Source organism: Leuresthes tenuis, unplaced genomic scaffold, assembly GCF_036924035.1.
Source record: "Leuresthes tenuis unplaced genomic scaffold, fLeuTen1.0.hap1 SCAF_17, whole genome shotgun sequence".
NCBI lineage: Eukaryota > Metazoa > Chordata > Actinopteri > Atheriniformes > Atherinopsidae > Leuresthes > Leuresthes tenuis.
Genome location: NW_027325371.1, coordinates 33,660,847 through 33,910,275, shown reverse-complemented (window position 1 = coordinate 33,910,275; position 249,429 = coordinate 33,660,847). Strand labels below are relative to the sequence as shown.

The 249,429-nt window shown below is 41.2% G+C and overlaps 5 protein-coding genes, 2 long non-coding RNA genes and 2 pseudogenes across 12 annotated transcripts in view; 4 read left to right on the top strand and 5 right to left on the bottom strand.

The window, feature by feature from the left end:
• Nucleotides 1–16,720: 16,720 nt before the first annotated feature.
• LOC140273950 (uncharacterized) lies at nt 16,721–20,553 on the bottom strand (annotated as a pseudogene).
• Nucleotides 20,554–24,258: 3,705 nt separating this feature from the next.
• LOC140273949 (uncharacterized) lies at nt 24,259–28,403 on the bottom strand. Its single transcript, XM_072369606.1, is given in 3 exon segments — nt 24,259–25,476; nt 25,479–26,964; nt 27,031–28,403. Coding segments are annotated over 3 exon segments (4,077 nt in total).
• A 27,597-nt stretch (nt 28,404–56,000) lies between these two features.
• LOC140274047 (uncharacterized) lies at nt 56,001–87,766 on the top strand. The gene is made up of 3 exons (XR_011908075.1): nt 56,001–56,289; nt 87,072–87,179; nt 87,352–87,766. It is a non-coding gene; the product is annotated as an uncharacterized lncRNA (long non-coding RNA).
• A 1,115-nt stretch (nt 87,767–88,881) lies between these two features.
• LOC140274048 (uncharacterized) lies at nt 88,882–96,934 on the bottom strand. The gene is made up of 3 exons (XR_011908076.1): nt 96,450–96,934; nt 90,342–90,405; nt 88,882–88,956 (listed from the first exon to the last, which is right to left on the bottom strand). It is a non-coding gene; the product is annotated as an uncharacterized lncRNA (long non-coding RNA).
• Nucleotides 96,935–96,969: 35 nt separating this feature from the next.
• On the top strand, nt 96,970–148,031 carry tanc2a (tetratricopeptide repeat, ankyrin repeat and coiled-coil containing 2a). Of its 2 annotated transcripts, XM_072369732.1 has the most exons (28): nt 96,970–97,706; nt 106,645–106,784; nt 107,368–107,536; nt 107,846–108,160; nt 121,248–121,373; nt 121,458–121,724; nt 123,246–123,376; nt 124,399–124,630; nt 124,724–124,896; nt 129,074–129,154; nt 129,246–129,446; nt 130,433–130,567; nt 130,832–131,028; nt 131,114–131,222; nt 134,575–134,697; nt 134,770–134,907; nt 135,021–135,119; nt 135,775–135,966; nt 136,094–136,187; nt 137,773–137,906; nt 137,984–138,107; nt 139,675–139,710; nt 140,039–140,214; nt 141,151–141,283; nt 142,476–142,567; nt 142,645–142,779; nt 142,908–143,008; nt 143,844–148,031. In XM_072369732.1, exons 1-28 carry the CDS (start codon nt 97,427–97,429, stop codon nt 145,732–145,734), a joined length of 6,024 nt encoding a protein of 2,007 aa, XP_072225833.1. In that variant the 5' UTR covers nt 96,970–97,426; the 3' UTR covers nt 145,735–148,031. The 2 variants fall into 2 exon arrangements, with proteins under 2 accessions (XP_072225833.1, XP_072225834.1); XM_072369733.1 differs by lacking the exon at nt 139,675–139,710.
• Nucleotides 112,457–114,263, top strand: LOC140273119 (general transcription factor II-I repeat domain-containing protein 2A-like; annotated as a pseudogene).
• A 2,781-nt stretch (nt 148,032–150,812) lies between the features above and the next one.
• cyb561 (cytochrome b561) lies at nt 150,813–158,915 on the bottom strand. The gene is made up of 6 exons (XM_072369407.1): nt 158,669–158,915; nt 156,204–156,411; nt 152,481–152,579; nt 152,268–152,371; nt 152,025–152,182; nt 150,813–151,295 (listed from the first exon to the last, which is right to left on the bottom strand). The coding sequence occupies exons 2-6, from the start codon at nt 156,406–156,408 to the stop codon at nt 151,103–151,105; spliced, it is 759 nt and encodes a 252-aa protein (XP_072225508.1). The 5' UTR covers nt 156,409–156,411; nt 158,669–158,915; the 3' UTR covers nt 150,813–151,102.
• Nucleotides 158,916–168,107: 9,192 nt separating this feature from the next.
• On the top strand, nt 168,108–247,696 carry hdac5 (histone deacetylase 5). 4 transcript variants are annotated; one of them, XM_072368038.1, is made up of 29 exons: nt 168,108–168,242; nt 194,887–195,032; nt 208,302–208,388; nt 209,610–209,857; nt 209,983–210,127; nt 210,226–210,331; nt 211,878–212,011; nt 213,145–213,276; nt 213,438–213,547; nt 215,267–215,383; nt 215,696–215,807; nt 215,885–215,995; nt 216,102–216,295; nt 216,382–216,500; nt 216,612–216,801; nt 227,295–227,409; nt 228,740–228,873; nt 229,018–229,138; nt 229,546–229,595; nt 229,675–229,782; nt 229,873–229,928; nt 230,038–230,125; nt 233,626–233,745; nt 234,566–234,663; nt 235,809–235,927; nt 236,012–236,145; nt 236,326–236,407; nt 238,278–238,458; nt 241,605–247,696. In XM_072368038.1, the coding sequence occupies exons 2-29, from the start codon at nt 195,011–195,013 to the stop codon at nt 241,642–241,644; spliced, it is 3,273 nt and encodes a 1,090-aa protein (XP_072224139.1). In that variant the 5' UTR covers nt 168,108–168,242; nt 194,887–195,010; the 3' UTR covers nt 241,645–247,696. The 4 variants fall into 4 exon arrangements, with proteins under 4 accessions (XP_072224139.1, XP_072224138.1, XP_072224137.1 ...); XM_072368037.1 differs by having other exon boundaries at nt 168,108–168,377; XM_072368036.1 differs by lacking the exon at nt 194,887–195,032.
• Nucleotides 247,697–249,362: 1,666 nt separating this feature from the next.
• The window catches only part of pex12 (peroxisomal biogenesis factor 12), a 3,295-nt gene continuing 3,228 nt past the window's right edge, over nt 249,363–249,429 (bottom strand). For both annotated transcript variants that reach the window (XM_072369326.1, XM_072369325.1), the window contains exon 4: nt 249,363–249,429. This exon is cut by the window's right edge and continues 607 nt beyond it. The gene's annotated coding sequence lies outside the window, so the exon portion shown is untranslated.

Genomic DNA, 249,429 nt, shown 5'->3' with positions numbered 1-249,429 from the left:
AGCCTTTTGGCAAACTCAAAACGTGTGTTCTTATTTTTAACACTAAGTAATGGCTTTTTTTTTTTGGCCACTCTTCCATAAAGCCCAGCTCAGCTCTATGGAGCATATGGCTTATTGTGGTCCTATGGACAGATGTCTGCTGTGGAACTCTGCAACTCCTTCAGGGTTACCTTTGGTGCTGCCTCTCTGATTAATGCCCTCCTTGCCCGGTCTGTGACTTTTAGTGGGTGGCCCTCTCTTGGCAGGTTTGTTGTGGTACCGTGTTCTATCCATTTGAAGATGATGGATTTGATGGTGCTCTGAGGGATCATCAAAGATTTGGACATTTTTCTATAACCTGACTTGTTTGAAGAGCTTCTTGGTCTTCATGGGGTGATACCTCTTTCTTAGTGGTGTTGCAGCCTCTGGGGCCTTTCAGATAAGGTGTGTTTATACAGACACTTAGATTCCACACAGCTGGACTTGATTTCACTAATTACGGGACTTTTGAAGGTTGGTTGCGCCAGAACTTTTTAGGGGCTTCATATAGCAAAGGGAGTGGATACATATGCGCATCAATTTTCAGTTTTTAAATTTTTTTTTAATTATATATATCTTTCTCATTCATTTTACCAACTTAGACTATTTTGTGCAGATACATCACATAACATAAGATTTTTTAAAAACATTTAAATAAATGTTTGGAATGTAACAAAATTGTCATGTTTTGCATTTTTTTGTAATGTTCTGTGTTTTTTGTCCAGTCTTTTGTTTTGCCATTTCCCCACTTTTGTCTTTTGTCTGTTTTTTGTCTTTCTTCTGCCCTGCCATCAGCTTCACTCCCTTCACCTGTTTTCATTCTCATCAGCTGCACTCACTCACCAATCACCCTCCACTGTATTTAGTCTCCCAGTTTGTTCATGCCAGTTGTCAGATACTCACTGTCATCTATGCTGTTAAATCAGGGTTCTCATTGTCACTGTTCATGTCATGTTTTGTCATCATTCAAGTCAAGTTGTTTTTCATGGTCATAGTCAGGTTCTTAGGATTTTTGTTTTGTCAGTTTAGCTTTTTAATTCGGGTTTTGCCGCACCTTTTGTTTAAATTATTAGAATAATTTTTTTTTTTTACTATGAAACTGCATTCAGGTCCCCATCGCCATGTTTACACCATATAACCTGACAAAAATGGGTAAAAAGCCAAGGGGTGTGAATATTTTCATCATCAAGATCGGCAATGTTTTTGTGCACAGCCTATGTTGCACTTTCAGCTTCATTAGCCATATTGAGGAAGGATCACACCGTCTTTATCTGCAACGTAGCATTTATTGCTTTCTCATGACACTGGACCACCAAAGAACCACCTTTTGAAGTTGATAAGCCTTATCTTTGAAACCGGTTTTGTCAATATGTCAGCAACCATATCTTCTGATGGACAGAAGATAATGTCTATTTTTCCCCTCACTTAGTGCTTCACAGATAAAGTGATATTTCACATCAATGTGTTTGGACCTCTGTCTGTTCACCGGATTTTTATTCAGTGCTATTGCCCCTTGATTGTCCTCATGGATTTTTGTACAGCTGTAGTCTTTGTTATCCATGCCATTTAAGAGTTGAGTTAGATACATATTTTCCTGAGGAGTTGCTGCTCGAGCAATATATTCAGCCTCACAAGTTAACAGAGCCACTGTCATCTGTTTCTTTGACTTCCAGGAAAGGACTTCCAGTGATGATGTGACTATCCTCGACAGAAGATGCCCAGTCAGAGTCACAGAATGCCATCATATTCAAATCCTCTTCGCTTTTCTTAAAACTCAGTTCGTAATCACTCGTGTCTTTTAAGTATCTTAGCACATATTTAGCAGCCACTAGGTTCACTGCTTTTGGTTTTGACTATGTCTCTGACAACTTACTAACAACCCAACTAATATCAGGTCTGGTACAAGTCACAGCATAAATCAGACTGCCCACAATCTCACGATATTCTTTTGAGTTAAGAACCTCATTTTCTTTACCCTCTTCATTTTCAATACACTCCACTTTTTTGCTCATATGGAGTATGTCTCAGTTTGCACTCTAACATTCCAAACCTTTCTAGCATTTTCAGGATGTACCTTTTGATTCATTGTGATTTCCTTTTTGTTTTGTTCAAACTGTATGCCCAGGAAATATGAGATTTTCACCAAATCTTTCATGTTGAATTTTGATCTCATGCTGTCTTTAAAAATGTTGAGAGAATTTTCATTACCTGCTGCAATGATTAGGTCATCCACCCAGATAATTACAAGTATGGTGTCACCTTCTACCTGTTTCCTGTACACACAGTGGTCAGATAAGTTTCTCATGAAACTTTTTTGTTGTAGATGATCGTTGAGAAGTTTGTACCAGTGTCTCCCTGATTGTTTGAGGCCATAAGGGGATTTCTGTAACTTGTACACTTGTTTCTTCTTCTTAAACCCCAGCTGGTCGAGGCGGACGGCCACCCTTCCTGAGTCTGGTTCTGCCAGAGGTTTCTTCCTGGTTCTGGTTCTGCCAGAGGTTTCCTCCTGGTTCTGGTTCTGCCAGAGGTTTCTTCCTGTTAAAGGGAGTCGTTCCTTTCCACAGTCCCTCAGGCTCAGGACGGGAGATTGGACTGAAGACAAGTTTCGGTGCAATCTGTTGGTTTCCTTAGCTAGGATATTAATTTTTGAATTGGCTCTATATGAATTAATTGGATTATGATTACAATGAATTGAATTCCAATTGGCTTGAATTGGACTATATTATTTAAGTGCCTTGAGATGACAATTGTTGTAATCTGGCGCTATATAAATAAAATTGAATTGAATTGAATTTCTCTCCTGCTTCTGATTTTTCTTCAAAGCCCTCCATTTGTTCTAAGAAAATTTCCTCATCTATTGGAGCATGTAAATATCCCATCTTAACATCCATCTGATGAACAATAAGATCATTTTGATGAGATGTTTGCTGTTTGAGCAAATGTCTCTTTGCAGTCTATGCCTTCTGTTTGACTATAACCTTTAGCTACATATCTGGCTTTAAATATTTGTCTTTGTTCATCATTTTCTTTAAGGGCATAAACCCATTTTACCCCCACTGCACTTCTATCTTCAGTTCAAATGTGTCAATTTCTTTAAGGGATTCGATCTCTTCCCTCATTGCTTGTTTCCATTCACAAGCTTCTGGTGACATCCGGGCTTCATGATAGGTTTGGGGGACTCCACACACCACTCTGTAACAAAAGTCAACATCTGTGTGGATTACAGCTTTATTTGGCCGCTGTTTCCACATCCATAGCAGATCACTGATTATATGTCTGCTTTCATCACATTGTCCATCTTTGGTTTAGTGTCAAACCTTCAGTCTCTTCATAGCTATGTAAATTGCTTTTGAACTTTGTAAATGTTAGTTCTTTAGAACTTGTATTTTAGACCCAATCCCAACCAGACTGTTCAAGGAGGTTTTCCCTTTAACTGACACTTCCATATTGGATTTGATCAATCGGTCTTTGTTGACAGGATATGTACCTCAGATATTTAAGGTTGCTGTAATTAAACCTTTACTTAAAAAACCTACTCTTGATTCAGAAGTGTTGGCTAATTATCAACCTATATCCAATCTCCCTTTTTTGTCTAAAGTTGTTGAAAAAATAGTTGCAGCTCAACTTTGTGATAATTTACATAGAAATAATCTGTTTGAAGAGTTTCAGTCAGGATTCAGAGTGCATCATAGCACAGAAACAGCACTGGTGAAAGTTACCAATGATCTTCTCTTAGCCTCTGATAGCGGACTTGTTTCTGTGCTTGTCCTGTTGGATCTCAGTGCGGCATTTGATACGATCGATCACAGGTAACATTATCAGACAGCATGGCATAAATTTCCATTGTTATGCTGATCATACTCAGCTGTACTTATCTATGAAACCAATAGGTTGGTCAGACTACAAGCCTGTCTTAAAGACATAAAGACCTGGGTGACTCAGAACTGTCTGCTTTTAAATTCAGACAAAACTGAAGTTTTGACCAGCTGGGGTTTGAGAAGACAGAAAAGAGGGAAAAGAGGGGGGAAAAACACCATAACGCCATTCAAAGGATATCTGTTGGAACAGGGAAACATACGTTAATAACCACAATAATGTCACATGTACATAAAATCAATTGTGAAATTAAACAGGGGGAAAAAGAGAGCAAAGTGAGGAAAGGTGTGACAGATGAGGTCCCCCAGCAGTCTAAGCCTATAGCAGCTTAACTATGGGATGTTTCAGGATTACCTGAGTCATCCCTAACTATAAGCTTTATCAAAAAGGAAAGTTTTAAGCCTAATCTTAAAAGTGGAAAGGGTGTCTGCTTCCCGGACATTTACTGGCAGCTTATTCCACAAGAGAGGGGCCTGATAACTGAAGGCTCTGCCTCCCATTCTACTTTTAGAAACTCTGGGAACAACAAGTAAACCTGCAGTTTGGGAGCGAAGAAAATATCTTACAATGAGATCTTTAAGATATGATGGAGCTCGGTCATTAAGAGCTTTATATGTGAGGAGAAGAATCTTAAATTCTATTCTGAATTTAACAGGGAGCCAATGAAGAGAAGCTAAAACTGGAGAAACATGATCTCTGCTGTTAGTTCTCATCAGAACTCTGGCTGCAGCATTTTGGATCAGCTGGAGGCTTTTCAGAGAATATGTGGGACAGCCAAATAATAAGGAATTAGAGTAGTCCAGTCTTGAAGTAACAAATGCATGAACTAGTTTCTCTGCATCACCCTGAGACAGGATGTTCCTGATTTTAGCAATATTACGAAGGTGAAAGAAGGCAGTCCTAGAAACCAGTTTTATATGTGCGTCAAATGATAAATTCTGGTCAAAAATAACTCCAAGGTTCCTCACTGTAGAACTAGAAGCCAAGGAAATACCATCTAGAGTAACTATATAACTAGACAATTTCTCCCTGAAGCGCTCAGGTCCAAAGAGAACAACTTCAGTTTTGTCTGAATTTAAAAGCAGACAGTTCTGAGTCATCCAGGTCTTTAGGTCTTTAAGACAGGCTTGTAGTCTGACCAACCTATTGGTTTCATCTGGTTTCGTAGATAAGTACAGCTGAGTATCATCAGCATAACAATGGAAATTTATGCCATGCTGTCTGATAATGTTACCTAATGGAAGCATGTATAAAGTAAAAAGAATCGGTCCAAGCACAGAACCCTGAGGAACTCCATGACTTACTTCAACGTGTGAGGAAGATTCTTCATTTACAAGAACAAACTGGAATCTATCAGATAAATATGACTTAAACCAGCCTAATGCAGTTCCTTTAATCCCAATAACATGTTCAAGTCTCTGTAACAGAATGCTGTGATCGATCGTATCAAATGCAGCACTGAGACAAGCACAGAAACAAGTCCGCTATCAGAAGCTAACAGGAGATCATTGGTAACTTTCACCAGTGCTGTTTCTGTGCTATGATGCACTCTGAATCCTGACTGAAACTCTTCAAACAGATTATTTCTATGTAAATGATCACAAAGTTGAACTGCAACTATTTTTTCAACAACTTTAGACAAAAAAGGGAGATTGGATATAGGTCGATAATTAGCCAACACTTCTGAATCAAGAGTAGGTTTTTTAAGTAAAGGTTTAATTACAGCAACCTTAAAAGTCTGAGGTACATATCCTATCAACAAAGACCGATTGATCAAATCCAATATGAAAGTGTCAATTAAGGGGAAAACCTCTTTGAACAGTCTGGTTGGGATTGGGTCTAACATACAAGTTGATGGTTTAGAAGAGACTATTGCTGTTGTTAGCTCAGAGAGATCAACTGGGCAGAAGCTGTCTAAATACAATTCAGGTTCGAAAGATACTTCTAAAGCTGCTCTACTTGATGATACATCAGTGATAATAATGGGAAGGATTCCATTAATCTTCTCTCTGATAGAAACAATTTTATTGATGAAGAATCTCATGAAATCATCACTGCTGAGATTACTCTGCAGAGCTGAGCCGCCGGGACAGGAAGGTGCAGGGGTTTTGCCGTCCTCCGATCGTTGAGACAGCATTGCAACAACGCTGTTGTTAGATGCGTCCACCTCCACCACGAACTGTTGCTGGGGATCTGGAAGAGTCAAGATTGGTGCAGTTGTGAATCGGCGCTTGAGCTCATTGAAGGAAATCGCTGCCCCCGGAGACCAGACAAACCAAACCCGAGGAGAGGTAAGGGCATGCAGAGGTGCCGCAATGGAGCTGAAACCCCTGATGAAGCGCCGGTAGAAGTTAGCGAATCACAGGAACTGTTGTACCTTTTTATGATGAGGTATTTATCTGGGGTCGGCCACGTGGCCACGGCGCTGACCTTAGCCGGGTCCATCTCTACCTTCCCGGGAGCTACAATGAAACCTAGAAATGACACAGTCTGTACATGAAATTCACTCTTTTCTGCTATAACATAAAGGTGATTGTCCAGAAGGCGTTGCAAAACTTGGGATACATGCAGCCTGTGAGAAACAAGGTCAGGTGAGTAAATCAAAATATCATCCAGATACACATAAACAAACTTGTCAAGAAATTCTCGTAAAACGTCATTAATCATGGCCTGAAAGACTGCAGGTGCATTGGTGAGTCCAAAAGGCATGACACAGTATTCATAATGTCCACTGGGTGTATTGAAACTGGTCTTCCACTCGTCCCCCTCCCGGATGCGAACAAGGTGATACGCATTGCGTAGGTTGAGTTTGGTGAAAATTCTGGCTTGTTGGAGCTGGTCAAAGACCGAAGACATGAGGGGGAGTGGATACCAGTTCTTAACTGTGATGTCGTTGAGTGGACTGATTTACTCAACGCCCCATTAACGCTATGGTAAAAAGTTGTGAAATTTGACCCATATTTTTAGGACAATCCCATTAGCAAATTCAACAAATTTGGTGCCCAAAATCCAAACTCTCTAGTGCCACCAACATGTCAAAATTTGAAGCCCATTCAGCTATATAACGTTTGATTCGTTGGTCCAAATTTAAAAAACAAGGTATCGCTGGAATCCTTGGATCATGACGAGTCCAACGCACCCTATGACGTCATTTTCCGTCTAACTAGATTTTCCGCCATCTTGGCTTTTGTTTAAAACCTTAAAAATTTTTCACAGGTCACAAATTTAAACCAATTCTCTTGAAAATTGGAACACAATATCTTTGGTCCAATCCGCACAAAGGATATGAAGCAGATTTTTCAATTTCGACTTTGTTCACCCAATACAACCAATCAAAGTTAACGGCGACAACGCCAAAAAAGGACGTGAGGCCATATCACAACAACCAGTTGGTCTTTTGACATCAAACTTCTACCAGAGACTCAAGCCTTGTTCTTTAAGAGGCCCAAGAATTTTGGTGATCTTTAACCTATAGGTGGCGCTATATGTAGCAAAAATGCATTTTTGCTCATATCTTTGGACCCGTTTGTCCAAATTTCACAAATGAGGGACCGTTGGAATCCCTGGATATAGCCAAAGTCAACACACCCTATGACGTCATTCGCGCCATCTTGGATTTTCCGCCATTTTGAATTATACAAAAAACCTTCAAAACGCATTACAGGTCACCCAGATTGTCTGATTTCCACGGGACTTGACACATAAAATCTTCAGACCAAGCCTCATAAATGCTATCAAGTGCTATTTTTTAATTCGCTTTCTTTGTCTCGTAGCACCCAATTAAACTTGGCACTAACACGCCAAACAGGATATGTGGCCATATCTCTGCAATGGTTTTACATGTTGAGAGAAAACTTGGTGGTACGAGTCCACACTCCGTCCCAAGTGGACATGATGATTTTGGTGTTATTTGGGCATTAGGGGGCGCTGAAGTTAGCAAAACTCGTTTCCTCACTTCACTCTATATGTTTTACATTTACATTTCACTATTTCCATTGAAATGTCATGATTTACATTTACATTTAATGGTAATTTATTCGGGGATATACAGGAAGATCTAATCTGTAACAGATCCTAGTATAGGATAGTTAAAAAAAAAAACATGTCAACAATCCATAAGTTTGTCAACTCACCTTATAACTTCTGTTGTTGGGAGACAGCAATGTTTTATTATTTTTGTTGGTAGTGTCTGCAGATTCTCTTTGGACAGAATCCTGAACCATTGCGATTGCTCCTTAGAGCACGCACTGGTGTGGCTGCATATAACATTGGTGTTGCAACTATTATCCACTGGTGCAAATGTTAAACTGCCTTATCAACCTCTTTGTGATGAGAAGTTCAATAGTTTAAGGATGAAAAACTTGCACATTTTGATCATTGATGAAGTGTCCATGGTTGACCACCGTATTTTGGCCTACGTTCATGGCAGATTACGTCAAATCAAGCAGATTGGTGATTATTCCTTGTTTTCAAACTTCTTTTGGAAAATGTGTTACTTCATTTCATTCTTGAATTTGTTTTCTTAAGTGATTACAAGTGAGCAGGCATGGCAATGTTGTAATTACTGTCTTTGTCTGTTATTCAACTTTCTAATCAGCACTATGTTCACCTTCCTCTTAAAAAAACTCAACTGTGCTACACTTTCTATGCAGCATCCTTTTGTGGTTGTCTTTGTAAGAACAAAGATAAAGACATTTTAAACATGAAGTTGTTTAAGAGCCAGATCGGCTCGATCATGCATGATACAGGAAGTTTCTGCAATGTATAGACTCGGTAGCCGTGTATAGGCAAAACAGACGATTTTGTCTTTTGCATGTACAGATACTGGTACCACCGGCAGAAAAGCAGGAATAAGACAACTAAGTCAAAAACATAATTATGCTACCTTGAATTGTAACCAATATCAGACTGTTGCTCATGTGTTAGACTATATGAGTAGTGACATACTAACTGAAGAGAATTTATATGGATATTCTATTGTGATCTTACATTGGTTCTTTGTTCATTTTCAGGGATGCAGTAGGGCATACTTACAATACAGGACATATTGTCAAATGTATCCCCTATTATTTATACCTCCTGAACTCCTGCTCACTTGTGATCCAGTTTTGTAAAAATGTTCTTATAACACTGTGTACTATTTTCTAATGTTTCTAAAGTATTTTATAATGTTATGACTGACTGGGTGATTTAGTGTCTAAATTCTGTTTTGACAGTTATGGGACCATTCACTACATTGTTTGTGTGCGTAACACAAGGCTATTACATTTGCCTTCATTTTCAGGACCTGTGTTGTGTGTCCCATTCAAGATGAATTGTTGTTAGGCTTTTTTGGTTTACTTGCTTTTTTCATTTCATGAAAATGCATTTGTAATAGAGTTAAGTATTACTTAAGGATTACTTATAAATGGACAGTTGTTTTGCAAATGCCAAATAACAGGAAATGAGTCCACTTTAAGATGCACAACAAAAGTATGTTTGTAAGCTTCTTGATTTCAAAGGACTGTACAAACCATGTTTTCACAAAGCTTAAAAAGCTGTATGGACACACAGCTTGCTTATCTACCCGGTCCAATTCCCATGGCATACACTGATGATGAAACCTGCAAAGACTTTTGGACATCAGCAATACAACCTGCAAAAGCAGCTGTCACTCATCTTCCTTTTGCATACTTGGTGCTTAACAAAGCTGAAGTGTGTCCATCTGTTCCCTGGAAAAAAACTACACCTCTATAAAATAGGATTGTTGGAAATAGTCACGAGAAATTATGAGAGATTTTGTTGAGTATATCTACCTTCGCAATTTGAAATTCATGTGTCTTTCACAGGATTTATTGAACAGACAATAAATTGTTCTGTGTTTGTTTCTCACAGTAGGGTTCTACCTGTGGTCCTTGCCTGATTTGTGTATTTCCAACTGTGCCCTGGCTGTCCAAGACCCATTTGAAGAAAAAAAATGACAGAAGTCCAATAGTCCTTCTTTTAATTTCATTATGTATGTATCAATTTTATGCTTTTGCTTTAAATAAATGTATAACCTATGTATTCTGCCCATGCTGTAACATGTTTATGCTGTAAATTGCTTTGTTTTATTCATTACTAGATGTATGTCCTACATCTGCAGCCCTTTACTATCCATGGTCCTTCCTAAAGACTACTGTGTTTTACTATACCCCTTCTGAACTACAAAAGTCTGATTCCCAGAAATGTTCCTCAGTGACATAACATGTAAGTATACACACTGTTCCAAGATACATTTTAATTGTTATTGTACTATGTTGTACAGTGCTAGGAATTAAATGCTTTGTTCTGTTTAAATAGCCTGCTGAGGAACATGTACCAACCTATCTAGTATGCATTTTTATGTATTGTATGTGCACTGGGTCATGTTGCTCAACATTCATCAAACAACAGGACAACAGTATGCTATCATCACTAGCATGGAATATCGTCTCAACTCAACTTGACTGGCCAGAGCCGATTGATGTGACAACGCATTCCAACACCGTTGTCCAACAACTACAATTTAAGTGGGACTTTCATGCCATGGCTGGACTGCCAAACAAAATCTGACCAATGGACGACACACATATACGCATCAAAGCACCCGTGCCGTTGTGGAGCGCATTGAGTGAAGGCCAGGCGGGTGTGTCTCGATATAGCGGGGAGGTGAGGGGAGCAGCTGAAATTGTCTAGAATTGTCACAATCACCGATAGTCAGAGACCTATGGATGTCATCTTCATCAAAAGTAACATCTAACAAATGTTTTCTGTTTCAGCTTTTAAGTTTGCGGCGATCTGTTGCTCGCTCCGTTTTTACTGATGAGGGGTCCAGATACTTTGAAGGGATGCCTGCATGCCTGATGAGCGCCGAGGAGACATACTGAACACGAGGAAACATGGAGAGTGTATTCACCTGAATGGAGGGCAACAAAACTCACAAACATTTTAGATGGGTGCCAGTGCAAACTTTCCCAGCATCGAAGAAAGTCCTGCAGGATGGAACACCGCAGAGTGCCCAGTGGTGTCTGCAGCATGAGGCAGCGTCCAAGAGGCATCAACAACATTTATGTGAAATGAAACCGTATATTTCTTTGTGTCAATAAAACTTTTCTTTACAAATTATTGGTCTGTTTTTTATGTCTGATATATTTTCATTCATATGTGCAGTTATTAGGTGCGAACCACCTAATTAGACTACTTTATAAACGTTCCATATGGTAATACTGATATTTCATAAATGCTTATTGCAATGGTAATGTGTTTATTGGTCCAGGTAGTGATTTGTACAACATGAAGATGGTACAGAAACCAACATTAAAGACAATTTGATTATGATTGTGATGCCGAAAACTGACTGAGTGATCTTAAAATGTCTGATAAAGAAAGATCTTAGAAGAGAAAATGATCTGAGATGGTTAATACCTCTACATCAAGGCCTACATGCCATATTTTATAATTAATTAAGAGAACTAACACATCAACCATCTTGTTCCCACATTTGCATAAATAAAAAATCCGTAAATATCAGGCGGGCATCTGTCACTTATGGTCGTGAATCTGTGAACATGATGCGTCAAAGATGCGGTGAGAATGCAAAGAGATCTAAAGTAGGAAAGTAGGAACATTTCAATAGTTGACAGGTGGCACCAATGCGCAATCAAGCACCGGTGATCGTGATTGAGTGGCGGTGGAGCATCGCTCAACCTGCCGAGTTCTGTGTTCAGCCGCACAGTATTTAAACGCTGTCAATTCGCTTGCACAGTTCTTTTGGAGGAGTTGGACATTGCGGCAGGTACGGTACACCTGTATGTGTAATTTAATCCTCACATAAATTTACAGTTTTGTCTGGTTTGCAGGATGGCTAATAGAAAGACCTAAATACAAGTGTGTCATTACTCAGTCCTCTGTTTAAATTCTTGCTTCATTCGCAGGGTGGACAAATCAGAAATATGGCAAGTCCCGTGAAGAAGGCCAGAACTGAGGCGGAGGAGTCCGTGGTTGGCTTCATCCACGGTTTGTCACCAGTGAAAATTTCTAAGAAAAACAGTCGTTGCTTTGATGGCACGTTGCAGACAGGGCGTGAGGAGTACCACCGGGTGGTCGTGTTTGGTGCGGAGAAACACACCGTATTTGAGCAAGCTGCCATGGCCAAGACGCCGGTGACGCTTTCGAAGGTCAAAAGCATCAGTAAGTAGAATAATTAAAATGTTGTGCTGCGTTTTCTTCCTGTATAGGTTACAATGACCCAAGCGGCTTCGACGTGCTGTGTTCGGGAGACAGCGAATTGCAGGTGGTGGACAACCCGCAGTTCTTTTTCCGAGACCCCCGACTGCCGGCACCATCACACTTAAAAGCGTTTTAGCGCTGGGCCCCAAGTTTCATGTAAGTGGAGCTGACATGGCTGTATTTAGTCGCCAGATCTAGGCGTTTGTTTGGAGAGGTTTGCCTTCTAATAATTTTGTCTTGTGTTTTGTAACAGGTCCATGCAGTGCGGGTGAAAATCTTGCCTGGCGGCATCCAGAGCAGTGTTGTACCGGTGGATGGAGTTCCGAGGGAGCTAAAGCAATTTCCAGTGTGTGATCCCACTGGGGTCACAAAATTGACCATGTGGGAGGACGAAATCCTCTTGGTCCAACTGTCCCACTCCTAGGAGATCCGCGATCTCGCAACACGACGTTATGGGGAGCAGACTTTCCTGACAAGTATGCCATCGACCACGGTGCTGGAAATCAAGGATATCGGCGAACCAGACGAGCTAGAGCCAGATGATGATGATGATGGTGGTGGTGATCTGGTCAAGGTTTCTGGGTGCGTCAGCGGTGTTCAGATTGGTGCCAGACGTCACTGTGGGAGATGTCGAGCCAGTCAAGCGGACTTAAAAACTGCATGTACTTCTCACCGCTGTGACAGATGCCGCATGTTGCAGAAAGCAGACTCGTATCCTGTTGTGTTTGGTGGCACAGTAGTTGTTGACCGTGATGGGCAGGAACCGACTTTAACCCTAACCAATTTAGCAATTTCAGGGTTTGTGGCCACTGACAGCGACGCTATTGAAGAAAAGCTGATCGGTCTTGATGTTGAGTTGCAGGTGACCTCCAGCCAACTGGTGACTTCCTTAAGTTTGCGTAACGGTGCTGTGTAGGACTTGCAAGTTTGTTATTAGCATGTGTTCTTATTGTGGTGTTTAGGGATTTTTGCTTAAATATGTCCAACTGTTGAAATATTATTTCTTGAGGTTCACACTTGTAGGTAATTGTTTGTTCACTAATTACCGATGTAAAATAAAAGCTTTGTTTGAACTTGAACCATGTCAGTATTTCTTTAAATAACTGTTTAAAGTAGTCAAATATTGCTTATGAAAAGGCAAAGCCTCAGAAAAATCTGTCACACTTGTGCCAAATGCCTGCATGGAAAATGGTTCTGACCAAAACGCCTAAAGAAAATGTCACACTGAACTTCCTCAAAACTTACCACACAAAGCTGCCTCTGGGGGGGATTTCAGACAAGGGCATCAAAACTTTTCATGGGGGGGGGGGGGGCATTGTCATGAGTGCAGGTTTAAGGCAAAGATGGTCTTTGTAGGTTTGACCCATGGATCTACTATAATACATGGTTTGAAGCATGAACTGATGTGAAGCAAAGGGAACCCATTCAGTATGACAACTTTTCCCAATGTTTAGTGAAATAGTTTCTGATGCCATTTAAGTTTATCAATGCTGCCTGTAAGTGGATTTATTTTTTCTTCTGAGGCAGTTCAGTGAAATTTTCTTTCTTAGGCCTTTTGATCCAATTACTATTTTTCATATGGCTGCCTGGTGCGAGTGTGACTGAGGTTTTCCTCAGACCTTCACTTTTCATCTGAGGTCTGGCGCTGAAGCCTCATCCTGAGGATGTCCTCGAATGTACAGCTGACTTGACTCATTTAATGAACTGAACTTTCTTCACACAGTCCAGTTCAATTGAATTAATGAGCCAAGTCAGGTGTGCTGGTTGAAAATCTGCGGCTACATGGCCTCTCTGTGGATTAGTTTGACACCCCTGACACTTCACAGGTGTCAGACTAATCCATAATGGAAGAAAAAAACAAATAGTCAAGAGTATTTTAAACCATTTATTTTTAAATGTCTGTTCAATTGTGAAAGACACATGAATTTCAAATTGCGAAGGTAGATATACTCACAAAATCATTCATTTGTTGTGACTTTTTCCAACAATCCTATTTTATAGAGGTGTAGTTTTTTTCCAGGGAACAGATGGACACACTTCAGCTTTGTTAAGCACCAAGAATGCAAAAGGAAGATGAGTGACAGCTGCTTTTGCAGGTTGTATTGCTGATGTCCAAAAGTCTTTGCAGGTTTCATCATCAGTGTATGCCATGGGAATTGGACCGGGTAGATAAGCAAGCTGTGTGTCCATACAGCTTTTTAAGCTTTGTGAAAACATGGTTTGTAAAGTCCTTTGAAATCAAGAAGCTTACAAACATACTTTTGTTGTGCATCTTAAAGTGGACTCATTTCTTGTTATTTGGCATTTGCAAAACAACTGTCCATTTATAAGTAATCCTTAAGTAATACTTAACTCTATTACAAATGCACAGTCATGAAATGAAAAAAGCAAGTAAACCAAAAAAGCCTAACAACAATTCATCTTGAATGGGACACACAACACAGGTCCTGAAAGTGAAGGCAAATGTAATAGCCTTGTGTTACGCACACAAACAATGTAGTGAATGGTCCCATAACTGTCAAAACAGAATTTAGACACTAAATCACCCAGTCAGTCATAACATTATAAAATACTTTAGAAACATTAGAAAATAGTACACAGTGTTATAAGAACATTTTTACAAAACTGGATCACAAGTGAGCAGGAGTTCAGGAGGTATAAATAATAGGGGATACATTTGACAATATGTCCTGTATTGTAAGTATGCCCTACTGCATCCCTGAAAATGAACAAAGAACCAATGTAAGATCACAATAGAATATCCATATAAATTCTCTTCAGTTAGTATGTCACTACTCATATAGTCTAACACATGAGCAACAGTCTGATATTGGTTACAATTCAAGGTAGCATAATTATGTTTTTGACTTAGTTGTCTTATTCCTGCTTTTCTGCCGGTGGTACCAGTATCTGTACATGCAAAAGACAAAATCGTCTGTTTTGCCTATACACGGCTACCGAGTCTATACATCGCAGAAACTTCCTGTATCATGCATGATCGAGCTGATCTGGCTCTTAAACAACTTCATGTTTAAAATGTCTTTATCTTTGTTATTACAAAGACAACCACAAAAGGATGCTGCATAGAAAGTGTAGCACAGTTGAGTTTTTTTAAGAGGAAGGTGAACATAGTGCTGATTAGAAAGTTGAATAACAGACAAAGACAGAAATTACAACATTGCCATGCCTGCTCACTTGTAATCACTTGAGAAAACAAATTCAAGAATGAAATGAAGTAACACATTCCAAAAGAAGTTTGGTTTAAGTTTGTGTCTCAAACTTTCAATATGTATGGCTTTTTACCTTTAAAAAGTAACTTGTATTTTTAAAAAGAGCATTAAGTATATTGATTTAAATCTTAAATAAGCCAAGAGCTGTTATGGATAAAACACATTTTTAAAACTCCTTACATTCACGTCATGTTTAGATAGGCCTAATGATTTAATGGCTTCAAATGAGCTGACTGAGCACATAATTCATTTATCGAGACAATAAATTACATTTTTACCTAGCTTATGTTTACATATTATTCAATGTGCTTTTATTTGGAGACCAGGGCTAGTTGATGCAAGGGTAGTCAGTACAAGTGATAAAGAGCAAGAGCAGAGACTAAAAATAAACTAAGACTAAAATAACTGTAGTCTTGAATGGACCCACTTGTTAAGATCTGTTAACTAAAAGGCAGTAACCCACTCCAAAAGCATGAACATAATTGTGTGCTAACTATTCTGTCAATGATGAACTGAAAGAGAGAGAGAAAGTTTCTAAGTATCTGTGATAGCTTAGGTTGCACTTGCAGCGATCACAAAATATCAGACAGACACTCACATTATTTTTTTTCTTTTGTTTAGAAGCATGCTAACCAGCCCTGGTCTCCAAAACACAAAACTTCTTTTGGAAAATAGATTACATACCCTCCCACTCCCTGCAAGGAGCCGTCCTGTATATCGCTCCCTCCTTGCGACCCCCCCAAACCCCAAATAGCGGACGGAACATCTACAGAACATCTAATGGTGAATAATTCACATTGCAAACACAAATATTACAACAGTGAGATAAGAATTGCTTCATGGAAACTGTAGTATGTCTGTACAACATCGACAACAACATCTCCTACATCTTTACAGTACACATGATCTATTAACGTACCTCTTTCTGTTGTAGCTGGTTGGACATGTTGAGTGTATCCATGTTGTTCCAGGAATTTTGCCACAGTAGACGAAACGAAGACATCCTCATTGAAGTCTCCCATGATCACCTTCCTCCCTGCTTGCTTCTCGAGTTCAAAGACAACCTGTGATAACTGCTGTCGAAACATGTCAATCTTATAGGAACTTGGCCTGTACAAAACAACAGCAGTCAAATTTACATGAGATATATGGAAATACAAACATTCCAAGTTGCATCTCGTTGGAATTGACACCTGCACATCAATGTTGTCTGAATAATACAAACCAACTCCTCCTCTTTGCTGATGTTTCAATGCTGTAAAAACTGTGTCAGAGTCATCGTAACAGTTCTGTCTTGGATTGTGATTAAAGACATATCCCGGTAGTTGTGGTTGGTCTTTACTGTCTGCATTGAGCCATGTTTCTGTTCAGCAAATACAGTCAGCTTTCATGAGGGTTTTGTGGGATCGCATGTCGTCAAAGTGAGCATTCAAACTCTGTACATTGTGGAGTGCAATCGTGCAGACCGGATCAATGTCAGCTGAACCAATACTTTTAAAGTTGAACTTTGGCAAGCTTTTCATGGCCTTGTCTACTTTGTCATCAAAAAATATAGCTGCTTCTTTAAAGTCCTCAATAATCAGCCCATCAAGAGTTCTCACCCGACTCAATGCAACATATGCTTGCCCTGCAGCAAAGATTTTGTTGAGTGATACAACAGCTCTGTCTACAGTAAGGCCTTGGCACTTGTGTACTGTCATTGCCCAAGCCAGGGTGAGAGGGAATTGCCTTCGTATTCCACCAGCATTTGATACTCGATCCTCTTGTACCTCCACAATTGTAGAGCGTTCAGAACTTCTTTTGGATTTCGACCTCTGCATCTTTCCAACATTAGGATCTTCAAACTCAACATGGATAGCAATAGGAATGTCATCCTCATCTTCACCATTAATAATTTCCACAACCGTACCACACACACCATTGACAAGGCCGTCAGACACGTCTATATTTTTCTTCAACAAATACCTTTGCTCCAATGCCCAATGACACACACCTTGGCAAGCATGAATTGAAAACCTTTGTATGGAAGCCTAATTTTGGTTCCATTCTTCCAGTTTTGAGACTCCGTGTAAAATCTTGGGCTTCTATGCTGATTGCATCTGGGCAATGTTCTTGCAATCTGGTAATATTGTATTTATCAACCTCTGCATTTGTAGCATATATGTGAATGTCTGTAGAGTCTTCACCAGTTTCACGTTGCTTTAATGCAAGGACATCACGGGCACTGAGACACTCATTCTTTTTACGAACTCTGAGGCGATTCAGCATCTCCGCAAAATCTGCATTTTCTTGCCTCAAAACTTCAGTAAGCTCCGCAACTTCAAAGTTGTTGTCCCACATGTTGACTTCTGTGTTGTCAGAAAAAAGAGGTGTGCCTTTGACAGGTCTCAACTGAAAGAAGTCACCCACACAAATCAGGGAAACATTTCCAAAAAAAGAATAATCACCAGTCTGTTTGATTTGACGTAATCTGCCATGAACGTAGGCCAAAAGACGGTGGTCAACCATGGACACTTCATCAATGATCAAAATGTGCAAGTTTCGCATTTTCATCCTTAAAGTATTGACCTTCTCATCACCAAGAGGTTGATAAGGCAGTTTAACATTTGCACCAATGGAGAATGTATTGTGAATAGTTGCAGCACTAATGTTATATGCAGCCACACCAGTGGGTGCTGTGAGAAGCACAGTCAGATCCTCTGGATTGTCAGCAATTTGTGACAGCAGTCGTGTAGATTCGTAGTGGATGGCTTTGATCAAATGGGATTTACCTGTTCCTGCTCCACCAGTAATGAACAATCGCAATGGTTCAGGATTCTATCCAAAGAGTATCAGCAGACACCACTGACGAACAGCATAAAATATTGCTGCCTGTTCTTCATTCAATGTTCGCAATAAACCTAGTGCAGCTTCTCGGGGCATTGTCATGTGATTAGTTTCCAAAGTGCATGTAGTCTTTGGGTTTGCTGTCAGGTAAGGAATAAGATCACCAACATCATCACTGCCTTCCTCATCATCTACAGCTTTGTGTTTCATGATATCCAAACAACTGAGACGTTCCCTTTCTGTTTCCGGACATATCTGAGCCCAAGCGTCTTTTAAATCAATGTCATTATCCAGCAATTCTTTGGCTTTGTCAATCTCAACGCTTTCTTTTTCAAATAAAGCTTTGTTGGAGTCCACAATTGATTGCACTTTTTCAATGTCAGTGCCACATTTCACCGCGCCACTTGTGTAAAACTGTTTGTATGTATCAAACTGAGGTGGTCTGAGGTCCAAGTCTTCATAAAAGGGCAAAAACAGCTGCAGCAATGAATGAAAGTACTTTTCCGGATTTTTTGTTGGTGAAAACCTGGGATACCTCACGACAGCAGGCTGTGTTCTGGTCCTTTTTCTGATGAAGCCACGGTTGTTGTTGAGTTGTATTACGTCATGTGATTCTCTTTGTTGTGAACCCTCAGACTTTGAAATAACTCTGTATTGAGAGCAAAAGCTGGCAAGGCATAACTCCTCCATTTCTGCTGATCGAGGTCTGCTCTTGTACCATTCCACCACATTAGTCATCCAAATGCTACTCTCATCATCAGACTGTTGGTGCTGAGCTTTAGCTTGGAGCATATGCAAAGGCAAACTCATCCTAACAGGATTTTCACCGACAGGAATAAACTGTACTTCACGAGAACATTCCTTTAAATGCATACGTGTCAATCTATACACTGCCTCTTGAGCTGAAACTTCTCTGTTGTGCAGGTAGACACTGCCGAGCTGTTTGAAAGCAGCTTTTGCATCAAGATTGCCATTCCTCGCCTCATTCTGTGCACGCTGTAACAGCAAACCCATTTCCTGCTCTGCTTTTGTGATGTATGACAGGATGTAGACCACAACAGAAAAGGCATCGATGACAAACTGAATGTCCATGTTTCCTTGCCAAGCACGCAGTAAGTCTTTATTGTACTGGTTCACCCAAATTTCAGAAGGATTTCGCTTAAGTACAATGCTTTTCTTTTTGGATCATATGTTGTATGCTCTCTCAAACAGGCCTTGATGTATCCCAAGAGACTCAAAAAAACCATCAGCTGTATCATAATTCAGGTCAGGATTGTCCAGCGCTGTTTTCATTTTCTTTATGATTGCACTGGCATTGGTATTGTCATCTTTTCCACTCAAGTCCTCTGAGTTCCCACTTCTTGTGAAGAAAATGCGGCTTGATGGAGGTCGTGGGAAATTGAATCGGCACACTGTATTTTTCTTACGGCATGTTTTGTTTGGTGCTATGTTTTTGAACACTGTTCACAACCTCATGAAGCTCTGCACCAGACTCTGGTGGAATCTCACATGAAATGTATCTGTCTATGAAAGTTACCACATCGGCATCACTGTCTTTATCAATCTTTGGTGCATTTTCCACCCAAAACAAACAGTGAACATGAGGTGAACCACGCTGTTGGAATTCAACTCGATAGAAGTAGTCCTTTATTTTCCCTATGGGTTCAGCTGGTGACATGATTACGTCACGAAGAAAACAATGCCATCGATGATCAAACATTCTTGCTGCAGTAACTGGATTTCTTCCAATCAGTGCACATTTGTCAGACCAGTCAAGATCCTCCACAGGTGTTTCTTTTCCTTCCAAACCTCAAAAGAGAACCAAGCATTTCGGGCCATCTCAGATCGGCACTTGACATGCTTATGAAAAACGTTGGAATTGACAGTTGTCGAATCATACTGAACAAATCTTTCTGTACTGACATCCAGTAAGGTGGGGTTCCACGAATTCCTCGCAAGAACTTGTACCCTTCATCATTTCGTAATATTTTACTTAGTGAATCTGAGTTCAACAACAGGTCTGATGCTTCTTTCAGAGATGACTTGCCACCACCTTTGCGCATTGCCACTGATACACCAGATATGACTTGATGCACTTCTGACATGTATTGTGCATAAAAAATGTAGTCTGTGTGGGACCAAAACGTCCATCAGCGTTGAGAATGCAACAGTTCAGGTAACGTGTCAGAGTTATTTTTGATTCCCTTTCATCATGGAATGTAGGTCCACCCAATGGAAACAGAACAGGAAAGCATTTGGCCTCGTTGGTTTTATCAGATAGCAACCGAACTGGACTGTTGCCTTCAGCTGGTGCCACACTCAGTATATCCTGGAAATTCTGATCAATGATCTGTGAACCCAGATTGACAGGTTGCAATCAGTTCCTCCTCTGCTTGCTCTTCAAGGTTATTTTCATCATCACTGTCAGCTGGCAGCTCTTCTGTGTCCTCATTTGCTTCACATTGATCACTTCCATTCAGAGTGTTTACCCATTCATCATTAAAAATCACATCATCATACCACTTATTGTTTGTATTCATAATGACCTTTGTACGTCAACTTCCGTTTGAGTTTGACTCTTATCATTTTGTCATCACACTCGTTCCTTGGTAGAATATTTGTCACACTACTGTTATCAACAGGTACAGAGACACATGGACCATGGCAAGCTCTTTGACGGCCTCGGGGCAAACACAGCAGCTTCATAAAGGGAATGTGATGAGCAATGAGATGTTCCTCCAAAGAGTTCAGACATTTCAGCTCAGGTGGAATTTCATCCAAATCCATGTTGTTGGTGACACTCTCTTCTGGTAGTATTCCTCTAAGCATTTTTTAGGGCAGCAATGGCAAACCCATAATTTGCTAAAAGGACTATCAGACTAATGACATTCCTGCCCACATTCAGTATCACAAACATGTAAATATTTCAATGTTATACACCTCTTAGCCAGTGCAGCAACCTCTAGTCTTTTGCTTTCATGATGACATCTTTTACACTCAATCACTTGTTTCCTGAAAAGTAAGCGATGACAAACAGAGCGTACGTATTCAGGACCACGGCTCACGTCTTGACGAAATTGACCAATGACAAAGTCTTGTTGCTTCTTTCTCATATTTGTATACGTGTCACAGCTACTCTTAATTTTATTTTCACGAATTTCATCATATTCATGATATTTTGTCTTGCTATTGTTGTTGACCTTCTTTTGAAACTCGATGTCCCTCTTGTACTTCCTATGACTATAATCACTGACTTTATTTTGAAACACGATGTTCGTTTTGTACTTCGTAGAACTATAATCACAAACTTTATTTTGAAATATTATGTTTGTCCATAAGTGTTTTTTGAGGAATCACACATTAATTTTTTTAAATTTGGAACAGTATCATATTTATTTTTACGCTGTGCAAGTTTATGTGCCTTGAACTGCACATTGCTTTCATAGTTTTTGTTGAAATAATCACATTTCTTTTTCCGAAACGCAGAGTTTTTGTCGTTCTTATGGAAATGTTCAAGAGAAGTCTTACGTTTGACACTCTTAATGCACTCATATTCATGATATTTCGTCTTTTCAGTCTCAATTTTTCGTTTCTTCACATTAATGTCACTGCATCGTAGACGTTCTTTTTCTGCTTTTTTGTCTGACTCAGTGAACTTTCTCTTCCGCTGGGGTCTTAAATGTTCATCACCGATAGACTGGCATGTTCCGGCACAAGGACTCTGTGTATTCCTGTTTTTGACACATGTTACAACCTCATAATGATTGGCAGTGTGATTTAAATATATACAGTTCTGAATGTGTGGTTGTACAGTAGGTCTGTGCATGTTCCATCTCCCATCATTTAATGTGAAGATAGAAGTTTGGAATAAATCGGCGGCAGCAAATATGTCGATCTCTTTTGCCCAGGTCCCACAGTAGTATATCCTTGATTTTGTTACATAGTCCTGCACAGATGTATATTCATTTCTTAAATACTGCGCAAATTTACCACTGTTGTTCTGAAGGTGTCTTACAACAGCCCGTCTTATTTTCAAATGTTTCTCCTCATCGTGACAGACACTGAATGCAAGACAACGATAAAAACAGTTTCCATCTGGTTTTATGCTTTTAATGTTGCAAGGACACCCCATATCATCTACGTCAGCTATCATTTGGTCTTCCTCAGCATTTTCATTCGACAGTCCTAATTTTTTGCACAAGTCATCGCGGTCCTGCCGGGTCAGTGGTTTGAAAGGCTGCTTGACAATTGTCACATTGCTCACGATGACATCATCAGTAGCGTCCAAACATCTGTTCTCATCAGGGTCGGCATTCACGTTAACGGAAGTTACTGTTTTATTATTAACGTTCATATTCTGAGCAACCTTAGTCGGCCCACCAACAGAGGACTGCTGTTTGCAGACTTTGTGTTTACCTGTTAGCACTTTGCTGTACAGCGGGCGGCTGTGTGAAGCATGTGTTGTGTTTACGTCACCAGGAGCGGACTCATTTACGTGTGATTGCGTCTCTGTTGAACATACTGTTCTGTTACAACCATTACCAACATTTGAAGCGACCTTAGTCGGCTTACCAACAGAGGACTCCTGCTTGCAGACTTTGTGCTCACCTGTTACCACTTTGCTGTACAGCGGGCGGTTGTGTGTATAAATTGTCACGTGACTGGACGATGGCTCGGTCATCTGTGCTCGTGTGTCAGTATGGATGTTGCTTACCACTTTCACTCCCGTCACTTCAAAGCTCGGTGTCCTTACGTTAAACGATCGTGCATAATCATACACAAAGCTAACCAGAGACTGTACAGAGCTGATGTATACAACACAACTGGCATTCTCACCTTGCTGGTTAATCCTTGCACTTGCATGTGAATCCACAAAGGCAAATCTTCCACCTTCATTAACTATGGCACATGTACTAGTACAAACTGTCAACAAACATGCATCATTACCCAACAGTGCTCGCTGAAGTGCTTCATCAAAAGGCATGGCCACATCCTGCAAAGCATGGTCATAATCATCAACATTGACAAATCCAGTGTAAGATTCAGCAAAGTTTATTGCAAAATTACAATTCCACATTCTCTGTTGTGTAGGAAGTTCAGACACAGAAATGTAACCACGGCGTGCCACACTATCATTTATTCTTCCCTGTGCACTTATCGACCTTTAAATAACAGTTCCTTTAATCAACACATCATCCAGATCTCTGGTGTTCCAGGTCCACACGCTCTTGGTCTTGCTCTTCAGAACTGCTGTCAGACTGATGGCACCACACTGCTTGTTGCGAACGTTTCCAAACCGGGAATGACCTTGATGAAACGACCCCATCAGCACAGATCTTTCTGGAAAATCAACTGCACAGTCAGTAGATACAGTTTGAGAATTTGGCTTTTGGTTTTTCAAGGGTTCATTGCCCAGGTTTTTTGACAGCTCATTGCACAAGTTTGCCTCTGATGCCTTGTTTGGGGATTTTGACATTTGGGGAAGGGGGAAGGTTTTGGCTTTTTTTATACGCTTTTATATGCTGTTCTTTGGGACAGGGAATCTGCAACACACAGAACAAACAATAAATTGTAATGTAACACATTTCCTTTATCATCTGATACAGCACCATAGCAATCATTTTATCACTTGTAACATCCACACGTTTTTTGATATAGGAATATACATATTTGATAACGTTGGGTTACTTAACGTAATCCCTGGTTCTTTGATAACAGAGTGAGGTGTTTCACTATGGGAATCGCTTCTGGCGAGACCATTACGGAAGCTCCAATGACACAACGTCTGTCTCTGACAGACAGGTCGACGTGTGGGGAAGGACCCCCCCCCCCCCCCTATATATACCACGGTCGACTGCCCGGCCCGGGCCATTCTTATCGGTTTCTTCCCTCATCCATGCAAGGAGGGAATTGTTGGTGAAACATCTCACTCTGTTATCAAAGAACCAGGGATTACGTTAAGTAACCCAACGTTTCTTTTTCTAACTTCGTTCGGTGTTTCACTATGGGAGATATAGACCACTCCCGAAATGCATAATCTCCCGAAGTGACCTGGCTCCTGACCCAGACTGGGATGGCATCAACCAGTTTCTGAAGCACCAGACTCCAGCACTGCGTGAGCCAGAGATGGACCTGAGACATCCAACCTATAGAATCTCACGAAAGTGTGCGGTGAAGCCCAACTCGCCGCCGCACAAATGTCCTCCACCCTAATTCCTTTAAATAGAGCCCATGACGTAGCCATGCTCCTGGTGGAGTGTGCTTTCAAATCTGCAGGCGGCTGCAGCCCCCTGCACCTGTAAGCTAGCACTATAGCCTCCACAATCCAACGAGACAGCCTCTGTCGGGACAGAGGCTTCCCTTTGTGGGGCGTGGCCCAAGACACAAACAGCTGATCAGTTCCCCGGAAGCTGGCTGTCCTGTCAACATAGACGCGTAACGCACGCACAGGGCACAGAGCGTTCAATCTGCTCTCCTCCGCTGACCCAAACGGCGGAGGGTGAAAAGCCTTCAACTCCACCGTGGGGTATCTGTAAGCAGATTCTACCACTTTAGGTATGAACACTGGATTATGCCGTAAACACACCTTAGACAAGCCTGGCGAAAACTGCAAGCAAGGCGACCGGGTTGACAGCGCCTGTAAATCACTCACTCGCTTCGCAGTAGACAAAGCGAGGAGGAGAGCGGTCTTGAGTGACAAAAACTTCAGAACCACCCCCTCCAAAGGTTCAAATGGGTGTTGTGAGAGAGCGTCTAACACAACTGCCAAGTCCCATAATGGCACCATAGGCCTGGAAACTGGAAGTTTCCGGCGCACTCCTTTCATAAAACAGCACACTAATGGATGCTGGCCCGCCGGCTTATCCCCCAAGCCCATGTGGCATGCTGAAATGGCGGCCAGATACACCTTGATTGTGGAAAAGGCTTTACCCTTTTCCAGCAAGTCTTGGAGAAAACATAGAATGTCTCTCACTGAGCACTGAAATGAGACAATACGTCTGGCCTCACACCACTCCTCAAACACTCGCCACTTACAACTGTACAATGAGCGAGTGGATGAAGCCCTCGCACACTGAATAGTGTCGATCACGTTCTGAGGCAGTCCCACAGAGCCCAAATTCAACCTCTCACGGGCCAGGCCCAGAGAGCCACCTGCTCCGGATGGGGGTGGTAAATCTCCCCCCTGGCCTGAGACAAGAGGTCCCTGCGCAGCGGCAGGGGCCAAGGTTGGCCCGATAGTAATTGAACTATCTCTGCTATCCAGTGTTTGGACGGCCACCGTGGGGCTATAAAAAAGAAAACAGCGACAAGCCCTGATCCCTCACTCTGGTCAGTGTGAGGGAGATAAGGCTGAGAGGAGGAAATGCGTACAGTAGGACGTTTGGCCATGGGTGCGACAGCGCGTCCACACCTAAAGGCGCATCCTCTTCTGTTAGTGAGAAATACAGCTGACAATGCGCGTTTTCTCGCGAGGCAAACAGATCTACGACAGCCTGGCCGTATTTCTGCCACAACTGGCCCACCACCTGGGGATGTAGTTTCCATTCCCCGAAAAGAGGGTTTCCTCTTGACATAAGATCTGCGCTCCTGTTCAGCACTCCTGCTACGTGCGTCGCTCTCAGCGACCCGAGCCGAGCGACGCTCCACAGAATTATTTTCCTTGCCAGTTTGTGAAGCCGTGGAGAGCGGGTGCTTCCCTGACGGTTCACATATGCCACTACCGTGGAGTTGTCGGATTTCACCAGCACATGCTGCTCCCTCAGATGAGGGAGAAAGTGTCTTAAGGCCAGAAACACTGCCATCAACTCGAGATAGTTTATATGCGCCTGAGCCAGCTCCGCTGACCAGACGCCATTCACTGCTCTGCCCTTGAATGTCGCTCCTCAACCTGACATGGACGCGTCCGTTGTTATGACAACCCTTGATGCCACCGTCCCCAGGCTGACACCCTGTGAGAAAACCGCCGGATTTCTCCACTGGTGTAGAGCTGCAGAAACTTTCACCGAGCGAGAGAGGTGACGACGGGGACACAGTCTTAACGATACAATCCACGTCTGCACATCCCTCATCAGCAGGAGGCCCAGCCTCACTACTGAAATGACCAACGCCATCAGACCCAGCAGCCGTAGACAAAGTCTGAACTGCACCGCTGTTCCCGGTTGAAACCGGGCCAGACACTGATTGAACGACTGTTGCCTCTCCTCCAATTGCGTGGCACGATATCTGAGGGAGTCTATTTAGACCCAGATAAGAGATGCATTGTGCGGGCAGCACTCGGCTTTTGGTCCAGTTTATACTGACACCCAGACCACTGATGTGAGACGTCACTGTCTCCACATCCCTGAGTGCCTGCTCCCGTGAATGAGAGCATATCAGATAATCGTCTATGTACGAAAATATTCTTATACCTCTGCTCCTTAACGGAGACAATGCTGCTTTCACACATTTGCTGAAAACCCGTGGAGCCAGCGAGAGACCAAATGGGAGCACTCGGTATTCGTATGCCGTGCCCTGGTGAGCAAACCTGAGAAATTTCCTGTGTGCCGGGAAAATCCCGATGTGAAAATATGCATCTGCTAGGTCAATTGTAACAAACCAGTCGCCAGGGCGGATAGATTGGCACAACACTTTTACTGTTAACATTCTGAACGTGTATTTCCTCAGATGACTGTTCAACACACGCAGATCCAGAATGGGTCGCAGTGATCCCCCTTTCTTTGGAATGAGGAAGTAACGGGAGTAAAACCCCTGTTGACTCTCCTCGATCGGGACCACTGTGATCGCTCTTTTGTGTAAAAGAGAATCGATTTCGTTCTGTAACACCTGTGCAGCTTCCCCCTCTGCTACTTACATCAAAACACTGTTGAATTTCGGTGGTTTTGTAGCAAACTGAGGCCTGTATCCCCGGGAGACAGACAGCATGACCCATGCATTCACTGCGCATGCGCGCCATTTCTCCACCTGAACAGCCAGGGGCCCTCTCTCCAGACGGGCGATGTCCTCCGGAGTACGGGAGGAGGCATGAGCCTCCCTCCCTGGGCTTCCTGATGCCAGATCTTTTTGTGTGTGACAGCCCGCCCTCGGCTCTTGGCCTGGCTGCGGGGTTGCCAGCTTTATTTCTAGAAACATGGGAACCCGAAAATGAGTGTTTGGTGACACCCGGGGGGACAGCTCTTGGCTGTAGTGAATAACAGGTGCTTGATGACACTTGTTGAACTGCACACCGCGGTGCGAACATGACAGTCCCTCTCCCCCGTCTCTCTGAACTAGCGGGGGGGTGGCTCCTGAAACTTGAATCGGAGCCGCTGCTCTGAACTCCTCTGTCCTCCTCTTTGCCGGAGGAGGGAGAGGTGATGAGGGGTATGGCGTGTCAGGTAGACCGCTTCTTCCCACCCCTCGGGGGTTGGGAAGAGCGGCGTTTTGCCGCCGCCTTGGCGATAGAGTTCTTGTCCCATGGCTTGTTACTCCCCGCTCTTGGCTGCTGTTCGCCGCGACCGGTACCCGATCTGGAAGCCGGTCTCGCATAACCTGTCTGCCTCTCGCTGCTGCGGCCGCGGCAGCGAAGCCGGTGCGAGGTGGGGGGCGTGGGGTCTGCTTCCGAGGCAAACACAGCTCGAATGCCTCACCCTCTTGCTTCCTCTGTGTGCTGGTTTCCCGCATTTTCTCCAGAGCTGGGCCGAAGAGACCCTTGGTGGGGTCGTAGGCGGCGTCCATGACCTCCGCCTTTTGAGTGTCACCCAGTCCAGACAGGGAAAGCCACAGAGCCCTTTCTCCTGCGACTGCCAGGCCCATGACGCGCCCACAGCCCTGCACAGCTCCGCGGGAAGAGCGCAGGAGGAGATCGTTCACCACACAGATTTCGTCCCACAGCGCCGGGTTCGGGACCCCCGAATCCAACTGTCGGCCCATCTCCTCCAAAATCTCCCCTTGATAAGCCGACAACAGCATGACGGCGTTCAACGAGCAGACAGATTGCGCAGCATATTTGTACATACACTGATACACACCTGCCGTTGTACGCTCCGTTTTACCGGGCAGGGAGATGTAAGACAACGCTGAGATGGATCGGCGGCTCGGGTGGAGGTGGTAGGCCAGTGAAGGCTCCACAGCCGGGGGTTCGGCCAGTCCCAGCTCCGCCATGCCATGCACCTCTAGCTTGGAGTAGCCCTGTGTGGTTGCCTTGCATTTGAACGGGCTTGACCAGAACCGACTCATCTCGGCCATGCAGGCCGGGACCGCCGGGAGCAGCTGCTTGGCCGGAGGGAGTCATTTCCCATCGTACAGGTCCCTTGCCGCCCCCTCCGTGTCCTGGGCCGCTGGCCAGGGGATATTAAGCTTAGCCGCTGCTCGTTTGCAAACCAATCTGGAGTGCGTGGGGAAGGTAGAGTCCTCCTCTCCGTCCTCCATGTCACCCAATTCGAGGATGTCAGAACTGATCTCATCGTCTGCATCGTCGTTTTCCTCCCGCCCGAAGACACCTTCGAACAGCGGGGGTATGGGCTCAACCTCCTCCATCATGTCCACCCAGGCCCTCGGGGCTTGCGGCTGATGGGTAGCGTGGCTCTTCTGAGCGGTATCTGACGCGGTGAGGGAAGGGTCCCTGCCGTCAGTACCTGTCACAGCCATTCTTAATCTCCTCTCCAGGATTTTCACCGGCATGGTGGAGCAATGTGCACAAACCTGCGGGTCCGCTAGCGCCGCCTGAGCGTGCTTAGCTCCCATGCACACGATACACATAGGGTGGGGGTCTCTGCCCGAAATCGTTGCACCACATGATGTGGGGCAACAGCGGGAAGAGCCCTTCCCTTCATTCTGCCCAGCTCCTGTGACGAGGGCTGCGGGGACAGACATGCCGACTGGGGGAGAAATGTGTTACTAGGGGTGAGCCTAGTTTAAAATATATAAAAATATATATTTTAATGTGGTATTTAGTCGGTGTGAGCCTATAACCTGTAGTGAGGAGAATAGTTCGCCGCTACGCGTTAACTATGCTCCTGTGGCTAACAAGCTAATGTTAGCACCTGACCGAGCTCGAGTGAACGAAGCTCGGAGCTAGCACAGGACACCCGGTAGGTGAGCACCTGGTGACCTGTGGGGAAGCTCGCCACAACGCGGTTGTAATCCCACTGTAAGTAACTGTCAGCACAATCCAGAGTCTGTCGGTGCCGCGCTAGGCAACGTTTCCCTTAACGGGACGTCTGATAGCAGTTAAGCTAGCAACCAACCTGAAGACCGGATGCACTGAGGGAGCTCTCGTAACTTCTCTGAGGAAGAAAGCGAGAATGGCCCGGGCCGGGCGGTCGACCGTGGTATATAGGGGGGGCGGTCCTTCCCCACACGTCGACCTGTCTGTCAGAGACAGACGTTGTGTCATCAAAATGCAGATGTTGGCAGGCATGAGATTTAGATCATTAGCATTCTACAGGATAACATATTTCCCAAACACACACAATCATAATACTTGTGAACCAAAATAGTGAAGTTTCTAACCCCCTCAGAGGACTCCTTGGCTGCAGCAGCACCCAGACTCTTCTTATAGGCCAAAGACCGTTTGCTGGGACGTGGCATCTGGAACACAAAGTTAAAACATATCAGTAATGGAAACTGTTGGTTGAGACATGTGCGCCTCATTTCTTTCTGTCTCTATATTAATAAACATTAAACAAATGTGAAAATGTCATAATAAAGTTAGAATTGACTACTCTTTGAGCCTCCATCTTGAAATGCCTGATTTTATTTTTTATAGTTTGAAGATCATATTGCCAAAATAAATGCAAAACGAAAAAAAAAAGGATGTAACTCATGTAAGCCTCAGTAATACATTGGTATAATCTTAAACAAGTATTATCTCATACAAAATAAGACACACACAGCAGTTCTGTAAATTTCCATTTATTCATGTCTGACAATTTTGATGCAGAAGATCATGTACCAGGATGTAATGTCAAAGACCCCAACTGCTATAAGTCAATAAGTTTCTATAAAATTCACCCACATTATCAGTCATGTGCTTACCTTTCCAACAATTGCTTACGATTTCAAATCTGGAAAACAAAGAAATATCATTATACAAGTGAAAGCAAAACAACACATAATCTAGAACCCACACATTCAAATCAGTTAGGTTTTATTTATATAGCACCAAATTACAGCAAATGTCATCTTGAGGCACTTAAACAATATGCTTCAATTCAAGCCAATTGAAGTTCAATTCATTGTAATCATAAACCAATTAAATCCATTCATTTAAAAATAATCCAATTTATTCATATAGAGCCAATTCAAAAACAACATCCTAGCTAAGGAAACCAACAGATTGCACTGAAACTGGTCTTCAGTCCAATCTCCCGTCCTGAGCGTGCCTGTGGCGACGGTGGAAAGGAATGACTCCTTTTTAACAGAAAGAACCAGACTCAGGAAGGGTGGCCATCCGCCTCGACCAGCTGGGGTTTGAGAAGACAGAAAAGAGGGAAAAAGGGGGGGTCACCATAACAACATTCAAAGGATATCTGAAACAAGTTAATAACCATAATAATGTCACATGTACATAAAATCATTTGAGAAATCAAACGGGGGGTGGGGGGCCAGCAAAGTGAGGAAAGGTGTGACAGGTCTAAGTCAAAGCGAACTTCATCGTCAATCAAGCTTTTCAACAGTACATTGCAAGCAGACTGAAATTTCGTTTAATCTAACTCCAAAGGTGCACGAGTTAAAATTTGACATACAACTAAGACATAACTGTATTGAGACTTACAGCACACTAGAACATAAAGTGCAATTGATATCAGATATCGCTAACAGTAAACGGTAACATATAACAAGCAGCAGAAGGCACTGTGGGCATACATTCTAGACGGTCTGTGTATCAAGAGTCTTTAAGGTATGTATGTTGCTGAAGTGCAATAGTATTGAGTTACAAAAAGGTGCAATGAGGCAGAGTGCATGGTGCAAGCAGCATCATGGAGATGAAAGTTGTAAACTTGATGCAGGGCAGTGCGTAGAGTGGTGGATAGGGTCTTTGATGATGTTGATGGCTCTTCTTTGACAACGATGGCTCTTCTTTGATGAGCTCCCCCAGCAGTCTAAGCCTATAGCAGCAGAACTATGGGATGTTCAAGGGTCACCTGAGCCATCCCTAACTATAAGCTTTATCAGAAAGGAAAGTTTCAGCCTGATCTTAAAGGTAGAGAGGGTGTCTGCTTCCTGAAGCCAAACTGGCAGCTGGTTCCACAGAGAGGGGCCTGATAACTGAAGGCTCTGCCTCCCATTCTGCTTTTAGAAACTCTGTACAACATTATCACATTTATTACACATCTGCATGCACTATCAAAAGTCAGATATACTATTAATATAAATATGGTCGAAAGTGTTCCTCCAGATGTATTAATGCAAGTAAGAAAATACTACTTCTACCATTAAAAATATTTCAGAAATACAATTTTCTATAACAATTTTCAACATACATTTAAAATAATAAACATTCATTACCAATTATTTAGTATAATTGATTATCAATTAGCATTTATTATAAAATGGCTCACAACAGTACATTTCTGCTACACATTACTTTTTATGATTTCTAAGTGTTTTGTATAATATAATTTTTCATAATAAATTTCACTTTCACTTCTTTTGTAATTGTTTTATAATATTACTACATTAGAAGCCAAATCCTTATCAACATGAAAGCAATTAGTTTCTTAGTACACCCACAATACACTCAAATCAGCTGCCACTGACTTGACATGCCAACCACTGCTACTTTTATTATCTGTTTTCATTTATACTTTAAAAAACAGTCATCACTATTCATTGTATTAAACTCATTGTAAGTCACATTTGCATCACATGATTTTTCCATAAATTGACATGTATTTAATGAAACTCTCAAACGCTGACAATGTGGAGCAGAACCCACTAACATGGCAATATACATGTACATGTGTGTGGGTCAAACAAGTGACCAACACATTGTTCATTTAAATACAAAATATTTGCATAGTTGTCTGTTTTCTGTTTTTCTGTACATTTTAGAAATGAAAGAATTCTCCATCTCCAATCATCAGACACAAATCACATTGAATTATCCGTGTCTGATTTTACATGAATTACAGTGAGTATATTCAGCAGTATAAACACGCCCACAACAACACACCTTAAAAAGAGAGATAGAGGGATAATGGTTTCATTAAGTCAGTAGGTAATAATTAACCACCACCGCCTACGTTTCAATTAATCTGAAAAATAAACCGTTATTCCCCGATTCTTTCACAACAGTTGTCTTAAATTAGTTCTAATAATAAGTTCAATTCAATAAGTTCTTCAAACAAAACAAATCGACTGGTCTGCTTAAAACATCTCAAATGCATGCACCACAGCTGTACATCACTTAATTTCATTTGACCTCACCACCTCCCTCCCCGCCGGATCAAACAAATTACTTAAATTAATAAATGCTTCGACTGTCAGACAACATATCAGACGAGCTTTTTACCATTTAATTATGAACGCACTACCTGCCAACAGATCCTCTTGACGAACGCTGTGAAAAAAAATGCAAACACCATTTGCCAACATAATTGCAAGTCCACCATTTTACTTTTCACGAACCAACATAGGCCACGTTTCACAGATTAGCTAAGAAGCTCTTAGCGCTGAAAGCTTCTTTAAAGCACATTCCCAAGCATTTGTTGCAAAATTGACTACAAAAGAAACGGACAAACTCTGCCTCGTTTTATATCAGTTTTTTTTCTTTTCTTTTTCATCCTTGTCCTGTTCAGCATTATGGCAGCAGAATTGTAGTCTGAATACCTTTGATGCCAAACAGATTTTCTTTGCCAAGGGAAGTTTTATAAATGTAAAGCTCCCCTTGATGCCCATTTATTTATTTCTGTTAACAATATATAACATGTAATAGAACTGAACCGGACTGGGGGACAAGGAAAGAAGAAGAGGAAAGAAGAGGAAACAGAACAAAAATAGAAACAAAAACCAGACAACCAGCTGCTACACCTGTAAAAAACAAAACAGACAACAATCCATGGCCTCTGAGGGGAATCCAGCCTTAGCGCCACCAGGAGCACCTGAAAGCAGACAAGCAGAGAAAAAACAAACACACAAACAAACAAAAACAAGCACAAGAAGCAGCAATCGCATACAACACAGCTGTGGATATAGATGACCTGAGACGACATGATAATACATCAACTGCTTAGCGAGCATGCTACTGGGCTAATAAATGTGTGTGTGTGTGTGTGAGAACATGCAACACCCATGGCACAGGATCTACATGGTAACCGTGGTTAGTTATGAGTGTATAAGTGTACAGGGCCACAATCCACAGCCCCCCCCCCCCCAGCAATCAGAAGCAGGCAGAGAGGGCCACAAGACCCAGGCCACCAGCAGCCCCCACGGAGCACAGAACCCAGGAAGCCCACCGCAGGGACAACCACGCATCCACCCAGAAGACTGCAGAGGAAGCCCCCGGACAGAGCCCCCATAGGGCAGAGGCCCCCCGGGAGCCAGGGGCAACAGCCCACCGACCCCGCCAGGCCCCAGCCGCCCAGACATGGGCCGTGCACTGGACCCGGGCCCCGGGAGCCCGAGCGCCCCCAAACCCCCCGGCAGAGGCCCCACCCAATACCCAGGAGGGCCAAGTGCCCCAGACAGCCACGCAGTGGGTCAGCGCCTGCCCCAGCGCCCCTGGCCAAGTGCCCTGGGAGCCAAGACGTGCCCACAGGTGGGTGAAGTCGCGAGCAGCGGGGAGAGGCAACGCTGCCCCCCCCATCGGGAGAAGCACAGACAGGCCAGGCGATAGCAAGTCCCAGATCCAGGCCCAGTCATTACCACACACACTTTCACGTCCCATACATCCATACATCCTCCCTCCCTCGACTCCGCTGGGGTGTAGTGCAGCGGGCACACCAGGGGGCCAGCAGCCCCCCAGCCACCACAGACCCCGAACCAGCAGAACAATTAATTAATCCTCTTGGCCCCTCCCGCCCCGAGCAGCAACCAGGAAGCAGGGGTGTGGGAAGAAGACCCCTCCCCTCCCCCTTCTGGCTCTTCAATATTTTCTAATAGTGAGCAATTAAAATTGAGGGGCAGCCAAACTTGTAGGACTGGGAGCGCGGCCCTCTGGGCAGCCTACATACCCAAAGAGCCCCGCCCACCAGATGCCACTCAGTGTAACCACCCCCCAAGACCTAATGTGTGTGTGTGAGTGTGTGTTTGATAAGTAGTAATGTCTAAGGTGTAATTAAAACAGGGGCGGGGAACTGCAGAGTGCAACCAAAGGGGACCACCTACGTGGCCCCATCCACTACACCCCACCGAACACACACGCCCCCAAAACCCTTCATGTGTGAGTGTGTGCTGTGTACAGGAGCCAGAAGGGAGAGGGGTATGGGGATATACACCGGGGGGAGCTACTCTCCCCCGGAGAAGGCAGCCAGGGACTGGCTGCAATAGGCATCCCCGCTACCTGGGAGCCAACACAGGGCAGGAGGGGCTGATGTCCACCAGGCTCGGGGCCTGCAGCGACCATATTGCGGGAGCTACTGTACCCCCAGAAGGTACCCACCCCGGAGGACCTCTACAAACAACAAACAACAACAAAAAACAAACAAACAAACCACCCGGTCACACCAGTCGCAGCAGCCCGGGCCTGAGACCCACCATCACCCAGACCATCACCCAGGCCCCCCCACCCACCCCCCCAACAGGGGAAAAGCACCGCCCCCCCCCCCACCGCACGCCCCAACACCCTGAAAAAAAAACAACCATCTGCGGACACCTTGGAGGTCCCAGAGCAACAAGCCCGGCACCAGGACCTGCACCAACCCACCCATACTGTGGCGCGTCCAGGACAACCCAGCCCCCCCAGGCACAGGCAGGGCCCCCCCCCCGGGCGCAAGGCAGCGCCCAGCCACCAGGGCCCAGGCCCAGCACCACCACCCACGCCAGAGCGGGCCGGCCACCCGGCATAGAGCCAGCAGCCACCACCCCAAGGCCCCTAAGGGACCCCGCCCCACACCGCAAGACAGCCCCACCCGCAAGCCCCCAAAACTGCCCTCCAAGCCCGACACACAGTCCCCCCCAGCAATGACCAACCCGGTCCCCACGACCCGAGAGACCACCAGACGCCCGAAGCCACACAGCCCCCCCCAGCACACACCCAACCGCCCAGAGCGACGGGACAGCAACCCACCACCACCACTAAGTGATAAAGCTAATCAGCGGGAACCAGAGAGAATTAAATTCAGCCAATTGATGTTTTGAGGAGGCAGACATTGTTTCCATGCTAATATAATCTAAAAGAAAATTTCTAAACTGCTTAATACACAGATTGTTCTTCGCTTTCCAGTTCATGAGAATAGTTTTCTTTGCGATATATAACACTGTGAGAACCATGTGTGCTGAGTTAATTTCCATGTTGATATTGTCTAAGTTACCCAGTATGCACAGTGTGGGGCATGCAGGGATGCTACACTTTAGCCATGTTGATAGGTCCTCACAGACTTCAAGCCAGAACTTCTGGACAGGCGCACAGAACCACAAAGCGTGTGCATAATCATCAGGTGTGTTATCTGTGCAATGTGAGCAGATGTTTGAGTGTGTTAGACCCATCCTGAACATCCTTTGTCCTGTATAGTGTGTTCTATGAAGGATTTTGTATTGTATGAGCTGTAAATTAGAATTCTGAGTCATTCTGAAGGTGTTCAAACATATTTGTGGCCAGAAGCTATGACTAGAACTGATGGATAAATCTGCCTTCCATTTTGAGGATGGAAGAGACATTGTGTCATCTATTTTAGACAATAATTTATATATTTTTGATAGTAGTTTTGGGGTGCAGATGCTTAGAAATTCTGCTACCCTAATCGGGAGTTGTAAGTCTGGTTGGTGGGGGATATATTTCTTTGTTATTATAGACTTAAGTTGTTGATATTCTAGGAATTTATTGCTGCCTATCTCATGTTGTGATATGAGCTCATCAAATGAAATAAAATTTCCATTTTGGATTATATGTTCCAGATGTTTGATTCCTTTGATCTTCCACAGAGTAAAGTTTAGCATTTTTTTGTTTTGCAGTATGTCAGGATTGTTCCAGATGGGTGTAAGCTTACATGGGACAATTGAAGACTTTGTTATTTTAAGAAATTCCCACCAGGCTGTCAGAGAGGTGCTGATGTTAATGCTTTTGAAACATTTGTGATTTTTTACGTTTTGACTAATAAGTGGCAGGTCAGAGATTTCCAGATTATCACACAATGCTTGTTCTATATTTATCCATGGTTCATCTATTGAGCTAGGTTTAAACCATTTTGATATATACTGTAACCTATTGGCTAAGGAATAGTGCTGAAAATGAGCTAAATCTAATCCACCACTTTCCTTGGTTTTCCGTAGCGTTTTTAAACTAATACGTGGTGGTTTGTTTTTCCACAGAAATTTGGAGATGCATGAATCTAGTGACTTAAACCAAGTAGCAGATGGTTTTATGGGGATCATTGAGAACAAATAGTTAACTTTTGGTAGTATCATCATTTTAATGGTTGTAACTCTCCCCATAAGTGATATAGGTAAGGACTTCCAACGAGAGAGATTGTCCTCTACTGTCTTTAATAGTTGCACATAATTTAGCTTTGTTAGCTCTGAGAGCCTGGAGGAAATGTTTAAGCCTAAATATCTAATGTTTCCTGACTGTAAAGTGATCACAGGTATATTCTGGACCCTACAGTTAATGGGCAGAACTGTGGTCTTAGAACAGTTGATAGAGTAGTCAGAAAGTGCTGAGAATTTATTTATGAGTGTGATCGTGTGAGTGAGAGACGTCTGTGAGTTCTGAAGGAAAAGTAAAACATCATCAGCATAAAGACTTATTTTATGCTCAATATTTTGGGCTTAGATGCCTTGAATATTTCTATCTTGTCTGATAGCAGCTGCTAAAGGTTCGATGAAAATAGCAAAAAGTGAGGGAGAAAGTGGGCAACCCTGTCTTGTACCTCTCTGCAGACTGAAGCTTGGAGAAGTTTGATCATTTGTCCTGACACTTGCATTTGGGGAGCTATATAATATCCTTATCCAGTTGATGAAGTGTGACCCAAACCCGAATTTGTTTAATGCTGCGAATAAAAATTTCCAGTTCACTCCATCAAATGCTTTTTCTGCATCTAGAGAGACTATTGCTGTTTCCAGGTTGTTGATGGTAGAATAGTCTATGAGATTAATTAGCCTGCGAGTGTTAGTGGATGAGTGTCTACCCTTTATAAAACCTGTCTGGTCAGGATGTATTATAAGTGGAGTTATTTTTTCTATTCTTTTGGCGAGGGCTTTACAAATTATTTTGAGGTCTGCATTTATTAGAGATATTGGGCGGTAGCTGGATGGAAGTATGGGGTCTTTTCCTGGTTTCTGTAGCTGGATAATGTTAGCAGAGTTCATGTGTGGGGATAATCTGCCATTCTGCTTAACTTGTAATACCATTTTGTGAAATGCAGGTGCCAAAACAGTCCAAAATTCTTTGTAGAACTCTGCTGGAAAACCATCTGGTCCCGGGGCTTTGTTACTAGGCATATGTTGAAGGGCTTCATGGAGTTCTCCTATTGAAAGAGGTGAATCCAGAGCCATTGCCTGTTTGGTTTGTAATTTTGGAAGGTTGATATTACTAAGAAACTGATCTATGTTACTGTCTGATGGATCATTTTGTGATGAATATAAGGTTTTATAGAAGTCCCTAAAAGCATTGTTGATTTCATGGGTGACATTTCCTTTTGAGTCTTTAACAGAAGTGATTGTTGTTTTCTCTTTGTTTCTCTTTAGTTGGTTAGCTAGGAACCTTCCAGATTATTACCTTATTACCTTCCAATCATTACCACACACACTTTCACGTCCCATACATCCACACGTCCTCCCTCCCTCGACTCCGCTGGGGTGTAGCGCAGCGGGCACACCAGGGGGCCAGCAGCCCCCCAGCCACCACAGACCCTGAACCAGCAGAATAATTAATTCTACTTGAAACCAGCGTAGACATGGATACATAAGAAGGACAAAGCAGTTTTAACTTGGTTTAAGTGAAGGAATTCATTTTACAGCAAAATCCTAAATCGTGCATAACTCCTCATAAGGAGTGTATTGCTCAAACATAAGTGTTGTTCTTTCTCATACAAGGTTATAAAAAGAAGTTTATGTTTGAAACCAGCTTAAACATGGACAAATATGAAGGACAAAGCAGTTTTAACTTGGTTTAAGTGAAGGAATTCATAGTTAGCAGTTCCTTGATGAGGGATATTTCAGACACCAAAATCCATCCCATCACTATCAGTGATCACGCTCCAGTTTCTATCACACTGAAGAATAACAGAGTTATACCACCAGGAATTGCAGATTTAATACATCATTACTAAAAGACCCTGATTTTATTAATTATTTCAAAATGGAATGGTCTGTATATTTAGAAAATAATGACCTGCCAGGAATGTCAGCTTGTACTCTCTGGGAAGCCGGAAAAGCAGTTATGAGAGGCAAAATAATCTCTTTTTCATCAAATAAGAAAAAGAGGGAAAGTTCAAGGATATCAGATTTAGAACTCAGGATCAAATCATTAGAAGTTTTCTACAGTACCTCCAAAGAGGAACACACACTGAATGAACTAAGAAAAGCTAAACTTGAATTAAACAAAATTATTGATAAACAAACACAGTTTCTGATACAAAGACTTCGCTTGGAGAACTTTGAGCACGGCAATAAATCTGGAAGGTTCCTAGCTAACCAACTAAAGAGAAACAAAGAGAAAACAACAATCACTTCTGTTGAAGACTCAAAAGGAAATGTCACCCATAACCCCGATGTAATCAACAATGCTTTTAGGGACTTCTATAAAACCTTATATTCATCACAAAATGATCCATCAGACAGTAACATAGATCAGTTTCTTAGTAATATCAACCTTCCAAAATTACAAACCGAACAGGCAATGTCTCTGGATTCACCTTTTTCAATAGGAGAACTCCATGAAGCCCTTCAACATATGCCTAGTAACAAAGCCCCGGGTGGCCACCAGATGATTTTCCAGCAGAGTTCTACAAAGAATTTTGGACTGTTTTGGCACCTGCATTTCACAAAATGGTATTACAAGTTAAGCAGAATGGCAGATTATCCCCACACATGAACTCTGCTAACATTATCCAGCTACAGAAACCAGGAAAAGACCCCATACTTCCATCCAGCTACCACCCAATATCTCTAATAAATGCAGACCTCAAAATAATTTGTAAAGCCCTCGCCAAAAGAATAGAAAAAATAACTCTACTTATAATACATCCTGACCAGACAGGTTTTATAAAGGGTAGACACTCATCCACTAACACTCGCAGGCTAATTAATCTCATAGACTATTCTACCATCAACAACCTGGAAACAGCAATAGTCTCTCTAGATGCAGAAAAAGCATTTGATGGAGTGAACTGGAAATTTTTATTCGCAGCATTAAACAAATTCGGGTTTGGGTCACACTTAATCAACTGGATAAGGATATTATATAGCTCCCCAAATGCAAGTGTCAGGACAAATGATCAAACTTCTCCAAGCTTCAGTCTGCAGAGAGGTACAAGACAGGGTTGCCCACTTTCTCCCTCACTTTTTGCTATTTTCATCGAACCTTTAGCAGCTGCTATCAGACAAGATAGAAATATTCAAGGCATCCAACCCCAAAATATTGAGCATAAAATAAGTCTTTATGCTGATGATGTATTACTTTTCCTCCAGAACTCACAGACGTCTCTCACTCACACGATCACACTCATAAATAAATTCTCAGCACTTTCTGACTACTCTATCAATTGGTCTAAGACCACAGTTCTGCCCATTAACTGTAGGGTCCAGAATATACCTGCGATCACTTTACAGTCAGGAAATATTAGATATTTAGGCATAAACATTTCCTCCAGGCTCTCAGAGCTAACAAAGCTAAATTATGTGCAATTATTAAAGAGAGTAGAGGACGATCTCTCTCATTGGAAGTCCTTACCTATGTCACTTATGGGGAGAGTTACAACCATTAAAATGATGATACTACCAAAAGTTAACTATTTGTTCTCAATGATCCCCATAAAACCATCTGCTACTTGGTTTAAGTCACTAGATTCATGCATCTCCAAATTTCTGTGGAAAAACAAATCATCACGTATTAGTTTAAAAACGCTACAGAAAACCAAGGAAAGTGGTGGATTAGATTTACCTAATTTTCAGCACTATTCCTTAGCCAATAGGTTAAAATATATATCAAAATGGTTTAAACCTAGCCCAATAGATGAACCATGGATAAATGTAGAACAAGCATTGTGTGATAATCTGGAAATCTCTGACCTGCCACTTATTAGTCAAAACGTAAAAAATCCAAATGTTTTAAAAGCATTAACATCAGCACCTCTCTGACAGCCTGGTGGGAATTTCTTAAAATAACAAAGTCTTCACTTGTCCCATGTAAGCTTACACCCATCTGGAACAATCCTGACATACTGCAAAACAAAAAAATGCTAAACTTTACTCTGTGGAAGATCAAAGGAATCAAACATCTGGAACATATAATCCAAAATGGAAATTTTATTTCATTTGATGAGCTCATAACACAACATGGGATAGGCAGCAATAAATTCCTAGAATATCAACAACTTAAGTCTATAATAACCAAGAAATATATCCTCCACCAACCAGACTTACAACTCCCGACTAGGGTAGCAGAATTTCTAAGCATCTGCACCCCAAAACTACTATCAAAAATATATAAATTATTGTCTAAGATAGATGATGCAATGTCTCTACCATCCTCAAAATGGGAGGCAGATTTATCCATCAGTTCTAGTCATGGTGCAGGTCCTGGTGCCGGGCTTGTTGCTCTGGGACCTCAAGGGTGTCCGCAGGTTGTTGTTTTTTTTAGGGTGTTTGGGCGTGCGGTGGGGGGGCTGGGTGATGGTGGGTCTCAGGCCCGGGCTGCTGCGTCTGGTGTGACCGGGTGGTTTGTTTGTTGTTGTTTGTTTGTCTTTTTGTAGAGGTCCTCCGGGGTGGGGTGGGGTTGGGTTGAGGGAGATCTAATATTCAGCAAACCACATTTAATAGTTTGATGTTTTTGTTCAGTTAAAGTTTTTGTTTTAAATTTTGTTTGCACAAGAGGATTTGCTCCATTTGTGTTTTTTGATTGGAGATGTAGCATCAGGTGGGAAGCCGCAGAGAAGTGTGTAAGACTACAACTCTGCATCCTGGTCTCAACCCTGGGTTGTCATGTTTTTGGATGACTAATAAATTCGTCCATATTTCTAGAAATGAGAGCCACTCTTTCCAAAGTGGGATGGATGCCATCTCTCCTCATCAGACCAGGTTTTCTCCAGAAAGGAGGGCAACGGATAATTGGTTGTAAAAATGTAAGTTTAACAGTATTTTAAATTGATCTTAATAAAGTTTAAACTGTACAGTCAGAAGGAATAGATTTGCATATGTTTATAAGCCGTGTCACGTTACACAGGCTAGGTTTTTGGATATCCCTGGATTCTGGATCTTGGACTGGACTTGATTTTCTCCCCGACGAGGGGGATGGCGAGCCACCCGTGTTGAATACCTGGATTTGAGGAACCTAGGAGTTATACATCTGCCCTGCTATCAGTGTGGTAGGACTGTAGAAAGGATTTCAGGAGAAGATTGAACTGAATAAACTCTTTTATTTTTTGGGGAAAAGAATTTATTTTATTTTTGGTGCACCAGGTTCAAAACAGTAAAAGACCGGCCAGTTGTTGTGAAATATTGTAACCCTATGTTAATACAATAATTTTGCTATAACCTAACTGTGTATCCTGGTTTCTCGTGGTGGTGTCCAATTCAATCATTACCCCTCTCTGCGAATCTAGACTAAACTGGTCCACTGCATACTTCTAGGTGTGAGACATTACACTTTATAAGGGAAATTTGGTGACAGACTGATCATCTGAAGCAAAACATCGGCTAATATAGTATTTTTGTTCTTCTGCTTGTAAGTAAAAAACCACACAACAGTTTGGATTTCTTATTCGGTTTTACGTTTTTCACATAGTTTGTATTTTACTCAATTTTCCAACAAGTGTTTGTTTAATAACTGAAAGTTCTGTTTAGGAAGGAAAGACCCTGAGGAATGGTCTAGCTTTGCTTTTGAGAGAAGTATCTTTTGAATTTCTATATGCTCATTTGGTCCGTGGTATTGTAACGTTGCTCTATAATTACTCTTTTTAACTATTTAGTTTGATTTGACGGAATTATTAGAAATAGAAAATTGTTTTACTTTATAACAAATTTAGATTCAGTGATTAATCGTAGAAGATCTTTACATAATGCCAAAAAAGATTTCAAACGTTCCACAGGGGATTGCCCCAGTCGAAATAGTACGGAGGAGTAATCCTCTTGTTAAAGATATTGAGAAAGTGTCGAAAAAATGGAACAAGTGTTGGCCAGATATAGATCATCCCTGGCCAGAGGAAGGGACCCTTAACCCAGGAGTGATTGGAACAATGCAGGTGTTGGTGTCCTCATATAAGGATGAACAGAAGAAAGGCAAGAAGGGAAATAAATGTAGGGAGAAACGGTGTATTGAGCTTGGCATTCTGCAGCTGTTTGAGAAAAAAGGACAGAAACGTCTAAAAGCAGATGCTGATAAGCAGGGGAACCTCAAGGAGAGTATTGAGAAAAATTCAGAAACAACAAATAAACTAATGACGGAGATTAATAAATCTTTTTCACACACATTACCAGTACAGTGTCCCCCACCCTATGAAATGACACTAAGTGCATGGACATTTATCCTCAAATCCCAGTGATTAACCAAGAGGGCAAGTATCATATTGAGGATGATGAAGAACGTGTAATAGAAACAGGAAAGGCAAAATCAACCATCACAATACCCTCTTCCAGAAGCAAGACGGGAAAAACACAGAGAGCAAAGGATAAAAGAAGCAAGGATCAGAGTGATATAGATGAGGCTATTGGAGGATATGACCCAAAAATTAAAAGAATATTGGAAAGGGTGTTGACAAAAGGCAAAGGACGTTCAAGAAGAAACTCTTGGTGGATACGGACGCCGACGCCAGCGAAACTGAGTCTGAAAGTAGACATGGAAGCTCAGACAAACAGGGTCCTTTACTATACGAACGATATGTCCTTTGGTCACCTGAAGCTCGGGCGTTCCGATGAGATTTTATAGAAAAATGCCGTATAGATTTACATCGGGCTACCGGCCTAGAAAATCAGCAGTATCTGGAAGAAAAACAGCAATCATTGAAGTTAACAGAAAAAGAATTGCAAAAGCACAAGGTTCCACTTAGCAACCCTAAAAATTACAAGCTCCGCTCAAGGGGGGGGTGAAGAAAATAACCCCAGTGTTGGTCCGGGGACAGAATCTGGAGTATAAACCTTGGCAGAATACAGACATGACAAACATAATCGAGAAATTGCCCACCCTTCAAGATGGGGCACATCCGTGGATTTCAAAGCTGGAAGAAGCTTTGGTGGGGACACAAGCAGCCATGGGAGATATAAAGAGGCTTCTAGCTAATCTCCTCGGGGTCCAAGCCATGGAAGAAATTTTGGAAAAAGCAGAATTACGTAGATATGCCATCACTACAGTACATGACGCTGATTTGTTTGCAGCAAGCCGAGGACAAATGTGGAGAGCTCTGAGAGAAATATTCCCTACCAATGTACATCCGGACAATATTCTCATCGAGCTATTGGGAGACCAGGAAAATCCCAGGGCCTATGTAGCGAAAGCCCACCAAACATGGAGAAATGTCACAGGAAATGATCCGGATCTGAACCAAATGGAACAAATAAATCCTTCGAGCCAAGATATAAGAGGGATTGCCCACATCAAACAAAACAAACTCTCTGAGGTGTTTGGACTCAGGATCATGACATAGAGCATCTACATCGATCATGTAGCACAGCTGGTCGAACTACACTGGAAAAGGAGCAGGCTCAGAGACAGCAAGATACAATTGACTGATAACAAGAAGAAGGAAAAGACACAAGCTATGATCATACAGAGCCAGACTACACCGGAACAATGGGATAAACCACAACCGCAATTACAAGAAAATGCAATGATTTCTTTGACACCACCAGTCTTTGATCAGTCACGGACCTTGAAAGGAAGGGGTCAAGGAAACTGGGGAAGAGTAGAAAGAGGAAATTTCAATCCAGGTTTCAATAGATTCCGGGACCCTTCCATAATTGTGGACAGTTTGGACACCTAATTCGTGACTGTAACAGAGCCTGTGGAGGATTCCATGGTCGAGGGTACAGAGAAGGCTTTAGCGGACAACCACAGCCACCAAGGGGACCGGTAAACCCTAACCTATAACCTGGGTTATAGGGGAGCCCGGAGAAAGGGGGTTGTCAGCTGGTAGTGTCAGGACCAGAACAAGATCCAACGGTAATAGTTGAAGTAAATAGCCAACCATTGACAAAGATGGTTGATAGTGGAGCCACTTTTACATGTATTCAGTCTAAAGATGCTATACATCTCCCCGTGTCTGGCAAATTTGTGAGGACAATCGGGTTTGAGGGTGTGAAACAGCTGATTCCTTTCAGAAAACCCATAGATATTGGCGATGGAACTCGAAAGACAACAATACCTATACTAGGGTCAGAACATACTCCAATTAGTTTCTTGGGAAGAGATTCACAGAAGGTCTTCTGTGTTTCGGATAGGAGATCTGAGCCAAGACTTAATGGAGCCAGCCAGAGTGTGGGAAAAGTTTATCACTGCAAACATCCCTGAGTCAAGAGTCCCAGAGTATCCACCTCATTGTACACTCAAATATTTCAAAAGTGCGGTCACACCAAACCCGGACGACTGGCTAAGCCATGAAGATCAAAATAATTATCTCAACAAAGAACATGAAATTGAACACAGCATTCCAGATGTGACTCTAATGATAGCAGATGGTTATGAACAGAAACATGTAGGGGACATGTAGCAGTTTGCAGAATTGCATCACAAATTGAAGGACTACTACGAGTAAAGGTTGTGGCAATAACCCAAAATCCACAAAGCAACACGCCTTTGCTACCTATAATGAAACCAGATAGTACCTACCGCATGATACATGATCTGAGAGCAGTAAATGATGTGGTGACCGATTTCCCAGCAAGAGTACCGGATCCTCATACTTCGTTGGCACAAATCCCTCCAGAAGCAACGTATTTCACAGCATTGGACCTGTGTGGAGCGTTCTTTAGTGTTCCTCTTGGCATCGAATCACAGGGTTTGTTTGGGTTCACATATCAGGGACAGTTTTATCAATATTTGAGACTCCCTATGGGATTTAAACACAGCCCCCACATTTTTAACAAAGTTCTGAAAGATGACCTAGAGGGCATAGGTCAAATACTGAAGAGCATGGTCATCCAGTACGTGGACGACATTATAATCTGTTCTCCAGATAGCAAAACTAGTCATGAAGATTTCGTCAAGTTACTGCAGGTTTTGGCACAAAAATGTCACAAAGTTTCTCAAAAGAAGCTACAATATGTTCAAGAGCAAGTAATTTACTTGGGACAATCTATAACTAAGGGACATCGGAGCACTTCAGATAGTTACTTGGAAGCTATTCGAGAGGCGCCAAAGCCTAGGACAGTCAGAGAAATTATGACGTTTTTGGGAATTGCTGGCTATTCCTCTGCATGGGTAGAAGATTATGCCAAATTTACAGGGCCATTGAGAGCTATGATTAAGGAAACAGGGAATAGTTACCTTAATTCTCAATTAACTAGGACTCCAGACGGCTTTCTGGCTTTTGAGACACTGAAGCAAAAGTTGCAGGAGGCACCAGCATTGGCATTGCCAGATTACTCGAAAAACTTTGTGTTATATGTATCAACTTCAACTGGGGGCAGATTTACATGTGCTGTTCTCTATCAGCTGACAGAGACAGGAACTAGTCCACAGCCTATTGCTTACTGTTCCACTGCTTTTTCAGAAGTGGAGATGGGATTACCACTGTGCTACAGAGCCATGGTTGGTGTGTATTTTATGTATGAGAAAGCAGCATCAGTTACCATGGGTTATCCAATAACTATTCTTACCCATCACAGTTTGAGAAATCTTTTGAATCACAGAAAGTACACTTTGACTATGTCCAGACTTAGAGATTATTACAGACTCCCGGAGCAGGAGGATGTTAGTCTGGCAAGGTGCACTACAGTGAACCCAGCTGAAAGTCTCCCAACCTTGGAGGATGGGGAGCCACATGATTGTGTGAAAGAAGCAGAAAGATATTCGAAGCTGAGATCTGACCTGTAAGCCCTCCCATTACGGGAGTCAGACCTGGAGCTTTGGACTGATGGATCCTGCTATCTGATAGGTAGTGAGTTGGTAGCCAGTTATGCGATAGTAAAAGCCCATGGAGTGGACTTTGTTGTTGAGAAAGCTGAAATAATATCACAACCTGCGTCAGCACAGTTGGCTGAGCTTCCTGGCTTGACTAAAGCAAGTCTAATGGCAGAAAACAAAGGAGTTACAATCTATAAAGACTCAGCAAATGCTCATAATGTATGTCACTGGTTTGGGGCTGTGTGGATTTAAGAAAACGTACAGTTCTCCTATACATCAAAAAGTCAAAAGTCTGTCAAAGTGTTCACAGACCTACTCACTGCCTTAATCATACCCTTGACCTTGTGCTGACTTATGGCATTGAGAGTGAACAGTTAACAGTGTTCCCTCATAACCCTGTCTTGGCTGACCCTTTTTTGATAACTTTTGAATTTACATTACTTGACTATACGGCTTCTGAGAAGAATTCTACATATAGAAGGTGTCTGTCAGAGAATGCTGTAACCAGATTTAAAGAGTTGATTTCATCATCCTTTTCTTTACTGCCATGTGCAGATATAACAGAGGATGGCTACTTAAATTTTACTCCAGTAGAACTTGACTCACTTGTTGACAGCACTATAGCTTCAATGCGTACAACACTGGACAATGTTGCCCCTCTGAAAAGGAAGGTAATCAGTCAGAAGAGGTTTGCTCCTTGGTATAATTCACAGCTGCGTGCGTTAAAGCAGACTGCAAGAAAGCTGAAGAGACAGTGGTGTTCCTCTAATTTAGAAGAGTCTCAATTAGTCTGGAAAGATTAATTTTAGTTTAATAACGTATAAGAAAGCACTTCGTAAAGCTAGAACTGCTTATTATTCATCATTGATAGAAGAGAATAAGAATAATCCCAGGTTTTTTTTCAGCACTGTTGCCAGGCTGACAAAGAGTCCAAACTCTGTTGAGCCATGTATTCCTTTAACTCTCAGCAGTGATGAATTCATGAGATTCTTCATCAATAAAATTGTTTCTATCAGAGAGAAGATTAATGGAATCCTTCCCACTATTATCACTGATGTATCATCAAGTAGAGCAGCTTTAGAAGTATCTTTCGAACCTGAATTGTATTTAGACAGCTTCTGCCCAGTTGATCTTTCTGAGCTAACAACAGCAAAAGTCTCTTCTAAACCATTAACTTGTATGTTAGACCTAATCCCAACCAGACTGTTCAAGGAGGTTTTCCCCTTAATTGACACTTCCATATTGGATTTGATCAATCGGTCTTTGTTGACAGGATATGTACCTCAGACTTTTAAAGTTGCTTTTTAGTTTTAAGGACTTTTAAGAGTTTCAGTCAGGATTCAGAGTGCATCATAGCACAGAAACAGCACTGGTGAAAGTTACCAATGATCTCCTCTTAGCCTCTGATAGCGGACTTGTTTCTGTGCTTGTCCTGTTGGATCTCAGTGCTGCATTTGATACGATCGATCACAGCATTCTGTTACAGAGACTTGAACATGTTATTGGGATTAAAGGAACTGCATTAGGCTGGTTTAAGTCATATTTATCTGATAGATTCCAGTTTGTTCTTGTAAATGAAGAATCTTCCTCACACATTGGAGTAAGTCATGGAGTTCCTCAGGGTTCTGTGCTTGGACCAATTCTTTTTACTTCGTACATGCTTCCATTAGGTAACATTATTAGACAGCATGGCATAAATTTCCATTGTTATGCTGATGATACTCAGCTGTACTTATCTATGAAACCAGATGAAACCAATAGGTTGGTCAGACTACAAGCCTGTCTTAAAGACATAAAGACCTGGAGGACTCAGAACTGTCTGCTTTTAAATTCAAACAAAACTGAAGTTGTTCTCTTTGGACCTGAGCACTTCAGGGAGAAATTGTCTAGTTATATAGTTACTCTAGATGGTATTTCCTTGGCTTCTAGTTCTACAGTGAGGAACCTTGGAGTTATTTTTGACCAGAATTTATCATTTGACGCACATATAAAACTGGTTTCTAGGACTGCCTTCTTTCACCTTCGTAATATTGCTAAAATCAGGAACATCCTGTCTCAGGGTGATGCAGAGAAACTAGTTCATGCATTTGTTACTTCAAGATTGGACTACTGTAATTCCTTATTATTGGGCTGTCCCACATATTCTCTGAAAAGCCTCCAGCTGATCCAAAATGCTGCAGCCAGAGTTCTGATGAGAACTAACAGGAGAGATCATGTTTCTCCAGTTTTAGCTTCGCTTCATTGGCTCCCTGTTAAATTCAGAATAAAATTTAAGATTCTTCTCCTCATATATAAAGCTCTTAATGACCGAGCTCCATCATATCTTAAAGATCTCATTGTAAGATATTTTCCTAACAGAGCACTTCGCTCCCAAACTGCAGGTTTATTTGTTGTTCCCAGAGTCTCTAAAAGTAGAATGGGAGGCAGAGCCTTCAGTTATCAGGCCCCTCTCTTGTGGAATAAGCTGCCAGTAAATGTCCAGGAAGCAGACACCCTTTCCACTTTTAAGATTAGGCTTAAAACTTTCCTTTTTGATAAAGCTTATAGTTAGGGATGGCTCAGGTAATCCTGAAACATCCCATAGTTAAGCTGCTATAGGCTTAGACTGCTGGGGGACCTCATCTGTCACACCTTTCCTCACTTTGCTCTCTTTTTCCCCCTGTTTAATTTCAAAATTGATTTTATGTACATGTGACATTATTGTGGTTATTAACGTATGTTTCCCTGTTCCAACAGATATCCTTTGAATGGTATTATGGTGTTTTTCCCCCCTCTTTTCCCTCTTTTCTGTCTTCTCAAACCCCAGCTGGTCGAGGCGGATGGCCACCCTTCCTGAGTCTGGTTCTGCCAGAGGTTTCTTCCTGGTTCTGGTTCTGCCAGAGGTTTCTTTCTGGTTCTGGTTCTGCCAGAGGTTTCTTCCTGAGTCTGGTTCTGCCAGAGGTATCTTCCTGGTTCTGGTTCTGCCAGAGATTTCTTCCTGTTAAAGGGAGTCGTTCCTTTCCACAGTTGCCACATGCACGCTCAGGACGGGAGATTGGACTGAAGACAAGTTTCGGTGCAATCTGTTGGTTTCCTTAGCTAGGATATTATTTTTTTAAATTGGCTCTTTATGAATTAATTGGATTATGATTACAATGAATTGAATTCCAATTGGCTTGAATTGGACTATATTACTTAAGTGCCTTGAGATGACAATTGTTGTAATCTGGCGCTATATAAATAAAATTTAATTGAATTGAATTGAAGTACCCCCAGTGAGGGAGTGATGACACAGACGTTTTGGCTTCAAGGATCTCTCCAGATTTGATGCATCTATCTGTAATTCTGATACGGACCTGGTGACCAATAAACTACCTCGGTGTTCGACCAAGTATGTGTCAGCAGAGTTCTTCCTGTACCATCTACACATCGGCTGTTTGAAGGCGACCATCCCTTATACACCACAGTAGCCCACGTTGTTTGCTGGACACCATCTAGACAACCAGCAATTGTAGGAGGACATGCGACTAAACATGTCATCACTGGTCAGATTTGGCAGGGGTCCAGAGAAAATTAATGCATCCACCTAAGTTTATGGCACAAGTGGAAAGAGGGGCTGAGAAACTCCCTCAAAATGCTTTCATGGGCAAAGATTGTTGTAAATCTGTGGATCTCTGGTCCTTACACATGAACATCTCCACACCGCAATGTGGAAGTCTTAAGTTTGAATTAAATTCCACACTTGAGTTCACTACAAAGGTATCATAGCAGTTATTTTGTGTTAAAAAGTAATTAAGGTGTTGAAAAACTGCTTTTACAACGATCTTACTTAAAAATGGGAGATTTGAGATGGGCCTGTAGTTGTTCATTTGTGTCTTGTCAAGATTGTCCTTTTTCAGCAGAGGTTTAATTACAGCTGTTTTTAGTGGCTCTGGAAACACACCTGACATTAAGGACAAGTTCACAATCAGTAACAGGTCTGACTCCAAAGTCTTTGAGACCCCTTTGAAAAAACCTGTTGGCAGGATGTCTAAACAGCAAGAGGAGGAGTTCAGCTGATGTAAGATGTCCTCCAGGTCTTTACTGTTAATGGGTTGAAACACAGTCATGGTGTTTAAAACGGTTTTCAGTGGACACTGTACATATGCTGAACCTGCTGCTGATGTACCAACTGTTTATCAAATATTTTGGACTTTGTCTATGAAGAATTTGGCAAAGTCATTGCAGGCCATGGTGGAATGGAGTTCAGTTGCCACTGACACAGGAGGGTTTGTAGCCAGTCAACTGTAGCAAATAAGGCCTGAGCATTATGACTGTTTTTGGTGCTGATGTCAGAGAAGTAGGATTTCTTTGCATTCCTCAGTTGTAAATTATAAGAGTGAAGTTTCTCTTTATAGATGTCATAATGAACCTGGAGATTTGTTTTTCTCCATCTGTGCTCAGCTTTCCGACACTCTTTTCCCATTTTTCACCACTGTGGAATTTCGCCATGGAGACTTCTTCCTTCCAAAGATAACCTTCACCTTAATGGGAGCAATAGTGTCAATAACATTTAACATTTTAGCATTGAAGCTACCGACAAGCTCACTGACTGAACCCCCGGACAGGGCAGGTGTTAAAGAGAAGACCTGGTTAAAGATCTCAATGCTGTTTTCAGTTATACACCGTTTTGGGATCACTGCTGTTGAGACATTTGTGTGCACTGAGATCGTACTCTCAAAGAAAACACAGGAACGCTTTTTGCTATGGGCGAAGTGGGTAATCGCCCAGGGCACAATCTGTGAAAGGGTGCGTCGTGCAGGAGAGGAAGAAAAAAAAAGTATTTAGTTATTTTTATAGCTGAATATACAAATTCGACTGTTTGGGTTTTTCTAGTTCCAACAATATGTAGCTAGCTAAAACTGTACAGCGCATCATGCAGAAGCTGATAACAGACGCGGATTACTTCAGAGGCTTTTCCGCCACAGAGTTGATTCTCAAGTCAAATTTGTGCTCATTGAAGGTCAAAAAAGCTGTGAGGTGCCCAGTTCAGACAAATAAGGAAATAAGAAGAGAAAAGGACAAAAGATAAAGGTATGCACTATGCCGTCATGTCAGTGTCTCTGAGTATTATGCATGCAATGAAACATAACAATAGCATTAATTAGTGTGTTTATTAGCCTCTTGCTAATAATAGCGTATATACTTATATACATTAATTTCATTGTTAAACCCTGATAAAAGCAGTGTGTGCCCAAAAACTATTGGCTTTATTTCATTAGTTCCACTATGAGTTAAATGTTCACATTAAAATTTTTGATTATAAATTATATATTTTGTAAGCTGTACTTTTTTAATCATTTGGAGTATGTTATGCTAGGTAATTGGGTGTCAACTATTGTGTTGTACATTCTGAAAGTTTAATAAATTGTGTATAATGGCATATTTATTTCAATTGGGTAACTGATGCATGGTCAGTGTATTAGACTTATATATTGTATTTTAATGTAAATTCAAGGGCAAATATTTTGGAGCACCCTCTGCCACTAGTCAGAATGGGGAACCGTGTACCTCCACAACCAATGGTCCCGGAGTCTCAGGAAGAAAAGCCATCTGCCTTCTCAGCCAAAGGCGTCTCCACTGTTGTCTGTTGATTGTTTGGATGAAGACTTAGTTGGTTCTTCAGGTGTGCCTATACACATTCACTTGTGTGTGTTTGTGCTATTTATGTTATTATTTATTACTATTATGATTATTATATTATTTATCACTTTTAATTATTTGAATAAAGAGGTAGTTTGTTCAGAATAATGTGTCTTGTCCGCTGTGTGCATGGTGGTGGGGTTGGCAGGAACAATGAGGAATGGGTGCGTTTGCCGGGGGGGCGGGGGCGCAGAGGGGGGTGTTCGCCCAGGGCGCACAACAACAAGCCACTGCACGGGAATGATCAGACGGGCCCTCATCAGACACAGTAATCTTTTAAATGCGCAGAACCTTAGAGATCAGTAAGTTTAGAGTGTGCCCCCTATTGTTCGTGGCCTCTGTTACATGCTGAGTCAGCCCAAAGTTGTCCAGCGTGTTACTCAGGTCTTTAGACCCTTTGTCCTGAGGGTTGTCCATATAGATGTTAAATTCACCAACAATGAGTACACAGTCAAAATCAACACAGATCATAGACAGCAGTTCATTGAAGTCATCAAAAAAGTCTGCACAGTATTTGGGGGCCTGTAAACATTCAGAAACAGGACTCTGGATGAGGCTTTCAGCTGTATAGCCATATATTCAGTTTCACCCCTGACTTGTTAAAATTAAATCCACTGGCCTTAAAAAGATGCCTGCGTTCCCAAAAAAAACTTTAAAGTTTTTAATAAAATGCAATGAGTGGTCAGCACATGCCAATAAAAGCCATTTATTCAGTGCCAACAACCTTCTGAATCTTTTCTCTCCACCTCTGACGGGTGGTACAGGTCCACTAATGAATACAGCTGCATTCAGCGAGCTCACTGTGTTTAATAATCCAATAAAGTCCCGTTTCAGAACCTCAGATTGTTGCTTGGACACATCGTTTGACCCTGTATGTGGAGCGATTTTTGTCACAGTTGGATATTCATATGCATTTTCAAGAATTCTCTCCTTCAGATCGTTAACCATATCCCGAGGAAAGCAGAGGACGCTGCTGCTAGAGTTCTTTACACTGGATTCCAGTCAGTCACAGAGTAAATTTTAAAAGCCTATTGATGGTTTACAAATCCCAGAACGGTTCATGCCCAAAATACATCTGTGATATGTTCAGAGAATATAAACCCAGCAGAGCTCTTAGATCCAAGGACTCAGGACAACTAGTTCAGTCCAGAGTCCAGACTAAACCTGGAGAAGCAGCATTTAGCTGTTATGCTGCAAACAAGTGGAACAAATTCCAGTGGAGATTAAACTCACCAAATGTAGACATCTTTAAATCCAGGTTAAAAACATTTATTTTCTCATTTATTTTCTGCATGAAATCTGCACGGTATAATTTGACTTATCTAGACTGTTTCTTGTTTTTATTACTTTCTCTTTATATTATTTTACATACTTTTAATGCTTCTTCCACTCCCCGCTGCAACGCTGAAATGCACTTTGAATTGATTTGTACATGAAATGTGCTATACAAATAAACTTGACTTTTGACTTTAGTGTTCTTACCGCACATCCTTTGTACATCATTTACGGCAGAGTCACCCACAATCAGAGTTTCAGGTCCAGACTTTAGCTTTCCCTGTGGCCTTTTACTTTTTAACTGGTTTTCAGTCCTTGCAATGCTGCTTTGGGATGGATGGTAAATGGTAAATGGACTTGTACTTGTATAGCGCTTTTCTAGTCTAGCTGACCACTCAAAGCGCTTCACTGCATGCCGCATTCACCCCACTCACACACATTCATACAGCACGTCTTAGGATATAACTACGTGCTTTCTAAGCATTCACACACATTCATACCCCCAATGATACACTGGGGGAGCAACGTGGGGTTCAGTGTCTTGCCCAAGGACGCTTCGACATGTATCCTGGGGAAGCCAGAGTCGAACCACCGACCTTCCGATTGGTGGGCGACTGCTCTTCCTCCTGAGCTACAGCCGATCCAATAGAGAGAGTCCTTCGATAGTGGAGCAAATCTGTTCTGCAGTTTCACACTTTGTTGTTTTGGAGGTTTGTTGTTAACCTTCCCTTTTACTGATGTCCAGTCGTGTTTCCTCCCATGTACAGGGGTAGAAGAGCTCCTCTGTCTTGTAGGAAGTGAAAGCCAGTCGGTTTCATGTCCTCCCACTTCCAGGAGACATGATTTACTTTTTGGTTTTGCACCGAGACCAAGATCAGTTCCAGGGAGGATTATTATTCGATGATTTATTATAATCCCTGTCTGCTTTCTTGGTCGTGTTATCTGTGCTCCTTAGCTGGATGTTAGCTTGCTCATCTCCACTCTTTTGAATCAATGGCAAGGTTGTTTAATTTCCGCACAGTCCATTTACCTCCAGATTTACTTTGAAGCGATGAATTTTGAAGTATAACTCTGAACTCATACAGACCCAGCAAACATTGTTGACAAGTTTACAAGATGGTGCTGTACGTGTAGATATCAAGCCTTACCTGCAGGACACATCGGTACAGGATGAGGTGTTACTCGAGAAAAGGAGTGCCGCCAATAGTATGGAAATGGAGAGGAGAAGTAAGCTTTCATCTATAGCCAAGCAAAGAGGGGTAAAAGTGGCCATGATACAAGAAGGAGTTGAGCAGGTTAGTGGTCAAAGTAAAAATAAAAGCCACATAGCTAAGCCAAGCCCAACCCTATACTTGATGCTGGTAATAAAGTAATCTGTGAAGCCCTTCAGAACCTCACCACACATGTTGCTCGCCTAATCCAGTCTGAAAAATCAAACCCAGAGGGAAAATGTACGCACTGTTACAAATGTGGAAGCAGTGAACACTGGGCTACTGGCTGTCGCTAAAGAAAAGATACCATTGAAATCTCCAATGATAAGTTAAATGATGCTGCTATGTTATTAAGTCAGACCCCATTGTCACGAAAACAAGAAAACACAGCAAAGCTAGTGGGATGCAAAAGTCTTGTCCAGTGTAACCTTGGAGGATTTCCAACTACAGTGCTATGGGATACAGGATCTCAAATTTCTATTGTTGATATGGACTGGAAAAAAAAAAAAACACACTTACCAGATGCACAGGTGTGTGTGTGTGTGTGTGTGTGTGTGTGTGTGTTTGGCTGGAACACCCCTCTGTGCTCCCGTCCCCCCAGCAAAGGATTTGATTGGTCTTTTTCCACACTCACATCACATCAGATGCTTCTTCCTCCATCCCATCCACTGCTTTAGCCTGGAGCCTGGAGAAGGTGCTCTTTTGCTCCTCCTCAGGCAGAAATGGCAAGGCTCTGAAGCATGGGTCGACAGCTGAAGCAACATACAGCATGTTCTTCTGGTCCACATACCTGGAATTTAGTTGTCACACATTTAAATAAATGTATCTCAGGAGGATAATACATGTTTTGTTTCCTTTAATTATGTTTAATTTAATATACAGTACTGACAGTTAACCATAACTCTCTCTCTCTCTCTCTCTCTCTCACACACACACGCGCGCGCGCGCGCACGCACGCACACATAGTGACATTCCCATCGGGGATTCTGTGAGCGATCGTGAGCTCTATTTAAGTGTACTGTGAACACGCACTTATTCCAACTATCTTCACCTGGTTTAACGCCTTTTCATCCTGGCTCGGACAACGTGCAACCAATTAAGCGGGGATGCGGTCAAGTCGGTCTTGCTAAATGATCCTGGTTTTCTTTAGTCTAGTTTTGTGCAATACCCCGCAGATGTCCTCCTGCAATTCACGCGCTCGTTAAGTTCATCTGTTGTTGTTTGTAGCGCGCAAACACGCTCTCAGAAGCTCAATCGGCGTGTTGGCCACGCCCCTCTCATGAATACTGCAACTCCTCCCGTCTTCAGAAGGAAATTCGTGCCACAGGAGCTCCTTAGACCCCAGTTTATACTCACCGGCGGAGGGAGATTAATGGTTATAATATCACCATCCGTTTATTGAAAAGCAGACTTCAATATTCTGTAATGAATGTGGAGTTGGAGCGCGTGGGAATCCGCCTTACGCACAACGGTTCCTCTGGTTTCTACCGGGAATTTACGGATGAAGACACACCGAGGGCTGGATACTAACCCGACTGTGACTGACCGATTATCTACCGGTCAGACATTATTCTTATCGCCAGTGAACTGAGGGAATGGAACATTTGAGGTGGGTTCTCTGTATTTTCAGTACGTTTATGTGAATGTGTGTTTTGTATCTAACCCCTGTCTGACCGAGGGAAGGGGAGCGTTGTGCGTGTATTTGATCATCTGTGTGTGTTTTTGTGGAGGCTTGCTTTCTCCTACCAACACATCAAAGCCATCCATCACATACAGTAGCCGGGGCTGTAAAATCATTGTCATTTTGATCCTAATCGTACGCGCATACTGTTTATTGCTGTTTATGTTTTCCAAACGTTATATTTTTGGTCCCCGGGAATTAATGTGATCCCAGTACTTAAAATATGCTGAACTCCGCACAGCAGCTTGGAATCTCTGCAAATAGACTGTTCAGAAGGGATCATTTAAGAATCTGCCTTGAGTGCAATAGAGGCAAATCTCCATATGAACTCAAAAGTGTTCCAGTCTCGGCTCTGTAACACAACGCGTAGACACCATTTCACCTGTGGTTGTGTTGGGAAAACTAGGAATAATCTCGGTCTGTTTGAGCCAGCTGGTGAATTACAGTCATTTTTGACAGGAAATAGAAAGACTTTGTTTGGAATTGACTGGATTATCTGTCACCCTCTGTACATAGTGATCTATGTATATAACTCTGCTAACAGTACATCTGTATCTATATGGAAACTTACACTCACCAACTGTAGAATTCCACGTCCAGGAGATCCTAAAGCCAACTATGATCACAGCTGAAGGGTTTCTTTCATTTCAAAAGTGGCATGTTGCAATGACAAACACATTCCCTCCAACCAAAATGTTTTTTTGTTCTGCCAGCCTCTTTCTGGCTTCTTTTCCTAGACAGTGGCGGTGCAGATGGGTGTAATCCCATATTAATCTGCTTTACCCCGTACTTCATAGTCAGGGTTTAACCTTACTCTGATTAAATTCCCCCATGAACATATCATTCATTAGTTTAATTAGATGACTCGCACAGCATCAACCGTGGAAATGAAAGGAAATCCAAAAGATACCGTTGATGCTTGGTCTTTTGCCAATTCGCTGAAATTTAATGTTTTTCATTTGTTTTTGTTTTTTTCACTTTAGAACACTCCACTATTCCAGTATATCTGTAAGAAGTCACTCTTCTTATTAACCATAATCTTTAGTGTTTTATGTTTTTCCTACTCAGTCTGACTGATTCATTATTTTCTTGAGCCCAGGAGCTGAGAAATATGTGATATTCATCACAATATAGCGTGATGACGAATGAAAAAATCATGTTGGCTGGTGTGCAGCGCCCAAGAATGAGCACAGTTCATCACTCTGACTTCCTGTGGGAAGAAGCTGTTTCTGAAATAGGCTGTGTATGATTTAATGGCCCGGTATCATTTTCCACAGGGCGAGAGTTAGAGTGTGGACTACCTGCCTGATGTCCTTGATGATGCACATATCACAAGGCTGCATGTGCCAATATTTATTGTTAATTTTTCTTCCAGCAGCCTGCCGTCCTAAGCAGTTCACTTTCCATAAAGTAGAGTGATGCACCCTGTCAGGATACCTCCAGTGATGCAGTGTCAGAATGGTGTTAACACCTTGCTGTGACCATGAACAGTGAACGTAATAGTTGATAAGTTCTGCCAATTCCGCTTTACAGTGTTATGATTGTTTGGTTACACCCAATAAAATCAAATTCTCTGGTAATGTGACTGCCGAACAGAGTAAAGATCTGAGGCAGTGAACATGTGAAAAGCACTTTTTTCGCATTATGTAGTTCATTACATAACAACCAAAACAAGGTCACCAGCGTACATTAACTGAGGCATCACACAAACATCTAAAGCAGTAAGATAATGAGCTGAACATTGATATTTAAGTTAACAGTGCCGTCCTGTATATCTGACTTATATCTGTTTTTTTCAGTGTTCCAGCCTATGTAAGAAAAGAACTTCGATATAATAGAAAACAAGTGGTTTCTGTAATGTGTTGTCCAGCTGCCACAAGACTTAAACATGTGTTAGATGTTATTTTGTTCACTGATTAGTCCTTTTTAGGCTAAAAGTACTGTTCTGAAGAAAAAGCACTCTGCACGCTGACCTTTATTATGCACAGTGCCGGCCTGAGACCGTCCTGGAGCCCCTGAGACTGAAGTATCGCAGTTTATGACTTTGACTTCTAGTCCTACATCACAGCCTTTTCCCTCACAGTGTTTTTGATGGCGTCTTTGTGACCTCTTTAGCATGACAACAAGTTCATATGCATGGCTGTGCATGTGCAGGGCTCACACGGAGATTTGTTTCTGTTACAGTGGTGTTAAATCCCACAACTGTAGGGGGTGCAAAAGAGCAGAAAACAATACTACAGTTGTGCAGATATTGTGTTTCTTAGTAGGGCTGTCAACCATTTACATTTTCTCATTGCATTTAATCATTGTTAATTACAATTTTTTAGAATTTTGTAATCTGTTGGAATTTGACCTTAATTAAAATAATTTTTTGTCGCAATTTTCCTCATGGAAATGTAGTATTACGAGTTAAACCTTCTCCTTTATGAAGGCTGTATTGCTGACTGTGTCCAATAAATAAATGGTTAAAAGGGTTAAAACAAATATGTGAGTTGATTAGATTCCTCATCATCAGCCATTATTTGTCTTGATGGACTTAGATTCCAGAAGAACTGTTATCTAACTGTTGCTCACTAAGTTCAGTGTCTCAGAAGAGGAAATAAAGACCTTGCTGATGCAAAGTTATGAAATTTGACTCCGTCCATTGCTACAGTTGTTCCAAACAATAAAAACAAGTTAGCTGCCAAGTTACATTGGAGTTAAGTCTTACTCTGTGGTTGAATTTCCAGTTTCAGCTGACATGGAACATAGATTATTAATTCATAATTGTAATGGCAAGTTTTTTTCTTTTGTGTGGCTCAGTGCATTAAAAGCACCCTAGAAATGTTGGGAATGTTCTGTGATGACTCACACAGGCTTCAGCGCACACAAATATTTGTGAAAAATGTTACTTACTTACTTTTTTCATTAATTGTTATCATTTGTGGCTTTTTCATCAGAGCAAAGTTGGTTTCAGTTGGCAACTTTGCCACTAGATGTCACTTAGTCCTACAGATTGCTTCTTTAAAAGGTCAATGAGCATATTTACATGGAAGTAGGAAAAAAAGTGACTATTCGGTTAGTGTGACCAAAACTGGAATTTTGAAATGCATGTTGACATGTTAGTCGAAGTGAAACTGTACAAAACTTAACACACCCATAATAATATTCACCCAGATAATATTCAACACTCAAATATGCTTTGGTGCTCCATACGTCACAAAACATTTATTTTTGTACCAGTAAAGTATTAATGTATATTTATATATCTGGATTCCCAATAGAGCTTTTCTCTTTCACATATATATATTTTAGACGTCTAAACGGGTCATAAACTGACTACACGTTAATTCACGGTTGCTTACAGCAGTTCCAGACTGCCACTCTGACAGAATGCTGCTTTTTATAACCAGTGTCATCTGACTAAATCACCTTTCAAGTAATCTAAAGGTAAAATGCAGTGAATTCAGCTGCGCTTACATGTATGATGATCTCCCACAGAGAAAGTTAGAAGTGGCAGAGCGTCTTTTTCTCACACAGGCCACAGTGTTGCAGCATCAGACGTTTTTCAGTCAATAACTCGATTCTGCTCACATGTATATGAACAGATACAAGAACAGTGTTCCAGTTAAATGGGCCAGACAAGCTGTAACTTTCACTGAAGTCAGTGTGCATGTAACTGTTGGATGAAACAAGCCCAACAAGTGGCATACTTGTATAAGGCTTGTTTAGTAGTTTATTGTGCTTCTCTTGTGAGAACGCTGACAGTTTTTTAAATGGAAAGTAATGTGCTGGCTTGTTGCCCTTTTCACACTTTTACAATACACTATTGTGGAGTACCGTTCTTCTGAAATCTCATGATTTCAACCGTCCAATTTATGCTTTTTTGAAACACTCATTTATCAATAGTCCCTGTTGTGTAATTAACAGTTATTTGAGCTATTTGTGGTCATGTATGCATCATCACCATAAACTGGTCGAACTGATAAAAATGCCATCATCCCAGATTGTTTTCCACCGTTTCATTGACTAATAGTTGAAGTTGGCATTCTTTTGATTACATCATCTCATATGCTTGTTATCTGCTTTGGATGTAGCATATCTGCCTTCTGCAATTTTTGTTGAAAGGCTAAAAAAGCAAATAGATATGTACTGTTTTATCTTAGTCATGGCCCTGTATTAGTTTCACTTAGATGGCTGGTATCTTTGTCATGGCGAGTTGAATTAGTAGATTTTTAGTAGGCTGATGACATAATATGAACTTTAAGACAATTAAATCATTAATCACAGTTATTTGTACTATCATTTCATAAGCCTATTTGTTAAATCTACAATTCAACCTTTGGTACAGTTTCTCAGTATTTTACTTATTGTTTTAAATCATTTTAAAGCAATTGAAAATGTATTGTTTTTTTTTTTTTGTTGGTTTTTTTGTACTTTTGGAGCTCCTCTTGAACATACCAGTATCACCTTAGAAATACCTTTTTAGAAGTAGAGTGATCTAAATTCTGCTATGTTTGCTTTATCTCTTATCTCTTTTGCAGTTATCTCTTGCTTTACTTGGGCTCTCACACAGGAGGTGTTTTTGGGTGTTGAGGACCTCTTATTCTGAACAGTTTCCAGCTGCCGCCACTGACGGCATCAGTAGGGCATATATTTCCATGTGCAGATCTGAGTTACTTAAAAGAAAGTGGGGAAGGTTGATAGCATGAAAAAGTATTGAAGGTGAGCCTTTCAGTCAAGCCTTTGTTTGTTTTGAGGCCACATACACTCACATACACTCCCTTCCTGTTTGTGGCCCAGAGTCTTAAGCGATATCAGGAAATGGTGATTGGCTTCTCTGAGGAAGAAAGATAAAACTCTTGTACAGTGTGTTTGTATGTGTGTCTTAGATAGTATGAGTTCAGCTGGATAATTATGAACACACAACCAATGGTGGTTGTGTGTTCATAAGCATCTGTGTTAAAAAAAACCAACAACTCTCTGTTTAGTTTGGGTTTTGTGTGTTTGAAGGTGTTCTTCAGACTCAGTTCTGTGACTATATGGCTGCTGGTTTACTTTGTTTCTACCAAGTTGCAATTCATTCTTTGTGAGGTTGGTAAATTGGAAGTAAGGATAGTGTTTTAGGTAGGAGGACCACCAGTGCTGTAAATTCAGTCAGACCTAAAAGGCCTGGGGTGGGGCGGCGTGGCCAAACATTTCTTTTTCTATAACATACATCTCTTTGTTTACTTTAATTATATTCAGTAGGGGACCTTTTTTGGTACTTTACTGTCTGTTAAAAGAAAATAATTTTGGGTTTGGCTGCACTGTGAGTAAGCAAAGCCACACGCATTGACCTGGTTTTACAACAATGTATCAGCTTCGGACTTCTTAGACATAAATGGTATTTTCTTATATTATGTATCTTTATTTTATATCTTATTCCATATTAAGAATGTACCACTAGGTATATTATCCCAAGAACGACATTGTTTCCCGTGAATCATTCTGAATCCCCGTGAGGAACTAATAGACCTTAACAGAAGATTGTTTGTTTATGGTTCAGAGGGAGCAGGTAGTTATTTGAATTGAATTTGCATGTAGTCTGAGCCCTTCCTTACAACTACTGTAACTCTATTGTTTTGTACTTTTGATTAACTTTGCTACAGGGCATGGGCATTGCCTTCCTGACTGTTTACTGGGGTTTATGGAACAGAATATCATTTATGCATGTGTGTGTTTTCTTAAAGGTGCCTTTTTTTGTTGTGTTGCTGTTGTATTGCTTGACTACCTTGATTAGTTTTACAATAAAACATGGTTTATGACATGATAGTTTGTGGGTCTATCATAGTAGTTTAGATAGTTTCTTTGAATGAATGAATTCTTGCTACATGTGGTGCTATATCTTAACTCCTGTGCGCTAAACCATATTTACACACAACATTTTCATCAAAACAAAACATAGAATTGCTTTTCAGGTACAAACCTTGCTAACTTATCAATAGTCTTCTTGTTTTTAGCTCCAGTGAATCCATCTCTCTTTTTCTCTGGTAATGGCTGTCATTGTAATCCTCCTTCATCTTAGCTTTTGCCTTACAGTTTCTCTTGTCACATGGCTAAATGAGTCAGAAATTGTGATTGAAAATGAAAGTGAAACCGCACAGGAAACAAGCTGTTAGCCCAGTGTTTCTCAGTTCCTGTCCTCATGACCCACTGCCCTGCATGTTTTCGATGTTTCCCTCCTCCACCACTCCTGATTCAAATGATCAGCTCGAGCCATTCATTTGAATCGGGTGTGGTGGGGGAGGGAAACATCAAACATGCAGGGCAGTGGGTCCTGAGGACCGGAAATTGAGAAACACTGTAGTTTGCCGAAGCTACAAATTAAGAGTAAAAGACCAGAACACACCAGCGCCGAACAACACAGGTCACAACAGAATCTTCTATTTTTTTTCTATTCTAACATCAGCCCATTAAGACTGTGTGTCCACTCACAGTCGCTCTAATGAAATCCTGGTTTTTATATAGTCATTTTATAGCATCATCTGTCGAAATCACCTTTCAAGTAACTTAAAGAGAAAGCCTTTTCAGTGAATTCAGCTAAACTTACATGTACGATGATCCCCCATTGAGAAAGTTAGAATAGTCAGAATTTCCTGAATGTTTTCTCACACAGACAAAAGACAGTAGCTCAGTTTTACTCCTATGCATATATACAGGGATAAGGACAGTGGATCGATTGAATGGCAGAGCTGTAACTGTTGCTTGACTCAACTGTGCTATAATCAAATGTTATCTCAGCACATCTGCCTGTTCCTGCAGTAAAGATTTCAATACTCTCCACTACAGTGCCATCTGTCAATATGGGGCAAATAAAAAGCACACTTTTTCTCTCAATTAAAATTTTAGTGGAATTGTCGGTGTGGACAAAAGTGACGATGCATTTTCTCTCAGTATGAGCTCCGCATGTTGGCTGGTCGACTTACCTCAGTGTGGGCACAGATGTCTCTGGTCTTCAGGAAGACTGATCAGAAACTCAGTGTATCGTGCAATTTAACATAGTGATCCAGTGTAGCCTAATTATGTAGACGTAAATAGATATTTCATGGTAACTGAACATTGCATACCTAAAGGTTTGGGATAAATACAAGTCCATCTGAATTATTTTATTTTATTTCTTAAGTATGCCTGTAGACAACAGTTGTAAGCTGTTACCTGTAAAACAGAATCGGACAACAGAATCATTGCTGACTCTCTTGACTACTTCAGCTAATGGACATCTTTCAAATAAAAAAAAAAAAAACTCCTGCAGTCTCAACTAAGTTGTTAATCAAAAGCTAAAAAAGCTGGCTATATTCAGTATCAAAATGAGTATATCTTTATAAAATGTTTGCATGTAACCAGGACTTAGAAGAACAAATACATTAAGGATGTGGCACAGCTGCCAGCCCATTTGAAAAGGTGCAACAGCTTCAGTGGGAATCTGCTGAAGAAACCGTTTTTAGGGCTTAAAGTTATACTGAACTGTACTGTTGAGACAATTTTCAATGGAAAAACAAAAGATGGCTTTATCTGTCACAATGTTGTAATTTTCAGTTTTGATTGTGGTCACTGTATTGTAAAATACTTTTCCTCAATCAAATAACAAGAAGCTCTTCTTTCCAGTGGAATGCTGCAGGTGCAACCACTTTTACATGGCAAAGTAATATAGGAAACAGCTGACAGCCTGCCAGTGGACCTTTCAGTGTTTCAGTGGTCTGTAAAGGGGTAGAATTAGAAGTAAGTTACATAATTTATGTATGTGACATAACTGAATAAAGACTTTTAGGTTAGGCAGGTATAGCTTATTTAATTCAGGGATAACTGGTCATGTTAACAGTTGTAGATGTTTCTGCTTTGGCAGAATTGGGTCAACCATCTGTGCTGTTTGAAGTGTGCGCTTTTGCATGAATAAAACCGTCACTTTGTGTCCCAAAGTGAGCTAGCATGATGGTTGCTAATTTGAAGATGGCAAAATATTGTTAGCTATTCTATCAAACAGCCTGTACAGTGCTTGCTTTTAGAAGATGTCACAGTATGGAAGGAAGAGTGTGTTACTTGAAAATGTTCTAGTTTAGTTTTTGGCATCGGCAGTGGTGTCTCTGTGTGTGACTGACCCAAACTTATTGTTTTGCTGTGATTATATTTGAGAGAAACAAAAAACAGAAAACTGTGGTGTATGTGATTAGGACAGGAAAAAGTTAAAGGAGGTCACATGGAGCAGTAACTGACAACAGATGGTGTGTATGTGTGTGTGTGGAAAGAGAGAGAGAGAGATGGAAACACTGCACTTACTCTCTCACTCACATGAATGAGCTTCTCAGCACGCCGGAGCTGAGTCACATTTACTGGCTGCAGACTGATGTGAGTGACTCCACATTTCCCACATATCTCCTCAGTTTTGTGTGTTTCATGGTTTGCTTGTGGTCATGTACAGTGCAGACTGAAAAGATGTGGAAAACAGTAACTTGTCTTTTCAACTTTTTTTTTTTAATGGTCTCTAGCATATGTTCCACGTAAGGGCCATGACTCAGCTTTAACTGAAGTAGACTTGCATCAGTATTTAAAGATCTGGGACATAAAGCTCTTTTAATACATAATCCTCGAAATGCAATAGCTCAAAATGAAGCGGAAACTGTGAAAAAGTTTCTTGGGCAGCTCTGTCTCGCTTCAACATGAATTTTCTGTTGTTTTCAACATAAAACTGTCTGAAAAATAAAACTGTTATGATAAAGCTATTGTCAGTTCTGTGCATCTGTAGTGTCCAATTCCACTGTTTCTGATACTGATTTTGTACATTCATACCAACAAATTTAGGAGGAAATGAACTCTGCTCTAGACCTGTCTGTGTTGTAGCAGCACACTCAATTAGTTAGATATGACCCAAATATATCAAAGTGGATAATGTCTTCCTCTATACATGAAGGGAACAGTCAGGACTTTTTCAGATGTCATTAGACTTATGTGTTGTGAGCATGTATGTTTTCATATGTACATCCATAAAATCACTCACCATAACAGTATTTTTCAGAATGTGTATCAAAATACAATTGACAAAACTATTTCCTAGAAACGGTGAGCAAAAACACTTAAAATGTTTGTCAGTGTAGGTGGATAATTCAGGAAGTCGTTTTTCTGCAGGGTTGAGGACTGGGTTTGTTTCTTGGTTGTACTTGAATTCTTATTGATTCTATTCTCGAATTTCTAAAGAGTTCTATTGGCTAAAAAAGCACCTTTTAACATTCTGAGTTTGAATGTCCTGCAAGTAACATCTTTGTATCGACAAGGAAACACGGGGCAAAGATATGTAGCGGACGTCCTCAGGACCTCTTTTGTCTACGTCTACGGTCGACATACAGTTGTCTTACGGTTTGTTGGGACAGTCTTGTATGTTGTGTTACACAGAAATCACATCTTCACTGTCCTTATTCTTTTTTCCTTCGTCCTACTCAGTCTTCCTCCTCTTCCCTCCTTTTGACTCAATTTGACTTGAAAAGACGTTTTCTGATGATATTAGAAATTCAGGTGAATCCACGTAGATTTACTTGGTCCACAATGTGTATTCACTAATAGGGATGTCCTGATCCAGATTTTTTTTTTTTGCCTCCCAATACAATCCGATTGTTTTTAATGATTAGTCTTGCCGATACCAAAACAAAAAAACAGCGTGGAATTATGGTAACAAACGGTAAGTTTTATTGTGTGGACAACACTGGGATCATTCTTTTGTGCAAGGCAACATCAGACTTGACTTAAACATTTTTTTTCCTATTTTTGTTTTTAAAACAAATAAACAGATATAAATATACTGAATTACTTATTTATTTAATAATTGTCCAAACAATCTTAACTATAAAAATATAACAAGTGTAACTGGTTCAGTCAGTGTAATTAGGGATTCAAAATCCAATGTAAAACAAAATATTAAATAACAAAGGAGCTGAAATTGAGGAAAAAAACAATAGCTTCACTAGCTTGGTTGGTAGACTTTCAAAATAAATAGCAATCAGCTCTTTATATAGTTTAGTGCAAATGGGAATTAAACATCCATTACAAAAGCATCTGAACAAAACAATAACTTCTCTAGCTTGGTAAAAACTAAAAAAAAAAAAAAAATCAGAGGTAGTCCCAACTTAATTTCTTTCACCACTAGAGGGGGTAGAATGCCCTTGAATGAATGCCAATGCCGGACAGGACAAGGAAAAAAATAAATTATTGGCGATATGGATCGGCCCATTGTAACCCATATCCGATCTCGAATTTTCTTCAATATCGGTACCGATATCTGATCCAAATATCGGTTCGGTGCATCCCTATTCACTAGATACCTGTTAGCGTCTCTTTGGATTTTCATCAGTTTTCTATTGAATTAGCATGAAACCATATAGGAGACAACCTGTTGGTCAAAGGTATGGATTAAGACAAGGCCAAAACACACGCTCTTGTTATTATCTATTTTAAACACCAGATACTAGCAATGGCTGGCCGCGCGACAGAACTCTATGATGCACCACCTAGCATTACTTCTCAATACTGTCGTATTTTCAAGTGTTGCAGTTCCTGACACATTCTTTTAAATGATACCTGCTCTATGCAACAAGTACATCTTGGCTTTCGTCTCATAGCAGCTCTTCTTCTATGGTGCTTTTTTTTTTAAACTTGTTTTTTTATTGGGTTTTCAGCAACAACATTCAGTATATTGTGGGAAATTGAAAAGACCAAGACTGTGCGATTTTCCACAGAACGCACACGCTTGACAGTGCTGTTTATTCAAAGCTCCAGAACTGGTCAAAACACCATTCCAAAAAGGGTTGAAGAAATCAAACACCAAAAAACATCATCAGACATCGCCGCCACTTAAATGGGGCAAAACAGTTATACTTCACTAAGAATGTGAAATGTTCTGGTTCTGAAGATGTGGTGAATTATGTACATTGCAGTCACTACAATATACACTTTTCTTCACCCGCAACAACGGCAGCATCCCTCAGATACACCCAGACCACGCTGGATGTTAAGCCTCCTCTGTCATCCAAACGTAATGCAGTAATGCACAGCTTTATTACGTTTGCCCGTGTCTTGATCAGGGATGTTTAATAAAGATAATTTTCCCTGAATTGCCTTTTTGTGTTTAACTGCCTTCTTGTGGTGATATCAGTGTATTTTCTACAATCATGGGCTATTATATTGCGCAGATCCATGTGATGCAAAATGCTGTCTGAGTTGTCAGACTCGAGTTTGCCCTCTGCCTCCCAATTAGTCGATTTTTAGTCGAAATTTGTTGTATGAAGGGGGGGGGGGGGTTTCAACCATCTAATAGTTATACACTTCAGTGCTGCTGTAAGTAATATATTTAAAAGATATTTCTCTGACCTCCCATTCAATCCTTTAGGCATCACTCCTAATAGAGCCACAGTAGGATCCCGAGGTATATCCTGTTGGAAAACCTCTTTAAGAACATCAAATACCTCTCCACAGAATGTCTTTAGTTTAGGACATAACTAGAATATATGGGTATGATTGGCAGTATGTGCTCCACAATTCTTCCAGCATAAACTGGAATGTGATTCTAGATACTATTTCTGGAGTCCTGAAAAATCTAACAATTATTTTTTCTACTTTTCCACTCCCTTCATGTATTTGAACTTGTGACCAGGTGTGCCTCACTACACACCTCCTCCCAGGCCTCCTGCGATATAACCAAATTAATTTCTGCCTCCTATCTCTGCTTTATTTGTAAGGAGTTTTGTGTATTCATGGATAAAAATACATTTTAGAATCTACCAATAGAATCATAAATCAATTTTCCATCTCTATTTCCTGTTTTTCTAAGTTTTCCCCATTCCTTCTGCCCTGTCAGCAATGTTCTAAGTTGCAGATATTGGCAAAAATCCGTTTTAGGAAGACCATAACCATTTCTCAACTGCTCAAATGTTCTTAGATTACCAAAACTGAATAAATGGTGCAGATAAACCAGGCCATACCCTGACCACCATCTGAAGCCGATGTCCAAATTATTAGGTGTAAAGCTCTTCATAGATACAATGCTGATTAATGATGATATTTGTGTCGGTAATCCAAACATTGACTGTACTTTAATCCAAATTTTAAGAGTGTCCTTAGTCCAAGTTGTCATTTCCTTTATGGGAACATCTAGGAAGGGTAGGTCTTGCAGAGATTTTTGTGAGCATAGACTTTTTTTCTGTGTTAAGCGTTTTCTGTGTATTGTTCTGAAGCCATGCTATTATAGGCTTAATTTGTGCAGTCCAGAAATAATATTTTAGATTTGGGAGTTTAAGACCGCCCTATGATTTTGACAACTGTAGGATTTTAAATCTAATTCTAGGGTGCTTTTTAAAAAAAAAATTCTATTTTATTTTTTGCCATAGAAATTTTGCCATAATTTTCTCCAAATTATCGAATGTAGATTTTGGAATTTTTATAGGTAACATTTGAAACAAGCAAAAGTAATCTGGGTAGAATGTTCATATGTTTACTTTCAACGCAACCCAGTAGAGACAGGGTTCTAGATCATTCTAGATTATTATTAATGCTCCAAATTATTTTACTATAATTAGCATCAAACAAATTCTGCAGAGATGGGGGAATGTATATACCTAGGTATTTAACACCTTCCACAGGCCATTTAAATCCACTCTGAAGCTTTACACTTCATACATTTCATGCCATTTATATCCATAGCCATAGTTTTCTCCACATTTACTTTGTATCCTGAATAAAACCCAAGCTTGGAAATGTATCTTTTTAAATATGGTATCGTTAATGCAGGTTTTTTTCAGATATAGAATTACATTATCAACATAAAGCGATAATTTGTGTTCCTCTTCATTAAGTACAATTCCTTTCATATCAGTATCATCTCTGATGAGTTGGGCCAGCACTTATACTTATATAGCACTTATACTTATAGCAAATAGTAGGAATTTTTTTTTTAATACATCTTTTCCCATCCATCCATCATCTGCCGCTTATCCGGGGGTCGGGTCGCGGGGACAGCAGCTTGAGTAGAGAAACCCAGACGTCTCTGTCCCCGGCCACTTCCTCCAGCTCTTCCGGGGGGACCCCGAGGCGTTCCCAGGCCAGCCGAGAGACATAGTCTCTCCAGCGTGTCCTGGGTCTTCCCCGGGGTCTCCTCCCAGTGGGACGTGCCCGGAACACCTCCCCAGGGAGGCGCCCAGGGGGCATCCTAACCAGATGCCCGAGCCACCTGATCTGACTCCTCTCAATGCGGAGGAGCAGCAGTTCTACTCCGAGCCCCTCCCGGATGACTGAGCTTCTCACCCTATCTCTAAGGGAGAGCCTGACACCCTGAGGAGGAAACCCATTTCGGCCGCTTGTATTCGCGATCTTGTTCTTTCGGTCACTACCCACAACTCGTGACCATAGGTGAGGATGGGAACGTAGATTGACCAGTAAATAGAGAGCTTCACCTTCTGGCTCAGCTCCTTCTTCACAACGACGGGTCGGTGCAGAGCAACACTGCAGACGCTGCACTGATCCGCCCGTCAATCTCCCGCTCCATTTGTCCCTCACTGTGAACAAGACCCCGAGATACTTGAACTCCTCCACTTGGGGAAGGATCTCATTCCCGACCCGGAGAGAGCATTCCACCCTTTTCCGGCTGAGAACCATAGTCTCGGATTTGGAGGTGCTGATTCTCATCCCAGCCGCTTCACACTCGGCTGCGAATCGCTCCAGTGGGAGCTGAAGGTCACGGCCTGACGACGCTAACACAACCACATCATCTGCAAAAAGCAGAGACCCGATTCTGAGGTCGCCAAATTGGACACCCTCAACGCCCTGGCTGCGCCTAGAAATTCTGTCCATAAAAGTTAGGAACAGAATCGGTGACAAAGGGCAGCCCTGACGGAGTCCAACTCTCACCGGAAACGTATCCGACTTACTGCCGGCAATGCGGACCAAACTCTGGCACCGGTCATACAGAGACCGAACGGCCCCTATCAAGGGGTCCGGCACTCCATATTCCCGGAGCACCCCCCACAGGACTCCACGAGGGACACGGTCGAACGCTTTCTCCAAATCCACAAAACACATGTAGACTGGTTGGGCGAACTCCCATGCACCCTCCAGGATCTTGCCGAGGGTATAGAGCTGGTCCACTGTTCCACGGCCAGGACGAAAGCCACACACACTGCCACATCTTTTTCCCCTTTTTTTTAAAGCAGCACTGTTACATATCAAATGTATTTGTAAAATTGACGAGGAGATTCATTTTTAAGGCTGAGAAATAAACAGTTATACAGTCCACAGTCCTGTAATTGAATCCTGTCAGAAAAAAATGTTCATCTGGTAAGTCATCAAATTTAAGTAGTGTATATCCATACAGAAGTTTAAACTAATGTCTCTGTGTGCCTGAAAACCCTTTCAGGTTACCTGTAAAAAGCAGGACTGATATACCTTTTTGCACCTTTCCTTTGTTAGTAAGATATGGTATCTAAATGGGGAGTTTTCTTTGCAATACTGCTGTGGCAAAATGGCTTGGGCCTGTAGTCTGGTAGAGTGACGGTTGAGCCAGGTTTTTTTTAGCAGCAAATGAGGGGCAGCTGCTGGCCAGACCTGCTGCACACCTGTCTCCTCAAACACACAGAAAGAAGAGCGGCCACTAACAAGGATGTGGCAGAAGTGGAGGGCATGACACATAAGAACAGGGACATTTCAAGATGGAGACAGTTGAGACAAACAGGGACTTTAGTCACTCTTTGTCAGTGATATGATACAGATTGACTGTGATAACATGCAGTTTACTGTTTTAAGTAAGTATGCCACTGTTACCATCTCCATTTGTGTTTGTTGTTTTAAAAAAAAAAAAAAACTCCAAAGAATATGTTATACGCAAGCCTATTGTAACATGCTTTTGTGAGGATGATCAGTGTGGAAATACCAGATTGGGGATTTCTCAGGGAAGAGAAATTTACATCAACCTTCGGCCCATGAAAGCATTTCCATGTTTAAGATAACATTGTGTAGTTCGTTATTCAAACGTCATAACTTTACGTATATCCATCTGAATTTTGAGACTCATAATCATCATGTCACATTGTTTTTGATGTCCTTATATTCTAAGTTTATGCTATATCTTTAACCTTTAGATCCAAGATTGCAGCGGATCGAGGCTCCCCACTCTCAAATTTCGTTGTACCACCCCGTACAATGACAATAAAGACTATTCTATCCTATCCATCTTTGCAAGTTATGGTATTTTCAGAATCCTCTGAACGAATGTTTATGAAACAAAGGAATGAAGAAACCAGGTTCCTTTGTTTATTCCACAATCTTACGGCCAGACAAAACAGGCCCAGGCAGACATCACAACAGTTTCAGGCATACCATTGGCTGAAAGTGTAGCATAAGCCTAATGCATAAGCATAATGCCCCGCCTCCGCGAATCAAACTCCGGAAAACGCGACGCACAGTCAGAGTAGAACGGAAGAACAGAAGAAGATGACAAATCAGTAGAGAGATTGAATCATGAAGAACAGACTTTTAAAATTGATGGAATGAGAGTCTTGCGGGGAGTCTTTGAAAATGGCAGGAGAGGAAGAAAGAGAAGAATGTAGTAGGAAGATATGTTTTGCGTTTTTTTGTTCGTCCATCATCCTGTCTCCTTTTTATAGCACATATTTAAATTCTGCTGCTGCTGTATCACCAAGTTGGCTCACCAAGAGAGTCAGCGTTAAGCTTGTCAACCTTTTTGTCAATCTTTTGTGAATTTAAATTCACCTCATTAGAGTTGGTCAGCAACCAAAAACCAACTCGACCCTTGGACAATTTTGTCATTATCTGCGGTGAATTCCAACACACCACCCCGTTCATCTTCTGAACCACCAGAAGCGCCCTCCGGCAAAGGAGAGCGACCGGTCCAGGTCATTTTAATTAAAGTCCCCGAAGGTCACCCACAATGGGGAAAGACCCGTGGATCACAGGAGCTGACTTAACAGTAAGATCTGCCCTGTTCTTACATTCCAGAAAGTATGCGGTGGGTGTCGAGAGAATTCACTGTTAAAATGATAAATTAATCCAAGCTGCCAACCTTCCACTTCAAATAGTAACAAACCTAGACTATTTGAATAATTCCAGTATCCATCCATCCCTTCCCCTTAGTTCTTTTCAATTCACTAAGTGTTTCTTATATAATCATCCATATTCAAAGCATTTCTATTGTTGTCTTAAGGTTCATGTCTTTGGTCATGTCATTTTAATAAATGGTTCATATTGTAGAGGCCGTTCACGTAAGGCCCAAGTGCCTTGTCCAGTTAGTCAACTGAGTTATTTCTTAGTTTTGACGCGTCCATATAACACAAGTTCAATCCTCTTGCAAAACCCACTGAAATAAAGAGAGATGGTGGACTTGAACCTAGATTTATTTCGGAAGTTAACAACAACTAAAAACAAAGAACTTTGACGTTGAAAAATTTATATCGAACCAAACTCAGAAGCCCTCCAGTCCTACTTTAACAACCAATTAACATACCTTATTGTTTTACACACATGCGCACTGACTGCTTCCTGATGGCATTAACAAAATAAAACTATACGGCATAAACTGGCTCTCACATTTCCGGCCCCTAATTACAAGGTAGGAGAACTTATAATTACCAAACACATAATATGTACAAAAGAGCCAATAATATTAACAAAACAAATGACCAAATGAGAGTGTATACACGTGTTTATACTCTTTCCTGTGCACTATTATATTTGCATATAGAATAGCAAAATTTACACAATTTAACAAAGATTACAAAGCTTAATAGTGTGGAGTTTGAAGAGAAAGAGACGACGGTTCGGTAAGTCTCTATTATTGATTAATCTCCTTGCTCCACTTAAAAGGAAACTATAAAACTGACATCAACTGACAGAACATACATTTCGTTTTCATGACAACAACCGTTGCCATGGAGACCATAAATAGAACGTTATTTGTGTGTGCGTTCTAATTCATCAGTGTCGCCACAATAGTCCTTTTTGATGCATCTTTTTGGTCAACAAATCACATACACCTATAAGGTGTGTCTTAGCATAATACTCAAGTGTCCATGTCACATATGAGGCAAAGCTTATCAACAGGCCTCTCCAAAGTATTGGATTTGGTTTTAACCAGTACTCGATGAACCAGTCCCTTAAAGTCTGGTATAGTCTTTACAACTCTTCCTTGGGGCCAAGAGCTCCAGGGGGCATTGTCATCTAAAATCAACACTATCTGTCCTGGCCATAGATTTTGCTTAACTTTGCTCCATTTTTGGCATTCTTGCAGGCTGGGTAGACACTCGTGCACCCACCTCTTCCAAAACAGATTTGCATAGTACTGAGTCTGCCTCCATCTTTCCCATACTCCTCCAAAATGAGCTCCAGCAGGTAGACTGAAAAATCCACTGGATTCCCTTTTGTGCAAGAGCATCATGTATCTTGGCTTGATTCCAATACTGCATTGCTACTCGCAGTTCTTTGTCTGCACTAACCAAGTTGGTGCTGTTGTCAGACCTGAAAATAGACACTTGACTTCCTCTACAAATTAAATGTTGCAGCGCGTTTAGGCACGAGTCTGTGGCAAGCGTATGAGAGACTTCTAAGTGCACAGCACGAGTTGTCAAACAGGTAAATATTACACCGTATCTTTTGACGGTGCTACGACCTCTCTACCTCCATGGGCCCAAAATAATCCACACCTACATTCGTAAAAGGTGGCTTGTCGGGTAGCAGCCAATCTGATGGGAAATCTGCCATTTTTTGTCCCTGAGCCTTTGATTGGCTTTTTCTACAGGCAACACACCGAAAGAGGAGTGTCCTCACCGCTGAATTAGCTGCCGGGACCCAAAACCTTTGGTGCAGGCGTGAAAGCATGTAGTTTCTGTCCAACTCTTTCATGTATGTCCCTCAGGAGCAGAGTGGTGGGATGCAAATCTTTAGGCACGATTATAGGATGCTTTGAATCCTGAAGCATTGCAGATTATCTGAGCCGACCCCCGACTCTTAAAAAGCCATTCTGCAACACTGGATCCAACTTGTGAAGAGGACCTTTTCCTATCTGGTTGCCATTTTCCAGTGCATAGATCTCAGCTTGGTATCTGCACCGTTGACAATAGCCAACAATCTCCATCTCTGCTTTATTTAGGTCCTCCACTGTAAAAGGACCCTTGTTAAAAGTTGCTTTATACCACTTCATCCGTCTCAGTTGTTTGCTTGAAACTGCATCATGGTGGTCGGCTGCAGCTTCCAATTCTTGACACCTCTTGCTTAAAAGCCTTAGACTTTGTCTGAGCCTGAGCATCCAAGTGACAGCTCTTTAGTAGTAATAGCTCTAGTAGTAGCTTTAGTAGTAGCTCATTAATTTGTCCATTGGGTCATTGTGTTCTGTAACAGCAGTACGATACACAGTGGCAGCCTTCCTAACCTCCTCATCATCGTCAGATAGTCTGCCGCTTTCCTGGCCAAAGACTTTCTGGCTGTTTCAATAGTGGAGGTCCTTCAATCCAGTTCAGATTGGCCATAAACTGCTTTGCAGTGAGCTTGCGAGATGCACAGTCAGCTGGGTTTTCCTTTGTGCTGACATAACACCACTGTTCTACCTCCGGGTTATTCTACCTGTTTCACTAGCATCTCTGTGATATCAGTCTGCTGCTTTATGACTTTGTAAATATCTTTTGCAGTGTCACTTTGTTGCTGAGCAATCACACTGGTTGCAGCACCAGACTCTTCTGCCTTTAACGTTTTAGGCCAGCTCCAAATGGTTGATATGAGAAGTTTTCATACCTGAGTGGGTTCAATGGCTGATTCTCTCTTGCTTCTTCGTGGCTGTCCTCCTTCTTTTTAGAATCATGTGACACGTCTGCGGCAAGATAATCATTCATTGCATCGTAAACTATGATTTTAGCATTGGTCACTGCTAAAGCTGTTTTAATTTCCAATTCTTCTTTTCTGCTTCCAGCTGTGCCTTCTTTAGCACTAAGGCTTGCTTTTGCCCAAGTGCAGCTGCCTTGGATTCCAGAGCTGCCCACGTCGCTTCCTGCTTTAAGCGTACAGATGATGCACTGCTGCGACCACTGCTAGCCTTTGATTCACTAGATCTTTTTACCATAGATATGCTGTCCATATGAGTTACCTCATCATTTAAAGCAGGAGTATTTTCCTTCCAAAGTTCAGCATCCTTAATCCACATGTCAGCTCTTTGTATGAAGTCTTGAAAGGAGTCAAACTTGGGCTTAAACCATTTTTTTTATCTTCAACTTTTTCATCTTCACTGAGATACTTCAACACAGAACTATTGCATCCTTGGAACTCCTCAAAAGTTGTTTTGAAAACTTCAACCTTTAACTTAACTTCCTCTTCCTATTTCTATTAACTGCCCCAAGTCGTTTTCCTTTGCAGTTAATTGCCTTAATTTACCTACAAATACACTGTACAAGTTCTTTATTCATGTTTTTCATGAACTTTTTTGTGTGTGTTCAACCCTCTTGCAAAACCTACTGAAATGAAGAACTTTGGTGGTCAAAAACTTATATCGAACCAAACTCAGAAGCCCTCCAATCCTACTTTAACAAACAATTAACACACATGCTTCCTGACTGCTTCCTGACGGCATTGACAAAATAAAACTATACGGCATAAACTGGCTCTCACACATTTATAAAATCAACCGGTTTTTGTGTATGTGTTATTTACGTATTTGTCCAACAAAATGAGAAGTCAGCGAATAATATGAGACTGGAACTTATTAATTATTAATTAATAATTGATTATTAATTTAACATACCAGAATTGTAAGATTCTGTCTTTTTCCTTCGATTGAAGGTGGTGCCCTAAACGTGGTTAAATAAGGCTTATTCAGATAGTGAGAACTTTCGGGTAAATCCTTATATCTTATCACATCGCGCTACGTGGGACACTACACTACACAGGCTTGTATTGTATCCTAGTTTTATTTGTGTTCTCACATTGCCATATGTATAGGTTGATGTACACATAATATCTTTCTCTGCAAGACACAAAGGAGTCTTGCTCTATTTTTCTCGACATTGTCTAATTTGTCTTGAGTGCATTTACATAAAAATCCAACATCTTTCTTTTCCCAGAAACATGCACTGTCACATTAGTATACTTGCGGCAGTTCAGTCATGCATGAGGGTGGGTGTGGGGGTACAGCTCTGGCTTTTTAGACTCAATCCCATCATTCCTGCTCGCTTGTCGTCAAGGATTAGCACACTGACACACATTACACACGCATGTAAGGCTGAGCCAGACTCTGCTTTGAGTACATCAAGTGCAAGGAACCAGAAGTCATCTGGCTGCTGTGACCAGAGGCTTTAAGGGCCTGTTTCTCAGATGAGGATTAAGCTTATTCCTGGACCAGTCGTGCATATAGTTGTGGTTCTGCTACTGAGATTGGCTGCACAAGACAAGAGTATTTGCTGTGTTAAATATGATTGTGTATTTTGTGGAAAATTATTATAAACACAGATTGTTTATACATCACCGAGCACTAAAGCATGGTACTTTGTCTTTGTGGAGACACAGCTCTCATACCACACCTGGCGGCAGTGTTTTCAATGCACCTGATCCACTCTTCTATTGATACACACACCCACAGACACATGGAGAGGGAAGTGTTTTCCCCAGGAGGAAATGTTGTGAACAATAGTTGAGAAAAGAGATGGAGGGTTGAAGAACATGCAGTACATCTCTGTGCCACAATCTATTCAATGTAATGAAGGACTACCCCATCAATCTTACACCTGAATATTTTCTCTGTGTGTGTGTGTGTGTGTGTATATTGGGTTTGAGTGTGTATAATCATCCCTTTCTTTTCAGGGACCGCTACAGTATAAAGCAGCAAAAAGCCAAGATAATACCAACGGAGCATGAGCCTAAAAGTACAAAAACATACCAGTGTATTGTGTCACCTTTTTTTCCTCTAATCTGTAATGTGGTCAGAGCACAACAGTGTTTGTTGAAACAAACAGTACTTTCGACAGACAGTCTCTCAGAAGCGAAGATGTGCAGAGATTCAGCAGTCTGCAAAAAAACTTTGCCTACAATCCAAAATATCAGAAGATTCAGAGATTCTTAAGAGATCTCTGCGCAAAGGCCATGGCCAAAAATGAATATTGGAAGCCCGCAATCTTCTGCAGTCAAATGGCACTGCATTTAAAACAAGCATGTCATGGAAATTATTGCATGGGCTCAGGAACACTTCAGAAATCATTAGTTGTAGGTTGCTGGGTAGCTCAGCTGCTTGAGCAGGCCTCCTATGTACAGAGGCTAAAGCCATGCAGCCGACCCAGGTTCCAGTCCTGACTCACGTTCTTTGCTGCTTGTCATTCCCTCTCTCTGTACCTATTTCCCAGTAACTTTAATAAAGGCCACTACAGACCCTAACCCAAAAAAAATAGGTAAGAAGTTACTGTCTGTTAACACTGTTCATTGTGCCAAAAATCCACAAATGCAGGTTTAAGCTCTTTCATGCAGAGAAGAAGCCATATGTGAACATGATCCAGAAACACTCAGTGGGTTTACATGATGAGAATAACTCAATTATAGCTATAGTTGTATTATGCTCCTTATCTGAGGAAGGGTAATTATCCTTGGATATATGGCGGTGAATGAATCAAATCACTGGCACAAAGCATGCAATACTGCAGTACGATAGGTTGCGCTGTACCCATTTCAACTATCGCTAATAGAGCCACTTCCGGTTGACGTCTTCAGAACGCTTGATCCAATCCACTGTCGTCTACATGCACGTTCAGTGGGCATTTGGATTGAGTCTTAATTCGATCGCAAGTAACCCGATCTGATTCGATTTCCTGTCAGATTAAGGTGTCTACATGAACTGAATAACTCAATCTTATTGTAATTTAGCCATTAATCTGATCCGATGACTCGCATGTAACTGCACTGAGTGCTGGCCAAAGTGGAAAACTGTTCTGTATGTCAGAAGAATCTAAATTTTAAATTTGTTTTTAAAATCATGGTTCCTTTTAACCTAAGTATGTCTGACGCTGCAAAACTTTGGATTGTGTTAGAAAAAGTTGAAGACATTCAGCTGCTTCTGACTTCTCTTTTGGTTATCATTATTTAGTTGATATAGCTGAATTCACTGCACAAGCGTTTATAAGTCACTGGAGTGGTGATTTTGTCAGATGACACTGCGGTTATAAAATCTGGGTTTTATTAGAGCAGAGCGGCAGTCTGGTAATACTTCAAGTGAGTGTGAGTTGACACGTAGTCTTAATGTGCTGATTTTACACATTTACAAATGAAACTAACTAAAAAATGTCAATTTGAGCAGCTTAATTGGAAATTCAGTTGTATAAATATACAGCTAAGCTTTACTGTTTTTAGAAAAAGATGCGAAAAGATGGAACTTTGGAAGTGAGCGTCTACATGAAGTTGAACCACTTTATCTAGGTATTTGAGTCTGTCTTTGAAAGTCTAAATTTTTTAAAATATATTTAATTAGGCTAATAGGTTTACATGCATTTTAAAAATCCGGTTTTGGTCACACTTACACACTATTCTTTACAATTGTTTTTTTATTTTTTTTATTATTGTTGTTGCTTTTTTCTCATGTAAATGTTGATAAATTAAATCCTGAATAACCTTTTGGGTTACACCTATTTACATCAACCAGTCATAACATTAAAACCACCTTCTTAATAGTTTGAAGGTCCCTCTTTTTTTTTTTCAGACTATGTAAATATCCACAGAATTTCGAGCATAAATCCTCACAGTAACAACAAAATTTACAACTTGAAATCTGATTTTTGCAATTTGTCAGTAAAACACTGGACACGAGATGTGACTGTGATTTCCTGTATAATATGTTTCATTCATACACCTAGGCTTTCATACACAGCATGTTTTTTGTCTATTAGCAGAATAGTGATTTTATCTAGTTGTAGAAAGAGCAGCTGATGCTAACAGAATGATGATTTTACTGCTAATTAGTACAGTTAAATGAAATTAAGATTAAGTTTTTGGCTTAATCCTACATGAAAAGCCTTCTGTGCCGTTCCTGACTGTCAGTTGAAATAGGTGTGTGGGGATGTACATGCCCGAGGAGGCTCTTTGTGTCTCTAATAGAATCACTTTGCACTGTTATTGGCATCCACATATAGTATTCCAATAGATTTCCCTTAGCACATCCACCACAGCTTTCACTTGCATGGGGTTATATCTGATATGGTACACATTTTCATTAAAAGATTGCTTAGCAACGGCAGATGGTTGCCTGGCAACAATCTTACCAGACAGCAATTTGGGTGTGTGCAAAAGTCACACTGTAGTAAAATAAGAGAGGGGGAGGAAGTGAAACTATGTATGTGTGCTTGTGTTTGTGAGAGTAATGATTATACAACAAGTCTGACAAATTAGATATTCTGCAGAGTCAGCGGTTTAACGGAAAAATGCCCACAAAGCATGTGTTTGAAATGGATGGACAGCATAGATTCTGTGTTTTCGAGCGCCTTGTGGAATAACAGTTGATCCAAAACTAAAATAATCAGAAACTGTACAAACCAAAAAGTTGCACAGCAAGATCATTTTAAGCAGTGTAGATAGTGATGTGGTGAGCACCTACAGCATAAGCTGGTAAACTACTTTTGCTGAATGTTTTTGGTATTGTGTTGACTTTACAATTTGCTTTCGCAGTGACCAGTGAAGCAAGCATAATCACAGCTTTATGTTGTCAGTATGCCACGCCCTTCCTGCACAGCAGCGCACTCCACTTCTTAAGCTCAGTAAACTGGGGTCAACTGCCTGTCTTGAAAGGAAGTTAAGAACAAAATTCACTTAAAGTTAAACACTCCTGGACTCCTGCCACAGTAGCACACTTATCTGTGAAGGATGCACTCAGTCATGCGACAGGCTGTCCAACAAGCTCCCAGAGACATAAGGAAATCCCCTCTGTTCCTGCCCCTGTTTAAAGACAAAAGTCATTATGTGTACGTGACATTAGAAAAAAATTAATTATTTTGTGAGTTGAACTAAAACTGTACTTTTAAAATGCATGCAAACATGTAAGTCTGACCAAAATCCCACAAAATAAATCTACTTCTAACTTGGCTAACATGCCCCGATAATGCAGGTGGAACTCTGTACATGCTTCAAAGTTTCAGCTTATTGCATCTTTTTGTAAGAACAGGAAACTTCAATTCAATTAAATTTTATTTATATAGCGCCAAATTACAACAATTGTCATCTCAAGGCACTAATATAATATAGTCCAATTCAAGCCAATTGGAATTCAATTCATTGTAATTATAATCCAATTAATTCATATCGAGCTAATTCAAAAAATAATATCCTAGCTAAGGAAACCAACAGATTGCACCGAAACTTGTCTTCAGTCCAATCTCCCGTCCTGAGCCTGAGGGACTGTGGAAAGGAACGACTCCCTTTAACAGGAAGAAACCTCTGGCAGAACCAGAACCAGGAAGGGTGGCCATCCGCCTCGACCAGCTGGGGTTTGAGAAGACAGAAAAGAGGGAAAAGAGGGGGGGGAAACACCATAACACCATTCAAAGGATACCTGTTGGAACAGGGAAACATAGGTTAATAACCACAATAATGTCACATGTACATAAAATCAATTTTGAAATTAAACAGGGGGAAAAAGAGAGCAAAGTGAGGAAAGGTGTGACAGATGAGGCCCCCCAGCAGTCTAAGCCTATAGCAGCTTAACTATGGGATGTTTCAGGATTACCTGAGCCATCCCTAACTATAAGCTTTATCAAAAAGGAAAGTTTTAAGCCTAATCTTAAAAGTGGAAAGGGTGTCTGCTTCCTGGACATTTACTGGCAGCTTATTCCACAAGAGAGGGGCCTGATAATTGAAGGCTCTGCCTCCCATTCTACTTTTAGAAACTCTGGGAACAACAAGTAAACCTGCAGTTTGGGAGCGAAGTGCTCTGTTAGGAAAATATCTTACAATGAGATCTTTAAGATATGATGGAGCTCGGTCATATAATAAGGAATTACAGAAATCTTGAAGTAACAAATGCATGAACTAGTTTCTCTGCATCACCCTGAGACAGGATGTTCCTGATTTTAGCAATATTACGAAGGTGAAAGAAGGCAGTCCTAGAAACCAGTTTTATATGTGCGTCAAATGATAAATTCTGGTCAAAAATAACTCCAAGGTTCCTCACTGTAGAACTAGAAGCCAAGGAAATACCATCTAGAGTAACTATATAACTAGACAATTTCTCCCTGAAGCGCTCAGGTCCAAAGAGAACAACTTCAGTTTTGTCTGAATTTAAAAGCAGACAGTTCTGAGTCATCCAGGTCTTTATGTCTTTAAGACAGGCTTGTAGTCTGACCAACCTATTGGTTTCATCTGGTTTCATAGATAAGTACAGCTGAGTATCATCAGCATAGCAATGGAAATGTAAGCCATGCTGTCTGATAATGTTACCTAATGGAAGCATGTATAAAGTAAAAAGAATCGGTCCAAGCACAGAGCCCTGAGGAACTCCATGACTTACTCCAACGTGTGAGGAAGATTCTTCATTTACAAGAACAAACTGGAATCTATCAGATAAATATGACTTAAACCAGCCTAATGCAGTTCCTTTAATCCCAATAACATGTTCAAGTCTCTGTAACAGAATGCTGTGATCGATCGTATCAAATGCAGCACTGAGATCCAACAGGACAAGCACAGAAACAAGTCCGCTATCAGAAGCTAACAGGAGATCATTGGTAACTTTCACCAGTGCTGTTTCTGTGCTATGATGCACTCTGAATCCTGACTGAAACTCTTAAAAGTCCTTAAAACTAAAAAGCAACCTTAAAAGTCTGAGATACATATCCTGTCAACAAAGACCGATTGATCAAATCCAATATGGAAGTGTCAGTTAAAGGGAAAACCTCCTTGACCAGTCTGGTTGGGATTGGGTCTAACATACAAGTTGATGGTTTAGAAGAGACTATTGCTGTTGTTAGCTCAGAGAGATCAACTGGGCAGAAGCTGTCTAAATACAAATCAGGTTCTAAAGATACTTCTAAAGCTGCTCGCCTTGATGATACATCAGTGATAATAATGGGAAGGATTCCATTAATCTTCTCTCTGATAGAAACAATTTTATTGATGAAGAATCTCATGAAATCATCACTGCTGAGAGTTAAAGGAATACATGGCTCAACAGAGCTCGGACTCTTTGTCAGCCTGGCAACAGTGCTGAAAAGAAACCTGGGATTATTCTTATTCTCTTCTATCAATGATGAATAATAAGCAGTTCTAGCTTTACGAAGTGCTTTCTTATACGTTATTAAACTATCTTTCCAGACTAATTGAGACTCTTCTAAATTAGAGGAACGCCACTGTCTCTCCAGCTTTCTTGCAGTCTGCTTTAACGCACACAGCTGTGAATTATACCAAGGAGCCAACCTCTTCTGACTGATTACCTTCCTTTTCAGAGGGGCAACATTGTCCAGTGTTGGACGCATTGAAGCTGTAGTGCTGTCAACAAGAGAGTCAAGTTCTACTGGAGTAAAATGTAGGCAGCCGCCCTCTGTCATATCAGCACATGGCAGTGAAGAAAAGGATGATGAAATCAACTCTTTAAATCTGGTTACAGCATTCTCTGACAGACACCTTCTATATGTAGAATTCTTCTCAGAAACCGTGTAGTCAAGTAATGTAAATTCAAAAGTTATCAAAAAATGGTCAGACAAGACAGGGTTATGAGGGAACACTGTTAACTCTTCACTCTCAATGCCATAAGTCAGCACAAGGTCAAGGGTATGATTAAGGCAGTGAGTAGGTCTGTGAACACTTTGAGAAAATCCAATAGAGTCTAATATAGAATTAAAGTTAATATTTAGGCTGTCATTTTCAACATCTACATGAATATTAAAGTCACCCACTACAATGACTTTATCTGTACTCAGCACTAACTGGGATAAAAACTCTGAGAATTCAGACAGAAACTCAGAATAAGGGCCAGGTGGACGATACACAACAACAAACACAAGAGGTTTTTGTGATTTCCACTTTGGGTGGGAAAAACTGAGAATCAGAGATTCAAAAGAGCTAAAACTAATCTTGGGTCTAGGACTGATTAGTAACCCTGATCTGAAGATAGCTGCCACTCCTCCTCCTCTGCCTGTGGTTGGAGGAACATGAACATTTAAATAGTCAGAGGGAGTTGATTCATTAATGCTAACATGATCCTCCTGCTGCAGCCAGGTTTCTGTAAGACAAAATATATCAATATGATGATCACAGATCAAATCATTCACTAACAGAGACTTCCAAAGGAGAGATCTAATATTCAGCAAACCACATTTAATAGTTTGATGCTTTTGTTCAGTTTAAGTTTTTGTTTTAAATTTTTTTTGCACAAGAGGATTTGCTCCTTTTGTGTTTTTTGACTGAGGGGGGGGGGGGGGGGGGCAGCATCAGGTGGGAAGCCGCAGAGAAGTGTGTAAGACTACAACTCTGCATCCTGGTCTCAACCCTGGGATGTCATGTTTTTGGATGACTAATAAATTCGTCCATATTTCTAGAAATGAGAGCCGCTCCTTCCAAAGTGGGATGGATGCCGTCTCTCCTCATCAGACCAGGTTTTCTCCAGAAAGATTGCCAATTATCTATGTAGCCCACGTTGTTTGCTGGACACCATCTAGACAACCAGCGATTGAATGAGGACATGCGGCTAAACATGTCATCACTGGTCAGATTTGGCAGGGGTCCAGAGAAAACTACGGAGTCCGACATTGTTTTGGCAAAATTACACACCGATGCAACATTCATTTTAGTGACCTCCGATTGGCGTAATTACCGCCGACATGAATAACTATTTTACCGTATTTACACTTATTCTTAGCCAGCAGTTTTAAATAGGATTCTATGTCGCCCGCTCTGGCCGAATGCATTTGACTACGGTCGCTGGTGTCGCTAATGCCACGTTTCTGACTATAGAGCTGCCAATTACCAGGGTTTTGTCCTCAGCGGGTGTGTCGCTGAGTGGGGAAAATCTATTAGAAACGTGGACAGGTTGATGGTGAACCACGGGCTTGACTTTAGGACTATGACTCCTCTTCCTGACAGTCACCCAGCCACTCTTAAGTCCCGGCTGCTCGGGATCTGCTCGGGGACGACTAACAGAGTTAGCTACGCTAGGTGGCTCCACACTGACTAAAGGGGCCTGGCTCGCTATCGGGTGGTTTTCAACAGTGCAGAGCCGAGCTTCCAATTCAGATAACCTTGGCTCCAAAACTACAAAAAGACTACATTTGTTACATGAACCATTATCACTAAAGGAGGCAGAGGAGTAACTAAACATCTGACACACGGAGCAGGTGAAAGCAGGAGATAGAGGAAGAGAACTGGTAGCCATGCTAAGCTAGAGAACCAGACACACCGCTAAAAAGTGAAAAATAAAAACTAAAGATCTGTAAGAGTGAGCGTTAGAATATAACAAGTATGAGATAGAGTTAACTATGCAAGATGTGTAAATTATAGGGAGAAATAAGGTGATTTTTAGTAGTAGAGGAGCGAGAACTGTCACAGTGCACACACACAAAGCAACAGGAAGTGATCTAATACGTTTTACCGCAAAGCAAAGCCTTAAACCTTAGGTGAATATAAATACAGTCAAATTGTGCAATAAAGCTGCTCTCATTCATATATTTTTTTGTCTTTCATTTGTCAGACGACTGCGCGCATCAGAAATTTCAAGACTGCGTGTTAACCCGCTGCCGTTTCAGGAATTTCCAGACTGTCGCTCTGCTCCAATAAAAAATCCTGGTCTTATAACTGCAGCTTCATCTGACAAAATCATCATTCAAGTCATTTAAAGGTAGCATCAGTGCAGGGAGTTCAAGTCTATTCACATGTGCAGTGATTTTCCACAGTCGAAGTTCGAAGCAGCAGGATGCCTATTCTCCAATACTGTTGCGACATACGACAGACTACATTCATTAACTCTATTCCACTCTCGTGGAATAAGTGTAATAATTGTAATATTTGAATAATAGTGTTTGATAATCACTATTCCAATATAAATTAAAAGAATTGTGATTGGGATGTTTGCCATTATCGTGAAGCTCTCCTGACCACTATCACACCTGACTGGAGACATTCTTGTGTTAGTCAGTCAGTCGCTATCACAGCTGCTTGAACAGATATTGCCCTGATACGCCTTAGCAATGTCTAAAATGAATATGAATGCCACATTTACTCCAGTAATAATTAATTAATTACATTTGAACTAAGATTTTAATTAATCTATCTTTTAAGTTGGCTTCTTTTTTTATTTCAGCTAAAGGTTTGTAGCTCTCCTGTATGACTGGATTCGTATGCCCGTGCATGAGGTATGGTCCAATTCAGGGATGATTAATTTTTAAACAGAGCAATTCAGTCCAGACTGATACAGTTTTAAACATTTCTATGAAACAGAGGTAATTATTTTTCTTGTAAAAGAGAACAAGAAATTAAACTTGGCATTGCTTAGCTACCTTCAAATAGGTATATTCAATAAAAGTCCTGGGAATCACAAGTATCATTGTTACTTCAATGAAGTAAAGTACAGTTGGTATGTTTTACCACAGTTCAGCTGTACATATGTACATTCTGACCAAACTGGCAACTATAAACTATATCCATTCATCCATCCATCATCTACCGCTTATCCGGGGGTCTGGTCGCGGGGGCAGCAGCTTTAACAGAGAAACCCAGACGTCTCTGTCCCCGGCCACTTCCTCCAGCTCTTCCGGGGGGACCCCGAGGTGTTCCCAGGCCAGCCGAGAGACATAGTCTCTCCAACGTGTCCTGGGTCTCCCCCGGGGTCTCCTCCCAGTGGGACGTGCCCGGAACACCTCACCAGGGAGGCGTCCAGGGGGCATCCTAACCAGATGCCACCTCATCTGGCTCCTCTCAATGCGGAGGAGCAGCGGTTCTACTCCGAGCCCCTCCCGGATGACTGAGCTTCTCACCCTATCTCTAAGGGAGAGCCCAGACACCCTGCAGAGGAAACCCATTTCGGCCGCTTGTATTCGCGATCTCGTTCTTTCGGTCTCTACCCACAGCTCGTGACCATCGGTGAGGATGGGAACGTAGACTGACCAGTAAGTAGAGAGCTTGGCCTTCTGGCTCAGCTCCCTCTTCACAACGACGGGTCGGTGCAGAGCAGAACACTGCAGACGCCGCACCGATCCGCCCGTCAATCTCCCGCTCCATTCGTCCCTCACTGTGAACAAGACCCCGAGATACTTGAACTCCTCCACTTGGGGAAGGATCTCATTCTATTAACTATTTGACAGACATTTTAAAACGAGTGTGGGATTATCTCACAAAATCATTGGTTTAATTTATTCAAATTGTCATCAGAGAATACTGATTAAATAGTCATCAAAAAAAAATCTGCCCAATCGAGTATATTTGCAAATGTAACTTATTCTAATTGCTGACAACACGCAAGTTAAAGCCATTGTCATTATCTGTAATACACTCTGAGCTCAGTCAAAGGTATTTACATAAATGACATGATATTTATTGCAAATGATTACACTGTCAGAAAAGGCTCAGCTCTGTGAGGCAGCAAAACGACAGAGAACTAATCATCTTTTAAGAACCACAAATTGCATGCGGCAGAAGGTTCACAATGTGACTTGACATAAGCATTCAGCTGGAAACAGAAATGATGAGCTCTCCTTTCCTCTCACTAGGGGTTGCAGACAGGAAGTGTGTATGTGACTTGTCGCCGTGAGCAAGCATGTTCCGAAACAGCCTGAAGATGCTGCTGGGAGGCAAGAGTCGCAAGATAAACAACAATGGTGAGAACACACTATCATCTTTTGCTTTGTTCATATAGAGTATATGCAGTCAGATGGCTTAAGATCAAAACATGTTAGTTTTAGCCCTTAAATATGTTATGAATTGTTATGAGTTTATACGGCTGTCTCTTTCTCTAAATTTCTCCCTGCCTCTTTTTCTCTTTTCCAACAGGTGGCAGCAGCATCGACTCAGAGGGGTCAGACGTCAGGATGATGGAGGGGTTCACGCGTTCACTCCCCTCCTCCCCCCTCCTCAACCTTCGCTTGGCCAAGAAAACTGGTAGGACTCTGTAATATTTTTTGCTCATTAGCAGATGAATAACTACAACATGGGCCAACTAAACCTGCTTGAGACAGAGGGTTTGCTTCCACCTTTAAGTGGACTCTGATGTCATCAGTTGGCAGAAGTTCAGCAATTTTTATCATTATTACTTCCATAACTAATATCTGCTGGCCGCGAACCCATCATTGGGAATTTTTGAGCTATTTGCATAGGACAAGAATATGCAGTTTATACATTTAAGCAAATCATTTGGTAACCTTGTTCCACTGTACGTATCCTTCCCTGTGTTCCGTTTTTAAACCACTCTCACACACACAGAGACACACATGCAGCTGTGTCCTGTTAAACTGTGTCTGGCAGCAAAATGGGGGGTTGACCTTCGACCCTACGTCTGATTGCCCTTATGCGCATTAGTGAGAGAGAAAGCACAGAATGGAACGCCCCAAACAGCCCCACCAGCCTGCCAGTCTCTCCTCCCCACGCTGCTCCTCCTCTTCCTCCTCCTCAGGGCTGATTTGAGACACGTTTCCTAAACATTACCATGTGGCACGTCTCCCTCTTCCTCTCCTGTTCTGTGCCTCTCCACTGCTTGTTCTCTGTCAGAGCAGAGTCTCTTACCGTGAGGAGGCACCTTCTCCAAATCACTGCACCATGTTCACTACATACACAAACACATGCAAGCTCTGGTTTCAGTTTACTTGACCAGTCACTCTTCCCTTTCTCTTTGTTGTTTACTTATCCACCCAACAGGTCTTCTTTGTCCTTCTTCTCATGCTCCTCCCTCTGGCTGTCATGTCCTCACAACTTTGGAAACTGACACTTTATTTAACTGCATTGAAAAATTATTCTGTACCTGGAATCTGCTGAAGCTGCTCTTCTAGGTTAGATCCCCAAATGCTCCTTCTTCTGTGCTGCTAAATCATATGCTCATTCTTGCTGGTATTATTGTCACCTGGGTTTTCAGTTAAATTCAGTTAAATTCTATCAAATTCAATAATACTTTATTATTCTCCAAAAGGAAATTATATTGCTGCAGTATTCGTTATTATTAAAGGTATGCTATTGTTATAGATATATAATGAAATTAAACATAAATCAGCTGACACATGGGCGGCTGCAGCTCAGGAGGAAGAGCAGTCACCCACCAATCGGAACTCTGGCTTCCCCAGAATACATGTCGAAGCGTCCTTGGGCAAGACACTGAACCCCACGTTGCCCCCCAGTGTATCATTGGGGGTATGAATGTGTGTGAATGCTTAGAAAGCACGTAGTTATATCCTAAGACGTGCTGTATGAATGTGTGTGAGTGGGGTGAATGCGGCATGTAGTGAAGCGCTTTGAGTGGTCAGTTAGACTAGAAAAGCGCTATACAAGTACAAGTCCATTTACCATTTACATATTCGTAGTGTTGCAGAGAGGAAGATGTGGCAGAAATCTTCAGTGCTCAGCATCAATAGGTTGGAGGTTTTTGTAGCTTGGATGGATTGAATCCTTCTGTTGACAATATGGAAAGGAACTCATAGCCAACAGTTCAACATCTCTCTGTCTCTAGTCTCTAACCACCCACACAGTCCCAAAGCCGATATAGAGAGGTGCCAGAGCTGTTCCTGCTGCCATGTCATGATGACAAAATATAACATCGCCTTTCTGATAATCCTGCTATGTCCTGATCAGGAGTCCAAGCTTGTCCATTTACTCTGCCAGTGATCTCCATCTCTCATGTCAATTGAGGGGAAAAATGGTTTAACCCTCTTTATCCTTTCTCTCCACTCCGTTCCCACTCTGTATCCTAGATGTCTCCTCTTCAACTCATCTTGATTTAGGGATCTTATTCCAGACGTTGCTTGGGCTTTGGAAAGCTCAGTCAACTGCTCCAACAGGTTAACAACTTTCCTGTTGCCATGGTTATGCATCATAACAGAGTCCCTCTAGAAGCTCAGCGTCCAAACCAGTACAGAAAAATTCTCCACACTTCCTCAGAGGTACCTCGAGGGCAGTGCCATTGTAAAATGTTGGCGTTTGCTATATCTATCACAAGTGCCATCTTTTGCTCATTTGTCTACCAGACCTATGTTTGGTTGTTTGGCCAGCAGCAGAAACTGAAGTCTCACAGAATCTTAAGCTGCATTCGAACCAAACAGTTCAAAGAGCTTTCTGAGATTTATGAAGACTTGGAAGCTCCTCAAAGTACAACATGTCTTCATGATCTTTTTCTGTTTGAATACACACCACAGATACATTCGTAACAGGGAGCTGGCAAGTAGCAGATCTTTGAAAGTCACATTAAAATCTATCTGTTGCATATAGGCTGGAAAAAACCTTCACTACCTTCCATCCATTCCTCTGTGTTTTTTTTCTTTTCTTTTGGGGTTTTGGAGGTTAACATCGAGAACTTTGGCTAGTTTTTAACTGATGTTTACAAAAAAAACACAATGCTGGTCCCGATGTGCTCATATGTTATCTTAGCTATGCACTTACAGCATCTGAACCAGTCACCCTACACTTTATTCAACTGTAGGGTTAGGAAAGCTCGTATTCTGAAGTAGGAGCTGAAAAAGTAGTTATATGAGCTACGATTGGTAGCAGTTCCTGCAAATTTGGACACAGCGCAGAGAGGGAACTTCCTCAAATAGACAGAACTATGAAAAGATTCCTGTGGTTCAAAAGTGCATTTAGTTTGGATGTTCTCAACCACTTTCAGAGATGATTCCCAGCAAAATTCAAGGACTTAACCCACGCTAAAAGTGTTCCTGTACACTGGTTATGTCTGTCAGAAATCTAATTTGCATATGATTTAAAATGGGACAATGGTAGCTGGCAGAGGGTAAAATATAGAACAGGTTTGAGGTGTTGAATCTGAATAGAAGGTTTGTTCTCACCTGTGATTTTTGTCTGCAGCTCACTGAAGTCCTTTTACTGTCCTGTTTGGTGGCCAGTCCGAACCTGTAATTAGGAACAGACTAGATTACTGCATTGTAGAAGTGGATCAATAGCTCCTGAGGCAGGTTGAACTTCCTGAGCTCACACAGAAAGTACATGTATAATATACGGTTGCTATGCGCCGGCCTTATCGGCAGCAAGTCTGTGTAGCTCTCAATTTTGTTCGTCGTTTATATAATTATGTAATTTTGAGTGATCTGCTTTTTATTTACATTTCATTTTATTTTATTCATTTTTTTTTTGACAATGAGCACTGCTACCAGTACTAGAGCAGTGTACACAAGAGAAGAACTGTTGGCTCTGTCAAGGATTAGACGCGGAATTAAACATCCAATTCCGACCGAGTTAAAAAAGCTGTACCGTGGATGCAGAGCTGGAGCAAAACGAAAGGCAAAGAGGCACAACAGGAGGTCGAGGTACAAGCCTTTTCTGCCCTCGGAATTATGGGAACTCGCCACCAAACAAGTGTGATGAGCGAGAGACGCTTGTGCGGAACCAATGGCTGTGTAAGGCAGTTTGATCTGTCTGTCTGAGTCCTGGCTGAACGACAACACACCAGACTCATGTCAAAGTCAAATTTATTTGTAGCACATTTCATGTACAAAACAATTCAAAGTGCTTTACATAAAATAAAAGCACTGCAGCAGGGAGCAGAAAAAGCATTAAAAATATGTAAAAGATTATAAATAGAAAGAAAGAAAATAATTAAAATGAATAAAAACAAGCAACAGTCTTCTTAAGTTGAAAGATACCTTCCAGATTTCATGCATAGACACATGAGAAAAGAAATGTTTTTAACCTGGATTTAAAAATGTTTAAATCTCCTCTGGCAGTTTGTTCCACTTGTTTGCAGCATAGCAGCTAAATGCTGCTTCTCCAGGTTTAGTCTGGACTCTGGACTGGACCAGCTGACCTGAGTCCTTGGATCTAAGAGCTCTGCTGGGTTTATATTCTCTGAACATACCACAGATGTATTTTGGGCCTTAACTGTTCTGGGATTTGTAAACCATCAGTGGGCTTTTAAAATCTATTCTGTGACTGACTGGAAGCCAGAGTAAAGACTTTAAAACTGGTGTGATGTGTTCAGATCTCTTAGTCCTGGTTAAAACTCTAGCAGCAGCGTTCTGGATGAGCTGCAGATGTTTAATGCTCTTTTTGGGAAGTCCAGTTAAAAGACCATTACAGTAATCGAGTATACTGGAGATGAATGCATGGATGAGTTTCTCCTGGTCTTTTTGGGAGATAAAACCTTTAATTCTGTTGTTTCTGAGTTGGTAAAAAGCTGCCTTGGTGACAGCTTTGATGTGGCTGCTGAAAGTCAGATCTGAGTCTATCAACACTCCAAGGTTATGAACTTGGTCAGTGATTGTAAGGGCCCGAGTCTCAAGATATTTACCAATGCTGACCCTCTTTTCTTTTCTACCAAACAGAATGATCACAGTTTTGTCTTTATTTAATTGCAGAAAATTCTCTCTCATCCAGGTGTTTATTTCCTCCAGACACTGACACAGTACATCTGCTGGGCTGCAGTCGTCTGGTGACAGAGACACATAAAGTTGCATATCGTCATAACTGTGATAATTGATGTTAAAGTTCTTTAATATCTGACCCAAAGGGAGCATATACAAGTTAAACAGAAGAGGTCCAAGAGTTGACCCCTGGGGGATTCCACAAGTCATGGCCACTCACTCAGATTCATGGCTGCCAATTGTAACAAAATAACTCCGGCCTTCTAAATAGGACCTGAACCAGTTACGAGCCGCTCCAGAAAGTCCAACCCAGTTTTCCAGCTTGTGCAACAGGATTCTGTGATCTACAGTATCAAACGCAGTGCTAAGATCCAATAGAAGCAGGACTGAAACATAACCAGAATCAGCATTCAACCTAATGTCGTTTAACACTTTGACCAGAGCTGTTTCAGTGCTGTGATGATGTCAGTTATCAAGACTTCAACTTTCATTCAGAAAGTCATTGAGTTGGTTAAATACAACTTTCTCGGTTATCTTGGATAAAAAAGAGAGATTAGAGACAGGTCTGTAGTTGTTCATCACAGAGGCGTCTAGAGTTCTCTTCTTTAGGAGTGGCTTAATGGCAGCTGTCTTTAGTGACTTGGGAAAAATGCCTGATGCCAGTGTTAGCTATTTGTAGGAGATCACTTTCTACTGAGGTAATAACAGTTTTTAAAAAGTAAGATGGCATTAAGTCCAGAGTGCAAGTTGTTGATTTCAGATGCCAAACTGTTTTCTCTAGGATTTTAAATCAATAATATTAAATTGTGACATAACGCCAGAGTTAGTTCTAGGTTTTAGACACAAATTACTTTTCGTGTTGGTCTGTGTGGTGTGAATGTTTTGTCTAATTATGTTTTATTTTTTTGGCGAAAAAAAGTTTGGACATACCTGGCTTCACAGCCATACGAGCGGATCGTGACCGGAGTACGAGCTGTAAGCGGAAAGGCGGGGGTATTATCCTGTTTTTTAATCAGAGGGGTTAACCCCCACAATGTGACAGTTAAGAAGAGGATATGTTGTCCAGACATTGAACTGCTGTCAGATGGTTTCCGTGCGTTCTATGCGCCCAGAGTTCCTATATACAGTCGTCATCGTTGTATACATTTCACCGAGGGCAGCACCTCAACGGTGCGTGACGTCATCCATGACGCTGTTGCTAGGATACAGACCCAGCATCCTGAGGGATTCATTTCAATCACAGGGGATTTCAACCATCTCTCTCTACCCTCTTGCCTGATTGGCTTTGTACAGTATGTGCACTGTCCAACACGAGGAGAAAGGACATTAGATCTGTTAGATCTGAAGGAGACTTACAGGGCAGCGTCTCTTCCACCACTGGGTAGATCTGATCACAGCATGGTCTATCTACAACCCACATACAGACCTTGTATACAAAGACTTCCTGTTACTACCAGAATTTTCAGGAAGTGATCACCAGAGGCAAGTGATGCATTGAGAGACTGCTTTGATGTCACAGACTGGGCTGTACTGGTGGAGGAAGAAGAAATACACTTTGACATGTACAGGAGGGTCAGCACCATCACAGACAACATTAACTTCTGGTGGGACACTGTGATTTCAGTGAGGACTGTAAGGTGCTATCCAAATAATAAACCATGGACCACCAGTGACATCAAAGACCTCCTGAACCAGAAAAAGAGGGCGTTCCAGACTGGGGATGGAGAAAGGTGGAGGAATGTGCAACAGGAGCTTAAAAGACATTACGTCGAGCTAAGGTGGAGTACAAGAAAAAGGTAGAGAGACAGCTGGAGAACAATAACACCAAGGAGGTGTGGATGGGGCATGAGGTCACTGGATACAGACTGAAGAACTCTCAGTCTGTGGAAGTTGATGTGGACAGAGCCAATACTTTTAACCAATATTTAACAGGTTTGATAGTGTGGCTTTTCCACCTCTGCTGCTGCTCTCTCCACCACCACAGCTGCTTTGTCTATACTGCTTCCACTGCCCAGCTGTACTTCCACCTCAATGGCAACTCGCATTGCCAAGCCTCCTTGTCGGGGACCGAGCTGGTCAAGCACGAGGACGCAGATAGGTTCAAAAAAGGAACGGGTTTTATTTAAGAGGTCAAATGAACAAAACAAAACAAAAACAAAAACAAAAAGTCATAATAACTTCAAACTAACAAGTAACTTAACACAGAAAACAAACTAACTTAACCAAACTGACCTAACAAAGAGAAAACAAAGGAGAACTTAAATATTGGCTGATCAGACCAATCTTCAACACAAGAGGGGTAACACATACTAACAAATAAACTAAGAAACAGAACCTAACAGTTAGTTAGGTTAATTAATCACTCCAAGAAGAATTAACAAACTAAACAAACTACTCATAAATGTAAAGGAATACATCTTAACATCTAAAGAACTTAAACTACATTGTGTCCCCCCTGAAGGAGCTGCCTTGGTAAAGGGTCATTGCACTTCCTGTGCATGTGGCTTTGCCTTCAGCTTGTGCTCATGCCGTCTGCGTTCTTAGAACTCTCTGTCTGAATGCGCCTATGGCTCCCCCAGCACTGATAGAAGAAAAGAAAACTGGTTTAACAGATAAGACAAATTTAACAAAGTTGAAAATACAATTAGATCTAAATGTGCGCACTTACAAACAGAAATTATGCATTTCAACTTAGTTTAAACAAATATGTAAACAAGATTATGTCAAGAAACAAACATAACATAACTGAAAGTGTTGGTGCATGGGGTTACCGACATTTACCGACAAGGTTCAGCCGTCACACTCCTCCTCCTCCTGACTACATCTCCACCTCTGCAGCAACTCTCACCAACAGGCTTCTTCTGTCCAGCTGTACCTCCACCTCTTCGGCAGCTTCCACCACCAGATCTCCTGAGCCCAGCTACACCTCCACCTTTGCGGCAACTTCCAATACCAGGCATCCTGAGCCCAGCCACACATCCACCTCTTTGGCAGCTCCCACCGCCTGGCCTCCTCAGTTCAGCTGTAACTCCACCTCTGCAGCAACTCCCACCACCAGCCCTCCTCTGCCCATCTCCACCCCTACCCCCATCTCTATAATTGATAGCAACATCCCTCCGATACAACCTCTGTGTCTAACTATAGTGGAGGTTGGAGCTGAGCTCAGGAGACTTCAGTCAGGGAGGGCTGCAGGCCAAGATGGAGTCTATCCAAGGCTTCTGAGGGACTGTGCTGGTCAACTAGCAGTCCCTCTTCAGAGGCTCTTCAATGTGAGCCTTCAGATGGAAAAAGTCCCGGTGCTGTGGAAAACTTCTTGTCTCATACTGGTGCCGAAATTAGGGCAACCTGTGGAGCTGAATGACTACAGACCGGTGGCTTTGACATCTCATATCATGAAGACCTTGGAGAGACTCCTTGTTCGTTGCATGAGATTGCAGGTTGCTGAGGATCTTGACCTGAGAATGTGAGAATCATGTTCTTTGACATGATTCTCACATCATGTGCCTCCCATACTGAAATATGAGCATTATGGATTATAGACTATCTGACTGCCAGACCACAGTATGTCAGGGGAGGTGTGGGAAAAGTGTTTTTGGAACACTGGAATGCATTACTGGGGCTCCACAGGGTACCGTTTTGGCTCCTTTTCTTTTCACCCTGTACACATCGGACTTCAGGTAAGACTCGGAGTCCTGCCACATACAGAAGTATTCTGATGATACGTCCGTTGTGGCATGTGTGCGCGGTGGACATGAGAAGGAGTACAGGGACCTTGTGGAGTCCTTCTATGGCTGGACCAAAAAGAACCGTTTGCTACTGAACATCACCAAGAACAAAGAGCTAGTGGTGGACTTCAGGAGATCTAAAACTCCATGCCAGTCACTCTGCATTGATGGAGGGGAGATGGAGACTGTTCAGACCTGAAAATACCTGAGGGTGGTGCTGGATGATAAACTGGAGTGGTCTGCCAACATAGAAGCAGTCTACAGGGAGGGGCCAGAGCTGTCTCTTCTTCCTGAGACTGCTCAGGTCCGTCATCATCTGCAGTGACATGATGTGCATGTTTTTATCAAACTATCATTGAACAGAACAACAGTTCTGTTGTAGGCAGAAGGCTGGACCCTCTCAGTGCTGTGGTGGAGCAACGGATGAGGAGATTCAGGAGGTTCTTTGTCCCCACAGCCATCAGGCTTTTTAACAGTGACTGCTGACATGTTCTTCTCAAATGTATTTATTTAGTCATTGATTATTCTTATTGTTAGTAGTAGTAGTTGTAGTATTGTTGTTGTCGTCTAATATACAATCATTGTAAATATTTATATATTTTTTTAAATAATTTTGTTGAGCTACTTGATAAATTTGAATATCCCCCACTGGGGGGTGAATAAAATATTTTTCTATTTCTACGCTATTCTTTTCAATTATATCATGCGTTTCTTCAAATAAATGTCTTTTTCATATGCTATTCTGTTATAGAATAGAAACAAAACTCAAAAATAGAAACATCTTAACTTAGTTATCACTCTTAATTACTTGTACTCTCTACATTTTTCACATTTTCTGGATTATATGGATAACATTCTTCCATGGCCACAGTGATCTGTGGGCAGACGCTCCTCTGTTCCTGGAAAAGGAGTTCCACTTTAATTGCAGCGTTTCTTTGCTCATTCATTCTCTCTCGGCTTCTGATTTTTTTCTTTTCAAAGACACAAAACTGCATCGTCTTTTTGAACTTTTCTTCTCATTTCTCTGTCTGAGACGGATGCCTCTCGAGTTCAGCTCCTCCTGTCTGTGTGTGGGCATTTTTTTTTTTCGTTTTGGTTGGAGGAGGGGAGGTTTTGATTTGCAGTGCACTCAGACGAAGGAGGTCGTCTCACAGACCAGATATGGAGGCTCCACTGTTAAAAGAAAGACTCCTTCAACAATGGGAGGTTTTTGCTTGTGTTTTTGTCCAAAGAGGCCATCATCTGGGAGAGGAGTGATTTTCACTAGTCTGAGCTTTAATTGTTTTCTCCTTTTGAAGCTTTGGCTTCACCTGTGAGTAAAAAAGGCTGCCTTTTTTTTTTTTTTTTTTTTCTGCGATTCAAAAAGGACAATGACTAACAGAATGCGTCTTCCAGATCTGCTGTGAATTGGCTCAAGTTCAAAACTTCTGCTCGTATCTTTTTGGATCCTTTCTTCTCTAAATTTAACAAAGAACCTTTGCGGAATGCAAAAAGTTCACCTATTGCCAGTGTCTATGCATGTTTTGCTGTCCCCCAGTTATTCTGCTTCAAAGTTGAAGCACTTCTTGTTTTTTTTTTCTTTTCCCTGGAGTGTCTCTACCTTCTTTTATCTCTCCGTTCTTGCCTCTTTCATCTTTCAGTCCTGCTGTCCTTTGTGTACTCTGGCGAAGGAGGAGTTCAGGACCAAACAGAGGAAGAAAGTGATGTCAGCAAATTTTTTGCAAAAAACTTCAATGGAGCACACAAAGAGCACGACTGGAGCCGACTTTGTTTGCTCTGTCCTTTTCATGGAAATGCTCTGAACCAATCAGAACTTCCTGCCTGCCAGCCATGGACTGCACAGCGGCTGTTTTGAAAGCATGTGCCCGCTCCAGAACCAAATGGTGTGGGCACCGGCGGTCCTCTGTCCGTCACTCATGGATGCTGGCAAGCAGTTGCAGCGAAGGCATTGTGGTGGCGGGGGTCTTCACCGGTGCCTCGTCTGTCTTGCGACGTGTGCTGTTTCACTTGTGCTGTTGCCGGTCCCATGAGGACAGCTCCGAGTTGTGTCGGGAATGGGTTGATCATCCAGTGGAAGGAGTGGAGAGAGGAGGAAGAGGAGAGGATGAAGGTGAGAGTGAAGGACTCAGCAGGCAGACAAATTCCTGGTCTTAGTATCAGTTTTAAAAATTTGAAGAGTTATTATCAGTTTGTCTTTCTGTAAAATATGAAGGCTTAAGTCCTCATCTAGCTTCGGCCTTATTAGTTTCTATAAGCTTTCTTTCCATTTGTAAGCACTGGACAGAACTAGTACTTTAGGAAAATGAAAAAAGAAAGCTCAAAATGGGAGTATCCGAGGTCACTTTGGTCCTTTTTTATCTCTGTTTCGAAGTTTCTTTCCAGGAAAATAAATGACTCTTTTTCAGATTCAGATTTTTCAGCATGACTACATGATTAAACAGTGAGCTGTGTGTCTCTAGCCTTCAATAAACCTTGTTCAGTCACAGTATTGCCAGCCTTTCGCTCATGGTGTGACTTTAAAAAGCAACACACGGACAGGTTAATAAGTTTTAAAAACTTAATATTTCTTGGAGGATTCTCCTTTTGAGAATATTTGACCATTCCAGGAACATGAGATGATTAATTCAACTTATAAGTTTTATTGACCATGAAGTGCTGGACAATAAAGAATTGGTTTAATTCACGTAAAAGTGCAAAACTAACACTGGTTAGTCAGCTGTATGAAGAAGTTAGGCTTGTCGTGTATTCACATCTTCATCTAAACAGAAGCAGATGAACTGGCAAATGGACACTGAAGTCCTTTTTACACACAAAAGAAATCTGTCTTTTGAGTGCAATGTGAAAATGTTGAATCAGCATTCAGACTCACATCGAATGACTCTACAGTAGACGTGAGTTTTTGATCACCTCCAGTCAGCTCTGCATCAGTGAGAACTCAACAGCCGCATAACGTTCATTCTTCTCAGTGAAGATGCTGTGGTCAAGGCAGAGATGGGGACTCGAGTCATGTGACTCAACTCGAGTTGCACTTAAGTCACACAAACTAAGACTCGCGACTTGACTTCAGACTTGCCCTCAAAAGACTTGAGACTTGACTTGGACTTGAGGTTTGAGACTCGTAAACAATCTGAAATTATTGTTTCTGATCTTTGTTTCATTAATTCTGATGTATGACAAGGCTGATAGCAGGCTGAGCGCAACATAGCCTCACGCATGCGTACAGTCACTGATATCAAAATAATAAGAGTCCAACACAAGAGTAATATGTGTGCCTTAATGCCTTTGGCATTGGCCCCCATAACTAGAAAATTTCTGAAGTTCATAACTCAGTCATACGGTATCACAGAGACATCATTCAAAGTTTATGTGACAGGAAAGACTCAACTTTAACTGAACTAAAGGGCTTGTTGATAGATTATAACAGCGATTCGAACAGCGACCGTTTGTTCCAAAAATGTGTTTCATTATTAAACCCCAGTATTTTAAGGGGACAAAGTGATGGCAATTTTGTCAGTTGGCTCCTGTGTTACACGCGCAGCCGTTGCCCATAGCAACTAATTATAAGGTCAGAGCCAACATGGCTGCCCTGTTCTAATACTGCTTATAAGGTCAGAGCCAACATGGCTGGCCTATTGTAACAGCTGTATGCCAGCCTGTGTTATGTGAGTTCCTAATACAAAATAACATGACTGCCTCCGTCTCTTACACATCACATCACACACTTCCATTATGAAGAAGCTGTGCTTCTTTTCATTAAAACTGACACTGAGGCCTTTGTTCAAACTGCCATAACAATTGTATTCTCCACAGGACCTTAATAGAAACTATAACTCTCTTCAGCAGACCTTTCTGCTATTAACAGGTTAAAAAAATAATGATAATGATTAAAAATCCATTGAAACAGCTGTCTGTTCTCAGGGGGCACAGCCTGTTCTCTGTGTCTCTCTGGCTTAGGCCATCCATCTGTGTGGTTAACCTCACTTATGCTGTCTAAAGCAGGCAGGTTTCACCATAACACGCCAGTATCTCATATTTCAGACTGGATTTGTAATATCTTATGTTTGACTAGCAACTAGCAGGTCTCTCAGCACAGCCCAGCCTCTGTCGTAGGTTGGTACCCATCAAAATTTCTTCAGAAATGTTCTAGTTATTATTATTCCGCCGTTTTTCGGCGCTTAACTACTTCTGCAATCTTTCACAGATTTCTACAAATTTGGTATCGTCTCTTATGACTTTTATTGTTTGTAACTTTTACACTTTTTAAACTATTCAACATTTCCCATCATTCAAATGAATGGAAAGTGCTTTCAACTCTTCAAAAACTTCCTCCTCTTTCCAACCTAACCACTTCTGCATACTTTCATCGAGAGACACCATTCAAACTTTAAACGGGTCACAGGACATTCAGCTATTACCAAATGGGTCAGCTTTTTCAAATATTGACCCAATTTTGAAATATAACGGTTTCAAAAATTTGAACAAATTTCAACTTTTTCTCCTCTTTTCAACCTAACTACTTCTGCATGCTTACACTGATTTCAACTATTTTGGTCTCAAAACGTTCAGCTCTTTCAGGAGATTATGGTTTTCACTTTTGGCGTTTCTAACCTTTGTGCTTTTTTAAGTATTTTACATTTTATTCAAATTTTTATGTAAATTTCACATTTCAAATGTTTCTACTCTTTTCAACCTAACCACTTCTGCATACTTTCAGCTAGAGACACCATTCAAACTTTAAACGGGTCACAAGACATTCGGCTATTAGCAAATCGGTCAGCTTTTTCATATATTAAGCCAATTTTGAAATATGACTGTTTCAAAAACATGAAAAAAAACTCCCTTTCATCAAATCTTCTGTTTTTCCAATAAGTTTAAATCATTCCACTATTGTTATTTCAACTTCAAATTCCTTCAACCAAGACTTCAGCAACTGGTCTTTCAGCAATTGAAGGATTTTCCACTTTTTTACCATTGTCAGCTATCCCTATTCAACTTCATCAGCATTCTCACTGCAGTGGTTTTTGGATCTAGAAACATAAACAACTCACAATAAAATTACTTATTGTATCCTCATGAAGTAAAATTACATTCTGAAAGCTTATACCTCATACCAGAGTCACCATCGTGAGAAGTACAAGTCTGCTGGGGAAAGTAACCAGAGACTGATGTCTCACATAAGCCAAAGGCAATACACTGAAAATGAACATGTATAGTTTTATATTCAAGAAGCGCTATATTTTGCCCATCATCCTCACCCATCTCACAATAAAACAGCAGTCACTCTGCATTATTGATTTAAATGTTATGTATGTGTAATAGTTAATGAATGAAGCAGCTGCTGTCTTAAGATGCCTGAAGATACAAAAAGGTAGAGGCTTGAAATGTTGGAATCTTCCATATTATTACTTTCCTTCTGAAACTAAACTGTTGTCATACCTTTGATGGCTAGCCAAAAATGCTTGCTGTCTTTTAGCAGTTGAGTCAAGCTAATCACAAAAGAAAAACAAAAGGCAGAAACTTATCTGGCTTCAGCAAGCCATTGCAGCTTGAGTCAGGCCACCTTTGGTCTCTCTGAGCTCTGCATTTCAGCTCCACACAAAGGCTTTGCAAACCAGTTGATGTTGGGACACTTGTCCCTGCCAGAGTTCAGTCTCACATTTCCACATTTTTATTCTGTTACTTTACAGGGCTAATCTTCACTAAACCATCTCCGGGATTTCTTCATCATCTCCAGAGATTAAGAAAAAGATATGTAGTTGAAACAATCAGTCCAAACATTTCTTAAAACCAGAGTTCAGAATGACAAATACAAAAGATAGAGTTGTTTTCCCTTTAAGGTTTACAGTGTTGCGTTCAGTGACACAGAACTAATTGCAAAGAATGAATAATAAGCTTAAAAGAGAGTTTCATAAGTTTGAGAAAGCTGAATCAAGTCCAGCCGCTTCCAAAACTGTGATTGTGACTGTGATACTGTTTAAATATTATTCATTCACAGTTAAGACTGAGAAATCATCAACTCACAATTACTCCAGATCTATGATGTTTCTGTAGAGAGCCGAGGAAAGGAAGAAAAATTAAACAATGAGGAAGAAAGAAAAGAAAAGAAATTACAGAGGAGGAAAGGATGTAAGAAAAGAAAAGAGGGATGTTGAAAAAGTCCTTAAGATGAAAAAGAAAAGCGAAAGAAAGGCAAACAAATCAAGAGAGGAAGAAAGGAACACATTAACAAGCGAGAAGGAAATTAAGAGAGAAAGATAGAAATGATGGAATGTTGGTACAAATATAGATCGAGGAAATTAGGACATATTGGAAGAGAGAGCAAGAAGGGCAGATGGGAAGGTGGAGTAAGAAAAGGAGGTTATAATGGAGTCAGCAGAAGGAAGATAGAAATGAAGAAAATAATGTCCAAAGACTAAAGAGAGAATGGAACAAAGGAAAGACAAAATGCAGAAAGGATGAACGATGGAAGGATGAGAGCAAGTGGAAACAGATGATGAAAGAAATGGAGGACAGGGAGGACAGAAAGAACGAAAAGTAAAAGAGCATAATGACAAATGAAGAAAGAAGGGGCAGAAGGAAGGACAAGGAAATCAGCAGCTAGGATACTTAACAGGAAAGAAATGGAAAAGTTGCTGCGATCTGCTTCTGATCTTTCCATTTTAGTTTTCTTCTAAAAACGACTCACCCGCCCTGTTATTGACTGACCACACACATGCACGTGTGTGCGCACATACACGAATGTGCTTCTTTGGTTTTTATTTTCTGTGTGTGTGTGTCGCTGGTACTTTGTCCAACAGTCAGCAGTTTGTAGCTGTAATTACAGACTGTCTTTCCTGCTGAATGTGTGGAGATATATATAAACAGCTAAATATAAAAAGAATATATTAATGTTGACATCAATCACTTCTTTTCACGTGTGGGCTCAGTGTGTTTGGAGGGAGTTGGTGATTTAATGTGTTAGTGGCATTTTGAATTCTCTCAGGATTTGTTTTTATTTCATAATCCTTTATGATTGGACAGATCTGTAGCAGTTTTTCATGATGGTTGGAGTGACTAGGACCTACTTCAGGTCACCAGGGCAGTCACCTTTGATTTTGAGCTGAGTGAGACAGGGACCAGCCTCAATTAGCTGGTCAGTCCCTAAAAATATTAGTCAATATTTTGGAGCTAAACCAATAAATTCTGTTTTTTACCAAGAATGGATGCAAGTGAGCTATGATGGGCTTGCACTGGTGAATGCTTAAATTGGAAGGAATGTCTCAATTTACAACCGTTGTAAATTGCGATGTAAATTGTTAATAAAAAATTAAATGCAATGATTTGACAAAAATCTCATAAATCAATTCACAATAGAACGTGGAAAAAATATATCAAATTTTAAAATATTTCATGAAAAAATTATTTTTATCTTGAATTTGATGGCAGCAAAACTTCTCAAAAATTGGGATGGAGACAACAGAAGGCTGGATAAGTAAGTAAATCAGCTGGAGAAGCAGTTGCAACTAATTAGGTTAATTGGCAACAGGTCAGTAACCTAATTGGGTATAAAAAGAGCACCCAAGAGAGGCATGAAATGAAAAGAGGTTCAATTCAATTCAATTCAATTCAATTTTATTTATATAGCGCCAGATTACAACAATTGTCATCTCAAGGCACTTAAGTAATATAGTCCAATTCAAGCCAATTGGAATTCAATTCATTGTAATCATAATCCAATTAATTCATATAGAGCTAATTCAAAAAATTAATATCCTAGCTAAGGAAACCAACAGATTGCACCGAAATGTGTCTTCAGTCCAATCTCCCGTCCTGAGCGTGCCTGTGGCAACTGTGGAAAGGAACGACTCCCTTTTAACAGGAAGAAACCTCTGGCAGAACCAGACTCAGGAAGGGTGGCCATCCGCCTCGACCAGCTGGGGTTTGAGAAGACAGAAAAGAGGGAAAAGAGGGGGGAAAAACACCATAACGCCATTCAAAGGATATCTGTTGGAACAGGGAAACATAGGTTAATAACCACAATAATGTCACATGTACATAAAATCAATTTTGAAATTAAACAGGGGGAAAAAGAGAGCAAAGTGAGGAAAGGTGTGACAGATGAGGTCCCCCAGCAGTCTAAGCCTATAGCAGCTTAACTATGGGATGTTTCAGGATTACCTGAGCCATCCCTAACTGTAAGCTTTATCGAAAAGAAAAGTTTTAAGCCTAATCTTAAAAGTGGAAAGGGTGTCTGCTTCCCGGACATTTACTGGTAGCTTATTCCACAAGAGAGGGGCCTGATAACTGAAGGCTCTACCTCCCAGTCTACTTTTAGAAACTCTGGGAACAACAAGTAAACCTGCAGTTTGGGAGCGAAGTGCTCTGTTAGGAAAATATCTTACAATTAAATCTTTAAGATATGATGGAGCTCGGTCATTAAGAACTTTATATGTCAGAAGAAGAATCTTAAATTCTATTCTGAATTTAACAGGGAGCCAATGAAGAGAAGCTAAAACTGGAGAAACATGATCTCTCCTGTTAGTTCTCATCAGAACTCTGGCTGCAGCATTTTGGATCAGCTGGAGGCTTTTCAGAGAATATGTGGGACAGCCCAATAATAAGGAATTACAGTAGTCCAATCTTGAAGTAACAAATGCATGAACTAGTTTCTCTGCATCACCCTGAGACAGGATGCTCCTGATTTTAGTAATATTACGAAGGTGAAAGAAGGCAGTCCTAGAAACCAGTTTTATATGTGCGTCAAATGATAAATTCTGGTCAAAAATAACTCCAAGGTTCCTCACTGTAGAACTAGAAGCCAAGGAAATACCATCTAGAGTAACTATATAACTAGACAATTTCTCCCTGAAGCGCTCAGGTCCAAAGAGAACAACTTCAGTTTTGTCTGAATTTAAAAGCAGACAGTTCTGAGTCATCCAGGTCTTTATGTCTTTAAGACAGGCTTGTAGTCTGACCAACCTGTAGGTTTCATCTGGTTTCATAGATAAGTACAGCTGAGTATCATCAGCATAACAATGGAAATTTATGCCATGCTGTCTGATAATGTTACCTAATGGAAGCATGTATAAAGTAAAAAGAATCGGTCCAAGCACAGAACCCTGAGGAACTCCATGACTTACTCCAACGTGTGAGGAAGATTCTTCATTTACAAGAACAAACTGGAATCTATCAGATAAATATGACTTAAACCAGCCTAATGCAGTTCCTTTAATCCCAATAACATGTTCAAGTCTCTGTAACAGAATGCTGTGATCGATCGTATCAAATGCAGCACTGAGATCCAACAGGACAAGCACAGAAACAAGTCCGCTATCAGAGGCTAACAGGAGATCATTGGTAACTTTCACCAGTGCTGTTTCTGTGCTATGATGCACTCTGAATCCTGACTGAAACTCTTCAAACAGATTATTTCTATGTAAATGATCACAAAGTTGAACTGCAACTATTTTTTCAAGAACTTTGGACAAAAAAGGGAGATTGGATATAGGTCGATAATTAGCCAACACTTCTGAATCAAGAGTAGGTTTTTTAAGTAAAGGTTTAATTACAGCAACCTTAAAAGTCTGAGGTACATATCCTGTCAACAAAGACCGATTGATCAAATCCAATATGGAAGTGTCAATTAAGGGGAAAACCTCCTTGAACAGTCTGGTTGGGATTGGGTCTAACATACAAGTTGATGGTTTAGAAGAGACTATTGCTGTTGTTAGCTCAGAAAGATCAACTGGACAGAAGCTGTCTAAATACAATTCAGGTTCGAAAGATACTTCTAAAGCTGCTCTACTTGATGATACATCAGTGATAATAATGGGAAGGATTCCATTAATCTTCTCTCTGATAGAAACAATTTTATTGATGAAGAATCTCATGAAATCATCACTGCTGAGAGTTAAAGGAATACATGGCTCAGCAGAGCTCGGACTCTTTGTCAGCCTGGCAACAGTGCTGAAAAGAAACCTGGGATTATTCTTATTCTCTTCTATCAATAATGAATAATACGCAGTTCTAGCTTTACGAAGTGCTTTCTTATACGTTATTAAACTATCTTTCCAGACTAATTGAGACTCTTCTAAATTAGAGGAACGCCACTGTCTCTCCAGCTTTCTTGCAGTCTGCTTTAACGCACGCAGCTGTGAATTATACCAAGGAGCCAACCTCTTCAGCAATCTGCAAAAAAAAACCTGCGCCATCAGGTTTGGAGCAAATTTATAATAATATTCCTCAATGTAAAATTGTTAAGACCATGAATATTCCATCATCTACAGTACATAATATCAAAAGATTCAGATCATCTGTAGATCTCTGTGTGTGCATGGGGCACAGGTGAAAATCATTTTCCAATGCCCTTCATCTTTGGGTCTCCTGGCTGCACTGCATTAAAAACAGACATGAAAATACCTACATGGGCTCAGAAATCATTGTCTGAGACCACAGTCCACCGTGTCATCAACAAATGCGGGTTAAAGTTTTATTATGCGAAGAAGTCATATGTGAACATGATCCAGGAACTCCACCATCTTCTCTGAGCCTCATTTAAAATGAACTGAGGTAAAGTAGAAATACGTTCAGTGGTCAGACAAATCAAAATTTGTACATTTTTTGGGGGAAATCATAGATGCGTCCATGAAACACAAAGCCTATCCCAGCCATCATTGGGCAAGAGTCAGGGTACACTATGGATAGGTCGCTAGTCCATCACAGGGCCACACAGAGACAAACGACCACACAATTTAGAGACACCAATTAACCTAATGTGCATGCTTTTGGACGGTGGGAGGAAGCCGGAGTACCTGGAGAGAACCCACGCATACACGGGGAGAACATGCAGACTCCACACAGGAAGGCCCCAGCCGGGAATTAAACCTGTAACCCTCTTGTTGTGAGGCGATGGTGCTAATCACCACACCACCGTGCAGCCCACACAGAGAAACCAGATGATGATGATACAAGATGAGATCTTTACCAGTTTTTATAACCGTCATTTATATTTTACTGTTTAAAGATGATGAAATATTTTACTTAATTTTCTTCACTCACTAATTTTTCAGATGAGGGCGAGGAGTTAGGACCGCCCCCTTCTGTTGACGAAGCAGCTGATGCACTGATGACCAGGCTGGGCTTCCTTCTGGGGGAGAAGGTAATCACTGGAGAGCAGGTTCCCCCTTACCACGCCCAGGATGAACGACAGGTATCCATCTAACACTCTCACTCACCTTTACATATGTCCAAGTGGTGTTGGTGGGCTGTAAATCAGATCAGATCTCAGATCTGAATGTATGTTTTGTAGTTTTTCAGTGGGTAGCGGTTGGGTGCAATGAGATACTCTGTGGGGTAACATGGATTGTGATCATATCACAAACAGACAAACATAATGATCTTAAGCTAATTATAAACAACCAGTTTTAGTCTTCCGTTAACTGTAGAACTATTGGATTTTATATTTGGTGTATTGTGAAAATTATATATAGACATAGACATGTGTTATTGTCATTCAGAATGTATACAGAATGAAATTTCAATGCATGGCTCCCATAGTATAAAAAATAATAAAATAAAGATAAGAGAATTTAAAATGTAAACATTTTTAGAACAGTCTATTTGCATTGCGTCTCTTTCCAAGCACTTAAACATGCCTCTTCTTTTAAAATGTGTAAATGCCATTGTTGTTGCATGACACATGATGGATATCCAAACAGAAGATTTAACACAAATTCCTAAATGCACATTTACACGGTAAATCTAAGGAAATTTCTCCCTGCCTCATCTTCCAGAGGATCTCTCCTTCCTCCAGTCTGGCCAGCAGCAACACCTCCCCCTGCTCCACACTGCAGCCTCCTGCTGGGGGGGAGGGCAACAATAACAGCAAGCATGTCTCCTCCAACCACGCCTCTGTCGCCTCCCCAACCTCAACACTGGAGAGCAGAGACAGTGGAATCATAGGTGAGATGAAAAGATGACTTTTATACAGCTTGGTCTGACTGGGATAAGCTGCTCATTTTCTCCCTTTTCTAATATTTGCATGTTATAGTTTACAGAAAAAGAAAAACAGCTGCGATTTTTTTTTTTTTTTACAAAGAATGTTTGTAAAGATATACAAAGATTATGTTTACAACACATCCCTGAACGGTAAGATGGTGTGGCCAGATCTTTCTCCATCACCGGCACAGAGCAGTGCAGATAAATCTGTCTATACAAGCTTATATACCCCGAAACTATTCATATATTCCTTCCTCTCCTCACTCCTTTCAGCCACATTGACCAGCTATTCTGCTGACTCGGCTGCAGAGCGAGACAACGGCGCCAAGTACCCCAGTTACCATGGCAGCAGCCTCAACCTCTGGCAGCAGGGAGGCCGGCCGGTAGTGGCTTCCACATCGTCTTCAAGTGTGTTAGCGGGAGGTGGTGCAAACAACAGCCTGCTGTACAGAGTAGACGACAACATGTCTGCCTCCACTTACAGCCTAAACAAACTCCACCCAGACCGAGGCCCTGGCTCCGCCCGCTCATCGAGCTCCACCCACTCTGTCACACTCAACCTCATTCCCCGCCCAAATTCAGTCGCTGGTAAGTTGTCAAATGAATGTTGGCATGTGTGTGAATGTGTATGAGTCCTGATGGTTCCAGTGGCATAAATTCCTGTGTCCCGCACACATTTTCCTGTTGGGAAGGAAATGCGTCACTCTTTCTCAACAATTGTGAGCTCACCAGCGATAGTCAGCAAACCACGATGATGATGTGTGTGTGGTCTGGGTTTAAAACAGGCCTTATGTTAAACAGAGACGAACACAGTCACAACATCAGGAATCATGATCATTGAGCAGTTTCATAAACTATGGTCATTTTTAACTTTATTTTTCCCCAAAAGATTCCCAACTGCTTCAATGTTGTAGTAGAAATGTGTTGTCTATTCTGTTTATACAGGTAATATTCCATCATTTCATTTGGGTTCTACCTGTCTGTCTTTTTAATAGTAAATGTTGTCAGGGCTGTTTGTGGCTGAAAGAAATATCTGTACATATTTATTTGGAGTACAAACTAAGTGCATGACTTTATGATTTGTATAATACAGTAATTAATTTGTGCCCAGTTAACACATTTTATTAACATGAAAGCCTGTCAGTCATTAACTTGCGGTTTAAAAATGTACTAAATGTGCATTATTCCCATCTTTTAGTCTTGGGATATATTTTTCTATTTTTTTCTTGTGCTGTATGGGTCACCCTGGAATTAAATAAAAGGTTCAGTATTTCAGACATACTCCTGTATGTAAGGCTAGTGTTAGCCTGATTCTTTCATTGGAAGCCCAAGAACAAGCTGGAGAAATCGTTTATTAAAAAAGTATTTATTAGTGGTCACAAGTAAAGTATATTGCAGCGCTGGACTCGGAGTGCCAGAGCTCCCGCAGGAAATCCGTCAGGCCGAGCCCCGATATCCGGAAGCATTTCATATTTATATTCAGCTTTATCTCACAGAAGTTGTATTCACACTTGTCAGAGTATAATTGGCCAGTTTTGAGTGGCATGATCAGGCCAGCTGCTGTCCTTGCTGTGTTCTTTGGATGTGATAAACAATGTGTGTGTATGTGTGAGTGCTGTTTTAGGCGTGGATCTAATGTACCAGACCTATCTGCCCTAATAGAGATGTTTTGTCTGACCCAGTTGTTTATGTCCTTCTAAGGTCTTGGACCTTTTAAGGTCATCTGTTGTGCAGTATGAGCAGAGTGGAAAAGTACCAGCTAGGAACATAGGTTATTTAGGAAAATACAGAATATGAATACATAATGTCTAAGAACAAAGACAATTATAACACTAGGCAGAAAAAATGTATCCCACCAAAACCTGTAAAGCTGATTTAACTTTGTGTTAAATGTAAATCACCAGTACAGTAAAAACACGGTGATAATGAGATGCATGTCTGTAGTTTATAAAGTGCAAAACCACCAGGCTGAGAAACAGAGAGATAATCATCTTCCGTTTCCTCTTTTTTTCCTCGGTGTATCATAAAACCAAAAAAAAAAAAGGAAAAACACAAACACTTTGGGAAAGGAAGGAAGTGACATGTATGTGATTTCTGATACACATACGCACAGGACACAAGGCACAGCCAGTGCTCATGCTCTCTAGAATATTAGAGGACTATAACTACACTGATTGGATCAAAGTTATGGTAGGTTTTCTGTCTTTTTTATGCCTTAAACCCAAGTAACTTATTTACAGTGTTAAGCTGTTAGATTTCAAATCAATTTAACAGCAAATGTCGGACAATATCCTGCTAATCCTGCCTGCAATTTACTTACATTATGAACAAAGAAGAAAATTAAAGATGTTCCTGCTTTTAACCTCAATGTGATGTGAATGCTGGGGTTGTTCGCACAAGCTGGAACAGATAGGTCAGTGTTGTCTTTGACCAGACTGATAGGTGTCAGGGTACGGTGGTGAAGGTAGGACCCAGATGCAGTACTTCTCAAATCCAAAAAAAGGTTTATTCGAAATACAACAACAGAAAGTGCGGCTGAGCCTGATAACCAAAAATACTTATTGACAGTTGAAAATAAAACCAGACTTAACTTTCGTGGCGTGAGTGGGAAAGAGAGGATTCTGCCATGAGTGAGGAAAACCAGGAAACTATATACTGTGGGGAGGTGATTCGTGATGAGGTGCAGCTCTGGAACAGAAAACAGGTGACTTGAGTGAAACTAAGTGGCAGGGGAAAAACATGACAAGAACCTGAAACTAAGAACCTGAAAACAAGAATATTAAAACCTAAACCGTGACAATAGGTCTTGGTTTTTGGTGGTTATGAGACGATTTTGGATTGTCTTTTTTTTTGTTCAAACATTAGTTCATGCATGTGTTGTGGATTAATTTGTATATGTGCTGCTACCATGATGTGAACGATGTGACAGTGATCCAGCAGCACGGTTCTTCTGACCTGGAATCTTTCATCATAAACTGTAAGCCTTTTTATTCACCCCGTGAGTTTGCTTCATTCATTCTGGTCGGTGGTTGCATCCCGCCACATGCCAGCATGCAGGACACCACAGCACATGCTCGCCGACCAGCCCGGACTCTTTAGTTACTGTCCTTGGTGACTTTAACAAAGGAAACCTCACGAACGAACGTCCGAAATATAGACAGCTTATTAAATGCCCGACCAGACAGGAGAATATTCTGGATCACCGTTACGCCACAGTCAGGGATGCTTATCACGCCGTCCCCCGTGCTGCACTGAGCCACTCCGACCAGGTCATGGTTCACCTGATTCCTGCTTACAGGCGGAAACTAAAGCTCTGCAAACCTGTAGTGAGGACATCAAGGAAGTGGGGCTGAGGCTGTGGAGGATCTCCAGGCGTGACTCTATTGACTGGGATGTGTTCAGGGATGCTACCAACCGTCTCAATGAGTACACAAAGGCTGTGACATCATACATCAGCTTCTGTGAGGACTGCTGTGATCCACCACGCACCAGGGGGAGTTACAACAGAGACAAACCCTGGTTCACAGCCAAACTCAGAAGGTTAAGGTTGGATAAGGAAGAGGCCTTAAGGAGTGGGGATAAATACAGATTCAAAGAGGCAAAGTACAGGTTTAGCAAGGCGGTGAAAGAGGCTAAACAACTGTACTTTTAGAAGCTCCAACACCAGTTCTCAGCTAACGACTCTGCGTCTGTCTGGAAAAGGCTCAGGCAGATCACCAACTCCAAGCCCATGAACGACCAACGCTTAGCCAACGACCTGAACGACTTCTACTGTCGCTTCGACAGACAAAAGGGACAGTCCTGTAACCATCCCCCACCTCAGCAGGGGCCTGGGCATCTCTACCAATACCCACTTTAAAGGCCCACCCCTCCTCCCCTCCACCCACCTCAGTGACGACTCTTTCCATACATGAGAGAGACGTCAAACTCTAAAAGGAGACAGAACCCCCCCGGAAAGCTGCTGGACCAGATTCTGTCTCTCCATCCACCTTGAAGCACTGCACTGATCAGCTGTCTCCAGTGTTCACAGACATTTTTAACACCTCGCTGGAGACCTGTCACGTGCCAACCTGCATCAAGACCTCCACTATCATTCCTGTTCCCAAGAAGCCAAGGTCCACAGGACTTAATGACTTCAGACCCCTCGCCCTGACCTCTGTGGTTATGAAGTCCTTTGAGCGCCTTGTGCTTTCACACCTGAAAGAGATCACTGACCCCCCGCCTGGACCCCTTACAGCAGACCTGGGCAAATTACGGCACGCGGGCCACATCCGGCCCTTTGTGCGTCCCTGTTCGGCCCGCCTGCCAACCATAAATTACAACATAAATTAAACAAATATCTATGCTGTGCGTGCAATACAACTGTCCTGCTTTTATTTTGAAAGCGCTACGTTTGTGTTACTTCCATGTGGACTTATGTGCGCGCGTGCGTGCGCATGCGTGAGCTGTGAGAGAAGGTGAACAGCCAAGTGATGCTAGCCAGATTAGCCCAAGATGTCAGCTCACGCTAAGAAAAGAAAAGTTGATAACGAATGGCGTGTTTTCAACAAGACATGGACTGCCAAGTATTTCTTTACAGAAATTAAAGGTAACGCTGTGTGCTTAATTTGTGGAACACAGGTCGCTGTGTTTAAAGATTAGAATCTACACCACCAAGCATGAGGATAAATACAGAAATCTGACTGACAAAGAGCGCGAAAGGGAGTCTGATGCGTTGCTAGCAAAACTGCAAACGCAGCAAGGGCTTTTTACCAAACTTCACACCCCCAGAGATGCAGCCGTCAGGACAAGCTGTGTAATTTCTCACAAAATCGGCAGAAAAAGTAAGGCGCTTTGTGACGGAGAGTTCATTGAGGAGTGTTTATTGGACTCTGTTGCACTGACATGCCGGAGAAAAAGGCTGCGTTTGAGAACGTGTCACTGTCCCGACGCACGGTAACGAGGCGGGCTGAGGACATCGCTGGGAACTTGGAGCTTCAGATGAAGAACAGAGCGGCCGACTTTGACTATTTTTCTCTGGCTTTGGATGAGAGCTGCGATGTACGCGACAGCCCAGCTCCTCATCTTCTTACGTGGGATAACTTTCAAGTCACGGAGGAGCTGGCAGCCATGCAGTCAATGAAAGGGACAACCACTGGTAATGACTTATTCACAGAGGTAAATGCATGTTTGGACATGTTAGGACTGAAATGGGACAAGCTGGCAAGTGTGACAACAGACGGTTGTCCAGATCTGACAGGGAAAAATGTTGGACTTTTAAAGAGAATGCAGGATAACACGACAGAAATGAACCCTGTGCAGAAATTGACATTTTTGCATTGTATTATACATCAGGAAGTGTTGTGCAAGACAGTGTTAAAAATGAAACATGTTGTTGATGCTGTAACTAAAACAGTTAACTTCATCAGAGCCAGAGCATTAAATCACAGGCACTTTTGGAGGAAAATGAGATTGGACGTGGTGACATAAGCTATCACTGCGCTGTCAGGTGGCTCAGCCTGGGAAAAGTGCTGAAAAGTGTGTGGGACCTGAGAGACCAGATTCAGGAGTTCTGTGTGAAGAAAGGACACGACATCCCAGAGCTTTCAGATGAAGACTGGGTGGCAGACCTTGGCTTCACTGTGGATGTGACTGCACTCATGAATGAACTCAACGTCAAACTGCAGTGCAAAGGCCTTTTTGTACATGAGATGTACAGTGCAGTGAAGGCTTTCATGAGAAAGTTGCAGCTTCTCTCAAGCCAAGTGAAGGACAACATTCTGACCCACCTGCCAACACTAAAGGAAGCCACAAGATCAGCCGATCACCTCCACAAGTACTCATCCATGTTAGAAGCACTGCATGGAGAGTTTGAGGCGATTTCAAAACTCTTGAAAGTGAAATGCACATGGTTTCTTCTCCCTTCAACTGCAGTGTGGATAATGCACCAAGTGATGTTCAGATGGAACTCACTGACCTGCAGGCTGACATGCTTCTGGCAGAGCACTTCAGGTCAGTCTCACTGCTGGACTTCTACTCCTCCCTCAAAGAGGAGAACTTTCCACACCTGAGGAGGCATGCTCAGAGGATTCTAGTCCTCTTTGGATCTACTTATGTATGTGAACAGACATTCTCAGTGATGAAGTTCAACAAATCCAAACACAGATCCTCTATCACAGATGACCACCTCTCAGCTGTCCTTCGCATAGCCACCTCAGACATTCAGCCGGATTTCAATGCCCTTGTTCAAGCCCAGAACAGACTGGATTATTCTCACTGAAGAGTTAAATGAGGTGGAAAACATTACAAGTTATTGTTTGTTGTATTGCTGTATTTCTATAAACCTGTTCAGATACTGTATTTTAGTGCATTTTACAATGGAGTAAAGTTGAGCAGAATTAAGTTCAAGTTATCGTCGGTGTGGCCCTCTGACACAATTCAGGTTTCTCACGAGGCCCCCTGCCTTACAGTTTGCCTACAGAGCCAACAGGTCTGTAGGCGATGCAGTCAACCTGGTCCTTCAATACATCAGGTACCTATGCCAGGATCCTGTTTGTGGATTTCAGCTCTGCTTCAGGAGAAGGTCTCCCAGCCGAGTGTGCCTGACTCCACCTGCAGTTGGATTACAGACTTCCTGTCTGACAGGAAGCAGCATGTGAAGCTGAGAAAACATGTTACCGACTCACAGCTCATCAGCACTGGTTCCCCTTAGTTCAAAAAGTAAAGTCCTGAAGGCTATGAACGTCCAATTGGCTGAAAGAGGACAAAAATACCTAAATTTTAATGAAAAAAATATTTCTGTGGCTTAAATATTTTGGAAACAGTGACAGGTTAAAACTTTTTTCTTAACAATCTTTCTGTATTCTTCCACTCTGCCAGTTGGAGCTTCCACTCAACACATGAATGTTCCATGTCATTGGAATGCATTGTAAACTCAGCTTTACAGCATCCTCACAAGTAGAAAAAGCTGCTCCTGCGAAACAGCAGTGAGAATGCTCATGAGCTGAATATGATTTGTTGACCATGCAAAAAAAAGCTGAAACTACTGACAATTTTGCAGAAATCAAGTGGAAGTGGAAGATGATGTCATCACAGTGATAGGAACACGTTTGTGAGCAGCTGCAGCTTAACGAGTTCCCTCCCTGTATAACCAGCAGAAATGGCTTTTTTGGATATTATGACCTCCTGTGAGAAAACTGTAAGAGCGAGGAAAATTATTTGAACACCGTAAGAACCAGAAGGGTTAGAGGAACACGGCAATGTAGTTTTTATTTCAATGGAGTGAAAGATTTTTAAAAGGCAGCGAGTTGAACTCAGCTGAACCTGTCTCTGGTGTCATACCAAACTTTCCATTGGAGTTAGTGAGAGAATTTGAAAGGTTTCTCTGGCTTCAAGGCTCATTGCTGAAATTCTGTAAATGTGAGCTATTTAGTAGTTACATCAGCTGAAAGAGGACAAGTGTACCTACATTTTAAGGTATAATTTGTTTCTCTGAGATAAACTGTATGAAAGTTAGACAACATTGGAACAAATTGAAGCTGCTGGGGGGAAAAAGCAGAATTAATTGAATGGATGCAACAATGCAGAAGTCTTTTTAATATTTTTCAAACTGTCATATTTCAAAATGGACTAAATATTTGAAAGAGATGACCCATTTGGTAATAGTTGAATGTTTTTTGACACATTTAAAATTTGAATGGTGTCTCTAGCTTCAATATTTGAATAAAATGTTAAATATTTTAAAAAGTATAAAAGTTAGAAACACCAAAAGTCAACGCTGGAATCTCATGAAAGAGCTGAACATTTTGAGACCAAAGTAGTGGACATCAGTGTAAGTTTGCAGAAGTTATTAGGTTGAAAAGAGGAGAAAGAGTTGAAATATGAATGATATTTGAATGAAATGTTAAATATTTTAAAACGCAGAAAAGTTAGAAACACCAAAAGCAGTTATCTCCTGAAGAAGCTGAGCATTTTAAGACCAAATTAGTTGAAATCGGTTTAAGTATGCAGATGTAGTTCGGTTGAAAAGAGGAGAAAAAGTTGAAATTTGCTTCCTGCTTCTGAAGAGTGCAGACATGTCTCTGCTTCCTCCTGCTGCTTATTGCTTTTAAATAATTTTACTTATTTCCATAAATCTTGGATATAATTTTGTTATTTTTCTTTTAAGCGAAGCAAGACTTTAAAATGGTTTTATCTGACGAGCCAGTGACTACAATCCTTTCAACATGATATACCAACATGAAATCTGTGCTCTACAAGAAAGGATTTTTGCCTTAGAAACTGAAAGGGGACATGAAACGCTCCCAATGGAATCCAGTGGTAAGAGGTCCACCTTTACTTCCAAAGGAAAGGGTGAAAAAACGGCTACTTACAACTTAAAGCTAAATGATACTGTGTCTTTTACAAGACTCTGTAATGGACTTGGTGCTACGCCGAAGAAGCGTCCAACTGTTGATATTAATGGAGGATATGTAAGGTCACCAGGAATAAAGTTAACAAACAGATTTTTACCGCTGTCAGAGCCAAATGGGACTGAGTGTAACAGACAGAGAGACGGTACAAAGCATACTCTTGTGCTTGGAGACGGAGTCGTATCTAACATGAACATAAACAGAGTAGTTAGATGCAGCTATCCAAGAGCCACTGTCTCTACTGGCAGAACACCAAGGGGTGAAACAGCTGATTGTGCATGTGGGTGCAGTGAACATCAGAGAGAATCAGTCTGAAATCTTAAAAAAAGACTGAGAAACTACTTGAGAGTCTTGACAAAGTGGCGATACCAGCATTCATTTGTGGAGCTCTCCCAAACCTCGACAGGAGGATAAACAAACCCAGCCGGCTGCTTCAGTTGAACACATGGCTGTCCAAAGTCTGTGAGTCCAGAGGACTGCATTTCATTGAGAACTATAATCTTTTCTGGCAAAAAGATGATATGTTTAAAGGAAAAGGCCCGTACCTGAACAGAGGTGGAGTGAGACGACAGACGGATAATCTCCTCCACACTTGGAGGCATTAGAATGGGCCAGGGCCGGGTCCTGTGCTGCCGCAGAGAGAGACGAGGAGCGAGAGAAGAGCTCCTGCCTCGCCACCCAGGGACCCAAAAATAGGATTCAACCACAACAGCACCTCCAGCATCCCGAACACAGGATGCAGCAGCTCCTCCATCGCATTCACCACAGGCCTGGGACCCACCTGCTGCATCTACACCTTCCAGAAACGTTTCACTATCGTTCTCTTCTCCACCGTCACCCATGAGACTTCCTGACCACTCTGAAAGCTTGGTGAAATCAGGGATTAAAATGGTTCCTCTCACGCCCAACATGGCAAAATCAAGAATTCTATCCTCAAAGAAGCATCGAGCCCCTCTCCCTCCTCAGCCTACTCCACCGACAAAAGCCCCCCCCCCCCCAGCTCGGCCCCCACCATCGGTGCCCACCGCTGTTATTTCCAACAGTGTCAATGCTGTTGTCTAGGACGCTAAGGGCCTCTGTGCTGGTAAACCTCATCTCAGCCAGAGGTCCAGGGATGGAGTGAAGAGAGGGACAGACAGGCTGTCCAATCAGAGACATCTTATCCATATCCCCTGCAAGAACACAGCATCCAGTCCAACTCTAGCTAATCTCAAACACACAGTACTCAATGTCAGATTCTTGATTAATAGTTTTATTTCCTCTCACAATTTTATGATTTTATGTTTTTAACTGAGGCATGGCTCGACAAAAACAGCTGATGCAGTCCTGGTTGAGTCTAGTCCTCCTCACTTCAATTTTGTGTCTGAAACATGAGAAAACCAGAGGGGTGGGGGTGTTTGTGCCATGTTCAGGGACAATATACCCACCCACATAGTCATTTCGGGTTTTTTCATCATTTGAGTATGTGCCATTCTAAATGGAGATAAAACAATCTTCCATATTTTATATCACCATTTACAAACCACCACAGAATTGTTTTAATGAGGATTTTACTGAGTTACTTTCAGTTGTGTGCACTGCTTTTGACTGTTTAGTCATAACAGGGGACTTGAATGTAGGCCAAGATAAGCACGCTAAAGAACTCAGTGCTGTCCTTAAAATGTTTGGTCTAACTCAGCATGTGACTGAACCCCCCCACAGCAGAGGGCACACTCTAGATGTGCTCATTTCAAAAGGTGTTGTTATCTCAAATGTGGATGTCATCGATGTTGCTTTATCTGATCATTCTTGTGTTTTCTTCGACCTGTCTGTCACACCCAAACCAGCAGTTGGGTCTGTAGTTGTTCGGGGAAGAATCATTAATGACAGAACAGGGACACGGTTTATGAAAATGATTAGGTGTGAGAACACCCCGTGTTCTAATGATGATGCAAGAGAACACGGGCCTGTAGATACATTGTGTCACTGCATGGAACAGATCAGTGTGGATGCAAAACGATTTTCTCCAGCTAAACTCAGACAAAACTGAAATCATCGTCTGTGGCCCACAGAAACAAAGAGAAAGTGTTATCAGTCACCTTGAGACTCTCTTTCTAAAACCTAATAATCAAGTTAGAAATCTAGTGGTAATATTGGACCTGAACCTTAACAGCCACATTAAATCAATAACATCAGCAGCTTTTTACCATCTAAAAAACATTGCCAGAATCAAAGGAACAGTGTCTAAACCAGACTTAGAAAGACTAATCCATGCGTTTGACTCCAGCAGGTTAGACTACTGTAACGGCTGTCACGAACGGTGGAGAGGAAGGAAAAAAAAAAAAAAGTTTATTCCAAACAGGCAAAGACAGAAAGCGCGGATTATCAAAAATAATTAACTATTAACAAATAAAGCAAGACTATGAAAAAACAAGACTATGAAAAAATAACATGAACTATGAACTATGAGGCAAAAGACCCATACTTAACAAGACAACTGTGGCATGAAGGGTAAGTGAGGATTCTGCAATAAGTGAAAGGAAACCAGGAGACTAAATGCTGTGGAGGGAGTAATTAGTGAATGAGGTGCAGCTGTGAACAATGAAGCAGGGGACATGAGTGAACCTAACGTGACGGGGGAAAAACATGACTAGAACATAACCTGAAAACATGAGAAACTGAAAACAAGACTATTAAAACATAAACTGTGACAACAGCCTGCTCACTGGGCTCTAAACGGGCTGTAAGACAGCTGCAGGACATCCAGAACGCTGCTGCTCGAGTCCTAACTAGAACCAGGAAATACGACCATATTAGCCCAGTGCTCAGGTCTCTGCACTGGCTTCCTGTTGCTCAGGGAATAGACTTTAAAACAGCTCTGCTTGTGTACAAGTCTCTTCATGGTCTAGCGGCAAAGTACATCTCTGACATGTTAGAGCCATATGAACCAACTCGGACTCTGAGAACAAGTTTATGCTCCTAAAATCTAGAACAGTCTTCCAGAAGATGTGAGACAGGCCTCAACTCTGGCAATGTTTAAATCAAGGCTGAAAACAGTTTATTTAGCTGTGCATATGACAACTGAAAGTGTTTTATCTGCACTCTTCACTTTTGATTAATTAATTAATTATTGTTATTTATATTTATGGAATAATTTTATTTGCCTTTCTCTGATTTTATGTAGCTGTAAAGCACTTTGCCTTGTGTACGAATTGTGCTCTACAAATAAACGTGCCTTTCCTTCATGTTTTTGAAATGATATTTGAAAAAGCTGCACCAACTGGTTGTCTTGTGACCCGTTTAAAGTTTGAATGGTGTCTCTAGCTGAAAGTATGCAGAAGTAGTGAGGTTGGAAAGAGGAGGAAGTTTTTGACGAGTTGAAAGCTCTTTCCATTCATTTGAATGTGGAAAAATTCAAAATTGAATAGTTTAAAAAGTATAAAAGTTATAAACAACAAAAGTCCTAGCAGAAATCTCCTGAAAGAATTGAACATTTTGAGACCAAAATAGTTGACATTAAGTATGCAGAAGTTGTTAGGTTGAAAAGCAGAGAAACAGCTGATATTTCAATATAATTTGAATACAGCATTTACAGCATTCTCACAATTGGTCTACATTGGATTTGAATAAAGGAACTTTGCAACCTATTGAGCAGCTACCGTATGATTGTATTTCTGACTACAGGGGAACAAGAATTCTGTAAAAGACTGTAATTCCTAATTCCTGTGTATGTATTCTACCGCCCCCTTTTCAATGTCCCAGAAGGACATTATTGGCAGCATACAGCCTGAATAGTTCCATATTTATTCACGTTTTATGTGGAACATTAAATGTGTTGATATTATGTCATCGTACAGACCACATTTCAACCCCAAGTTTAAGATGAGTTTGGAAAAATGTCTCTTTAATAACCAATTTTAACTTCAACCTACAAATTAACAAATAGATTTTTGTGGTTTTGACGCGTTGAAATTATACCACCATATTTTCTGTAAATGAAAAGGGGTTTTAAAAAAGTTCTCGAATGTCCAGACTGAATTAATTTTCAATCAAATGTCAGTGTTGAATTCCCAGTTTATGTTCTCTGTGAATACATAGCATGTTTTGCATACTTCAGCTGTGCATCCTACATATTTACAGTTGTTCAGTTGTAAATGTTCAAAGCACAGACAGATATAACTCAATGGAGTAACCCTATGTTAATTTATTTTTTTTAAACCCCTAAATCATAATCTGGGTTGTCATCATTGTGAAGTTTTAGTTGGTGTGGTAGCTTAGTAGGTGTAGGCACACAACAAGGAATGAAACCATACTTGGTAGCAGTGCACGACCGAGGTGAGGACAGCTGGTGCACAGCCATCTGCGCCAAGGCCAAAACAAACATCCTTTCTTCATTCAGATTCAGCTTTCAGGCCTCACTTTTATAACATTTACAGCTCCTTTATGACACTTTGTTTGGATACACTTTCTGTTCTGTCTGCTGCTGGAGAGTTGTGTAGTTCTACACAAGCTATAACTTCATGTCTATAACTGTAATTACATTACAATTACAATTAACATTACATTACATTATGTTAGGCAGAGCAATCATTGCAAAGTCTGCGGGTTCTGCCAGCGTACACACCCGCATGCAGGCACAATTTAGCATGATGCCTTCAGAATTGAAAAAAAAAACGTTGCTTAAGGCTGCAGAAAAGAACTGAAGTTTGAGGGGACCATATTTGGGCAAGAGTTTGGAGTTGGAGAGTGATCCTTAAAAACTGATTGGACAAGAGTAAATTCCTTTGAAGACTTATCTATTGAAAAGTGGATCTAGGCAATGATATTCATTCATTGCACTTAAAGGAAATTTCACATCTACTTCATGGCTGACAGCAGATGGTTTTGTCTGATTTATACAGACTCTGGCTGAACAGGAGTCAGATAACATGTAGCCATGCAAAGCATCAAGACTGAAAACGAGGAGAAACGACTAGCCTAACATTCTCAAAGTTCATAAAGTTAGTATGCTGCATTGTTTTTTTTGTTTGTTTTTTCCCTTTCATTTCCTCAGTGAACTCTGCATCTAAAAATTAAATTTACAAACATTTTTCAATGATTCTAGTACTGCCATTCCTATGAGCGCCAACCACCACTTTATTAGCTATTAGCGTCGGATTAGCTGAGAAGTTTGTTGCAATTGGGAACAAAACAAGACCACACATCGAAAAAGGAAATTTTTCCCAAGATAGGATAAAGAAAAACAAATGTTTGTTCCTGCTCCTGTACAACAGAATATGAACTTTTCCCCCAATTTCTCTCTCTAGCGACTAGTTCAGCTCACCTTGAAGATTTAGCTTATCTGGATGAGCAGCAGAGACATATTCCTTCCAGGAATCCCCTCAGAATGCCCAGACAGAATTCTAGGAGTCATAGTCAACAGGACCACAGAGGTAACTCACACACACTTTCTTAAACACACAGAAAAACAGTTATTTTACCAACCTGGGTTACAGTACTCTTCCACTCTCCTACAGTTCGTTTCACTCCCTCTCTCAACCTGAAGCCGCTCCAGTTTGAAGTACCTGGTCTCTCCTCTGATTGGCTATTCACCGGCAGGGAGTGGCTTTTCCAAGAAGTGGATGCCTGTCTCCGCAGTGATGACCTTGCAACCAGTAGGGGAGTAGTGATTATCGGCAACATGGGTTTTGGAAAAACAGCCATTATCGCCCATCTGGTGGCTCTCAGTTGTCACGGAAACCGCATGTGGCCAAACTCTGCCGGCAACCAGACCATGCCCAAATGTAAGCAAAGAGAGACAAAATAGTGGATGTGGTGTTTTAGAGAGATCTCAGCCCTCTTCAGTTTTTACACACTTTATTCTGTTTATTTGTGGATTTAATTTTTAATGGATAAATTTGGCATGAAATTCCATCTGTTTTGGGTGTTTTTTTGTTTAAATAAGTATAAATAATTAATTTACGGAAGTGTGGCTGCAAATTATATTCAGGTTTGTCATGTGTACTTTAAAGTGAACTCTTTGGACTGAACTCGAAGCACTGTATTTGTTGAACACCTCCCTAATACCAAGCTGTACAGTAAAGCATGGTTATTGCATCATCATACTATGGGGTTGGTTCTCAGCAGAAGTTGTCAGCGCATTAATGACCTGCAGCATGCAGACAAGATATCACTTTAGACTCTGGTATAAGTCTCTGACTGTCCTTATTGCCCAGTAAGAGCACATACTTCATTAAACTACTACTATACAAATTCAGGTTTGCAAAGTCTGTAGAAACTTAGCCAAGCAGAGTCCAAGCTGTAACGGCTGCTTCAAACTACTGTATTAAGGGTGTGAGAGTGTTTGTAAATGAGTTTTCATAAGCAACGCTACTTCATTTCCATCCCCTATGAAGAGGAGATGCTCGAGGGACTACCTGGTGCCTGACCCCCTGGTCTGTTTCATGGCCACGTCTGGCCCATGTATTTGAAACACAAGAATATATATATATATATATATATATATGTGTATATGTGTATATGTGTTATAGAATCTTTGTAAAGTTTTAATTTTTTTTCATATTTTGGCATATTAGCATTGTCATTATGAATATTTGTGGTTAGTGTAGACTGAGTGAGGATGATTATTGAAATAATATGTTACAGTCCCACTTCTGCAGCTATTTAAAAATCCATCTGTTTTCCACAAAAATGTACATTTCAAGGTTTTTGCCACAAAAAAGTTCTCACGGTTTTAAGATGGTTGGTCTATATACAATCTGAAGCAAGTGTGTTCAGCATATTCTTTGTTCTGCTTTCTAATTTCTAATATCTGATTATAACTTTTCCTCATTCTTTGAGGAATGTCTAAGATAACATAGATTGTACATTTCGTCAAATGTGTATGAATGTTGGATTGCAGCCCAGGTTCCTGTTGGAAACATACAGTGTAGTTGACAGTAACCCTTTTCTTAATTTCCTGCATAAGGATCCCCAGCAAGTTGTTTCAGCCATGAACACATCCATATTCATACACCTATTTATTGTAAGAAACATCTAAGTCATCATACAGAACTCTGTCAAATCCATCTGTCTCAGAGCCAGAAAGCAGACACATAGTTGAGCCAACTATTAGAAAAAAACATAAGTTATGCAATGGAACATTAACCAAAGAAGGAGAATAGAACAGCCTTTATTGTTATTGTATACAATTACACAATAAAATTGGTATAGCAACCCCCATCAGTCACGATCTGAGAGCAGAAGCTGCAAACAAAAGTGTTAATAACTTAAGTTGTGTGTTAATAACTTGTCTCACATTCCAGATGTTGAGCCCATTTCTATCTCCCATGATTCCCCTGGAAGAGGAGAAAATGAAGGAGGAGTAGGAAGTTGCCCAGGAACTCCAGAGATGAGAAGGAGACTGGAAGAGGCCCCGAGGAGGCTAGCTGGACAGGTAGCACTCCCTGTTTACTTCATGTCTGCTTGATTATTTGAAAACACTTGTAATGACACTTCTTAATTTATTTATGACTCGTTACTTGTTTTTAAACTTTCTGCAACCTTACACAATACAATACATTTCAGAGAGAAGTAGTGACATCACTTAAGACGACAACAGTGCGACTGCAAATATGCACCAGTAGCTGGTTAGCTTGGCATAAAGCCTGGAAAGTGAGGAACAGGTGTCAAAGGTGTCAAATTTTCCCCAACCAACAATTACTAAATTACACATTTGTTTGTTTATTAATTCATTTTACAAACCATAATAAGAAAAAAACATATTAGAGTTCTACAATGAATATAGGCCAAATCACTTCCTGGCAGGATTCATTTTCCAGACTATGTTAAAGTAAGAATACCAGATGATGGCGTGCGCAACAAGGGGGCGGAAAGAAGTGCTTGTCCGAGTTCGTTTGACAGAGCTAATATCCTTTGGAGAGATGACAAGTCAGTTGTCAATCGTAACAACCACAAAAAAAGATGGGTGGACATTTTTCAACATTCGAAAAGGATCACAGCCCTTTTCCAAGAGCAGAAAATGTGTATCCAGACCAGTAAAAAGGCAGACTGGTGTTCTGTGAGTACTGAAGGCAGTGAAGTATTACACAATTAAAAATCTGAATTGCATTCATCTAAAGATTTATAGACAGCCATATGTTTTTCACCCAGCTGATTAATACCAAACTGCTGATAGTGTACAAAAAAAGGCAGAAACACGCAACCAAAGAAAAAAAACTAATTTCAGAAATATTAGCTCACATTTTCAACAAGTTCATATTAAAACTCTGAACTAAGAAGTCTTTTGTGATTGTGTTACTTTATCATTGAGTCAACAGGAATGTCCATTCAGTAATGTTTGTAATGATGTAATCTGTCTGTGATACATATCCTACTGAATTCCAGTGCTGCTGTTCACCATATTTCTGCTGGTGAAAGAAACCACAACTGATTCACATACCTGTCTGTCTATTGCAGGTGGTGTCATATCACTTCTGTCAGGCTGATAACTGTCACACCTGTCTAGTTCCTGAGTTTGTTCACAACATGGCGGCCATGCTGAGTGGCGCCCCTCAGCTGGCTGCCTATCAAGAACTACTGCACCGGACGCCACAGCTACAGAGCGTGCTCAGTCTGCGCTCCTGCATTCAGGATACGAGCTCTGCGCTCCAGAGAGGAATTCTGGAACCACTGGCAGCTCTCCACAGTGGTACATGATATTCTACAGCATTCTGCAAATTCTGAATAGTAGCTTACATAATGAGATGATCCACAATGTTTCTTTGTTCTGCTTTTTTCTCAGAGAGGAAGCTTCATGTGGAGGAGGCAGGACTTATTGTACTGATTGATGGGCTCAATGAGGCGGAGTTCCACCGGCCGGACTACGGAGACACACTGACTTCCTTCCTGTCCCGAAATATCCAGAAATTTCCTTCCTGGTTGAAGGTCATTGCCACTGTCAGGACCAGTCAGCAGGTATACACACTCACACAAATGAAAACCCACAAAGATGGCACAAAGTGGAAACATATCGTTAAGCCACATATTTAAGTACTTTAACATAAACTGTGTAAGTTCCAGATGTCCTGAAAACAAGTGAGCCCAACATTTACTTAGTAGTAGGATTCACTAAATGTTCCTTTGTTAGACTGGAAATACAAGTTTACACTCATGCAACCCTGGCCAACATGGCCACAGAAGGCTTACCTTCATGAAACATATAGAATCAGTATTAAGTTGCACCCAAAACAAGAGAGGATATTATTATGAACTGATTAATCTGCGTGGACCAGTTTTTTTAATGATAACCTTGAAAAGGAATTTTTTCATGTAATATCTGAATAAACATTATGAGATTAACGGTGTCGATCAAACTAGCCCTCGTTATCAAGCGAAGATGTATTTTGGGCGGCTCTGACATTTTAACGGAACTTGCATGCAGACTTGGTCTAATAAATATCTTTACCAGAGAACTTTTCTATCTCAAGTAGCATTTAATAAGGATCAACTCAAATGTCTAAGCAATTATCACATCAGTTAACACTTAGCTAAAGAGACAAAATTAGGCTTTTTCCACACCATCAAATATAACACTTTTTTCTTCTCCTTTCCAAAAAAGAAATAGATAGATAGATAGAAGTAACTGTAGAAATAAAAGTGGTACATATCCACCTCGTTATTGTACAAATCACTAGTTTTGACACTCCCATGGCGTTTTCTGACGCTATCATCTTGCTAACAAGCACCAGTGTTATCATGTAAACAATAGGGGCGATTGTCTCGTATACTGATATCAAACCAAGATAGCAGCATACAGTCTGATGTGGCAAACTAAAAGCATAAAGATACGGGACAATCCGATGCGGTGATGTGCCCATATACATCACATATACGGGAAAATCTGCATCGCATACCTGACGGATTCTGTTTTGAGATATCCCCATATACGGACAGTAATGGATCAGGAAAAATCCCCCAAACCGGATACCCATCTGCTACGTATCCAGAAAATACGTGTGTATTTAATCCCCCCACAGTTCCTACTTTAGATCTCTCCGCATCTTTGGCATATAATGTTCACAGATTCACGACCATACGTGACGGATGCCTGCCAGAGTTTTCATTCATGCAGATGTGGGAACCCGATGGTTGATGTACTAGTGCTCTTCATTAATTGCGAAATATGGCATGTAGGCATGTAATGTACTTCATGTAAAAGTATTAGCCATCTTAAATTATTTTATCTTCTAAGATCTTACCTTATCAGACATTTCAAGATCACTTAGTCAGTTTTCTACATCACAATCATAATTCAACTGTGACAGTCTTTAATTTTGGTTTCTGTACCATCATCATGTTGTACAAATCACTACCTGGACCAATGAACACATTACCATTGCAATAAGCATTTATGAAATATCAGTATTATTAAATTAACAGTTCATAAAGTAGTCTAGTAAATCAGGTGTTTCACATCTACATAACTGCACATATGAATGAAAATATATCAGACATAAAAAACAGACCAAGAATTTTTAAAGAAAATTTTTATTAACACACAAAAACATTTCAAATAAATGTTGTTGATGCCTCTTGGACGCTGCCTCATGCTGCAGACACCACTGGGCACTCTGCGGTGTTCCATCCTGCAGGACTTTCTTTGTAGCTCTGTATGCGAGTTTTGTTGCCTTCCATTCAGGTGGATACACTTTCCATGTTTCCTTGTGTTCAGTGTCCATTTACTCATCGCTCATCAGGCATGCAGGTATCCCTTCAAGGTATCGTACTCCTCATCAGTTAAAATGGAGCAAGCAACAGATCGCTGCAAACTTTAAGGGGAACTCTGGTATTTTTAAACCTAGACCTTATTTCTGACATTAAATACGTTCATCTCCTCACTGAGAACAGTTTGGCAAAAGTCGGCGTCCTTCGGAAGATATTTAGATGAACGAACACATACTACTGCTCTGTTAGCACATAGCTACTCTTATGTATGTATAACAGAGCTATAGTACACTTTCGTTCATTCATTTGGCTTAAAGCATTGGTGAAATAAAGACACATAATGCCTGATTTAGATATTTAGAGGGTGTATTTTCTATGCCATGCTCTTTCCCGTTATATGGATATACACAATCGCGAGTTATCTAAATATCTTCCGAAGGACGCTGACTTTTGCAGGGGTAATTCTGTCTTCTCAAACCCCAGCTGGTCGAGGCGGATGGCCACCCTTCCAAAGTCAGGTTCTGCCAGAGGTTTCTTCCTGAGTCTGGTTCTGCCAGAGGTTTCTTCCTGGTTCTGGTTCTGCCAGAGGTTTCTTCCTGTTAAAAGGGAGTCGTTCCTTTCCACAGTCCCTCAGGCTCAGGACGGGAGATTGGACTGAAGACAAGTTTCAGTGCAATCTGTTGGTTTCCTTAGCTAGGATATTATTTTTTAATTGGCTCTGTATGAATTAATTGGATTATTTTTAAATGAATTGATTGGATTTATTTGGATTATGATTACAATTAATTGAATTCCAATTGGCTTGAATTGGACTGTATTATTTAAGTGCCTTGAGATGACATTTGTTGTAATTTGGCGCTATATAAATTAAAAACTGAATTGAATTTAATTGAAATTATATCAAATCAAATTTGTTGCTAATCTTTGACATATCCAAAACACTAGTTACCACCAAAGCCCCATCTGTATGTTTATTTTGTAGAAAACGTTTGTTTTTTATGTGTTTTTGAATAATAAATAAATTGTCATTTAAAGGGTTAAAATCCTAAAAATGATTGAATGTTAAGTATTTTTGAGCAGGATGGAAGTTCTTTAAAGGATTTCTAGTGATAAAATATTGATGTATGATGTCTAGGGAAGATATCCAATACTAGGATCTGTCACAGATGTGTATCCGGAGAATATCCTGTACTTGGATTTGCTATAGATGTGTATGCAGAGGGTATCCTATATTAGGATCTGTTACAGATTAGATCTTCCTGTATATCTCCGGAAACATTTTGGATTTGTGGCAGATACATGAACTTGTATACTGTTGGATCTCTCCGGATATTAGGTATTTTAGTGCAGTCCACCTCCCCGCTGCTAACTGACAAACAAGGGCTTTGGTGTAAATTGGGTCCTAAGTGGCCGTATTCGGAAAATTCCAGGCTTACGATAGCTGTGCTTATAGATGTTCACTAAAATCTGGAAAATCTTTACATAGTGAGTTGTTATAAGATGTTCCATAATGCTTTGTTTACCTCCTTTGGTTGTGTTTTTTTTTTCATATCAGAGTAGTAGAATAGCACAACTGTGAAATCACAAGTGCACCGTAACAAAGTTATTTTGGTGCAAAGAGGTGCTCAAACTAAAAAATAAGAACTGTTTTTTTGCTTTCTATAAAATTCATATCATTCTTACAAGTTGTTCATAACCTAGTGGAATTTTGTGGGTTTAAGTAGTTCTAAGTGCTCAGCACTGATGTTCACAGGGCTTGGTTCAATAAACATTTTTCACAGAAGACATTTTGACATGTTATAACAGGAAAAACACAGTTTTATCAATGATGTATGCAGCTCATGTCCTGATGTTTTTCATACTGCTTCTTTGTCAAGATTTATTGGAGCACTAAGATGAACTTAACCATGATTAATGTCAATCATTAAAGTCAAAATATATAAAAATTAAACAAGTCTACAAGTTATACCTCATTCCACAAGCCTTTCTTTTGCTACTTTTGATGTGAAAATATAAGCAGGTATGTAAGTCGGCAGCCAAACAGAGTCACTCTTCCTTAACATACCTTTGAATGTGTGCTATAGACTGTTACCAGAAGGCTAATGCTAACTTATTTAGACAGCTAGCTAGCTGCAACAGAGGCTGGGAATAAGAAGCTGCTTTGTCTTCTGCATGGTCTTTGTTAGTCCCATCATTTAAAAAACCCACAGCTGGAAAATCTGTCCTTATTATCACTTTACACTGCTTATCTGATGTACAAATGTATGACAGCTCCTTAGCCTGTTCACCATGCTTTAGATGGTATCTGAAGCTAATTTACTATCAGTGCTGGCCACTAAAACACAGGCAGGAGCGAACGACAGGAGTGAACGTTTCTAAGTGTTTTCTCTGAACTAACTTCATATGTTTAATCTTTTTATTCAATCAGGACATCACTCGTTCTCTACCTTTTCACCGAATCTCTCTTGATAGGACAGAAGAGAACAGCGCCATAGACCAGGACCTACAGGTAAAATATAGATGGACAGGTTTCTCCCTCTATTTCACCGTCTCTCTGCCTGTACATTTGTACTGTATCTGTCCTGTTTTGTGTCTTTCAGGGTTACCTGATGCAGCGTATCCACAGTAGTGCAGAGATCCAGAGCAATGTGTCGCTGAGCAATGGCCGCCTTGACAACACGGCACTTACCAAGCTGATCAGCCATTTGAAGAACCTGAGCAGAGGCTCGTATCTCTACCTAAAACTGACGCTTGACTTGATAGAGGGAGGATACCTCGTCCTAAAGAGTTCTAGCTTCAAGGTGAGGATGGGGTTGATGTGGAAGAATAGATGGGTTCCTGTGCAATGTCATCATAAAGGTGCAACTAGGGGGCAGAAAGCAGCACTCTACTCAGTTTGTTTGGCAGAGCTGAGCTCCTAAACAGGTGTCATGAGCTGAATGAGATGGATGGACATTGCTCAAAATTCCAAGGGGATCATAGCCCATTGCCAAGAGCAAACGAAGATTGTGATTCCAGTTCAGTAAAAGAGGTCATGCGAATTCCAAAAAGTGTACAGTGCTCATGCTGTGTGTCAAAAGACAAAAAGAATCTTCAGGAATGGGTTGCAAACAGATTCTCCTTTGTATCAGGCCATGATATTACTCACTGAGTGATATGACTGCTTGCTCAGTATTGGACAGTGATGGGAACTGAACATTAGAAGCTTGGACCATGCCATTTATGCCCGTAAATCAATCGTTATGGACTGGCTTGAAATTACTCTCTAACAGTAACAGTAAAGGAGTCTTGGATCAAATCATTTAGATCCTGGTACTATTCCTGACAATGATAGCTTAAGGTCTTTAGTTCAGTAGGGGTCATTTTTGTTTCATATGGCAGGTTGTAAAAGTTATCACACCTCGAGCCTGAATCTGAATCTTACATTAGCACCATGCTTCTGATAATATCAGTTAAGACAGGCAGAAACACTGAAATATTGTCAGCTTATATTTTCCACAGGTCTATTTTAAAACACTGAACTACTACATGATATTTTATGATTGAGTTAATTACTGAGTCAACAAGAATTTACAAACAATGAAAATGTATATTTAGTAAAGAAGTTACTTAAAATCCTGACTGCCAACTCTTGTTTTGCCTCCTGGATGCACACGTATTGATTAATGTTTAAACACAACAAACCTGTCTACAGAAGGGAGATTGGGGTGAAGTAAAAGTATGAAAGAGGATGGAGGGAGCGCTAAATGTTCTGAGGACATTTTTATTTGTTGGTTTGTGTTTACAGGTGGTTCCCGTGAGTCTGGCAGAGGTGTACTTGCTGCAGCTCAACATGCGGTTTCCCACTCAGTCATCTTTTCAGAGAGTTGTGCCTCTGCTTAACGTCACTGTGGCCTCACTGCATCCACTGACCGACCAGCAGGTTTGCACCAGCTCTGTTTGGGTTTCATAAGGTCCAAATTTGTATTTGTTTCACACTGCAAACCAATAAAACGAACAACTTGGATTAGCCTCGGCTGTTTTTAGCATGGTGCCCATTTCTAAGTGCTAGCATGCTATTAAATGAATCCCAGTGGTGGAAATGTTTTCAGCATCTTAATGTTAGCCCCATCGCTGTTTTTAAGTGTGAAACTTGTAATTGTTTTTATTTTAAGTTCATTTTTCCTCTTCTTATCTCATTCTTCAGTTGTTTGAGGTGGTGAATGCCGGTTCTCTTAGTGGTGGAACAATGCAGTGGGCAGAGTTTGCACAGCGTCTCGAGCAGCTCTCCTCCTTCCTGATATGGCGAAATGACGGCAGCAGGATGCTAAACCACGCCTCTTTCAGGGAGTGGCTGGTGTGGAGAGAGGAGGAGCAGGATGACAGGTTCCTCTGTGACCCCAGGTACGCAAACATGAAGGAAAGAGCCGCAAGAAAAGCGGAGCAGAGAGACAAATTTATGTTGTCTTGTGTATCCGTTTGCCTGCAGGAGTGGCCACACTCTACTGGCCTTCTGGCTCTGCAGGCAAGAGGGGAAGCTGAGCCGACAGCAGACACTGGAGCTGGGACATCACATCCTGAAAGCTCACATCTATAAAGTAAGTCCTTTTTGACAGGTTCTCATTGACGTAATGCATCCTTAGTCTAATCCTAACAAACACGAGTGAATCCCTAAAGCTCATCCTTTAACCTAATTCTAACCCTCAAAGATCCTAAACTTGTATGGTTCACCAATTTGGTCCCCATGAAAATGTCAGAACCTGTTCTTATAGTGGACTCCTGGTTTTTGTTCTGCACAAACAAAAAAAACTAAACCAGACACACACACATACACAAAATTGTCTCCATATATGGACTCATGTCAAAACTAGACATGTGCAAACACCTGCAGAAAGAATCAAACCAGGATGGCTGTGAGCTCATTAGGAAAGGAACATTAGGTATTTCTACCATAAACTGCACTGAACACAAAATTAATAGATTTTTATTGTCCAAAGCAGGAAATCTCCCGACTTGTCTGGGGTGAAGAATTAGCTATTAGCATTTAGTGATCTGATTGGAAACCTAAATTTTAAAAAGGTGGTTGATGGTTTTATGAGAGAAATTGATGAGACAGACACACCTCACACTGTTTCTGTGTGTCAGACTCTGCTGGGTTTCACTGTGTGACTTGGTGACAGCTGATGGAGGTAAAAATTGATGGCTTTTTTTTTTTTGTTTGTTTTCAAAGGTGACAAGCCGTCTTGCACGATCCGACTGAAATTCACAAACATATCCACTCTATGATTAGTGCAGATAACCTTTTTTTCCATAGTGGACTAGTTCTCATGCTGAGAATATTGCTATAAAGCAGGCGTTGTGGGTAGTTACGACAGTGGCTGTCAAAATTAAGTATGTACCACATGGCAAATTAGCATATCAATGCATTTTCATTATTGCAGCTATTTCTCAACTGCTGTGGCTACATTATTACTTATTTGATCAATCACTGTCAGCAGGTGGGAGACAGTAACACAGCTGCATATGCCATTGAAGAGGGGTACTTACTGGCCTAACCTGGATTCAAGTGTTTTGGTTTTTTGCCTGATCATTTGATGGTTGGAGGCCTGTGCACTCAAAGTTCCAGCCATCACCAAAATGTTTACCAGGGAGGATAGCAGAAATATGTCCATGAACAGAACAGTTAAAGTTGCCATGTTGATAGTTAAGGTCTGCTTGTTTATTCACAATGAAAAAAAGATTACATGACACTAGAAAGCCACTGATTATTATGTTAGTCTGATCAAACCTTGACTTTAAAAAGAGTTTAAAGTTAGGTTTACATAAAATTTTATTGAACATGCTAGTCCAAACAAAATCCTACAAAATTGAACTTCTCCAAACTGAACTCACACCGAATGCCTTTAGGGCTCAGATTACTCCTGTATGAATCAAATGGGCCAAAACAGTCTGTACATGTTCTATAGCTTTATCTTATTGCATCTTTTGGTACAACAGCTGAACTTTAAGTGTATACTGATACAGACGAGTTCCCATTAAAGCTGCTTGTTTTCAGTTTCTGGTCTCAGATGGTTGAACACATCAGAAACCGTGACTGAAAATCAGCCCATTAAGACTACGAGTCAACTCACGATCACTTAAAGCATATACAGACTGTCCCTCTTGCTCTAATAAAAGCCTGATTTTATAACAGCTGACAAAATCACCATTCAAGTAACTTAAAGGCATCTCTGCAGTGAGTTCAGTGAATTTCTGCAGGAAGTCTTAACTGTTTTCTGACACAATCCACTGACACGTGCCATACTTCAGTCAAGAACATGATTCCCCTCCTATATATTTATACCAGGATAAGGATGGTGTTCCACTTAAATGGCTAAGTTATAGCTTGACCTAGCTGCATATGTAACTATATGCTGACTGTCAGGTCTTGCATCCCCCATAATGGATCAAAATGAACTCTAATCTTAAGCTCGACAACCAGATCAGGTCAGTTAAATCAAGCTTTTTCCAGTTGAGGCAGCTGGCCAAAATAAAGCCAATCCTTCCAAGGCAGCTCGGCTGGACTACTGTAACGCACTCTATGTGGGGATTAATGTGTCCTCCATCTCCTGTCTTCAGATGGTTCAAAATGCTGCTGCACGTCTTTTAACTGGCACATGTAAATATGAGCACATTTTCCCCCATTTTAACCTCACTCCACTGGCTGCCCATACACTCCAGGATCCTTTTACAAATGATTTAAATTGTTTTTAAATCTCTCAATGGCCTGCTCCTGAGTGTACCAAAAACTAAGAGGAAGCTCAGAGGGGATCATGCTTTTGCAGTTGCAGCTCCAAAGCTTTGGAACAACCTGCCTCTGCACACGTCTGTTTTTAAATCCCTCCTACAAACGCATCTTTTTTCCTTGGCTTTTAACACTATGTGAGACGTTTTACTTTATTTTATTTTCATTTTATTTTATTGTTTCTCTTATTGTATTGCTGCTTTTTTCACTCATGCTCTGACTTTTTAAATTATTTTTATTTGATTTAAAATGTTTATTTTATTGTTGGATAATGTCTGCAATAAGCTGCTTGGTGGCACTGTTTTTAGGAGTTTTATAAATATAGGTAGAAGTGGCAGTCACAAGTTAAGTCTGTGCCATATTTCTAAATGCAAGTGTAGCTTTTACTCTGTTTGTAATGTGTAATGTAAAGTCTAATTATCATTATATATTTTATATTCATTATATATATATATATATATATATAAAATGATAATTAGACTTGCAAAAAAATGAATAACAACAGTGCTGAAAAGCAAGGCTATACGGAGTATTTCCATATATTTGAGTCATAATAGATTATGCCCACCTCTAAATCTCCTTTTAATATGTGCACCACATTCAGCACTGGGCTGAAATTCCATTTTTATTTTCCTACAGGCAAAGACACAACCTGCCTGTCTCTGCCTTACACTGACAAGTACCACTTGCTTCCATTGATGGATTGGTTAGGTTCACACATGAGGTTTGGTGCGTTAATATTGTAGAAATATTTTCTCCCTTTTGTCAACAAGTATAGGATATGTGACAATGTGCAAATACTGATGTTTGGGTCAATTGAATATAGAAAAGCAATCTTACATATTTATAATACTGGGTGTTTTTACTCTTTACTGGATGCTTTGCTTGAAAATAAAATATTTTCTGCGCATAGTGTTGTATGAACAAATCATTTTGAACTTTTTCGAAACATGTATGTAAGTCGAGTCATTTACATATTTTGTCAATGAGATTTTAGAGAGTCAACAGATCTGTAAAAGTATTGTATAAAAGTTGCGTGAATGAGTGCCATGCATGTACCGCTCCAAATCGTAGCGTCACTGTTTGTCACCCACTACTTCATTTATTGATAGAAAAAGTGTGGCCTGTATGTAACGCAGGTGTTTGTGCCTATTCTCACCCTGCAGGGTCTGAGTAAGAAGCTTGGGGTTTCCTCCTCAGTTCTTCAGGGGCTGTGGTTGTCTTACAGCACAGCGAGCCTCAGTCTTGTTCTGTCATCGCTGCGCAACCTCTACACCCCCAACATCAAGGTAGCATACACATACACACAAATGTTTCTGTGAGTGATCAGAGGACAGTAACTCAGCTCTGTTTCTGTTCAGGTGAGCAGGTTGCTGATTTTAGGTGGGGCCGATGTGGATTATCGTTGTGATGTCCTCAATAAAGCACCCCTGCTGTGTGTCCACGCTCACCTGGGCCATGCTGACGCTGTAGCGCTGCTGCTTGACCACGGGGCTCAGGTAAAAAAAAAAAAATCATTTTTTTAACCTTGTTTTGCATATTTTTTTCCTGACTCCACTGTTTTTATTGAAAGACTCAAACCAAATTTGACACTTCTGTGTTGCATTTTTAGGTAAATGCTCAGTCGCATGATGGCTTGACTGCTCTGGGATTCGCTGCTGCAGCCGGTCATCTGGACATTGTCACCATGTTAAGTCAGCACAGAGCCACGGTAGGTGCATACCACTGTGCCTGCTAGATGTTTGGTACTGTGTGATAACTGTGTCACCCAGCCGTGATATAAAGAGTTCTGTTTTCATATTCCTACAGAATGAAATGCTCATATTAATCGTCGTTCTGTTACAAATTGTGAACTTCTCAAAACATTCTAAAACATTTCTAAAGACATGCACTTTGCATGTAGGTTTGTATCTCATAGTTTTGATACAGCCCCAAATCCCAACAAATGTCATCTCAAGGCATTTCAAAGAGACAATACAAGATCCAAATCATGGTAATACAATTCCAATCCAATTCATTCCAATCCATTTAATTCTAAATTAGTCCAATTCATACAAATTGCCTAGCTAAGCTAAGGAAACCAACGGATTGCTTCAATCTAATCTCCCATCCTGAGCGTGCACAAGGTGATAGTGGAAATAAAAATTCCCGTTTAACAGAAAGACACCTCTGACAGAACCAGATAATTCACTTACAAATAAACAGTTTTCACTTTCTAATGAGTCATTTGTGCATTGAGCCTCTTGAACCAACAGATTGATTCGAGAAGTAAGATATTAGAATGTATTTGATTGACGCTGGTGTTTTGAAAACTGGACAATTCCACTACTTTAACTGACTGAGTCTTTGTCTCCCTGTGTTCTCAGGTTGGTCACGTGGATAGCTCTGGTCGGTCAGCGCTGGTTCTGGCAGCTCAGCGAGGTCACCTCGAGGTGCTGCGCTTCCTGTTGAAATGCACCGACTGGAGCTGCACTTCCTGCTGCAGCCAGAGGGGGGCAAGCCGGAGCCAGGCAGTGCAGCAGGCTCTGATTGCAGCGGCCAGTATGGGCCAGGCAGAGGTGAATCTCACGCACATACCCACACATTTATATACATTTGTGTGTGACTGAATTAAGAAAAATCCATTTTGTTATGTTGTGCACGTGTGTTTAGTTCTAAATCAATGTTTGATGTGTTTCTGTGTAGATGGTCTCGTACTTACTGGATCTTCCAGAGGAAGATGAGGAAGAGGAGCAGAGACCTGAGATTAACATATATGACAGTCTGTGGGGAGAGACAGGTACTACAAAACCTACACAACAGATCACATACTGCAGAAATGCTACTGCAGTGTACAAATTATTACTTCTGTGCCTTTGCATGTGTTCCTAATGTTTCCAGACAACAGAAAATCATGAACTTATCATAGCTTTTTTCCTGATTTGATCATTTATCTATATATAATAAACATGTGAACGTGTGTCCAATGTTGCATACGTTCCATGCATGTTAGCAATGAATAAATGGTATAAATGTAGGGCCTCAAAGTCAAAACTCAAATACAAAAGACTTACAAAGACAGTTACAGAGGGCAAAAATATTAACAGGCTCAATCAGAGTAAAATGAAGAAAAGTCATTGTTATACCAGTGAGGGTCTCCCAATTCAACAGTTTGTGGCAGAAAGAGAAAGATGTGACCAGTGTAGAGCGAAAATGAAAGGATGAATAAAGACTAAAAATCCCTCAGAGAAGCAATTGAGCCCATCACCTCATATCCAGTCAGCCCTGAGGTTTCCACTTCAAACAGAAATAATGGCCTCTTTGAGGTGTCCTTGTAAAGCTGAATTATGAATCCGATTCCTCCAGTGTGATTAAAGTCACATTAACCTCAGGTCGCAGTGGAAAATGTGCAGAGTGCGTTGTATGTTACACAGTCAGCTGTTGCCTGATTTCTAATTGAGCCGACTCATCTGTGTGATTTGAGCTGCACTCAGAGTAGAACCATGTTGTGAACAGATCACTCCGCAAAGCCGTCAGTGGCTGCTCGTTGCTGACATCTAGTGGAGGAAACTAAACACTTCACCACGTTCAGAACAAAATACACTTCAAACGATCAGAATCTGAACAGTTGCAAAGTAATGTGACATAAAACATCTTTCACCACATTAGAGTGCCAGGTGTGTGTTGATTGATTCGGCCAGGTGAGAATGTTGCACTTCTTCACTTTAAAAAAGGTCTCTATTTACTTATTGTCCTGCTGAATGATGAAATGGCTGCACTCCTGCATATTGATTGACTGAATGGACAATGATATAAGTAATCAGGTTTCAAATAAAGTGCCTGATAAGTGTATTAAAGATAAAATTTCATTAATCCCACCGCTGGGAGAAATTTAATAATTACAGCAGTACGACAGTCACAAGTGGTAGAAAGGGACAAAGAGGTTTATAATAAAGATAAACAGGCGTGGAAAACAATGTACAAACTATGTACAATTCTTGTCAGGTTTGTCTTGTATCGACACAACAATTTGTACTGAAAACATTTTGAAACCATCATTTTTAATATATTGAAAATGTAACCAGTTTGTGTGACTGGGTCAATGTTTCCTAAAGTGTTCAGTTTTTATTCTCTTAGATCTATTGAAAATCAGTTTTCGAACTTGAATGTGATAAATTACAGAGGCTGTAGTCCAAACAGTTTCATTCTGGACTGGACTGTAAACATACCTGTAAGTGTCAGCTGTTGTTACAGGTACTCGCAGTGGTAGTTAATTTGGTTCTTCATTGCTGACTTGAGTTATTTGCATTTTAAAAGGCTTTCTTCTTACTTCCATCTGCCTCTGCCTCTGCGTGTGTGTGTGTGTGTGTGTGTGTGTGTGTCAGCTCTGACGGCAGCAGCAGGACGTGGTCGGCTGTCCGTCTGCAGGCTGCTGTTGGATCAAGGGGCAGCTATAGAGCAGAACAACAGGCAGGGTGTCGCTCCGCTCTTCAGCGCTGTAAGACGGGGCCACTGGCAGGTAAATCACACAGGACACAAAGCGATTTGTGCTGCAGGGATCCTCAGTCTCCGTTTCAAAATGTGTCTCTCCATCAGGTGGTGGAGCTGTTGCTGAATCACGGGGTCGATGTGAACAGGGTCGACCAGCAGGGTCGAACAGCTCTGATGACTGCAGCCTCAGAGGGACACATGACCACCGCCCAGCTGCTGCTGGATCATGGTAACTGCCAGTAACTGAATATACATAATTCACTAATTAAACAGATTCAGTGCAAGCCTATTTAAAACAGTCCATATCCACAGTGAACTCATGTCAAAGTAACCTCTCTGCCTCTCAGAGTTGCCTCTCCGTGACAGAATCTTGGATTCTGTTCATTTATTATTTAATGAAAATCTTGATGGGCAGCATTCCCTCTTTCCCAGTAGATTTTTACTACAGCATTTTTCATGGAAGTAAATCATTAGCTGCTGCTTCTTATTAGCGAGGATCTCTCCTGTCCTCAACAAATGAAGAAATCTTTTACCTGTATATTTAATTTTATTGTAAGCCTTGGCTTACAGGTTTGAATACAAAGCCTATGTAGCACACACCCTGGAGCTTTAAATGTAGAACTGTACATGTGGGAATTGAGAAGGTGTTTGCAAATAAGAGAGGGGAATTTTGAATGATAGTTTCCTTTGAGCGAGGAATTCCAGATTTGAAAACTGGGTACTCAAAGGGGTTTCGTGAGGAACTTGACTGTAGGCTGCTTTTAAATGTTGCACATAATTATGTTTGTTTTTACAGAAAAAAAACCATGATATTTACTTATGTGAAGATTTATAGCAGACTGGCATCATCGGTCAGCTGCAGTAAAAGAAAAGGGGCTAAACGCTACAATTCAAGGAAATCAGAAAACTAGGCAAGATAGCTGAGACTTCTGCTGGACAAGTTGTAAGATCTCCAACCCACATTAATCTAAATGAACTTGCACCGAAGCTGCTTTAGAGCAAAAGACTTCATGTGAAACATTAGTTTAGAGCTTCATTGATGATAACTGAAGAGGGATTTATAAAGTACAAAGCAGAAGTCATTAGATGTTATTTATAGATCAATGATAATAAATTGCTGCAGTGTAATGTAAAGTAAATAGATAAAATGAAATCCTCTCAGATCATCGTGAATGAATACGGTGTTGTTTTTGTAGCTTAATAACAACTTTGCTGATGATGTCACACACTGTTTCAGCAGGTGACACAGGTGAACTTCCTCAGTAGAAAATATGAACTGAAACTCCCAGCCAACAGTTTAACATTCAGGCTCAGAGACACTACATTATAGGATTATATCTGTTAACAAGCACTGCTGCCCCTCCTCCTTTACTGGTCCCTCTCTGTCTGCAGTCTCTTTCTCTGGGAAAGACTATACAGGCAGCATAGCAGATAACACTATATAAAAGAAGAGTGGAGATATAAAAAATAAGTATTAAAATAAGATCCTCCTTATTTCAACTTGACACAGCAGTACAAGACTAGTGATGCAAAAGTATAAAAGTGCACATTATATAAGACTTACCCTTAATTCATTACTGACATTTTTGTATTGTTTGTGCTAAATCTTGCTGAGGATCTAGTCATGATTTCAATATCAGTTTCTTATTTGAACTGAACTGAATTCAATTCAAGTGAAGTTGATTTAATTGAATCAAACTGACTGATACTTTATTCATCCCAAAAAAGAAATGATAGTCTTGCAGTATAAATAAACTGTATGCAGGAATTACATCCTGTACTGTTCTTCATTGCAGCGGAACTGAAGAAGCCTCTGACTGAACATAGAGGTGGTCAGTATTTCTCTCATGTTCACCAACTTGTCCTGCATTTTTCTTTGTGCAGTCAGCTCCAGGGGCTCCAGAGCAGTCCCCAGCACAGAGCCAGCCTTCTTTATTTGTTCAGTTTCTTTGAGTCACCGGCTCAAATGCTGCTGCCCCAACAGATGGCTGCAGCTCATATTCCATCACATACTTATAGAAGATATTGCAACATCTTGGTACAAACACTGAAAACCCTAAGCTTAAAGAAAAAGTAGATTCTGTTTTGTCCAGTGTAGTTTGCTAATAGCAACATCTTTGACTCTGATGTACGCTAAGATGACACGCTTTCTCTTTCCAGGGGCATCTCTTGACCAGACTGACAGGGAAGGCTTAACAGCACTGAGCTGGGCGTGTTTGAAGGGCCAACTCACGCTGGTCAGACAGCTGGTGGAGAGAGGGGCAGCCACAACTCACTCTGACCGCAGCGGCCGGACACCTCTGGATCTGGCTGCCTTCTGCGGTGACCCAGAAGTGGTTTGTAAAACGTGCAGATGTGATTGTAGTTGCCACTGTTTGAAACAAAAGTGTGTCTCAGTCTTTACCTGTCCCCAAGAGACCCAGAGGACAAAGTATTGCAGTATACCCTTTTTCTAGGCTTTTTGATAGGTCATTTGTAGCACTAAAGCTGTGAATCAGTCAGTGTTTTTATTAGAGCTCAGCTGTTGCATGTTAGATTGTCGATATTACCGTTCTGCTGCACTTGAACTGTGCACCACAGTTGTACAGCATGTGGGTCATTGCTCAGGGAAGTCTTCATGTTTGGTTGCTAAATATTTTGTGAAATAAAATGTTTGAAAAACACAAAAAGATTACCTCATCATAGTTCCTTTTTATAAGAAACTTTCAGTCTATTTGTAAATACAGAATATTGGCCAACTGATTAATATTGTAATTTTGAATTCCCTTGAATCAGTGTCAGTCATGGTCTAATTTTGATAATTAATTGATCTGTAGGTAATTCATTAAATGTATTGATTATTAACCTGGGGAAAAATTAAAAGCATTAACTGAAATCTTTTTTCAGCCTTTCATTCTAAAAGCTACATTTTGAATGCTCTAATGGCAGCTCTTGGTTTCTGTGCTTTCTCCACTACATTGTAAATCTCTGCCTTCCCTATTTGTCAGAACACCTAATCCTTACCCTAACCCCCTTGCTGCCCCCACAAGGCACTGCCTTATTATGTGACACACATCAAAGACGCAGACCTAACTGATCAATGATTAGAGTTGTTGATAATAGATCAAATCACTTAGTTTATACAGCCATAGGTGATACTGTTATGAGGGTTATTTATTGAAAGCAAAAGTTAGAACATCTTGTGACATGATTCCTTCCCTTTAACAACGAAATGAATCGTATCATTAAGATGTGCTAAATATGGCTCACCTTTGTGTTCATCCTCATGTTAGGTGCAGTATCTGGTGGATCACGGGGCATCAGTGGAGCATGTGGACTGCAGTGGGATGCGTCCTTTGGACCGAGCAGTTGGTTGCAGGAACACTTCAGCGGTCATCGCTCTTCTTAAAAAGGGAGCAAAAATAGGTAGAAACATGTCTCACTGCTTACTGACTCAAATATTCACACAGTTGATATTGGAAAACTGTGAAACAGGCAAGGTTCCCAACAGGAACTGCGACTGTTACAATTATATAGTTTGCAGCTTCATCACCAGACTACCCAGCATCCATATTTAGTTGGTAAATTAGCATATTGTTAGCATGTTGTCTCCATTATAGACCCAATATAGTTAATTCTTAGAGGTAATTCTTAGATATAATTCTTCCAGAATGACTTCATTGCAGTGCATTTCCAAGACAAAACAAATCAATTCAACCTTTTGTCTTTATTCACTCTATTTGTATGCTAAATATTATTGTTATATATATAATATATATATAATATTGTAGTTAAGATACACCAATTAGCCATAAAATTTTGACCACCTGCCTAATATAGGATGTGCTCCCCTCATCCTGCCAAAAGAGCTCTGACCAGTCAAGGTGTGGTCAAAGAACATCTGAAGGTGTCCTGGAGTGTCTTGTACAAGGACCTTAGCAAAGGATGCTATGGGCCAGGTGGGTCGTGGGGAAGGTCTTCCTGTATTGGGCTTGCTTCCCGCTGATGCCCATCAGATTGGTGCCTTGGAAGTTTATGAATCAGGGGAATACCTAAGGCTCTTGTAGTTGAAGTTGCATGTGAGTGGGGGAGAAGGATGAGGGTGATGGGTGTCGAGACAAAATGGAAAGTTATCTCAAGGCCACATTCATGCCCTGTTCAGTGCTAAATGCTCATTTTAGCTTGCACTTGTTACAATGCTAATATAATTTTAGAATAAAAGGGAAAAATCAGCAGTACCCTTAATGTCCTGCACCCTCACTTCTCCGAGTGTATATCTTTGTCACACAAACCTATTCTTTTTTAGAAATGTGTTTAGATTTCTCATAACCAAAATCTTCATATAAAAGGGCTTTTACTGACCAACAACATGTTTTGCCAAATATATTCCTCAAAAAATTAGGATATAATGGCAGAAATAGGTGAAAATACAGTGTACCACCAAAAGATAAAGTCAGTATTAACAAGCTACAGTGTGTCCATGTTTAACATTTGAAAAAATAGATAGAAAATAATGATATTAAGTTAATGACACAAACAGACAACAAGGAGTAAACATTGATATCCGTTAATGTGTGTGTGTGTGTGTGTGTGTGTGTGTGTGTGTCTGTCTGTTTAGGACCAGCAACATGGGCCATGGCAACTTCTAAACCAGATATCTTAATGGTTCTGTTGAGTAAAATGATCCAAGAAGGAGACAAACTGTACAAGGTAACAGGCAGAAGCCTATTCGACACACAACACACAGCTTTTGATATGGGAAGTAATTTCTTTATGTGTATTTCTAGCAAGGTAAGGTGAGGGAAGCTGCCCAATCCTATCAGTCAGCCCTCCAGAAGTTTCCAGGAGACGAGCTAAAAACCTTCAAACAGATGAGAGTGTGTGTGCTACTCAACTTATCCCGCTGCCGCCGGAAGATGAATGTGAGTCTTTGTCTCCTACACTAAAGCATACTATGTTGTAACCAGTAAAATTCTTTATGTAATGCCAAGGAAGTCTCATTATTTTCTGTCTTCTTGAAGTACCATCATGAAATATTTTTCTTACTCAGGACTTTAACCTTGCTGAAGAATTTGCTACCAAGGCACTGGAACTAAAAGCCAAATCCTATGAAGCCTTTTACGCCCGTGCCCGAGCCAAACGAAGCCGCAGGTAATCATTGTGTCATTAGAAATAGTCAATATTAGCTGTTCTTGTGTTTTTTAGCCTGTAGCACCAGTTGCTGATCGACAAAAAGACATAAGTTCTCTGAAAGGGGTGTTCCTTTGTCATCTTTTCAGACTCCAGATCCTCCACAGTAGTGATTTACTGATTTTAAAAGTATTGGGGTTTTTTTCTAATTGTGATCAGTTTACTTTGGTAATAGCAAGTTCATATGCAACTAATATGGGAAAACAAAAATGGAGTCGAAAAGAAAATCAAGTAGGAATAAGAAATGTCTTGGGTCTCATTTATTTACTGTAATGACCTCTAAGCCTGATGACTACCAAGTTATTAACAAGTTATAACATTCTCTAAATGTATGTGGTTGCAAATCAACAAAAAAAGGAGGAAAATTTTAACTGTTCTCATGGAACTACCTGCTGACAATCCACTCATTATTGGTCCAACTTCATTAAGTTGAAAAATTACAACAATGAAAAACTATTCAACAATGAGATACTTTACGTATTTGACAAGTAGCTATCAGTGAACCGGACCTATTGAAATGTTTCTTTCAGGAAAGTTCACTGGAAAGGGTTTTGAACTCATTATTAGAGGGTGACATAGTCAGGTCTGTTATGGCCTTGCCCATCCAAGACCTATAATATGTTAACTAATGCAAAATGGTGGGGGAGATAGATGGAGGACTATTAAAACTGGTTTGTAGTTACTTTTGTCCAAACAGCAGATGAAATAGCCTTTATTACTTTTTTTCACTGCTAACAGACATTTTGTTTGTTGGAACCTCTGGAAATTTTGTCTTTGTTAATGTCTTCCCATTCAGAGAGTTCCATGCAGCACTGGACGACCTGATTGAGGCCAGCCGCCTGTGCCCATCAAACCGAGAGATACAGCGTCTGCTGTCCAGGGTCAGAGAAGAGTGTCGGCAGGCAGTTCAACAACAAGACTCTCCCCCTTCATCTCATCCTGTTTATCAACAGAATGTTTCCGTGTCTATCAGTGAAACCAGGTGCAGGGATTTAGGTTGTCTGCAGATGCAAGACAGGGAGAGGCTTACAGAGGAAGAGGAGGAAGTGGAGAAGGATGAAGAGGGGAGTTACAGGGAGTCCTCGTCCCTCCAACATTTGAATGCAGTTCAGTGTCTCGACACACATTGCCGTTCAGGAGGGCCATCACCCTCGTCCCTCTCTCCCACTCATATGCAGCATCACCTTTCCAGTCCCACCCACTCAGCGGGCCTCTCTTCCCCTGGTCATTCTGCTCCTTCAGCTACTTCCCCCTCCTATCCTCATTTTAGCCCTCCTTCCTCCCCTATACAACATCAGCAGCGATCCGGCCCAGTGTTTGAAAGTATGCCTGCACTGTCAGGAAGTGGTGGAATGTACCTCCACCCACAAACTATCTCAACCCTGCAACACTTTGATCAGGATCAAGGAACACAGCAGAACCACTTTCTCCCCAATCAGAGGTCCCTCCAGAAGCAGAATCCTGGCCAAGGCCAGTGGCTTCAACAAGCAAAAGTGGCGTCTGTCAGAACCAGTCAGCCCATTTCCTCTGTCCAATCCAGCATGGCTTTGGGAAGTTCTGCCTACTCCCAGTTTGCTCATCTGCCCCAAGAACTAGCAGAGCTTGGGGAAGGCTTTTGCCCAGGCACCTTAGATGTAAGGCCTAGTCCGCAGGTCCAGTCTGCTCTTAGTTCCCTATCGTCATATGCATTAGATGATGATGATGTTGACCTGGTTTGCCAGACGAGAGCTACATCGGCCTTTGGGAGAGGTTCAGGGGCAGAGAGGGCGGGGTTAAATCGTTTTGTGCAGGCCCGACAGTTAAGTCGCAACCAGTCCAAAGCAGCTTACTACCCAATGGAAGTTACAGAGGCAGAAATGGCGCCTCCTGAAAGGCTTCAGTCATTGCACGATTATCAATACCACAACCAGGGTGGGCTTCGTCGCCCCCTCAGTGCCCACCCAACTTCCTCCTCCGCTCCGCCACCTAGGCCTCTGATTCACTCCCAGAGTGTCAGTGTCCGTTTCTCCTCCAGCAGTGGCAGCCTCACAACTGGACATTCACCTAATCATGGCTCAGGCTTCAGGACTTCTGCCTCTGCCCAGCACATGGATCTACCTTCAGATTCTGTGGGTGGTGTTGCTGGCTATCATGACGATCTTTTTCTCATTTCCTCTCCCCAGTCAGAGATATGCATGGCAGGGGGCGGGACCTATCCTGGAGAGGCAGGACGCTCATCGAGGAACACTCCTTTTATGGGTGTAATTGATAAGACTGTGAGGGTGCACCAGCAGTATCAGCAACAAGTTCCTTCAAGTTCACCATCCTGCCTCAGCCCCTCCCGCTCCTGGGCCGTGTCTTCAGTCGACACTGTAGTCTCCTCACCCAGCAAAAACCCTGCCAACCACGGAGGCTTCGCTCCTAATCAGCCTTCATCCATCGCCTACTACAACCGCAGCAATAACAATGCCCACAATGGTCATCTCCTCCACGACAACCAACCAGACTTCTATGAAGTGGTTTCAGGCAGCGGTCGGCACGGTGACGGCTCGGTGCCGTTTGCCTGCCAGAATCCGTCCTACATGGACGTGAAGGGGGCCCGAGCGCTGCCAGTTCTCCATAGCAGCTCTGACAGACCGACTGACAGGAGGTCAAGACCCACCTCCCCTGTCAAACCAAAAAGACCCTTTGTAGAGTCAAACGTGTAGGGACAAATAAAGAAGAGAAATAAAAGTAGTTAAAAGGAAGTTATGTACCGGTATTTTCGGAAATGTATTGGGACTATGGAATTAACGCTCTGCTTGAAACAAACTAGTTCCTATATTATTCAGAAAGGCGAGTCACATAAATAGTTCAAATGGGTGTGACTGCACACATTATGTTACTTAATGAAGGTGGCAGCACTTAATTGTATGACATTGTATGTATTCAGTCGTACTCATGGAGAGATGAAAGTAGTTATTGGAGGAAAAATAAGAACTTGAGAGAATACATGGTCAGTTGCTGCACTGAAGTACTTGCTGCTTTCAGAGATAAGCACAAACTAAACTCATTTAATAGGCTGAGGAAGTTTAAAGACATGTAACATGCTATCCTTTAAAGCCTTTAATGGAGATTCTTGTATCATGTGTTAATGCTGAAATGACTTAAAATGAATGGATGGATCCAGACTCTACAAGTTGTGCCAGTCAGATGCTGGTCAGTGACTTAGATGCCAAGCCATAGTATTAGAAACTAGGGCAATGTTTAGAAAGCACTGACTTTCTGTGCATAAAACAAAATTAGATATTTATCTTCCTTAAGTTATGTCTGTATTTAACTGTACAAATGGTATTTTCTCTCCATAATGTATATTCCCTTTTGGTTTTGCCCCTTGTTCATTTTGGGAAGTTTTATTCAGATAACAGAAACTGCTAATGGAAGTTTTAAAGCTTGGTCTGGGGTGACCTCTGTATCAGTTAACATACATCTGTTTGCATCATTCTGTAAAATTGCCATTGAAGTTTGTTTGTTTTGACTCTGCTTTCAGTAGAATTCTTCTACTTAATTTTGATTTCTTTGTTGATATATTCTTCTGTCTCTTATGAAGGCTTTTTTTAAAATCCTGAAGTCTTAATGGTTCTTATTTATGCAAACCAAACAGATTCCATCTAACATTCACATGCTGTCCACACATTGGCAGCTTTGGATTACTGACAGAATACAAGAGCAGCCCTAGACCTTGAGTGCATGTGACACACCTTGTTTGCTCGCCTGATTATTTTGTTTGCACACTTTATTTTGTGCACACAAAAACAGACATCAATAAATATACATAGAGTATGCACAGCACAACGGTCTTTGATGCTAATACCAGCATATGCCAGCGAGGAGGCTTGGCTTCTCTTGAAAGATAAACATGCTCCGTGTCTCATAAAGATGCATGGCAAAAGCAGAATACTGTCAATATTTTAAAGACCCTCCAAAAGTCTAGAAATGATGTTTTCAGGTGGACTCAGTCTTTTTAAGATGAGCCAGTCCTCCTTGTTTTCACACGGAGGCGTCAGGTTGAAACGCTGCTCTGATGTGCTGACTCTGTGTATTTACTGTTATTTTTAATAGCACAAATCAACAAAGATATGTCAATTAAATTAAAATAAAGAGCAAATAAATTGTATCCTATGCACTCACTGTAGCAAAACAAGTCCCTGAGGGGCTTCATATTGAGAGGCTCCTACTGAAGGGTTCTGAATGTGTCAGACAGCACAGGTAATGTCTTATGAATGGAAATGAGACTCTGCCTGACTACGTCACTTTGAAACTGTACAAAAAAGACAAGACAGATGGTGGTAAATCTGTCAGTGGTTCTATTCTAAAAAAAATTCAAACAAACTGCAAAATGGGACTGAAAATGCTCACAAGTGCTTGATGTTATTTCATTTTTTTAATGTTTTCCAACGTATGAGCATCTTGGTTGAAGAGTTTCTGGTGCTGATGGAACCTCTGACCTCTCTGCCCACTGCCCTTATCTCTTACTGCTCAGGAGTTCCCAGCTATGAAAAGAGGTAATAAAACCCAGTGCAGCTGCAGGAAATGGAAAGTCATTTGTCCAGTTAGAGTGCTAACATACATCAGTAGCAAGTTGGTTGAATGTTAAAGACTTGTTTAAAGTGAGAAAATGATCATTGAAAAGAGAGTGTGTGGAAACAGGTTGTCGTAGTGCATCAGTGTGTCTTTATATGTTTCATGAGCCGGATGACAGCATGTCAGTGAAACGATGCGTTGTGCTGTACATTTGAGCCCATCCTGCTGAGGGTCCATGTGTTCCCTGACACTGGGGCTACTGTAGGCTTCTTCACTGTAAAATGATTTTAATATTTAAGATCCAGGACGGTTACCACAGTAAGAGGAACATCATTATTGAACATTTAAAACGTGAATGTGTTTGGAATCAGCTCATGTGAAAAAACTGACTGCGGAGTTACCTTTAAAAAGAGAAATAAAGCTGAATGACCGACATGTAAAAGTCTTTCTCCTTCTGGGTGTGACTTTAGGGACAGTCCACATGGATACACTCTTTCACACAACTTTTCGAGGTGGATTCACTAAATGGCAATAGATGTTAAACCTACATTGTATACGATGTTGTGTAAAGCCTAATTTCTGCTTCTGCGTCACGTTGACGGCGCAGGACGTGACGGCGCAGGACGTGACGGCGCAGGACGTGACGCCGTCATTGAGCATTCGAAGTTCTGCATCGAGGGAACGCGTTGCTCTGCAATTCACCACCATGCCACCAGGGCTGTGTGTTTGTGTGGCTTCAGGTTACAAGCCGAATCCTTGCTTTTACTTCCGCTCACAGTTAACAACAGTAACCGATGGCAACCGAGGTGGAGTAGCTGTATTTGCAGTTTGAGCTCATCAATATTGAAGAACAAATGCTTAAATTGCAAATGTTGAAGCGCAGGCGACAGAGAAGACGTTTGCAGGGGTGGTCTGTACGACCACCTAACCCGTCGAGGCTGAACGGGTGAATTTACAACACTGGTTCACCCACTGAGGGACCTGGATGAACAAATGCACTTTCAATACTTTCGAATGTCAACGGGCCGATTTGACGAGCTTCTTCGCCGTATATAGCCATTAATACCGGAAAAAGCAACTGACCAATCACAGCCCTTGCGGTCTGCGTTAACGCAACGCGTCGATAGGAGAACAGGCTAAACTAGGCTTTAATCTTCCCACTTGGGAGCAGTGTAACATTTTGTAAGCAGAATAGTGGTATTGATTTTTGGTTATTTAGTTTCATATCCAGTAGAAACAGAGCATTGTTTCATCATGTAGTTAAAAGTTATTCAGTTATTTACTATTTTCCAGTTACGATTTACCGGTAGATTCGGTTTTGGCTCAGCTCCCTCTTCCGCCTGTTAATCTCCCGCTCCATTCGTCCCTCACTGGTGAACAAGACCCCGAGATACTTGAACTCCTCCACTTGGGGAAGGATCTTTGAAGAACAGTTCCCCACTAACCCCATTTACTGCATACCAACACTTACCTCGACACAACGCAAATTATGGTCTGAAAATCATTTCAGGTTAAGATCAAGATCAAGCAAAGACATTGCCAAATCCAAGTGTGGCAGATGTATTTGATCATTTGGATCATTAACACACCTGATTCAAAAGAATGGGCCACTCTCAAACAAAAAAGTGTATTAAAGCATACAAAAAGAATAATGTCGGACTTGGTTTAAAATGGCAAATACTCCTTAATCAAAGTCCATTCTCAGTGTTTCTGCTTATGCTTCAGGTTCATCTGCATCACATCTGAGTATGTCACAAATCATAGCTCCGTGTCTCTGAAGATCTGATTCTCTGCGAGCAAAGAGAAAATTCACATTATGACCAAGGAATTAGAAAACAATCTAGTTGGATCTGACTAATGCAGAATTCTACTCAGTAAAGATGAATGAAAAAGAGGAAAAAGGAAGAACACCTTTTTGACAGGAGGGGGAGCTTAACCTTAAAAAGTAACTGTTAAAGAAGAAAAGAAGTGGAAAAGTTGAATATTTGAAAAATTCCGCTTGTTATAAATGCTTCCACACGGTATGAATGTAGAGGAATAATCCAAATGAAAAGTGAAGCCGTTTCACACACACTTTATTTCAGGTCATAAGGAGACTAGGACTTCCTTTTGAAAAATGACGTGAGGTACATCATGATGAATAACATCCAGCAATGTAAATTTAGAAACGCTCTGTACCGGGCACCGGAGCCGACACCTGAACTTAAACCAAAAAACAAAAGGCACTATCATTAAACACATTCAAAGATATGAGTTTAACATATTTAGAGCATCAAACTACACACATCTGAACACAAATTCCACAGGTTACTTCCATGACTGCAAAGGCTCAAACTTTACATTGATTGGGGGTTCTATGGTGTTTTCTTAGGATAAAACATACAAATTGTGTGTGTTTTATCTTTATAGCTGAAAGAAAGCTTCAAAGGATAGCGCTGCTTACAGTGTGTTTCATTCATTAAACTGTCGCAGAGGGGATTTTCCTCTAATCCTCGTAATCGAGCCAACTTCTTTTTCCTGCTTTTGTTCCCATGTTGCCGTCTTATATCATGAGCAACTGACGAGATACAAACTCAAGGCTCAAGCAAGGGTAATACAAACCCCCATCTCGAAAACAGACCTAATGTGGGAGAAACCACTGATCAGACAAACCTGGATCTTGTAGTGTTTGATATGATAGCTATAAATGACTAATGTCACGTGAGTAAGATGAGGCTTTTCAGGAATGGTAGTTATTGATTGGATCACCATGGGGTGTCGCTCAGCTCAAAATCAGTCCCTGTCTAACGAAATAATAATACAAATTAAACAGCTATCTGGCACCAGAGCTTTCAATGCCCAGATACCAGGTACAATGTGGCAGATTTACTCAGACGTAAAGTTTTTCAATTCTTTGTGTTAAAGAAGAAAATCCAACAGTTTGGTTCGTGCAGTCTTTGTAGGCTTCAGCCTGTCTCTGTGAGTTTTCCCTATTTTCATTTGAGCTTGGCTTACTGTCGCTCTATTTCACAAATGAGACGGTATGAAGCATATCCAGTGTATGGGCCGTAAGACTGTATGTAGCCTGTTCTTTAAAAATGTGTTAATCAAATGGCGTCATCCACAGATAAATTGAGACTGAACTCTAAATTGAAATCTATAATGCAAAGCACACCCTGGCAAAACTCATCTGTAGTGTAAGTTTCACCAAATACAGAATTAGCAGGACTATCGGACTCCAAGCTTTCTTTTTCTATAAATTCAACTCTATCACTTAAGAACAAATTAATAATTTTGGGAGAAGAAAGACAGAGCAGTCAGTGCACAGTGAGGCTCAATGAGTCAAGTTGGCACAATAACAAGAATATTACGATGATTACAATTCCCCATCCATTTTTTTCACTTCTCCAAACCAAAGCTTACACTAACTCTGTCTTTTATGACCACTTAGTTATATCAACAGAAACTGTGGCAGAAACAGTCTGTTGGCAGGACAGTTTGTATCCAGATGAGCAGAGAGGCATCAGAACAAGGTCAGGGTGTGGTCGGGGATCCATCCTCTGTCAAGGTCTTGAAATGGACGGAGAGAGATTCTTCCTCTGGGTTTGGTGGGCGTCTGTACTCCTCCCTGGTGATCAGGTAACACACCAGTGCACCGAAGAGCACCAGCAGGATCCCTAAGACGTTGGCCAGGACCCCTTCCGGTGCAAACTTGGAGTAGGTTGGCCTTGGAATGAAGAGAAAGGAAAAAAATTCAGGAGCTAGAGCTTGGAAGAGTGCTATAAACTTAAATGTAGATTATATGATGTAAGCCATCAGTGCTAAAATGTGTTTTATTTCAAAAGCAGATAGTCAAACTCAGAGCTTAAACTGTAAATCGAGAGGCCCCTGAAGATAGATGGGATTATGTTTTGGTGGATTAACACTTGTTAGGAAGCTTTTACTGCATTTAAAGCAACATTTACAGATGAGACCATCTAGGAAGTCCTTTACGGTTTGGGAATGCTAAGAGACCAACACAGAGTCACCACAGCTGGACAAATATGTACAAATGTACAAATTGAAGCAGAAATGTACGCTTAATTTTTGAGATTATAGCCAAGAAAAAACTTGAGATGTTATGCACTGGGATTAGATGATAGAAAACCCCTTCGATGTTTCATACCTTTAAACACTGACAAACATTTTAACTGCTTTCATCCTCACCAGTTTGTCTACTTTTAGTATTTACATACTACCAGAAACATGCAAAGGACTCACAAAACACACCTCAGCTCCCTTTACTTGGTGAAACAGTGCGTGACTCAGCATTAACTGTTGCTCGACAGTTGTGGAGTTGTCTTTTTTTAGACCAAATAGCTGTAGATTTGCTTGCTGTCCACTACGTTGTCAGCCGAATTTGTGTAAGAAAAAGAGCTGATTAGATAAATGGACACAGACAATCAGACAGACATACATGATGCTGAAGAGGAGCTTTTCTGTGATGCCAAGCAGGCTGGTCCCTATAGCCATGACAAGCAGAGTCAGGCCGCAGAACACATGGATGGGGAGGTACATGGCTCGTAACCACAGTGACGCAACAGGAAACAGGAAGAACAGCAAACCCATTACCCACTGAGAGAAAAGGAGGAATTCAAGATTAGTGATTTGATCCAAATCACATTCTAGATGTGCTGGGTTTGTATCACTAAGTGTGTACCTGTAAACAGAAAAGAACTAAGGTGGCCATGCCGCACCAGCTGTGCATAGAGTACATGTCTGGAATCTTGGTTGCTCTGTGGAAGTCAAACACAGCTACGATACCTATACACACGCACAGTCAGACACACACATACACCTTGAAATTTTCAGAAGCCATCTTCAAGTATGAAAAGTATGAAACTATTAATCATCATTTTTCTCTCTTTCTCACCTATGATGCTGATGATGAGGGTGAGCAGGTGAATGATGCCGTGAAGCAGCTTCACGTTTCTCTTTGTCTCGTTACGAAATACTCTGTAGACCAGGATGGCTGAAGAGGGAATGAACTTTGTCAGATGTTAAATAATAGAGAGATTACCACTTCAACTTTGAACAGACATACTTGTTAGAAGGGTTTCTAACCTTTTAATATTCTCTGCTTTGTAGAACAAACACAAAAATGTTGACTGTAAAAAAGTACCCTTGCGTGAGCAACTGTAACTGACTTAAGGTTTTTTTGCTAACATTTCTCCAATATAATGCATAACGTTCCAAAACTTTCAGCCACTCGTAATATCATATCACACCACACCAGAAAATATCCAGTGGATGCTGAATTTAAAAGGTAAACGTACCGATCAGGTATTCACTCAGAATTTCTTAAAAAAAGATAACTAAATGTCAATACAACAGCAAATGGGAATCGTCACTATGTGAAAGTAACACGAGTGAATTTGGCAATGTTTATGCTCTTCAGCTCCCGCTGCCATTGTGGTATGCAACACCACTGTCATAAACCCAAAACTGCCCATGAATCCTGCATGTGCACATCCATTAACATTAATTGAGCAACTGTAAAGTAAAACGGTGCAGTGCAGGGCCAGAAACCAAAGTTATGAACTGCAGTATCTCAGTCCCCGGGCGTGAGGACAGTTTCAGGGCTGGGAATGTGAAAAACAAAATAATTTACTTCCAAACGTGTCAGATGCACATCATTTTAAGGCTCACAGTCAACACTTCTCCAGTGTTGCTTGAAATACCAAACCAAACAGAAAAGCAAACTAAGACCATTGTTCCAAATAGTTATCCATGATCTCGTAATTAATTCTCGCCATATTGAAAAACGACTTTAATCTTGTAATTCAATTTTTTTTTTTCAATGTGGCCTTAATACTCCATCGTAAAAATCAATATTTTATTTTATTTGCTTTTTTTTGTTAGCAGTTCAGCTGACAAATTTGTTCTCAGTCTGGAAAAAATCTGGCCTCTCTAGGGTAAAGTTGACTGAATCTGAATCAGCTTCAATCCTTTATTTTAGCAAAACCAGCAGCTTCATTATTTACCCTTTAAACACCTTACAGATTCGGAGGTGTTTAAACTGGAGTGACTAATGTAAACTGGAGTCTACTCATCTGAGGTGCTGAAATTAATTTAAAATAAGCAGAAGATGCTGATTAGAACACAGAAAAAAAGGCGTGCTGTCAAATCTAACTACATTAGGACAGATGTGTGTTTGTGACTGCGTGAGGGACCCCCCCAGGGTGTTTCCATCTCACATTAACCTCCCTTCTCAGTCCACATTTAATATGTAGCTGACCTTTTCCTCTACTGCTTTAATGCAATCTACCATTGAACCATTTGTGTTAATGTTGTTACTCCCATCAACAAAAGTACCCTGGGCTGCAGACACAAAACCAATGAGGAGGATAACTCGCCTCCCCAGGATCTACAACAGTGTGAGCAGGCATCAGACACAGTTTGGCCCCTAAAGTATCATTTCAACACATACATTTTTAAAGAATATAAGTGTCACATCAGCTGTGGAGTTTTTTATCATTAGACGACAGTTCAGTTGAGTAAAAGTAATTTATCAGTCTGAAGTGTTTCAGAAAATAGAAAAGGAAAAAAAAAAGTCGATAACACATGGCAACACTAGAAGTTGGAAGTTAAAAAAAATGTAGGATCAGATTTGTTAATCTGATCCTACATTTTTTACACTACATCAGGGCTATGCTACAAATTCACAATTTTGTGTTGTGGTGTATCGGGGATGGTCGCCTTCAAACAGCCTATGTGCAGATGGTAGGGGAAGAACTCTGCTGACACAGACTTGGTCAAACACAGAAACCTTTTATTGTCAACCAGGTCCGTATCAGAATTACAGAATGATGCATCAAGTCTGGAGAGATCTTTCTAGCCCGAATGTCCACGTAATCTCTGCCTCACTGTGGGTGTGTTTTTCATTAAATAGGGTAACATATTCCTGTTTTTTGGTGACCTTGAATATGCTGCATGTTCCCATCAACAGGCGCAAAGCCCAGATATGGTGTGTACTTATATATTGAGCATCTTCTGGACACACAAATTGGGGAGTGTGTTATTCTCGAGATGTTTTATTTTAGCCCGAAACTCCCCTACACAGCTGGTAATTATCGGATGCTACATATTTCTTTTCGGTTCCCAAAACTCCTTTGCATAGCTGGTAAGTATCAGACACTACAGTGTACCACCGCTGTTAAGAGAAGCTATATTTGAAAGCAGGCAATGCCCGCTGCAGCAAGATTTGGACTGCATTCACCAGGGCATGACATGATTATTTCAATTTCCATGAATTAGTGAAATCTTTTGTGCAGAAAATCTGTTTAATCTCCAGTCCAATCACAACAGCTCCACGAGGAACAGAAACCTCCTCATGCTAACGAGATAGCTGCTTGCTAACTATATTTTACCAAGATCATTAGCATGGTCGCTAACTGGACAATATACATACACAATATACTAAGCACATACTTTCACCATCAACTTTTGTCTTCAACCAAACCCATTTCAGCAGAGCACTTTATTCTTGACAGGGAGGGCTTTAATAAAAGTGACCATGCTATCTAATTTCACGGCACTTTTTGCTGCAGAATTAAGCAAATCATGCTAATAACCGAGTGAAGTGGAATTGCAAATGGTGAACCCTGATTGGGACAAGTGAGGGACTAAAGGAGTCTGCTCTACAAGAGAAACTGATGCTGCTGTTTGCCCCCCCCCCCCCCCCCCCAGTTCAGTTCTTTGTTGGGTCATTCTGTCAAAGCTTCTCTGGAAGTGTCATAAAGATGCAAAGAAAATTTGCTGGGGCGGGTTATGGGATGGGATTGATTGGCATCTGGTCATTGTTAGCTTAATGCAACAGGTCAGCAACACAGTAGCTCGAGGGTAAGACACACATGTCCACACTCATAACCACAAACACACTACTGTCCATATTGTGGTGACCTGCTCTCTGTTTCACTTGATTAAAAGAATATTGTCCAAAATGACTCCTTGTAACCAAGGCTACGGAGTGGATTAAAGATATCAGTGGTGTCAGTTCTTGAATAGACAGAAGGAGGCATACAGCATGTATATTATATCGTCCGTTTTATTGTTTTAGTCATGTCAGCTAGTTGGTTGATGAACCACTTAAGACCAGACTGAAATAATACTGGTCAGAGAGACATGCCTTGATTAATTTGCATTGATCATTATCCTGACCTCCTCAGTGAGTGCCATATTTGTGGTTTAGTGTGAAATAGTTGGAAATTTTATCACGTGGATTGCGCTGAGATTTGCTATTGGTATTCAAGATCCCCTTTGTTAAAGTTTGTATTAGGAGGTTTACAAGAAGTTCACAAAGAAATCTCTGAATGTTGTAGTGGTCTAAAGTTGAAAAAACGGCAGCCAAATACCCATGCAAATGTATCTGAAGATTGTTAACAAATAGTATTCATTTATTTACTTATCTATTAGGCATGCTATCCTCGTGGAGGTGGGTAACAATTAAAGTTTCCTAGCACAGTTTCAGCTATTTTATATGCATCTTCTGCAACCAGGATGATTTATATCTTATCTGAATTGAAGTTAGGGTTATAGACGTATATATAGATTATACGTCTATCCTAACAAGGTTGCTGAATCAGTATGGACTCACCATCGCCTTGCAAGAAGATCAAGCCCAGCACCATGCATAGAGGGTGCAGGTTAAATTCCATGGCTGAGCCGTCCCAGGCAAAGCCCCCTCGATAGTGTCCCATCCAAACACCAGTCAGCACCACCGCCAGAAGACCCAGCACCTGAGAGGCCCCCACCAACCCCGCAAACATAGAGACACTACTACGTGGGACTGAATCCTCCATGGCCTGAGAGACAGAAAGACACAAATTAATTAGATTAGGCAGCTGAGGTAGACCAAGACAGACAAAGAGTCATGTCTCGTAATTTTCCTTCTTTGTAACCGACTTAGAACCATTTCAGTTTTTAAATGAAGCACGGTATCAGCTACAGTAATGCCTCCATTGTCATCCCACCTTCAGGGCCTATCTTGAAAGGAAACCTGTATGTCTACGATGAAGTCGGTGAGGACCTACGAACAACTAACAAGCTGGAATGAATCTGAGTAAAGGGCATTCAATTGAATGAAAGTCTAGGAGAACCAAGAACTTAACTGTTTCTATCATCTCAGTATAAGCTATGGAGAGCTATGCAACTGCTATACTTGGATACACCTGGTCGCAAAGACAGAAATCCTGGAACTGAGCCTATAAAACATCCTAAAATAATAAAGAGAAATAAAGGATATGACCGTGGCAGATAAAGCAACCATAATCCCCAATATAATCTTCAGTTATAGTTACTACTCATACCAAACAAAATGTGCTGTAAAACAGGAGCCCAGAATGTTTATGTCAGACTGACAATGTTATCCAGAAAAGAGTGCAGTGGTTTTATTTTTTCCTCTGATGACTGGTCAAAACGCTTTGTCTACAATTGCCATAAAACATGAATGAGGAATTTTAACCATTCTTCCTCACTGAACTGCAAGATTCTTAGAATGTCTAAGGTTAATCTAGTGTCTGTGGTGGCTGGGTATGGAAGCCCATTTGTGTCTGTGTAATCAAAGACAATCTATGTCAAAATTTTGAGTTAGTATCTCCTAATTCTGAAATACTATATCAAAAGCCTTTACTTTAAGAAACAATTTGAACAATTTGATCTCAAAATTCTGAAAATGAGACACAAAGTAAATTTTTTGGCCAAGACAGAATTTTAAGACAGTAAGTTAGAATTCAAAGCTGCTAAGGCACCAAAAAAATACAGTAGAGTGCCTGTGTAGAAATCCCTCCGTTAGCTCTCCTATAGCTGCAAGTAGCCAAACTAACAGCAGCTCTGAGCTAACAGAGCTATAGCACACGTTTGTTCATTCATTCTTCTTAAAGTATTGGTGAAATAAAGACAGATAATGCCTTATTTAGAGGCTGCACCTGCTCCGTTCGTATATGGATATACACCGATCTCGAGTTATCTAAATATCTTCCGAAGGACGCCAACTTTCGCCAAACTGTTCTCGGTGAGTAGATGAACGTATTTCATATGAGAAATAAGGTCTAGGTTTAAAAATACCGGAGTAAAAGCGCTTTGAAACCTGAAAAGCGCGATATAAAACACCACATATATGCATACTTATATGGGCTTCTAGGAGCGTGTACTTTGATTTGGCCTCGCTAAGTTATTTAATAAAAAACAAATTAGCTTTGCTGCAGGTGGAGCGCCCCTGCAATTGATGAGCTTATAAATTAGGGTTCACCTCAATGATGATGTAATGACGTAATGACAAAGCTCTGAGGCAGTAGAGCAGCCCAAATCATGAAACTGTCACCGCCATGCTTCACCCCCCCCCCCCCCCCGCACACACACACACACACTACAAATGCACAAAATGAAAATATATCCTTAAACGATACTACAAGTACATTTTTAAAATATATATACTTGTAGTAAATGAGACTTACTTATCACTTTCAACGTTTCTTACTTGCTGAGAGAGAAATGTTATTGAATTAAACACCGATAAGCAGCTCTGTACTGTCATTTCAAATCATGAACAGAGGAGAATTCAGATGAAAACACGCAGCACAAAGCCCCTTTTGTGGGCTATTCTATTCTATTCTATTCCTTATCATGTTTTTAATCATGACGCGGCGCTTAAAGAGCAGGAAGTGTAGCACGCAACTGGCGAGGGTTACATGTAAGCGCGAGCACGAATAAAACCTTTTCTTTTCTTTTTTTCTGCTGCTCCCCTCATTATAGCAGCTAAAACTCAGTTATAACCTCCTCAGCAAAGTCAGCATCACCCCCTAGTTTTTTTTCTACTGCGATTAAAGCGCAGAAAAATTAATATAGTGAAGGAAATGACCATTAAAATAAATACGTGTAATACAGCATAGTGTAAGCTTCGCTGTGCTGTGCAGCTGTGCGCTGCCACCTGTTAGGAGAATGACATCTTATGGGCTATTAAGTCTCCTGAAAGATCTGATGTTATATTCAAAACGCAGACAGCCTTCAGCCCGTGGGGGAAATAAAGAAAGCAGTGAAGAGCTCGTGGAAAGAAATACTTACTCCGCTGTAGGCTTTGCTCTGATGTGTTGAGGAGGTGAGTCTGGACTTAACAGATCCTCCTTCTTCCTCCCTCCCTCTAGCTCTGACCGCGCAGAAGTGCGTGTGTGTGTTTTGGATTAAACAAGATCAAAGCACGTGACCTCTTGACAATATAAAGTGACCAGCAGTGGGTCTTTTATGACGGCCTGTTTTATAGCTCTTTTTGTGGCTGCGTGTCATAACCTAGAAACCGATTACTTTGCTGTAAAACTCATGCGCAGGCTGCACAAACAGGCTACCTAACTGATGCTACGTCACTGAGACGTCACAAGAGAGAAGAGGGTGGGATGGGGCAGTCTGTGTGTATAGATGGCACACGTCGCCGGTGTAAGGGTCTATTGGCTGGGCAATACTGGAGTGTAGGATGGAGTATAGGAGGGACGAGGAGGTGAGGGAGGAGGCTGGTGGCATCTGTCTTTGAATCGTAGCTTCACATTAGATGGAAGCTGGCAAATCAACCAGATCACTCAACCACCACTGAGTTATTGTCACCATCATCAGTGCAGGTTTGTGTACCATACTGTGCAAATTCTTGAGCCATTCCTCATTTTTGTCATCTTGTCATCATAATCCAATGAAACCAAATGAATTCAATTCCAATTTAGTCCAAGCCATCCAGAGCCAACTAAGGAAACCAACAGATTGCATCAAGACCTCTCTGGGATTCAATCCTCCATTCTGAGCGTGCACGACCCGTGGAAAGAAAAAAAGAAGCTGCCTTTTAAAGAGGAAGAAACCTACTGCAGAATCAGAACCAGGAAGAACAGCTATCTGCCTCACCTAGCTCCATGACACCAGGCCAGAGATACCTGCTGAGTGAAAGAAACACAAGTTTCAACAATAACGTCATGTGTGCATGCGTTTTGCTTCCAAGCAGGCAAACCTAGTAATAATTCAAAGTGGCCTTGATCTATAGTTCTTTCAAAGTTTTTTCTTTGGATGCTGATAGTTTTTCACTCATTTTCAGGCAGGAAGTTGGGTTCTTGTAACCGTTTTCAGAGGAATGTGTTTTGTTTGTTTTTTAAACCAGCAAACACTCACTTGTGAATCATTTAAGTGTAAAAAAGACACCAAACTCAAGGCATGAACCAGTGTTTGGTCAATACATAACAGACAGTTGCACAAAGCACGACACACTTTCCTGGCATCATATGAAGAAATGTTGGGAGGTTGTACTGTCTGGATCTCACAGCTTTTGCTGAACAATAATGAGCTGTTTCAAACGATACTCAGCTTTATAAAGTAACAACTATTTCCACAGAAATGTCAGAACACCTAGCTAGAGAATCATCATAAACACTGTGGTGACAGCAGGGAAGTTTAAGGAGGGGCTGCACACTCGTACAGACTCTGTAAAAATGTTGAAAACAGAAAGAAATGTTTTATTGTGCAGTGTTTAAAGAGCACTTCTGGGAAGCAACACACTACTTCCAAGACCTGCACTTGAAATACAGGAATGACAGATGTAGTCATTAACAGTACAAAAGACCCTAACAATAAGAACAACATAAGTCAGTCCATAAACTTTAGTGGTTTTGCTCAAAAACAAGCAGTCAAAGTAAACCAAAGTATGGCATGCGCTATATGTCAGATCATACAGGATGTTTCACCTGTCATTTGAGCCTTTCCTGCTCATTCATCAGTTCACTGAGCTTTGGTTCACATCTCTACAACTTTGTATTAAATTTAACCTGTCTTTTCTGTTCAAGACTTTTACCAAGGGTTTGCAACTGCTAATTCTGGTCTTTGGGGTATTAAAACTACCTTGAGGAAAATTTTGCTTTTCTTTACTATACAAATCATACGTTACTCAGTTGTGCTCCTCAATCAAGATCCTTTTTAACCAGGCCACTTGTACATGACCTCTGCTGGATTTCAGTAGGCAAATAGGCTCCATGCAAAAACCAGAGGAAGTAAAGGTAAGTGCTTTATCACAACACAGGTGAGGTCAAAAAGTCCAAAAAGTTCTCGGTATTAACCAGAGGAATAACTTGATAACTTTATTGTGAGAATCCTGGAGATGACTATTAAGGCAGTGCAGAGTGGCTTTGATTAAAGGTGGCAGTTTGAATGCAGGGATTTCCTGACATAAGAAAGTAAACTGACCTGGGGACAAGAGTTGGACAGACTGGATCTTAAAAAGCCAGAGCAATCAGATGAGCCACAGGTGCAGATGCTGAGTGAATTAAGCTGCCAAGGCCACCACGCCCACCAGGAACAGACCATAGACCCTAACAGCCTCAGTCATTTACTTCCTCTTTAATTTAGCCCTGCTTTTTAAATCCTAAGTATTACTTTCTTTACTTGTACCTCTTTACTCTGTGCATTTGACAGACAAATCCACCTCAAACTAAATGACAACTCTTTGTTAACATTCAGCAAGAATGAGCCCCCATCCCCCAGTGCACTAAAAAGTAATATCTATACTGAGAAAATGGAGTCCATGTGACTCAGTATTGCACCCTTAATGCAGCAATGGTTGCCAGTTACCATCCGTGCACTCTCCTGTTCTCTCCTCTTGAGGGCGTTGCAGTCATACATAATTCAGTTTGTCATCAGGCACCGAACAAGGCAGCAGGAGTCTGTACTGGAGTCTGTCCTGGGGGACAATAACAAACGATGGGAAATAATGGCAAAAATTAAATGTTAGTCTAAAGTCTCCGCAAGTAAAGATTTTGTCATATTGATGTACAATTTCCAAAACTATGCTGCTGCACTGTAAAATATGTAAAACTGAAAGAAGGAAGTTTAAAAAAAATGGACGAATGTGTGTGAATCAGGAGAGGTGGGTGCTCACGTATTTCGCTATATGTGCGTCAAATCCTTCAATCGTACCCTTGGCACAAAAAAGAGAGCTGTCAAGGCTATCTTTATAAATGTCAGATACTGCTGGCTGCAACTGTGTGTGTGTGTGTGTGCATTTGTTGTGAGTGCTCTTTTTTCTGTCTGACATTTTTGATTTTTCCTGTGACTCACAGGCGCTGACTCACCACTGCTCTTTTTGCTGTGCATGTTTGTGTGTGTATTACGTATTGACATGTTATTTGTTGATCTTCTTTCATCATCCACCCCTACCCATCACTCGCTCTGTCTCTCTTTCTCTTTTTGTTTGGTCTTATAACTTGTAATCACACCACTGGGTATTTAACACCCATTTTGCCCATAGTCTTTCTGATGTAATACTGAAAGCTCCTGGGGCGTCCTTCAGTGTTGCCAGACACATTTCTGCCTGTGTGGGTTTGAACCTGTCACAGTTCTATTATTATGAGATTTACAATCCATCCACTGGTGCAGTATGAAGTCACAGCGAAAGAGCCAGGCTTCTGAGAGGCTCTCAGTCCCAACACATCCACACAAGATCTCCATTCGAATTGGCCAGGTTGCTTGTTCATGGCCTAAACTGCAACCCATAATGGCGTGCTGTAAAGTACCACACCTACAAGCTGCAGGAGGGACAGTGACGGCCCCGCCCTCTATGTCGGGGTGTTTCCGGCTGGTCTCCGTGTGTCTTCCAGGTTCAGCGGAGGGGGGGACCATCGTAAATGAATGCGCTACACCTGGGCCCGGTGGAGCGTATTTATTCTGATGCTGGCTGACTCCTGGGGGCCCCCTTTTTTCCATGCACGCCGCCTGAGGGGGATGCCGCACCGTGGTTTTGCTTTTTAGTGTCGTTTTCGTTTCGCACGCACACACAGACACATCCATACACGCCTACACTACTGACTACTGATACCGATCTTTTGTCTTCTTTTTATTAATAAATGTATTACTTTTGTTGCAACCTCGTCTCCTCTCCCGTTCTTGGTTACAGTCCTTGAGCCGGGCTGTAACAGGGACATGCAACTCATATGAGCATTTACACATCAGAGCAGACATATTTCTCAATTCCACATAAGGAGGAACGATGAGGGGTGGATGGCTCAGTTAATTGCAGCACTTTCAACCATGCACGTGTGACCAGATGTGACAACCAACATATGACAACTATAACACTTTTGATTTACTTAGACAGTAACATTACATGATCAGATCATGAAAAGATAGTGTAGACAAAAATCCATTATTTTTACAATGAAGAGGTAGCATGTGAACGCATGTCTGATGGATATGTTTTTGGGAGGAGGTCAGTCTCAACAGATCACATGCCACTGCTTTGATGCGACCCAAACAAAAAAAATCCTGTGGATTCTGTTAATAAAGCGTAGGTTTAATGGGAATTCATCAGCTCAACCATGACTTTTTTTAAAAATATTTTGTGTCAAAGCCCAATCAAACTCATCCTACAGAACACAACAACACAACACAAGTTCCACAGTGACAGTAACTGTACATTACTGTCTAACATGGCTTTGCTATGTTGAAGCTGTAGACCCTCAACCATAGCTTATGTTGTAGATTTCAGTGTTGTTTGACATCACCACTTACAGAGACTAAGGGGAAGCCTCTGCATAGATCAGATTCAGTGAATGTCTCTGCAGAGGTGAGAAGATTGGTAACACTTTGATAGTTGCATGCTAAATCAGCTACTGGCTGCAGCCTCTTTGCTTAGCTAAGCTTAGCAAATAACACAATACAAGGAGACACAGTCAGCCTGTTATAAAAAGTCATAAAAAGGGAAAAATGAGCAATACTGACCAGCTGCAGTTCTAGTAACTCCACTAAATAAAAATAAAAAATGCCACTATATATTTGGGACCATTTTTATTTTAAAAAAAAGAACTATTATTGCATTCCATTTGAACAGAGAAGTCTGAATTTCCCACAGAGAAAATCAGCTCGAACACCCTTTAAAGACCATCCAGCTGTGAAAGTTGGTGGAACCTCACAAACCTCACATCTTTTTGTATCTTTTTGTCTCTACTTAAATCAGTCTTGCACTCATAGTCCACATAGTAGTTTTCAACCTCTGTCAGTGAGCATATGGCTACATACATTTTATGTTTGAATGCATAAAATAGAGCATAATGTGATGTGAGCTTGTATAATAGCTAGCTGTGTAAGTGAGCACAACAATGAGCAAATCCTATTGGTTTTTGACTTCCAGTCTGAATGCGGTCAACTCCAGTGCAATGTTATACTTTCGAGTTCTGTCCTCCAAGGGATATATTTTGCATTCCGTAGCATTGATTTAAACTAAATTGATTTAAATCAGCTTCCTGACTACTGACAAAGGAACAAACGATAGAGAAGATAAAGAACTTGGAAGCAACAGGATGACTTTTGACCTTCACTCACTCTGTGAGAGCCTTTTTAAAAATCCCCTTGTGGCACCTGTGGAGTAGTCTAACTGAGGATAGTGTCTCCATGGCAACAACATCATTACTAGAATAGCTCTTTATGTCTCTCTTACTCCCTTTTCTGTCTGTCACTTTCTCAATCCTTCCACTGCTGCCCATGCTTTCTCTTTTCTCTCTCTTCATGCAGAATATACTCTTCCTTATTTTCCTGTAATCCAATTTCCATCTCCCCTACTTCCTTTTTATTTTATTTGCTGATCTCTTTCGCTGTTTCGTCCTTTTTTGTCATATTGTGCTTCAACCTCCCTGCTTTGTAATTTTCTCCTTTTTTATTATTATTATTCTCCTCCACATGTTTTGCAGTGCTAAGAGTAACCAATTACCAAACATGGGTAAAGTCCCACTGTGCATTATTATGCTTTTTTGTGTCTGGATTTAGGACTGATGAGGCATTTTTTAAATATGAGACTCTTCCTGTCTGTATATGCAGTCTTTTGGAATAGGTGTAAGTTGAAAGAGCTAAACCTCTGTGTGACATGAGTGCAGGTCAAGGTCTCCAACACAGGGCAAAGTAAAGATAGTAAGATCATAAGACACACCTCATTTGGAGACAGTAACGGAGGATTTTGTTGGTTGAAACAATGCAACAGTGTCATGGAAATTTGTAAAACTGTACAAGACATTTCCCCACATCGATGAAAGAAAATAATTGCAAAAGGAGGTGCCGTCTCATTGTACGTTGGGGGGGTTTCGTGTTTAGCGTTCCATGTAGGTATCAACCAGAGAATTGGATTTAATCACCCGTTCAGATCAGAGTATTTTCTGTTCACTTTAGTTCAAATTTCAGCTTTTGTTTTCACTTGCTGTTTGGTTATGCATTTAAACCTAACTGGTTAGCATGAGTAAAACATTGTGGCTTGCCTTGTAACAGATATAATAGTTGGTAAGCTGTATGACAATGAAAAAAAACCCAGAAACAAATTAGATGATTTATAAACCAAAATTTCATTCACAATAGAACATAGACAGCACATAAAATTGTGAAAGCGAGACATTTTCATATTCAACAAAAGAAATAAGCTAATCATTAATTTGATGACATGTTTTTAAAAAGTTAAGCCATTTTTATCACCGTGTAGCATCGCCCTTTTTTAAACAACAGTCTGTAAACATGGGACAAGTTGCTGGATCTTTGGGAGAGGAATGTTGTTCCATTCTTGTCTGATAGCTGCTCAACAGTCCTGGGTTTTCTTTGTTGTATTTTGTGTTTCATGATGCATCAAAGGTTTTCAGTTGATGAAAGGCCTGGACTGCAGGCAGGCCAGTTCAGCACCCGGAGATCTTCTACTGCAAAGTCATGTTGTTGTCATAGATGCAGTATGTGATTATGTTAAGTACTGTAGATGATGGAATATTCAACGTCTTTGCAATTTTATGTTGACGAACATTATTCTGAAATTGCTTCACAATTTGGGAATCTATACTTCTGGTAAACTCTGCCTCTTTAAACTGCTCTTTTTATGCCCAATCATGATACTGACCTGTTGCCAAGTAACCTAACTACTTGCAGCATGTTCCTCTCGCAATGTATTTTTAACACTACTTACTTTTTCAGCCTTTTTTGCACCCATCCCAACTTTTTTGAGGTATGGTGCTGTCATCAAATTTCCCCATCCATTTACGATACCAGCTTAATCCCGTTTGGAGTTGAACAAGTCATGAACAAGTTTACACATTAATTCAAAGCAGAAAATCACAGGATTTCATGCATTCCTGACTTCTTTGCTCACACTGGTTTGGCATGAGGAGACCTCTGAAGCGTGACAGGCCTTGTCACAGATTCCAGAGTATGATGGGAAAAGAGCTCGTCTGGGACAGGGTTTACAGTCTTGTTAAACAATAGCGTGCTGCAGTGCTTTGTTGCTGGGAAAAAGTAATGAAGAGATTACCATGACTGGATTAACATCAGAGCAAAATGAGCACGTGGCCCCATATTAGCAGGTGCCCTGAGAGCTCAGAGAAGTTATTGTGTATCATTTGAATTTGGCCAAGTTAAAAGATCAATCAATCAATCAACATTTATTTCTTATATAGCACCTTACAACAACCAGAGATTGACCAAAGTGCTTCACAATTCCAGAAATAGATTTAAAATAGATTACATATGACACAAGACAACAACAAAAAGGTGAGCCACAGCTTCAGTCAAAAGCCAGTTTAAATAAGTGTTTTTAGAAGATTTTTTAAAAGAGAATGCATTTGTAAATATGTACATAAAAGCATGCCATCCAGTGACATGAGGGGGGGCCTCTGGTTCCGTAATCGTATAAATAAATCAGACAAGACTTTCATCTTTGTCACAGTGTCTAAGACTTCTGACTGCTAGATTTGTATTGTGTCTCATTCATTTTGATTCTGAAACCCAAGCCTGTATTAATGCACGGGCTTACCGGTGCTCAAGCTTACCCGGGGCCCAACGACGTTGGGGGCCCAATGCAAGGCTCGAAAAAAAAGCCTTGCCCTTCCCCGGGAGAGGGGGAGGGGAGGGAGGGCAGGAAGATTAATGTATCGAATAAAATTAAGCCACTGTGATTGGTTAATAATTATGGCTGTCAACTTGTGATGTTCCAGTCCAATGAATGATTTGTGGTCTTTAAACTCTGCTAGTGGAAATTATGAGTAAAGGAAAATGAAAGATTTCGGGAAAGAAACCAGAAAGTGGAGCTCAAAAATGAAAAAAAAAACATAAAGAGAAATTACACAAGTTGTGCGTAATAGCCTATGAGGCCTATTTTTTGTTTGTTTGTTTTTTCATTTTTTTATTCTACATTTATGCTCCTTCAGACGTATTGTGTATTAGAGGACTGCATTGGGATTGGGTCCCACCGGGTCCGCCGGGTCCCAACTCAAATCTCGCGGGAGCAGGCGGTATGAACTTTGCTGCAGGTGGGAGCGGGCGGCTAAAAAACCCCACTGCAGATCGGGATGTAGCCTAGCGACAGGATGTCAATAAATGATGTGGAAAGGAAGCTCAAAGAAGGTCTTTACAGCACAAAGCAAGGCAAGTCTGACATTTGGAGAAGTTTCTCAATTGTCCATGAATCTCTTTATTAGTAGTCTATAAAATGACATATTTTCTCCTGCGGGACGGGAGAAGACACAAAATCAATGCATTTCTATTATTGTGCGGGCATAAATTCTCAAAGTGTTGCGGGAGCGGGCGGGAGTGGACACACACGTTGCGGGAGCGGGATAAAGAAAACAGTCCCATGCAGGGCTCTACTGTGTATTTGAAAAGAACTTCACAAAGCGCTCTTAGTGTTGTATGATTATGTAACTTCAATTTCTGTATAGAGATATGTAGAGTTATGTAAATTTCTTTGACATTAAAAGTATGTTTTGTTACAGTCAAAATTATACTGCAGTGATTCTTGAAGCATTATTTATGTATTATAAGTATGTATTCCCGGTGGCGGTGGCGTGGAGGGCCCATGGTGCTTTAATGCGGGCCTGCTGAAACCTAAACAACTATAAGAGTAAAGATAGTTCCTTAAACTATTTTCTCCTTATAGATAATGCAATTAAGTTTTCTCACTTTGTTGTATACTGAGCTTCAGAGCTACATGTTCCTATATTCAAAAGTTACAATTTACCAATGAGTATGAAATAAATCTGGAGCTTTAAAAGCCCCCGGGATTCTGTAACCCCAAAGCATGGGCCGATATAGTTGCAGTTTGTCTTTGACACTTATTCCTGTTTGTTTCCTGTCACAAAGATGAGCATCTGATGGGATGTTTTCATGAAGATTATGTGGGTTAAAAGCATCTGTAAGGATTCTGAAAATACCCTCAGATTTTTGCAGTGGGATCTCTTTAAATATTTCAACGTATTGTTTTCAGAAAATGTAGTCATTACACAAAAAGCAAAGATAATGCAACCACTGGTTATCAGGCTCTGAGAAAAGCACATAAACTGGATTGTGTGAAGTCATGCTGCTGAATTAAATACAGCAAATATACTTCACTGCGTGTACTGAGGAAATAGAAAACATGGAAAAGTAAAATGAAGCAGGAAATTGAGAGAAACTCCACTGTGTAGGTGTCTGCCTGCCTGTCTCTCTGCCTTGTCTGTCTGCATCCATTGGTTTGCATTGAGTCTATTTTTAGGCCCTGCAGACTGGTCACGTGGCAGGAGGAGGACGTGAATAATGTTGTTGATGGTGGTGGAAGAGAGCGCGAGGGGGAAAGAAAGAGGGATAGAGGCAGACTGTAAATATGGAGGAGGTGAAACGGTAGGAAGTGAGACACATCCTGCTTGTTAGTTTACGCGTTTTCGTGCACAGTTAGTGCGCAGCGGAGTCTGCGAGGGACACACTGAGCCTCAGCAGCGGGCGAAGCCGGGAGGAAGCGATCTCAGCTCCGCCGACATCTACGGTACGGTGTCGTTTATGTGAGATAGTGTGTGTGTGCGCGTGCGTGACCGTTCAAGAACGGTATGACTTAACAGCTGAATATTTTCATGTCTTGCTATGGGGTTAAAAAGTGACATTTTTTTGCCTGCGAGATCGCTGTCTTCATTTCTACCACACACTTAACGCATTAGCTTACTTAGAAACAGTGTATAGTGTAAGTGCTCGTGCTAGCTAAAGGACATAATCTGACACCTGACAGATACTGCGGCTAACTAGCTATCAAACAGGTAACAGTTATTGCAGGTATTATTTGTCTTCATGCAGCAGTTGTATGCCCAGAGTTAACTTAAGAGCTAACAGCTATTTAAAATACAACTCACGGCTGACAGCCAGAAGTTAACCAGCAACCACATACAGTACAAGCCCAAAGCTAACAGATGGCAACAATTAACTCCATACTGATGGCTAGTGGTGATTGAAAGCCAATATTTAATTGCCAACGACTACTAACTCTCAGTATTAAGTCGCATCAGAACAGGTCCTGTGCATCCGTGTTAATTAATTGCTAACCTAACACATCCCCTCATGCATTTCTAAATCAGGTTCTGTCTTAGAATCCGGTACTTAAACACACTGACTTCTGGGGGATATTAAGTTGCAGAGGCAACCTCGTCCGTATAACTCAACAGCTTCGGTGATAATTTGTGTTTATTTTGTTGTCCAACTTTATTTTAGCAGCTGTTTGTTAAGATACACTTACCTGTGCTACTACTTCTCATTCAAGGTGAACTCTAGTATTTTTAAACTTAGACCTTATTTTGGCATGAAATAATCTAATTATCTCCTCACAGAGAACAGTTTGGTGAAAGTCAGCGTCCTTCAGAAGCTATTTAGATAACTGGAGATCCATATAACGGAGTGAACAGGGCAGGGACGATGCAGCCTCTAAATAAGGCATTATCTGTCTTTATTTCACCAATACTTTAAGAAGAATGAATGAACAAACACGTACTGTTGCTCTGTTAGCACATAGCTGCTGTTATGTGGCTACTAGCAGCTATAGGAGAGCTAACGGAAAGAATTCTACACACACCTCTACTGGGACCACTTCATCGACAGGCAAGACTCCGGTAAGAACGTCCATCTTACTCAAAGTCATCGTTCACATTGTCTAAATTTGATAAATATCCTGCCATGTTGCACAAATATCACACAGTATCAAACTTCGTGTGAACTTCGTGTGTGAAGCTGACTGTCACAGAGCAAGGAGTAAATAAACTGTGCTCCAGGGGGGCGTGTGTCCTCCCAGTAGAGTGCCTGTGTAGAAATCAGAGCTATAGTAGTGTTTGTTCATTCATTCTTCTTAAAGTATTGGTGAAATAAAGACAGATAATGCCTTATTTAGAGGCTGCATCGTTTTTGCCCCGTTCTCTCCGTTATATGGATCTCCAGTTATCTAAATATCTTCCGAAGGACGCCGACTTTCACCAAACTGTTCTCAGTGAGGAGATGAACGTATTTCATGCCAGAAATAAGGTTTAGGTTTAAAAATATCTGAGTTCCCCTTTAAAGAATATTTGGAAATGACAAATGCTCCTGGAGAGTATACTTACGTTTTTAAGAAGTAGAAGGGAATTGCTGTCAGATAACAATGCATTTAATACGTTCACACTGCAGTTGCAAGTGACCTGAATCCGTTTTTTTTTTTTTGCTCATATGTGACCCATATCTGATTTGCTTTTGACAGTGTGAACAGGAGTAGTCGCATTGAATCTGACATTTTCGAATCAGAATCAGGCCATTTTTAAATGTGGTACTGAATTGGATACGTATCTGATTTTTTATTTTTTGAATGCCACCGCAATCTGAACAGCCAGGTCGGATTTAATGCAACGTTTCCATAGTGATAGTAGGGCGCCATTGAAACTTATATTGTACTTTTTGTGAGCGTGAGAACTTGTTGAAATGCGTGTGTCTCATTGCGTGAGACTTGAGAGGCCTGATTTTTAGCTTTAAGCTATACAGTCCTGCAGTACTGGTTGCCCTTGCCATGGTCGCTTGTAAACACCATTGTGGCGTGGTCTATGGGCGTAATGATCAACTGCGCATGCGGGTCACTTCAGGAGCGTGAGCTGTTCACACAGCAATTCGTAGACAGGCCACATTTAAAGAGGTAATGTGAACAGCCAAATAAAAAATCGGATTTGAGCAGTAAATCGGAATTTTGCATTAAAACCTGCAGCCTGTCAACGTAGCCTTAGAAGTTTTTATTTTCTTAGAAGTCTTTTATTAAAGACTGTGTAACAACTTAGCGAAAGCTATGTTTTTGTTGCAGCTTGAAATAAGATTCAAAGGTGTTTTACTTTATAATCATAAGCTTGCTACATGACAGAAGGATGAGGAAAGGTTTGAGCAGGACCAGTGGAAAATGGAGCCAGCTGCTGATGAAGTACAGTTGTTAGCTAACGATTGCTAATGTTTTCACTGTATTGCAAGGTTTTCCATCACATATAAGAGTAAAACAAAGTGAAGTGGTTCTTTACTACATGGGTAAAGATCAAAACCACAAACAGGATGTCATCTAAGGGAATCAGCTGGTTGTCTATGAGACATCTTGCACAGTGTCCAAGATGGAGCGACGTTTCCTTTTATGGTTCCAGAGATTTTCCAGAGAAAGTGAGGAAAATGAAGAGAGAAATGTGCTGTTAAATCAGCAAATATAAGAAAAGACGACTTTCAGAGCAGATTTCTGGTGTCTGTTGAGCTGGATGTCTCTCCATTCAGTCACCATTGCTCTCACGGTCTCACACACCAGTGTCCTTTTTAGGCTGATGTTCAGCTGATGTGGGTCCAAGGAGTGAACTGCTTTTAGCTGTCAATCTTGTGAGATTCTGGCTTCTGCATCCCATCGGGAGCTCCATCAAACCTCAGGGCACATTATTATCTTGTCTGAAACAAGCTCCACACTCAGCTGCAGTTTCTGTTACACATGTGGAAGTTATGGGCCGTTTCTTAACCTCCTCAAAATGCACCAAGGCAAGAAAGCTAGCACGCCAGCTCGGGAAAACTGCAGAGTCAGAGCCCAGAAAGGCTGAAGATTGTTCAGTGTGCACAGTGATGGAAATTTAAAAAAAGACCAACTTGCTTCATAAAAACCAGGAATAGCACCTCTTACTAATCTCTGTGGCAAATATTTCTGCACACACATCTTCACGCCGCAGAACTCTTTCAGAGTGAAGCAAACCGGAAGGCTAAGCACAGCACAGACCAATTAAAAATGGGATGGCCTTCATGCAGCTTGCTCGATGGTGAAAAGTGGTTTTATTCCCAAGTGGGAGCACAAATTTATGCGTCAGCATCTGCTGCTCTGAAAACACCTGGACGCTGAGCTGTAATGATAGATTATCCACCTAACTCAAACCACAGGCTCAGGCAAGACCAGTGTCAGGGGTAGGGATGAGATCATGAGGAAGGAATCACCCGTAGTTATCTGCATAGATTCTTCGCACTCTTCTCGCAAATGTTTTTCCCTTATTTATGGGCATTGAAATGCATAAATGAGTACAACATTCACTACTCAGGGTTTTTCCTGCATAGAGGAAACCGCCACTGCCAAATTCCTTACCGCCACCAGCACATGGCTGGTTTTTAATCAGTAATTTCACCAAGCTTTTCCCCGTTGGAATCTGGGGTCTTTGCTGACAGGAGGCAAAGACCCCAAAGGTGCTGCCATGGGCTAGCAATCCATGGTAGCAGTAGCGAGGCCTAGCAGCTTTATTACAACCAGCATAAGCTACAAGCAAATTAAGGAGAATACCCCTAGGGTCAGCGAGAGCAGGAGCGGAAGATGACTCACAGGCAGACTACATGGCAACTGACACTGGAACGAACACGACTATGAGGTGGAGATGTGACTCAATGAAGAATAGGGGCACAGACCTATTCTCTAGGGCTAGAACTGGGCAGAATAGTTCTCAGAACAAAGAGAGTGTAGCTGGAGGAAATAAAAGTGGTAGGCTAGAGGAAAATAAGCTCCAGGTTTGTCCTTGTGGCTGGCAGAAGGTAATGTCAGAGGCCTTAAAATGCATCAGGGAAGAAAGAGATGTGTGGTTAAAAAAAAAAAAGGTCAGTGTGGTCGCATTGATCAGTACATTTTTACATTTACATTTACAATCACAGACCGAAGGATATCAATAACACAGCTACGGAGGAGGAGGTTCTAAGAAGGGATGCAGCTGATACTGAGGTGAATAGGCCAGTTAGAGAGAGAAATATGGAGCAGAAAGCTAGAGTTAAGTGGCCTAGGGCAAATAGCAACAAAGAATGGGAGGCAGTCAATAAAGATTTGTCATTAATATGAAGTAGGCTTGGAGGAAATGCAAGCGATAGGCGAAAGAGTACAATTAGTTAAGTCTAGACGGCAAAGAGAAATGGAGAAATTGGTTAAGGAAAGAAGAAACTTAAAGAAAGCAGTGGAAAAGAGCTACATAGGAAGAGAGGGAGGGAATTAATATTTTGCAGGAAGAATTGAGAAGCAGGCCAGCGATACTCAGAAGGGCTGAATATCTTAGAAAAAATGAGAAAGAAGATAGAATATGTAAGGACTGCGTTTTACAGGGACCCGTTCAAGTTTGTGAAAGGGTTGTTTAAACAGGAAAGGGGAGGGCAGCTTAAAGCAACAAAGGCAGAGGTGGAAGAGTATCTAAGAAATACATATTCAGATCTTGAGCAGGGTAGAGTAGTAGGCCTTCCACCTGACATGCCACCATTAGGAGAGATGGCTCATAAGATGGATGTTAGACCACCGAGGTGGAAGGAGGTTGAGCAGGTAGTCAGGCGTGCAAAGGCTTTGTCGGCCCCAGGGCCAAATGGAGTCCCCTGCCAGGTTTACAAAAGTGCACCTGATAGCCTAAAGTTTTTGTGGAGGCAATTAAGAATAGTTTGGGAGGAACAGTTTATTCCTAGAGCATGGTGTAGGACAGGAGGTGTTCTTATTCCAAAGGAGAAAGAGTCCTCTGACCTGAGTCAGTTCCCGATGATCTCTCTCCTAAATGTAGAGGGGAAGATTTTCTTTAGTGTAGTTGCACAGAGATTAGCTAGCTATTTAGAAAGGAATAGCTTAATAGATACCACTGTGCAGAAGGCAGGAATACCAGGTTTCGTGTTTAGAGCACACTAGCATGATTTGGCATCAGATTCAGACAGCCAAGACAGAGAAAAAAGACTTGGATGTTATAGGCATGAAATAGGCATTATGGCAGGGTGTATGATTTCTCCATTAGCATTTACAATGGCGATGGAGATAATTATTAGAGCTTCCAAGTGGGTTGTAGATGGAGAGAGACGTCAGGATAGCATGTGCCTTACATCAATTAGGGCCTACATGTATGATATGACGTTGGTGACAGGTACAACAGTACCATGTATGAGGAGAATACTTGAGAGACTTAACAAAAATCTAAAGTGGGCTGGTATGAAAATCAAACCTAAGTCTAGAAGTATCTCAATGAGTAGAGGGAAATTAAGTGATATAAAGTTTGTAATAAAAAATTCCAATAATTAGGGAAAAGGCAGTAAAGACTTTAGGTCACTGGTACCAGGTCGACTTTTGGAAAGATGTTTCTTAGGGACTGGATAGAATAAATAAATCAGGGTTTCCAGGAAAGTTGAAGCTGTGGTGTCTGCAGTTTGGATTGTTTCCTTGGTTGACATGACCACTGTCTGTGTATGAGATTCCATTATCTGTTGCAGAATAAATAGAAAGATTAGTTGGCTTTTACAGTAGGAAGTGGCTAAGTGTTCCTAGATGCTTAAGTACCGTGACACTGAATGGGAAAGGCATACTCCAGCTCCCAGTATCTAGTCTAGGAGAGGAATTTAAATGTACTAAAGTAAGGACAGAGCTCCTGTTAGCTGGGAGTAAAGATGTGGTACTTAGTAAGGTGGTTCCAAACCCAAGCAAGGGGAGGAAATAGAATCCAAGACTGGCAACTCGAGAGGCAGAAGCAACTCTTAGACATACAGAGATTGTGGGTAATGTTCAAATAGGCCGGGGAGGGTTGGGGCTTGGCCCAGGCAAACCGGTGTGGAGTAGAGTGGAGTGGCTGCACTGATCCTTGTGAGTTCTGTTGCAAGGACTTCTTCCACTGTCTCTTCAGACAATCTCATGATAGAACCCTGTTGACTCAGATGTTGAATTCATTCTTTGTCAGATTCTGCATCAAGTGGTCCACTAATTATAACAGAGTTCTGCACTTTAATAGTATTAATAGTCTTAATAACCTCCATTGTTTCTCCTGGCTGGCTCCAAGTTGTTGAATAATAGAACCAGTTATTAATGTATAATAAATAAAATTGAAACTTAGATGTTGACCAGTTACTCAGAAGATTAGATTCACTCTGGAGAAATGGGTGTGAGTAGGAAAAGACGACAAACAAGAGATCACTGTTGTGTAACATAAAAAAAAACGTAAAACATGTCATTTATTTCAATATGAATTGATCTTCTTCTCGGTTTCTATACAATAATAACACAAGACAAAATAAAAAATACACAAACTATTCCCTCTTTTCCTTTACAAATCCACCTGTCAGGTTAGTATCTAAATTTGATGTCTAATTCTTAGTTTAGTGCTAATTTAGTTATTATTTTAATTGTCTGATTTAATTCTAATTCTGTATTTTTAATCCTATTTTAGTGTGTATCTTACTGACAGGTGGTTTCCTTAACTTATGCCTCTCTCAATCAAAACAATAAACAAAGATTAACAAAAATAGTTTAACAGTAGGCTAAACAATCACAATATATCACAAATAAACAAAATCAACTTTTTTAGCAGTTCAGGTTCAGTGGGGTTTGGTGCGCCACTTCAGTTCAGACTGTAATGTCTGACCAGCTGAACTGAAGAGTTAGAATGTTGTCCATAAAGAATGAAGGGATGATGATGAAAGGGGGTGGGGATGATGAGGAGGAGGGTCACGATCAGCGCGCACACACACACACACACACACACACACACACACACACACACACACACACACACACACAGAAGCTCCTGGCCTTGAAAGCACAAGCCAGGAAAATAATCAGTATAAATCTAAAACACACCTTCTAAATTATACCATATTATCATTAGATTATAATATTGTTTATATTATTAACGGAAAGTAAAAAAACAAAACACACCTATCTATAATTACAAACCGGATCAGCTGATAGTCAGCTGATCCCAGCTACCGGCAACAATGCTAACGCTGTAGTCATTAACATTTAAAATGAGCCGTTGGTAGCTAAAACACACCTTCTAAATTATCATTGTAAAATATCATTGTAATATTATTTTTTATGTTATTAATATTTCAAACAAAAAAACACCAAAACACACCGATCTATATTTACAAACCGGACCAGCTGATAGTCAACTGATCCCAGCTACCGGCAACAATGCTAACGCTGTAGCCGTTAACGTTTAACAGTAGCTTGCCAACGTGTCTTTTTTCTTAACAGTCACTAAGCTACTTTTTTTCTTTTTAGATATAGGGCGACTTTGTGACGGGGTATTGTTTCACTCACCAAGGGTCTTTGATTTAAAACAGCAGGATTATACTGTTCCAGGAGGGGTTTCTTCTTCTTTCTTTCTCTTTTTATTTTCTGTTGGTCTGTCTCTGACTCTGTCTGTCTAGCTGTCTCTCAAGGTGCACCTCTGAGAGTGAGGGCACCTAGTTCTATGCAGCCTTTTATATCAGGGGACTGTTGTTATGGTTACACTAAAAAAAATATAAATGTATTTATTTTGTAAATTAATTATTATTTATTTATTTATTTAAATCATGTAACCTAAGTATTTATTTATTTATTTATTTATTTGTTTATTTATTTATTTATTTATGTATGTATGTATGTATGTATGTATGTATGTATGTATTTATTTAATATGTCCAGTAACCAGGGGTTACATATGCATACTTTGTTGGAAATACTACTGGTCATAAATAAAGGCATGTGTGTTTTCTTTTAAGTATGTGTACATTTGCTCTTTGATTACATACATTTATGTTTGCCCAATGTGGTATTTGTGTCAATGCCACAAGTTTGTGATTTAAAAAAAATCCCCACCCTCAATAATCAAACATTTAAATGTCTTTTTCTTTACCCACATGGGACTATTCCAGCCTACAATTATCAATCTTGAGATTTGATATATTTTGACTATTGCTTTATTTAGTTAACAGACTCAGAACCATTCAGTAGACTACTTCATTACTTTATCCACAAATAGCAACTTTCACTCAGTTCTTCAAAATAATTTGAAATGAGACATGAGGTACTTCATTCTTTTGTACCGTTTGTTTTGTATTTGAATATGTAAAGTGTGTCATACTTTTTTTTTTATTGTTACCCTAAACAAAAAATCACAATGTGGGCTTTAGCCTCTATGACGCCTGTCTTATGTTTCCCAAACGCTTTTTATTTGCTTGATGTGAAACCATGATTATTTTTACAAGAAAAAAGAATCATTGTTTCACATCCCTTATCCTGAACTTACAACTTTGCCATCTTTAAAATGATGTGCAATTGTTATACATAACTATATACCATAAACTAACACCATACCTTTACCATATACATAATTTTCTGGCTGTTTTATGTACACATTTTCAGTGGTAATAGACCGCAATGACGTGGGACACTAAAGAAATATGTTATGTCTTCTTATATATATATATACCAGATATAGATATATATATATATATATTTCACACAACATTTAGACAAACTGCTACGTTACATTTACACTACTTCATTGTCACTGTCATTCTTGAGTGATAACTTCCCAATTCAATATGCCGGTTGCATTCAATCCATTCCACATTATCAGCAGATATGAAAATTTAGTTTCACATCCAAACATGTCGAGAGAAAAGAGCAAAAATGCAGTTTTGCTAATTACAGCACCGCCTAGTGGTTGGATGACACCAAATTATGATTTGCATGCTTCAAAAGGAGTCTGGAAGCGTTTTCATGATTTAATTTCAAATGAAAGTGCATCAAAAGATATTAGCGAATTACATCGCCCCCTAGGGACCAGATTTCATTACTGCATTTGAGACAGAGCCTCGAAGCATGTCATCAAATTTGATTTTGTTTTTCCAAAGTGTTCCTGAGATATGAGCTCACATCGAAAGTGGCCCCTTCGCCACTGTTTTCGATTGGCTCTAGCGGCCAAACAAAGTCGAAATTGAAAAATCCATCTTCTAACTTTTGTGCGGATTGGTCTGAAGACAGTCTGTGCCGCTTTTTGTGGGCATCCATTAAAATTTGCGAAACTTTTCCCCCCCCTTTCAATGAAATCCAAGATGGCGGACGCATACTTAAGATTACGTGAAAAGTTTTGTAAGGTCCATAAATTGGACATTCCACATTATCAGCAGACATGAAAATTTAGTTTCACATCCAAACACGTGAAGAGAAAATAGCAAAAATGCATTTGTGCGCCCCTTAGCGGCCAAATGACACCACATTTTTTGCGCACATTTTTAAGGGCGTCTTGAAGCGTGCGACCAAATTTGGGCTTCAGAAGTCAAAGAGTCTTCCTCTTAGGTGCCGCCCCCTACAATGGCGATTGGTTAACACAAAAGGCTGGCACGAACTATCATTGGGGCAACCCAAAGTATGTGCGGACATCATGATTTCTCTCTAGCATGGGCATCACAGGGAGAGCACACTGCCGCTTTGCATTGCTAAACATAAGAAAGATCAGACCATTCCTAACCCAACATTCCACCCAACTCCTGGTGCAGGCCATGGTCTTTTTTTTTTCTTTTCTTTTTTTTCCCCCTTGTCCTGTTCAGCATTATGGCAGCAGAATTGTAGTCTGAATACCTTTGATGCCAAACAGATTTGCTTTGCCAAGGGAAGTTTTATAAATGTAAAGCTCCCCTTGATGCCCATTTATTTATTTCTGTTTACAATATATAACATGTAATAGAAATGAACCGGACCGGGGGACAAGGAAAGAAGAAGAGGAATGAAGAGGAAACAGAACAAAAATAGAAACAAAAACCAGACAACCAGCTGCTACACCTGTAAAAAACAAAACAGACAACAATCCATGGCCTCTGAGGGGAATCCAGCCTTAGCGCCACCAGGAGCACCTGAAAGCAGACAAGCAGAGAAAAAACAAACACACAAACAAACAAAAACAAGCACAAGAAGCAGCAATCGCATACAACACAGCTGTGGATATAGATGACCTGAGACGACATGATAATACATCAACTGCTTAGCGAGCATGCTACTGGACTAAAGAATGTGTGTGTGTGTGTGTGTGTGAGAACATGCAACACCCATGGCACAGGACCTACATGGTAACCGTGGTTAGTTATGAGTGTATAAGTGTACAGGGCCACAATCCACAGCCCCCCCCCCCCCCCCCCCCAGCAATCAGAAGCAGGCAGAGAGGGCCACAAGACCCAGGCCACCAGCAGCCCCCACAGAGCACAGAACCCAGGAAGCCCACCGCAGGGACAACCAGGCATCCACCCAGAAGACTGCAGAGGAAGCCCCCGGACAGAGCCCCCATAGGGCAGAGGCCCCCCGGGAGCCAGGGGCAACAGCCCACCGACCCCGCCAGGCCCCAGCCGCCCAGACATGGGCCGTGCACTGGACCCGGGCCCCAGGAGCCCGAGAGCCCCCAAACCCCCCGGCAGAGGCCCCACCCAATACCCAGGAAGGCCAAGCGCCCCAGACAGCCACACAGTGGGTCAGCGCCTGCCCCAGCGCCCCTGGCCAAGTGCCCTGGGAGTCAAGACGTGCCCACAGGTGGGTGAAGTCGCGAGCAGCGGGGAGAGGCAACGCTGCCCCCCCCATCGGGAGAAGCACAGGCAGGCCAGGCGATAGCAAGTCCCAGAAGCAGGCCCAATCATTACCACACACACTTTCACGTCCCACACATCCACACGTCCTCCCTCCCTCGACTCCGCTGGGGTGTAGTGCAGCGGGCACACCAGGGGGCCAGCAGCCCCCCAGCCACCACAGACCCCGAACCAGTAGAACAATTAATCCTCCTGGCCCCTCCCGCCCCGAGCAGCAACCAGGAAGCAGGGGTGTGGGAAGAAGACCCCTCCCCTCACCCTTCTGGCTCTTCAATATTTTCTAATAGTGAGCGATTAAAATTGAGGGGCAGCCAAACTTGTAGAACTGGGAGCGCGGCCCTCTGGGCAGCCTACATACCCAAAGAGCCCCGCCCACCAGATGCCACTCAGTGTAACCACCCCCCAAGACCTAATGTGTGTGTGTGAGTGTGTGTTTGATAAGTAGTAATGTCTAAGGTGTAATTAAAACAGGGGCGGGGAACTGCAGAGGGCAACCAAAGGGGACCACCTACGTGGCCCCATCCACTACACCCCACCGAACACACACGCCCCCAAAACCCTTCATGTGTGAGTGTGTGCTGTGTACAGGAGCCAGAAGGGAGAGGGGTATGGGGATATACACCGGGGGAGCTACTCTCCCCCGGAGAGGGCAGCCAGGGACTGGCTGCAATAGGCATCCCCGCTACCTGGGACCCAACACAGGGCAGGAGGGGCTGATGTCCACCAGGCTCGGGGCCTGCAGCGACCATATTCCGGGAGCCCCTGTACCCCCAGAAGGTACCCACCCCGCCCCACCCCACCCCGGAGGACCTCTACAAACAACAAACAAACAACAACAAAAAACAAACAAACAAACCACCCGGTCACATCAGTCGCAGCAGCCCAGGCCTGAGACCCACCATCACCCAGGCCCCCCCCAACAGGGGAAAAGCACCCCCCCCCCACCGCACGCCCCAACACCCTGAAAAAAAACCAACCATCTGCGGACACCTTGGAGGTCCCAGAGCAACAAGCCCGGCACCAGGACCTGCACCAACCCACCCATACTGTGGCGCATCCAGGGCAACCCAGCCCCCCCAGACACAGACAGGGCCCCCCCCGGGCTCAAGGCAGCGCCCAGCCACCAGGGCCCAGCACCACCACCCACGCCAGAGCGGGCCGGCCACCCGTCATAGAGCCAGCAGCCACCACCCCAAGGCCCCTAAGGGACCCCGCCCCACACCGCAAGACAGCCCCACCCGCAAGCCCCCAAAACTGCCCTCCAAGCCCGACACACAGTCCCCCCCAGCAATGACCAACCCGGTCCCCACGACCCGAGAGACCACCAGACGCCCGAAGCCACACAGCCCCCCCCAGCACACACCCAACCGCCCAGAGCGACGGGACAGCAACCCACCACCACCACTATGTGATAAAGCTAATCAGCGGGAACCAGAGAGAATGAAATTCAGCCAATCGATGTTTTGAGGAGGCAGACATTGTTTCCATGCTAATATAATCTAAAAGAAAATTTCTAAACTGGTTAATACCCAGATTGTTCTTCGCTTTCCAGTTCATGAGAATAGTTTTCTTTGCGATACATAACACTGTGAGAACCATGTGTGCTGAGTTAATTTCCATGTTGATATTGTCTAAGTCACCCAGTATGCACAGTGTGGGGCATGCAGGGATGCTACACTTTAGCCATGTTGATAGGTCCTCACAGACTTCAAGCCAGAACTTCTGGACAGGTGCACAAAACCACAAAGCGTGTGCATAATCATCAGGTGTGTTATCTGTGCAATGTGAGCAGATGTTTGAGTGTGTTAGACCCATCCTGAACATCCTTTGTCTTGTATAGTGTCTTCTATGAATGATTTTGTATTGTATGAGCTGTAAATTAGGATTTCGAGTCATTCTGAAGGTGTTCAAACATATTTGTGGCCAGAAGCTATGACTAGAACTGATGGATAAATCTGCCTCCCATTTTGAGGATGGAAGAGACATTGTGTCATCTATCTTAGACAATAATTTATATATTTTTGATAGTAGTTTTGGGGTGCAGATGCTTAGAAATTCTGCTACCCTAGTCGGGAGTTGTAAGTCTGGTTGGTGGAGGATATATTTCTTTGTTATTATAGACTTAAGTTGTTGATATTCTAGGAATTTATTGCTGCCTATCTCATGTTGTGATATGAGCTCATCAAATGAAATAAAATGTCCATTTTGGATTATATGTTCCAGATGTTTGATTCCTTTGATCTTCCACAGAGTAAAGTTTAGCATTTTTTTGTTTTGCAGTATGTGAGGATTGTTCCAGATGGGTGTAAGCTTACACGGGACAAGTGAGGACTTTGTTATTTTAAAAAAGTCCCACCAGGCTGTCAGAGAGGTGCTGATGTTAATGGTGCAGGCCATGGTCATCTCCCGCCTTGACTACTGCAATGCTCTCCTAACTGGTCTCCCAGCTTGTACTATGAAACCTCTGCAGATGGTCCAGAACGCGGCGGCGCGTCTGGTCTTGGATCAGCCTAAAAGAACACGTCACCCCTCTGTTCATTGAGCTCCTCTGGCTGCCCTTAGCCGCCCGCATCAAATTCAAGTCCCTGATGTTAGCTACAAAGAGCTTAATGGAGCGGCTCCATCTACTTGAATGCTTTTGCAAAGGCTTATGTCCCAACTGGGTCCCTCCGTTGGTCCCAGGATTGTTGTCTAGCAGCTCCTACACCACGCCTAAGACAATCCAAACTCTGTTCATGTGTCGTCCCACGATGGTGGAATGACCTACCGAGCGCTACCAGAACAGGGGCGTCCCTGTCTATCTTCAAGAAGCTCCTGAAAACCCAGCTCTTCAGAGAGCATCTCCTATCCCAGCACTTACCTTGTACTTCCCTCCCCCGTCTATCTCTGCACTTTATCTTTCTGCTCTTCCCTCTATGCCTGCACCCTATCTCTACTCTGTCCCCTCTGACAGAGTCGGACTCCTGGGTTCCTTCTATGGAGTTTATTGTTAGCTTTTTATATAGCTTGTTATATCTTCATTTGTAAGTCGCTTTTGGATAAAAGTGTCTGATAAATATATAAACATAAACATTTAATTTCAAATTAAAACACATCAAAAGATGTTACAAAAAATGTTTTGCTAATTATAGCGCCCCCTAGGGACCAAATGACACCAGATTTATTTCCTGCACTTGGGACAGAGCCTCGAAGAATGCCATCAAATTTGGTTTTGTTTCACCAAAGCGTTCCTGAAATATGGGCTTATATCGAAATCAGCGCCTACGCCACTGATTTCGACTGGCTGTCGCATGCGAACAAATTCCATATTGAAAAATCCATCTCCTAACTTTTGTGCAGATTAGGTTAAAGATGGTCTGTGCCGCATTTCGTGAGAATAGCTGAAAATTTGGATGAATGCTGTAAGGTGACCATTGATGGTCCAAACCAGGATGTCTTTGAGTATAAAGACTGCATCAGGAGGTTCTACAGGATGAAACCAAGGAGAACCAAATAGTGTGCTACTGGCTGTGCCTTGTGCAAGTAAATGGTGGTTAAGCTTAAGTTACATATAAACATTATAAATAAATGAATATGCCTTAAAATAATACTTGTCATTTTTTTAATTGTAATTACGTAATTACAACTCCTAAAACAGGCTGCTAGTAAAACACTTGCTTGAGCCAGTTGATAGGTTTGCACCTGTGAGCCCAAGATCAGGTACCACCACCTCATTTTAAGCCAAGAAAAACCCTGCCACTAAAGTCTTTCAATGTTCCTTGTATGCATTTGTCCTATGGAAATAAAATGGGACAATGGTTTCTCCGTTCTTGTTGCGATAGAATTCCAGATTTTATTTGTGGGATTGATTTATTTATTTATTGTGTGTGCATTTGTTTGTGATCTGCATGTGACTGGCTGTCCTTGTTTGCCATGGGTTCATGGGGTAAAAAAAACTTCTCAGGCCTGGTCCTCTGTACCCATCCCTCTGTGTTGAAAGTTTTGGAATATCCCAGCAAATGTAATTTTACTAACTCTGCCCATTGATGGAAATGGAACATCCGCAGTAGTTCAATGTCATTTGGAAAGTTTTCCTAACGGTCAGCGTTGTTGCTGTGACAGAGCCTCCCTGTATGATGACCTCATGAACTTCCAGGATGCTGCTTTGTCTATTGTCTTTTGTGGCTGTTAGTTTGGAACAATTTGGTTTGGGGAACCAGCACTTTTGGAGTGTGTCAGTGGCACTACATGTTGTGCTTAACTGGTTCTAACTTGTATAAACCAAACTGCCCAGCAGCGTGTTGCTCTGGAATTGCTGGTAGTGCATCACAGTAGAGGGCTGCATTGGTATTGGGTCCCGCCAACTCAAATATCACGGTAGCGGGTGGTAGGAACTTTGCTGTGGGGAGCTAAAAAAAAACACTGCGGAATCGGCATGCAGTGTTGCCAGGTCACGAGTACGATAATTATCGTATTTGTATGATCATTTTGCCCTGTGTACGATGTACGATCAATAATCCCAAAAAAGGCCACATATATGATAATTTGACCATTCTGTGAATGTGTGGTTGTAATTGGTTGTAATCAGCCTGTTGCAACTGTCTGTCGGATTTTCCTAACAGTAGGTGGCCCACGGGCCTCATGATTTGGCTCATTAGTTCCCACTCGTCATTGTTTACGGGGACAATTAGCCTAACGCAACTGCTGATGCAAAGCCGTGAGTTAGACGCTATTCAACTCTAGAGTGACTATAGCGCATCAAGAGACTTGTTATTTTAGTTATGACAGGTGTACGATAATTTCCCTCAAAGTACGATCATTTCATGTCTCTGGTACCATAATACTACATTTCCCACCTGGCAACACTGTCGGGATGTAGCCTAGCGACAGGATATTAATAAATGATGTGGAAAGGAAGCTCAAAGAAGGTCTTTACAGCACAAAGACAAAGCAAGGCAAGTCTGACATTTGCAGAAGTTTCTCAATTGTAGCTTGAAATATTCAGTTCAAGCTGTTTTTTGGCATCTCGGTCTGCCATTATTGTTACGTATCCCAGGTCTTAAAAGGGCTTTGATTTGTCTTGCTTCAGTTGGGAACATTATGAGGTCACCTGTGTTACCTGCTGTGCTGCCTTGAAGAGCAGCTTTTTGCAAGCCGCTTTAGAGAAATTCAGCAATCAATTTTAATTTCTTTTCGGCAACTGAGGCAAGTTTGTCTCTTTATGAACACTGTCCTTCTCCAGTTAAGTTCAACATCCATCTATTTTTTTAAATTTTTTTTACAGAATCGTTGTTGAAGGTTACTCAGAACCTACTCATGTGCCAAATTTTGTCAGTAACTAACAGGTGGATTGCTGTGATGGCAAATAAAAGTTTAGTGGATGATTACAGAGAAAAATAGAAAAGAGACATGGTGTTCTTCATATATATATTTGACAAAACTGTGTTAGTAAAAACAAGGAGGGGTGAGACTTACTCTAAACTTCATACATCCAAATCATACCTATTTGCCCCCGCTGTGCCGTGTGTTCTGAATTTTATTGATTTTTTCTTCAGTCTAAAGTTGTTCTGGGGAAACACTGGCATGCTTTGTAGAATAATTCATTGAGTAGCTTTTAGTTTTCAAGGAACAGAAAAACTGAATCATCAATATTTAGATTTTAAAGAGCGCTCTGCCTTTAAATCTGCAGCACTTCTTCTTGGTAAAGCTGCACTCTGTTTTTCAGTACTTGGCAGTTAGGTTGTTTAACTTTCCACATTTCAACAGTAGTCAAATTCCATTCCATTACAGTAGTTAAACTGTAATCTATCTGTTCATGTAATCACTGAATGACTGTTTGTTTGTTTGTTTGTTTTTTACCCTGAAGGAAGTTTGTAATGACGTTAGGGTGGATGATTTTGTTGCAGGGTGGATTTGGGAAAGTCAGATGGTGATGTGTGGAGGAGGAGGAGTCTGAACATCTACAGCACCTACATTTAGCAATTTCCACAAACAGGAACATGATATCCAGGCTGTGATTCACACCATAAGAGTTTGTCAAATAAAACATTTTTTTTTTAAGATAGAGAACCCTGTTATTCCAATATCAACATTGTCTCCTCTTTAGCTCCTTATTAATTCGTTGTTATCATCAATATGTGGTCATGTGCAACATATGCGTGTGTAGTTCCGGTTTTGGCCGCAGACGTTTGTGTGTGCGTGTGTGAGACAGAAAGCAAAAGATCAGCAACAATTTTAATTCTCAGTCCTCTGCTCCCTCTTCTCTCTCACTCACACTTACTGTTTGTTTAGGGAGGCGGTGTTCAGGTGAACTGTTGCCATGGCAGCGAGACCCCTGGTTGCCTGGCAGCACTTCCTGCTCCTCTCCAGAATGGGAGGGGCCAAGTATTTTAGGAAATGATGGTGTGAAGAGGAGGTGGAGGTGGCAGAAAGGGAGAAAGAGGTAGCGTGAGAGAGAAAGAGGCTGATTTGTAGTTTGTGGATGGCTCCATCTTTCCTTCTAAGCCTTTGCTGGTGTCTGTGTGCAGGTCATTAGACTAATGGAGCAGTTGGCCAGCAGGTTAGTCTCTCACAACTAGTTAGCCCCTTAATCTCCGCACACGCACACACCCAGAATGTTTCACTCAGGGTTTGAGATGAACTCCTAACAACCACCAAATGTGAGGAGATTTTTTGAAGACTGTCTGCCCCTTTACCAGGTGAATGTTTACATCAGAATGGTTTTGTTACGGTGGCCAACACATGCAAACGTGTTACAAATTGCAAAACAAATCCAACAGTAAAACGCTGCAAGAGAAAAATGCGGCAATCACAAAAACAACCGGAGCACATGCGACGCAATCGACTGCAAGAGAGAAACGCTGTAAGTTCACTCAAAACACAATGGAAGTTGGCCAGGCCACTAGGGGGTCTCGACCTGTGAAATAGAGGATGGACTATGGGAGATCCACCAAATTAAATTAAAGCACGCTAACATTTGCTACATAACTCCACTGCTCTTCTATAATATAATGGTAAAAGATTTCGTTTAAAAAAAAAAGACGTTTTCAAGAAGAAAACGTACCTTTTAACTTTATTCTCCTTCCTTACTATGGTAGATCTCCCATATTCCATCCCCTATTTCGTTTTGCCATTTGTGACGCGTGTGCTCCGGTCGTTTTGTGAATGCCAGGATTCACAGTGCTCCAGGATTGTGGATAGACGCGTTTGTTCCAAATCCAACAGAAAAGTAATTGGTGTTTATCCCACTTTATGCACCAGATTATTGGTCCTTAACGTTTTTCTCTTTTGCACTCATTTCAAAATACTAAAGTGCATTTGAGAAATGCAATATTTGTACTGTGGGAATTTAAACTAGTGTACCAGGGGGGAAAAATGAAAGAACAGAAAACATTGCAGCAAGGAGGTCATTGGTATGAATGGAAGCACCTCTGCCCTGTCAACAGGTAGTATTTCTGTTTGTTTTTTGTTTTGGTTTTTTTTTTCGTCCCAAATTCCAAGCCAAGCTCAACACCCTGTTTTGCCCGGACATGTTTTCATGTATTACAGATTGCTATCTTTGGGAATGAAGACATGCTTGTAGCTTAGGAGTGTCTGTGGGAAAAAAAAGGAAACAATTCCAGATTGGCTGGTCTCTGATCACAACCGGTCAATAAAGCTGAAACTCGGCAGATAAGTTGGCGCATACTCTTTTCAGACTTTTGTATCATCTTTTATGTTTCATAGCTTGTCAGAAAGCTGCTATTCACAATGATGTGGGGCTAGATTAAAGCGGAATGTGCTGCTTAACAACAACGCTGACATAAAAAAAAAATCTATCCATATATGCACTACAATAACATTTAGAGCGGTTTTCATATCAAGAGTTTTGCACAAATTAAAAAGACGCTATGTAGCACAATGAGGATGTGCAATGAGTTTAATGTAAAGAATATGGATTGTCACCAAACTCCTGGCACCCAGGGATCAGAGGGAAATTAATTTATTGTGTGAGACGAGCCAGTGTGCTACTGATTAGCAGCATGTATCTGAGTATAACAAAACTTAAACTAAGTCGACTGCCTAAAGAGCAGCTGGGGGGTTATTAGCCACATTCCGCATTGTTTAACATGGCAATACTATGCTAAGGATACCTGCTAGAGATGCTGTCTTTCTTCTCTCCAGCTGTATTTCAGCTCTGACACTGATATACTGGTGTGAGGGCATCCTGAGATACAGCCGTGCGATGAATAACTAATAACATCTCATCTGAAACTTAAATTTTCTGGTGCAAAATGAATGCATCACAAAGTGTCAGTGAAGTGGCTTCTCTCTCTTATTGAAGCTAAGCCTCTGTGAACATTAAGGGTTAGTACAAAAATGTATACATCACTGTGTGCTTAGAAATGAACAGATGGAAAGCTTCAAGGTATCTCTATCATCTTTATTATCCAAACTGAAGCAATAAACAATAAGTGTTATAAGACTTATATATAAATAAGTCTCTATCACTGGTTTATTGCAGGGTTGTTGTATTTGATTGTATGCGATTGCTTAGTTGCACTGTATAAACTGTGTAGCATTTTACTATGACTTATACATACATATTAGGGCCAGGACTTTAACGCATTAATTAAAATGAATTAATTCCACAAAAATTAATGACGCATTTTAATCGCACTTATTTTTGCACCACGGAACGTTTCAGGCATACCGATTATACTGCAGCACCAACTAACGTTCATGACTTCAGACATAGGCGGCGCCAGGGTTGGGCTTGGTGGGCTATAGCCCCACCGGGAATTGTGTTAGTCCTACCATAAAACCAAGAGAAGTGCGGAGTCCAACAGCGCCTCCACATCAGGCAGCTATCGATGACAGCTGTCACTCACATGACGTCATGACGTGAGTCACTCATATGAGCGCGCTTTGCTTGCATGCTCGTCACAAAAACCGGCGGATTGTACTCATTTGAAAATCAAAACCTGGTGAGTTTTAATATGGTTTTTATTGTTTTTGGAAACTTTGTTGACTTTGTTGCTGCGTGTTGCCTGTTTCATGCGCTTCCTTGCTGCGGTCTTGTTGCCTAATTAGGCCTAGTTAATACTTAATTTATCGGGGCTGTGTTTTGACTCTTGGCTGATGACACCATCTGGTGGCGGAGACCATGCAGCACATTCCCAAAGGCAATGTATGAAACAATTACAATTATATATATTAGATGGATAGATCTTTTTTCTTGCTGTCCATAATTTTATAGATACAATTATAATGATATATAATTGATAGATAAATATATGTATGAAACAATAATAATTACATATATTAGATAGATCTTGTTTTTTCTTCCTGTCCATAATTTTTCCATTCTGCCTGTTTAAAACAACATTTTTATAGATTTTACCCAGAACAGAAACAAAAACATACACCTCTGTATAGAAACCTACTGTATATGATTGTACCAGAGGTAGTCTGTACATCTCACGAACCATGTATGTGTCAGGAATTGCAGAGAACTGGACCCAAATGCAGATGCTGGTAGAGACAGGTAGGTGAACAATGAACTTTATTTTTACTCGCAAACGGAACTCACAGACAACAGGAGGAACACAGGAACACCAGCCATGGGAAACAGGCTATAACACAAGACAAAACACAGGCACAGAACACACAGGAAGACAGGACACTGAACTTCAAAATAAAACAGGAGCATAATAGGGAACAAAATACAAAGACCATGACAGGACATTTGTAGGGGTTAGGGTTCAAAGGCAGAAAGCGCCTGAGATCAGTTGATTAACTGAGTCAAGTATTGTGTACTGTTGCTTGGTTGGGACTAAAACCTGCAGCCACTTGGCACTTTGTGGAATAGTTTGGACATGCCTGCTTTCTCTGGGCAAGACAAACTGGCACAAAACAAATGGGAATGCAGAATACAACTGGCACATAATCGTACTTTACCTTAATCATACCCTTGATCTTGTGCTGACTTATTCAGAGTGAACAGTTAACAGTGTTCCCTCATAATCCTGTCTTCTCTGACCATTTTTTGATAACTTTTACATTTACATTACTTGACTATACAGCTTCTGAGAATATTTTTACATGTAGAAAGTGTCTATCAGAGAATGATGTAACCAGATTTAAAGAGGTAATTCCATCATTAGTTTCATCTTTCTTCGGCTGGCCACCCTTCCTGGTTCTGGTTCTGCCAGAGGTTTCTTCCTGGTTCTGGTTCTGCCAGAGGTTTCTTCCTGGTTCTGGTTCTGCCAGAGGTTTCTTCCTGGTTCTGCCAGAGGTTTCTTCCTGGTTCTGGTTCTGCCAGAGGTTTCTTCCCGGTTGTGGTTCTGCCAGAGGTTTCTTCCTGGTTCTGGTTCTGCCAGAGGTTTCTTCCTGGATCTGCCAGAGGTTTCTTCCTGGGTCTGGTTCTGCCAGAGGTTTCTTCCTGGTTCTGGTTCTGCCAGAGGTTTCTTCCTGTTAAAGGGAGTCGTTCCTTTCCACAGTCCCTCAGGCTCAGGACAGGAGATTGGACTGAAGACAAGTTTTGGTGCAATCTGTTGGTTTTCTTAGCTAGGATATTGTTTTTGAATTGGCTCCATATGAATTAATTGGATTATTTTGAAATTAATTGATTGGATTTGATTGGATTATGATTACAATGAACTGAACTCCAATTGGCTTGAATTGGACTGTATTATTTAAGTGCCTTGAGAATATATTTGTTGTAATTTGGAGCTATATAAATAAAACTGAATTGAATTGAATATACATATTTAAGGAGGTGGGGAACTGGTGGAAACAATCAGAGCAGGGAAAACAATTAGACCAGCAGTGGAATGCAAGAGGAAGGGGCAAGTCACCTGAAACAATAGGAGAGATACATTTCAAAATAAAATAAATCCACAAGACAACATAGACAAAACAAAAAATAAACATGACTGGATTTCCTGGACATGACAGTAATAAAGGAAAAAAGATTCATACCTGTGAAAAAATACTGATTTACTGAATTAAAATATGTGTAATATGTATGACGCACCTCTGCATTTTATATGGTTGTCCATCATTGGAATAGTCCACTGTTGGTGCATTTAGTCACCATTGGTGTGTCACTATCTAGCAGTACATTGATGTGTCTCTAGATATCAGAGGAAGAATTAATACACATAAAAGTAATCATTAGAAATCCAAAAGACCAAAAATATTAAATAATTTTTCACCTTAATAACAAATGTTGATTCATGTCAAGTTATGGATGCTGAAGAGCATGGATGAAGAACAGCTGACCGTCTGCTAACATGACAAAGGCTGTCAAAATTTGATTTACACTCATTTTCACCCAGTAGGTCAGTTATTGGAAGTTATTGAGCTAAAATGCTCATATTTATTTAAAAATTAGTGTAGGAGCATAGTCTGTGACGGCTTGTGGTGACATTGAATGGGGGGGGGGCTAATGTATTATAAAAGCCAAGTAGTTGTATTTCAACATAAAAGGTGTCCTGTTGGAATGTAAGTTTAAACTATCACAACAGCACGGGCCTTTTCAACAAACCACCAAAACACTATTTAGAAGAATGCACTGATGGAAAATATACCATCTACCATCTCTCTGGAAATACAAATACTTTCACACCATAAAAGGTTTTAAAAAAGGTCAACCCAGACTTGTGCTAAAAAATTGGTTTCAACTATAGTTTATTGCAATTTGCTTTGGACATCAGCACAAAACTAAAATAGTAACTCCAGAAACACACTCCAGAAAGACGGTAAGAGAGCCTTAAAAGAAATACTCCACAAAATGTGCCATCTCTGGTGGGGGTCTACCTTATCTGAAGAGAAGCTTCAAGAGGCTGTTAGCCATTAGCCTTTCTAACGTTAGCCGTTAGCCAGTCCTTTCTCTCAAACCAAGTTACACAATAGCTACGATTTTGGCGCTTTTCTTTCCGTGTAATTTGGATATCCTTTGGATGATGTGCCCCTACTTTTTTCACCTGAGGACATTGAAGAAAACGGATTCGAAAGTAAATAATCCACTTCGTTAACGCCGATGTCTGCCATTGTCAAAGTTTCGCCCTACACACGCAATCAAGTAGAGTCGTCTGTGATTGGCCCAAATCTATTGGCTTTGGGCTGTACAGATTTAGCCCAAATAAGCCGCAAATGGAGGGGGCGGGACTTGCAACCTGTCACTCAAATGTTGAAGAAAAGTCAAGTGTACCTGAGTTGCTTCGCTTGGGCTGTAGATAATTAGCCCGTTTTAACCCATTTCATGGGTTTCAGTTCAGATTTTGCTCCGCCTCTGATCAAAAATTAAAAAACAATTTGTTTAAAGTGTTTATTGAATTATTTATATATTATGTTCTCATTTTGATTGAATAATGTAGGGAGGGCTGAGCCCTGTTAGCCCAATTATACCAGCCGTCCCTGAGCATAGTACTACACTTGTTTTATGAGACACACATTTGAGGGCTGCATTGGGATGTAGCCTACTTGTGTTCTCATTAATGTTTCTTATTCAATCACCTCAATCACTGCATGATTATATAAAGGTAGAAAAATAAATAAAATACAGAGGAGGAGAATAGAAAATGAAACAGCCTTTACTTAATTAAAAACTAAATGAAAACAATGAAATAGGAGTGTTATTCCTGACCAGTGCGTCAAAAAATATGCTGGAACGAAACAAACAACCCGATGAATCTCTAGCCTATAAAATTATGTGTTTTCTCCTGCGGGACACAAAATCAATGCATTTCTATTATTGTGCGGGCATGAATTCTCAAAGTTTTGCGGGTGCGGGCGGTAATGGTCAGAAATTTTGACACAGTTTCCTCATGCTGTTGTAAGTTAGCACTGACTTTCTCAGTCGTTTCTGTCTATTTGCCACGCATTTGAAATGTTGAAGTGGCTGGCTTGACTGCAGTCTGATACTGGCCCAAAAGTATGTCAGCCTACCGTGAAAATGCTCGATTACCAGTCCAACCATGGCATAAGTTAAAAACAAAGCTAATAACTAAGAACACGGTGTATCATCACAGAGAGCATAGCATATTTTGAAATAAAATAATGTTACTTCCTTCTTTGTCAAGGCAAAATAGCACCTTAAAACTAAACAAAAGAAAAACCTTGCTTACTTCCATTTTGCAAACTGTAATCTTCTTCTTCACAACAACATGCACTTCTCACTATTCACTACACTAATCTTTTTTCACCTCTCTGCTTCTTCTTCGACCTGCAGTCTGCACTCAGGGCCTACTCGCCGCCACTGACTTCATTGCTTCTCATTGTTTTCAGGTCAAATATTTATATGCGATTAAAAATGCGATTCATTTTGATTAATTAATTACATAGTCTCTATTCAATTAGATTAATCTTTTTAATCGAGTCCCGGCCCTAAGATATATATATATATATAACCAGTGTATTGGCTATTAAGGCATTTAAAGTAAACATTTAAAGGTTTACTATGTAGAAATATGTGGAATTTATTACTGTACACGTGGATCATTTATCATTTTCCAGGTTTCCAGTGCCTGTATGGAACACACAGACAAACAAAAGCCTTTTGACATTCCTTCAAGACCAGTATTCAGCATGTCAATGTGCGGTGTTTCATTAACCGGTATCCTGCTTCTCTGAAACTGTGTTGACACATGAGCAGTAGGTGGCGCCAAAGGACCAGAGGGTTCCAGCGAGTGTCTGGATCCAGCTTATTTCTTGAAAGGAACAAACAAAACGTTGTGTTCCAGGAGAGTAATGGGTCAGTACTCATTTAAGGCTATGGTTCCCAATCTGAAGCTGTGTTCACATAAAGTTAGATGTCAGTTCCTCCAGATGTGTTTATGAAGAAAACTGTAAACCTACGTTCTGAGGAGGATTTAAATTTTCTGGTATCAGACTTGACTGATTCCATAGCTAAGAAAAAAGTAAACAGAGACTGAGATGAATAAAGATCCACATATTATTACTAAAAATCGCTCTCTGGCATTGAAACATAACAATACAGTAGCATACAGCAGAGTCCGAAAGTCCAAGACACCATCAAAAACCTTAAAGTCTTACTTTTGTGCAGTTTTAAGGTTTGCTAAAAAGTTTTAGATTCTTCTATTTGAGGCAAATATTTGAGCTTGTTCATTTTTTTGTGCTGCAGCTCAGATCTGTTTGAATTATTTCTCCATTTAAGCAGCATTAAGATGGCACTCCAGGGGATTTGATCACTTGCTGAAGTAAATCAAATTGGAGCCATTGTTTTCTGCTAGAACATCGCATACCATGTTTAAGATATAAAAAGAGAGAATATAGTCAGAAATGTTGAAGATTATGGACATTCTTCAGGTTTTCAGCTTTTCAACCATCCCATTAAACCAGGGGTGTCAAACTCACAGTGGGCCAAAATTTTAAATTGAACAAAGCGGGCCAAGGTTGAACAAATGAACCTTTTAATATGGAACCCAACAAGTTTTGATTTAACAATGAATACTGAACAAGCAAGGCTTATATAACTTTAAAGTCCAGGCAAATTGAGTTGCTAATAATAATAATAATAATAATAATAATAATAAAAACACATCAATGGCATATTAAATTAAATCTAAAAAAAAAATGTAATGCCTCCTTTCTGTTTGCAGCCTTCTGAGGTAAATGTCAAAATTAGCTTCTTACACAGGCTAATAAATTTGAAAATAAAATAACATAAACCTCTTTTCATCTCCTTTACTTTCTGGCTCCTTTGAGCTGTGTCCAGGTGTTTCGTTTCATAGTCTCGTCTAATATTGTATCCTTAGTTACTGACGCGTTGGCTCCACAAACAAGACAAACAGGTCTGTCTTTTACATATGTAAACAGATATTCTGTCTCCCACCTGTCCACAAAAGTTCTATTTTCTGCCTTTCTTTTCGCCATTTTTTGGTAGGGTAACAGTGACAGGTCTGAGGTCGAAGTGTGGTCTGGGGGAGAGGCGCGGGAATACGGGGTGCACGGGGCTTTCAGACGAAGGAGTGTGCAAGAAGACCGCTGGTATAGACGCTATTGACACAGAGGAGGGGGCGTTGCCTCTGTCCTAATTGACGCGCCAAAACAACAGCAGAGCATTATGGGATTTGTAGTATAAGCGGTGAATGCGGTGTTATGGCGCTGCCGCCGTATAATACTGGCCGGCCAGCTCTAATATTAATTTGAAATTGCATCGCGGGCCAAATATAATTACACTGCGGGCCAAATTTGGCCGATTTTATCATATGTATTGAAAAAATTTATGTTAATGTTGAAGTATGTGATTTCAGGCTTTTACACCCCATCTTTTTAAGATAATGAGAGTATCGAGATGGAATCTGATAGAATATAGAAACTACTCTAGTTTCAATGATTATTGTTTCTCCAATGTGAGAATCATCAAATTTTCTAGATCAGCATTCGACACTTCAAGCTGTATAAATGTCACATAACACAAGACATGGCTGAAACTGCCTTTAGGTGACAAATATTCGCTGAAAATAAAAAAAAAACAAAACAAGAAAAGTTCCTTGGGCTTTCAACCACAGGTCACTGCTGCAGTTCTGGAGCTATAAAACCTTCTGTCTGTGTCACACTGTGTGCTGGAGCTGCTGGTATAATTGTTACTCTCAGGGTGAATGAAGAAAAGGGCAGTTAAAAATTAGCTGAATTTGTCCTGAAAAATGTTTTTGTGTCTGTGTTTGCAGGAAAAAGTCTACATAAGAAAAAAAGAGTCTAATTTGTTGACCTGTCTGTCCACCTCGGGTTCTTTAACTCATGGCTGCCTCTGAAGATTCGCTTTAACACACTGGAAGTTCAAGTTCAGCCTTCATGAATTCATCCACGCCGTCAGGTGAGTCTCTGTCAGCCTGCTGGGGTTTAAAATGTGGGAAGTTTGAATGCTGTCAACCTCCAGGCTGAATCTGTATGAGCAACACACACTGCGTTGTTGCTCCTGTGAGTGCTGGTTGCTGAATGCAGGATTGGTGTGATGAGCCATGCTTTCTAGTTGCTCTAGAGATGGTATCAATGATTTGAAAATCAAGCTGTCAGTGAGTAAGCAGATCCTTTCACGATGACATGATGAACTACAGTGCTTTTTCATGTTTCATGGTCACCTTTCATTGACTTTGTAAAAACGTTGGTCCAAAGCTAATGGTCTAAAACCAAACCAAACAAAAAATTCTGTGCAAGTTTGAGCAAAATACTGAAGGCAGTTGAATAGTTTCCACATGTGGAGGCAGCACCTCAGAGTTGAAATATAGAACAAGCACCCACCTCTGTTTTTAGTACAGTCTTTCCTAACACTGACAGCTTTGGCATGGTGGCCAGTGGCTCCGAGGCTTCAGCATATTGTGGGTTTTGCAGGTGTTTGGGAAAAGAGAATGAACTGTTTGAAAGTTTGACCAGATGATGGCAGCAGTGTTGAAATATTTCACGTAGACATGCAAATATTTTCCCCATAGTGGCAGTGGGATGGGATCAGCAAAGGAAGAGTCAGGAATCACCCTGAGAGGACCCTAAATGCCTGCTCCAAATTCTATCCCTTTTATCCCATTTATGTAGTTTATTTTAATCTGATACAGGGATCCATTTTATGTTTTAAATTAAAACAAGTTGTTTCTAAAATATATTGGCTTGATACTTTTGAGTAGTATATTTAGTAAAAGAACAGAGAATCACAAGTATTTTTGGTACTTTATAGCACAGGAAAAAATTGCATTTGATGATTTACCATATTTTCCGCACTATAAGGCTCACCTGATTATAAGGCACACCCTCAATTATGGGGTCCATTTCTGTACTTAACCCATACATAAGGCGCACCTGATTATAAGGCGAATGCTGAAACATGGTTCGACGGTCAAGGACAATATCGACTGAAGAACTCACACTGGACATGGGCAAAAGCAATAATGATGACACGATTCAATCTCTAAGTACGAGCTCGATACAATCTTCGCCCCTGTAATGAAGGTAGTCTTCATTACTTACTTTGGTCATTTAATGTCACAAAGGACACAAAGTTAACATATTTAAGAATGAGGCACAGACAAATGAACAAGTGTTTATTGAGTCTATATTGTTAACAGTGTGTGCAGGTCCTGTGTTGCCCTCAGCAGAGGATGAGTGGGGACCAGGCCTGCAAAGGAAACATTTAGTTAGTTAGTTGGTTGCCTAAACAATGCTTTTCAACTGTAGCCAATGGTGCTTGATAAAAGTGATGTGACTATGCCAGATAATAACTGAAATATGTGTGTGTATGTGCAAGTCACTCACCTGTGTTTCCTCTATAGGGTGTTCGAACAAAAAGAGTCGCTGCGCTCACTGTGCTATATTTAAAGGTTCCGGGTCGTGCCATGAACTGATTGGTGTAGGGGGGAGCGCACCAGAATCAGTTCATGGGTGGTATTTAATAGATTGAGGGATATTGTTTAGAACCAGTAGAAGATGTATTTGATGGAGCGTATAGTAGAGGGTAAATGTATTTTAAGGTTTTGTCTATTGTTGTTATGTGGATATGTAATGGGAGGGGCAGAATTCCCCAGGGTCTTCGTTGGTAGCGGCAGAATAGTATTTAAGGCTGCCAGTTGCGCCATGTGTGGTTGTTGCTGTTGCCACTCTGCTCCTAGTCCCTCGTATGTGTCTGTATCTTTACTTATTGTTGGTGAATAAACACCTGGTTGGTTTCACACAACTCCGGACTCAAGCCTCTTACCTTGCGAATCCAGCCGCTACCTGGCCATCCTAACAGCCCCATTCAGAGTGAATGGCTGGGATCCGCCTAATCCTGGATTCACACCGAACACAAAGCGAGTGACGGAAGTGACCAGTTGCCATTAATTTCCAATGTACGAGAGCGAAAAGGCGCAGCAAAAGTGTATGTCGCTGTGAGCGGCGCAGAGGGGGCTTAATTCCCCGATGAATGCTCGGTGCTCCCCGCAGTGAGTTCAGAATGGCGGTATCCGTGACAGATTTTGGAATCCGGTGCACACATAAGACACACCAGATTATATGGCGCATGGCCGATTTTTGTGAAAATTTAAGGCTTTTAGGTGCGCCTTATGGTGCGGAAAATACGGTATGTTTGACCCGACTGACAGATGAAGCGAGTATAGAAAATGGATGTATGGATTTATCTTTGGTATATTTATTTTGTATTTATTTGGTGTATTTTTTTTCTTTGACTTGCAACTCAAAAAAAGTTCTGTTAGAATCCAAGGATTTACCACAATGTCTCATTTCATCGTTGTAATCAATTGATGCTCCACAGACTTTTGCCCATTGTTTCCCGCTTCTTTTGAAATTAAAATTGATTTTCGTGTTAGATGTGTTGCTGCAATTTAAACCGACTCCAGTGGTGGAGTGTGTTGCACATTTTCAATATCACAGACAAATATCAAACTCCAAAAGGACATTTTGACTTGAAATAGAAAAAGCAGAGGTGTAGTTACTGAAGGCTGCATTCCATTTTGAGGAATTGTTCTAAAACAATCCAGCATGCACTGCTGAGTAGCCGGCTAACCAGCTATTCTGTTTAAAAGTATAGAGAGATGTTTTTTTTGTACATTCTGCGAGCCCAACTTGTTAGTGATGATGTTGGCTTGCTGATGTTGAAATGTAGTGTGAAATGTGGTCTAAATCTAACTTCAGTGTGCATTTAAGTGGTGACAGTGGAAAACCGTTCAATATTTTCTAATGAACCTGAAGGGTGGGCACAGTTCGCTGGTTGATGCGTTTCGTCTCTAATTTCCATTTTCTGCAGCAACTCCACTTTAGTGGCAACAGTTTTGACAGCTTAAGCCAAGTGACTAGTTGACTCACTGTAATGTGGTTGTCATAGTTACAGGTAGAGTATGCATATCCCCCCCCCCCCCCCCCCCCCCACACACACACACACACACACACAGACACACACAGACAGCAGTGTGACTCCAGGGGTTGACGCTCCTCAAATAGAAACGCAGAGATGAGTCATCCACCGAACCACTGCAGTACACTCACACACACACACACACACACACACACACTCACACACACCTTCAGCAGATGTGTTTAGTATGTTAGACCATTGAGATGTCAGACATGGTGCCTGGTCAGTCTCTCTTTTACCTGCAAAGTACTTCTAAAGAATAATTAAAGATGCCGACGTGTCCTGAATAAATAATCATCATTCTGGATAACAGAAAAGCAACATGTCAGTGTGCAACAACATAGGACCTCTATTTTATTTATTTTTCCTGTTTCCCTGTTTTTAGTCACTGCAAGCGAGTCATACTGAGGCAGTCCTGAGACAAAAGGTTTATACGACGGGAGGTTGATGAGGGAAATGAAGGTGAGGAGGTGGGATGAAGGTGATGATTAAAATCCAAAGGCACGATACAAAGAAACCTCATCAGCAGCATTTTTGGAAAGGTAGCTGTCAGTCATTAGATGAAGAACTGTCAAATGCAGAAATAAGAACTATCCTGAGCCCATCTACTGGTTCTGTTTATGGATCTAACTCCTGCTTTGCTTTTTTTTGCACACTGGGTTTTCCAGCAGTCGGAGACATCCCTTTATTCTCCGTTACAACAGTGGAACCTCCCTGTAAAGCACAGCCTCACCATTGAAATGCTGAATGGAACAAACAAATACTATAAATAGCAGCCAGCAGTTTCAATTAATAATATCCACACTGACAGCGAAGTGAGCACTGCAGCTTTTGGTTAAGAAGTGACCTTGCCATGAGTTTGTGTTACACTTCCATGCCTCTGAAATGCTGCTTTTTGTACTGTTGGCTGACGTATTGGAAGTATTAATTTTCTGTGATAATGACTGATAATTAGTGGTAGCAGCACTGAATGCTTTGCTCGTTGTCTTTAATTGAAAGGATTTATCCTATTGTATTGGTTGCTTGTGCTTCTGTTACTTTTAGAAGTCATCTCTCACCGCAGATCAGACTCTGTTTTTGCAGTATTTTTCTTCTGTTCTGAGTTTCTGATAGATGTTATCTTCTTTCACATCTGCTGATAACCGGCTTTTCTTCAAGAGGATGTCTTCACAATTGCCAAAACATCTGCAAAAATGTGACTGTACTTATGGGCGAACAAAGAAAGGTGTTATCTTTCTTTGTGACTTGTTACTGCTTCATATTCATAGAAGTTGTGTAAACACACAACACAAGCCAGGTGCTGCTCATATCCATATATAAAAATGACAGGATCTTCCTCATTTCTGGTGTAAAAATGTTTTTGTGTTTAGTGGCTAAAAATGCACAAGCTCAGTTGACAGAAACTCCGAACCAGAGGAAGATTCCACCGTCCTCGCCCACACTCTGTGATTGATGGCTGATCTCTGAGAAATGCCGTGCAGAAACATGAAAGCACAGAATGCCCTACACTCTCTCTCTTCTCTTCCTGCCTATTTTTATCTTTGGCTCCTCCTCCACACTGACAGGCTATTTTCATCCCCTGTCCCACCATCACCCCCCCATCCTCTGGGTTAGTGTTTACTTTTTTCTCTTCTTCTCCTCTCCTCTCTTCTGCAGTGAGTCAAGGTATAAGGACGTAGAAGGAGTGTCCTTGTTGCCCCTCGTCCTCTGTCTGTGTGGGTTGACGTTCACCAAAATGAAACGAGCTGCTGTTGACTTTTCTCCTCAGCCATCTAACTTCCTTCCCACCCAGTGATCTACTTTCAGCCTCCCTCTCTCACACCCCCTCCCTCCGTCTCCTCTCTCTCGCCGTTCATTCAGCAGCTTAAAGCGTCACAGACACACACCCGCGTACACACACTTGTCAGCGACTCTCAGACAGTGAATGTTAGCCGTCTGACCAGCAGCTGTTTCTGGTTGCAGCTCTGAGCTCTTTCTGTGTTCATTTTCTGGGAGGATTCTAAACTGGCCACTTGTCTTCTCCTCCTACCTTTCATTTTCCTCTCTCTGTCATTCTCTCAGCGCTTAGTTCTAATTTTGGAAACATGGAACCTCGGGGAGCGCTCTCCCAAAGCTATTTACATCCTTGTCTCTCCTCCTCCTCTTATGCCTCCTGCTCCTCCTCTCCTCTCCGTCTTGTTGGCCAGGAGGAGAACAGCGAGAGGATCCTTTGATGCACCCGAGCAGGGAAATCGGCTTCTCCTCCATCTCTGTATTTGTGTTGTCGGCTGCAGAAAGTAGCGAACAGGCTGCAGCGGCACTTCAGCTTGTGTAGTGACTCCGTCGTACTGGCTGTGAACAGTAACCAGATCTCACTGACTCCCTCCTGGCTGTGATTCTGCTGCTTCTGTTTGGCTGGGAACACCCCTGAAGATTCGCTGCACCGGAAGAAACAAACTTTCCTCCTCCATCTTAAACACTGTCTGATACCTCCCGAAACACACCAGCCAATGCAACTATTTCAGGAGGCTGGATCAGGACTCGGGGTCATCCTTATTTACTTTGACTCAATCCCTCAATCGCATCGGTGGGAAGCCATCCTGGAACCTGCTGCTAAGACTACGATACCAGAGAGGATTTTGTTCGAGGTGATGGTGACTTGTCATCACAGCTGAAGCTGAACAGCTACAGCCAGCTTAGACCGGACTACACAACAGAAGCACAGGAGAAATTTTAAGATAAAAGTTTTTACTAACAGCCTCGTTATTTTCAGAGCCTCCCCTCCGTCTCCTTGGCTGCTTAGGTCTTAACTAAGCCATGCTGCATTTCCTGAGGAAGCACTGACTTTTTTCTTTTTTCCTGAACCAATTAAAGCACCAGCTTTTGTCTTGGCATGCTGTTACATCCCACTGTGTCAGGATTGTGCGCCATGTTGCAGACTATCTATGAGACTGAGTCCTGTTTTTCTTCTGCCAGCACAGAAAGCCATCACCAGCCTCTGGAGCTCCTGACTGGCAACAGGGGCTCCAATACAGCCATGCCCATTGCCGGTGAGTCATCTCTGGGAAAGCAGAGGTGGGGCGGAGTGGGATGCTGTGGTTTGATTAAATGATTGAAAAATGTTGGGTTTCTACACGCAGGTGTTTTTGCTGTGTGTGTTTTATGAGTCCTCAGATGTTTTGATGATAGAACAGAGTATAAGGATGCAATGTTTAAGTCTGAACGAGAAAGGAAGGTTTGAAGGGGTGGGACTGCAGGAAGAGAGCTTTAAGGTAAAGATGGTGTGTGATGAAAGACAAGGTGCATTCAGGTGTAGTGGAAATATTGGACAGTTAGTATTGAAGTTTAGCCGGCTTATCAGCATGAACAGCAGCTGCTGCAGCATCAGGGCCGTGATGTATATGATCTTTTCTTTGCCAACATGCTATGTTTGCTAAAACGGGGGAAAAAAAGCTTTATTTGTATACCACAACCAGCTGTTGCAGTTTTACTCAGTTTTCCCTTCACACTAAAAAGTATTATTCATGCTGTACTGTGAACTTGCTAAAATCTGTCTTCTTTAAGACAAAAAAAAAACGAAACATCTTCTTCTTCGGATTCAAGAGAAAAGGAGCAAATAATTTCACATTTCTCTATAAATAACACACGTGGTCATCTTGAAAGGTTAAAGTACTTTTATAGATTCATCATAGATTCATAATTATCTTAAGCTATGAGAGTGGTTCTCCGTCTGGGGGTGGACTCCCCTGTTGGGGGGGTGTAGAGCCGCTGGAGTGGGAGTGGGATGACCAAGAGAAAGATCTCAGGGATTAATATTTGTGCCAGGAGAGTAAACAGTTTGTTTATTTGATTATACCATCCTTAATTTTAGGTGATACATTTTCTAATAATTGAATGAATCATTGAATATGTGATAAAAGAAATGACTTCAAAGTCATCATCCTGTACTGTAACTCATAGGAATGGTTCATATTCACATCTAGTGACTATGAAGCAGAATGAGTCACTCCTTGACACATACAGACATGGGAACATGTAGGCACCCCTGACTCGGAAGTTGGTGCCTTTTGAAGGACGTGCTATATAACAGTTAAACAAATTAAATGTAGCTGTTGTCATGATTGAAATTCATTAAGCATATTCCATCATCATATCAAGAACTAAGAGCTTTCTAAGGGGTTCAGAAAAATAATCCGGGGTGCCTTTGACTCTCGTAGCAGATTTAGAAAGAACTATTAAAAATGTGAAATAGATCATTTTCTAGTGAAGAAAAATTAGGACTGAAAAAGACACAAGAAGCCTCCAGTAGCCCCAAAATTGACATGCATCTACCCTCTGTAACTTTTATTATTTAAAATATACATAAATATATAATCAGGCTTTCCCACACAGTGTTGGCTGTATGCAGCGGTTTGATTCATCCTCCGTCTCTGTCTCTCACACACACACACACACACCTCTTAATGCCACATTATCTGATCTTCTCTAAATGCATTACTCTAAATGTCAGATGTGTTGACATTCTCTAAACATGCTGACGACTGTGAATGAATTTGTGTGTGTGTGTGTGTGTGTGGGTGGGTGAGGAATTACAATTTGTAGTTGTGTCACAGTAGTGTAAAAAGGTCAGCCAGCCAGTTTGCTCAGGCCGAATGAATGGACGGTCTACCAGCTATGGTGTTAGCCCAAGCCTAAGTCGCTGTTCTTCCGGCTGACCGGGACGGTCCCAGTGCAAATGCATACATTGTACAGGTGTGGCTTTGTTTTTCTGATGTGTGGTTTCAAAAAATTTGGCCTTGTCTTGCTTTGGTAATACATCCTCCGCTCTATCTATGTGCATCTAGTGACTTCCATGATTTTTCAAGTCATTTTACCATCCCCTGAAAAGTGTTTAGATTTCCTTCCCTTCTCTAAGTCAAGCACTGAGAAGAAGTTTTCATTATTGTAATGATCAAGATGTGTTTGGTGCTCCATATCTGACCAATTGAATGTTATGGGGAGCCCTATTATGTTAATTGGGGGTCCTAAATTGGCCCTAGTTGTGAGCACCAAGTTATGTCTCATTTGTCTCTGTGTTAGTCCTGTGATGATTAAGATGGGCATCAGGACCCTGAACGAGACAAAGAGGGTATAGAAAATGGATGAAAGTTGGGTGGTCGTTAGTTATGGTTTTATCATCGAGACCAATCCCCTTCACTGTACATACAGTATATCAATCAGTTAAACTTGAATTATGGAAATAAATGAATAATATAGCTTTAAAACAGTTTATGTTAACCATCTTATTAATTGAACGTAAAGAGTCTTAACCGTTTTACCTCGTCTGTTTTAACCCGTCAGACTGCATCCACTGTAGATGACTTACAGTCATCCAGCCCATTATACTTGGCCAATCCTGAAGTCGCCATAGCAACACCACACATGACTCCTGCCCCTCTCTAAGCTTCTAATTTGTCTAAAGTACACAGCCTTTCTACTATTTTTACCGCACACTCCCTCCTGATCTGTCTTTTCTTGCTCTCCCTCATCTTTTTTTTGTCGAGTGTTTCGCAGGGCTGACGTCATGGTGCCTTTTTTTCTTTTAGCAATGCAGAACAAACAAGACAGAGATAGAGAGAGAATTAAAAGATGAATATTGGTTTCCAGAAATATCTCCCCGCAGCAGCAAATGTAGCAGCAATGTGAGACTGGCTTCAGGAATAGCAGAAGAGTGAAGGAAAAGAAGGCTGTTTTTATTTTGACACGTTTAAATCAACCTGATGGCATCTGAACATATCAGCTTAATTTATGAATGAGCTTTTGTTTACTTTACTGTAGCAGTAGTGGTGATAATCTTACCTGGTTGGACTTAGTAACGTCACTGTCTGCAGGACACCAGTCTGAACTGCATACAGATAGATAGAAAGATTAATAGATAGATTAATAGGTAGAAAAGGTGGCGTACCTCACAATGGTAAATGGACTTGTACTTGTATAGCTTATATAGCGCTTTTCTAGTCTAGCTGACCACTCAAAGCGCTTCACTACATGCCGCATTCACCCCACTCACACAGCATGTCTTAAGATTCATAACTACGTGCTTTTTCTAATCATTCACACACATTCATACCCCCAATGATACACTGGGGGGGCAATGTGGGGTTCAGTGTCTTGGCCAAGGACGCTTCGGGGAAGCCAGAGTCGAACCACCGACTTCCTGATTGGTGGGTGACTGCTACAGCCTGAGCTACAGCCGCCCGTTACAATCTTATTTTATGGAAGGTCTTATTAGTTCACATGACCTACTTGGAGAAATACTACTCCATATTTTATCTACCAACAATGCCAAAGTGTTTCTACAGCACCTGAGCCAGAATAATATAATGAATTTGTGATCACGCTTTAGCCTCTCCCCTTTCTCTCCCTGATGAGTACCCAATAAGGAGAAATAAGGCAGCAGTGGTGTTGGAAGACAACATTTGCAAGAGAAGCCAACTCTAAAAATGTTTGAGAAGTGGCATTTTCAGCTGTCTCCATATGTTGAAATGACAGAATGCTGTGACTTTTGATATATAAATGGAGCCTGTAACGTTGTCTCATCCTGAATCTGAAAAAGAACAACCTGAGTTTCAGACGCCCATACCCCTGTTTTTCTACGTCATGCATTTTTAACATTACTAGCTCGGACATATTTTGTTGTGCACTTGTGTCAGATCTTTGACTCTCTTCATATTTACTGGATCACTTTTTGCTATAAAGCAGCAACATGAAAAATTCCTGTAAAAATCAGAGAAGTGGCAAATTCCAAGTCGGTGGCCTATGGTGCAGAATTGTTGCATTCCGGTGTCGCAGTTAGGGCAGGATATGTATATATATGTAGGATATGATGGTGTATTTTCTGGTGAGATATGGGATGTGACAATATATCTATATAATTATATCGATATGTGATACATTTTGGAATAATTTAACCCAACAGTTTGTATTTTGAGCTCTGATCAAAATTACGAAAAAAAATTTCCATCAGTCTCACGCTTTATTCTGCACAATGACAATGTCTGTTTTAATTGAATGGCAAAGGAGAGATCAGGTGTGACATAACATACAGTATAGTGTTTATATGAACATTCTGCCCAAAAGTCTATATATATAAACAGCTCCTTATTTCACCAGTTGTTGAGTCCCTCGTGACTGACACTGTACACAGAACATATCTTCCTTAACTAATTTAGAATTGTGCTGTGGATCATATCCGTTTTTGTTATTAAGTATCAGAAGAATATTTAGATAAATTATAGCTCTGAAACACCTTAATGATACCTACACTTTTACCACATTCCTAACAGTTGGTCAGAGTTTTCACCTATGCAGTAAAGAATGTAAAATTTCATCTGAAGAATTGGTGCAAAATTTTGTCCATAACTCAAGAGGATGAACTCTAGTTTACGTAGAGGTGTTTTTATTTTTTAAATATCAAATTGTGCACTAATAGTGATAGTGATACGCCTGTTTCATGTTAGGTCCATGAGGCTGCATGTTTGCCATGCATTCAGTGTCATATTAAAGCTATGCACACTTAAATCGTGCAAACTGGATTCATGGTCTGTCTGTCATTCTTTTACTGCCTCCAGCATGAATCAGTGTGTATGACTGCAGTGAGAGATGGTCGGTTAGAAGCCAGTACGATTGACTGAAACGTTGCCTTAGTCTTGCCTCTTTGTCAGACTGTATGTTAGTGTGTGTGTGTGTTTACCAAACTATAAATGTCCTGAGTTTGACGTCAGACGCTGGCTGCTGTGGAATGCTGCTCTCTTGCCAAATGGACTGTTGAACACACACTCAGACCAGTCTCTCACGTACACACACACGCACACACAGACAGCATGTGTGGTAGTGGAGGGGAGACACGTGCGTCACAGTGAAACGCCAGGATATTTGTTTAGGTAATTCAGATGTAAGTGGCTGCACACATGTGCACATATTCACACAAACAGACACACACACAGCCCTTGTTTATCCACGGCTCTCAGTTTCTGGGTCTTTTCAATAGGTTTTCTTTGAGTAGCCACAAACTTGTACACCCGAAACTTGACTTCTGCTCTATAAGTATTTGTACATCTCTGCATTAACAACAAGTTTAAAGCGCAGCCACTCACAGCATGCTTTTAATTATCTGTGTCATAGTCTCAGGCCAAACTTGTCTCAATCTTCCAGGACAGAGCTTGGATGTTGGTGTTTGATTGGCTTAGAACCCATGTGGGATGAAGAAGCAGAAAGAGTGTACCAAAGAATGGGAAGCGACCAATCAAAGCACCTTACAAAGGTCAAAGGTCAGACTCCACTGTCAGTATGTCCTAATTGAATTTCCTCCCTGGCCAGCAGGTAGGAAAGATCCTGACATGTCAGCATGTTAGAGTGTGTGGCATTTTCCAGGAAGTAGCCTAAATGGGATTTGGCAGGAGTCAGCCGAGGACAAGAGAGTGCAGTCGTCACAGAACTGTGGCAGGTCAGGATCACTGCTCTGCTCAAGGGCACTTTGATAGCTTCAGATGGAAACGGGATCCTGGGACCTCCCTCCCTCACACACACACACACACACACACATTCTGCCTATCTCCTGTCTTATCAGACGGCCTGTTGACCTGCTCACTCTTTGAACTGCCTAAAGCCGAACTAAAGAGATGGTCCAAATGTCGTTGTAAAAGCACCTGATGGGAACATTTCAGTATGAGTGTTGCAGCATTCTGGAGCTGGAGCATGAGCACTGCAGGATTTTTGTTAGGGATGTCCAGATATGATCTCAAGTGTCAAATCATGATACCATGATACCAAAGGTGTTCTTTTGACTCATCTGACTGAGTAAACCTTATCAGCTGATTTCTGTTGTTTTACATCAGGCACCATAGTGTGTTCAGTGGCTAATTAGCTTATCATTACAGAGTCGTTACAGAAGCTTTTTCTGAATATGTCATTGACAATGCACACACAGCATTATTTCATTTCTTCACACTAATAAAATAGTTGCAACTCACCAACATCAAATAATCTGTGGGAGAGATGCGCAACAGAGAAGAATGTTCCAGGAATGTTCCAAGAAAGTTTTTCTGATGTCCCAGTTAACTTCTGCAGTAGTGTCAGAAGGTTGGTCTTTGTTTGGTTTTGTTATGCTTTGTTCATAAATGAGAAAAAAATTCATGCCGTACTTTTTAAACTTGTTAAGAGCTTTCTAAAAAAAAAGAAAAAGAAAACCCAAAGACATGTTTATGTTTCAACTACTAGTTAATGTTTTTATGGTGTGTATATTGCAACCGTTGGAAAATGAAATTGTTAGATTGAGACTCAGTATTAGCAGATGCTAAATCTTAAATTACTTTGATGGAGAATAAAAAAAAACAACTTTATTGGTAAATCCCTAAATATTACAAGCACAAGAGGGCGTGTGGTGGATGAGTCAGTTTGGTAAACTGAATAAGACAGTCCATATTTGGGATGTAAAGGGGTCCTTTTGCACTGTTTTTTATAGTCATGCTCAGATTGTTTATTAAAGATCCCTGAGAGTTACTTTATTTATTGGCCACATCAAATACATACACCAGTGTCACCTCTCGGAAGCCATAACAGCCAATCACAACAGCCTTTTTTTTTTTCACTCACTACACATTATTGGTCAAAACTCCTGTTCTATACATCAACTTGACAGGATGATGAGTTCCCACATCTGTCATTTCACAAGGGGAAGTGTCAGCTATAACCACTCTTGTGCCTGGGGCAGGAAATGAATATAATTCTGTCACACTGATCAGACTGAGAGCACACTGGGGCGGTGCAGGTGTCACAGATTGAGGAAAGAGGAGGGATATATTTGCACTTTTAATGTTTCCTGTCACAGTCACTTCTTCAGTGAAACAGCCAGTTTGGGTTTTTCTTTATTCATGCCATGCTATGAATAACTGTGGCCCACTGTGATGATTTGTCTCTATTGACAGAACATGTTAACATATTGCGCAGTGTCCTTTAGCTCAGCCACGCTGAATATAGGCTAGACTAATGCCAAGGTAACACTGCAAGTCAGAGCTGTCCAGTGGTGGGCTAATGTTAGGCTTGTGGCTATTTTTAGGGGGCAGGACGCTGTGTCCCCTACTTTCAACAACACTATCACAGCTCATCTGAATAAAATGGTAACTGACTGTATACAGTGTGTGTGTATGCAGTGAGTGATGTAATAATCTGCGGTGTCCCTGACAACACTTTCCAAACTAATCAATCACTCATTTTTCTTTCTCTCCGCAGTAGTGGAGGTGAAGAGCAGCCTCCCCTCAGGCATGCAGAGCCCAGTAGGAACAACAAGCGATCAGAGAGGAGGAGGTGGAGAAGGCGGTGAGTAGCAAGTTCTGTAAACTTGAGCATCCACCAAATATACCCAGAGCCATTAGTCTTGTTTTTGCTTGTCACTTTTGTGTGCGACTATAAAACAAACTACTCCAGTCCTGGCTAGCAGGAATGCTGCTCAACGAATGATGATAACGTCACGTAAAGTAACAAACAGCAATAAGAATGGAAGAGATTCCCGCAGTACTGCTGCTGATCTCGATTTACTGCTTTGCATATGTGAGCATCCACAATGTGTGACTTAAAGTTATAAGAAAACCTTCATTTGAAGAGTTGGGGATATTAGAAAATGTGAAAAATATGATGATGATCAACATCTATTAGAGATTATGTTTGGAATTGGGGGGTGAAAGAGTCTTGGTGTGCGGCTTCACGTGCTTAGAATTGGATGATGGCTTGTGAAGGAAACAGGGTCACTCTGCATCAGATGGGACATGTGTTTAAAACAGAGTCTAAGGTGCTCATGCAATGTTTAATTTATAGTGTTCTGCTTTAAGTATGTTTGGTGTGAGAAAGTTAGTGTGTAACTGACATCATTTCACAAATTTTCTCTCTATATGAGTCATCTTGAGTAGTTTTAGATGGCAAAAAAAAAAAGTTTTCTCACAATCCCCTTGTGAGTAGCTTTTACCTGTCAGGATGCTGTAGTTTCTGGTTCTCCAAACTGAAAGCACCGGATTTTGAAAGAAAAGAGTGAATCAATTTATGCATTGAAATTATGTATCTGAATGTATTGATCTGAATTGAACCGCAACATCCAGGAACCCAAGGAAGAGCAATCGATTCTAGATTCAAGATCGGGAGCGTGCGTCAAGCAAAAGGAGCGAGTACGAGTCACCCCAATGAGGCTCGTCGGCTAGCATGGTGACTGGATTTTATCCATGTCCAATAATAATGGGGCTTCGGAATTTTTTGCAGTTGAATATTTTAACGTTGGAAAACATTCAGATTCATAATTTCAATGCATAGATATTCAGTGCTAGAAATTCAATCACTTTTTTCTTTCAAAATCCGATGACACAGATTTACTCCCAGATAAGAACTGAAATATCTCAGAGCATGGTTCAGCTGTCTATAACACCTGTGTGGAAATGTGTGTCTCAGGCTTGCGCTGATCTTCAGGGTTGGCTTATGTTTGTTTGGAAGGGGTTTTTTGGTCCCCTTTGAAAGGGTAGAAAAGATGATCCCAGTCATTTGCTTTACCTCCAGGTGGGGGTCCTGGTGATGGCCCAGGAGGAGGAGGAGGACCGGTGGACTTAAGAACAGAGTCCAGAGTGGGATCTCTGTCTGGTGGCACGGCGGTGGATACAGCCCTGAGAGAGCAACAGCTTCAGCAGGAACTCATGCTCCTCAAACAGCAGCAGGAGCTCCAGAAGCAGCTGTTGTTCGCTGAGTTTCAGAAAAAACATGAAGTGCTAACAAGACAACATGAGGTCCAACTGCAGGAACATTTAAAGGTGGCTTAAATCACAGGGCTGCAACTTCCCTTTCTTTCTCTCATTACTATTTCATTGATTCATCCAAGAAACATTCTGAACTGAATCCGAATATGAATGTGTGTGTTTCTGTGTGGGTGTGTAAGCAACAACAGGAGCTGCTGGCAGCCAAACGGCAGCAGGAGTTGGAGCAGAAGAGGAAACTGGAGCAACAAAGACACGAAGAACAGGAGAAACAGAGACTAGAGCAACAACTGTTGCTGCTGAGGAACAAGGAGAAAGGCAAAGAGAGTAGGTTCTACACAGACTCAGGACAAGTTTTCTCTGTCTTCAGCATAAAGGCGGTGAAGTGTCCTGATTGTTGTCTGTATGCGTTTTTCTTTTGGAAGGTGCCATTGCGAGCACAGAGGTGAAGCTGAAGCTGCAGGAGTTCCTTCTCAATAAGAAAGAGCCTGGTCCTGGTGGATTGAACCATTCCTTCTCCCCAAAGTGCTGGTAGGATTACACAGACAAACTTAATATGTGCACAGTGTGATTGTGAAATGTTACTGTGATTATTAGTTTGATCCAAGCTTAGGTTTCCAAATCTAAATTGCCTGGCCTAGAATGATGTGCTAAAACAAGCTAAATGAAAATGAACTTTTGAGTGGTAATGACATTTTAACAACTAGTCCACATTGCACATCTAAGTTACTGCCTGTGCGTACAGTAATGGGGGAGTGACGTTCCAGGTTTTCCTCTACTGAATAATCCAAATTATTTTTCTGAAAAGCCTCTCTTCATGAGATAAAATGTTCTCCTGAGAAGACAGACTCTACAAGCTTCTTTAAAGGCTTCTAGTTGTGTTTCATTTTGGTTCTTGGCTCCTTTTGTTTTGGACTGAGATTCTGCTCCTCTAGTAGGCCACTCACTTGTTCCCTATAATTTCTTTAAATTTGATAATGGGGCTTGGTAAGTCGTGTTTGTGTAGTGTTTCTTCATATCAAGTTCTTAAAGCAAAGACATCTCATATGGTTTCAACTTTTCATTAAAACTGAACAAATTATATTTAAACATTGTTGTACAACAGCTCTGTGTGCTTCACAAACACATGTTCTAATGTTATATTGTTTTACTGCCTCTTGGGGTGCAATTCCATAAACATGTAGAACAGTTTGAGCTGTGGGCTGCTCTTGGTTATGTTGGTGCTCTTGTTGATCCTTTAGCTTCTTTGTCATGTGGAAAAGAAATAAAAGTGGACAAAGTTCTGCTTTGTGATGGACTGAAACTGTGAGATGGTGAAGACTGTCCAGTGCCGTTGTTGTCTCTGCCTCTCACCCATACCTCTTGTCTTTATCTTTTTTTGGCTTTCTTGTGATGAAATCTGTATTTGTCAGCCCCTCCAGGCTCAGCTAACTCTCAACTGGTCAGGATTTGACCGTCGCTGAGCATCATCTCTGAATCTCGTGGTCGCCTTGTCAGTCTGTGCTTTGGGAATAAATACCCAAAGTTTAACTGCTGTTGCTTTCCTAATGTTAAATAATGCTAAAATTTGTTTTACGCTAAATGTTTGTCACAAAGATAAATAGTTTTTTTGTCAAAGCTACCTTTGACTCATTTGGGTGACTGTAGTAAAGCCATCATGATGTAACCATGAGGACCGCTTTCTGTCTTCCATCGGTTTGATATCCGGATATACACCAGAGTCACTTTTAATTATTTTGTTACACTTGTAACACATCTTATTAACACATTTATCCATCTCAGACACCTACATGTATGTCTGAATAATAAAAAGTGTCCAACATTCTGATTGCAAGTTAAACTTCAGTTCCAAACTTGGAGATTCTGACTTTTGAGTTTAAATTGAATGCAGTATTATTTCCACATCCACTATGATATGGACACCATCCAAAGAAAATAACTGATTGACATGATTAGATGAAGTGGAGTTATACAGCACAAAATAACGGCTATTAGTTAGGTTTTGTAGCTATCTAATAATGCTTCGTGTGTGTGTGTGTGTGTGTGTGCACGTGCGTGTGTGTCCGCGTGCGCGCAGGGGAGCGCAGCACACCTCACTGGAGCAGAACTCCCCCCCACAGAGTAACACCCCCGGAACACCTCCCTCCTACAAACTTCCCCCACTGCTGGGGAGCTACGAAGGCAAAGACGACTTTCCCCTCCGCAAGACGGGTAAGACAGAGAGACATATACATATATATATACACATAGAAAGATAGTTGTAACATTATGACCACCCACCTAATATGAAGTCGGTGCTCCTCATGCCATCAAAAGGATGCCACGAGGCAGATTTTCACTGCAGAACATTGTGTTGTAACAGGTTGAGCAGTTTTGCTACTTTACCTGTCAGTGATTTAAATGTAGCTGATTGGTGTATATATGTATGTATGCAAATGCTGTTAACTAATTTAAAAAAAAGTATATATATATATATATAGACTCTTTTCCAAAAAGTTGTGATTAATTATTAGCAAACTAACACTTCCATTCCTGACTTTTTCACAAACGGTATGTGTGCGTCTGCTTACTCGCTGTGCTGTGACTCATCAGTCAAGAGAAGATAATACCTGAAGAGAATACACACACTGCTGAGGGAGGAAAGGAACACTGAGGACGAGATGCAGGACTAATAAGAGATTACCGTGTTACATTTCATGTTGTTATGTTGTCATTTTACAATAAGAAAAAACAGTGTAAATATACTCCAGTTCGTGGGAATGATGCATCCAGGTCCCTGCAGTCTTATATCTGATGGAAAATAGATCAAAAGGTTGGATTAGTAGCACAACAGGTAGCTCTGTCATCATACTCAGCTGGACAGTAACAAGTTGTCCTGGATCCAGATCTTGTTTAGATAGCTGGGTCCCATAAAAACTGCATGTTTTTCCTCCTCCAGCTCCTTGCTCTTCACCTTGACATACAGACCAAAGTTACCTTCAAATACAATATGTGTAGCTGCAGCAGGCAAACCAGCTGGCCAAATCATGATGAAGGATTAGTATAGTACCTATATTTCTGTATCCACCCATGATTTGACTCCATAAAATAGCCCTTTGAAATACATTCCACACAAATCACTGCGGTTAAAGAAGGAACAGAAGGATAAAAAAATAGAATTTAAAACTCCAAATATAGTGATTAGTAGAACACAAAAGAAATTCACTAGCACAAATTTTCTTTTCTTTTGTCAGCTGTAGTAAATTCCAGATAGACGTCATTTTAGGACAATGGGCTTCCTGTAGTCTGTGATCTTTCAGCTCTGAGCTGAGCGCTTCTGTTGCCCCTCTCTCTGACTCATCCAGTGTCAGAACCTAACCTGAAGGTGCGCTCGCGTTTGAAGCAGAAGGTGGCAGAGAGGCGCAGCTCTCCACTCCTGCGCAGGAAAGACGGAACCGTCATCAGCACCTTCAAGAAGAGGGCCATAGAGATATCAGGTGAACAAAGACATGCGGTTTCATTCTGAGAGGAATGAAGAACACCAGATTCATGTTTGACTTGTTAGCTCAGCACAAACAACTCCTTCAGTATTACAATAATAAATTGAAAATGAGTTCCTCTATCTTTATCTCTCTGTCATTCTGTGTTTCTGGTCCAGTTTCCTCTCTCTGTAACAGCGCTCCGGGTTCAGGTCCGAGCAGTCCCAACAGTTCCAACACGGCTATCGCCAATGGTAACACTGGATCAGTCCCTAACATACAGACTGAGGTACACACACAAAACCTTACAGACACAGAAACTTAAAAAAACCCAAAACATGTTCTGTTATCCACTCCTACCTTCAGTCTGTCATAACAGCTCGAGTTCGCCCCCTGTAGTTCATGGAAGTCTTTTTTTTTTTTCTTTGAGCTGAAGGAAGTGAAGATCAAATAGCTTAATGAAGAAATGTGAAATACTATGACTGCAAATGACAAATTGTAGCTCTGTATGTACTATCATATGGGTCAGCTGTGCTGAAGCTTCCCATGCATCGACAGCATGGCTGCAGCACAGCTCATTCACTCCGGTAAGAACGTCCATCTTACTCAAAGTCGTCTTTCACTTGTCAAAATCTGACAAAAGTTTTATTGAAGCGTTTTCATTTTTATAAGAACACACAACAAACAGTACACTGTAAATAAGAACAGTAGTGATAACTTAAGAAGAAGAAAAACAAAGAAAAACAAAACAAACAAAAAAAAATGGGTGGGTGTGTATGAAAAGCAAGTTTAAACAAATGGGATTCTATCCTTCCCAAGCTGCTGTATTTTTCATCGTCTTATTCAGTCGACTGTCCTTTCTGTGATGCCCTTTCCGGTGTAAACAGTCCATTTTTCCCATTTCTCTTGGAACTGTGTTTCCTGTAGGTGAAGGCTGTGAGTCAACCTTTCCATCACAGAAATTCCCTCTAGAATGTCCAACCATTGATCTTGCGTAGGCGGGTCTTGCTTACCCCATTTCTTTGTAATAGCTTTCTTACCAGCTATTTATAGAATCTTAATTAAATATCTGTCTTTCTGCTGTACATTTCCTTCATATAGACTACAAAAATATAGTATTGTACATGACAAAGGGAAGCCAAGTACTTCCATTAGTGTGATATGTATCATTTTCCAGAACTGTGTTATTTTAATCACAGTCCCAAAAAACGTGAGAGTGATCTGCATTCAGCGCTCCACAGCCCCTACAGCAGGGGATATTTCTGTTTAATTGTTTGCTTTTGACCTTCGATGTAATGAAAAAACGTAAAAGATTTTCCCAGGAGAACTCTCTCCAGATCTGCGAACTGCTCGATGTCTGGTGCATTTTCCGCATTTTGCCAATCTTCGTCTGTTATTTTTATCTTAAATTCTGATTCCCATTTTGGGTGTCTGTCTTTTATTATATATTTTATACAATTCAGATACAGTTCAGATTTTGTTTCCTTTGTATGCTTTGACTGTAATTTGAACCAGACCATTCACTTCTCTGGAGGGGTCCATCTGGATTTCCTTTCTGTAATAGTTTCTGAGTTGCAGGTATCTATAGAATTCACGTTTGTCCAAGTCATACCTTTCTTTCATTTCTTGGAAACTCTCCAGCTGTCCATCTTTCTGTAATACACACCATGCTGTAACTCCCTTGTTTTTCCACCGTTCAACTCCTTTGTCATAGATGTTCAGTTTAAAATGACTGTCATATGCAATCCACTTTAATAAGTTGGTGTCTGTTCTAATCTTGTGTGTCTTAATCATCCTAAACCACGTTTTCAATGTAAATGTTGCAATTGGATCTATTTTGTTTTTTAACTTCTTGTATGTTTCTTTGTCTCCTATAATACTTTGTACTGGGTATTCTCCACATTTTGCAAAGTGTTGTTTTGATATAAAGTGAGAGAGAGCTGAAGAATTTTAGCTTCTAGTTCACTGTTGAAATCTCTGACCCATCTGCCTCGGTTTCTGTCTGCAGCTGAGATCTCTTCATCAGACTCTGGGGGCTGATGGGACATTGAGTCCGCTGAGTCTCTACACCTCACCCTCCTTGCCAAATATCTCTCTAGGGCTCCCTACCAACACACACATCACGGTGGGTCGATGCAACTCTCACGCTCACCTGCACAAGTTGATATAGATACACTGTAGATGTGTAACACTAGCTCCTACAGAGAACTATTAATGAGGATGTCTTTCACAGTCAGGTGACTGTTCAGTTTTACTGTTACTGGTGGATGGTGTGTATGCATTATAGAAAGGTGAACTTAGATAAGCAACACAGTAGTTATGTTTAAGTGAAATGCGGATTGTAAACCTCAGATACACTGCAAGAAGCATGACTTGTGGTTCACATTTTGACAAACACAAAAACTTTTATCGGTAACTCTGTTACAACCACACACAGACCCCCCAGAAGCTGTCTATCCAGCAAGAGACAGAGCATCAAGCCATCCAGTCCTTGCGAGGGGGCGGACCTCTAACAGGGAAGTTTCTCTCCACATCTTCCCTACCGGCAGGTAAGCTTTTCACAGGTGATGCCTCGCAGTTATTCTGCGTCCACCACTTTATTACAGTATTCTGTGTTCCCCTACAGGTGTGGGACATGATGTGGAGACTCCGCCCGCTCCCTCTCATTCCACCCATTCCTCGTTGCTACAACATGTTCTACTGCTGGAGCAGGCCAGGCAGCAGACTGCGATGCTAGGTGGCACCTACACACATGTACACATAGACAGAAATTAAGATAGTGTCCACACATATTATGATACCCATACTCACTGTGTTTGTGCTGTGACACTCCACCCTTCCAGTCCCCATCTACAGTCAATCGCCACTGGTTACCGCAGAGAGAGGCGTGACCACTGGCATGCGTGCTGCCAACAAGCTGCCTCGCCATCGACCACTGGCTCGCACACAGAGCGCACCTTTGCCCCAGTCCCCCCAGGCCCTACAGCAGCTGGTGGTCCAACAGCAACACCAGCACTTCCTGGAGAAACACTACAAAGTATACTTTTCCTCACACACTGACACACACACACACACACACGTAACCACTTTTCCCCTCAACAACATACCTTCATATGTGTGTAGATGCTATCAAAGGGAGCAGACCTTCCTCGCCCCCCACCTACTCATCCCGAGGAGACAGAGGAGGAGCTAACGCAGACCAGTGACATGCAGGAGGATGACGGGGACGCAGGCGTTAACAGGTCTGGCTCTCCTTAAAATTTTTACCTAATGGAAGATATCTCTGTCTCTAATCTCTACAGTGTTATTTGGTGTGTATTTTTCAAGTCTGCCCTGTTCTTTATTCTATTCAGACTTCAGAACGAGGGATCTAATGACAGAACACATTCTTTGGAGCGCCTTAGTATGCATGTGAAGAGCGAGGAGGAGCACAGGAGCATGCATGTCAAAGGGGAGAGTACAGAGAGTGAGCTGGAGGAAGAGGACGATGAAGTCATCCAGCTAAGGGAGAGTGAGGAAGAGGAGAGAGAGAGCTACATGCAGGTCTGTTTGTGAACACTGTTTTTCTCTGTACAGACTGGGCATGCTGCAGTCAGACAGCCATACATCACCTGATTAAACTAGTGGTTTCACTGATGATATAGAAGTTACTGATAGTTGAGATAACTGGTTAAAAGTAATGCATCCATAGATCAAACGTTTGGAAGCACTGCTTTAGTCCCAGGTCGGTGTTAAACTCAGGACATATTGATTACGCAGCATCATCCCACACAGAGATGAATCACACAAACGCATCATCAGCCAACGTCCTGATGTTTTCTGCCGCACTGTGTTTGTGTTATTAAAGTGGTCGTTGTGTTAGAGCTATCTGACTCACCCCCTCAATAGTCGTCCTCCTACTTCAGTCTTAACCCGAGAAGGCTGCGCACAGCTGCAGTCACATCAAACGCAGTTAATTTCTTTATCATTCTTCAGTATTTCTCATGGGACTTCTTCTTATTATGGTTTGATAAGCTGATTACATAAACTGTCTTATCTGCTCCAAGTAAAAAGAATATTCATTTCATTTGGCCAAATTTGACTGAGCATTTTCGTCTGCTTGGACTACCGGCTCCTACAATGTGATACTGTGTGTGTGTGGCTTTGATTGTCGCATCCCACTCTGTGTGGACGGAACACTGCTGACGCACTCTGACTGAATAGAATCCTTTTGCCAGGGGAAAAATGACAGTAATTCCACATGAACTGTCTTCCATTTAGTCTGTCTGCAATGATTTTCAAACACTTATATTCTTCAGTTACACTGATCTGCTGTGGGAGAGTACAAAGTGTACAAACTACAATGTAGCGCGTTGTTGTGAAGGTCACCCAACCTGCTCTGAAACTGTCCCTGAGACTAAAGCGATAAAACCTGCCTTCCACCTTGACACCTCCTCCCCTTAACTAGGAGTCCTGATTTAACCCCTGAAGTGACAGCAGAGACGCCATCGGCCCCTGTATGCACCCGCTCACCCACTTTGGGCCCAGCAGTGAAGGCTACTGACTCAGAATGCCAAGACATCATATGTGGAATTATTATTATTATTATTTTTTTTTTAACAATCTTTATTTAGTTTTCAGTGTTGTCAATACAATACATGATAATCTCCACAATATTATAGAGTGAAAAGACAACAGCAAAACCAAAACATTATCAACAAAAGCAAGAAACAAACAAAAAGAAGAGCCTGTGTGAAATCATGTTAGTAAATGTTGATGTTACTACCATCTGATTGATCGTGTCTTCCCCTGCATGCCAACCATTTCCCACAGCTTTTTATAAAAACTTTAATTCTCAGCTTATATGTGAGATGTTCCATCACAAGTATATCTTCTATAATTGAAGTCCAATGTTTGTAGCTTGGAGTGTCAGGCTTAAGACAGTTCTTAGTTATGGTCTTCTTCCCAGCCACCAGAAGAATCCTGACCAAATATTAGTCTCCTACATGCACCGCACCCTCCAAATGACCAAGGTACAACACCAGACAGGATTTAGGAACCACATATCCCAAAACAGCACAGAGAACTGAGTGAACATTCCCCCAGAAGGGTTGTACTTTCGTGCAGTTCCAAAAAACATGTGGGGGGTCTGGATCCATATGGTTGCATAATCTCCAACATGGCTGCTGAGCATTTATCTGTTTACTTTTGATTTTAGGTGTAACAAAGTACCAAATGAGCTTCTTCCAACTGAATTCCCTCCATTTCAGAGATTGTGTTGTAATTTGGTGTGTTTTCCACATATCATACCATGTCTCATCTGGAATGTCTTCACCCAGCCCCCCTTCCCCTTTGGCTTTAATATATAATGTTGAATCTGTCCTAGAAGCCCTCAAACAGCCATAAAATCCGCCACAACCTTCGGAATAGCTTGGCTATAAGCTTGTACAATTCATTTTATGATGGGATGTATTTTGTCCTCGGTTGTTATAATAGTCCCTCATTTGTAGATCCATCCATCCATCCATCATCTGCCGCTTATCCGGGGGTCTGGTCGCGGGGGCAGCAGCTTTAACAGAGAAACCCAGACGTCCCTGACCCCGGCCACTTCCTCCAGCTCTTCCGGGGGGACCCCGAGGCGTTCCCAGGCCAGCCGAGAGACATAGTCTCTCCAACGTGTCCTGGGTCTTCCCCGGGGTCTCCTCCCAGTGGGACGTGCCCGGAACACCTCCCCAGGGAGGCGCCCAGGGGGCATCCTAACCAGATGCCTGAGCCACCTCATCTGACTCCTCTCAATGCGGAGGAGCAACGGTTCTACTCCGAGCCCCTCCCGGATGACTGAGCTTCTCACCCTATCTCTAAGGGAGAGCCCAGACACCCTGCGGAGGAAACCCATTTCGGCCGCTTGTATTCGCGATCTTGTTCTTGACCCCGAGATACTTGAACTCCTCCACTTGGGGAAGGATCTCATTCCCGACCCGGAGAGAGCATTCCACCCTTTTCCGGCTGAGAACCATAGTCTCGGATTTGGAGGTGCTGATTCTCATCCCAGCCGCTTCACACTCGGCTGCGAATCGCTCCAGTGAGAGCTGAAGGTCACGGCCTGACGACGCTAACAGAACCACATCATCTGCAAAAAGAAAAGAAAGAAAGAAAAGAAAAAAATCATTTGTAGATATCTGAATAAATCTTGATTCATTAGATCATGTGTATTCTTTAGTTCTTGAAAGCTTTTAATTTCACCTCTTTTGATAGTTGTACATATGGCTGTGATGCCCAATATTTAAATCTAGCATCATGTTTACCCGGTGCAAATTTATCATCAAATGCAATCCATTTTAATGGTCCAATTTCCTTTCCTATTTTCAAATGTTCCAAATGTCTCAATTCTGCTATATAGATTTTATACTGCTTCATTCTTTTTCTTTTGAGATTACTTGTAATTCCAATCAATTTACCCCGTATCACAGCTTTTAAAGCGTCCCACAATATGGCTGGATCTGTTTCCCCATTGTTGTTTTCCTCCACTACTTATTTATTATTTAATATTATTTAATAGATGGCACTATGATCAGACACATCTGTCACTCCAATCAAGCAGTCTTTTATTTTATCTCTGTTTTCTGACTAAAATCTCTCTGCAGTAGATGTAGATCTCTCCAAACATCAAAAAAGCCCATCTCCTCCCATGTATTCCTGACCAGTTTAATGATCGATTTCTTATTTCTCTTAAAACTAGATGTATTCATGTCCTAATCCATTAACACATTAAGGCCTCCCCCACATATACATATGCTCTCTGCTTCCAATGCAATGGTATCAAATAGAGACTTAAAAAATTCTTTGTTACTCTCAGGTGGGGCATAAATGTTCACCAGCGTTATCATTGTTTTGCCTATCATCACTTTTACAGTAATAGAAGTTCCCTTTCCTTTTGGCACTCAAATTTGATCGTGTTTGTCATCAGTATTGCTACTCCTCTTTTCCGACCACTGGAGTGTGAGCTATAAAAAGTGTTTTTGAATTTTTCATGTTCTGCTTTTGATAAATGAGTTTCTTGTAGGAAATGTTTCTGTCTTTTCTTTTTTAAGTTTGGTCATTATTTTTGCTCTTTTGACTGGGTTTCCTAAACGTTGACGTTCAAGGAAAGCACTGTCATTTCTTCTTGGTTGGTATCCATTCAACCATCTTAGTTTTGCTAACTTTGTAAAGATTAATCCACAGGCCTACAGTTAAATGTTCAGAAACAAGTAACACCTTCCAAAATGGTTTAGTGCTTATTTGAACTATATACAAAAAACCAACCATAAAGAGATTTCAACAACCTTCCACTTCTGCTGACTCTCTTTTTGTTTTGAGGGGGAAAGCCTCACACAAAGGAAGGGCCCCCATCCAGTATTGAGATTCGATCCATGTAGGATTAAAATACTCATACCAGTCCCTGCAGCTGCGTTTCAGTCCTTCTTAAACCAACAGTCCATTTATCTATAACAATTCAATTCAATTCAATTTTATTTATATAGCGCCAGATTACAACAATTGTCAGACACCAAAGCAAACTACATACTCCTTTAACTTGGCCTACCCTTAAAAAAATATATCATTTTCATGTTCATTTTAACTCATTTTAACTTATCAGTGAGATAGATACTCATCCAGTGTTTTTTTCCCATCAGATGAAACCCATGTAATCTTTCACACGCGCGTCTGGTGGCGTGAAAGATTACGGTGTGTTTCCATGTTGTGGGTCCGGCTTAACGATTGGTGTTGGTCCTAGTGTTGGGAACTTTGAGTCTTTTGGCTGAATCGGATCATTTACTCTCGAACAGTAAATTGAATGAATCTTTGAACGAATCATTTTGTTAATTTTTCCAGCAGGTGGCGCTGTAGCCCTACTGTGGGCGTTGCACAAAATGGCCACGGTTCTAAACACTTAACACTGAAGGAAACATAGTTTGCTTCAGCTGAGCTGACAAGATACAAAACACAAAATGCCACAAACAATTCAAACCATGTGAAAACCTGGGAAAGCAAATACACAATAAGGTGACTTGTGTCTGTATCCTCCCTGCCATTGTTGTTTAAAGCCCGACACTGACTCAGTAGCTGTCACGTGACAAATTAACGAACGAGAACGATCCGTTCAGCCCTGTCACTGACAGCTGGTAGAGAACAAGGGAATGTAAAACTCACATTGATTTTGACAATTAGTAACACAATTAAGTGAGAAAAAAAGTAACAATAAGGTCCCTAAAATGTTAAATAGTGCATTTATTGTGTCTTATTATTATTATTATTATTATTATTATATTATTTTATGGTAGAGTATAACACAAAATCAATATGTTGATATAATTTTCAAAAGTATATATTCACATTATTACATTATCATTTATCTATTTACACACATCACTATACATATCTACAAGAACCGAAGACCACTAATTAATTATGATTTCATGACAAATGAATGAACATCACAAATCAGACATCATTCATTTCCTCCTTCGTTTCTCAGTCCACAGTAGAGCCCTGTGCAGGACTTCTTCACCCTGCTCCCGCTGAATTTCTGACCATTACCACCGCAACGTGTGTGTTACACTCCCGGCCGCAGCCGCAAAACTTTGAGAATTTATGCCCGCACAATAAAAGAAATGCATTGAGTTTGTGTCTTCTCCCGTCTCGCAGGAGAAAACACGTCATTTTATAGGCTATTAATAAAGAGATTCACGGACAATTGAGAAACTTCTCCAAATATCACACTTGCCTTGCTTTGTCTTTGTGCTGTAAAGACCTTCTTTGAGCTTCCTTTCCACATCATTTATTGACATCCTGTCGCTAGGCTACATCCCGATCTCAGTGTTTTTAGCCGCCAGCAGTTGAGTTGTGAACGAATCAAAACTGTTTCCTGTGCGAGGAGCAGTAACCCGAGGAGTTGAGTCGTGAACGAATCAAAACTGTTTCCTGTGCAAGGAGCCGTAACCCGAGGAGTTGACTCGTGAACGAATCAATACTGTTTCCTGTGCGAGGAGCCGTAACCCGAGGAGTTGACTCGTGAACGAATCAATACTGTTTCCTGTGCAAGGAGCAGTAACCCGAGGAGTTGACTCGTGAACGAATCAATACTGTTTCCTGTGCGAGGAACCATAACCCGAGGAGTTGACTCGTGAACGAATCAAAACTGTTTCCTGTGCGAGGAGCAGTAACCCGAGGAGTTGACTCGTGAACGAATCAATACTGTTTCCTGTGCAAGGAGCCATAACCCGAGGAGTTGACTCGTGAACGAATTAAAACTGTTTCCTGTGCGAGGAGCCATAACCCGAGGAGTTGACTCGTGAACGAATCAAAACTGTTTCCTGTGCGAGGAGCCATAACCCGAGGAGTTGACTCGTGAACGAATCAAAACTGTTTCCTGTGCGAGGAGCAGTAACCCGAGGAGTTGACTCGTGAACGAATCAATACTGTTTCCTGTGCAAGGAGCAGTAACCCGAGGAGTTGACTCGTGAACGAATCAAAACTGTTTCCTGTGCGAGGAGCAGTAACCCGAGGAGTTGACTCGTGAACGAATCAATACTGTTTCCTGTGCAAGGAGCCATAACCCGAGGAGTTGACTCGTGAACGAATCAAAACTGTTTCCTGTGCGAGGAGCCATAACCCGAGGAGTTGACTCGTGAACGAATCAAAACTGTTTCCTGTGCAAGGAGCAGTAACCCGAGGAGTTGACTCGTGAACGAATCAATACTGTTTCCTGTGCGAGGAGCCATAACCCGAGGAGTTGACTCGTGAACGAATCAATACTGTTTCCTGTGCGAGGAGCCATAACCCGAGGAGTTGACTCGTGAACGAATCAAAACTGTTTCCTGTGCGAGGAGCCATAACCCGAGGAGTTGACTCGTGAACGAATCAATACTGTTTCCTGTGCGAGGAGCCATAACCCGAGGAGTTGACTCGTGAACGAATTAAAACTGTTTCCTGTGCGAGGAGCCATAACCCGAGGAGTTGACTCGTGAACGAATCAAAACTGTTTCCTGTGCGAGGAGCAGTAACCCGAGGAGTTGACTCGTGAACGAATCAATACTGTTTCCTGTGCAAGGAGCAGTAACCCGAGGAGTTGACTCGTGAACGAATTAAAACTGTTTCCTGTGCGAGGAGCCATAACCCGAGGAGTTGACTCGTGAACGAATCAAAACTGTTTCCTGTGCGAGGAGCAGTAACCCGAGGAGTTGACTCGTGAACGAATCAATACTGTTTCCTGTGCAAGGAGCCATAACCCGAGGAGTTGACTCGTGAACGAATCAAAACTGTTTCCTGTGCGAGGAGCCATAACCCGAGGAGTTGACTCGTGAACGAATTAAAACTGTTTCCTGTGCGAGGAGCCATAACCCGAGGAGTTGACTCGTGAACGAATAAAAACTGTTTCCTGTGCGAGGAGCAGTAACCCGAGGAGTTGACTCGTGAACGAATCAAAACTGTTTCCTGTGCGAGGAGCAGTAACCCGAGGAGTTGACTCGTGAACGAATTAAAACTGTTTCCTGTGCAAGGAGCCATAACCCGAGGAGTTGACTCGTGAACGAATTAAAACTGTTTCCTGTGCAAGGAGCCATAACCCGAGGAGTTGACTCGTGAACGAATCAATACTGTTTCCTGTGCAAGGAGCCATAACCCGAGGAGTTGACTCGTGAACGAATCAAAACTGTTTCCTGTGCGAGGAGCCATAACCCGAGGAGTTGACTCGTGAACGAATTAAAACTGTTTCCTGTGCGAGGAGCCATAACCCGAGGAGTTGACTCGTGAACGAATCAAAACTGTTTCCTGTGCGAGGAGCAGTAACCCGAGGAGTTGACTCGTGAACGAATTAAAACTGTTTCCTGTGCGAGGAGCAGTAACCCGAGGAGTTGACTCGTGAACGAATTAAAACTGTTTCCTGTGCAAGGAGCCATAACCCGAGGAGTTGACTCGTGAACGAATCAAAACTGTTTCCTGTGCGAGGAGCCATAACCCGAGGAGTTGACTCGTGAACGAATCAATACTGTTTCCTGTGCGAGGAGCCATAACCCGAGGAGTTGACTCGTGAACGAATTAAAATTGTTTCCTGTGCAAGGAGCAGTAACCCGAGGAGTTGACTCGTGAACGAATCAAAACTGTTTCCTGTGCAAGGAGCCATAACCCGAGGAGTTGACTCGTGAACGAATCAAAACTGTTTCCTGTGCAAGGAGCAGTAACCCGAGGAGTTGACTCGTGAACGAATCGAAACTGTTTCCTGTGCAAGGAGCAGTAACCCGAGGAGTTGACTCGTGAACGAATCAATACTGTTTCCTGTGCGAGGAGCAGTAACCCGAGGAGTTGACTCGTGAACGAATAAAAACTGTTTCCTGTGCGAGGAGCAGTAACCCGAGGAGTTGACTCGTGAACGAATCAAAACTGTTTCCTGTCCTGCTGACTGAGCTTATGCAGCTGCCGCCTGCCATGTGGCGAGAAAGGGTACTGCATGGAAATGAATAAATCATTTCTGTTTCCTGTCGTGCTGACTGAGTTTATGCAGCAGCCGCCTGTCATATGGGGAGGAAGAGTACTGCGTGAAAACGAACGAATCACTCACTGAGACTACTCGTTACTCCCGAGTCATATAAACGATTAGTTAATATTGAACGAATCGTTCGCGAACGACACATTACTAGTTGGTCCTCGTGTTATCAGCATCGTCCTCTCTCCCGCAGGTCTCTAGTTGCCTCCTCCGCACTGCCGTAGGTTTTCATGCCGCTGGACCAGTGGATGCGCATCTTATTGAGGTGTGTCTGAAAGCGGATGCCTTCTCTCTTTAAGATCTTCTTGATGTTAAAGTACGCCTTGCATTGTTGCAGTGTCCTCTCTCAGTAATCATGATCAAAATAAATCCTGTTTCCTCCGAGGGTGGTTGTTTTCTTCTCCCATGCTTTTTTCATCATTTCCTTCATAGTAAACTGATGGGAGTTAATGACAATCGATCTGGGAGGGTGGCCCTTTTTGGGCTTTGGAGCCAAGGCTCGGTTAACGTGCTGAATCTGAAGGTCCGAGTTAATGGAAAATTTCTCATGGAACCATTCATCCATGAACTGTGCGACCGATTCACTTTTAGACTCTGTCTCCTCTTGTATGCCATACACCTGTAAATTATTCCGGCGGGACCTCGATTGTTGTCTAGTTTGTCTTTTTTAGTTTAGTTTTGTCTAAGTTGTCCATTATGGTTTTCTGCTCTTGTATTATGTCCCCCGTGGCACAGTTTGCTTCAATGCTCCACGTCTCGAGTTCTTCTGTAGGTGTCAGAGCAGCGCTTATCTTCTCATCATGATCACCGATATCCGTGTTCTTTTTTGCGAACTTTTGATCAATCTTCCTCGTAAGTACTATCAGTTCGTTTCTCATTTGCGCTGTAATTTCGTCTATGAATGTTTTTAGGTCTGTCTTCATTTAATTTTGTAGGGCTTGAATTTGCTTACTGATGCCGTCCAGACTGCTTTTAAACGAGGCCATGTTAGCTTCAGGTGTTAGCTTGCTTTTGTTAACCGAGCGATTTACTTCTTTACCTTTGGTGTCCGGGTTCTTTTTATTCTTTGTTCTTGTTGGCACTCCTCTCATACTCTCAATTTCAGAATTTGTTGTGGTTTATCTCGAGTTATAGTGGAGTTTAATATATTGGCATGCGGGAGCTCCTGTTTCACACGTCCATGCTGCTCTACCGCCCCACTGGAATTTTTGGTTGATGCAGCTCCATATTTTGCCACAAAAAAACCCCCAAAACTTATTTTTATACATTACCTAGAATCCCATAAGACCCGCAGACACTTTGATGTCAGAAATCTTGGAATTCCCTTCAAGTGTCTTCACTTATTTATGTGTTGTGCTGCTGGCCTCGAGCGTCTTGAGAGCAACACAGTATAAATAAATGAACGCTGTATGTGGGATGTTTGTGCTTGTTGGCACTCCTTCCTGGCTACAGTGTTTAAGTGCAACATTTACCCTTTTAAATACTGTCTCCTTGAGGATTTCGTGGTGTGGCTGGACCCTCAAAAAATGAAACAAAACAAAAAACCTTGAACCCCACTAAAATGATTGACCTTTTCAGAATAGTCAATGAAGCAAACAGTTTGAAACAGTTCTTACAGGTCTGAAGAGATGATGCAAAGTTTTCATATTTCCAATTTCCATGACATTAGTTTAGTTTTCCACTCGACTCTGTAAGATAATGTGCCGTTTCTGCAGTGAGAATGTTTCCTGGATACTCACGCACATCCTGTACATCCTGTACATGATGTTGACATGATAACTGACCATCTCTTGCTAGACTTCATCTAATTCTTCATTTATGACTCTGACTGTATATTTTATTGTTGGGATAAAACTAACCCCCCCCCCCTCGGTGTAATATCATTGAACAAAGACACTTACAACAAACTGGCCTCGTTCGAACCTCAGCCAACAGACTCACGCACACACACACCCACATACAATTGTTGACGCCGCAGTGACATCACCAGCTGGTGACTCAACCACTGGACTCGCTGCTGTTTGTGTGTATGTGTGTGTATATATCTTGAAGTGTGTGTGTTTTAGTGTCCACCCACGCGTGATGAGTCACCCAGTTCTCTGCAGGGAGCACAGCAACACTCCCTATATATAGCCACTTCAGAACATGTATGTGTGTGTGTGGTTGCAGTGCTCGCACAAACCTTGACATCCCACACACACACACACACTGAGGGGGTTGGTGATGAGGTAGATTTTCAGTCAGTTGGGCTGTAGTGGCAGCAGTTTTTTTTATCAATCAGCCAACATGTCAAACAATCATGATTTTTATGAATGAAAATCAATTTCTAATTATAGTCATTTCTTTCTGTGTGTGTGATGACAGAGAAGCAGACAGAAGGGTTTTTGGTGTTAATTGTAGTGTATTTTTTTTCTCTTTCATGCATACATACACAAACACATACCCTCCTTCTTCTCCGCAGTGAATGTGGATGATTTCTGAATCATCCTGCAATGAATCATAACATTTCTCTCCCCTTCTCTCCCCGTCCCAGAATTCCTTGCAGCAGCTGGGTGTGTTCCAGTCCTCATTGCCCCACAGACCTCTGGGTAGAGCGAAGTCCTCTCCTGCAGCCACTGTCAATCCCATCAAACACCTCTTCACCACTGGTTAGGTTTTGCGAGTGCACGTCTGGTTTCTGAATTGGTAATGTTCGAAGGTGTCAGTCCACCTACCGTAAGCCTCCATGCTTGTTGCCTAGCAACAGGGAGCTGAATGTCTTGTCTTCAGTAGCAAATTTTGTGTTTTATATTTAATCACATTCAAGTTTCACTTTTTTTTATGTTTTCTTTTTGCAAAGTTTTTTGTTCTCTTTCCTGCTAGTATCAAAATCTATAGTCTTCTCTTTGTATAATAGTAGAATTATAAACTTTTTAAAAGCAAAATGTAGGGGCACAGTCAAATGATACTTTTTGCTTAACAATATTCCTGAGTGAAATGGCCCAAAAGTATCGGAGCCAGTCAGATCTTCTTTTAGCGTCTCCTTAAGCATAAGAAACCTTCGTGCAGTTATCATTCACTTGATTGAAACTTGATTATTTTCGTGCATTTGTACTATTTGGGATTTGTAAAAATATTTCCCTTTTGTGGCTTTTATCTCTGTTTTTTAAATTAACCTAATTTGAAATAATCAACCATCGTAACGAATATTTCATTCTTATCTTTATCAGCGGTATATATCGTAGCCTCTTTTAGTGCATTTTTTGTAGAATATTTCCTAAAGACTCACATTTTACTGTAAGTGTGCTCAGATTCTCGTTGCTTCCACCTCACCAATACTCCGGATTATTTTCCCTCGAATTCCTGTTGTTTTCTAACAAAGTCCACGGAAAGTGTTCAGAAAAGTTACACCACACTGGGTTTGCAGAAGTCCCAAATAGTTAATCAAATGCTGCAGGTTATATTGCATTTCCTAGAGCTGTGACCCTAGTCGATGTAACATGGTTGCTGTTGTACTGACCTCAGCTCCTGCTTGGCAGCATCAGTTTCGTTTGGCTATGGTGGATACACAAAAATCTACATCCCTTCTCATTAAATGGAATGTGTCTACCTGGAGGTATTGTTTGATCTGAAAAAAATAAGAAAGACAAAAGAATGACTTCATCAGTTAAGAGTTAAGTTTAAAGAGAACAAATTGAAGAAATATTTTGCTAAACTCCGTTTGTAGATGTTGGTACATATTTTACCTGAAGCTACTGACACCTTGTGGAGCTTTTGTGGTACTACAACTTATTCTCTGTTTTGTACAGTTATAGCCCTTATTTCTGGAGGAATTATTACCAACATTTAATGGGTGTAGTTTTTCCCTTTGCCATCATTTCGTTGGTTGTAGTGTTTCTCAGCAAAATTACACAAAAACATTTTGAGTCCTATAGCCACAACTATGGCTGATATCAGAGTGTTTGCTTTTCTGTCTTTCTTTTTTTCTTTCTCCTCTAGGGCTTGTGTACGACAGTCTGATGCTGAAGCATCAGTGTGTGTGTGGAAATGCTCACATTCATCCTGAGCATGCTGGGAGAGTCCAGAGCATCTGGTCCAGACTGCAAGAGACAGGCTTGCTGGGCCGCTGTGAGGTACACACACACACACACACACACATATGAAAAGTTTGCAAACAGTAACTTTCGTATGCACAACAGAGCTACTCCTCTGTGAAAACTTAACATATGCTTACACCTTAACAAAGTCTCTGTTTCTGTCTGAATATGTATATGCAGAGAATTCGTGGGCGGAAAGCATCTTTGGATGAGATCCAGTCGGTTCATTCAGAGTTCCACACTCTGCTGTATGGAACCAGTCCACTCAATCGGCACAAACTGGATCACAAGAAGCTTCTGGGTAACTGTTGGTCTACACTCACAGTTTTAGTCAAAAACTAAAAGCATTTTTTTCTAGCTGCCATTTTATATTTTTGTCTCACTTTGCTTTTAATCTAATATCCAATAAGCATTTTGGAGCTTCAATGGTCTCCATCGTTGTTGCTATAATTATATATATTATTATTGTCAGTTGCAGGGTTAGTGGAGGGGTCTGGTTTTATCAGTCTGAAAAATCGCTTGTTAGGCAAGATTGTTCCTCGTGGTTTTAGCTGACACGATGGTTTGGAGTTTGGTTGGATGTCATTTACTGTCCACAGAGTTGTTTTTCTGTTATTACAGCTAAAACCTCTGTCAGTACTTTTAGTTTTAGTTTCAAATTAAAACCTTTTGGTACGTAGGCATTCCTGCTTTTTTTTTTTTTTCCAGGTCCAATCAGTCAGAAGATGTACGCTGTTCTTCCCTGCGGAGGAATAGGGGTGAGACTCTCTCACATCTGCACATCTGTGTTTATCTGTCTGTAAGCCCTGACCTGAGCCCTGTGCCCCCCACCCACAGGTGGACAGTGACACTGTGTGGAATGAGATGCACTCATCAGCGGCAGTACGCATGGCGGTGGGTTCAGTCATTGAGCTGGCCTTCAAAGTGGCTTCAGGGGAGCTGAAGGTAACACGTAAAAACACTCAGAAGTGATTTGTAAGTACAGAGGTCATATACTGTGTGCCTGTCATTCTGAGAACCTGTTTTTGTTTCTAGAATGGCTTTGCAGTTGTGCGTCCACCGGGTCATCATGCTGAGGAATCCACAGCAATGTCAGTACCTACATCAGATTTTTCTTACAGAACCAGATGTTATATTATCCGTTTATATTTGGGTTATGACAGAATTTCGGATGTATTTGTCTGTCCTGATTGGTTGCAGGGGGTTTTGTTTCTTCAATTCAGTCGCCATTACTGCTAAACTGCTGCAACAGAAACTTGGAGTGGGCAAGATCCTCATTATGGATTGGGTAAGTATCACAGAAACACACACTACGACAGAAACACCATCACTAAAGCTGACATTACATTGACTTACATTCTACTGAAATGTTTATTAAGGCTGTCTCGCTTAGTCCTTCCTCTATGTCAACCTGTGTGGACCAACTTTTAAATGACTTTAACTGAAACATCATGGCTATCTTTAATAAAATTGCTCCAGTCAAGGAAAAGCTGATGTCCCCGAAGCCGGCAGCACCATGGAGAAATGCAGCTCCTGTAAGAGCCCAAAAAAGTGAATGTAGGAAAGAATGCAAATGCAAATGGAGAAAATCAGGCCTCCACATCCACCATGATATCTATAAAGAATCCTTGCGCAATTACAACTTACATATTAAAAAATGCAAGACAATCTTACTTCTCTGATATGATAAAAAATAATTCTAACAATGCCCGTGTTTTATTTACAGTCGTAGATAGGATGATTTGTCTCAACTCGCCCTGAACATTTATCGGCCAGTAAATGCAATGAGTTTGCTGGGTTTTTCAGAGACAAAATAAAAACAATCAGAAGTTCTATAAATCAGCCTGCACAAAGTATATTACCTTCCTATCCCACCGAAGTTACCGTAGTAGAAATGTCTGAATTTAAGACCATTGACCTACTTACCCTTGAAAAGATTGTCTCACAATTAAAAGTATCCACCTGCTGTTTAGATCCTTTGCCTACAAAGTATCTAAAACAGTGCTTTAATCATCTGTCTAAATACTTGCTACAGATTGTCAACTGCTCTATCTGGTATTTTCCCACAGGGCCTAAAAACTGCTGTTATTAAACCCCTACTAAAAAAGAGCACTTTAGACCCATCTGTACTAAATACTTACAGACCAATATCAAACCTACCATTTATAGGTAAGGTCATTGAGAAGGTTGTCTATCAGCAACTTAGTAGCTTCCTGAATAGTAATGATCTGTTTGATATCTTTCAATCTGGATTTTGCCCAAATCACAGCACTGAGACGGCGCTAATTAAGGTGATAAATGACATTCGCCTAAACTCTGACACTGGTAATATGTAAGTTTTGGTTTTACTGGATCTAAGTGCTGCATTTGATACCGTCGACCATTCTATACTATTAGAAAGATTAGAAAAATGGATTGGACTGTCTGATACAGTCCTTTGCTGGTTTAGATCATACCTACAAGACAGAGACTATTTTGTTTCCATTGGCAACTTTGTCTCCCAGAAGGTTGACACGAGGTGTGGAGTTCCTCAAGGTTCAGTCCTTGGTCCTCTCTTATTTAACCTTTACATGCTTCCCTTAAGAAAACTTTTGCGAGACAACAATGTCAACTACCATACCTATGCGGATGATACTCAAATTTACATTCCCCTCTCTCATGATGACTACAGCCCGATTGATTCCCTTTATCATTGTATCTCACTGATAAATGACTGGATGTCCCACAATTTCCTGCAGCTAAACAAGAATAAAACAGAAGTTATTGTTTTTGGTCCTATCAAAAATTAGAGAATCAAGGTCAGTGCTTATCTGAAAACCCTATCACTACAGACTACAAGCCATGCCAGAAACTTGGGTGTTATATTAGATGCTGACTTACAATTTGAAAACCAGATTAATTCACTAACCAAGTCGGCATTTTACCACCTAAAAAATATAGCAAGGATTAGAGGCCTTCTATCGAAACCAGACCTGTAAAAACTTGTCCATGCTTTTCTCTCGAGTAGACTAGACTACTGCAATGGGATTTATACCGGCCTTCCAAAGAAAACCATCCAAAAATTGCAGCGTGTTCAAAATGCATCTGCACGGGTACTCACAAAAAACAAAAAATACGACCACATCACACCAGTTCTCAGATCTTTGCACTGGCTCCCTCTGTGTGAGAGAATTGAATTTAAAATGAATTTGCTGGTCTACAAATCCCTAAATGGTTTGGGCCAAAAATACCTGCTAAATCTTCTTATTCGCTATCAACCATCAAGAAACCTTAGGTCATCTGGAAAGGGAGTGCTAACGGTTTATAGTCCAAAGACAGAAAATGGTAAAGCATCATTCAGACATTGTGCTGCTTATTTCTGGAACAAACTCCCTGAAACACTGAGATGTGCCCCAAATGTTGCTACTTTTAAATCAAGGCTCAAAACTTTCTTGTTTTGTCAGGCCTTTGAAATGTGATGATCGGTGCCAGTGGTTAGAGTTGCAGATACTCTTGAGTGTCTATTCTATATCTCCTTTTTACTTGTCTTATCCTTTTTTCCTTACCAAAGCATTTTATTAATTCTATCTTGCACCACTTCTGGTTCCGGCTGTTACAGAAGCTTTTATTGTCCTGTTTTGTTTTACGTGTCTTTGCACGTTTTTATCTTTTCATCTTTTCATCCTTTTATTCTGTAATTTATTTTCCTGCTATCTAAAGCACATTGAGTTGCACTTGTGTATGAAATGCGCTAGGAGGGGTTTTTAATTCTTAAACAGTGCCCCCCCCCCAAAAAAAAAAAAATCACTGAGACATCTTTAGCATATACTGTCTTTTTGATATTACAGTTTATACTTTTGTGTTTATAACAGGCCAACAGAAGCACAGAAAAACAAAAGCTATCAAAAGGCTACCTTTGTGTTTTGCCCAGATTTCTCCTTTCGTGATCATATAAACATGAACACTGTATGTGTTTACTGCTGATGTGAAATGCTTAATCTAAACAGCTGACTAACTTGTTTGCTGTAGTTTTGGGGTAACCACATTATTCTATTCAATAGAATTCAATAATACTTTGAAAATCCCCTTTTGAAAATATTATTACAGTATTAATCATTATTAAAGACATGCCATTGTAATAGATAATATAACATAAAATATAGTAATAGTGGAACAGTACACTATGGATCAGCTGACAAACATGTAGAAAGTTGAAGTGTTGCAGAGAGGAAGACGTGGTAAAAATCTTCAGAGGCTATCAGTGGGTTGGGATGCTGTTTTTGTTGCTTGCCATCAACTAAGTGCACATGCAGCATCAGCAGGTAACACAGCTGAATTCTCTCAGAAGAGGCGATCTCACGTTTCTCATGATAATCAAGGAAAAGAATGGTTTAAACTTCCTCCTCTTTTTTTCTCCATTTTGTTCCTGCTCTGAATCCTAGACATCTGCTGTTCAACTCATCTTGATTTGGGATCTTATTTCAGGTCAAAATTCCAAAATTGCTGGAGTTACCAGAGAAGAAGAACACAGCATCCAAACCACCACAGAAATATGTTTCAGAAATCTTGAGTTAAGCTCAGTAGAAAATCTGAAGAGGATACAAAGAAAGACACAGAATGTCCAGAACTACTGAGGCAGGCTGCTGACCTCTAGGGTGGCGCCATTCTGGAATTGAATTATCATCAGAGTCCATAATTTTGTGCAGGTCCAGAAAATAAATGAGGATAAGATGTAGATTTATTCACTGTGTCTGTATCAGAGCATCTCACTCACCTTGTCTCTGATTCCACTGTGACCTGTCATGGCAGGACATTCACCATGGCAACGGCACCCAGCAGGCCTTCTACAATGACCCCAACGTCCTTTACATCTCCCTCCATCGGTATGATGATGGAAACTTCTTCCCTGGCAGCGGAGCCCCTGAGGAGGTACAAACATAAACACACACGTCTTTCTGTAATGGCTAAGGCATTCAGTGTAATGCAAACTGTTACTCATACAGTGCCTTAACCTACCATACAACCACACATAACTATCAGACGGCTGCTTGAAGGTGTATTACCTGCCCAAACTTATCTCACAGTGTAGAAGTGTCACACTGAGGTCCTTCACATTCTCAGTTTTTCAGGCTTAACCCCCTTCAGAAACTGAAAAAAGTTCAACAAACAGTCAGAATTAGCAGCAGAGATCATTCAGACCAGTGTAGAAGAATATTTAAGGAATAATGTTTTGGTTTTTGTTTTTTTCACAAAAAAAAAAGCTTGTTAGTAAATCTCAATAAGAGACAAAGAATTGGAACACATATGTTAAACAGGTAATGCATTACCTGTGTTATAAAGTAAAATGAATGCAGTTCAACCTGTGATTACTGAGTAAAGAGTAACTTAGTGCTTCTGTCCCATAGTATTTTTCAAATGTAATGTATTTCAAACCCGCCATATGAGTTATTTGGTGTATCAACGTATAATAATTAGCCAGATTGTTATGGTTTAGAGGAAATCTTTGGCATCAACAGCATCTGGTGTGATCTTAACTCAAGATGATCTCTGGTAATTTGTTTGATTTTGATTAGTTTCAAGAGAGTGTCCTTCTAACCCCAATAGACATGCTAACACGAGTACCAAATTATTTCATATTAATATTCTTAAGACTAACTTGCCCATGCAGATACAAAAAATATCAATGACACTCCACAATAAAAAATTTTGGCAATTTGGCAGTTCTTGACTCTCCTGCTTCTTGATGCAGGTGGGATCAGGTGCGGGTGTTGGCTTTAACATGAACATAGCGTGGACTGGAGGAGTGGAGCCTCCTATGGGTGATGTGGAGTACCTCACTGCCTTCAGGTAAGGCACGCAGTGCAAAGTGTTCCATGTGTAGCTTGTGAGAAATATCCTGATGTTGTTCTGATTATGTAAAGTCTGAGTAGGGATCCTAACGATCCACCTGCATCTCTGCAGAAAAAAGTTAAGCTACCAATGTAACAGAAATACTTGGAAAACTTGTGTTAGATTTGCAGTGATGTGATCTAAGAAAAGTGATGAATCTGGTTCCTGTGAATCATCAGATTGGAGGGAAACAAATTAGCTATTTGTGTCTATAAGTTAAGATCTGTAAGCTTGTTCATTTTCTTTTTAATCCCTGCAAAATTTTGTTTGCAAATGAGTGCATTTTGACTTTACAATTTGTGTGATAAATATACGTGCACACTCTCCGAATAGCAGTGATTTACACACAGGGTGTTGCAAAAGAAACCAAAGGAGAAAGGTAGTGATGGCAAAGTGCAGTGTGTGCTGTGATTTCAGAGACTGCGTGTGCGTCTTCACACTTGGCAGGTGTGTGAGCCAGCTAGAAGTGAAGACAAGCAGTGAGAGAGGAGATTATTTCTTAAAAGAAAGGAAAAACTCCATAAAACGACCATGATGTGTTAGAGCGAACAAGGTTTATTGTGTCATAAGATAAAGCTGTATGCTGCACAGAAAAAAAAAACCCAAAAACATGTAGGAATGGAACATGTCAGGACTTTATTCCTTCATGTTATTAGGCATCCAAACAATCCTGTTGTGTCTGTACCGACTGGACCTATGTGCCGCTTATGCTGCTGGATACGTCGTTTAAAAGGTGTGCAGACTCCGCCTGATCCGCACACCATTTGTCGTGCTGGCGCAGGCCCAGTGACGGGTCAGAAGTGGGAGATACTGCCCCCTTTTTATTGAAACCAGCCTGTTTCTCTTGTAACATTCTGTGTGCAAAACATTCCCGACTGCAAACATGATAAAAGATTACGAGATTCTGCGCACACACGAGTGTAATGTTGCTGTGCAGCTTGTAAAAGTTCAGGTCAAAACTACAGATGCAAACTTGGTGTTTCAAGCTCACAGGCCATACGGCTTATGTGCATGGAATATAAATACTAATCGGTGCTATTAGAAAATGTGACGAAAGTGAGCAATGCCCTGATGCTTTTAACTTCCCCTGCCTTTGTTTGCAGGAGTGTGGTGATGCCCATCGCCCAGCAGTTCAGTCCAGATGTGGTCCTGGTGTCCGCGGGCTTCGACGCAGTGGAGGGTCATCAGTCTCCTCTGGGCGGCTACAATGTTTCTGCCAAGTGTGAGTGCAGCGTTGGTTACCATGGTGATCTCAGTGACGTGGTTCTCTAAGCGGTGTTTCTTAACTGAAAATATGTGTCAGCAGGTTTTGGTCAGTTAACGCAGCTGCTGATGGGTCTGGCAGGTGGGCGGGTTGTCATGGCGTTGGAGGGCGGTCATGACCTCACTGCTATCTGTGATGCATCTGAGGCCTGTGTCTCTGCGCTCCTGGGAGACCCGGTGAGAGACCGATTCAGCTCCTCAACAGTGATTATTAGTATTTTCATGGAATTTGCCTCACTGCAGCTTATGCAGCAGCATTCTGTTGTTTACTCAGTAAATTCATGAAGCCATGAGTGGCTTAGTGATATGCAGTGGATCCATTTCTGTTGTCACACTCTCCCTCTCTGTCTCTCTCAGTGCGACTCTGTGTTTCAGTGGCCTCAAGAGAAGCCGTGTCCCAAAGCCTGCGCCTCACTGGAGACCGTGATAGAGATCCAGAGTAAGAAGCTTTAACCCCAACCGTACATACATACATTTCAGCCACATGTTTTCTTGTTGTGAAAATGCTGGAAAGCATTCTCACTATTGTTTTCCTGTTTCTCTTTATTATTCCAACATCTTAGTTCTTCCGTATGTTTTTGTCCATTAACTACTCCTGTATACTTATGAGATTTATGCTATGACATTTGGTGTTTATAACTTTTATACTTACTATATTACTATAATTTTCTCGTCATTCAAATGAATGGGAAATGCTTTAAACTCTTCCTCCTCTTTACAACCTAACTACTTCTGCATACTTTCAGCTAGAGACACTATTCATACTTTCAACGGTTCACAAGACATTCAGCTATTACCAAATGGTTCAGCTTTTTCAAATATTAAGCCAAATTTGAAATATGACAGTTTAAAAAACATGAACATTTTTGCTCCTTCTTGATTTTTATGAATGAGCAGCCAGCAGAGTGGCACACTGATCATTTGAACTTTTTCTGATATTCAAATAAATTCCTCTAACTTTCATACAGTTTATCTCAGAGAAACAAATTATACCTTAAAATGTAGGTACACTTGTCCTCTTTCAGCTGATGTAACTACTAAAGAACTACATTTACAGAATTTCAGCAATGAGCCTTAAAGTGAGAGAAACCTTTCAAATTCTCTCACTAACTCCAATGGAAAGTTTGGTATGACACCAGAGACAGGTTCAGCTGAGTTCAACTCGCTGCCTTTTAAAAATCTTTCACTCCATTGAAATAAAAACTACATTGCCGTGTTCCTCTAACCCTTCTGGTTCTTACGGTGTTCAAATAATTTTCCTCGCTCTTACAGTTTTCTCACAGGAGGTCATAGTATCCAAAAAAGCCATTTCTGCTGATACTGGGAGGGAACTCGTTAAGCTGCAGCTGTTGACAAAACATTCCTATCACTGCGATGACATCACTCTTCCACTCCCTGCTACATATCACACTGCAGACATTTTAACTATTACTCACTTGATTTCTGCTAAATTTTCACTAGTTTCAGCTTTTTTAGCATGGTCAACAAATCACATTCAGCTCATGAGCATTCTCACTGCTGTTTCGCAGGAGCAGCTTTTTCTAGTTATTATTCCGTACGTTTTTTGGTGCTTAACTTCTACTGCAATCTTTCACCAATTTCTACAATTTTGGTATCAAAACGTTTAGCTCTTTCAGGAGATTTCTGCTATGACTTTTGGTGTTTATAACTTTTATGCTTTTTAAACTGTTCAACTTTGATTCAACTTTTTCCCCCATTCAAATGAATGGAAAGTGCTTTCAACTCTTCAAAAACTTCCTCCTCTTTCCAACCTAACTATTTCTGCAGATTTTCAGCTAGAGACACCATTCAAACTTTAAATGGTCACAAGTTATTCAGCGTTTACCAATTGGTGCAGCTTTTTCAAATATTAAGGCAATATTGAAATATAACCGTTTAAAAACGTTAAAAACTCTTTTTCCTCTTTTCAACCGAACTACATCTGCATGCTTACACTGATTTCAACTCAAACTCTTTCAGGTGATTTCAACTTTGACTTTTGGTGTTTCGAAATTTTGTCCTTTTTAAAATATTTAACATTTTATTGAAATTTTAGGCATTTTTTTGGCCCTTTCATTTAATCTTCTGTTTTTCCAATGGGTTTAAATCATTCCACTATTGTCTTTTCAACTTCAAATTCCTTCAACCAAGACTTCAGCAACTGGTTTTTCAGCAATTGAAAGATTTTTCACTTTTTTAACATTGTCAGCTATCCCTATTCAACTTCATCAGCATTCTCACTGCTGTTTCGCAAGAACAGCTTTTTCTAGTTCCCAGTTACACTTCTGTGACGCTCTCTGTCCCATCAGGTAAACACTGGTCTTGTCTCCAGAGTTTGACTCAGGCCAGCGGCCACTCGCTATTGGATGGGCCCCTTGGGGCTCAGGGCCAATCAGAGAAGGATGAGGCAGAAACGGTCAGCGCCATGGCCTCCCTCAGTGTTGATGTGAAGCAGCCAGGCTCTGTTCCAGAAGACACAGAAACCAGCAGGTCAGCAGAGCACTGTAAAATAACAACATGAGGCCAAGAAATTTATTATAAGTCTATTCCAACAAAGTTTATTATTAGAGTCAGACCACCTTTCGCTCCATCAAAAAACTTAGTTGGGTTTGAATGAATAGTAAATTAACTGTTGGTTAGTTAGTTTTTATTTGCCTTGTCATAACAAGCTTCACACATGACCTGTGACGATAACGTTTACATCACTTGGACCCTCTTCTCAAATATGCAGATTATGTCAGCAAGAGGCCAGATTTTAGTACCAGATGCTTTAGGCTCTGGCCTCTTTTTAGTTCAAGTTATACTTGTAGTATAGTGTAGCTATACTTGGGTGAGTTCTGCCTACATAAACACATACATGTGGAGAACAAAAGAAGCAGCATGCATTTGCTTTCAAACAAGCTTAAAACCATCAACTATCAACTGATGACAGTGTTTAATATCTTTTTAAATTGTGTGTGTTCAAATAATGACAGAACAAAGAACACTAAGCGAGATCTGCTCGTTCAACATGTGGTCACAAAGCTTTTGACATCGCTCACAAAGGCTGAATCATCAGATGGTAGTGATGGATCCTCACATTGCTCTGACCTTAGATAACCCTCATATACTCATAGATGCAGAACATTTTTTTAAAAATTGTTACTGGATACTTGTAGCCTCTCACTTTGGGAAGGTGGAGTTGGATCATCCATCTCTGCCCACTTCCAAGTCAACCATCTTGTTACATAAGAAGCCGCTTCCACTTCCACTTTTTCTGGTAAAAGTCAAACAGGGAAAAAAGTTTAAAGCTAGCTCAGCTGGTTGGGTTGGGCTGTCTTTCCTTAATTATCCCATCTGATCTTTTTTTGTTTGTTTAAATCTCTGTTTGTTTAAAACGCCAGATTACAACAATTGTCATCTCAAGGCACTTAAATAATATAGTCCAATTCAAGCCAATTGGAATTCAATTCATTGTAATTATAATCCAATTAATTCATATCGAGCTAATTCAAAAAATAATATCCGAGCTAAGGAAACCAACAGATTGCACCGAAACTTGTCTTCAGTCCAATCTCCCGTCCTGAGCCTGAGGGACTGTGGAAAGGAACGACTCCCTTTAACAGGAAGAAACCTCTGGCAGAACCAGAACCAGGAAGGGTGGCCATCCGCCTCGACCAGCTGGGGTTTGAGAAGACAGAAAAGAGGGAAAAGAGGGGGGAAAAACACCATAACACCATTCAAAGGATATCTGTTGGAACAGGGAAACATACGTTAATAACCACAATAATGTCACATGTATATAAAATCAATTGTGAAATTAAACGGGGGGGAAAAAGAGAGCAAAGTGAGGAAAGGTGTGACAGATGAGGTCCCCCAGCAGTCTAAGCCTATAGCAGCTTAACTATGGGATGTTTCAGGATTACCTGAGCCATCCCTAACTATAAGCTTTATCAAAAAGGAAAGTTTTAAGCCTAATCTTAAAAGTGGAAAGGGTGTCTGCTTCCCGGACATTTACAGGCAGCTTATTCCACAAGAGAGGGGCCTGATAACTGAAGGCTCTACCTCCCATTCTACTTTTAGAAACTCTGGGAACAACAAGTAAACCTGCAGTTTGGGAGCGAAGTGCTCTGTTAGGAAAATATTTTACAATGAGATCTTTAAGATATGATGGAGCTCGGTCATTAAGAGCTTTATATATGAGGAGAGGAATCTTAAATTCTATTCTGAATTTAACAGGGAGCCAATGAAGAGAAGCTAAAACTGGAGAAACATGATCTCTCCTGTTAGTTCTCATCAGAACTCTGGCTGCAGCATTTTGGATCAGCTGGAGGCTTTTCAGAGAATATGTGGGACAGCCCAATAATAAGGAATTACAGTAGTCCAATCTTGAAGTAACAAATGCATGAATTAGTTTCTCTGCATCACCCTGAGACAGGATGTTCCTGATTTTAGCAATATTACGAAGGTGAAAGAAGGCAGTCCTAGAAACCAGTTTTATATGTGCGTATTTATATGTGATAATATAAATGTATTGTTCAGAGGTGTGTTTGTGTGTGGATGTTTTGCTGCTTGTGTTTGTCAAACCTAATCAGCTAACATAACGTATTCATCTCACAATGTAACTCAATACAAGTAAGATTTGATTTTTTTGTTTTTTTCTAATTTCAGATTTCTAACTTCTAGAATGATGTGAATAATTTAAAGATTAAAAGATCGCAGTGTGAGTTAAAAAAACGTCTTCATCCTTTACGGGTTTCTAACTCGCCAAAGACATGTGGTTCCATCCATATGGCACAGTTTTATGACAGCTCAACCTTACAAACTGCAAGTTTATTACAAACACACCACTTAATGATATATCTGGATTTACTGAGATCAACCACACACATAATTGATCAAATGTGGTTACAAACAGCAGACAAACTCTATTCCAAGCAGTCAACTGTTCATAATCACGATCTTTAAATCATTGACAATGATTAACAGAATGATTTTGTTTTTTATTCTTTTTGTTTAACAGTAGTTTGTCGCTGTGGGAACGACACCCTTTTCACCCTTTCGGCTTAAATTTTGTGGTATTTCTTGGATGAGTTTGAGGTTTAAAGAGTTGCTTTAGATGTCCGACTTCGATGTAGGTGCTTTTTTGTCTGTTTTTATGTTTTTTCTGATGCAAGAAAAACTTAAATATGTGCATTAAATATGTGCCTTTATTTAACAAGACACAAGTCTTCCCTGATCAACTCCAGTGTATTGAGAAAATAAACAAGTCTAGGATTTGACAGCAGTCACACACTCAAAGAGGAAAGAGAAAGAAAAAAGTTAAGACAGAAAAGTTCTAGAATATAAAAGTAAGATTTCCTTTGTAGTCGAGTCATAAAGTTAAGCACCACAGCAGTTTATGAAACATTACTGAACATTAACTGACATTAGTCATTATCTTGACATATCAGCTCAACAAATACTGTATCAGTAAAGCTCTTAATCTTGATCCATCGTGTTATTTAATTGCATGAAAACGTCAGTATAAAAAGAGCACAAATCATTGGGCAAAAAGGTGTCATCCCTTTTTTTTGTTGTCTTTTTTGTATTGTTTACATGCATCTGTTACGCCACGAATCTCTGTAATGTACCGTTTGATGTTGAACCGTCTGCAGGTCCACAGAGGAGCCGATGGAGGAAGAGCCAGTCTTGTAAAAGGAGCTCAGATGAGAAGCACACAAACACCTTCACCTCCTTCTTGCACCTGCTCGCCCTCTTCCTTTCTCTCTTCCTCCGCAGTGTGTGCGCACATGCACACGCTTTTACACACAGAGTCGAATTGTGTTGTGGAGGACTTCGACTGGCTGAGAACTCAACGGAGGCAGGCGAAGGTGAGTCCTGTGAGAAACTTGGATGCACCTCTTTTCCTCTGGTTCATCCACCCAAGGAGGAGCAGACGACTTGTTAGCATCTCCATGGAAACCAGAGGTGGGAGAGCGTCAGCAAGGATGCATTTCTGTTACCCTTGTATACTTCACCACCTGTACACAGCACCACTGAAATCTCTTTTCCACCCTACATTTATCTCTGCTTTTACGTTCATCCCTACTCCTCTGTTTACACTGAGGGACGCTGGCGGTGGAAAAGACAAACCTTTGCCTGCTCAGACAGCAAGCTGACGACTGATCTTCCTGCATGTCGGTGCATCACAGACAGGCCAAGCAGACGCATAGTCACCCAGTGGGAGAGTGAAGAGATTTTAAAATGAGCAGAGGAGGAACTCTGTGCCTTTTTTTCTGTCCACAGAAAGAAACCGTCCAATCAGAAACCACGAATCACTGCCGCAGCACCTCAGCAAACCAAGCAGCCCATCAGAACTGAAGAAACACACTGATGCGCACACAACCACACACACACACACACACACTGCTGCTGTTGTTTTTGAGTCTTTGTTTCTTCATCTGGATGCCTTAGTTTATTCTAATGTCACCGTTTAGCAACCTCGAGTGAGATGGGGAGCATCATGAGGGCTGATATGTATATACTTTTTGTTCACCAACTAATAATTGCATTTTCTTTCACATCTGACAATAGTATTGGCAAGTATTCTGATATATATATTTTTTCTTTTTTGAGGGAAGAAAATCCTCTAAAGTCATCCCTTCTAGCTAGTAAACTGCTCCATTAAATGTTCAGAGTAACATTGAAATAATATTGAGTCAGACTTGCCGGATTAGTTCAGCTTTACCAGCATTCATCGTTTTAAACATGGTAGTGAAAACACCACCACCACCCAGTAGTTGTTTGTTTTGGCTTAGTCATGTGACCTAACCCGCAACCATTTTTTCCTTTCACTGGGATTGTTGGATTGTGGCACGTTTTCAAAATGCCACAATGCCACTTTCTTTTCCTTTGGTTAATTGTAATATTTCCTGTTTGGTGTAAATACTGTCCACTGTCCTGTTGGCCGTAGCCATGTCACAGCTGATGGAGTGTGGTCACTTTTCTATTTCTGTACATACATACATGTATAAAACACAAAAAACTTTCTCTTTTTTTGTATAAAAAGCAAAAATGATATTATATATAATGCGTAAACAGTGTTTTATCCAATCAGATTGGATTTCTGAATATAGTCTGTTTGAAGAGTTGATGTTTTCAGGATTTGGCTGTTTGACAGGAAATAAGCACAGGGTTTGATGGCGTTAGCCATTGCTGTAGCCTGCTGGTTTGTTTGATTGTTTACAGATGCTGAGGGTGGCTGGTTATTGTAGTTGTTTTCAGAAGGGAGCAGTGAGCTGCAGTTCCTCTGGCAGGACCAGCGCTGCGCTGCCGTCCTCAGGTAAACTGCAGCAACTACACACAGGAGATATTTAGGTCAAAGGTCATGACTGGTTAAATAGGTTGGTCCAGTGACGATTTTTTTGTGTCCCAGCAGGGTGATAAGATGCTGCTTCATGGCATATGGCATGCATGAGCCCTGGCTACCTTTCTATACATTGTGATCCTGAATGACCTGTTCTGACAACTCAGACACCTTTTTACTGAGTGGCTCATTAGCTTTGATTCAGGAACAGCAGTCTGCTCGACAGCTACTGAGTGGATCGTAAAATTTAATTACAGCAAGAGTGTTGAAAAGGCAGACTCACAGGATGATAAGCTGATTTCCTACTGAGATGGAAAAAACACGTGATTTAACTTTTATCTTTAAAGTCATATGTATGATCCAAGATGACGCAGGGAGGTAGCAGCATCCTCAGGACGCTGACTGAGGCTGCCAAGCAGCACTCGTTTATGTGTTTGTGAATTTAGATTTTGGAGCTTAAAGTTTGGCATTTGTCCATTGCCATCGTTTTTAGGTATAAGTCATTTGGACAAGACAGTGTGGTGCAAAATGATCAACTAATGTCAACACTCCCAGCTACCGTGGTCAGCAGGTTCCATCTGTAATTATTTTAACTGCGATGTTGATTGGATGACAGAACTACTCTTGCCAAAACAGTTTTGGAAAATGTGCCAAGATTTGGGTTGTACTGTACAGATGCAGCTATATGCTGAGTTATAAGTGCATTCAAACTGTATGGATCATAAATATCAAACTTTACTTACCAAAAACTCAATGCTGGAATTTGTTAGGGGTCTGTTTAAAACTAACTCCAGCAAACGTAAAACTTGTAAGAACAATTTAAACACAATTTGGGGGGGGGGGGTCAGCTACACTGCTGATGATGGTTTGACATTTGCTCCCTTTTCACTCTCAAACTAAGCAACAACAATAAAGTGATGACAGAGCACTTGCATCTCACCTGCTGAGGTTGATGGAGTAAACGTGTTCATACATCCAGAACATATGAGTTCATCTGTCTTTGTGATATTCACTCCTAATAGCTCTGTTTTGGTGCTGGGTGGAAGGCAAAGAGAAGGTAGTCAAGCTTTTTAGTTGGGCACTGTTGTCTCTTGCAGAATCAGGCGCTGTCGGACAGAATTTGAATGATCTGTATTTTGTATTGGTCTGCTGCTGACTGCGGCTGTCCACCTGGTTTCTCATTAACTGTTGAACAGAAACGCTAGACATAAAATGGAAGAAAGGGTCAGTAATGTATCTTGATAAATACAGCAAGCACTGCTTATCACAATCCAGAGAACATGCAGCAACAGCCTCTCCAAATACAGCTTATAACAGCCTTAACAATCAAAACAAATTCAGCATCCACTCAGTAAATGGACGGTATGCAGTTTGGACCGGTGCTAATGAGCTGCCAGCCAGGAGACAATAACGGGACAGCAGTCACTTTGTTACATCAAATAATCTTCACAAGTCAGCTTTGCTTGATAGGTCAAATGGTAAAGGTTAACTTTTGCAAATGCCAACTTTAACATCAGCACTATGGACACTTACTTCAAAGATGTTTCTGACTGTTTAAAGTTGTAGTAGCAGTCATATTTGGCAGCGCAGCTCTGTCTTGGCACGTCGCGGCTCTGGAAACAGCTGTACTTGGATGAATGACGTATTAAGGTTTGTTTAATCTCACAGAACTAAAAGTGAACTCCATGCACATAGCCTTCAAAACCACAGCTCAAATAGGATGACTAGTTATGGTGTGGTTTTGTTTGGCATCCTTAAATCACTGCAGTGTTTTTTGTCAAACTGACGGAAGCAAAGCTTCAGAACTGAACCACACCACTGTCCATGTCTGCCAGAAACGTCAAGAAACAAACTCTGCTGGACACAAACTTCAACTCAACTAATTCCATTTCCTGTGATCCCCAACTCTGGGTATCACCTGTTCAAAGCAATACCAGTGATAGCACTGCAGAGTACAAGGAGAGACTGCAGCGTCCAGCTTCAGCATCACAGCTTACATCACTCATGGGGCTCCTTCCTCATTCATAGATATTGTATGTGGTTGAATACAGTTTGTACTATCTGTCAGGTCAAATGGATATATGGTATTGATCTTATTTGTCCGGTTTCCAGGCACATGAGTCCAGTCCTTTTGTAATAATGTCAACAGTAAGGCAATTGTATCCATTCAACCTGCAGTCAGTGATGAAGCACCTGACTTTGGGGTGTGGATGCTGTTGAGTTAGCGGTGGAGCTGGACGAAATGAGAAACAAAAATGACCCAACAGGATGGCGCTGGATTTTTTTTGAAAGCAGAGCTCCACTGGAGCTTATTGACGCACAAAAGGACCGAAACAAGTCACTGAGATGTGGACGAGCAAGCAGCAACTACCACCACTGTCAGTGTGGTTCTTCAGCCCGCAGTGACATGCCTTAATGTTTCCTCCTACAGTTTAGGAGACTTTGGCTGCATCTTGTGGCCGTTACAGGAACTGCAGCCTAAAATGCTCGCAGCCGGTCTATTAAAACTTGGGACTTAGGTTGCAGTTCTGTAAATATTAAGATGTGCAAAACACGAGCTTTGCATTCACAGAAACTGGATAATGTTTGTTCATACAAGTGAAGTATTTTATTTTGGTATGTTCTAAAATTGTTGATGTACAGTTCTTTACATCATGTAGGGCTATAGAATGTTTCCTCCACGATTTGTAATGAAATATTAGATCGAGATCTGGCTCGCGTAATTAGGAGACATACCCTAACTGCTGTCCATGCACATTTTCTCTTAAACGTTTGCCACGATTTCAGTCATTTTACCAACTAATATTGCGTGTTACTTCATTTGCTCCCAGTAGTTTTTGGTTTTAGACCTAAAACCTAAAACTGACGTATTCTCACATGACTTGTGAGATGTGAATTCACCCAACTTGAGAATCGGCCCCTAAGTCCCTTAAAAGTTGAGCAAATGCGCATTAACGTGTGCTGGCTTTCATTTTCTATGACCTTAAGGTTGAGGAAACTGAGCAAGGCTGCATTACCAAGTGAGCAAAGTAGGACATTGCCCAGGTTCCCAGAACACTCTGAAATGAACACTCCAACAATCTCCCCCACTGGATGCGATGACTGGCCAGGTGTGCATAGGAGAGAATGTTTGCATTACTTGAGCTTGTGCACTGCTTATGTGGACCAGAGGATCCAACACCTGTGAGAAAAGATTGTCCAAAAAAGATCAACAGCCTTTTACACCACTCGCCACCAACCCAGCGGAATTTGACCTTTGAGGTGTCGACGTGTATTTCATAAAGGTTTATTAATTATTAAAGTCAGTATGACAATCTAATGATGATGTTAAAGTCAGCAGACATGGTGGCCAAATGTGCAGAAATTCTTTAAGCGTTGGTAGTTGCTGCTTGGTCACACCTACTATAAGCACAGATTGTGGACTAAAGCTCTCATATTGTTTCATCCTCACTTCTGCAAAGACTTGGAGATTGTCCACAACTCAAAAAATATATCACTAACTGGGTGGTGTTGTCAAGGCTCCCCCCAGGTCCAGAGGCCACACAGCTTTCCTGTCGCCACCACATACATACTGAGGTGAAACACATTCTAACACATGCATACACTCTCAGACTATTTTCTACATGAGTTGATACTGTATATTCCTTGATATGATATGTTTGATACTGTGGTGTAACTGTAGTGTCTTGCTATGAAGCGGTGTGGGGTGGGCAGGGGGTATTTTGGGTGGGAAGTTCAGTGTCGGTTCCCTTGACCTCATCCCGTTTTCAGGGGGAGACGCGCTCTCTGTTACGCTTCTCTCTTCTGGCTCGGTTTTTAGAACAAGCCCTTTTCGTTTGAACTGATCACAAGCACATTCCTGACTCCTCTCCGTCTGTGCTGTCGATTTCTGCTTATTCTTTCCTGTTGCAACAATACAACTGTCTAGTTCTGACTCACATGTATATAAAGTGCATATACGTGTACACGTGCAATACACGCTATTCAAGCAATCTATTACTGTGACTAATATTGATGATAATTGTCACTTTTTTTAAGTTTGAGCCTGTTTTTTCCTCCTCGTCCTGATTATGTTGCAGGAGCTTAAAAAGGGAAGGTGACTATTGTGATTCTTCAGTTTAATTTTAGGGGTTTGTGAACATTTTAATGAAGCCCTGTTTTATTTTTTTTTTATTATTACTCTCACTTTAATATTGTGATGTTTATCCTGATCTGTTTTCTTTTTGTTTGTTCTTTTTTAAGTGGGCTTGTTGTTAAACTTGTCTGGAACCCAATAAAGCAATGCACAGACCCTTACAGCTGCCCGCACTCGTGTCATGTAGTTTGGCATTTAGGGCAAAAGGACTTGGTCTGTTGGCAAGTTTTAGAAGAGAAAACTGCATATTTAGGATTCACTAACATAGAAATAACACTAGGGACACTTTGCCTCCCCCTACAGTTACGGTATGTAACACAACTGCCACAAAAGCAAATCTCTGTGCAAACCCTGCAAATGTACAGCCACAAACATCAACTGTGAAGCCCACAAGAAGTCAGGCAACCGTGAAGTAAAGCAGTGTGCTGCGGGGCTGGAAACCAAAGTCTTTAACGGCGGTATCTCAGCCCCCAGACACTCTCAGGCTTTCATATATATCACAAAATATAATGTACCTCAGAACAAGTCAGAAGTAGGTTAAGGTTCACAAACTTCTAGTGTTGCTCTAAAGTGTTTTGTACCAACTAGTTGGACAGATTAACAATGCACAGACAAGTCCAAAAAAGTCAAGATTAAATTAAAAAGGTTTTAAATGCAATGCAAAAATCCTAAAGCAATATTTAACTCACAAAAGAACATGGAAAACGAGTGTTGAAAGGGATGGATTTTAACATTTCATGAAAAATACAAGCTCATATTGAATCTGATGGCGTTTCCAAAAAGGTTTGGAAAAGTAAATGATACTAAAAACAAACAGCTAGAGGAACAAACTAGGTTCATTCGCTACAGGTCAGTAACATGATTTGGATATAAAAAGGAGGAAAGACGGCCAGAGGTTCAGGAATCTGCAAAAAGTAAAAATAACTTCAGAATAAGGTTCCTAAATGTGAAGTTGCACAAACTTTGAGTAGTCCATTGTCTACATGACATGATCAAGAAATTCTGAGAATCTAAAGACATCTCTCAGCAAGGGACTCAGCTGAAAATCAGCATTTGATGCTTGTGATCTTCGAACTTTCAGGCAGCATTGAGTTAGAACTGACAGATGGAACGTTCACTCATGGAAATGACTGCATGGGCTCAGGAACACTTCCAGAAATCTGAACATGATGCACAAACGCCACTATCTTCTCTGGCCCAAAGCTCGTTTAAAATGGACCGAAGCAAAGTAGGAAAATCCTGTGGTCAGATGAGTTGAAATTTAAAAATCCTTTTGGAAATCATGGACACGGCATCCAAAGAGGAGCAGGACCCGCCACGTTGTTACGAGCTTTGTTAAAAAATCCTGTATCTCTGGTGGTATTCGTGCCTCTAGAACTTATAACTTGCATTTGAAAAGGCACCATTAGACAATGATAAAAGATAGAAAAAGGTTTTAGAGGGACTTATTTCAGAAAACACATGCTAAAGCACTTACTGCATCTATTACAACGGCTCAAAGTGGATGATTTATAATTATTGACTCAGCATTACATTTATTGGACATAAAGATGAACCAATTACCGTACAGTATCAGTTTCACCTCAGTTATCCCATCACCTGTAGGAAGGCAAGTATTTCTGAATACTTTTAGTTAATTGACAGTTTATCACTCTACTTTTGAATTTCATTACTTACTTAGTTCAGAGGCAAAATCTTTCCCACTTTTTTTGTTTTACTTCCACCGAAGGCCACTTTCCTCAAATAATAAATGACATTGTGTTGCAGAACAATTGTTTTCGTTATGTAAAGTCAAATCTTTAAATTGATTTAATTTAATAAATATATAAATAATAAAAAATATTTAAAAAAATAAAATCACTCAATTCACCTAAATTTCATATTTGCATTAATTTTCACTGCTGTGTTTCTTTTAAATTTCTGTTATTTTTTAACCCCCTAAAAAAAATAAAAATAAAACTCATGACCAAGAAAATACTTTATCACTGAATTTATAAAT

Coding starts and splice junctions, on each gene's coding strand:
- hdac5 (XM_072368035.1), top strand. CDS start 200,926: ATGCTGTTACATCCCACTGTGTCAGGATTGTGCGCCATGTTGCAGACT. Junction 215,384..215,695: donor CTACCAACACACACATCACG/GTGGGTCGATGC, acceptor AACCACACACAG/ACCCCCCAGAAGCTGTCTAT. Junction 235,928..236,011: donor CTACAATGTTTCTGCCAAGT/GTGAGTGCAGCG, acceptor ATGTGTCAGCAG/GTTTTGGTCAGTTAACGCAG.
- tanc2a (XM_072369732.1), top strand. CDS start 97,427: ATGGACTGCACAGCGGCTGTTTTGAAAGCATGTGCCCGCTCCAGAACC. Junction 129,447..130,432: donor TAAAGAGTTCTAGCTTCAAG/GTGAGGATGGGG, acceptor TTGTGTTTACAG/GTGGTTCCCGTGAGTCTGGC. Junction 137,907..137,983: donor TAAGACGGGGCCACTGGCAG/GTAAATCACACA, acceptor TCTCTCCATCAG/GTGGTGGAGCTGTTGCTGAA.
- cyb561 (XM_072369407.1), bottom strand. CDS start 156,408: ATGGAGGATTCAGTCCCACGTAGTAGTGTCTCTATGTTTGCGGGGTTG. Junction 152,372..152,480: donor CCTCATCATCAGCATCATAG/GTGAGAAAGAGA, acceptor GCGTGTGTATAG/GTATCGTAGCTGTGTTTGAC. Junction 151,296..152,024: donor AAGCTCCTCTTCAGCATCAT/GTATGTCTGTCT, acceptor CTTCATTCCAAG/GCCAACCTACTCCAAGTTTG.